The sequence below is a fragment of the Passer montanus genome, unplaced genomic scaffold, assembly GCF_014805655.1.
Source record: "Passer montanus isolate IOZ18808 unplaced genomic scaffold, ASM1480565v1 scaffold127, whole genome shotgun sequence".
NCBI lineage: Eukaryota > Metazoa > Chordata > Aves > Passeriformes > Passeridae > Passer > Passer montanus.
In genome coordinates this window covers 405988-684200 of record NW_024359499.1, presented here as the reverse complement: position 1 = coordinate 684200, position 278213 = coordinate 405988, and the positions used below count along the sequence as shown (strand labels likewise).

General features: G+C 52.9%; 9 protein-coding genes across 24 annotated transcripts in view; 7 read left to right on the top strand and 2 right to left on the bottom strand.

Moving 5' to 3' along the window:
* Nucleotides 1–22563, top strand: part of NAV1 (neuron navigator 1) — a 74218-nt gene extending 51655 nt beyond the window's left edge. Inside the window, exons 8-34 of the mRNA XM_039698490.1 lie at nt 6977–7115; nt 7326–7623; nt 7987–8680; nt 8783–9241; nt 9450–9491; nt 9645–9793; nt 10372–10542; nt 11048–11100; nt 11268–11291; nt 11381–11458; nt 11652–11735; nt 11862–11973; nt 12565–12686; nt 13112–13120; nt 14465–14661; nt 14748–14910; nt 15049–15223; nt 15436–15533; nt 15659–15754; nt 15908–16067; nt 16166–16401; nt 16500–16654; nt 16844–16915; nt 17188–17384; nt 17918–18036; nt 18256–18453; nt 18996–22563. Of these exons, the coding sequence (XP_039554424.1) occupies nt 6977–7115; nt 7326–7623; nt 7987–8680; nt 8783–9241; nt 9450–9491; nt 9645–9793; nt 10372–10542; nt 11048–11100; nt 11268–11291; nt 11381–11458; nt 11652–11735; nt 11862–11973; nt 12565–12686; nt 13112–13120; nt 14465–14661; nt 14748–14910; nt 15049–15223; nt 15436–15533; nt 15659–15754; nt 15908–16067; nt 16166–16401; nt 16500–16654; nt 16844–16915; nt 17188–17384; nt 17918–18036; nt 18256–18453; nt 18996–19091 (4396 nt within the window). The 3' untranslated portion in view covers nt 19092–22563. The remainder of the gene's footprint in view (nt 1–6976; nt 7116–7325; nt 7624–7986; nt 8681–8782; nt 9242–9449; nt 9492–9644; nt 9794–10371; nt 10543–11047; nt 11101–11267; nt 11292–11380; nt 11459–11651; nt 11736–11861; nt 11974–12564; nt 12687–13111; nt 13121–14464; nt 14662–14747; nt 14911–15048; nt 15224–15435; nt 15534–15658; nt 15755–15907; nt 16068–16165; nt 16402–16499; nt 16655–16843; nt 16916–17187; nt 17385–17917; nt 18037–18255; nt 18454–18995) is intronic.
* A 1408-nt stretch (nt 22564–23971) lies between these two features.
* Nucleotides 23972–48538, top strand: SYT2 (synaptotagmin 2). Of its 3 annotated transcripts, none has more exons than XM_039698567.1 (9): nt 23972–23989; nt 39563–39744; nt 39884–40053; nt 41366–41482; nt 41705–41872; nt 42024–42191; nt 42605–42722; nt 43929–44062; nt 44709–44915. In XM_039698567.1, the coding sequence occupies exons 2-9, from the start codon at nt 39579–39581 to the stop codon at nt 44913–44915; spliced, it is 1248 nt and encodes a 415-aa protein (XP_039554501.1). In that variant the 5' UTR covers nt 23972–23989; nt 39563–39578. The 3 variants fall into 3 exon arrangements, with proteins under 3 accessions (XP_039554501.1, XP_039554500.1, XP_039554502.1); XM_039698566.1 differs by lacking the exon at nt 23972–23989 and adding an exon at nt 25080–25186; XM_039698568.1 differs by lacking the exon at nt 23972–23989 and having other exon boundaries at nt 39579–39744; nt 44709–48538.
* Nucleotides 48539–49637: 1099 nt separating this feature from the next.
* On the bottom strand, nt 49638–182051 carry PPP1R12B (protein phosphatase 1 regulatory subunit 12B). 9 transcript variants are annotated; one of them, XM_039698577.1, is made up of 26 exons: nt 181705–182051; nt 146870–147000; nt 145281–145399; nt 142271–142430; nt 138213–138357; nt 135715–135789; nt 132929–133008; nt 132211–132350; nt 127134–127243; nt 123904–124101; nt 123055–123137; nt 120803–120928; nt 115194–115379; nt 114487–114672; nt 101109–101199; nt 99976–100128; nt 99068–99251; nt 98412–98524; nt 97078–97122; nt 65350–65366; nt 64744–64891; nt 64053–64157; nt 63733–63786; nt 62334–62384; nt 61960–62027; nt 49638–52745 (listed from the first exon to the last, which is right to left on the bottom strand). In XM_039698577.1, the coding sequence occupies exons 1-25, from the start codon at nt 181990–181992 to the stop codon at nt 62001–62003; spliced, it is 3015 nt and encodes a 1004-aa protein (XP_039554511.1). In that variant the 5' UTR covers nt 181993–182051; the 3' UTR covers nt 49638–52745; nt 61960–62000. The 9 variants fall into 9 exon arrangements, with proteins under 9 accessions (XP_039554511.1, XP_039554507.1, XP_039554512.1 ...); XM_039698573.1 differs by lacking the exon at nt 61960–62027 and adding an exon at nt 56433–56613; XM_039698578.1 differs by having other exon boundaries at nt 63733–63783.
* A 6479-nt stretch (nt 182052–188530) lies between these two features.
* LOC120497283 (serine/threonine-protein phosphatase 4 regulatory subunit 3B-like) lies at nt 188531–202818 on the bottom strand. The gene is given in 5 exon segments (XM_039698522.1): nt 188531–188791; nt 189118–189198; nt 189201–189289; nt 189456–189629; nt 202635–202818. Coding segments are annotated over 5 exon segments (672 nt in total). The 3' UTR covers nt 188531–188647.
* CSRP1 (cysteine and glycine rich protein 1) lies at nt 202564–217127 on the top strand. Its single transcript, XM_039698565.1, has 6 exons — nt 202564–202715; nt 209552–209664; nt 213793–213961; nt 214323–214449; nt 216234–216327; nt 216612–217127. Exons 2-6 carry the CDS (start codon nt 209553–209555, stop codon nt 216686–216688), a joined length of 579 nt encoding a protein of 192 aa, XP_039554499.1. The 5' UTR covers nt 202564–202715; nt 209552; the 3' UTR covers nt 216689–217127.
* A 4249-nt stretch (nt 217128–221376) lies between these two features.
* PHLDA3 (pleckstrin homology like domain family A member 3) lies at nt 221377–223149 on the top strand. Of its 2 annotated transcripts, none has more exons than XM_039698527.1 (2): nt 221377–222104; nt 222497–223149. In XM_039698527.1, exons 1-2 carry the CDS (start codon nt 221781–221783, stop codon nt 222962–222964), a joined length of 792 nt encoding a protein of 263 aa, XP_039554461.1. In that variant the 5' UTR covers nt 221377–221780; the 3' UTR covers nt 222965–223149. The 2 variants fall into 2 exon arrangements, with proteins under 2 accessions (XP_039554461.1, XP_039554462.1); XM_039698528.1 differs by having other exon boundaries at nt 221377–222132; nt 222497–222753.
* A 7799-nt stretch (nt 223150–230948) lies between these two features.
* Nucleotides 230949–236851, top strand: TNNI1 (troponin I1, slow skeletal type). The gene is made up of 8 exons (XM_039698521.1): nt 230949–230973; nt 233604–233632; nt 234345–234348; nt 234447–234488; nt 235299–235430; nt 235514–235603; nt 236101–236211; nt 236492–236851. The coding sequence occupies exons 2-7, from the start codon at nt 233622–233624 to the stop codon at nt 236206–236208; spliced, it is 387 nt and encodes a 128-aa protein (XP_039554455.1). The 5' UTR covers nt 230949–230973; nt 233604–233621; the 3' UTR covers nt 236209–236211; nt 236492–236851.
* Nucleotides 236852–243945: 7094 nt separating this feature from the next.
* Nucleotides 243946–255697, top strand: LAD1 (ladinin 1). Of its 2 annotated transcripts, none has more exons than XM_039698514.1 (10): nt 243946–244356; nt 248159–248299; nt 249537–250023; nt 250433–250552; nt 251265–251314; nt 252084–252156; nt 252573–252704; nt 253058–253147; nt 254231–254308; nt 254628–255697. In XM_039698514.1, exons 1-10 carry the CDS (start codon nt 244319–244321, stop codon nt 254634–254636), a joined length of 1218 nt encoding a protein of 405 aa, XP_039554448.1. In that variant the 5' UTR covers nt 243946–244318; the 3' UTR covers nt 254637–255697. The 2 variants fall into 2 exon arrangements, with proteins under 2 accessions (XP_039554448.1, XP_039554447.1); XM_039698513.1 differs by having other exon boundaries at nt 250430–250552.
* A 430-nt stretch (nt 255698–256127) lies between these two features.
* Nucleotides 256128–268220, top strand: TNNT2 (troponin T2, cardiac type). 4 transcript variants are annotated; one of them, XM_039698550.1, is made up of 18 exons: nt 256128–256239; nt 258489–258536; nt 259427–259437; nt 259553–259570; nt 260163–260192; nt 260880–260936; nt 261470–261502; nt 261983–262018; nt 262290–262311; nt 263172–263232; nt 263345–263461; nt 264049–264126; nt 264230–264340; nt 264729–264838; nt 265330–265420; nt 265846–265886; nt 267260–267265; nt 268012–268220. In XM_039698550.1, the coding sequence occupies exons 2-18, from the start codon at nt 258499–258501 to the stop codon at nt 268058–268060; spliced, it is 909 nt and encodes a 302-aa protein (XP_039554484.1). In that variant the 5' UTR covers nt 256128–256239; nt 258489–258498; the 3' UTR covers nt 268061–268220. The 4 variants fall into 4 exon arrangements, with proteins under 4 accessions (XP_039554484.1, XP_039554485.1, XP_039554483.1 ...); XM_039698551.1 differs by lacking the exon at nt 260163–260192 and having other exon boundaries at nt 256130–256239; XM_039698549.1 differs by lacking the exons at nt 256128–256239; nt 258489–258536; nt 259427–259437; nt 259553–259570; nt 265846–265886 and adding an exon at nt 266551–266591 and having other exon boundaries at nt 259582–260192.
* Nucleotides 268221–278213: the final 9993 nt, after the last annotated feature.

Below are 278213 nucleotides of genomic sequence, written 5' to 3'. Positions count from 1 at the left end.
GTTCGGTGCCACCTGTGATGCTTTCCCACTCATCTAAACTGGGGTTGTTTCCTGAACACTGGAGGTCACCCCAACAAGGTCACTCCACTGGGAGCTTCCCCAGGGACGTTTCTGTCTGCATAGCCATGGTGTGGGTGCCTTTGTGTGCAGATCTGCATGTGAACCAGGCAGTGGAGAAGAGCATGGAGCACGATGTGCAAGCCAACTTTGGTCTGGTTTTGTTCTGGCCATGTCCTGGACGTCTGAGCAGTGCCACCACAGTGTGGCCACTGTTGGTGATGCCTGCCCGTGCCGTGTGTGCCCAGAACCTGACCTGATGTGATGTGTCCTGGGTAGTGGCTCAGCACTGTCCCTGGGTGTTTCCTAGCGCCAGTTGGGTCACGGTGGGAGTGAGTGGGATGCTGCACGGCTTTGCTGCAGTCAGGAGCTCATGGGGTGCAGAGGGAGCTAGCAGGGCTGGCTGCTGAGTCAGCACCTTCTGCTGCGGTGGCTGCAGGAGCAGTGATGATGGTCTGTGTGTGCTGCAGTGCTGTGGTGTGGGGGCGTAGCTCTGGAGCCAGTCCCCAGGGCTCTGCATGTCCCTTGGGGCTTCCAGAGCACTGGGGGAATGTTTGTGTGATCCTGGGACTGCTGTGATTTCAGGATGTCCTTTTGCATCTCATTTGTTGGAGGTAGAATGGGAGGCAGCACTGTATTCCACCGCAGCAGTGGCAGCACCTGCACCCTCATGAGCTGGGTACTTCCCTGACTCTGCTTGTGGGCATGAAACGGAGCTGAGGCAGCAGCTTTTGGAATTGGGAGCACAGGGCATGCTGCTAGCCTATGGCACACCCCAGGCACCGTCCCAGGTCACTGTGATGGTGCTGCTGGCAGCCAAGCACTGCAGAGCCTGTGGTCCCCTCCAGCAGAGCTGGGGGCTGCCAGCAGCATCCTCCCGGGAGGGGTGCTCTGGAGCTGACACCGCTGCGCTCTGGCTGGCCTGGCTCCGGCTCCCTCGCAGCTCCTCGGGCTCGGCCAGCCCGTAGGCAGGAGCAGATGTTTGGCTCAGCTCCCCAGGAGCAGCAGGGGAGCAGCCGCCCTCCTCCTGCTCCAGGCAGGACTGCCGCTGGAGCCTGCTCCCTTCCCTCGAACGCCCCTTGCTCCACTTTGGCTAGTCCAGGATGACCCCATGGCCTGTCCCAGTGAGCCCATGAAGTCATTCCTCATCAGGGACGTCCCGTGGGGCATGGCTGTGGCCCTGCACGTGGCCTGGCGTGTGTGTGACCCTGGCTGGCCAGGGAGCAATGTTATATAAATATTTGCTGGGCTGCACCGCGTGCTGGGCTTGGCGAGCTCCTCCCGCCAGCTGGGTACAGGGGACACTCCCAGAAAGGGGCCCCAGGACCCCACTGGGCATCAGCACCACTGGAGCACCACAGCCTTCCTGTGTCCTGCTTTCTAGCAATTCCGTCCTTTGGGGTTTGGGTTGAGGCACCCAGTGCTGATCCCTGGCCCCTGGAGATGTGACAGCGGCTGCATGAGGCATGTTTTGGGAAGGGAATCCTGGGGTTGTGAGGCTTGGGGGTACAGGGGGTCAGTGCACGCCCAAGATGCAGGAAGCTGCTGGCCCCTGAGGCTTGTTGATGAGGCTGGATGTGGACACAGGGCAGAGCCGAGCACAGGGTTGGATCTCACACACCCATGTGCCCTGGGGAAAGCTGCTGGGGAGAATCTAACCCAAACCCTCTCTGCATGCCACCTGGGGACCTCCAGACCTGGCTTTACCATGTGCCTCCCTGCTGCCTGTGGAGGAGCCTGGCCGCTGTGGACTGAGGTGTCCGAGGTCACCAGCTCATCCATACACAGGAAAAATAGGAATTTCACAACCAAGCTGAGTCACGCCGCTCCCCACCCCGGCACTGCCCTGGGACTCTCTGAGCATCACACGTGGCCTCTGCAGCCCCGGGTGCTGCCGTGGCCTGGGTGAGGCTCCACATGTCACCGAAACTGCCAGCGGAGATCCCCGCACCGGGACACATTTCCTCCAGGGTTTCCACCATGTGGGGGGAAGCACAGGGGTGAGCAGAAGTGAGCCCTCAGCCAGGAGTGTTGTTGGGGTCCATGGCTGATGTCACTGCAGCAGGCAGTGAGTGCTGGCTGACCCCCCCATGGCCTCGGCCTCGCTGCTGCGGGGAAATCAACCCCACTGTTAGTGCAGTTGATGGCGCAGGGCTGGGGTGGAGGCACAGCCTGGCCACAAGTCCCCCCTTGCAGGGACCACACACACTCAAGGGTCCTATGGCAGAGTCCTCTGCACCCCTCAGGGTTCTGAGGGGCCAGAGACCAGAGGCAGTGCTGCCTGGAGAATGGGATCCTGAATCAGTTGCGGGATGTGATGTTGATCCTCTTCTACTGGGGGAGCTCAGGCAAGTCAGATCCCCCTTCCCTACCTCAGTTTCCCCGTCTGCCAGATCTCTGCAGATTCTCGTTCTTCTGAATGCAGCTTTGGAGAAAGGTGCCAGATCACAGTACCTGAAATACAAGCAGGAGACACCTAGGGTCAAGGTAGCCTGACCCTCTATAGGGGCTGGAGTTCTCTGAGGGGGTACCTGCCGGTCTTGGGGGCATCCTGGAGGGTACAGAGAGGTTTACAGGGCTGTGGGGATCAGGGAAGTCAGGGAGTGTTACACTCCGGTTCCTGATGTGGATGTGAGGGAGATGCAGAGCCCCGCCCTGCCCACATCCATGGGGAGCTCCCAACCCCCTCAACGGGATTTATGAAGCTAATTGTTTTTTCTGCCCCATTAAGTGGAGGAGAGGGGGAGGGTGTGAAGAGCCCCGACTGTGCCTGTGCTTTCCTCTCTGCTCCTATTTCAAGTCACAGCATGAGGCTGGGGTTGGGAGCACCAGTGCCACAGAGCCCCCTCAGTGCCAGTGATCTGCTGATGTGGGGTGTGGGACCCCCTCAGTGCACACTCTGCATTTCCTCCCCTGCCACAGGAGGAAGGGGCCGGGCAGACCAGGACTTGCTTCCATCCAGGGTGGGCTTCAGGACGGCAGTGGGGATCTAGCTGGACTAGCCTCGCAGGGACGTGAGTGTCCAGAACCCTGGCTGTGCCAGTGGGCTGGGGTGTTACATGGGCAGGTGTCTGCTGGTGTGAGACAGGTGAAGCAAGGGGAGTTCAAAACTGTCCAGCTCCAACAGCAACCTCTGCTGAGAGATGTGCTGGGGTACGCCTCTCTGTGGGGCTCAGTGCCTGTGCTGGTGCCCAAGGGTCTGCTGTGACCGGCCAGCATCACTGCCCTGGGACTGTGACCTGGTGTCATCTCACACCAGGCCCGTGGCTCTGGCGGGGTCAAACTGCCTTTCAGAGGGGCTGCAGTGCTGGGCTGTGCCAGGCTGGCTCCCCTGCACCCGGGATGCCCAGATTTGTGCCCAGCAGAAGCTGCTCTGAGCATTGCTGAGCCGGCCGTGGCGGGGCTGAGGCAGACAGCCAGGAGGAGAGGAGGGAAGGGACAGCATCGGGCACCGTGCCAGGCCGGAGGGACCGGAGGGATGCAGGGCTGGACGGGCTGTGCCGCCGCACCCACTGGCGCTCGCGGGCCGTAACCTCACCGCAGGGCTGGCTGCACCAGCAGCCCCTGGCCGTGAGCTCCTGCCGGGGCTTGGTGGCTGTGGGCACGAGCTGATCCGTGGGGACAGGGATGGTCAGGTACCCCTGTCCTGCCATGCCATGCTGGGACAAGCCCTCTGTGGTGAGTGATGGGACAGTGGGGAAGGAGCCAAGAGGCGTTGCCGTTGCTTCAAGGAAGGAATTAGTTACTTCCCAGCCTGCAGGGTCTGGTCTGTCTTGCCAAGGCTGCAGTTAACTCTCTCTGCCCTGCGTGGCCAGGCTGGCGAAATTGTCCCTGGTGTTACCATCCCGGTGAGGACCCTACCCTGCAACAGGCTCTTGATGTGATGCAAGAGAGAGAGAAAAAGGGGACAAAAGTTGGGGTTTTGGTCAATGAAAGGCAGAGTGGGGCAGGCATTTCTGGGGATGAGCGCCGAGGTTGCTGGGAGCAGCTGTCCCAGCACCCCACAGTGGGACCATTCGAGGAGGTGTTTTTTTTGGGGACAGAGAACAGGGCGGTTTGGGGGGCACTGGGTCCAGGCCCGGTGCTGAGCAATGGCCTCTGGCTCTGGTATTGTGGGCTGGACTTGGGGTCACTGGTGCTGTGTTTGGGGATGTGAATCGTGGTTAGGGGCTCTACGGGCATTTGGGGCGACACTGGCGGACACCAGGGACAGGGGTCGGGGCCGTGGGCTGCGGGGCAGAATTTGGAGACATGGTCGCGAAGCTGAGGCGGGCGAGGCTTGGAGCCGGGACCCCGGTGCCGTCGCGGCGGGGACGGGGAGGGGCCGAGGCACGGCGGAGGGGGTCCTGCGCCGCTGTCGCTTTAAGGCGCGGGCAGCGGGGCGGTCCCGCCGCGCCCGGCACCGCGGCACCGGGGCACCGGGGCGGCTCCCGCGGGCCTTCCCATCCTCCGCCCCGGCACCGCCATCCTCCGCCCCGGCCCGCGCCCCGCACCTGCAGTACGGCCGGGCCTGTCCTCCGCGGGGCTCCCGAGGCTCTGGTGCCTCCGGACGTCGGGTCTGACCCGGCACTGCCGAGCGCGGGGCTCCGAGCCGGGGTGCGGCCGGGGCGGGGCGCAGCATCCCCGCGCACCGCGCCGCGGTCCCCGTCCATCCTCCGCTCCCTGCCGGTGCCGCCGCCTCCCCGCGCCGGGGCTGGGGCCGCGGTGCTCATCCCCGGGGCCGTGCCGGACCGTCCCGCCCCCCGCGGGGCTGTCCGCCCGCCGGCGCCGCGGAGCGCGGCAGGACGGACGCGCTGCCCTTGAGCATCCCCATTCCTGGGAGCTGCCGCGGGGCTGCTGGCGGGTAGGTTCGGTGCGGGACCGTCTGCAGGAGCTGGGAATGGCTCTGGATAAGATGGAGGGGATGGAGCACAAAGCAGAGGGTCAGTTTTCCCCGGGAGTGACAGTCTGACATGGCTGTCGAGGTGCCGGGGCTCAGCCATGCTCCGGGAGTTTGTACATGCTGAGGGGCCAGTGGTGCTGGGCTTCAGGCTTTCCTTGCTGTGCTACCTATGGCATGCATGTAGCAGTTTGGGGGGGTCCGTCAGCTGTGTGCCCATAAGAGAGTCAGAGACACCCTCACAGTGTGCAGCTGTCTCTCCAGCCTCTTGCCGTGGTTTTAGTGATTTTGGGATGTGACCTTCCATGTTGTCTTTTCTTGGCACAGGGTTGTCGAGGAGGATTTGGAGTCACCTCCTGCCTTGGCTTAACTTCTGACCCTCTGCCTCTTTCTCAGTGGCTCCCTGGATGCCCAGGGCACTGGGGGTGTTGCATGCATGGCTGGGAGAGTGTTTGGGATTTCCCTGCCTGACCCCAAAAGCCAGACTGAGACACCAGCACAACATGTGGCCCCAGCTGTGTTGCCACAGGACACAGTCCTACAAAGCCTGGCCTCACTCCTGGCACTACTTGCTGCCAGGTGATGCCAGGTTGGGAGAGGGGGTTTGCTGCAGGCTTTGCTGGGGTGAGGATTTCCATCCCAGTGGGAACTCACCCTAGGCATAGAGCTGATGGTGAGACATGGCTTGGTGCTGAGAAGCTCAGCAGCACATCCTGAGTGCATGATCCTATTGAAATCCCTTCCTGGGCAGCAGCACCTGCTGGCTCTGTCCCAGAAGCTGCTGTGGGGTCACAGGAGGCTGTGCCCATCTTGGCTTTGGCCAGTCTCCGATTAACTTCTCCCCTATGGAAAGAGCAAGACACTCAGTGCAGGTCTTATGGTGTTGGAGCTGCCTTTGTTGCTCCTTCTTGAGCTTTGGGCATCTGACACGGATGATGGTGGCTGTTGTTTTTGCTCTGCCATTGCTGTTGGGGCTCTGCTGTTTCTGGGCATCACTTGCACCTCTGTGGTCCTGATGCAGATAAACAGGCATCTCTTGCAGGGACTGGGGCTGGCTGCAGCTCCCAGCTCTGCTCTGCCCTCCGATGCCACAGCTTGTCACAGAATCATGGCATGGTGTGGGTAGAAAGGGACCTTAAAATTCATTTTGTGCCATTCCCTGCCATGGCCAGTGGCACCTTTCACTAGGTCAGGTTGCTCCAAGCCCCATCCAACCTGACTGAACATTTCAGTGATGGGGCAGCCACAGCTTCTCTGGGCAGCCTGTGCCAGTGTTGTCTCCCCCACCACCTCACAGGCCCTGGGAGGCTGCGAGGCTCCACTGACCTACTCAGCTGCTGACCTGAAAGGTGCTGTGCTCATCCTGCTGGAAGGTGCTCCCTGCCTGCCTGTGCCAGATCGACATGGGCACAGCCCAGTGCTGTGGGACCAGCTGTGCCCTTGGGGCACCCAGGCAGCTGCTGCCCCAGTGTGCTGCTGACTGATGGCCCTGCAGATGGGCTTCTGCACACTTGGCTGAGCCCCGGCATGGAGCAGCCACCTCAGCGCAGCAGCAGATCCCAGACTTGCTGCCTCTGGCTGCTGGGGGCTGGAGAGGAGCAGTAAGGTGCAGTGAGTGGGGACCACCTCAGGAAGGAGGGATGCTACAGGGTAGTTGGTTTGTTTATTGAAGCAGTCCTGCCCTTTCTGACAATCCTAACCTGCCTCCAGGGTCAGAGCAGGTTGCTGGGGGCTTGTTGCCAGCTGTGATGCTGTGGCATGAGTGCTGGCTTCCCTGAGCTGCAGATGTCCCTCCATTCCTGCCAAAGCTCAACGGAGCTTTAATGGGGAGGAGCAGGGTCACTGAGGCTTGTGTGCCACAGGAACATGAGCCAATGCCAGGCTGGGCTGGAGCCAGCCATGGGCCCTGCATGCCATGTCCCTGCCATGGGCACTGCCAGGAGCTGGTTTTTGCCCCGGCGGCCCCTGGAACAGGGAGATCCTGTGGGTGGTGGGACCCATTGGGCTGAGCAGAGGTCTGATGCTGCCTTTCCCTCACAGCTGGGATGAGAGCAGCTCCATCAGCAGTGGCCTCAGCGATGCTTCCGACAACCTCAGCTCAGAGGAGTTCAATGCCAGCTCCTCGCTCAACTCCCTGCCCTCCACCCCCACCGCCTCGCGCAGGAACTCGGCCATAGCGGTAGGTGCCCGTGGCACCCGGGCCCTTTCCAGCACCTGCCCCAGCTTTCCTGCCACCACCTCGGTGGGAAAGAGGGCAAGGAGGGTGCCAGTGTGAGGAAACAAGGATGGCACAGGGTGTCTGCTGCGTCCTTCTCCCAGCTGGCTGATGTTCTCTGGGACGGGTTTGGGGTGGGTGCCAGGAGCGCCCCTGACTCTGCTCTGCCCCCAGCTGCGCACGGACTCGGAGAAGCGCTCGCTGGCAGAGAGCGGACTCAGCTGGTACGGTGAGGGTGACGAGAAGGCACCCAAGAAGCTGGACTACGACAGCAGCAGCCTCAAGATGGAGCATGGCTCCTCTAAGTGGCGGCGGGAGCCTTCGGATGGTGGAGAGGAGGGATCCAAGGGTGGTGAGCTGAAGAAGCCTGTCAGCCTGGGCACCCCAGGCTCCCTCAAGAAGGGCAAGACTCCTCCAGTGGCTGTGACCTCCCCCATCACCCACACAGCCCAGAGCACCCTCAAAGTGGCAGGTAAAAACCAGTTTGGGCAGGGTCCAGCTCCTTTGATGGAGAGAAGTTTGGGTGCTGTCTTTGTGTGCCTTCCCCAAGTATGTGGGCCATGGGATGGCCTATGGCTGTGCTCAGACCCTGAGCTGGGTGTGGGCTGAAAGGGAGGCAGGGCTGTGTTGTGGGCTGCAAGCAGGCTGGGGGTCTGTGCCTGCCCCATGGTTTCATGTCCACACACCAGGCTGGGGAACTGTTGAGTGCACCAAGGGCATGTCCCTTCTCTGTCACATCCCTGCATCTCTGGTGCCCATATCCTGTCTGGGCTTGTTCACTTCCAAATGTCCCCAAAGCCTCCAGAGACACTAACCTGTCTGTTCTTGCCACCAGGCAAGCCAGAGACCAAAGTCACTGACAAGAGCAAGCTGTCAGTGAAGAACACGGGCCTGCAGCGCTCCTCCTCCGATGCCGGCCGTGACCGCACCGCTGATGCCAAGAAGCCGCCCTCAGGGCTTGCACGCCCCTCATCCTCCAGCTCCTTTGGCTACAAGAAACCAACTCCTGCCACTGGCACGGCCACTGTCATGCAGGCTGGGGGCTCAGCCACTCTTGGCAAGATCCAGAAGAGTTCTGGCATCCCTGTTAAGCCAGTCAGTGGGAGAAAAACAAGCCTCGATGTCTCCAACGCACCTGAGCCTGGGTTCCTGGCACCAGGGGCTCGCTCCAACATCCAGTACCGCAGCCTGCCCCGGCCGGCCAAGTCCAGCTCCATGAGTGTGACCGGGGGCCGCAGCGCAGCGCGGCCAGTCAGCAGCAGCATTGACCCCAGCCTGCTGAGCACCAAGCCCGGCGGCATCTCGGTGTCGCGGCTCAAGGAGCCATCCAAGGTTGGCACTGGCCGTGGCACTCCAGCCCCTGTGAACCAGACAGACCGTGAGAAGGAGAAGGCCAAGGCCAAGGCAGTGGCACTTGACTCTGAGTGCAACACCCTGAAGAGTGCCAGCTCACCTGAGAGCACCCCAAAAGCCCAGGCCAACCTCCCGCCAGCAGCCAAGGTGGCTGAGCTGCCCCCTACACCTCTCAGGTATGGTCCTTCCACCTCTGAGGGCAGCAGGTGCCTGGCACAGCTGTGCCCAGCACCACTACCTGAGTCTCACCTGTTTTCTTACCCATTTCCCCCCTCCAGAGCGGCTTCCAAGACCTACGTGAAGCCTCCCTCGCTGGCCAACTTGGACAAGGTCAACTCCAACAGCTTGGACTTGCCCTCCTCCAGTGAGCTGCACACCCCACACACTGCCAAGCTCCAGGACCTGCACCCGGCTGGTGGGCACCTTGCGCCCTGCTTCAGCCCCAGCCCTGCCCCCATCCTCAACATCAACTCAGCGAGCTTCTCCCAGGGCCTGGAGCTCATGGGTGGCTTCAGTGTCCCCAAGGAGGGCAGGATGTACCCTAAGCTCTCCGGCCTTCACCGCAGCATGGAATCCCTGCAGATGCCCATGAGCCTGCCCAGTGCCTTTTCAGGGGGCAGCACCACCACCCCCGCCCCTGCTGCTGCACCCCCTGCCAGCGCAGAGGAGGAAGAGGAAGAAGAAGAGGCAGGAGAGCTGGGCTGGAGTGGGAGCCCCCGGCTCACACATCTGGACAGGTATGGCAGGAAGGAGGTTGGTGGGCTGCTGCAGCACCTTCATGGGCACACAGTGCTCTCTGCTGTTCTGCCATATCCTTTACCTGCTTCAGAGTCTCTTCCTGCTACATTTCTAGGGAAAAGCTCCCTAGAGCTCCCTATAATTCGATCCCCATGGTTTCTTCCCTAGTCTGTGCAGGGATGTCACTGATCTTTCCTTCCCTTCCAGTGCCAGCCGCGACAGGAACACATTGCCCAAGAAGGGCTTGAGGTAAAAGAGCCCAAGTGACTTCTGGGTGGTGCTGGGGCGGGAAGGGAAGGCTTTCCAGGGCAGTGTCCCTGAGCCAGGGGAGCTGGGCTGCAGCGCAGTGGGCGGGAGGTGGATGGTGCTGGTCGATCTCACCATGCCTGTCTGCGGCTCCAGGTACCAGCTCCACTCCCAGGAGGAGGCCAAGGAGCGGCGCCACTCCCACGCGGTCAGCGGGCTCCCCGAGTCGGACGAGCAGCAGGAGCTGCCCTCCCCCCCCGCCCTCCCCATGGCGCTGGTCGGGAAGGGTCCGCTCACCAGCATTGGTCAGTGCCCTCCACTGCCAGCCCCCTCCCTCCTGCTCCCGTGGGATGTGCTGGTGCTCCCCTGGGCGCTGCTTGTCTCCTTGACACCACCAACACCAGCACCTGGTGCTTTGAGTGCAGGACTGGGACCAGGGATATCCATCACCTCTGCTTTGGGGCATCTTGTCCACCTTTGGGCCTCAGGCCATAACTGTTCCTCTGTGGGTGCCTGGCAGGGCAAGGTGTAGGCCTTCACCAGGACCTGCATGTTCCTGGAGGATTTGGGGGATCCAGGCAGACAAGTTGGGGCAGCAGGCTCCACTCCTGCACCTGTAGGTGTTGGGCTGTGGCGCAGTGGTACCCACTTGTCCCTGGGGCAATGGATTTGTTTTTCAGCCCTGTGATTACCTTGGTGCTGGTGTCCAGGTCTTCCCAGCATGAACCTGCCTTTTAGCTTTCCCCAGCCCCTCCCTGCTTTGGGACTACAATCCCTGCTTCCTCACGGCTCTCGTGGATTGCTCCCAGTTCTGCTTCCCCATCCTGATGGCAGGTCCCCAGTGTGACTCTGACCCTGCCTCCTCCCCGCTTTCTCCTTGCAGTGAGCCCCACTGCCACCACAACCCCGCGGATCACCCGCTCCAACAGCATCCCCACCCACGACTCCACCTTCGAGCTGTACAGCACCTCCCAGATGGGCAGCACCCTCTCCCTGGCCGACAAGCCCAAGGGCATGATCCGCTCGGGCTCTTTCCGGGACCCTGTGGACGATGGTGAGAGTGTGCTGTGCTCCTGCCCGGGCAGAGGAGGCTGCAGAGGGTTGGTGGGGCTCCCTGCACCCTTGTCCCTCCCTACTGGTGCTGCCATGGCATTGTTGGATGGGTTGCTGTGATGTCCCGTTCTTGGCATCAGAGCAGGGACAGCAACGCTGAGGGCTCTGTTGGACTCTGTGCTGGCGTCAGCCCTGGGTCTGCCCTGACCCCCATGGGTACTCAGTGTCCTTGGGTTGCCCCAGGGTGCTGTGACACTGGGGAGGAGGGGATCCAAGCAGACAGGGAGGGCAGCACAGCCCCCAGGTTCTCCAGAGAGGAAGGTGCAGGTGGAGGGCACGCACTGAGAAACAGGCAGTGCTGAGCAGCTGCCATCCCACCCCGTACCTCCCCCAGGCCACCTCAGAACCCTCCACCCCTGAGAGCCCCGTCACAGCTGTGCCCTGCCCTGTAGCCCCTGGGTGCTGCTCTGCAGGGCACCCTGACACCTCGGGTTTTCCTGTTGCAGTTCACGGATCAGTGCTGTCCCTGGCCTCCAGCGCGTCCTCCACCTACTCCTCCGTAAGAGCCGCCTCCGTGCTGCGCTGCTTTGTGCATGGCTGGGGGATCCGGGTGGGATGGGGGGGCTCTGTGCATGCCTCTGCCTGGTGCTGAGCCTGTCTGTGCCTCGCTGCCCTCCTGACTGCCTGCCTCTGTCTGTCTGTCCCTCTCTGCTCTCATGCTGCCAGGCTGAGGAGAAGATGCAGTCTGAGGTGAGCCCACACCCTTTGCTCACGCCTGCCCCTGCCCCCAGTGAGGGCAAGTGCCTGGCCCCTCTCATCTCTCTGCTCTCTCCCCACAGCAAATCCGCAAGCTGCGCCGCGAGCTGGAGTCCTCGCAGGAGAAGGTGGCCACGCTGACGTCCCAGCTGTCTGCTAATGTGAGTCCCCATGGGAGCCCCTGTGGGGCACCCCACCCCATCCCTGCAGGGCATAGGGCTGGTGCTGGATGTGCCCATGGAAGCCCTGATTTTCCATTCAGCCTTCTGCATCCCACACCTGGCAGTGGGTGCTCACCTGTCCGTGGGTTTTTGCCCAGTTGTGGAAGCTCACCTGTTTCTCCACTTCTCCCAGGCCAACCTGGTGGCAGCCTTTGAGCAGAGCCTGGTGAGCATGACATCCCGCCTGCGGCACCTGGCTGAGACCGCTGAGGAGAAGGTGGGTGCATCGCAGTGCTCAGGGGGGCTGGTGGGTGCTGGACGTGGGAGATTGCCCCAGGGGTGCTCCTGGGTGGGCTCTCCACCATTGGGATGCACTCCATGGTTCCCAACTCTGCTGCCCCAGGACACGGAGCTGCTGGACCTGCGAGAGACCATCGACTTCCTGAAGAAGAAGAACTCAGAGGCCCAGGCTGTGATCCAGGGTGCTCTAAATGGCACTGATGTCACCCCCAAAGGTAAGGCATGATGCTGTGGTCCTTCCTGAGCTGGGATGCACCTACTAGGACTGGCACAGGGCCCCAGGGCACACCCTCTCATAGGGGAAGTTCATCTGGAGGCAGGGTGCCCTGGGCAGCAGTTTTTCCCCACCTTGACTCCTTGAGCATCTGAAACCAGGAATGGACAGCCAGAGCTGTCACCATGGGAGGTCACGGTGCTGGCACGTAGGGGAGTGGTTGGTTGTCAGTCTTGGAAGACCTCCTTGCCAGGCCCTTTGCCTACAGCCAGTTTTGCCTGCTGATATTGACTTTGTTCCCATAAGTGCTGTTTGTGGCCCCAAACCCCAGTGTGAGTGCAAGGGGCTGTCAGGGAGATGGCCTGGGACAGCAGCAGGGTGATATAGCCCTGGGCATCTCTCTGGCAGCACCTATGTGGTGTCTGAGTCCCGTGTCATTGTTACAAGGTGGCTCCAAGAGCTCAGAAGGTGTTGGGTGGCAGGAGGGATTGGGTGTAGGGAGGGGGGACCATAGGGTGCTCTGGCTTTGAGACAGTTGCAGGTAGCTGATTCCTCCTTTCCCAATCTCTCCTGCTTCTCTGGCGGACCCCAGAGCTGCGCATCAAGCGGCAGAACTCCTCTGACAGCATCTCCAGCCTCAACAGCATCACCAGCCACTCCAGCATTGGCAGCAGCAAGGACGCTGACGCCAAGAAGAAGAAGAAGAAGAGCTGGGTGGGTTGGATGGGGCACTGGTAGGAGAAGTGGGGCTTGGGGAGCCACTGGCAGGGTCTGCTCAAGGTCAGCCCCGCAAACCAACTGCTCTCAGTCTGCCTTGGCTTCGGAGTGTTGGTGCCCCCTGTCCCCTGGGGACAGCAGTGGTGAGGAGAGTGTAACTGCCATGGATTTGTGTCTTGAATTGTTGGCTGGGACTTTGCCAGCCCCTTTGGGAGTTTCCCAGCCCTAGCCCTGCATGCTGCTTCCTTGTGTATTCCCCCATGTCTCCCTCCTGCGCACGCAGGCTCTGACAGTGTGGAGGGCTGAAACCTCAGCTGGGCAGTCCCTTCCCTGCACCAGGCAGCTCTGAGCTGGATGTGCAATTAAGTCTTGCTTTGTTTTGTTTCTCTTCCCCTATGCTGACCTCAACCCTTTTTTTCCAGGTGTACGAGGTAAGTCCCACACTGTCCAATCCACTATGCCCAGCCAGGGCCCTTGCTCCATTTCATGGGACAGTGCTCATACACTCCCCATCCCATCCATCCCACTGGCACTAACCCCAGCACAGGCCATCCTGGGTCCCCAGCCAGGCTGTGCCCACCTTGGCTGCTTCCTTTGATGTTAAGGACCCACAAGGAGGGGCTTGAACTGCCACAGACAGCAGGAAAGGCTCACATGGGACCTGCCCCCATGGATGGGGAACAGTCCCCTTCTTGCCTAGGGAAGGCAGGCACTCTCCTGACTTCCTGCAACTGGATCTTTTGAGATGGAGGCCTTGGTGCAGCCCTGCCAGTGTCACTGAGGACACTGGAGTGCACTGCCCATCTCTGCCTCTCCAAGGCTGCCTGATGTGGTCTCAAGTGGCTCTGTCCCTGTCAGTACCCACATAGGTCAGTGCTTCCCTGCTTCCACCATCAGCAGAGCTGGATACCTACTTTGTTTACACTGAAATGCAATGCTTTTGCTTTTGGGAACACCCTAGAGCAGTCTGCTGGTACCTGTGGGAATTGGGACAGATGCTGTGTGCCCTCCATCCCTTCTTTCTCCCACCTTCCCTTGGAGCAGGCCCTGGCAGTCCAGGACACATGTGAGCCCAGGGTGCCCATCCTGCTCCTCTCCTACCAGCTGGTGGGACCCAGTTTGGGTCTAGTTTGGTCCCTGTGCAGTGTCCATCCCCCTCCCTGGCCCCAGCCCACTGCTCACCCACCACTGCTCTGTGTGTGCTGTGTGCATGCTGCATGCTCAGGTGAGACACCAGCATGCTCTGGTGGAGGGCTGGCTGCCCCTCTGTGCTTCCAGCAGGATCCGTGGGGCAGAGGGAGGTGTGGGGCAGGACCATGGCTCTGCAGTGGCTGGAGCAAGGGACATACCTGTAGATAAATGCCTCTTGCTGAAATGGCTGTGGTGGGGTGAATGTGGGGATGGATTGGCCCTTCTTGATGGAACATTGTGCTGGTGCCATGCCTGAACAGCCTGGTGTAGGTGCTGGTGGGGAGCAGGGCTGGGAGACATCCTGACCAGGACATGGGTCCCACTCTTTGGGGCTCTGGTGCCATCCAGGCTGGGGTGAGTGTTGCCCAAAGGGCTGTGCACCCCATCTGTTCGCAGTGCCAGCAGAGCAGGGTCAGGCTGCAGCCTTCCCCAGCATGGTGGAGGTGCTGCCTCTGTGATGGGTGTGGTTGTGCTGATCCCAGCTCAGCCTGTGGGTCCTGGACAGACAGGGCAGGACCAGGCCAGGTCTCTGCTCGTGAGGCTGCACTTTGGACTGCCTCTAACAAGTTTTCCTTCTCCTGTAGCTACGCAGCTCCTTCAATAAGGCCTTCAGCATCAAGAAGGGCCCCAAATCAGCTTCATCCTACTCTGACATAGAGGAGATTGCCACGCCAGACTCGTCAGCCCCCTCTTCCCCTAAGCTACAGCATGGCTCCACAGAGACTGCCTCGCCCTCCATCAAGTCCTCCACATCCTCCTCTGTGGGCATTGACACGGCTGAGTACGTGGGGCCAGGGAGGGCCAGTGGCAGGGGCTGCAGGCTCCCTCCAGGGACACGTGTGAGACCTGATCTCTCCCTTGGCCTAGGCTCTTCCAGGCCCACAGTGAGGGCGAGCCCGAGAAGAAGGAGGTGTCAGAGCTGCGGTCAGAGCTGTGGGAGAAGGAGATGAAGCTGACAGACATCCGCCTGGAGGCCCTTAACTCAGCCCACCAGCTGGAGCAGCTGCGGGAGACCATGCACAACATGCAGGTGAGGACCCCTGCCAGCAGCCTGGCTGCTCTCAGTACCAAGGTGCCCACAGTCCCTGCATTCTCACCACTGTGCTGCACCCCAGAGTGCTGCTGGCATACAGCTCCTTACCCTGTGTCGTGCCTTGTTGTGCCCCAGCTGGAGGTGGATCTCCTGAAGGCTGAGAATGACCGTCTCAAGGTGGCCCCTGGGCCTTCAGCAGTGCTGGGTGCTGTTCCCAGCCATATCACGAGCACATCGGCCTCCTCCTCACCACGGCGCTCCTTGGGTCTCACCCTTGGTCACGCCTTCAGCCCCAGCCCGGGGGATGCAGGTAGGGGTGATAGAGCTGCTGGCAGATGGGGAAGGGCTGGGATAGGGAGGGGTGTGTGTGGTAGCAATGTGCTGCTGCTCACCTGGAGTGAGCAGGGGATCTGTCGTGCTGCTGGTGCCGCTGTCAGCCACAGCAGGATTTGCCTCTGGCTGGGCATAGCCAGGCCTGGTGGCTTGGCTCTGGCCAGCACAGCCTCACTGCTGCATCCCCAGACGTGTCCCCCATGGATGCTGTCAGCGCTGGCACCCAGAAGGACGAGCTGACGCTGCGGATTGTGGTGCGCATGCCGCCCCAGCACATCATCAAGGGGGTAAGTGTGGGCTCCACGGGGAGCCTGACCTGTCACTGTGTCCTGGCCCTGACAGAGGGGCAAAGGATACCTCCTGGGGCTGGATGTGGTGCTGCAGCACTGCACACTTCTGTGTTGGCTCCTAGGACCTCAAGCAGCAGGAGTTTTTCTTGGGCTGGACCAAGGTGAGCGGGAAGGTAGACTGGAAGATGCTGGATGAGGCTGTCTGCCAGGTCTTCAAGGTAGGAGCAAAAAGAACACTCTTTAGAGAGCCATCCTTTGACACTGCTCCACCAGGCCTGCTATTCCATGGCCAAGGTCCTCCCCAAGCTTTCTTGGAGCTGCTCTCTGACAGCCCTCAGGGGCACTGACAGCCCTGTCCTTCTCCAACGTAGGATTACATCACTAAGATGGATCCTGCGTCCACGCTGGGGCTCAGCACGGAGTCCATCTACGGCTACAGCATCAGCCACATCAAGCGGGTGCTGGACACGGAGCCGCCGGAGCTGCCACTGTGCCGCCGGGGCCTGACCAGCGTTGTCGTGACGCTCAAAGGTCAGTGTGGCAGAGGGGCCCCATGGCTGTGCCATGGCCCTGCTGTTTTGGGGTGTTGCAGGGTGGGAGTGGGACCCTCAGCCTTCCCCTGCCCACAGGCTTGAAAGAGAAATGCGTGGACAGCCTGGTGTTTGAAACGCTCATCCCCAAGCCCATGATGCAGCACTACATCAGCCTCCTGCTGAAGCACCGCCGCCTCATCCTCTCGGGGCCCAGTGGCACCGGCAAGACCTACCTGACCAACCGCCTGGCCGAGTACCTGGTGGAGCGCTCGGGTCGGGACGTCACCGAGGGCATCGTCAGCACCTTCAACATGCACCAGCAGTCCTGCAAGGTGAGGGCACACAGCAGTGTCCCTGTGGGCACTGGTGCCATGGTCCCCGTGGCCGTCATGCCTGGCCCCACACGTGACACCTGACCTGTTTGTTGCAGGATCTTCAGCTGTACCTGTCCAACCTGGCCAACCAGATCGACCGGGAGACGGGCACGGCGGACGTGCCGCTGGTGATCCTCCTGGACGACCTCAGCGAGGCGGGCTCCATCAGCGAGCTCGTCAACGGCGCACTCACCTGCAAGTACCACAAATGGTGAGAGCCCCTCTGCACCCCTGCACCGCAGCCCCGTGGCACACACGTGCTCCCTGCCGCTCTCACCGAGCTCGCTGGGCTGTGGGGATGAGGCCACACGTGTCTGCTGTGCCCAGATCAGCTCTGCCTTGGGCAGGGGTGACTCCGAGGCTTTTTCTCATTAATCTTGTTTCTCTGTCACTCACTCAGTCCGTATATCATTGGCACTACCAACCAGCCTGTGAAGATGACCCCAAACCATGGCCTCCATCTCAGCTTCAGGTAGGAATTGTACATCCCTGGGGATCATTCTTGTGGAGTTGTGGGGGACAGAAGGCATCACTTGCACCTGGGTGTTTCTGTGGTCACAACCTTTGGCTGGTGACCCTGGTTAGGAATGAGCCCCCAGGCCTGTCCCTGCCATCCCAGAAGGACCTGATATTCCCCAGCCTCAGGCAAATGCAGGGTGGGGATGCAAGGAGGGGCTCAAGAGTTCTGGGGAGCAGGGCAGCTTGTGTGGAGACCCAGCCCTGACCACTGGAGTCCTCCCCCAGGATGCTGACCTTCTCCAACAACGTGGAACCAGCCAATGGCTTCCTGGTGCGCTACCTGCGGCGGAAGCTGCTGGAGTCGGACACGGACATCAACGCCAACAAGGAGGAGCTGCTGCGGGTGCTGGACTGGGTGCCCAAGCTCTGGTACCATTTGCACACCTTTCTGGAAAAACACAGCACATCCGACTTCCTCATCGGTACGGCCTTACCTCACCTTTCTCCTCTGTCCCAGGCTGTGAGGAGCCCTGGGGACTGGCACCAAACCCTCCCAGAGGAGCTCGGGGGGGCTGATGTGTTCCCTGTGTCTCCCAGCCCCACAAACCACAGCTGGTGGGTGATGCACACAAGCGTTGCTCTTCCCTGGGTGCTCTTTTTTGGTTACTTTGGGTGCTGTCACTAGAGGTGTCAGCCAAGGCTGCCAGTCCTCCCTGCACCCTTCCCTGGGCATGGAGGAGCTACATTTTCCCAGGTGGATCCCCCATGCCTCACCAGGCTTTTGGGGGATAGATTGAGCTTGGCAGCCCCCTTCCTTGCCTGGGAGATGCTGTCTGTCTGCTGTACAGGCTGATGGTGCCTAGCCACTGTTCCCAAGGGCTCCCTTCCAGCCAGGAGTGCCCACCTCAGTGCTGTGAGCCTTGGGCCCAGTGACTGGAGGAGGGGCATAGGAGTGGGTGTCCCAGAGGAGCTGGGTGCCCCAGCTCCTATTTCCACTGTCTGCTTCCCCCCACAGGTCCCTGCTTCTTTCTGTCCTGCCCCATTGGAATTGAGGATTTCCGGACCTGGTTCATCGACCTGTGGAACAATTCCATCATCCCTTACCTGCAGGAGGGGGCAAAAGATGGGCTCAAGGTAGCCAGTGCTGCTGGCACATGAGAGCACAAACCAGTGTGGGGACACACTGATAAAGCCATCATGGGTCGGGGGGAGAGGGGAGGCACTGGCTTGGTGGGTGTAGGTGACATCTCTGTCAGTCCCTGTGCCCTGTGGCACATAGCATGTCCTGGGGGGCTCACGTTGCTGGCTCTGGCATGTGCTGAGCAGGTGGCTGCCACTTGATCCCTGCCACAGGTCCATGGGCAGAAGGCAGCCTGGGAGGACCCCGTGGAGTGGGTGCGGGACACCCTGCCCTGGCCGTCAGCGCAGCAGGACCAGTCCAAGCTGTACCACCTGCCCCCGCCCACCGTGGGGCCCCAGAGCACCGTGTCCCCCCCTGAGGAGCGCACCGTGAAGGACACCACGCCCAGCTCCCTGGACTCAGACCCGCTGGTACGGTGGTCAGCAGGAGGGGCTGGGAGGAGCTGGTGGCAGAGCAGGGTGGAGCTTTGCTTTCCCAGTTAATTCTCAGTGCAAAAAGCCTGATTTGGGGATGCAGAAACACTTGATGCTCCCAGGAGGAGCAGTGGGTGCGGGGTGGTGGCACTGGCAGGTGGGCTGCACACCAGGACACATGGTGACATGCTGGTGAAAGGGCACGACATGGCACTCCACGAGGCATGTCCACATGCAGAGCCACAGACAGGCACTTGTGCTCCTACATATCCTGATGTGTCGCCTGGAGAGGCTGCTGGCTCCACAGGTGCTGCCAGCTGATGCTGCTTTGGCATACTGAGTCTTGAGCATTCCAGCTGTGCCCGAGGCTGGATCCTGGCACAAGGGAGGGATTTTGCAGCATCTCTGGGACTTGCTTTACCCTCTAAGGAGCTTCCCAGCAAGGCTGGTTTGGGAGGACAATAGGGCCAAGTGGCCTCCCCAGTTACCTGTGGGCCTCCTGTCTCCCTCGGGCTCCTGCCATGTGCTTGTCCCCACAGATGGCCATGCTGCTGAAGCTCCAGGAAGCTGCCAACTACATTGAGTCTCCAGACCGTGAGACCATGGTGGACCCCGACCTGCAGTCGACTCTGTGAGGCCCAGATGTGCCAGCCCAGGTGGAGGGGAGCTGCTGCTGGGCTGCTCTCCTTTTCCTTTGGCATCCGGGAGCGTGGGGCTGGCGAGCAAGCGGGGAGGAGAAGAGCAGGGCTCTGGCAGAGCCTGGGGAAACTCGGCTCGTCCGTGAAAGAGCACGAGTTACCATCTCCCCTCCCAACCCTGGGGGTAGGAGAATCCTGGTTTCTCTTCTTGGTTTTTTCTGTCTCTATTGCAAACTCTTGGGCTTTGGGACCAAGGCTGAGCCGCCGCTCCCGGGAGCTGCAGGAAGGCCCCTGCGTGGGGCAGGGACCCCGCGGGAGCCCCCTGGGCCACAGCTGGGGGCACAGGAGGAGCTGGGGCTGCAGGATGAGCACATGGGCACGAGGGGCTCCGGCTCCCTCTGCGCCTGCTGGGCAAAGCCACGAGAGCCTCCACTGTGGAGCTCCCACCCCGTGCCAGCCAAGGGGAGCATGGCTCTCGCTGCTCTGTGCATTCCCTGTTCCACCTGCACGGCAGCCGCTGTGACCAGGACAGCCCAAAAACCCTGCTTTTTTATTTTATTTTGTTTCCCCCTTCCCCTTTTCCTTTGGCCGAGTCCAGACTTTGCTTTGGTCCCTTTTTTTGTTCTGGTACTTTGCTCTCCTGGCCTGGAGCCTGTGGCCTGGTGCCTACTGCTTCCCTGGCAGCAGTGTCCTTTGCCTTTGGTTTCTTTTACAGCTGTTGGTTTCACCACTCAAACCACCTCTGTCACAAAACTGGTGCTCACTGGACGATCTCCAGTGCCTGAACCCACCTCCTGGGGCTGTACAGGTTGGCTGAGGTGGGACTTGGAGGCCAGTGTGGAGGCAGGTGGCAGCAGGAGGCTCCCAGAGCAGCCCCTCACATGGCAACTTCCTCCTCCTCCAAGGCACAGGGCATTGAGATGGTGTCTCCCACCAGGCTGGGATGCCACAGAGCATCCCCTCCCTGAGGTACTGGGGCGTGGGGAGGCTGCTGCTGCTGCCCCATCCCTGGGCAGCTGGATGTCATCCCTGTCCCCTTGGTGGAGGGGGGCCCAACCAACCTTTCACTCCTTGGTGCTGCCAGGCCTGGGGCTGTGGGTCAATGAGCCTGGGGTTGCTTGCTCCCCATGCTGCCTGCCCCCCCTGGCCCTGTGCCTTCCTGTAGCCTGGCAGGGTCTGTGCTGGTGCTCTGGGGGCACCTGGGGCTGCCATGTGTCCTCCTGGCCTTATCCTGCATTGTCAAGAGGCCAGACTCCATGGAGAGGGTCGGCCCCGGTGCTGCCGTGGTGCCTTAATCTCTGGCCATGCGGGAAGGGGGGACGTGGGGCCTGGGACAATGCTGTCACAGCCTGCTCCAGCTCCAGTATCCTCTGTTCCCAAAGCCAGCTTGGCTGGGATGGAATGAAGGTGCTGGGACTGCTGCCTGCAGCACCCTCACTGGCCTGTCCCCAGCCATGGCTGTGGAGTGCCCTGCAGGTCTGCACTCCCATCCCGTGCCCCCTTGGGCTCTGGGGGCCCCCACCTCCCTGCTGCCCTCCAGCTCAGCCCCCACATTCTTCTGGGGCCCTGGAGAGACGTAGGAGGAGAGGTGACCCCAGGGTCAGATCAGCTGAGCCCGCCCTGTCCCCAAACTCTGCCAGGCTGGGCCCTGGGCAGCCTCAGCCCCCTGGGCAGCCTCAGCCCCTGTGCTGCAGCTGGTGTGGCCTTCAGGGACGCCTCCCACCCTCTGGGACGGGCACCTCCCGCAGTGCCCCCGGGGCTGCCGCCACCTCTGCCCTCCCTCGGTGCTCCTGGCCGGTGTGTCCCGCCTCGCCGCCCCATGGTGCTCACTTCTCCCACCTGTCCGTCTGTCCGACAGCCTCCTGCTGCCGCGGGGCCAGCCAGCCCTGCCCCTTCCCACGGGGCCCTCCGGGCTCTCTTCCCCACGCTGGCTTGGGCGTTAGGGCTTTCTGTTCTCCTTCTCTTCTGTCGAGGACTCGCTGTACATAGATCCGTCGTGGAACGCCCTGTGTGGGTTGGGGGGGCCCGGCCCTGCGCCTTGTCCCTGGTTTTGGGTTTTTTTTGTACTCTGTGATGACTGTGCTGTGCTGACTTCTTTTCTGATTGTATGAGGCTCCGGCCCAGCAGCCACTTGAGGTCTGCAATGGGGACGCAGCTGTTCCCTCCAGCCCCTCACCTCCTCCTTGAGACTCTGGTGCCCAGGGTGGGGAGGGACTGATGCACCTTTGGGGGCTGTCCTGTGCCCAGGTGCCCTGAGGAGTCCCATGGCAGGAGGGGCAGCCTTGCCTGAGCTTTCTTTTCTGACTCCTCCAGGGAGCCACCCAAACCTGGACCAAACTGTAGCTGTCCCCCACTGCCGAGCACCCCTGGCCTGTGTCCTGCAGGTTTGCCCTGTCCCTCCCCAGACTGGGGCTGCCCCCATGCCATCGCCTCAGCCCTGGCAGCTGGAGGTGAGCAGGTGGTGGGGTGTGATCCAGGAGGAATCTCCAGGGGAAGAAGAAGGGCCATGCCAGCAGGTGGGCCCTGGGATCAGCTGCTGGGGGGCTTGGCTGGGGTTACCTGGCTGGAGGGGCCAGGTCCTGATGGATTCCTCCTGGCTTACACCAAACACCTCATGTCCCCAAGGCTGGCAGCTGTTGGACCCCTGGCTGTGGGCTGAGCCCTTCTGTGCCCAGGGGTCCAAGGATTGCTCTAACTCATCCTCCTGCCACTTCCAAGGGTGCCCACCACCCCCAAAGGTGCCTGTTGTCCCCAAAGGTGCCCATCTCCCCACAAAGGTATCTGCCACCTCCAGAGGTGCCAGTTGCCCCCAAAGGTGCCCATGGTCCTCAGGAGTCCCCCTGAGGGGCTGGAGGTGGGTGATGCCAATGCCTCACCCTCCTGCCCCCTCGAGCTGCTGCTGCCTGGTGGCCTGAACCTTACAATTTTAGCTTTTTTCTAATAAACACAAACAACCTTTTTTTAATTAAATAAAAGATGAAATGGACAAATTCCTGTTCTAGATTATCTGTGTAATTGACTGGGTTTTGTGTTTCTTAACTGCATGGTATTCCTGCCGAGGGGTTTTATAGCACTTTTTAAATTTCTCTTTAAGATTTTGGTCCAGATTTCTACTCACGCCTGTCTGTTTTTGTTTTTTTCTTGCACCCTCCACGTTTGTAAACTCGCTCCATTTTATACCTGATGTTGAGACCCAGCCCCACGTTGTATATAGCTGCGGGAACAATCATAGGGAACAAACAAACACCATCTGGACTCTTTCCACGATTAGTTGTTTTTACTTCAAAGAAATTTTAAAGGAAACATAAAAGGAAGCCAGGAAGAGGCTTGAGGATATTCTGAAAAGACAGAAACAAATCCAGCCCTGCACCAAGTCAGCTCCTGCTGCCCACACTGCCCGCACCAACTGGCATGTCTCTTCTCAGTCGTCTGTCTAACACCATTGGATTCAATAAAGTGATCTCCTGTACTGTTGGCTCCTGGTCCTGTGTCTGGCTCTGTCCCTGTGGCAGAGGGGAGGGCAGCTGCACACATCATAGAATTGTGATGGTTTGGGAAGGGACCTTAAGCCTCATCTCAGTGGAAGGGACACTTTGCACTATCCCAGCTTGCTCCAAGTCCCTGGCCTTGAACATTTCCAGGGATGGGGTGGCTACAGCTTCTCTAGGCAGCCTGAGCCAGGGTCTCACCTCCCTCACAGCCAAGATTTCCTTCCCATTATCCCATCTAACCCTGCCCGCTGGCAGTTTGAAGCCATTCCCCTTGTCCTATCCCTCCAGGCCCTTGTCCAAAGTCCTTCTCCAGCTCTCTTGGGAGGGAGAGGGGCTGGAAGGGGCTCTAAGTTCTCCCAGGGCCTTCTCTCCAGGCTGAGTATCCCTGATCTCTCCTAGCCTGTCTCCAGAGCAGAGGGGCTCAAGCCCTCAAAGCATCTACCCCTGTCCTTGGTAGTTGCCTTCCTGCAAAATATGGGAAGGGAGCCTTAGTAGAAACACTCCTGGGTTGAAGTCTTAGCTGTTTGCAGGATGCTGGGAGCAGTTTTAGGGATTGGTGACCTCTCTCCCGAGATCACACTCCTGTAAAGTCTGGGGTGGGCAGAAATGCTCCTGAATTGGAATCTTGGCAGTTCAGGACATGGAAAGCAGGAGGTCCCTTTCCTGGGGCAGGAGAGACAGGTCCTACCTGAGGTGAGCAGGGGAGAAGGCCTCGGGGTGTGTGGGCATTCCCAGGGCCCCTTTTGTCTCCCCAGGTCTGATCTGATCTCCCATTTGAAAGGACATGATAGTGACAGATGCCGCAGCAGCAGGGGGGGACAGAGGTGGACGGTGTCCCCTGTGCAAATCCAGTTGTTCTGCCTGCAGCAGAGCGCGGCTGGAGGCTGCAGCACGCAGGGAGAGCCCGGTCTTCTCGCGGCGTCTCCAAATCTGTTTTCCCCTCCGGAGAGCGATGCTGGAGCAGGGACAGATGCTTCAGGAGCCGGTAATTAATGACGGGATGGCGATGAGCTGTAAGAGGCTGCAGTGGCGCATCCAGGGCCAGGAGAGGGCTCTTCCCATCGGCTCCCGCTGCTCCCGCAGGGCGAGTTCACACCAGTTGGTTACGGTGGGTGCGGTCTCGGACACAGAGGATGTGCCCAGGGCGTGCACCCCGAGCTGCGCTGACTCCAAGCCCTGTGCGGGCAGCAGAGCAGGCGGGAGAGGAGGCAGGGGAGCGGCAGAAGGGTCCCACACATCGTGACATGGGGAATTGCCACGGCGCAGAGCCAGAGGGATCGGTCCGAGCCCTGGGGCGGCGGTGGGGGAAATGCAGAGGGACCACACGGGGATGATGCTGACGCTTCAATTTCAGACGGACTCCGGCGTTTGGAAACACTCAGACGCCGTTTTCAAGAGTGATGGGTAGTGGAGGAACCCTTCGGTTTCGGCAACCAGCCCCCCTGGGCGCTGCAGTGGGGATACGGCGCCATGCAGGGCCCTTCCCCTGCCCCCAGGATCCGGGGGGAGCTCCTGCCTGTCTCTGTGGTGTTGTCGGGGGCTGGTGCAAGGCTGGGAGGGGGTTTTGCTGCAGCAAAACTAGAGTGTGCAGAGGTTTTGGGTGATGCAGCTCCCAGCTGTGCTGGGACCTCGGGATGCTCTCCCTGCTCCAGGCATCACCTCTCTAGAGTGTCTCTGGCTGGAGAAGCTGGAGCAGCCGGCCACCTCCCTGTGTAGTTTAGAAGCTCTGGCTGCGACACTGGGACCGGGGACTGCTGGAATGAAGGTGGTGGAGCCTTAGCTGGGGTGGTTTGGGGTGAGCCCACAGCGTCCCTGTCCCTGGCTCATGTATGGGGAGTAAGGAGTATCCGAGGGCTCCCTTTGCCCACTGAAGACTCCGTTGATGGGAAGGGGATCCCACAGCAGGGGCAAAATTGTCCCCCCACTGCCCTCTGCTCCCCGCCCGGGCTCCTCTCTTGAATCCCATCAGGTTTTTCCTGATGTTTTGGCTCTGAAACCAGAGCTGGGCTCCCAGGAGTCCCTCTGGATCTGGGGGGAGGCACGGTGGAGGTGCCGCCACCACAGCTGCCTCCAGCGCCTCTCTCCTGTGGCCGCAGCAGGGACCCGGCGGGTCCCCGTGGTGGTGACAGTGGTGGGTGACAGGCGGGCGGTGATCGGCGCAAGGTCACTGGTGAGAAGGGACCAGTGCGAGGCGATTGACGCGAAGTGTTCGGTGCTGGCGCCCAGGATTAGCGCCCGCTATGAGGAGCCTGGTGGCCGTCCCTGGTGTCAGTGCCAGTGCTGTGTGTGAGGTGACCCCGGCGCGGGGTGCCTGTGCCCAGAGCCCGTGCTCGGTCCTGATGTGAAGTGCCGGTGTGAGGTGACCCCAGTGGGGGCTTCCCGGTGCTCGGTGCCCAGTGTGAGGTGACCCCATGGGGTGCCCGGTGCGGATTCCCGGGGGCCCGCGGGCGGTGCCGCTCCCGTGCGAGCCCGGGGGGGCCGGGCGGGCCGAGGCCCGGCACCGAGCGCACCGAGCGCGCCCGTCCCGCCCGCCCCGCGCCCAGCGCTGCTCTGCCCGCGCTCGGAGCGCTCCGCTCCGCTCCGCTGCCGCCGCCCCGGCCGGTAAGTGCCCGCCCGCACTCCCACCGAAGTTTCCCCCGCTGCCGCAGCGGCGCGGACTCTGCGGGACGGGGCTGCCCGAGCTCTCGCCGAGCCCGTCCCGGCACCGCCACCCGAGGTGCGGTCGTCCCTCGTGGGGTGGGATGGAGTACTCGCTGCGGGCACCGGGTAGTGCACCCTGCCGGGAGCAGGGCAGGGACCAGCGCTTTTCCCGGGAACCCATCCCGGGACACGGGTCCCTGAGTGCCCAACGCCCGGAGGCTGCCCCTGGGGGGCTGCGCCCAGAAGGCGGCTGGGGACGGAGCCTGGAGGGATGGAGAGGGGGGCGGCCAGTGGTGCAGGAGGCTGCGGAGCTGGCGGGGAGCACTCAGGGGCGTGGGGACCCTCCCGAAAGCGTGGGAGCCCCTGGGAGTGCGGGGCCACCCCGAGGATGCCGCGCGGGTCAAAGGTGCCCTCCGGGCGCTGCGGGATGCTCCAGCTCCTCATCCCTGCGGCTGCCCGGCAATGGGTGCCCTTGGGGTGCTGGCCCCGGGAGTGGCGAGGGCGCGAGGCTGTTCCCGCAGCATTGCGGGGAACCCACCCTGGTGCTGGGAACCCGGGGAGCGGCGTGGCCCCAGCGTGGGCAGCTACAAACCCCGCTGCACTGACGGCTTCTTTAGCGGCCTGGCCAGGAGCCAGCTCCAGACAGACCCTCCGTCTGGACTCCCCCGCCGTGGCTACACCATCTCCGGGCTCCTCTGGCACTCCCTGCGCTGGCTGGGTGCCGTCAGGGTGCAGCCGTGCAGAGGGGTTCGGTCCAGCGCCGGGGATGTCACTCTGGGGTGCCGCAGCCCTTGCTGTGCTCAGCACATCGCTGCTCCCCTCAGCCTAGTTTTAAAGAGTGATCCCAAAGGAGCTCTGCAAATTGCGCAGGGGACAGGCAGCGTTGCAAGGTGACTATGGCACAGGGAGGGGGGGGACACAAGTCTGTGTCACCCATTGCTTCGTGGTCTCCAACTGTATCAGTGCCTCTGTATTTCTCTCTGCACGGGCGCTCCTTGGCGCAGCGCTCTTCTGTCCTCCGAGAGAGAGCGGCCGGGGTGCTGCGGGGTGTCACCCACTGCAGAGTGTCCGACAGCCCAGCCTCTTGCGCTGTGGAGCTGCAGGGCGCTGCTGGACTCCCCGCCTGCTCCTCTGCTGCAGCAAAACTTCAGTCCTGAGCGCAGGCTGGCGGTACGCGAGCTGCTGCTGCTGCAGCGGTGTTACTCCTGCACGCACCGAGCGGCAGCGCAGCCACCGGCAGGAGTCCCCAGCCTGCTGCATTATTGCTCGCTAGCACAGTGCCTCGGCCGCACGCTGCCCAGGGCTGCCCGACCCCCGGGGCATCCCTGGGCATCCCCGGGGCTCTTCGCCCTTGCTGCGTGCGGGTGCTTTTGGCCGCAGGGTTTGGGTGGGAGAAAGTGCGGTTTGCGGTGGTCTGTGTGCAGGTGGAGTGTGACATCAAGGGGGAGGTGATACACCCAAGGTCATTGAGGCCAGCAGTGGCAGCGGGAGTCACCTGTGCTGCTCGAGAACAGCACAAACCCGCACAGCACCCCAGTGCCCCCAAACCCGAGCGCCTCTCAGAGTGATGCTGTGTCTCCTCCTTGCTTACGGGTGTAGTGCAGGGATGGGTCTGACCTTGCCCGATCCCCTGGCACCTTGCCCAGCCTCCCCTGGTGAGCACCCCTGCCCTGCTTGCTGGGAGCCAGCCTGAAGCCCTGGTGCCCCCGATTCTGCAGGGCGAGGACACGTCCCTTGCTGCCTGTGAGCCAGGCGGTGGCAGTGGCACTGAGCAGCACCAGTGGCACTGAGTGCTGGCTCTGCACCCCACTGCCCACAGCACCCACGGTCCCAGAGGAGGGAGGACACACAAATACAGTCATATAGACCCTATATATACATGCACATGGATATATATTGTATATCCATGGCAGGGGGATTTCCAAAACTAGCCACTGTGGTGTTTGCCTCCGACTGCTCCCATGGGAGCTGCCTCCTGCTCCATAAGCCCCAGGGATGGTCACTGTGCTGGAGCTAGAGGCCACTGAAGTGAGCTGGGACTCCCACTCCCCCGCAGGTCCTCCCTCCAGTTCACCATGGTTTTGGCAAAGTCCCAGCTCTGGGAGCCGGATGACTGCGGCTCCTCATTATGACTGGAATTTCTCCTTCCCCAGGCTGCGCAGAGAGCTGCGAGCTGGCAGCCGTGATGTCCTCCAGCAGGATCAATGCCCAGTGTACAGATGGGACCCAGTGCCCACTGGTTTGAAATCCTGTATTTTTTAATTCCCTACTCCCGGCAGTGCAGCTCGGCACCGTGCCCGGCCGTGCTCCTCCTCAGCCTGGTGGCCACCAGCACCTTCCCCGTGCCAGTTATCTGGAGCCGCCGGGAAGTGCAATCGGCAAAAAGCTTTTGCCCTTGGCTGCGGTCGGCCTTTCCCTCCTGGATGATGACCCGGCTCTTCCCCGGCTCGTGCCCTCAGCTCAGCTCCTGCGTGAGCCTGCGCTCCCCAAAGAGCTCTTTGGTTATTAGCCCTAATAATTGTGTTATCGCATTGACTGAACTGTTTCAGATGCCAAAGCTAATTTTGCTTTTCATGCCTTCCTTCATCAGTAATGGGATTTTGATAACATCACGCATCCAAAAGTATTGGATAAACTTGGCATAATTCCCCATTTATTAATTAAACCGTAAATTAGGCAGCGTGCGTCTGGAATCTGAATGCCCCAAACTGGTGTAATCCCGCTGCTGGGGATGGTGCTGGCCCTTTCCTGTCAGCCCTGCGGTGTGGGATCCTGGTGTCTCCTGCTGAGTTTGGGGGCTGCCACATCCTGGTGGGACCACCTGCTCCATTGCTTCCTGCGTGCTGGAAGTTGTGATGTTTCATCAGATCTGCTGTTTGGAGTAGGAATTGTGTTGTCCCTGAATTTAGCTGCTGGTCAGCAGTCAGTCTGGCAGGGCTGCCTGTTCCCCCTGGGGTGATTCTGCCGGTGCTGGTGCTTTGGGAGGGGTGACTGCAGCCAGCTCTGGCAGTACATGTGGCAGTGCTGGGCTGTGTCACATTCCTGCCATCTGGAGCCACATCCCACTCTCCCACACAGGACGTTGTCTGACTGTTGCACTAAACCCATCCCCACGGGCTGGCTGTGCCTCCACTGGCCTGGAAGGTACTTCTGCCACTGACAGGGTGTCCTTCTCCCTGAGCATCTTAAGGAAAGCTGGTGTGTTTTAATTAATCTGGGGTGTTTTCTGCTCCCCAGCTTTTCCCAGCCCTGCAGGGTGCAGCAGACATCGACTCGGCTTGTGCATCCCTGGGGATATGGGGAGACCAGGAGCAAAGTGGGTGCTTGTGGCACCAGGTGTAGGTGGCTGCTGTGGGATGCGATGGGGTAGTCCAAGCCCTGAGTCTGGGCTGAGCTGGAGGTGGCCTGGGGGGACTGTCCTGCTGCCAGACACCTGGGGAGCTGTTTGGGGCCAGGCTGAAGCCATGGGCATTGGGAGTGTCTGTGAGTAGCAGGCAGTGTGACGTGCCTGTGTGCCAGGCTGGTTTGGGATCAGCAGAGCTGACATCCTGGCAGTGCTGGCACGGAATGAGGCATCCCTGACTCCTGTGAGCCTCACGCGGTGCCTCACACCACAGCAATTCCACCAAAACACCATCGAGGTGGGATCAGCCTCCAAACTGCTCAGCATCATCCCAGAGAGATGCCTCCTGCCTTCTCCTGCAGGACACAGGGTGTCCCTGGGGCATGCTAGGACTGAGGGCTGCTGGTTCTGGGGAACCCCAAGTGGCACCACAGCTCCCACTGGCCTCCAGCAGAGGATTCAAGGAAGAAAACAACCCCAAATTTCAGAGCCATGTGTGGATTTATAAGCTCCCTGTGGGCTCTGTTGCTGTCTTTCTCTGTTCCCAGGGGAGTCCCAGGGTTTTCTCCTGGAGCTGAAGCCTGGCAGAGCTGGGTTAGTGCCTGGGATGAAGGTGCTGGCTTGTGCCCACTGTGCCCATGCAGCATGGTGGCACCAGTGCCAGCAGCTTGGCGCAGCCCCTGCCTGGTTCTGCAGTGAGCTGTGTGGGGCTGTGCCAGCTCAGGCACTGCTCTGTGCCACGGGAGAGCTGAGCAGAGACCTCCTGGTGGAGTAGTGTGGGCCTGGCCATGGGGAACCCTTGGAAGGGATGGTGACCACCAACACCAGTTCAGGAACCAGGGTGTTTTGCATCTGGGCTCTTCAGGTTTTTCCAGGGAGGAACACCCTTCTCCAGGATGCACTGGTGAAGCAGCTCCTCTGTGCAGCCCTGAAAGTGTGTGCTGTTGTGCTTGTGCCAACAAAACACTTGGAGTCACACAGGGATGCAGTTCAGAGGGGCCAGGCAGGGACAGACAACCCCCCTGTGGTGTTCAGGGGCTGTGCTCATCACCCCAGCTGCGCTCCCAGCTCTCCCAGTGACATTTCTCCATCTGCACAAGGTTCATTCATGGAACTCAGTCCCGTGTCCTGGCCTTGGTGGGGCTTTGTGCCACAACAAAATCCCCTGGGCTGCTGTATCCTTGCTGATCCCATCCTTGTGCTTCCTCCATTCCCTTTGCCTCCCCAAATGCCACAAGGCTGGAAGGCCCTGGGGACACAGAGCTCTACTCTCCCTCTGGGCTCTCCGTGCCTTGGAGCTGGGCAAGCAGCACCAGCATTGCTCCCACAGGCATCCAGTCCTGGGGGACTGAGCCCAGGCTGACAGGGAGGAGGGGGATGAGCATTGCTGGGAGCTCCCCAGGGATGGGAGATGAGTTTCCTGGATTCTAACACCAGCCCATCAAGACCTCGTGCTTGGCTGGGAGCTGTGGAGATCTCCCTGGAGCCTCCCCCTGGAAATGGCCCCTCGTGGCTTGTGTCTGGGTTCAGCCCATGCTCTGAGCTGGGGAGCAGCACAGAGTGTGCACTCCCTGCTCCTGTCTGGGATCGATCCACGGTGTCTCAGACTGTGCCTGGAGCCACTTCTGGCTCTTCCCCAGGAGCTGACCTGGCTCCTTTTCTCTCCTCCCATGCTGATCTGGAGCCATCAGCATGGCACGGGGCCATGGCTGGGAGTGCTGGCAGTGTGGCTGTGGTGCCAGCAGCATGATGCCCACCCAGGAGGGCAGAACTTGGAACTCCTGGCTGTGTGGTGGCTTCCAAGTGCCAGGGCAGCTCAGCCCATCACCATCTGGTGCCCTATTTAGCTGCTCTCGTGTTGCCTTCAGAGCAAGACAGTGCTGCCGTGGCATCACAGTGCTGGGGAGTGGGCTGGGCTCTGGCAGCACCTGGAACCTGTTTGTTGGGAGGCTGCTTTCCCAGGCCATTCATGGCTCTGTCTGCCAAGGGTGGACTGCTTGTGCTGCCTGGGGTTGGGGTGAGCCTGGTGGTTTGCTGTGGCGGTGGTCAGTGCCATACGGGATGTTCCATATGCCCTGCTGTCCTTGGCAGCAGCTGTGTCCCCACAGCTCAGGATGTGGTGTCCAGCATCCCCAGCTGCCTCTTCTGCCTGTGCCATGGTGGCACATGGCATGAGCCAAAACCCTCTGGAGAAAGTGCTGGTGGTGAATGGTGCCTGCAGCCCCTGCAGCATTCCTGTGGGATGAGAGAGCAGTGCAGCAGTGATGGGAGACAGTGGGAAGCAGAGAGCCACAGTGGAGAGGGGGACAAGGTGCTTATCAGTTCCTTTGCTGTTGGCACCCGAATTTCAGGTGGCTGTGGCTGTGGCAGTGCCTGCCCTGGCTCTGCAGGAGCCCTGGCACCAGTCCCAGCTCAGCTCCCTTCTGCCCTTCCTTTCTGGGGCAGCTGCAAACCAGAGCCAGGCCTGAGCCCTCTACAGAAAATGGGCTTTGGGGGATCAGCACCTCTGGGTGCCAGGCAGGACTCTGAGTGCCCAGCAGTGGGTCCTTCTCTCCTCTCATGTGGGCGCTGGCACTGTGAGCTGTCACTGCCCTCGTCCCCCATTTCTCCATGTTGCTGTTCTGATTTTAGAGGCAAAGGCACAGAAAATCCCTGAGCTGTCTCACTGGGCACCCTGGCACTGGTGGGTGCCAGCAGTGGTCCCCATGAAGGGAGGTGTCCCTGGGTAGGGACAAACCCGAGTCACAATGTTTTGGGGGCCCTGCCATTGCTGAGAAGCTCCCCAGTACCTGCTGGTTGTTGGCTGGGGGGGTCACTTTACAGAGGATGCACAGGGGCGAGCAGGGCAGAGTGGGATCATCCCTTCCCCACATTAAATTTTAGGTGTCCATCCAGTGGGAGACTTCTGGTAGCAGAAGCTGATGGTTTGGCTTGGGAACACCAGAAGCCATCAATCTGGAACCCAGATGATGGACAAAGGCTGCCTTAAGGCTGCATTTTCTGCTAGACCTCGCTTGGTTTCGCTGTGAGTAACGCAGATCCTCTCTCATAGGCAAGCACTGGCTGTGAAACCACCATCAGTTTTAAATTTTTTATTTTACAAGCTTGCCCTCATGAGCTGGGGCTGAGTTTTCTTCCTTGAGACCAGGGGCTCCATGATGAGGAGCCCAGATTCCAGCCGTGGGGCAGTGAGGCAGGAGCTCATCCCGAGCTGGGCAGTGTGGTGCCCTCCTCGGATTACTCATCCCTGGGGAAGAGCCTGTGGCTGGGGCTGCTGAACCCCAGCAAGTCGTTAGTTTAATTAGGGAGCTGGTGGGTGCTGAGGCCATGAGTGGAGCGTGCTCTGGTGGGAGGAGGGTGCTGGCCAGCTCTGGTCCCATCCAGAGATGCTGCTGGAGCCTGCAGGATGGGGAAGCAGTGCTGGGAGTCCCAGTGAGGTCTGGTGGCTCTCACTGGCACACTCAGAGATGGGGGAAGGCTGAGCTTCAGCCCTGCTCTGGAATTTCCTCTCAGGATGCTGCTTCCCATGCTGTGCCTCAGTTTCCCTTGGAGAGTGGGGGTGTCTGGCCAGCAGCACCTGCTCCTACATGGGTTTGGGGACAGGAACACGTGTCCCTGAGAGGGTGATGTCTCAGCAGCTCAGGTCCTGTGGTGTCACTAGCTACAGGAGTATCCTCACCCCATCACACCCCTCAGCTGTAGGAATACCCTCCCCTGAGAAATGTGGAGCTGGGGGAGCAGAGACTCCCCTTGCCCTCAGCAAGGATCAGGGTGGGAATATGGGGGGATCCTGGGGAAAGGCGCTCCCCAAGCCCTGGGAGCTGCTCTGCCATCCTGGGTGCTGAGGGTCTCATCTGGCACTGCTGATGCAGCTGCTGTAGTGTTGTGCTGGGGCTGGGGAAGGGGAATAGGGATGAGATTCCATGGTTTTGCTCTGTTGCAGAGTCCTTTGCACCAGGGTCCTGCAGCATCTCCCCACCCAGCTCCCCTTCCCCTCCTTCCTCCCTCATCCTTTGGTATGGTGCCTTCACACATCCCTTGCCAGAAGTTCTCTGTTAATTAAATGACCATTAGAAGCCAAGTCATGTTTTTGCCTTAATTAGAGTCTCCTGTCTCACCGCTGTGAGCTGAAACTCCGGCCCAGCATGTCCCTTCCATGTCCCAGTGCAATGGGAGTGCTGGGGAGCCGGGGCCGCCGTGCCCGGCTGAGGGGTGCCCAGGCATTGTGCCAGTGCTTCCCAGAGATGGGATCTCCCCCTCCAGCTCCTGACCCCAGAAGCAAAACATCTGTTGGTATCAAAATCCAGATGGGGCACTGCCAAGTATCTCAGCTGTAGTCTGGAATCTCTGCTTGGCCCCGGGCTGCACTGCAGGATTGTGCGGGCTCTGTAGGGCTCAGGCTTCCCTCTGGCATTGGGGTGGGAGAGGTCTTGCCTTGAAGCTGGCTCGGGATTTTCGTTCGTGATCATCCAAGCCCTGGCACACGGCAGCACAGTTTTGGGGTCAGCTCCTCGTTTGTGGAGGTCCGGCGGGTTCCCACATCCCTGTCCCAGCAGGACAGCTCAGACCTGGCTCTGCCATCCCCTAAAGGAGCAATAACTCATCCCTCTAGCCCACGGCCACCCTTTGTTAGCTAACGAGCCTCCTCCAGATCGGGGTCATCCCTTCGGGCTGGGGGGTCGGAGCTGGGACCCCCTGTACCCGCCTGCCCACTCCCAGCCCATGCTCGGTCAGCACTGGCTGCTGCTAATTGCTGCCTCAGCCTCATTAATCTTCACTGTTGCTGTTCCTGCTCTCCATCATCCCCCCGGCCTTCACCTTCCTGGAGGGGAGAGGTTCCTGCTGCTGGAGAGGGGAGGTTCCTTCTGCCCCTGCAGAGGAGCAGCTGGATTCCCCAAAAGCCCTCACCCCGATGGGACTGAGCTCGCTGTGCTGCCGTGTCCAGGGACATCCCGGTCCTTCTGTGCATCCCCAGATTCTCACCCCGGGTCTGGTCCTTTGCAGAACATCCTGGCTGACGAGAGGTCCTCAAAGCCCCTCAGCCAGTGAATCCCCCCTCCATCCTTCCCCATCCCACCCAGACAGGGAGCTGCTGCTGGGGCAGTGGATACCCCTGATGGGACCAGCTCTGGGGAAACCCCAAATCCCCTTTTGTGTGCCAGGTGCTGCAGCAGCGTGTGTGTGGGGGGGTGGTCTCTGGGATGGAGTCTTTATGGAGGAGGAGGGATGAAGGGCTCAGGAGGGGGATTTTTCAGTGTCTAAACTGCTTTTCTGTACACAAGGGATACCCTGGGAATGGGCTCCAGCCTGGGATTTACATCCCACCAGACCTTGGGGTGGTGCCGGCAATGGAATGCAGCAAATGGAATGTGTACAAGGGAGGGGGACACCCCCACCCCCTCTGCTCCCTAAAATCAGCGATGGAGCCAGGGTGTTCACACCAGGAAGGGCTGCTTTGGAGCTCAGGGCAGTTTCTCGGGGTTCAGTGTCAGCTTTACCGGGGGAGGGGGATGGACACCTGGGGCGAGTCTGGGGGCTGAGCCTGGAGGGAGCTCGCTGGATACAGCTCTGGGGGGCTCCTAGGCCAGATGCTTGCAGCTGGGGGACACTGCCTGAGGGCTACAGGGTAACACAGTGTGGGGTGCAGAAGGGTTTTAGGGGCTCTGAGGGTGGTGCAGCATGCAGGTGCAGGCATGAAGCAGGGCTGGGGTGACAGAATAGGGGGGCTGGGAAGTGCTGCAGGCACGGGATATGGGATGTCCTCTGGGGGTGGGGTGCTGCAGTGGTGGATTTGGGTGCTGCACTGAGGGCTGCAGGATGAGGCATTGGGGGCTGCAGGGGGGTGCAGTAGGGGAGAAATTCACCGTGGGGTTGATGGGTTTGGTGGGGTTCAAGGCTACACACTTGGGGGCTGGAGCAACATGGAGCAAGAGAAAGCCCTGTGGGTGCAGAGGGGGCAGCTGGGGGGCTGTGGGGACCCCCACCCCGCAGGGGCAGTGTAGTGGAGGTGCATGGGTAATGTGCCACCCTCGCCACCCTCTGCCCCTGTGGGGTCTCTGCAGCAGCTGCTGAGCTGAAGCCTGTCCTGCTCCATGGGGAGCTCCTGGTGGGTTTTTTTGGTGGGAGGAGGGGTGCAGTGCGTCCTGCCATTCCCATCAACCTCCTCTGATGGGTGCTGCACCCCACGGAGGGGCAGGGGGATCCCCAGGGACCAGCAAGGCAGCAAGGGGTCCCTTCTTAGCCAGAATTTATTCATGATGCCATAACCCGCGCTTGTTCTTCGGCCAAGGACTGATAGAAATGGTTAATTATAAGCCTCATATTTTCTTTATGTCCCTAACCTGCGATCTTGGCGGGGGGTGACGGGAGCAGTGGGGATTGGCGGGGAACAACTCCAAACCAGGCAGGAAAAAAGAGGAAACTCGAAGAACGGCAGCGAGTGCTCGGCAGGGGCAGCCCAGCAGGGTTTGGGTGCGGTGGGGATTGCGGGGGCCGAGCTCCCTTCCCACCGCACCGCCGGCCGCTCGGCTCCTCGCCAGCGGCTGCCGCAACTTGCAAAGAGGAGGGGAAAAAAATTGCAAAAGGAATGAGAAAAAAAAAAACAACCGAAGCAGGCAGCGGAGCCGGAGCAGGACTGCAATGCAGTGCCGCAGCCGTGCCCGCACGGCCCCCGCCCGCTGCCGGGGGAAGGGGCAGGGGCTGGGACTGGGGCTGGGGCTGGGAAAGGGACTGGGGCTGGGACTGGAACAGGGACAGGGACAGGGACAGGGGCTGGGACAGGGACAGGGAGAGTGGCTGGGACTGGTGCTGGGACAGGGACAGGGGCTGGAGGGACAGGGGCTGGCACGGGCCCCTCGCACCGCCAATCTGCGCCCCGGGTGGAAACAGCTCTGCCCCCACAGCTGAGGGCTGGGCTGCCCGCTTGTGCCTGCTGGGCACACGGGATGTGCCCGGGGACGCCCAGTGAGGCGGTGGCACATGGGGGACTGGGCCCCGGAGGTGAGGGGACATCCCCAAGATCACTCTGCCCGCCTGCCTGCTCTCCGTGCCCCACACGCTGCCCCGCGCCCGGCCTGCCCCCACACACTGCCCCGCCCTGCCGGGCAGGAGGCAGAGCAAAGCCTGGTGCCCTGGCCTGGGGGAAGGATCAGCCCCGTCCCCGTGGCAGGGCTCGGCTGGAGGGGCAGCAGCAGTGCCCTGGCCTGGGGGCAGGATCAGCCCCGTCCCCGTGGCAGGGCTCGGCTGGAGGGGCAGCAGCAGTGCCCTGGCCTGGGGGCAGGATCAGCCCCGTCCCCGTGGCAGGGCTCGGCTGGAGGGGCAGCAGCAGTGCCCTGGCCTGGGGGCAGGATCAGCCCCGTCCCCATGGCAGGGCTGGGCTGGAGGGACAGCAGCAGCAGCGGCTCCATTGGCTGGCTCCTCGCAGGCGCCTTCAGGGCCTCAGTTTCGCCCGGGCCTCAGCTCTGCCAGGGCCCGGTGAGCGCCACAAGGGAGCAATTAGTGATGCTAATTAGGTTGCCCGGTTCAAAAGCACCCCCTCCAGCGAGGCCTGGTGCTGCCTGCAGCCCCCAGCCCCGCGGAGGCCCCCAGCAGCCCCCGAAGCAGCAGATCCCCGGCCAGGTGTCTGTGCTGCATCGCTGCCCCGCAGCCCCCGGCACCCAGCTCCTGCCCGCTGGCACTCGGCCCTGGGCGGGTGTGTGCCAGCCCTGCACGGGCCGCGGGCACTGCCTCGCTGGGTGGGGGCACGCACAGCCACGGCTGGCTGCTGGCAGAGCCACACGGGCCTGCCCGAGCGACAAAACACAGCCCGGGCAGGGGTGCACAGCCCCGGGCACACACACACAGCCCGGGCACTCACACACAGCCCCGGGGACAGCCCCGGGCAAACACACACTGTGTGTGCACTCACACACAGCCCCGGGCACTCACACACAGCCTGGGCACTCACACACTGCCCACATGTGCACTCACACACAGCCCTAGCCGCACGGGCCTGCCCGAGCGACAAAACACAGCCCGGGCAGGGGTGCACAGCCCCGGGCACACACACACAGCCCAGGCACTCACACACTGCCTGTGCACTCACACGCTGCCTGTGTGTGCACTCACACACAGCCCGGGCACTCACACACAGCCTGGGCACTCACATGCTGCCCATGTGTGCACTCACACACAGCCCGGACAGCTGTGCACAGCCCCGGGGACAGCCCTGGGCACACACAGCCCGGGCACTCACACACTGCCCGTGTGTGCACTCACACACAGCCCAGGCACTCACATACAGCCCTGGGCACACACACACAGCCCGGGCAGGTGTGCTCACACCTGTGCACAGCCACGGGCACATGCCCAGGCATGAGCATTCACACACACACACGCCGTGCACGAGCGTTTACATACCCTGTGCACATTCACACACACACATTCATACCCTGTGCATGTTTACACACACACACACACACACCCACACACACACACACCCCCACCCTGATACCCTGTGCATGTTTGCACACACACACACACACACCCACACACACCCTCTGCACACACATTACACAAGCATTCACACCGTCACACATTTGCATGTCCCATGCACACCTGCTTGCACAAGTGCACGGACACGCTTGCACCTCCATTTCCACCCGTGTGCAGACACGCACGGACTCTCTCCGTGCACATGCACAGCCCTTGCACACTGACGCCCACCCCAGCTCGCTCAGGGGTGCACAGCCTGCCTGTGCCCGTGCCCACCGTGGCACCCGGGGCTGCAGGGCACTCCCGCTGTACCGCCATCCCGCTGGATGGTGGCTCCGCGCTGCAGGAGCAGCACCGAGATCATCGCATCCCGGGGCTCTGCTGCCCCCCGGGCAGTGCTGGCACCGGCGACCGAGGACCGGGAGGACAGGCGGCTCAGCCAGGTGCCCCCCTGGGTGCTGCCCACCTCGTGTGGCAGCTTTGGGTGCAGAGCGGGTGCCTTGGGGTGTGTTGTGGTGGGGTGCAGCCCTGGGTCTCCCACCTCCTGTTTTCTGGGGAGCTTGCAGGGGGTCAGTGGCCTGGACCCCACACCCTTTGTCCCTGGGTGCAGGGCAGAGCCAGGACTCCTGCCCCAGACCAAGGGGGCAGGATCCAGCACTTGGAGGTTACCCGCAGCAGCCTTTGGTTTCCAAATCCTGTCTCTCCTCCCACCCACCCTGGTGCACATGGGTAGTGATGGGGACAAACCTCTCAAGTGGTGGGGACAGACCCAGACACACAGCCAGGTCTCCTCAGCTGCAGGAAGCTTTGGGGAACCTTCGAGGCCCTCAAGATCAAATAACCCTCAGCTGGCTAGGGGTTAAATGCAGCAGCTCCTGGTTCATCCCAAGAAGGATGTAGGATTGTGGGGAACCTCCAGCATCCTTCTCCAGCCCCCTAGTCCAGCTTTCAGGGCTAGGTGATGCTGATGCTGGTGTTTGGGCTGTGACAGCCCCTCGCTGGGGTGGGAAGGTGGCTGTGGCCAGGGGTGAGCAAGCTGCAGGCTTGCAGCAGGGACCTTGTCTAGGTGGGAGTCACATAATCACATTTTGCTGTGTGAAGGGCTGCCTCTGCCTCATGGGGGGCCCCCCTAGACCCCCACACCACATTCCCCTGGGAGCAGTGGTGCAGTAGGAAGGTGTCCAGGTGTGGAGCCACACTCTGGGTAATTCAGAGCTTGATTCACCTGCAAGGTGCCCAGAGACACACAGCAGTGTCAGTTTGGGGCAGCAACACCTCCAGGTCTCTCTGGCTGCCTTTTTTGAGGTGAGAACACTCCTTTCCAAGTTCTGCAGGAAAGGCAGAGGAGCACCTGGCCCCAGGGGATGATGCTCTTGCCGAGAGGCTTCTGAGGGTGAGGAGGAAAGAAGAGATGCAAGGAAGGGTGTGCACTCAAGCCACAGCTCATCTGCCTCCAGAAACTCCCTTCTGGGTTATCAGTGATCCTGCTGGTCTCTGCTTCCCCTGCTGGAGAGCCTGGTGCTCTCCTTAACCCCCTGGCATTGCGCATTCCCTGGCATTTTTCCCTGCTTTGGTCTTCTCTTGCAAGCTGCTTTCTCATGGGGTTGTGGAGGCACTTTGGGGCTGGAGCTGGGGTTGTGGGGGTACTTTGTACAAGGTTTGCCTGCTGGAGTCAAAGCCACATTTACAAGACCATGGCTATCCCCATCCTTGGCAGGTGCTCAGACCCAGCTGGGCTGGGGAGGGGGTGCAGAGCATGTTGGGCTGTTTTGGAGCCCTGGCTGTGACCTGAACACCTTCCCTTGCTCCATGGAGGAGCAGAGCTGGCCAGGGGAGCCCTATGGGGTTGGGAGGTGTGGCACCCAGGACATGGTACCTGTGACATGGGAGTTGACCCACTGACCCTGCCACTGCTGTGTGGAGGCAGCTCTTCCCGGTTTCCATCCATCCTCAAAATGTGCCCTGCCAAAGCTCCCTGGGGGCTGGAGGAAGAGCAGTGTGTTACTGCTGTTCCCAGACTTGGAAGCTGCCCTGGGGCTGGGAGCAAGTCCTGAGGGTGCCACACCAGTGCTGGGTCCCTGTGGGTGCCCCATGCCTGGGGTCCCTGCCTGAGAAGAGGAGGAGATGGGAGGGCTGGATTTGTCCCAAGTGACCTCATTCTTCTCCCCTGGGGATGCAAACCCCCTCCTCTCATCCCAAGGGGCCTTGCAGGTGAACTCCTCCCAGGAGTGTCCCCATTGTCCCCAAGAGGCTCGGAGCTGGCACTATCATTGATGCAAGGCTGGGTGATGTTCCCAGTGGCTTTGGAGGTGTCAAGGACCAGGAAACCCAGGGGCCAGCTGAGCTTCCCACGGCTTGTGAGGGGTCCAGGTGACCTCTCACAGCCACTGGGTCTGTGCCCCTCTAGCAGAGGATGGGGTGTTGTGGTGCAGCCCGGCTGCCCACGCAGGTGCTGTCCTGGGGACACTGGGGAGGAGTGGGGCAGCAGGGAGCTGTGTGACCAGCGAGATGATGTGTTCCAGGAGCCCCTGACCCACCATGACGTTCAAGCAAGCATCCATGATGGCCCCAGAGGCCACGGCCAGCACGCTGCCCATGAGCACGATGGAGAACTCCACTGAGGCTGCGGGGCCGGGCGAGAGCAAGGAGGACATGTTCACCAAGCTGAGGGACAAGTTCATGAATGAGCTCAACAAGATTCCCTGTGAGTAGCTCCTTTCCCAGGTGTTTCCCTCCTGATGACCTCCCCACCACACTGGTCCCAGTACAACCTGTGGAACAAGGTTTTTGGGTGGCTGGGAGGGAGCTGCAGGGCTGACCACGACACTGGCTTTTGCCCACAGTGCCACCCTGGGCCCTCATTGCCATCGCAGTCGTGGCTGGACTCCTCATCCTCACCTGTTGCTTCTGCATCTGCAAGAAGTGCTGCTGCAAGAAGAAGAAGAACAAGAAGGAGAAGGGCAAAGGCATGAAGAATGCCATGAACATGAAGGACATGAAGTCAGGCAACCAGGTGATGTCCTCCTTGGCTTGGCCAACAGCCCTTCTGGCTGAGTTATGGACTGTGTCAGAGCACTCATAGATCAGGCAGCAGATTGGGATGGAGCCACCAGGACCCTGGGATGGGACAGTGGAGCCAGGACCTGAGACAGCAGCACTGTCCTCTTCCTGTCCTCTTCCAGTGTCTGGTGGCCCAGATGGACCAGGCTCAAGCTGGCCTGGACCTGCCAGTGCTTCACCTGAGCCAGGAAATGTTGATTTAATCCTACCTCCCTCTGGGTCAGACTCATTTCTCTGAGCCTTTAGCTGAGAGTGGAGGCCCACCAGGCCAAAACACCGGGCAGTTTGGGATCACCAAAATGTCTGAGGTGAAGTGGCAGGTGCTGGTAATTCATCCTGGTGGCCAGCCCAAGGCAGGCTTTGGTACCCACAGGCTTGGGGCCACCCCAGCCATTTCAATGGCCTTGACCCGTGGCCGTTTGGAGGGGGTGGGAGAATTTGGGTATCTGCTCCTTCTCTTCAGAGCCATGTGGGCACCATGGGCATGCAGACAGGGCTGGAGCAGGAGAAGGGGAGGTGTGAGGTGGGATCCCCACTGCAGAGCGAGGGCTGCGTCCTGGGGGCTCCGCAGGTGGTGCAAGCCCTGATGCCCCACCCTGCCACGGTCCCTCATGTCTGTGTAATGTGTCTCTCTTTGCCCTCGGTGCCCTCGCTGCCCTGCCCTGGCTGCCTCTCTGCTCGGGGACACCCTCCACGTAAGTGGCACCATGAGCCTCCTTCTCCATCATCCTGGGCGGGATGGGGGACTGGGGACACATCAAAGAGGGGGCAAGGAGCTGGGACTCCCACCCCTGGACTGTGCTTGGAGAGGCAGGAAGAGGGGTGGATTTCCTGGGGACAATCTATTTCTGAGCCTACAAAGCCTGGAAATGGCCCTGATAAACCCTTAGCTCTGGCTGTAGTGCTCCTCCAAGCATGGGCTGGGGGGCACAGGACCCACCACCTGCAAGCACCAAACCTCCTCCACTGCAGTCAATCCCTTGTCCTGGCACCCCTGGCAGCCCCCTGTCATTGTGGCTGGACCAGCACTGGGGCCCCCCCGGGAGCTGCGTGGCTGTGGCACAGCCAGTGCCACCCCCAGCCTGCTCTGTCCATGCTTCATGTCCCCAGCACGTGGGTCTCCTTTCCTCTGCTGGGGAGAACCTGGGTGTTGAGATGCCAGGAGGGTTGGGGTGCTGAGGTGCCCAGAGCTATGGGGCTGGGGCTGCTGGGCTGTGGCTGTTCTGCTGAGCTGGACACCTCGGCTGCCATTGCAGGACCAACAGGACGACGATGACGCAGAGACGGGTCTGACAGAGGGGGAAGGTGAGGAAGAGGAGAAGGAGCCAGAGAACCTGGGCAAGCTGCAGTTCTCACTGGACTATGATTTCCAGGCAAACCAGGTGATGGAGGGGCTGGGGCTCAGCTGAAGAGTGGGGTTTGCCCAGGGGGTGTTGAGAGGAGGACAGGTCTCTGTGCTGGACCTGGGAGGCACATGAGGGAAGGAGGAGCTGGGTGGGTGCTGTGTCATAGGGAGTCCTGCCCCATGTTGGACTGGAGATGAGCCCTTGGCAGCTGCACTGCATGGCTGGGCTGTCTCACTGAGGACTCCTCTGCCCTTCCAGCTCACAGTGGGGATCCTCCAAGCTGCCGAACTGCCAGCTTTGGACATGGGTGGCACCTCAGACCCCTATGTCAAGGTGTTCCTGCTCCCTGACAAAAAGAAAAAGTATGAGACCAAAGTGCAGAAGAAGACCCTCAACCCTGCCTTCAATGAGACCTTCACTTTCAAGGTGAGCCCCTGCATCCATTACACAGGACCTTGTCTCCCACTCCACTCCTTCCCCCTGGCTGTAGCAGTCCTGTGTGCTGACTCTCCTTTCCAGGAGCAGTGGTCCTGGCTCAGGGTCCCCCTTGCAGCCTGCTTGTTGTCCCTTGGTGCAGGTGCCCTACCAGGAGCTGGGTGGGAAGACGCTGGTGATGGCCATCTACGACTTCGATCGCTTCTCCAAGCACGACATCATCGGTGAGGTGAAGGTGCCCATGAACACAGTGGACCTGGGCCAGCCCATCGAGGAGTGGCGGGACCTGCAGAGTGGCGAGAAGGAGGAGGTGAGAGCCAGCCTGCAGCCAGCTGGACCCCTGCCTGGGGGCCTGGGATGGGGGCTGGTCATGGGGTGAGCTCTGCTTTCAGGGCCATCCCACAGCTCTGAGTCCTGATCACTGTGGGGTCCCATCGGGGCACCATGAACATCCTGGCAGTCATTACTGGGATCTAACCTGTTGTTCCTCTGTGTGAAAATGTTTCTATAACAAAAAAATCAAGACTATAAAATATCTTGAGTGCTGTGCTGGGCCTAGCTTGTCCTGGACCCTGTGATCAAACTCTTGTGTTGGTGCACAGGGTGCCAGCTTGTGCCTGGACTGAGCAGGGTTTGAGGAGAACTGCATGTGTGATTGTGTCCAACCACTGGAGTCCCAGGCACTTGCAAGGCTTTGATCTTCCCCCTTGCTCTGCTTGGCAGCCAGAGAAGCTGGGAGATATCTGCATCTCCCTCCGGTACGTGCCCACGGCCGGGAAGCTCACTGTCTGCATCCTGGAAGCCAAGAACCTGAAGAAGATGGATGTTGGGGGCCTCTCAGGTGGGTGACTCAGAGGCAGCCTCCCCGTGCCCTACTGGGGACTCTCAGCATCCTCTGTGGGAAAGGACTCTGGGGCCACCAGCTTGGGAAAATCCGGGAAAACCTCCAGTGCCTCCTCATGCCTTGGAGGCAGCCCCAGGTCTGGCTGGGGGTGAGGGGAGGTGGGCATGGGATGCGTCCCCAACTCTTGGGAAGGACCCTTCAAATTTGGTCCCCCAGGATGCTGCAGGACCTGGGTGCCGAAAGTGCTCCTCTGCCATTTGCTCCTGGTCCTTGTGGCTGGGGACCTCGGTTGACAGCATGTTTTGTGCTTGAAGTGTTTTCCCAGTCCCATCCTGGGGCTGAGCTCTGTGCCCAGGGGTCCTCAGCTCTCTCCAGATGTGCTTCAGCCATGACAAGAGCAGTACCTGCATGGCTGGAAGGACTCAGCTTTATTGTGGGCTTTGCAGCTCCAGAAACAGGGGTCAGGCCAAAACCCTCCCATTGTCACTCACCTGACAGGCCAGTTGTCACTCTATTGTCCCCTGCCTTTCCCTGCTGTGTCCACAGCACAGAATCCCAGAATCATTACTGTTGGGATAGACCTTCAGGACCATCAAGTTCAACTTGTGCCTGGTCCCTACCTTTTCATCCAAACCAGAGCACTGAGTGCCATGTCCAGGCATTGCTTGGACAGCTCCAAGGATGGGGACTCCAACATCTCTCTGGGCAGTTCCAATGCCTGACCATCTTTTCCATAAACAAAGTCTTGATCTCCAGCCTGAACATTCCCTGTCTCAGCTTGAGGCTGTTTCCTCTTTTCCTGTCCCTTGTTCCGTGGGAGCAGAGCCTGATCCCCCCTGGCTGCCCCCTCCTGTCAGGGAGTTGTGGAGAATGAGAAGGTCCTCCTGAGCCTCCTTTTCTCCAGGCTGAGCTCCGTAGCTCCTTCAGCCTCTCCTCACTCTCCTGACTCTCCAGACCCTTCCCCAGCTCTGCTGAATGCAGAAGAGCTCCATCCCTTGGCCAGCTCCCACAAATCTCCAGCCCAACCATTTTGTCTTTGGCATCCATCCACAAACCTCAGACTGTCTCAGGGCAGTCTCTCCCTCATCCTGAGCCGAGCTATCTCCTGGGCCCAAGGAGGTATCCCAGGGTATCCTCAGGGGTATCCCCAGTGGTATCCCCAGGGCACCTCAGCCCTGGCTAATGCCCCATCTTGACCCCCAGATCCCTACGTGAAGATCCACCTGCTGCAGAATGGCAAGAGGTTGAAGAAGAAGAAGACCACAGTCAAGAAGAAGACCCTGAACCCCTACTTCAATGAGTCCTTCAGTTTTGAGATCCCCTTTGAGCAGATACAGGTTTGTCTGATGATTCCTCTGGGATGGCAGATGTCCTAAAGCTGCCTGAGCCCTCGTCCCAGCCTTCCCAGCAGCCTGAGCCACTCCTGCTGAGCTCCTGGTCTGGTTACCCAGGACATTATTCCAGTCTCATCTGGGGCCTGGGCTGATGCTGAGGGCAGCTGGTGTGGGGGCAGAGGTGGGAGGCTGGGCAGCGCCCATGGGAGATGAACCCCAACCCAGATCACAGCTGGAATGGGGCTTTCCTCTGCTCCCGATCCTACAGTGCTCACCCTGAGCATAATAGGGTGGTCCTGGGGGCATTTTGGACTCTTGGCCACTGCTCTCTTCCCCCCCATGCCCTGTGCAAGTCCTGGCACATGCCCCTTGCCCCTGTCCAGGAGCCCACAGCTCTTGCCCAGCCCCACACCATGCCTTGGTGACCCTTCCCAGGTGAATCAGCTCAGGATGAGCTGGGACCCCACTGAGCTCTGCACTCCTCAGAGAAGGACATGAAGGAAGCAGGGAGGGGGCCCTGCCCCAAAATGGGCCACAGTGGGGCTCATCCTTGGGGCATCCCTGGGGCACCCTGGGGCACCCTGGGCCTGTGGAGCTGTCATGGCCACTGCACCTTCCCACCCCTCTAAAAAAAAGTTTCCTCCTTTAGAAAGTGCAAGTGGTCATCACAGTGCTGGACTACGACAAGCTGGGGAAGAACGAAGCCATTGGCAAGATCTTCACGGGCTTGAACTCCACGGGCACGGAGCTGCGGCACTGGTCCGACATGCTGGCCAACCCGCGGCGGCCCATCGCCCAGTGGCACTCGCTGAAGCCAGAGGAGGAAGTAGATGCAGCTCTCGGCAAGAACAAATAGGCAGCTCTGCCGGCCGGCGCGGCGCTGCGGACACTTGACCCAGAGCTACTGATACCTCAGTTCTGCAACCTTCCTTTTGGTTTTTGTTCTAAGCTGAAATGCCCTTCGATGCCTCTGGAAGGGTATCCAGGCAGTCCCAATAGCTTCCAGGGGAAGAGGTTAAAGACATGGATGGTTCTTTTTGTTCTTCAGCATCGCTCCCTTCTGCTGCATGTCCCATTGCCTCTGCTCGCCATCCCTTCCCAGTGCAAAGCCAGCAGCACACCTGGGACCTTCCCCAGCAGCTGTGTCACCAGCCTGCAGCATTCCTGCCACCATCCTGCCCTTGGGATCACGTGGGGAACTGTGGAACGTTGCGTGGAGGTGATACTGGAGGCTGATGGTGCGAGATGACCAGACCCACTGTGCTTGGTTGGGGCATGACCAGCACTGAGTCAGAAAAATGGTGCAGAACACCCTCTGAAGAGACCTGGGTGCCTCCCCCTGGCCCTCCCCAAGGAAGGCTGAGTGCCCCTGGCCAGCTCCAGGTTTGGGTTCTCTGAGGAGAGGCTTGCAGGGGCCATGGATCCTGCTGGGGTGGTGGGGTGCCAAGCCCTCAGTGTTGCAGCAGGAGCTGTGGAGGCCAGTCTGGGCACAACGATCCTCAGGAGGGCTGCTCCATGGAGACACAGGGGGAAATGTGGATGCACCAGCAGCACTGTGTGGATCACCAGCAGCAGCAGCACCACAACCTCTGTTTTGTCCCCAGAGGGGCAGCGCTGGGTGATTTGCACCTGTGTCCCACCATGCTTGGTGAATCCCATAGATCAAAATGCTTCCACGAGGCAGGTTTACAATGAGAGGTCTCCAGATGTGATGGGGGCAACCCCCCAGAGCTGAACCAGGTGTGTCCCCAGAGACTGTCCATCGCATGTCCCATCATTGCTGTGGGTGCCTCAGCCTCAGGACAGCCAGGGGGCCATGGGGAGCTCCAGCCCCACCACCTGCTGCAGGTGGGGATGGCAAGAGCAAGCCTGGGGCCTGGGGCCAACAAGGGACCAAAGCCCCTGACCCCCATGAGCTGTTACTCCCCACCAGGCCATTGGCTGTTAAACCCACCCCATCCTGCTCCCCTTGGGGTATAAGCCATATCCACGACCCTGACAGTGGCTAAGAGCTTCTCTAGGCTACTTCTCCCACTGTCCCAGAAAAGCCCTTGAGCCAGAAAGCCAACACAGCTCTCTGCAGCTGGGAGAGGGTCCAGCAGCCCTGCCCAGTTCAGTCCAGTCTGTACTGGAGCACTGATGTTAGCTCATGTCCCTGTCCCAGCTCCAGCTCCACAGCAGCCTCACTTTGTCTCTGCTCCCTTTGGCTTCCCTGGACTCAGTGTGGGGGTTCCAGCACTGCAGCAGTGAAGGGTTGAGCCCCAGGGATGTGCTGGCACTGGGGACACTGCTCTGGGCTGGGACCGGGTCCAGGGACACAGTGCCAAAACTGAGCTCATCCCAGTGCTGTGGGATGCTTTAGCAGCTCCCGCAGCTCTGACTTCCTGAAGGGCATCCTGGCCCTCTCCAGAGGTGGGGAGATGATGGGAAACTTGGTGGCAGTCACTGGGTTTGAAACTTGGCTCAGGGGGTTCAAATGGACATGGGGACCAGCCCCTGTCCCTGGAGGGCTGTGCAGCTCTGGGACAGGTGCCCAGGGCAGGACATCTCCATCCGTGGGAGGTTTGGGGCTCGGATGGCCGAGCTGCAGTGTGGGAAGGGGATGTTGGACAGGGACCTCTAACGAGCACCTCCACCACCACTGCGGCTGCACTTGGCCCATGCCCTGGTGAAGGTGGCACCGGGGCCACGCTGGGTCTGCAGGGGTCATCCAGCCAGTGGTCTCTCAGGGCCATCTCCAGCTTTAATTAGTCCCTTTTCCTAATGAATGTGTCAGTATCAACAGAAGGGGTCCTGCCCTGCCCCTGTAGCCAAAGGGAGAAGAAGTCTTTGTTTGCTTTTAATAATGGGGAGCTGGAGGGGGGCCGATGCCCCATGGTCAGGAGCACTGCTAGGACTCAGTCTCATTTTGGGGTCCATCCAGGTGTCTGGGGCAGGGGGTGTGGGGTGTATGGGGGCATTTGCCTTACATGGAATGGGTTAAAAGAAGAGGAATTAGAAAAAGCACTGAAATTCTACTGTTTGCAGCCAGCGAGTGTGCATGGCCCCGCAGCCTTCCCAGGGAAGCAGGTACACACGTGTACACCTGCACACCTGCACACCTGCACATCTGCACACCTGCACATCACACCTGCACACCCCAGATGCACCCCCTCCTGTGTGCTCCCCTCCACCCCTCTGCCCCCAGACCCACCGCATCGGCCGGGGTCCGGGGATCCAGGCCAGGAGTGCTGATCCACCCTGGCTGCTTTCCATTCAGACTCTTCAAGCCTTGGAGGGGGAAGACTGTGACTTTAATACATGATTTAATTTTTTTTTTTTAATAAAAAAGGGAAAACCAACCAACATCCTGAAGCCATCTGCGCTGCCTCTGACCCGCCCCTTAGCTGTGTGTAGGTGAATTATATGGAGACATAGCTGTATATACCACGAGCAGTGCATGTGACGCAGCCACGTAGCAGTAGCAGCATGGCCCCAGCCCGGCGGCTGCCACCCTCCCAGCGCCGCCGTCCCCATCTCCGGCCTCCCGCCAGGGAGGAGGCGGCCACTACCAAAACCCATCGCTCGAGAGCTCTCCACCGCCCTGATTTTTCCCCCCCCAGTTAAAATGAAAATCCCCAATTAATCATATAAAAGAAAATAATGCCAAGAAGCAAAGCATGCCAAGCCCGACCCGCCAGCGGAGAGTGAGCTCTCACCGACGCGGCCGTGGTGTCCATGTGTGTCGTGTTCCTGTGTCTTGTCGCGTTTGTCCCATGGCCGGGTAGCAGCTACATCGTGGCTTCGGTGTCCTGTGTCGCGTTGGTGCATCTCACCGTCAGAGCAACTTTAGAAGCCATATTAGAGCACGGTGCACCGGGACCCCCCAGGGACAGGCCCACGGTGAGCCGTGACCCCTTCCCCCCATGTGTCCACGTCCCCCCGGTTTCGTGGGGCTCAGGCTGCCAGGAGCCTCAGTGGCCACCGCCCTGCTGGCCTTGGGTGCCGCTGTCACGCCGGGCGAGGGGACGGGACAACGCTGGGCACAGATGGGATCGACCTGCTGGTGGTGAAAAGGCTTTTTGGAGCAATTTGGGTTATTTCTGCCATGTCCGATCGGTGGTTTCTGTTTTGGGGACGAGAGCTGGCACTTCCCTCTCCTGGTGGCACCGTGGAGCAAACCCAGCTGTGCCATGGAGATGCTCCCCGGGTTAAAAAAGGAAGTGAATCCACGAGCCTTGGCAACAGGCTCGGGTTCCTTTCCTTTTTTCTCCCGATCTGGGACAGAGGAGCCAGCTCCTTTGGGAGTCGCAGGCTCGGCCACTCTCGGCCCCGCAGTGCCGGCCCCGCTCGGACCGTCCCAGCCCCGCAGCGCTCGGCTCCGGCGGAAGCTGCTTTTAATGCCCCTTCCCCTCGTGTGGACTCTGTCGTTCCGTCTCTGATTGTTTGATGGTTATTTTGTAATGATTTACGTCTCCTTATTAAAGAAATGAGCTGAAAGGAGCTGATTCCCTTCTGGTCTTGCTGCTGGGGCTCACGGGGCATCCGTGGTGAGGGGCAAGAGCCAGGGCAGTGAGCCCAGGGATGATGGAGGGATGGAAGTGTGGGTGGAACCCCACAAGGGCCCAGGTTCCCCAAAACACGGAATCATGAAATCACTTAGGTTGGAAAGGTGCTCTAAGATCATGGAGTTCAACTGCTGACCCAGCACTGCCACGTTTACCACTGAATCATGTCCCAGGTGTCACATTCACACACCATTTGAACACTTCCAGAGATGGCAACTTCACTGCTGCCCTGGGCGGTTCTGCCACTGCCTGACAACCTCTTCAGGAAAGAACTTCTCCCCAGTCTCCAACCTAAACCTCCCTAACTTGAGGCAATTTCGTCTTGTCCTGTCCCTGTTCCCAGGGAGCAGAGCCTGACATCACCCAGCTGTCCCCTCCTGTCAGGAGTTGTGCAGAGCCACAAGGTCCCCCTGAGCCTCCTTTTCTCCAGGCTGAGGCCCTCAGCTCTTTCTGACTTGTGCTCTGGGCAGCCTTGAACCCCAGATGAGCAAGGCTGGACCAGACCTGGGGCACAGGTGGGAAATACCAAAGGTCCCCACAGAATTCTTCACCCCAGCACAGAGTCTGGTTCACAGTCACATCCTGCTCCACCAACCCTAAGGGAAGAACTCAACCTGCACCAACCACCTCCGAAGACTGCAGCATGTGGAGGTTCCAGCAGCCTCACCCGAGACAGAGGTTCCCAGATGTGACACCATCTCCTGCCTGTGCCACATTTTGTGCTGACAAACTTCTGAGCAGAGCAAAAACAGGGCTTGCAACCAGAGTGGGAAATGGGCCTGATCCCCAGTGTGGTGCTGAGGAAGATGGCACCCTGTCCTGTTTTATCTTCCCACTGATGGGTGCTTTTCAGGGATGTCCATCCCAGTTCCTTCATTTCAGCTTCCCCTAAAAAGGTACCTGTGTTGTAGGTGCAAAACTTTTGTGCTTTTATGGATGATGGATATTGTTATGCCATGAGGATTTTGGGAGAAAAGGAATTTTAGCACAGACAACTTGTAATTCCAGAAAGATGGAAGCAAAGTCAATGCTTCTATTTTATCAACTCTTACTTTATTCATTTATAAATACTGTTGTGTTTACAAGCATCATAGCTGTGAATATTATTCCCAAACTTTCAAACACATAATACTTATAATACTATATAACAACAACCAGTAAAACAAATCATTCATCTCAGGGTTTGAAAGGCCACTCAAAAGTTGCATAAAAATACATTCTCTCCCCATCTCATCAGCCAGTCCTGCTTCTCCAAGGAGTTTATTTACATAGAGCCATCACCAAACTTGCAGCCACAACAGGTGGGTTCATCCCAAGCAATAAAAATTAACTCACCCCAAGCAATTGCTTAGAAAAAAAAGCTCATGTTCCCCAAGGGAGACCACGTCTGGCAAATGCTCTGGTTCCAAGAGGGATGAATTTTAAAAACCTATTTGCTCTGCACCTTGTGCCAAGCACAGGGTTTGAGGTGTCCTGTTTGTCACCTCCTCAGTGCACTGGTTATGTCAGGCAAGAAGTGAGACAAAAAAAATCCATTCTCAAGAATTTGATTTGCAGCTGCGCCGCCACCACGAGACGCTCACGGCTTTGGCTGATCAGGGACACTGAGCTGTGGGGGCCCAGGCTCAGAGAATCCAGTGCTAAGCAGACACTTCAGCTAAAGTGGTTTGGCTTTGCAAGGTGCCACTCAGAACGAGCCTCCCACAGCCCTTCCACTCTGCTCCTTGGGAGAAAGCGCAGTGAGTGTCCTGGTAAGAAGGGGCAAATCATCAGTGCGGGATGGATTTGTCAGATTGGGTTGAACCCTCTCCCTAAAACAGACACCAGGCTTCTTCCTGCTGCCAGGAACCTGCCCGTGAGAAGGACAGGGTCTTGATTCTGAACTCTCCTCCTCATCCTGCCGGGATGGGTGGCCCAGCTGGGGAGTGTCCCCTCCTCCACGCGGCACAGAAGGGACAGGGCTCCTGATCCCCGACCTCCTGAGCAGAGCTGAGCCCGAGGCTGAAGCGAGGAGCGGTCACCAAGAGAGAAAACATCAAGAACGGCAGAAGTACTCACAGAAAGAGTGCACCAAGAGGGAGCGGCGTGCAGGGGAAGCATCGACTGGATCTCAAGACTTAAAGCTGTTAAATAGAGCAGGGTTAAAATCAAGGAATATAAAAAGGATGCCTGGCTTAGGCAGTGCTCTGCAGAAACCCTGATGCCTTTACCAGCTTTGGTCTCTTCCTCCCAAAGCTCAGCAGCAGAGGCAGGGCCTCAGTACCAGGAGAAACGGTGCCTCAGCTGCACAAATGGCTCCACCAGCTGAAGAGCAACTTGTGGTCAGAGCTGCCTGGGGAGACCTGGCAGCTCCAGGAAGAGCAAGAGAGGTGGAAACAGGCAGGACAGGGAGGGGAAGGGGGGAAAATGGAGAATTAGGGCAGGGGGAAAAAAAAGAGAGAAAACCCCAGAGAGAGGAAAACAGAGATGCTTTCTGAGGCAATAACCAGCAAAAGGTTCAAAAAAGCCCAGGATTGCCTGATAGAGATAAGTTTTACCCTGCTGAGCAAGCTCAAGTATTCTGCTCATGTTCAAGTATCTCATGTCTCTGGGAATGGAGAGTTCCCCCAGCCAGAGCCAGCAGAGCTGCTCAGGAACATGGTAGAGCTGCTCCATGGCCACCTCCAGGTTCAGTGACCAAGAACTGCTGTCCTTGGCCAGAGAGAGAATGGGGAGTTGAAGGACAAAGGGGATGAAAGGACAAATATGGAAGGGTGTAGATGGGAGAATGTTTTGGATGCAGCTGGATGTCTCTGAGAGGGAAGGTACTGTTTGAGAGGAGCCAATGTCTAAATGCCCATGGGAGAGAACAATTCCAAACTGTTTAGAGTGCATGTGTATTGAAGACGAGTATTTCTGGGGGTTTCCTTCAAGGTCAAAGCTTATCAGAAGTTTCTGACAGGTCAGAAGACTTTAATCATGGTGATTCAGTTACCAGCAGCTCCTTGTCCCTCTGACACTGACACACCCTGACCTCTCCAAGGTGTGTGGGACAGGATGCTGGCATTTTCTGGCTACAAATCCTACTGCAAATCAAAGGGAGGGTACCTGAAATACCAGCCAGGCTCTGCTATGGGGCTCTGCCTTCAGGGAGGCAGTGGGAGAATGTCCCAGATGGCTTTTGGGAAGGGGAGGCTGGTTTCTGGCATTGGCACAGCTCCCTGCAAGGTGACTGATGCTCACACACAGATGAGAGCGGCAGAGGGTCTGTAGGGGTTCAAGTTTGTCCTTCACAAAGCTCAGCAAGTGCCTGCGATATATCCTGTCCCAAGGAACAAGTGTCCAGGTGGCAACTGTATGCTACCAACCACAGACAGGAGCCCTGGAAGGACACAACGTGACACAGGATCACCCAGGCTGTGGGGGAAAGGGAGGGTGAGGGGTAAGGGTCTGACACCAAGTGTCAGCACTGATGTTTCTGTAAAGGTTCAAAATCTTATCTAAAATAGAAGACTCAGTCTACTGGGGCAAGAGGAAAAGGTGTCTGTGCAAAACAGCTCATCAGCCTGTGACAAACGTGAGCTCTGGTGGCTTTCACAGCATCACATTTAACCAGAGTCCCACGTCTCAGTGGACTGATGTGCATCCTCAGAGTCCCAGCCCATGTTCACATTTCCCACCTGTAAAGGCCTTGGATATGCTGGGTTAGTTCTTCAGATGTCACTTTTTACAGTAGGAGCTTCCCACTCCAGGTCAGAGTCCAAAACCAAATACTGAGCTTTTGGAAGAAGTTTTGGCAGCTCAAACCCAGTCCTCACATTTCTCCCTTGAATAAAATGTCCGAGATACCACAACATGCATAAATTAAAAAAAAAAAAATGGCAGGGGGTGTGTTGGGGGGAAACAGGGGTAGAAAGGGAATGTACAGCAAAGGGCAGGGCAAGGCAGGTGTGACATTGATCCCATGGCTGAAACACTTGCTGTACGTGACGGGAAGGAAGGGGGTAGGGCTCGGTGGGGGGTTGGCAGCTGGTGTAGGACACCCCTCCTTGTCCCTCCTTTGCTCTGGATTCCTATTTGGAGAGTTTGCTGATGACACGAATGAGGGCTCCGTTCTCATCCTTCAGCCTTTGGTTGTCCGACTTCAGCTCTGTCAAAATCTGTGGAGAGACAAAGAGCAGTGGGATCAGAGGGGCTCAGGGGGCCAGAGGGGGCACTGCATCCCCTCCACCAGCACACTCCATGGCTCTGCAGCATCTCCAGAGCTTTTACAAGCTGGCTGCCAGGCGTGAGGGGTGAGAGGGACCTCGAGCACAGCACTGACCAGGGAGCCCTGGTGCGAAGCAAGGCCACAGCCCCAGCAGCAGGGCAGGACCAGACCAGCAGGGCAGGAACCATTTCTGAGCTGTTTCACCCCAAACCTCTGCCCAGAGGCTAAATACAGCTCAGCAAACAAGTAAAGCTGGTTTTTCGGATATGCTTTTTTCATTTTTCCAGGACTAGAAGGGAAACCAAAGGTCTGGAATTTTCATTTAGGACTGGACCTTGCAAAATCTCTTTAGAATACCCACAAATCTCCCTGGGACCCTACAGATGTGTAATACAGTCCCAAGTGCTGAGGCCAGAGGACTGGTAGAACACACTGACACTGGAGGTACCTCCTGGGTGCTCAGCTGAGGTTGCAACAGACAAAAGCCTTTGGAAACAGAGAAGAAATAGCTTCAACAAGACCCTTCCAGCATTTCCCCTTGGCATAAACCCTGCTGGCTTCCTGTGGGCAGTCAGTGACCTTCCCTGGGCTGTTCCCAACCGCTGGGCACCAGAGGGAGACCCCTGCTCCTGTCAGGGGTGTGACACACAAGGGGTCACTCCCAGCACAGTGCCAGCAGATCACAGAGTGACCAGCCCCAAGCCTGCAGGGGCACCCAGGGCAGGGTGGGATCACACATATGGCACCTGTATGAGCTCAGCCACGACTTCTGTCTGCCAAGGTGCATCTTGGAGGAATTCCCTCAAATTAAAAATCTGCATTAAATCTTCTCCTTCCTCCTAACCTGGTGTTTCAGCTTTGACCACAAAGTTCTGCCCCCTCCACCTGCAGTCCCTCCATGATGACCAGCTCCGAGTGTGGGCAGCTCCTGGGGCAGTTCCAGCTCCCACCAGAGCAATTCCCTTCTTCCACGGCTGGGCCAAGCCATGTGGGCCCCAGCACACCCAACTCCATCCCTGTGGGCACTGCTGGTGGATGTTTCAGGTGAGAGGTTTTTTAGAGAGGGAGGAGGGGCTGGTGCTGCATGGTGGGATATTGTGGGAAGGGTAAATCCATGTGCTGGGCTGACAGGTGCACCACCATGGCTGGGCTGTCACCAGAACAGCACTCATGCCTCCTTGTGCCACTTCTCATGGCCAAAGAAGAGGCACTGCCATCAGCATCACCAAAGTGATCAGCAGCTCAGAGGTACAGCAGAGCTCTTGATAGCTCTGCACTCCTCTGTTTCCCCCTGAGCTTCACCTCCCACTCACACCGGTGCCTCCCAGTGCCCCAAGAGCCCCACCAGTCAGTCCTGTCAGACCCCTGTCACTGCCTGGGGTGGCTCTGCAGTGCCCATTGCTGTGACAATAGGCGTGTGAAGTCCTGACACTTGTTTTGGTGGAGAGAACCTGTCACAGCTCCCAGAAATGATGCAAGAGAGAACCACTCCAGTCCCAGGGCTCAGCTGGAGCCTGACAGGGTTGTGCCTCATGGGGAGCTTCGTGCGACCTTGTCACTCATTTGAAAATGAAGGAGTGTAAGCACACGTGCAATAAGAGCCTCTGGACACGTTTCCTGGTCATAACCCAGCTCCACCAGTGCCCAGTGAGGCTTCCTGAAAGCTGCACATCAGCCTCAGACAATACAAGCCCAGGCGTTCCTCCCTTTGAAGCAGACCAGTCTCAAGTCAGGTGAAATGAGCCCCGTGGGAAAAGGCTGGAAGTTTCTAGCAGCTTTATGGAAGTCTCACAGGAAGGGTGAGCAGGGGTGTGCCCAGCCCCAGGGACTGGCAGGGCTGGCCATGATGCAGCGTCAGTGTCACCTCGGTTTGGGCTGGAGGCTGCTCTGACAGCAGGGCTGTCCCTGGGGCACTGCAGAACACAGCTCCTCAGAAACCATGTGCATTCAGAAAATGAGATTCTGAAAAGCACTGCTGCCAGAGCATGGTACTTCTGGCAGAGCTTAAACCAGTGACACCACTGCACAGCTGTGATGCCCACAGCCACCACTGAGGCACAGTTTACACATACACCCTGTGTTAGACCTACTAAAAGAGCTGAAAATGAATCAGCAGAGCTCACAAACCATGGCTCTCCCCCAGCTTGGGCACGGGCAGGGAACTGCAAACCTGTAAGTGAGGAGGGAAGCATGAGCCTCAGCCAGAGCAGAGGGGGATGGAAGGACAGAGGTAACATGAGCATGTCCTGGGAGGAGGAGAGGTGACTTGCAGGTTGTGAAACATCAGTTCTTTGTCTGGAAATAATTTTGCCCAATTTTCCCTCTCAGATGTCAAAGCATGTGGGGAAGGAGAATGACTTAAACTCATGGTTTATGAGAAGAAATGAGGCAGGGTCAGGTTGGAGGATAGTTCCACAGATTAAAACCAGAATGGCTGTGAGATCATTTCACCTGACCATCTGCACAATCCAGGGCACACAATATAACACCCGACTCTCCTGGCCCTTGTGACACACATGTGGGCTTGAGCTGAGACTCCTGGAAAGGGGAAGCCACAATTCCCCTGGTTAGTTTGTTTCTGTGGTTAATCAGCCTTGATATAATTTGTGTGCTAAGAATAGATGTTTTTATTCTGTGGTGCCACTTCCAGCCCACAAGAGCACATGACTTCTTGTGTCTCAAGGGATATGACTATCCCTACTAACCTGCAAAGGACAGGCAGGCCCCCAAGAAAGGAGCATTTACAGCTTTATTTTAGCATTGAACCAATGAAGTAGCAGGAAGAGATGAAATTTAACTGTGTGATGTGTGAAGGCAAAGCTTAGGGAAGACTCATCCTTGGGTTTCCACCATTAATTGTCCTGGATTTAAAACAGAAGATGAAAACACAGAGCACTCCTGGTCTGGCTCCTGCTGCATTCCCCACCCTGTGCCAGCCCACAGGAGGCAGGGGAATGCTGAGTCTGTGGACTCATACTCAGAAACTTCAGTTTAAAATAAGGAAAAGAGCTTGTCATTTTTGTTTAAGTGACCAAGAAAACCTGCTGAGGACAGCTCACTTTGTAGTTTTTCCAAAAATACCCTTTCTGTCTAAAATGTTTGCTTTTCACAACATCCCTGAAAATTTCCTGACTTTGGATAATCTGATTTGATGAGTGCTAGCTTCTCCCTGAACTAAGTCCAATTAAAAATAATTAGATTATAAGCAGACATGTAGCACAAACCACCTATTTTAAAGTGTCCAAGGCCAGGCTGGACAGGGCTTGGAGTGACCTGGTCTAGTGGAAGGTGTCCCTGCCCATGGTAGGGGGTGGAATGAGATGAACTTTAACGCCCCTTCCAACACAAACCATTCTGTGGGTCTGTTTCAAGGCAAAGTACCAGGCAAGGAGCTGCTGACACTGCCAAGCCACCCCAAAGCCATTCCCCAGTGCTAAGCTGGCAAGGGCAGCAGCATCTGCCAAGCAGAGCAAGAGCCAGGGGTGAGCAGAGCTCCAGCAAAGCCCTGCCGTGGCAGCAGCACCATGCTCTGGGAATTCAGAGATCCTCTGCCACAAGCTTTTGAGCCAGAAGCTTCACCAGGCACCCTGGAGAGCAGAGGCGAGCGGGAAGCGCCCAGCCAGGAGCGGAGACCTGCCTGGAAGAGTGGAAGAGGGAGGCAAGATGAGCCGGAGGGAAAGCAGCTACAGCTCCTCTGATTCCGAGGGCTTGGAGGGCAGAGAAAGTCTGGCTACGACCCGGGTCAGAGCCCTGTTCTCAGCCAGCAGCTGCTCATTCATCTGCCTCAGAGTGTGAATCTGTTTGAGCTGGTGGAGATTCTGCAGAGAGTGAGAGGAGTGGACAGAGAAATACAGAGAGAACATCATGGAAACGAATGGGCACAGAAATGGGAGTTTAGTCCAGAGGCAGTGAAAGAAAAAAAGAGAATAAAAGAAATTAGTAGCAGTGTGGATGGGGAAAGCCTGACAACACACCAAGGATATTTTTGGAATCGGCCCTTTCTCCAGAGGCCCCCAAAGTCTTAAAAAAGGTCAAATACAGGGATTTCTCACTACAAAGCAGGATTGTATTCCAGTTTACCCAGACAGCCCAGGGACTTGGGAACTGCTGTGAGACCTATCACCAGTGACTTAACACCTAGACAGGCTCTGAAAGCACTGCTGGGAACTGAGAATTTCTTTAAAACTCCTTTTCTTCATGTATCTCTAAAAGCCAAAGCAGCTGTTTGGAGCAAAGAGCAATCAGAGCTTCCTGGAAGATCCCAAAGACTGAAGCACCTGAAAGTGTCACTGTCCCACAGCAGATCACCAAGACACCAAGGTACTGTGTCTGCTTGTGTCTCTCATCCTTGAGTGATGCTCCTGGGTCTGCTCAGGCTCAGTCCTGCCAGAACCTCTGGGGTTTGGTTTCTCATCCCTGCCCAGATTCAACTCTTCCCTGTCTCAGGGCTCAATTTATCTCTGACCTTCAGAGGGGACAAGTCTGAACCTCAAACTGCATATTTTAGGAAGAGGAGTGTAAATGAGAGCATCTCCCACAGTGGGGATGTGCCAGGAGGGCATTCCTGGTGACAAAGGCAATGAGGGGCACAGGACAGTGCAGAGATCAAGCCCCACACTGGGGCTTGCACAGGAACAAACTGGGAATGGGTACAAATTGTGCGTGGGTACAAACTGGGGCTTGCACAGGAACAAACTGGGCACAGGTACAAACTGGACATGGGTACAAACTGGGGCTTGCACAGGTACAGCAACAATGGGAGGTTGGGAACAGAAGAGCCATGAGGAAGCAGAACAGGGAAATGGTACAAGCCATGCAGACACCCCAGTGCCACAAGGATGACACTGTTCCCAGTAATGCCAAGGTGAATTCATGTGCTGGACATTTACACCACTGCAGGTCCAGGAGATGCCAAGAGCTGCAGAGCTGCTTTCTGAGCAGCATCCCTGCCCTCCTTCCTCCTCAGAGGTTGGGCAGCTGGGCCACAAGAAAACAAGAACCCCTCGTGAGCAAGAACCCATCCTGCATGATGGAGGGAGCCCCAGCACTGGGCAGGGGCAGACAGGAAACATCCACAAGAAGAGTTGTAAATTCAAGTGACAAAATCCCAGCCCAAAACCAAAGCAGTCCCACAAAGCACCGTATTCCTCCCCATGTCCACTTAGTGGCAGAAGAAGACAGAGGGAAGGGTCTATGGGGAAGAGGGTTCCTTTCTACCTTTTCATTAGCAGAAAGTACTCAAAGGGAAGTGCTGTCTGTCCTGAACAAGGAGCAACATGAAAGAATCTACTGTGACACAGACAGTGACCATCCATCCAGCCTGCACCACTCAGGTTGCCCAGAGAAGCTGTGGCTGCCCCATCCCTGGCAGTGTCCAAGGCCAGGTTGGACAGGGCTTGGAGCAACCTGGGATGGTGGAAGGTGTCTCTGCCCATGTCAAGAGGTGGAATAAGAAGGGCACCTTCAAACCCAAACCAGTCTGGGATTCTGTATGACCCAGAGCTGACTGCAGCTGGCAAGGAATCTGCTGTGTCTCAGCACATTTTGTCCAAGGGCGCATTCCTGTACAAAACTGAAGCCCTTTGTACCCTCAACCATCAGCTCCATTCTTAGCTCCCCAAAAGCACTACATTTAGTCTCCATGACAGAATGAAGACACCTCTTTAAAAAGCTTTGCTAAACCAAGGTAAGCAAGACAAGAAGGCAGGGAGGCAGCAAAGGATGGGGTTTGAGCCTCTGAGATTATCGAACTGACAGAGCAGCTCCTGGGACACACAAAGACAGTTCTGACCCTGGATAATCAACAGATCCCAAGACAGAGCTACACCAAACAAACTGCAGGAAAGCTGCAGTGACACCTCAGCAGTGAGATCCCTGCTCACCATATCCCATCTATCCATCCATCCATCCATCCATCCATCCATCCATCCATCCATCCACCCATCCATCCCTTCACAGCCCAAGATTCACTGCCTGGCACTGTGCTTATTGAGGACAGACAGACATGGCACAGCTGTCCTGTGATACATCACACCAGGAGCTGCTGGAAGATGGTTGTACTGGAATAGTCACTTCTTTTGATGGCACCAAAAACGGTTGAGGATACTTGGTCTGTTCACCCTGGAGAAGAGGAGCCTGAGGTCAAAACTCAGTGGGGGCTGCAGCTCCTCCCAAGGAGCAGCTCCAATTTCTGCTCTCTGTGAGCAGGGACAGGACCCCAGGGAGGGGCTGGAGCTGTGTCAGGGGAGATTCAGACTGGATATCAGGAAAGATTCTTTCCCCAGATGGTGCTGGGCACTGCTCAGGCTCCCCAGAGAATGATCATAGTCCCAAGGCTGTCAGAGCTCCAGGAGCATTTGGACAGTGCTCTCAGGGAGGCACAGGGTGGGATTGTTGAGGTGTCTGTGCAGGGCAGGGGTTGGACTGTGGGTCCCTTTCAATTCAGGATATTCCATGATTTTATGATACACAGATAATAAAGACCCTCTGTTTTATAACATGGCTCAGAGCTGGCAGAAAGCATCTAACATACATAGTAGGGGCACCGTGCTATGTGAGGTGGAAAGGACTGTGATCATTTCAGAGACCACCTTTGTTTTTCCACACCAGCACAGCACAGAACCTCAGCATGGTTCCATCAGCCCCTGCCAGCCTCCACATGCTGCACAGCCCACAGAAAGGATCATTTATGTAAAAACGTGTGTGTGCTGCAGGTAGGCCAGGCTCCTGTTTATGCACCAAATCCAGCAAAGGCTGGGAAGCTAGGACTGAAGCCAAGGGCAAAGAGCAGGATCTGGATGATACCGCTGTGATTGCTTATCACTCTGCTTGATACTTGGCTTAGCAAAAGCAGGTTTCTCAGTTCTCTGTACCTGCCTTCAATTAACAGATTTTGTGCCTGCAACACTAAATAAAAATGCCCAGAGCCTGCACGATGGCTGAAGCCAGGAGCTGCAGCACTGCTATGGAATAAAGGAGCTTCTGTGACCTTCAAGAACAATTGCTGTGTTAAGTTGGGACCTCGGGCACTTGGCATTGAATTCAGCTCAGTGCAAATGTTAATTTTCTTTCTCCTGCCTCGGCCAAGGTTCTGGATCTCCAGTTAAATTGTGCAGTTACTCAGGGAAATGCTGCACTGCTCTGTCAACTTTGCAAGAGCAGGTCTGAGGAGCAGCTCTGTGGAGCAGCTCTGCCACCAAGGTTCTTGAAGTTATCAAGCCTGTCTTGTTCCTCTTCACTTCTCTATGGCTTTGGTACAAGGGGTCACACTCCATACAGGAACAAAGCTGATTCCCTCAAACACAGCGTACTGCATGTTTCTGTCACCTCTGTCTCCTCTTCCTCAGAAGTCAGCTGCAAGGAGAGGACAGCCCTGGGCAGGACATCTCATGTGCACAACTGGACATAGACACCACTGGATCCAACAGCTGGATGTGAGTCTTGCTGGATTCAAAGATTAGTGTGAAGAATTCCCAAAACCAACCTGAGACCTAATCAACTGAGAGGTTTGGTACTTTCTACTTGCTGCTTTCCACATTAAAGGAAATTGGTGGATTTGTCTTTTCCTTCACAATTCCTTACTTATTACTTCTGACTGCACAACAGCTACTCAGGTAGTGCAAGGAGCAAGAATGAAAGTCCAGCCAGAATTAGTAGATTTTCCTGGCTCAATCCCACACTAGTGACTATTAGGGATGCTCTGCAGATGTTATCTCCCTCCAGGCAAACACAGCAGGGCTGTTTCTCCCACTTCACGGCACCATGAAAGTGGACACAACAGTTTCCTTTTGGAAAGGTCCAATTCCTTCTTTCTTAAGAGATTTCATATTCCTTTTTTTGGAGTAGATGTCAAACAAAGACATGTCACAGTGCCCTTAGGTACTCACTACATGCTTAAGGTTTTGCAGAAACTAATAAAAATATAGCACCTCAGAAGAGAGATTTTCCAAATTCTTGTCTATTTGTTCTACTAACAAAAGGCCACTTTGGTTGTCCCACACAGCAAGAACAGGCAGAGAGCAGAGTCAGCACCTCTCAAGGACCTGAAGCTCATTTTCAGCCGGACCACAGGTTCCTTCAGCTCATGTCTCTCGAGGCAGGGTGAGAATATGTCCAACCACCAGCAGCGCTTCTCCTGCACTCCCTTGGCTTCCATGGCTCTGCAGCTCCAGACCACCTGAACTGGAGGTGCTCTGGCTGTGTCCAACAGACCCTGCAGGCACCTTCCCTCATTAAGTGCTTTCCAGAGCACTATGCTTCCAAACTGAGGCCACTAGAGGCCACCACCTAGTCTCCTTACTCCAAGGGCTGAAGTTGCAGGCTTGCAGTGATCTGCAGAGCTGAAGGACCAACACAGTCTGCTCATGCCTGTATCTCTCTTGAAGACCACAATTCTGTAATTACAGGAAAGTCTCTGTGCAGTTAAAGGTTCCTACCTGCTCATTGAGCAAAGAGTTTGGAATTTAGACATATTCAATCCTTTCTCCTTCTCCTCCTGGCTCACACATCCACACTTATTTTCTCCTCTCCAAGAGAACAAGAGCCTTTACAGCAAGAATCCACCATATCACTGTGCTACTCATTGCAGCAGAAGATGCAGCACAAGCCTTTCAAAGTTATGTGCTTGGTAGAAACAAAAGCTTCAAACAGAAACAGAGCTGGAACCTCCTCCAGGGTGCAGGAAGTCGTTTCTGTCAGGGCGTGGTGCAGGGAGAGCTCTCAGGTGGGTCCTTCCTTCTGAGAGCAGCTTGGTCCCACCTGCTCATGTTGAAAGGGAAGGAAAGCACGGGGCAGAGCAAAGGGGACACTCTGTGAACATGAGCACTGACATTCAGCAGAGAGAACGTGATGCAGCGCTGCCCAGCCGGGAGAGGCTTCAGGGGTGTGTGGGCAGCCAGGCCCTGCAGGGCTCCCCTCACAGACACAGCCGTCCTGGAAGCCACACCATGGGAGCAAGAACGTGCTGGAACACCAGTGGCCATGGCTCGTGACAGCAAGCCATGCTGCACATCCCATCAGGAAGCAAATTCCTGTTTGCTGGAATTATCCCAGGCTGCCGTGGCCTCCCAGTGCCATGCTTTGGGAAGGGAGTATAGGAACACAACCACTCTGTGCTTTATCCTGGCCAGTGTGCGTGAGCTCAAAAGCCAGCTTTGTCTTCTTACCCATCCGGAGAGAACCTCAGGGGCTTAACTTGGGCTGCAGACTAGTCAGAGCACAGGGGGTCAGCACACTGGAACTCAGCGATGCCACAAAAAGTTAGTTTGGGAAGGCATTTAAGGAGAACAGCTTTCACCATTCTCGGATCAAATAGCAGAACAAATCAAACATAGGAGCAATCAGATGAATGAGAACCAGGACAGTTTATTAGCATTTCATGTTTGGAGAACAGGGCCATTAAAGCAAGATATGACTGCAGAAAGGAAAATGAGATTCTTCCCATGGACACCTTTACCATCCTCCTCCTGGGTGACAATCCCCAAAGACATCAATACAAAGCATATAAAATGGAATAGACACAGTGAAGATTATTTCTTACCTTCATTTCCTCTTCCATTTCAGAGAGTTTCCGCTCCAAGGCTCGCTTCTCCTGTTTACAAGGATTCATGACAAAGAAGGTCACAAGGATTTGGAAGAAAAATTTACAGTATATTTTCTTTTAAAGAAAAATAGGAGTCTTGTGTTTCTGTAGCAGCATTCCCTGAAGAGGGGAATGCAAGGCAGAGGTTACAACCAGGAGCTGATCAGATGGGAGAGGGCAGCTGGCAAACCAGCAGGGATATAACCTGGGCCTGTTTGGGCAGATCACAAGCTCTATTCATATCCCTAATGAAATTATTCCCCATTTTCAGTGATCCCAGTTCTCAGGAGCTGCTGATGAAATGTGATTTTGAGCTCTGTAGGTGAAGTCATGGATTTACTTATACTCCACTAAAGATGGCAAAGAGAAAAGTCCCTCAGCCACTCAAACAGGAAACAGAACAAGGAAATTCCCTGCCTGGAAATCCTGTTTCTCCCAGATAATCCAGGGCTGCAAAGCTGACTGCTTTCAGTGCATTTCAGAAAGTGAGGATTAGACTGTGCTGTGTGAGTGGCCTCAGCTACACCTGTGCCAAGGTGAGGAGAAGTGGACTCCTTCAGTGAGTTTCCCAACATAAAGGGGCTCAAACTACTCCAGGGACATGCTCTGAGAAGGGGGAAGTGGGAAATACATCAAGAACAAGATTTACACTCTCTGCCCTGCTTCTTTGCCCAATGCAAAGAGCCATGAGGAAAAGAGTGAGGAAAAGGCAGCTTCTGAGTGTGCTGTGGATCATGAGTTCTGGGTCACTTTTTGCCTACAGCATGGTTCATCAGGGATTCGTAAGTGCAAAATGCATGAGCCATCCTGGAAACAGTTAATGCATCTTCACTGAAAACAGCTGGACATATTTTTACTTTCTAACTCATAGAATTTGTGGCTGTTGTGATCCTAATTCAAGAGAAGTTATACAGGACGTTGCCCTGACTTCAACAAGGCCAAGTTCAAGGTCCTCTCCCTGGGTTGGGGCAATCCTTGGTATCAAGGCTGGGGAAAGAAGGGATTGAAAGCAGCCCTTCCAGGATTTTGCCTTGTTCCCCCACCACCCCAAACCAGTCTTTATTTGTAAGGTCAATAATGTTTTAAGCATAATAGACCAACAGTCTCTCAGTGTGATACAATCCGTTGGTCCTCAGCTGCTTAGAACCAAAGAGAGGAATCAGAATGAAGCTGATGTGCAAAGAGAGCAGCAGAGCCTCAGGCCCTGCAAAGGTCAGAACACAATTATCATTGTGCACTGCTCCTCAAGGCAAAAATACAACTTATCTTTTAATTAACACGTCCCTTCTAGACACGACTGCCCTGCACAGCAACACGAGGCACAGGCTGTGACTCAGAAGAAAGCAGACACACGTACCCTCTTCTCCATCTCCAGCATGCTGGACCGGTCAGAAGTTTTCTCCTGTTTCTGCTATGGAAATTAAAAATAGAAAGTGATTAAACCTGAGAGCACTCACAGGGTGCTGCACAAAGGCCAAGGCAGCCTACAGATGCTCTTGCTTGGGATGCAACATGTTGATTTACAAAATTACTTGCTTATTTCTGTTTCCTCTATGGCACCTTCCCTCCCAAGAACATCCTTTCAGGAGCTTCCCTCCCTTTCCCATTCTGGAACAAGTGTTGGTTTGTCATGGTCAGCTCTCAGTTTCTCCAGTCAGGACCTGGATTTTCCCTTACCTGGGCTGCTTTTTCCAACTTTGCTTTGATATCAGCCAGCTCAAGCTGGGCTTCTTGCAGCTTTGACTTCAGCTTTTGATTTTCAGACAGGGCACTCTCGTATAACTGAAATGCAAAACAAGACATCAATTAACCAGGCTGCTCCTGGTTAATTAACCCCATCCTGTCAGGCTGCTCTGAGCAGACACGTGCCCTCAGCACTGAGCTGAGGGGTTCACTTTGCTCTCACACATCAGCAGATGAGAAGGGAAAACAAAACCAACTTGGATGCTTTACTTATATTTTCGTAACTCATGAATTAGAAATAAGAAAACAGCTGTTGAATTTTGTAGGGAGTTTCAACACAGCCAAGAGGGGACAGTTTTAATTTAGGTAATTCTTTACTCACAGGGTGGTCAAACCCTGGCACAGGTTGCCCAGAGAAGCTGTGGCTGCCTCATTCCTGGAAATGTCCAGGTCCAGACTGGACAGGACTTAGAGCACCCTGGGATAGTGCAAAGTGTCCCTGCCCATGACAGGGGTGGAATGGGATGAGCTTTAAGGTCCCTTCCAACCCAAACCACTGGATTCTTTGAAACAGAGAAAATGAACATAAACGTCTTCTCCTTCTTCCCTTCTTGGGGCCGGTTTCTGCAGCAACAGGCAGGTTCTGCAGCGTGTGCAATGACAAGGATCAGTTCGAAAGCCCTACTTTCTTGTAGTCCCTGTTGCTCTCCTCCTCTGCGCGGCTGCTGAGCGCGGCGAGCCGGTTCTCCCTGCGGCTGTAGGCACTGGCGCGGCCGGCGGCGCGGTCGCTGTAGGACGAGTCACTCGGGGTGGGGTTCGTGGCTGCCTCCAACCTGAAACAGGAGCAAGATCCTGCACTGTGGGGCTGTGGTAACTTGGAGCAGCCAGCAGAGAGCCCAGCTGGATGGGACTGGAGGGAGTGGCAGACCCAGCTGAGCCAGGGCTCTGGGGTCTGTGGGAGCGCCCTCCACTTGGCCCTGGGGATTGCTGCAGAACCTGGCAGCCACCACCACTACAACAACTGGAAAAAATCCCGGGGTACCAACCCGGCCTCCCATGGGCACTGACTTCCCACAAAGCTCTCACCTCCCTGGTGGGAACCAGCTCCATTTCTAAGAGGGCACTGAGGTAAGTAATTTGGGGAGTGAAGAATAGAAGCAAACAGGTGCCCAGCTAAGCTCAGAAAAGGACCAGTACCAGACTGGATTTGAAGATTTGAATCACAGGGAATCCTCAAAGGCATACAAAAACATGCTACCAATAAATATTACACAGGAAAAAAAATTCTTACCTGGAAAGTCTTTCATGCTGAAGGGAAAAAAAAAAGAAAGCAAAAGGTAATTAATAATGAGAATTAATAATTCAATTCAAGAACTGCAGAGCTTCCAGGTAGCAGCAATTTCCCACCTCAGATACCAGCACCCAGCTCATGCCAGGTTACACAGAGATTTCCCAGCTCAAACTGGCAATCTCCAATCTTTGCCTGAATCTTCAGCTGCTTCAGCTCCTCTGAAGCACTTATTTCACTCATCTAAGAAATCCTGAACCTTGCTGTTCAAATCCTTATTTCCAGAATTGAAATGCCTTCCTTGAAATCCAAACTAATCTATTGTTTCCCTTTTCCAGTGAAGTTATTCTTCCTGACTACGATCACTGTGCTGTGTGATGTGGGTGAGGGGGATTAACAGACACAGGGATCTCCCAGTGTTTGTGCTGAACTTGAGAAAATCACAAACACTCTTCTCTCCATGGGCAAGCAGCTCCCCTTGGAGAAAGGCTTCACAGTGGCAGACAGAGACACAGCAGCAGCTGCAGGAGGGAGGGAGAAGACTCTTACACCAGGGTGTTTGGAGCCTCTGTTGGGTTCTTCCTTCCCCATCAACACCCAAACCTCTGCTGTGCTGTCCTCGGCTGCCTTTGGACATTGGAGCTGGGAAAGTGGCTCAGCACATACAAGGGGGTACCTGGCTCTGGGCCCAGGGAACAAGGAACAGGACACAAGGAAAGGCCTCAAGTTATGTCAGGGGAGGTTCAGGCTAGATGCATATCAGGGAAAATTTCCTCTTTGAAAGGGTGGTCAGGCCCTGGCACAGGTTGCCCAGGGCAGTGGTGGTCACACTCCCTGGAAATATTAAAAAAAATCTACAGATGTAACACCTGGGGACATGGTTTAATGGTGAACATGGCAACACTGGGGGAAAGTTTGGGCTCAATGATCTTAGAAGGCTTCTCCAACTTAATAATTCCGTGATTCTATGAACATCCTACAGAGGCTTGATGTGGTAAACCACCATTTCAATGCAATTTTCTGTATTGAACAGTTCCTTCCTACAGTTGCATAAATCCAGTGGTGACAGCATCACTATCCTGCAGGACATGCCACACTGACACGAGGTTTCTGTCTGACAGACATTTACTCAGGTGCATTCCAACTCTTCATGGTCCCTTGAACTGGAAGTTGAGCCCAGCATTCCTCTGCTGGTTTATCAGTAGCATCATTGTTCTGAGTGAGCACAAACCTCCCACAAGCACTTCCAGCCAATTCCCTCGGCTCTTTTTAACAGAGTCAACACAAAGGACATCACAGAGCAGATGAGAGGTCAGGCTTTTTGTGGCCAGACATGCTTGCACTGCTTGTGCTGTCAGCTACACCAGTAAATCCAGTGCTAAGGCCTTACTGGGAGGCAGATTTGCTGTGTGTGGCACCCTGGTGTTTGAAGACTTCAGACCACCCGCTCCTGCCTGGCACCCAGACAGTGCCTCTGATCCTGGGCAGGGATCTGGGAGTACACCCCATGGAGAGAGGGATGAAGTCACCCATTACACAGGGGACGGTGGACAAGTGACCCAGCCACCCCTCCACTCCAAGCCACAGGAGCAGAGGCAGGTCCCAGAGCATCCTGCCCCGTGCCCAGCCCTGCCCGCTGCTTGCCGGGACACGGCAACCCGTTACCTGCACCTGGCTGCTGAGTTTTTAATTCATGCCAGCCTGATGTGACACTCATTTGGCATCCTGATTGAGGACAGGAAGGTGCCTGGGGAGTCTGCAGTGCGTGGGCTCTGCAGCACAGCCTCTGACACACTGTGCTGTGAGCACCAGCACCAAGAAAATGAACGGCCCAGAGCCTGCCCGTGGAGCCTTGAGGAGGGACCACAGCTCAGCCAAAGCTGCTACCTGCAGAGATCAAAAGGACAAAGAAACCCTGCTATGAATTAGCACATTCTCCCTCCAGTTCTGCTCACAGGGCCATCCTCAGCCAGGCTCTTGGGCAGGTCTAGTGCCAACCTGTCTTAGGCAGGATCCCTGCTCCAGCAGAAGCACAGCTGGCACTGCAGGAGGGCTGAGCCACCCTGGGATGGGACTGTGCCACCACCCTGACCCACAGGGGGTCAGGTCATATGATGTCTCTGTCAGTGGGGTTTTTTTTGGTACTATTTTATTTGTATTTTTAATTTTCCTAGTAAAGAATTGTTCTTTCTGCTCCCATGTCTTTGCCTGAGAGTCTCTTAGTTTCAAAACTATAATAATTCAGAGGGAGGGGCTTTACATTTTCCATTTCACAGGAGGCTCCTGCCTTCCTTAGCAGACACCTGGCTTTTCAAACCAAGACATAGCCCACCCTGAAGACACCACAACCAAAGGCCCCGAGCCACATGCCCTGAGCCACCACAGCAGTGGGTCCAGCCTGGTACTATTTTATTTGCTCTAATAAAATCTCTTTCTTCTTTTCATCTTACAGGTGAGAAACCTCCCAAGGAAGCTAACAGATGCATTTCCACCACGGCTAAGCCCTGCTGCCCCTCTACAAGCCATGTTGGATGCTGTCTGGGAAGCATCTCATGCCACTCAATGCCTGGCAGCTGCCTGATGTTGTGACAGGGACACAGCCCTCTTGTCCAAACAGCTGGCTCAGGCCGTGCTCTGTACGGAACCTGAAGGCAGCAAGTTGGGACAGTTTCTGTACAGATGGCCTCCAGCAGAGGGCTGTTAGAAAGACAGACCATAAATCCAACCACATGCTGGGCTCATGCAGGGGAGGGGGAGATTCTCCCCCTCTGTCCTGCTCAGCTGAGACCCCACCTGCAGAGCTGCCCCAGCCCTGGGCTTCCAGCTCGGGAAGGATGTGGAGCTGCTGGAGTGAGCTCAGAGGAAGTCATGGAGATGCTCCAAGGCCTAGATCCCCTCTGCTCTGGAGTCAGGCTGGGAGAGCTGGGGATGTTCACCCGGAGGAAAGAAGGCTCTGGGGAGACCTTAGAGTCCCCTCCTGTGCCTGAAGGGGCTTCAGGAGAGCTGGAGAGTGACTTTGGACAAGGATCTGGAATGATGGAACAGGGAAGAATGGCTTATCACTGGCAGAGGGCAGGGTTACTTGTGACAGCGGGAAGAAATCCTTCCCTGTGAGGATGGTGAGGTCCTGGCACAGTTTGCTCTGAGAAACTGGGCATAGCTGCCCCTGGATTGCTGGAAGTGTCCAAGGCCAGGCTGGACAGGGCTTGGAGCAACCTGGGCTAGTGGAAGGTGACCCTGCCCATGGCAGAGGGTGGGACAAACTTTGATGGTCCCTTCCCACACAAACCAGCCTGGGATACAAAGGATTTCCCATTTTCAGCCACACACATGCTGGTCTCTCCATAGTGCTTTGTTAGCTGAGCTTTCAACATTTGTTTCCTAAACCCCTCGGCAGCATGACAGCTCCTTTTGAATCCTGGCCCAATGACCCAACCTCCCCTGAAGGGAGAAGGAAGAGAAGGGAATTACAGTGATGAACAAGGCTCTTTTTGAAAGTTATTTGCGCACTTCATGCTAATCCCTTTCAGTGATGACTTTTGATATGATGACAAATGGCTGGGCAAGTAATCCACTCCTCAGAAAGCCTGAATTTACTTCAGCAAACGCACCTGCTAATGGATTTGAACAGTGCTGGGAAACATCATGTGGCTGGGCAAGGTGACATGGAATCCAGGCAGGTCCCTGAGCCAGCCAGGGCACTTGCAGCAAGAGGAAAAACCACTTCTGTCCTTTTTCCTTCTAAGAAATGAGAATTTCCATATGCAGGGGGAACAGGGGCATGCTTCCACAAAGGAATCACCTTAAGCATACACAGCAAAAAAGGGGGAAACCCTGAGGTTTATTGTATTTATGACTTTCCTGTGATGGATACAGCAATGGATTGGTTCAGTCTGTGACTGTCTGTATGAGTTTTAAAAAAAGCAAAGTGCCAGATGAGAGGGTCTGTCAGCACTGAGCAGAGCCACCCTGCAGTAACCTGGAATCATGGAATGACAGCACCATTAAGGTAGAAAAAGCCTTCTAGGAGAAGAACGATGAAGCTCGGGCAGGGTCTGGAGCAGCAGGGGTGGCTGAGGGAGCTGGGAAAGGGCTCAGCCTGGAGAAAAGGAGGCTCAGGGGGGACCTTCTGGCTCTGCACAACTCCTGACAGGAGGGGGAAGCTGGGGCGGGGGGGCTCGCTCTGCTCCCAGGGAACAGGGACAGGAGGAAACAGCCTCAAGGGGAGGGTCAGGTTGGATAACAGGAAAATTTCTTCCGTGAAGGGCTGGTCAGGCCCTGGCACAGCTGCCCAGGGCAGTGGTGGAGTCAGCATCCCTGGAAGTCTTTAAAAAACATGTGGATGTGGCACCTGGGACATGGGTTAGCAGTGAACAGGGCAGTGTTCACTCCATGATCTTAGAGGGCTTTTCCAACCTCATGGAAACCATGGAATTCCATGATTCTATGGAACACTGGAGGAGGCGCTTAACTGAGACATCCCTGCCATTTGTGCAAAGAGAGACAAACATCTTCAGAGGCCACTGGGATGTCACACTGGAGACATAGTTTCAGCAGAAAACAGCTTCTTTCCTGCTCAGTTCTGCCCAGTGTTTGACCACGGCATCTTTGAAACCCTCTCCATGTGCTTCCAGCTGCACCTGCTCCAACAGAGCAGCCCTCACTGGCCCTGCCTGCACTGCCCTGTCCAACAGCCACCAAGTATCACTGGAATTCCATCACTGGCTGGCTCCCTGTGCTGCCCATGGCAGTGAGGAAGGAGGTCGTTTGCTCAGAGACACCATCCCAGAGCTGAAAATTCCAAGGTAAGAGTGAGAAGGTGAAAGACAAAACTCTTCTTCCTTCATTGCTGGGAAGAGAAGTTGGGAATGAACAGAGGGAATGAAGAGCTGAGGCATCACACGTGCACTTGACTGAGCTGGTGCAAGAAGGGTCTTTTCCCTCCTGACTTTCCTGAAGGGAATTGCTAGGGTTTGTGAGGGGATGCTGAGAAACCGCTGTATCCACTCCAGTCATTATCAACAAATGCACTGGAGGCTTTTTCCTTTCCCTGGAAAATTTGGAGCAGCACTGCAGTTTTGCCCAGATTAATTTATTTCCCTCGGGATCAAAATTCAACTAAAAACATCAAGAGCCAGGGAAGCATCGAGTTGTGAAATGATCCTTCCATAATCTAAACAGGGTCAGAGCGCTGCAGGGGTTGGGGTGGGGGGAACACGGGGGCTGGAGGTGCCTGCCCTGGTTCAGAATCCAGCACGGCAGCTGAGCTGAGCCCTGCTGCTGCTGCTGCCCAGACACCCAAGGGGATGACTTCTGCAGGGAAACTAAAAAGCACGGAGCACTTGCAGACATGCTCACAAGCTTCTGGTAATCCCCAGGTCTCAGAGCTCTCACCAGAAAGATCTCATCACCCTCCCTCCCATTCATCTCATGGTGGGCAGTACATCCAGGTAGTGCTCAGGTGGTGGAGGACACTGAAGGGGTTCAGCCCATTTTGCCAGCTCAGAGATCATCCAACCCAGGTGGGCTGGAAAATCATCAGGATCTGAGATGGGACCCAAGAAAAAGGACTAAGAACACCACAGAATCATGGAATCAAAGAATGGTTTGGGTTGGAAGGGACCTTAATGCTCATCCAGTTCCACCCCTTGCCATGGGCAGGGACACCTTGCACTATCCCAGGTAGCTCCAAGCCCTGCCCAACCTGGTCTTGGGCGCTTCCAGAGATTCTCAGGGTGCTGACACTGGTCACTCTCAGGGAAAAGGCACAGCTGGGTACCAACCATGGCTTCACCTACCCAGAGTGCTGGGATGATGCCTTGTGCCAGAAATACCATCCAGGCCTGATTTTAAAAATGTACTTGGACTGTGGAGGGCAGGAGCCTTCCCTCAAAACCAGAAAATTTTGCAGCTGTTGCGAGCTCAGTGATGAATAATTTAAACCAAATTCCTCATGGAAGGTTTCAATAAAATACAGCCCTGAACTGCAGTGACAAAAGGGGGATTGGCTGCTGCTTTCGCCAAGGCAGAAACTGCCCTAATTGCTTCCAGTTGCATTCTGTGGCTGAGGTTGGAGCCAGTGAAGGCACAATTCCCTGCTATTTACATTTTTTCAAGAAAAAAGAGAAAAAAAACCAAACAAGGAAGAAAAAAGAAGAAAATAGATGCTTTGGGAACATTTTATGCTTCTTTATCTCCAACTGGCCAATCTCAGGACAGTGTACACTATTTTAAGAGAGTTGTCAAGGAATTTATTTTTGTGTGTTTTGTCTCAGAAATCCTGACCAATGCCTACGATTAACTACCATATGTAATGAGACCCAGGGGCACAGCTCCAGCTCTGTCCTCCTATAAGCAACTGGGGAAGTTTTAGAAACCCCTCAAATTTTCTTCTTGTGCTGGCAAATATCCTCTTGATGAGCTGTGTTTATTTCAGAAATTAAATGTAAAATAAAGCCAGCTGGTTTTGGGGTTCTTTCCCTTTTATAAGCAAAAGTCACTATGTTCCTGCAGTTACGTAGCTCAGCTGCTCCTACATGAGCTCCAGTGTTGGGCCAGGCTGATGTGTGTTCCAAAGGTCAACCTCCCCCTCTCAGAAGCACCGAATCCTGAGCTGGAAGGGTTCCATGAGGATCGAGCCCACCTCGTGGCCCTGCCCACGACACCCCAACAATCCCACCCTGGCATCCCTGGCAGTGCTGTCCAAACACTCCTGGAGCTCTGGCAGCCTCAGGGCTGTGCCCATTCCCTGGGGAGCCTGGGCAGTGCCAGCACCCTCTGGGGAAGAACCTTTCCTGATCTCAGGCCTGACCTGCCCTGGCCCAGCCCCAGCTGCTTCCTCAGGTCCTGTCCCTGTCACAGAGAGCAGAGGAAGGAGCTGCCCCTCATGAGGAGCTGCAGCCCCCAGTGGGGTCTGACCTCAGGCCCCAGGTGAACAGACCAAGTGCCCTCAGCTCTCAGCTGCTCCTCGTGTGGCCCCTCCAGACCCTTCCCTATTTCTGTGTCCCTCTTTTGGACACTCTCCAATAACTTCAGATCCTTCTTACATTGGGGTGCCCAAAACTGCCCCCTGGACTTGAGGAGAGCCCACGCCAGGGAAGAGCAGGACACAGCTGAAGGCAGGAATCCTCCAGGAGCCAGTGTAGCCAGAGCCGAGCTGGAAGGAAGAGAAGCCAGGAGGAGGCTGCCTGGGACACCTCAGACCATCCCCAGTGGGTACAACTCAGGTCAGTGATCCCCTCCAGCTGCATTTGTCATTCCAGTCAGGAACGGCTGGGATCAAGTTTAGTTTTTCAGTGGGTGCAGAGTAATTCGAAGGTCTGGCTGAACTCTACTTTTGAGAGTTATTTTGAGGTCATTGCCTCCCTCAGAAAGCTGCTCCTCTGACCTGATAGCTGTGGTTTGTGCAGCATCCTGTTAGCTCCATTGGCGTGATGGATGCACTGCTTCCAGCTCGAGCCTGCAATCGTGCAAATGCAAGGATTCCAAAATCCCGTGGAAATGATTAATAATCCAGTGCAGCCAAACCACCTCCATGTAACCTCCAACTCCCCAAAGCCTGATGCAAAATATGTTTTCTCAAACTATAAATCAATAAACTTTGCTTAAGAAAAACTGCTATTACTGAAGCATAACATTAAAAGCTTCTCCAAGATGGAGTAGTGGCTTTGGCAGCTGGCTGCAGCAGATCCCATAATTTTCAGTACAAACAGCATGTATTTAATCAGAAACAAACATCCAGGGCTGTGAGGGACTGATGGCCACATCTCCTGCCATCCCAAACAAACTACAGTCGGATGCTGGTCTGTGTCATGAGTGCCATGGCCAGCCTGTGGCTCTGTGCTCCAAAACTCTCTCATGGACCATGGGCTTTCCAGCAGCTGCAGTTTATTCCCAATGTCTCTTGGGGATAAAACTCACCATGTAAAACATCAGGCTGGATAGTATTTTAATTTAGGAAAGGCCATAATTCTGAAACCCAGGGTTCATTGCCCTTTTTCCCTTCTTTTCTAAGGGGTCGAATTTTATTGGTGAAAAATTTAATTTCACAAAGTGACGTGATCTTAGACAAAACTCTCCAGACATATGGAAATAAAAATCAAGCAGCCAAGTGACATGAGAGGAAAAGATTTCTACTGATTTCTTCCAGATGAGAATGCCACAGGTCTGCAGGAACCCCATCCCTGCCCTGCAAAAACTCTGGCAAGGATGTTCTCAGATCTTTCGTTAGGGACTTAAATACCTCTTGAACCAGCAGTGAGGGTGAGAGCTGCCAACAGCCAACCGGCAACTTTTCAGTGTGAAGTTCACTCCAAAATCCAGTGAACAGCTCCTGAGGCAGCAGCCACTTCCCACAACAGCACTGTGGGCACAGGCAGCACGTGGCAGCGAGACTGGAATCATGGAATCCCAGAACTATGAGGACTGGAAAAGCCCTCTAAGACCATCAAGCCCAAATGTTACCCCACACTACCGTGTTCACCACTAACTCATGTCCCCAGGTGTGATATTCCAGGTGCCACATCCACATGTTTTTTGAACACCTCCTGAGATGGTGACTCCATCTCTGCCCAGGGCAGCCTGAGCCAGTGCCTGAGCACCTTTTCATGGAAGAAGTTTTCCTCACTATCCTACCTGAACCTCCCTCGGCACAACTTGAGGCCATTTCCTCTTGTCCTGTTGCTTTTCACCTGGGAGAAGAGGATGATGCCCACCCAGCAATGCTGGGTTAATGTTTGGTCTCACTGATCTTAGAATGCTTTTCCAACCTTAATGATTCCATGATTATATGATTCTATGCACCACCTCCCATGAATAGCACAAGTAGAGCAGCCAGTACACAGGGAAATGGATGAACTGGGCTCTGTCTCTCTTCCAGCCCTATTTTTGATGGGCTTGTGTTCATTTCATGAAAAACAGAACTCTAGTGGGCTCCTGCAGGGAAGCAGACACTGGTTTCCAGTTCAGCAGGATGAAGTGGTTTGCTGCTCACAGAATTTCCACCCACTCTCCTCATCACTCCTGTGGCTGCTCATTCCCATCCTGCAGCACTTCCCCCCCCCTCTGTCCCTGGTTTTGTGGCTGTACCATTAACTGACCCAAATTAAAGGCATTCATTGTATTCCCGCTCCTCCCTTCATCCCTTTTAAAGTCCCAGCTGATTCCCAGCTCTGGTGGAACCTCAAGCTGCCCCTGACCTTGTGACCTCCTGCAATGAGCCATGGTTTCAAGGCTGAGCTATCTTGAGGGATTGCTCTCCAACTGCTCAACCAGCTTTTCCAAAGGCAGCACCTCTGACCAGGCAGCTGAGGGTCAAACGGGAGCTTTAAATGAGGCTGAAGTGTTACATCAGGTCCTTTCCAAATCATCCATGACCACTCAGAGCCTTTAACAGTTAACAGACTCCCTGCTCCAGCTTTGGCTTGGATCAATTCTGCTGCTCAGGAGGGAGGGAGGAGAGCTGAAGGAACTTCAGCCTCAAGGACAGAAGCTCTTCAGCCCACAGGTCACAGCTCATGCCCCGACCCATCTTGTTTATTTATCCATATGCAGAAGCATCATCTGGCTACTGAGTCACAGCAGGGAACATCTCATGGGTGGTGCCCTGGGAATTACCACAAGTTCCTGGTATGCTTCCAGATATGGACATTTACAGAGGAGAACTCAAAAAAAAACAACCCCAAGGACAAACGTAGAAGGATTTCATCCCAATAACGATCTGAGAAACACGATGCTTGAGAAATAACTAGAGACAGAACAAAGGGTGCTGGAGAACCCAGACAAAGGTTAATTGCCTGAAAGTTCAAGTTTCAGTATCCCACATTTTTTGTTGGCTGCTGGGGGAGAAGGGAATAATTTCCACAAACACTGTGTAACTAGTCAGCAATCCAGAATTAGACAGAAACTGTCATGAGACAACTTATTTGATCCTGTTTCAATTTACGTGGCATCACTTTTATCACAACCAAATGGGTCCAAACCACTAAATGGAAACCCAGGAACGTAAAGGTTCCTGGAAAAATATTTTCATAACACTTTCTATTCTCTAATACACTGGCAGTGGCAGCACAGCAAGCTAAATGATTCATAGCAGAAAACCCCATGTGAGAATAAACCTGTGACCAGGAATATCTGAAACGGATGGAACCTGTTGCAAAAACACCACAGAGCAAAAACTGACCAACGCATTTATATTCCAAACTCAAGGAACGCTGTAATCCTATCAGGCATTTCCAATGACCTCCCAGCACTCTGGGACATTGACTTTTTACATGGGCAAGTGACAGGACAAGTGAGGGGACAATTTTAAAGTAAGAGAGGAAAGATTTACATCAGATATCAGGAAGAAATTCTTCCTGCCCCATCCCTGGAAGTGTCCAAGGCCAGGCTGGACGTGGCTTGGAGCAACCTGGTCTAGTGGAAGGTGTCCCTGCCCATGGCAAGGGTGTGATGAGATGAGCTTTAAGGTCCCTTCCAACCAAATAATTCTGAGATTCTGTGATTCTATGACCACTTAAACATTAACACCAACCCTGTCAGTATGATTTGCATGCTGAGCACTTGCAGCTCAGCCACTCACATTTTTGTGCATTAGCTTTTCTCTTTGCTGCAGGATTCGCTTTGCCTTCGCGCCGTACGTGTGCACAGAGCGTAGCCAGCCTGGTGCATTTGCTGCCATGGCAATCAGTGCTCAGAGCCCTGCTCAGAGCACCACGGGCTCAGGCTCGTGTGGGGGCTCGTTAAGAGACGGTGATTTGGGAACCACTGCTTTTTATACTCAAGTATTACTATCAAGTGACTTGCTGCAAACATACGGCCCATAAAAGGTGATGCTCCTACATCCCATATTTCACCCAGCATGGCTCCTTCAGAGGCTCCAATGAAAGGCAGAATAAAATAAATCAGTGCAGACCACTGCGTACACTTAAGAGCTTTATTGCTGAGCTCCTCCTGATAAAATTCAGCTGGAAAGCTCAGGTTATGTATTCTGAAGGTGGCTTAACAAGAGAGCAGTCTAAGATCAGAGAGAAGAGCCTTGCAGTGAAAGTGTGAGCATGGACAGAACAAGGAGAATTACACAGAATCTCTTGAGGGGTGAGTATCAACCATCAAGCAGCTACTGCACAACTGGGCTGGGCAGAGAATGGACAGAGAGCAGCCCTGGGGAGAAGGACGTGGGGGGGTTGGTGGATCACTGGAAGTGTCCAAGGCCAGGCTGGACAGGGCTTGGAGCAACCTGGGCTAGTAGAAGTTGTCACTGCTCATGGGACAATATGGGCTTTATGATTTCTTCCACCCCAAACCATTCTGGGATTCTAAGTGATGGCAGCCACACAGATGCAGCCTCTACTGAAACAGCAGCCCACATACATCAATGACAATTTTAAATTTTGATGGTCTTTTTGACAGCCAAAAATATCAGCTAACAAATCAAGAAGGAGCAGTTTATAAAAAAGGGGCAGGTTTGACAAAGAGGTGGAAAACAAATAAAAAGCTGCAATTGGAATCTCTGCAGAAAGTTAGGAGCATGCATTCTCCTTAACTTTTGTTTTCCCTCCTAACCAATAGCCTGTGGAGAAGCACAAGGGTTACAAAGTACCACAACAAATAGATGGATAAGCCTAAACACAAACTACATGGTACTCCCTTTCTTATGAAAAAAATGACCAGCCCAGCAGTAATAGGAATTAAAAAAAAAAATCAGTCCTTGACTTCATTCTCACTCATCCAGTCCTGTCATTTATTTGCTTAAAAGCACACAACAGGTTTCATGCCACTGGATGTCTATTACATTCTTGGAAGTGAATATTATTTTTTTCAGGAGGAGAAACCTCAAGCTAAATCACTATGGTGCAAAACATGATGACAAGGCACCCACTGCCAAACACTTGAAGCTTGTGCCAAATAACGGGACCATCTGAATTGATTTCTAAGGGGTTTGAGTTTCCTCTGCTGAGGAACATCCTCATTAAAGCAACATCTACCCTGGGGGATTTAACAGGATTTGTGTATTTTAGTTTGTGGCGGTCCCAGGGCTATGGGACAGTGCTGACCTGGCACAGGGACCCCATCCCACTGTCTCCAGAATCTCCTGTGCAGGGATATTCCCTTTCTTATGGATTGCATGAGTTCACTGCAAAGTGCCCCCTTCCTTAGCTGTGCATTTGGGGACTTCCCATCAATCAAAGGAAGAAAAACCCCAGGCAATATTCCCCTAACTCCTAAGGAGGAGCATTCCAAGCAGCAGTGCAAGTGCAGAGGGAACACCATGGGAAACTGCTTGGCAAATTACATGTAATGTAGCTTTTGGCACTCCTTGATAAGTCAAACCTCCTTTGCTCTGCCTGGCTCTTCAAGAGTTTTCTCCCTGTGTGCACCATGTGTGAGGCTCCTGCCTGCTCGTGTGTGCTCACACCCCTGCTCAGCTGGGAGTGTTCAGAGCCCACAGCTCTACTGGTGTCAGTGGACTGGATGGAAAGATAAAAGACTCCAAGGTACCACATTCCTACCTGGTTTATGAAGGGTGGTGGCTCCTCATGGCACAGGCCTGTTACTGTGGGCATGGGGAAGTGGGTGATGATGAATAAACATGCGGGACAAACCCAGAATAAACCAAACTCCCTTCTCTTGCTCATGGCAAAATTACATTGTCCTGGAGAAAGAGTTAACTCAGATCCTTATTTTAGCCTGAAGACATTGCTTCCCTAATCAGCCTTTTAAGGCATGGGCTATTTCCATAACCCAGATAGCACCAGGGCTGTTTCCTACACTGACTGAGTCCATGCTGCTGTATTCCCCACCTGGTTTTCCCTACAGATGCTGTGGAGTCACAGCTGGCACTGCCTTACCACTGCAAGCATCTCCATGCTCATGTGTCCATTTCCATCAAAACCTCACTAACAAGAAGCTCTTCTCCAGGCTCTCTTATTCCCACCTGAGAACTTCCACCCCCTTCTCCAACACCCACAGCTCCCCAAGAGCCTGCAAATCTCATTGCAGTGATGGAGAGAGAAACGAGCACCACCTCCACCCACCTGAGAGTTCCCAGCACTTCCTCCAACATCCACTGACCCTCAGGAGTGCTGCAGTCCCCCCATGGCTCTGGACAGAGAAACCAGCCCCTCCTGTCAGTCTGCTCCAGGCACAGCTCAGGGCTCTTGTGAGATGTTTGTCACTCACTTGTATGCCCAGATACATAAGAGGGAGGAATGAGTCAGTCTGAACATGTCTGACCTTAAAAACTTGGGGTTTGAAAGAAACTAAACCCTTTCCAGCACACTGGGATGGTTCCCCACCTGTTACCAGGCTGGTGATCAACAGTGCACCCTTTAGGGAGGAGTGGTAAGCACAGTGCTTAAACTGATGAGGGAAGCCCATCCAAGCCCATGGGAGATGGTTTTAGATTATCTGAACCATCCCAAAGACACTCCAGCTGCAGAAGGATGAAACCATCTGCTCCTGATTACAGTTAACAGCCCAGGGCAACCAGCAGCCACAGAAGCCTCAAGGCTGAAGTTCTCTAGGTCAGGAACTGCTTCCATTAATGCCACAGCAGTGGATTAAAACTCAAATATTTTGGGCAATACTTTTTCCAGACCAAGATCTGTCCCTTCCAACAGAGCAGGCAATGCATATCTGATTTGAGCAAATACCAGTGCTGGAATTAATTTAATGCTCCCATCTAAAATTAGCCCAGCTGTTAAAAACTAATTCCTCCAGGCTTTGACTCCAGCACGATAATATTTCTTGATGGTGAAGAGGCTGCCTGTACAATGATATGGACCCAGAGGGTTTGTGACAGCTTCTCCCATGACTCTGGAGCTATCAGCAGTACTGCTGGGAAGCACTCCCAACTTTCCAACACCTTGGGAGAGGAGGATACCAGCTCTGGTTTGGGGAGTACAGGGAGTACCTTGACTTGCCTCCTGCTACAGGTGATCTTATTCCATTTTTTTGTGGTGTTGAAATTATTAAACTACAGCACAGGCCAGCTCAGCCCCAGGGGTGAAAGTTGAACACAAACCTGGTTTCACCTGCGGTATCAAAGTGTTTATGAAGCTGGTCAGGTTCTGCCTCGTTTTTACCAGGAAGGTTTTCATCCAGCAACAGCCTACCAGGAGAGCCATGTTCCAGGACAGGTGGAAACTACCATCCCAGCAATTCCCTACACCACCAACACAGCTAATCCCAGTGCAGGGACTCTGGCAGCTGCTTAAAACCTGTTGCTGCAGAGGCACCATCCCAAGTTTCATTTAAACCATCCTCTTTCCAAAGGAAACCACAGGCACAGGTCTCCAAGGGTAAGACAACAAACCGCCACCACTGGGCTCTGCTCAGAGCATATGCTGAGCAGGGTAATACAGAAAGGAAAAAGCTGCTTACTCTGAGCGTCTTTGCGATCGGGGAAGGAGAGGACGGGGGAGAGTCTGACTGAGCCTTCCTGCTGCGAGTATATTCCTTACTCCTGGTGTACAGGGACGACATGGCCTCGCGGGCTGGCTCTGAGAAGCAACACCAGTCTTGCTCTCCTGTCGCTCTACGGTGCTGGGCAGGTCCTTCTTCCAAGGTCAGAACAAACTAATTAAACTATTCACAGCTCTGGTAATTAAACCCTCCTGTTTAGGGTGTATAATTTTAGGCATTAATCTGCTGCAGGAAGACCTGAGGCTCCACAAGGTTTCTTGTCCGAGCAGAAGCAGAGAAGGTGTCAAGGACTCGCTGTGCTCCAGTGCCGGGCGCTGCTCTGTGCCAGCCTCACTGCCTGGGCCCCGTCCCGACTTCGCCGCAAAAGGACATTTCCCCTCGTCCAGAGCGTGCCACAGGCCCAGAGGGATCAACCTCTCCCCAGAAGTGCAGGAGGCAGAAACTCCCGGCTCAAGAGAGAGCTGAAAACTAGCTGGGTATATCTAGACACGAAGCTTTTGCCAAAAAAAGCTAAAAAAAGGAAAGGAAAAGCAAACCCTGATTTACTCCAGAGCGCGGCCGCAAGCTCTGCCCCTGCTGCATGGAGCTGCACGTTTTAAGTGAAACACAAAAGCATTAATCAGGAACAAACGCTGGTTTGGAAAGGGGCAGTCCAGCTGAAGTTGGGTTTTGTTCCATTCTCCTCCTCCACCTCCTCCTCCTCCCCCCTCCGGCGCCCTTACCCACGCACAGGCTTCTCCCGTCCCTCCCGCCGCTGCCTTCTGACATTCTGACATTCCAGATCCTGACTCGCTCCAAGAGGAATGCTGGAGGGCAGCCAGCAGCAGCGATTCACTTTCAGCTTGGGATTTGGGCTGCCAAATTGGGTTTGGGATTGGTTTTGGGATTCGGGCAGGAAAAAAAATGGAAAAAAAATGGAGAGAAGAGAAAATCCCTCCCGAGCTTCTGAGGCCCGGTGGCCTGTGAGTGGATGCTGGAGGTGAGCTCTCAGCACTTTGCAGAGGCTAAATTCCAGAAGTTGTGTGTGCCTGCAACAAAGGGAGGTGGTTTAAAGGCCGTGGAGCAGCTCGTGCCATGAAAGGGAGGACACACTTGGACAGCACAAGAAGCTTTTTGTTGTTTGCTCATAAGCCTGTTTGAGCTGTGGAAGGGTGACACAGAGCTTGTGTAATGTACACTGGTTCAAGGAGCGTTTGGAATCAAGGAGGAGGGAGAGGAGCTCGGATGAAAGGACAGAGGGTGTGGAGAGCATGTACCTCTCCCAGACTCCCCTCTCTCTGCCAAGCTCTGCTGCTGCCCAAGCTCACTGGAAGTGGCGAGATGGCTCCCTGTGAAGGTGAGTGTGTGTCCCTCATGTCCCACTGCAACAGGCCCATGGGATGTTTGTGTGAAAAATGCCTCAAACAGCTCACACAGCCACAGAGAATCACAGAATGGGTGGGGTTGGAAGGCACCTCTGGAGATCATCCAGTCCAACTCCCCTGTCAAGGCAGGGTCACTTAGAGCAGGTGCCTATCCTGCCACTGCATCAGCACATCTGTCCTGCTTCAGCTTCACATCTGCTTAATATCAAACATTTCCTACCAAGTTCAGGTTGGAAGGGGCTTGGAGCAACCTGGGGTAGTGCAAGATGTCCCTACACATGGCAGTGGAATGGAGTGAGATGAGCTTTAAGGTCTCTTCCAATTCAAACTGTTCTGTGAAGTGCAGAATAGCATTTATATTAAAATATTTTAAGAATATTTTCCCACTCTGTGTTGCTCTGAATCTTGTTCCTTTTTGCACCCTGCTTGGCACCTGAGTCATTTAACTGGCACAGAGCTGGGGAAGGGACTTGGAATAGCAGCTTCAGTAATTCCTCTTGCCATCCAGCATCTTCACTTTTCAGGGGCAAAGCAGCATCTCTGTTTAACCAGGGAAAGCAGGAGGTGGGGCTGCCAGATTTTCCTGCTCTGAGAAAGTCACAGTGATATCAGGTTTCTCGATACCTCTTCACAAGGAATGAGGGGACTAATCATCCACTGACTGCAGGAGGGGGGAAAAGGGGTTTGGAGAGGTGTAATTCTGCCTGGTAATACCTCTGCATTCCCCTTTCAAGGTAAGGAAATGAGGTCCAGACACATGAGAAGGCAGTGACAGGCACCCCGCTGCTCCAGAGGGCTGGGGCAGGACCTTGATCTTTCCAGCCTCCATCTGCTGCACTCATCACACACCTCTCCCTGTACCTGGAGCCCAACTCTGCTCTACAACAAAGCAATCCAGACGCTTCAGAGGCATATTTATAGACCCTGCACACAGGGTGATCCTTTCACACCAGTCTCAGTTTCTGGAGTTTCAAAACAGTGTAAGTGAAACTGGGCGAACGAGCTGGTGGTGCACTGGAGTGTCCCAATCCCAGCTCCAGGGCTGACAAAGCCCAGCTTAATCACCAAGGTGGAGCTACACAGCTCTAAATTGCAGTGTTTGGCTTCCCCTCCCATCCAGTCCCAAATAAACCTCTCTCACATCCCTCCACAGTAATGTTTCTGCTGAGGAGGGGCAGGAAAGCTCCAAAAGCAACATTTTGGTACAGAACTCACAGCCCAAATCCAAAATACACCCTGAGCCATTCCACACTAATTATTTAGTGACCCAGTGTAGATCTGACACAGACTGATTAGTACAGCTTGGTGGACAGCAACTCAATTTAGAGAGAAGGGGAGTCTTGATTAGCCAGGACACAGAGAGCACCAAGAGATGCAATATGGCAAAACACGCCAGGTTTCAGCATTATTCCAACAAACGCCTGATTTAGGGGTTTCTTCCTGCTGGTTTGTACAGCTTACTTTCAAGTAGTCCCCAGTGGAATTATGAAATATGACTCTCCTTCACAGTGCTGCTATTCCTCACAGCCTCAGCTCTGTCATGTTCAAGGTCATTGTTTAGATCTGACTGTTCCTGTCTGTTCAGGAGATTCCTCAGTCAGTACCAGGCTGGTCCATGCTTTAACTGTGGTGCTGTGCACTTTATAAGGAATATTTATACAACTTTCAGAAAGACATGCACAAAAATCATCTTTCATGACCATTTCCACAACCAATGCACACAATCCCTGTCTGAATGTTGTCCTCATGCTCTGGCCTATTTCTGGGCAAAACCACCTTAAAGTTTCTTCTCACCTTGGACTATAGCAGCACCACTATACTACAGTATTGTGCCTTTCCCAAGAGTGTTTTCCTGTAGTTAGAGCTGTGGTCTTGGCTATGATGACTCTTCATACACCTTCACCCAAAACCTGGTCAGGTTTTTCCCCCACAGGGTGCTGGCACTGCCCAGGCTCCCCAGGGAATGGGCACAGCCCCGAGGCTGCCAGAGCTCCAGGAGTGTTTGGACAGCACTGCCAGGGATGCCCAGGGTGGGATTGTTGGGGTGTCTGTGCAGGGCAGGTGTTGGACTGGATGGGCCTTGTGGGTCCCTTGCAGCTCAGCAGATTCTGCTACTTCCTTTTCCATTCAGATGTCTGTCCTCTCCCTTCCTGTGGTGATGATGCCTGTGTTTGTACTCCATTTTTAAAAGCAGTTAGACAGGAGAACTCATATGCAGGAAAATGATGTATCAGAAATAGCATGAAACCCTGAGCTGAATATTTGAGAGGAAAATACATACACCCTTTTTATCTGTGTTGAAAATTTTCACCTACAGAACATGATGCTGGTAAAACAAACGTCAGCAGTGCTGCAACATTCCAACCTGCAGCAGACAAAAATGGGAAACAAATCTGGAGTTAAAGCCAGAGCTGCAGTGATGCTCAGGGGTGATGCAAGCCCACGGCACATTCCCTGAGTGCAGAGGAGGAGAAGCCCTCTTGGGAGACCAGAATTCTAATACAACTTGAAGAATGAGAGTAGCTGGTATTTTTGGAACAAATTATCCCAAAACTATCTCCTGAAAGTCCCAGCTGTCATTTTTCACACCAGGTTTACCACGTACCTCACTGAACTCCTTCCCATCCAGCTGAGTTCTTTCATCTGCAGCCAAACCTCCTCTATCTCCCAGTGCAAGCACGTCCCAGGGAGCACAGTGGTGTCTCCAGCTACACAGGGCTCAGCTGGGGCAGAAAACACAAACTGGGCCCACACAGCAGCAGGACGTTCTCAGCACTGTCACCTCCTCCAGGGCCTCCCTGCCAACATCTGCTAAATTAATCACAGCCAGGGACACCCCTGCCGCAGCACACAACCCGTGATCAGCCAGCAGGGGGAAGGTCTCTGGCACCATCTCGTCCTTGGGCAAGCAGGGCTCCTCTGGGTACCACTGGGCACTCCCAGGGACCATTCCCAACAGGCACCCTGGAGACTGAGCTGGAGGGAGGATTCAGTCACATGGATGAGCCTTCCTTCCCAGCTGGCCTCAGGGCTAGCAGCAGGCTAAGATGGCACTGTGGTACTGAGCCTTTGAGGATGGGTTCTCAGCACTGGCCCAGTCCCTGCTGTGACCCCCTCCTGTGCTGGGTCAAGTGATGCAAGAACATGGGGGGCACAACTACCTGTGAATTACAATCCAAGTGGAGGGGCAGAACAGGGAGAGGCAGGCAGCAAGCTTCATGTTTTCCTTTGAACCTGCCACAGAATCACCAAGGCTGGAAAAGCTCTTTAAGGTTGAGTCCAACCATTCCCCAGCCAGTGCCATGTTTACCACAAAACCATGTCCCCAAGTGCCACATCTAGACATACTTTGAACATTTCCAGGAATGCTGATTCTACCATTGCCCTTGGCAGTCTGTGCCAGGGTCTGACCAGCCCTCCAGGGAAGAAATTTCCCCCAGTACTCAACTGAACCCCCCCTGGCCCAGCCTGAGCTGTTCCCTCTCCTCCTGTCCCTGTTCCCTGGGAGCAGAGCCCGACCCCCACCTGGCTGCCCCTCCTGTCAGGGAGTTGTGCAGAGCCAGAAGGTCCCCCCTGAGCCTCCTCTTCTCCAGGCAGAGCCCCCCCAGCCTATCTCTGAGCCCACTTTGCTCAGAGATAGCAAAGTGGAGAAGCAGAGAACCCCCATAACTGCTCCATGTCACTCCAGACACTTCAGATAGCTGCTGGCACCTCCTTCTACAGAGTTCAGCTGTCTGCTCTTCAAGTAAACAAATCTTCCCAATCCTCCCCTTCTGGGTTTCCCACTGCAGGAGCAGAATGTGCTGTTTGTCTGTCAAGTTATGTGCTGGTCCAGGGAATCACTGAAATCTGTAATTTTATGCAGTACCTAAATCAACTGTAAAACTGCATTTATTCTCATGACACTTCTCTGGAGAAATGGAACAAAATAATCTGGCAGTTGTTTCCAAGAGTTAGGCTACAAAGTCATTATACGTCCAGAAAATAATGTTTCTAGGTATAAAGCAGTTCTGTAAAATATCCAGAAAAAAAAGAGAACCTTGGAATGGTTTGGGTTGGAAAGGACCTTAAAGCTCATCTTGTTTCAAGCCCTGACATGGTCAGGGTCACCTTCCACCAGACTGCTCTAGCCTGGGCTTGAACACTTCCAGGGATGAGGCAGCCACAGCTTCTCTGGACAACCTGTGCAGGAAACTCAGTTTAAACATAAAAAAACCCATTTATCATCGAACTACCCTCATGGGCTCTAGAGAACATAGTCAAAATTTTGATTTCCCACTGCTTTTATGTCACTGGATTTGCCCACCAAACTGAAATCCACAGTGCCACAATCCTGCACCTCCCCTTTGCAAAAGTGTTTATATTAGGGGCAAAGATTAATAATCCTGTGATTGGCATCACCATGGGATGTCCTATATGGGTGGATATCCCACTTCAGCCCAAAACAACAGCCGCTGTTTGTGTCCCCCTTTGTGCCTACCTCTGCTTTGGTCCTGGAACAGGAACCTCCTCTCCTTACACCTGTCTCCCACTACACCCAGACCAGACCAAGAGCTGTCATCTGCAAAGGACGAGCTGTGACCAGCCCAAGGGTGTCTCCAACAGCCAGGAACAGTTCTGGCTTAACACACAGGGCTCCAGAGCCAGAGAAAGGGTTACACCCAGGGGGCCATTGCACCAGGGAACCAGTCACTGCTTTCTCCACATGGGATCTTGCAGTAAAACGTCCCTATCCTATCCTGTCCTGTCCCGTCCCATCCCAATGGGAAAGGAGTTCACCTGGAAAGAAAAGGCTGAGCCTTGTTAAGCCTCCTGCTCTCACCTCTTTATTTGCTGTACCCATCGCATTCTGTGCAAAGAAATTCTGCTTCTTCTGGAGAGAAACTGTTCATTCTGGTGCATAATGAGTGAATTTGGAATTGGTGGCACAGTCATTGTCCCAGGGGATGTGATCAAAAGCCAATCTTCAAAAGTGACCATAGAACCCAGAAAATCACAGTGTTGTTAAGTTTGGAAAATTTCACAAGTCTTCTCACCTGTTTGTGTTCTGGGTGGTGTTTGTGGTTTTCTTCCTGACAAGGATTTTCTGCTTTGGTTATTGAGGTGCTTACGGAGCAGGAGAAGGACTGGACTCCAGCTCAGGGCTTGATGGCACTTGGTTGGTTGTTTTTTGCGTTTAATTGGTCTTTTTCAACCAAAAAAATGTAGTAACTCAGCTCCACTCTTACCCTCTGCATTGCTTATTAACAGTCACGTTCTCATGACACTAGGTAACCTGAGCAGGTAATTTTGACCAAGTATGTCTTTGTACACTGAGAGAACTAAAACTGGCTCCAAAATACAGATTTTTATTCCTGGGGTATAGTCATGGGCAGCTGAAGAGCTGCTGGATTACAGAAATTAATGTGCTATACAGCAAGTATAGCCAAGGAGCTCAAGGAGCTGTGTGTATAGAAGAGCCAAGGAAATATCTGTATATAGCTGTATAAACACATATGTATGAGTTCCTTCAGCAGTAACAAGGCCAACACCCATTACCTTTAAAATAAGTTATTAAAACATTACTTGTATTCTAGTCTACTAACTGTACTTCTGGCATTTGATTTAGCTTATTTAACAGAACTTTGTATCTCAAGATTTAATAATTCAAATTATTAGTATTATTATTATTACTTCTGCTACTGCTATATAACAATTGTACATTATATATAAACCCTACTGTAAATAAATTACTTTTAAATCAACCTCAAGCTTCACCAGGGTCAAATAGAGCTTGCAGGGTTTATGTAGCACTGCAGAAGGCAGGCAGGGTTATGCTGGGCTGCAGGACTGGAGCAAAACAACAATGTCAGGCAGTAGCTGTTCTGCAAATGGGATGTGCAGGCTCTGCTGGAGCTTTCCATAAATGGAATCTGAATCGGAGGAGGGAACACTTCCATCTGCAGAGCCCAGGCCAGGATTCCCAGGAGCACATTTGCTGGGGTGCCACATACACAGGGAGCAGAAGGAAAGGGTCTTCCTTCCTCTCCTCCAGACACACACAACAGCTGAGTGTCTATAATTGCATCTATAGCATCATTCTTCTCCCACTTTTTATTCCCATCTCAAAATTTATCACAAAAAAGCTGGAAGCACCATGCCTTAGGCATACCTGGATTAGCACAGAGCAGCACATGCAGATCATTTAGTGGGGGCTGAGAATAGCACATTTTAAATATAAAATTTCAGAGTTTTCTTTTTCCTTTCTTATAATTAGAGGTATAAAGAGCAAGGGTGAAGACAGTTCAAAAAGCAGCATTCTCAGCAGAGAAACATCTTTTAGCACCTCCAAGTGCCCTATTCTGCCTGCAGGAGAAACATCTTCCAGCAGTTCTGTGGAGCAAAGTTGAGTTTTTTGGAAGAAGAGGTAAGGTGTCTTAGACACTCAAATCCAGCAGGTACAGCAGGATGAGAAGCTGGGCTGTTCACTGACCCCTATGGGGACATCCCCAACTTCAGAGGGGGAGAACTGAATCTAAAGCAAAGGCTACAGAGAGGGAGATGGTTTCACTGTCTTGAGTTCATCATCATTTGAAGATAAAGCTCAGAACAAGCCCAGTAAACCAATCTACATCTGCACTTCTGCAGCAAAGGCACAGGGAACCTGAGGCAGAACCTGGAGGGGGCAGACAAACCCACAGTTTGAGAGCATCAAAGGCAGAAATGCTTCTGAGAGAGCTGACAGATGTTCACGTTCCCTCTCTGAATGTGTCATTAAACTGTGTTTCATAGAATCATAGAATATCCTGGAAGCTGGAAGGGACCCACAGGAACCATCCAGTCCAACCCCTGCCCTGCACAGACACCCCAACAATCCCACCCTGGGCATCTCTGGCAGTGCTGTCCAAACACTCCCAGAGCTCTGGCAGCCTCAGGGCCGTGCCCATTCCCTGGGGAGCCTGGGCAGTGCCAGCCCCTCTGGGGAAGAACCTTTCCTGATCTCCAGCCTGACCTGCCCTCACACAGGCTGATGGTGAGAGGTTACAGAAATGAGTGCCCACAGTGGCAATAACCAGAAACAACAAACCAGCACCACAAAGGGCTTCTGTTGAAGGGGACAGATGTGTGAGCTTTGCAAAATAGAAATGTCTCTGAGATTACAGACAGGATTCTGTTCAGGCTGTAAATGCAGCCATGGGCACAACCCCTGAGGCAACCCCAGGACTGCCTGCTGTCATGTCATAATCCTGGCCAGGTCTGTACACCACAGATTGGTCTGGTGGCTATGGAGAGGTTGCTTCATGTCCAGCCACCAAACCTGGCTCTTTCCTGAACTCAGCACCGTGCTTCGTTCGAAAAAAGCATCACAATAAAATCAGAGAATCACAGGTTCAAGGATTGTTGGAGAAACCTATGAGCCCAACTGTTCCCCCACCACTGCCATATTTACCACTAAACCATGTCCCAAGTGCTACATCCACGTGTTTTTTGAACACTCCCAGGGATGGTGACTCCACCACTGCCCTGGGCAGCTGTGCCAGGGCCTGACCAGCCCTTCAGGGAAGTAATTTTTCCTAATAAGCAACCTGAACTTCCCCTGGCACAGCCTGAGGCCATTCCCTCTTGTCCTGTTCCCTGGGAGCAGAGCCCAACTCCCCCTGGCTGCACCTCCTGTCAGGGAGTTGTGCAGAGCCAGAAGGTCCCCCCTGAGCCTCCTTTTCTCCAGGCTGAGCCTCTGCAGCACCCTCAGCTGCTCCTCATCACAACTGTGCTCCAGACTCTTCTCCACCTCTGTTGCCCTTCTCTGGATAGCTTCAGCAAATCCAGAGAGATGCTTTGCTCTGTCCACTCAAAAGTCCAGTTTGAGCACCGCTCATGCAAAAAATCAATTTATTTAATCCAGTTTCAACCATTAAAGGATAAAGTAGTGTTGGAACATAATATTTTCCAGGGAAAGCTGTCTGGCAGTTGCACTCAGCAAGTGTTTCCTGACAGGTTCCCTCTACCCACCCAGGTTTCTTACAAGGAGGAACACAACAATTTGCACAGCTATGAACAGGCCATGCCAGAGAAGCTGAGAAAGCAAACAGCAGTACAAGAACCAGATGGAAACAGCTATTTCAAGCTAAGGGACTTTCCAAAACATGACATAGAGAAATAAAAATCTCAGGGCCCTCACAATAGTCATGATCCATTCTGTCTTTATCTACATTGATCAGATTCTCTGCACCCAGCACAGCCTCTCCACGGCTGTAAAACCTGTCTGCCAGCTCAGCTGTGGAACTGAATGCCTGACACTCAACAATATCTCAGTGTCACTGGCCAGGCAAATCTGTAACTTCAACACACTGTCATCTACCTGAGCTTCAAGCCTATTTCTGACCACCCCTCAGCAGCAGCACACTGGTGCAGCGGGTTAGCTCCACGGCCAAGGATGAAATCTAAGATGAATGAAAAGTCAACCTATGTGGTGGAACAGCCACTCAAACCCACCCACAACAGTGCTCAGCACCTGGTAGGTACCTACCATAGGATCACAAATGGCCTGGGAAGGGACCTTTGAAGGGACCTTAAAGCTCATGCTGTTCCACCCCCCACCACGAGCAGGGACACCTTCATCTGTCCCAGGCTGCTCCAAGCCCCATCCAGCCTGGCCTTGGATGCTTCCAGGGATCCAGGGGCAGCCACAGCTGCTCTGGGCCCCCTGTGCCAGGGCCTGCCCACCCTCACAGGGGAGAATTCTCCCAAATACCTGATCTAAACCTCTCCTCTGACAGTGGGAAGCTGTTTCACCTTGTTCTGTCACTGCATGCTCTTGTAAAAAGTCTTTCTCCATCTTTCTTATGGGTTCCCCATAACGAGCAATTAACTAGAGCAGGTGGGAAATTCCTGCCAGAAGGAGTTCTGCAGCTTAAGGATTCAACATTTTGACACATCCAACAATGAAGCAGCTTGTGCCACATAATGTTACTTTTCATAGGGCAAGTCCATGTCCAAGAGCAGAAAACTAACAATGACTTTCCAAACATGAGGTTTTTTCTGAAGAGAGGCATGTGGGAGGATATAAACTCCGAACAAAAAGTGACCTTTTAGAGACACAATGGACAAACCACATCACCACTTATATCACAGCAACATACCATTTTTCCTACAGTGGTTGTTTCCAAATGATAGATTATTGCCAGAGAATTTGACTCCAATTTTCCATACAATTTAGATTACTCCTAAGTTCTCTGCCGGCCATGAGGCAATGCAGTTTCTGCTTTTCATTCTTTCTGAACATGTCTGGGAGATAAATAATTTACTACATAAATGTGTGATGGCACCAGCCTGCACAGGATGGCAGGAGATGAGGACAATCAGCTTCTGGCTTTGCCAGAGAGAAGCAGCCATAAAATACTGGAGTCACAGAATGCTTTGGGTTGGAAGGGACCTTAAAGCTCATCTCACCTCACCTCATCCCCTGCCATGGGCAGTGACCCCTTTCCCCTGCCCAGGTTGCTCCAAGCCTGTCTAGCCTGGCCTTGGACACTTCCAGGGATCCAGGGGCAGCCCCAGCTGCTCTGGGCCCTGTGCCAGGGCCTGCCCACCCTCACAGCCAAGAATTCCTTCCCAATATCCCATCTAACCCTGGTGTCTGGCAGTGGGAAGCCATTCCCCTTTTCCTGTCATGCTATGCCTCCTCCAAAGTCCCTCTGCAGCTCTCCTGGAGTCCCTTTAAGCACTGGAAGGGGCTCTGAGCCCTCCCTGGAGCCTTCTCTTCTCCAGGTGAACACCCCCAGCTCTCCCAGCCTGGCTCCAGAGTAGAAAGGCTCCAGCCCTTAGAGCAGCTCCATGGGCTCCTCTGGACTCATTCCAGCAGTTCCACATCCTTCCTGTGCTGGGATCCCACAACTGGATGCAGATTCTCACACTGGGGAGAAGGGCCAGACAGCAGAGCCTGAGCATGGCACATCCCAGTTCCATGTGCTGCAGCCCCCTCCCACTGCCCCCAATGCCCTTCTCCAAGGCAGACACCTGTGTCACCAGGACACAGCTCACCCAGATATCTACTGCTCTAGGCAGGAATTTTAATTCAGCAGATCACATTTTTTGGAGGATGACTTCAAACATGTCAGGAGAGGCATCCTCCCCCAGCCCACTGGATGACTGACACTGAGGTAGGATCATCAGCTCCCAGAGGGGCCCAGAACCTGCTCCAAGCAGTTCAGCAGTCAGAGACATTTCTCCTTTCCATAGTTTTGAATGTGTCACAAGGAGACAGATTTTGACAGTTTCCCACAAAAAGTGATGGGATGTTCTGTTACATGTATAAGCACAACCATACACTGTTAACCTTTAAAAAGTCAAAAATTACAAACATTAATAGACATAAAACAATAGTGAGATTTATTCTGTCTCTGGGATATGGGGCAGGAGCAATGCTGCTCCTCAGGCCAGTGGGTCTGGGCTAACATTCACCTGGAGTGAGCACTCCGTTTCCTGGAGTGCCTGTGCTGTGTCCACACACATCGGAGAGAAGCACACACGTGTCATGGATCCTGCTGCCACCCTATCCATCACACTGCTCCCAGCTCCTTCTGGGAAGAAAGCAGGAGAATCCCGAGACCCTGTGCAATAGCTGCCATGGGTGCAAAGGAAAAGGAGCCTGGGGTGAACTGGGATCATCTGAACTGACTGCACAGGCCTCCCAGCAATGCCATCAGCAGCCAAGGGAGCTGTGGGTGGCTGCTGCAGGGCCAACCCCAGCCCCACAGCTGCAGGGGAATGTCTTGCCAACAACTGAGAAAGATCAGTCACCTCAGACTGCACCACAAGTCTGACAGCAATCTACTAATCAAGATGCTACAACATAAAGTTACCTTAAATAGTTACGAGTTTGTGACCTTGGGAATCACTCCTGGAGGACTGGCTGTTTTGCTTCATCTTCCCAGGACTCACAGATTGGATTTTAGCTGGTTTTGTGTTACCCATCCCCATCACTGCTTCACATTACACCTTCCTAATTCAGCAACTTGGTGAGTTAGAGGAATTCACCTGAAGGCATTTAGCTGTAACCCTGTAGTCACATAATCCACTTGGGTCACTTGGCTTTAGGCACAAACAATATGTTTTCCCAGAGCTGTAAACTGGTGCTCAGAGCCAGGCTGAGGAGTGAAGTGCTGTACCAACACGGAGTGCAGCCACCCAGGCTGATGCCTTTCTCCACATACTGAGGTTAAGAAAAACCAACACAAGCACATCAGGCTGGAGACTCACAGGGCAAATCCTCTGTGCACATGTGAAGCGTTTTTGTAGGAATATGTGCAGAATGAATTTTAATTTCTCTGCTGTCTGCCCCCTTCACCTTCCAGAGAACCCAGGGCACTCTGAACACGATGAGGATGTTCTTCACCACATTCAAGTTCTATGGCAAAGCCTCAGTTCATGCTCCCTCCTGCAGCACTTTGCTGCTATTTCATATTGCTATACATATTAAAGCTCTTTCCTTGTAGCATACACAGCCTATTAGAACAATTTGTTTATAAACAGGACTAAACAGAGCCAATCTCTCCCAGCCTTATGTTACACAGAATTAAATGCTCTCTAATTTAACTACATGATGCAAGTGACGCATGGTGCCATCTACGTGCCCTTGGACAGGAGCCAGATGGTTTCCTTCCCACATCACACCACATCTCTTCTAGAAATAAACATTCAAGGGTAAAACCAGGGGAAAATACTCATATCCTTAATCCCCAGAAGAGACCCTGGGCCAGCAGCAATGAAGCATAGGACGAGCACCACCATACAGCACTGTCTGGATTGAAAGGATTCTAGTTTCTTATCAGCTGGCCAGAAGTTCACCTATTTTGCTCCTTTTCCTGGTCAACTTTCCCTTGTATCCCAGCAAAACAGCTCAGCTCTTGCAGACATACCTTACCATATTAGGCAATGTGAGCCCTGAAAGTGGAGGACTCTGAGCCTTCCTTGGCTTCCAAACACAGTCCACAGGCACAGGGCTGGCTGCATGACAGAGGGAAAGGGGCAGTAACGACTGGGGGCTCCCAGGGCTCCCAGTACACCCAGTCTGGCTACAACAGGACACTCACAAAACACCTAACAAAAGCTATTAGTGATCTTCTAGTTATTCATCACATCCATCTTTCACAAAAAGGCAAACAGGATGGTGACACAAGCTGAACTGAAGCCTCTGTGAAAAGATAAAGTGGCACTAAAAGCAAAAATATAGGTGAAAAATAGGACACACCAAAATCAGGACTCCCAGGTCATAGCTCTGAATCAGCAATAACATTAAGACATTGAATTGAACTTGTGGAATTAAGTTTAGAAATTCAGCCCTTCTAAGACAGAGATTTAATTTATATTGGTATCTAGTTGCATCTGGTGATTTCATGGTAACAGTACAAGTAGGCAGAACACTTATTTACAGACCAGAGTGAGCCTGGTTCATTCCATAAATCAAAGTGCAGGGAGACAGGAATGGAGCCTATTTAATCCACTTACTGCAATTGTAATTCACAATCAAACGTTTCAGTGCTATTCCTCCATAAAACTTAATTCCATTAGTGTGTCTGGGGTTTATATTGGGCTATACAGACTGTCCTGAAGGCAGTTCATGACAACAGACATTTTGTTTGATACTTTTACTGCTCAGAAATTGTGATTTTATGAACATAACGCTCAGTGTCTTCCTCTGAATTTAAAGTTTTCCTTTGACAAACTCTCCTGTGGGTGAGGTGCATCTGTAATGCTCCAGCACAGAACTGCAAGGAGAAACAATCCTTTAAATGATTATAAACATTTTCTTCTTGCTCCCTATGCTCTGTCATTTAAAATATACTTGTCTTCCAGATTTGTTCCTAATTGTTCCTGCTGTGCAATAGTAATGGCAGAAGTTTCCCAGAGAAGCTGTGGCTGCCCCATCCCTGAAGTGTCCAAGGCCAGGTTGAATTGGGCTTAGAGCAGCCTGGAGTAGTGGGGGTATCCCTGCCCATGGCAGGGGGTGGGACTGGATGGACTTTAAGGTCCCTTCCAACCCAAACTAGTCTGTAATAGATTCTATTATTTTAAGTCAGGGCCAAGTCAAAGCCAGCAGAGTCAGGGATAAAGAAAACCTGCTCTGAAATGGAACACTGGAACAATCTCTTTAGTCTTCATCATCATCCTCCTGCTGCATCCCAGACCAGCCCACTGATCCCCACCCACACTGACTGCTGCATGTGTCCTCACTGGCCTCACCAAGGCTGCAATTCCCACTGGTATTCTGCAGTCAATGGCTTGAGGGAACAGGGAAGGTTTCCCAGCTCCAGCCTCCCCCCAGCTCAGTCTGGGTACAACACAAGCTTTCAACTCTCCCAGTTTTTATTTTCTGAGTAACAGAGACAAGACTGTGGCCAAGCTTCTCCCCCACCTCTGTTTTGAGCTCAGGTCTCCCCAGACCACACAAAAACTCCTTCCTTTGCAGCTCCTTCCCACTGGAATCACGGAAAAACGTCTCCTAAAGCTGCATCCCCAGAGGCTTTTTCCAGCTGAAGTCCTTGTACCCTCGAACATTTATTCCACAATAAAACTTCGTCTGCTCTTCCAACTTTCCACAGTGCATCCAGGCAGTCTGTGTCCCAAGGAGGCAGCTGGGGTGGGAGCAGAACAAATGGAGGACACTGACACATCCCACTATGAGACCTCTTAGTTGCCTAAACCTCAGCCAAAGCGTCTGGGCTGGTTTCCCACTCTGGTGCTCATGAGCTCAGTCAAAATAATTCATCCACTTCTGAGAATTAGAACAACATGTATTTGCTCCTTTTTTTTCTTCCCAAAACTGCCTTTACCTTTCCTGTGCTAGTCTCCAGCACTGCAGAGCTTGGAGGAGGAATTTCAAGCAAGTCCTGTTTTTTGGTTTCCATGAAAATCATCCTGATATCAGCCAAGATATAAACAATGGAGGAAAAATGTAACCGTTCCCACAAAATCAGATTCTTTGGGGTTCTGCGACTAAAATGGGACACTCCAGACTGTTCAAGTTCACAACCTGGTGACATCTGGCAACTGCCATTCTAGAACTATAGTTACTGAAGAATTAATGATTATTAACTGTACTTTCTTATTGGCACTAGAACTGAAAACAGAGAGCTGTTCCATGATTCCTGCCAAAGGGATGGCCAGTTAGGACAGAAATCTGATTTGGATCTCAAATTAACTAGGGAAGACTGACCAAGTGACATGATGCTGGAGGCATGCATTCAAGAAAATAAACTGGGAACTGGATAAAAACAAGAGGACTGGGAAAATGGGAAAAACAGCTCTAGCAGAGTGGGAGGAGAGTCTAACCCAGCTGAAGGTACGCTGGGTGCATAAGAAACCACGGTGCTGGTGCCCTGAAGCACCTGCACAAAGGGGATGATGGAACTGAAGGGAAGTTGCTCTGCTTTTAGATGGATCCCACAAGAAAATCACGTGAAATGTTAAGACAAAAGGAATCCTTGCTGTTAATTTGGGGAAAACCAGCATTATTAATTGCAAGAGACTGGGTGACCTTGAGTTTTTGGGCAGCTGGATTCTCCCAAAGTGCAGCTTGTCCATTTACATGAGCAGTGAGGACTGTGCTCAATAAAATCTTCAGCAATTTTAGAACTAGACTCCAGGAAGCCTCCAAACCTGCAGCCTCAGCCACTCTTTTGTCTTAATTTAGGTAATCTGGGACAACTTCCCAGAAGAACAAGACATTCCCAGCAAGTCCCAAACATGCCTGCTGGAAACAAGGTGTCCCTATTATGATTATTACTTTTACACATTACAAAACTCCCCTCCTTCAGTCTTACTGTGAGGCAGCAGAAATGTCAAAACAATTTTAATGACGATAAATGGCCAAATCTTTGCTGCAGGGCTCAGTGAAGACTTCAGGAAGCTCTGCACTGTGATGAGCAGAAACTCCTGTGGGAAGAGCTGGCCTCCTTGAAGCAGGTGATGCTTCTGAGAGCAGGAATATCTCAAGTGGAGTAAAGTGCAAAGTAAGCATTGGGAAAGCAACGGCTGACATGGAAAGATAAGGACATACTAAACACCATCCCAGCACCACGTGAGTCTCTGGCCCCAGCAAGGCTTTGCCGCATTCTGACTGAATATTGCAAGAATGAAAACAAAAACAGAGTCTGAAGAGTGTAATTGCAAATTTTCAGCAAAGAACCAGTTAATTCCAACTAAATGATGCTTCAATCACTCTACTGCATTGCAAAGTATAGGGAAAGGCTCCCCCAGGTTCAAAGTTTCCCAGCAAAAATGAAACATCCCACAAGTAGGCTGACCCCTATGCAACCTTACATTTGCTATTTCTCCCAGGTCTTCCACATTGCACTTTAATAGCTTGGAATGTATTAAGCTTTGACATTGTCAGAGTCAGGCATATTGTCAGGCTCAAATGTGTTTCAGACAAAGACAAACAAAACCAAAGGAAATGAAGGTGATTTGGAAAGACTCAGTAATTATTATTAAATGAAAGAAAGGACCTCAAAGGATGAGACTATTGCAAGAACAGGGCAACACTGAACGACCTCTGATGTGCTGCTTGCAAAGGCCATTTTCCGCAAAAAAACAAATCCATGAGACAAGAGAGCAGATTTCAGAAATCCAAAACATCCTGTCCAAAATAGCAGTGATTCCAAGATCCAAGGTCACACCTTCCCCAGGACACATGGGATCCCACTGCCCTGGCAGTGCAGCCCCACCACTGCATTCCCTCCAGGCTCCACAACTCCTGTGCAGCTCTCCAGGAGAACATTGAACTCAGGCCACTCTGCAGATAAACCTCATCTTTCAGAAGAGAAATCAGTAAGGAATTTGCTGCTTGGAACTATCTGCCAGTTCATACTCCTGAGAAGAGCCTGAACTCTCTTTTAGACAAGAGTAAAAGCCACCAACACCCAAGACTGACACATCAGTGATTCAGATACGTAGTCTCACTTACCCGAGTTTCCTTCACTTCTTCATTTCCATCAACTTCATCTTCATCCTAGGAGGAAAGGCAAACAATAAAATTAGGTAGCTCTGGGACAACAAAACTTTATCCCAAGAAGATAATGTACTGTTTATAGAATCACAGAATCATTAAGGTTGGAAAAGACCTCCAAGACCAACAAGTCCAACATTTGACGGAACACACCATGTCAACTCCACCACAGCACAACGTGCCAAATCTATGTGTTTTTTGAACCCTACCAGGAATGGTGACTCCACCACTGCTCTGGGCAGCCTGTGCCAGTCCCTAACCACCCTTTCAGTGAAAAAATTATTTGATGCTAATGTTAGGAAAACTTCAGTCAAAAGAAATGCCTGTCCAAATGCTCTTGGCTAATTATCAGATCAGGTTTGGTGTCCTAATGGCCATTTAGAAGATCTTGGTATTGAGGACAGAATTGCTCTCTTGAGATGGCTCCTGCCATTCCAATGTTTCTGAGGAGTTGTGATGAAGTCCCTAATACACTGAGGGAAAAATACTTGGAAAAGCTGCAGATCTGAAATATTGTCATAATACTGACTTCCAAAAGTATCTCCAGTTCAGTTAGACTCCAGGTGGAAAGACTCATCATCCCAGGTATCTTGCACTTGTATAGTCTCTCTAAGCCACTGCCCTTTGTAACTGCTCCAGGATTTCATGGAGCAAATGTGAACTACCATGGCATCCCAGCTGATTCTGGACTCAACTCATTAACCATAATTTCATAATTCTTATTCTCTCCTGGAAAAGGTGATCTATTTTCCTAGCTGAGGCTCTAACCAAAGTTTGGAGGGTTGGATCCCTTCCCTCAGACTGAAGAAATCCTCTGAAACCAGGACTAAGAGAAATGACCACGACACAGACAGCTCTTCTGCACTTATGCTGTGAGTGTTCTTTGGTGCTGGGAGGGGATCCAAACACGAGTTTTCTTCCCATTGTCTTTCTTTCAGGGGGCCTAAAAAGCAGACAAATTTGGGCTTGAAGAAACTTGAAAATACTTCAGGTGGCTTGTGACCTCCTTCCAAAGGAATCAGACTTTGAATCTCTCCTCTCCCATGTGGGCCCTCTCCCAGTCCTGCAGGGTTCCCATGACATGGCTCAGGAAGAGGCTGCCCTCAGGAACAGCCTGCTGCTCGGTCTGACACAGGCCAAACAGGGACGTGAGACCTTTGGATATGCCAGTCTAAAAGAGAGCTGCAGAGGGAAGAACTAAGGGGAAATCAATGGACTGGGAAGAAGATCATGAAGCTTGGAATAGGAAGAAAATTCACTCTGGATTTTCTTTCTAAGGAACTCAAACTTACATCTTGTGTTGAGAAGATGATGCCGGTGCCTCTCCGTCTCTCTTTTGGCCGCCGCCGCTCCCGGATTGACTGTTTGTTCAGGGATTTGTCGTCTGAATCCTGATCTTCACACTCTGGCCAAGCAAAGAAAGACTGCTTTGGTTTCAGTGATTTACATCTGTGCTTTTCCTACGGTTCTGGGGTTCTTTTCAAGCTGACCAAGGTCATCTTGCCTTGTGTTATATTACAAAGAAGTTATTAAAGCAAATTAAATGGACTCTCAGTGTCCTACTACAGCTGGATTCTCACACTCCTTCCCTCATCAGAGCCAGGGAAGTTACCCCAGCTACCAGTTCTCCCCAGGTCATCCTGATTTACTCCTGTTCTGAGGACAACCTGTACTAAGGGAACCTCTTTCCCTAGTTCTATTAGCTAAATGCTCCATGACCACTGTCTCATTTATTTATCCAAAATGAAAAATATCCCTTTATCCCTTTGTTACAAGCAATAGGAATTTGTTTAACTTCATTTAAACAAATAACATTTGTTTTGTGACGTGGCAGCTTCCCTCAGAGTAACAAGTAAACGTGTTCTCTCCATCTGTACACACTGGAAGTTCTAAACCAGCTCAAGAAAACCCCTGAGCTCTGTCTGTTCTTCACTCTCCTGGTACCTACCATTTTTCTCCATCTCTGTGCCTGCCGCTCTGAAATCTGCTGGATTCACAGAGTCCAGCCCTAGATATTTATTTGTTCGAGTCAGGTATGAGCTTGTATAGAGCAGAGGTGCTGCTGTGGAAGGAGACACAGGTGTCGTGGGTTTGTCGGGCTGTGCTGAGCCCCTCAATCGCCGATAGACGGTCTAGAAACAAAGAGCCATGACAGAAAAATAGTACAATGAAAAGGAAGTACCAGATTTTGGATTTCAGGGAATGCATTAATTTTTCAGAGTGCAATGTTTTCCTCACTGCTGCTGGAAGCGATCACCTGCACTTGCTAGATCAGGACCATTCTATCAGATAAGTATGGATGTTAAAGTCATTGCACAGCTACAGTGTAAAAGCACTCTCCACAGCTGGGAGATCTGGGATCAATCCCTTTGTCCCTACAGCTCATGGCAGGAGACACAAGTTATCTAATAGAAAGATATGATTTAGAGGGGAAAAAACCAGAGGTGGTGGCAGGGGCAGAAAACTGGTCTCTCCAGCTTTCCATTACACATTGACCATCTGTGGAGAAATGTGAACACAAAGCCTCTGCCTAGACTGCACAGCAGGATGGATCCAGGCCACATTTCTATCATTAGCCTTCTCATTACACTTTCTGGGATTTACACCGTTTTATTTTCTGGCAAGAGACAGAAAGGTGAAATTCCCAGAGGAGAGCAAAGGCAGAGCTAAGCTCCAGCACCTCCACATGCACCTCCCTCATGCTGAACTGCTGCTTGTCAGTCAGCAACGCCTCTTTCCAGCCAGTCTGTCCCACTCAGAATAAAAAGATAACTGCCAATGAATATCTCCTGATGCCAGCTCTCCTAAGTGGTTTTGCCAACGCTCAGGCAAGGGGGACTGAGGCAGAAGGATCACCTCGTCGTCCGTGCTCCGTCCCCAGCGCGGGCGGCTCTCCGTTCTGTCACCGCTGTCCTCGGCTCTGTCGCCCGGCGGCTCCTGCGCCTGGCGCTCCGCCCGCGAGCGGCTGAACGTGCGCTCGGCCTCCTGCAGGTCCGTCAGGGTCACTCCCTGCAGGAAACATCAGCCTTCCGTTCGTGCACAGAATCACAGAACCCCACACTGGTTTGGCTTGGAAGGGACCTTAAAGCTCATCTCATCTCACCCCCACCAAGGGCAAGGACACTTTCCACTAGCCCAGGTTGCTCCAAGCCCTGTTCAACCTGGCCTTGGGCACTTCCAGAGATCCAGGGGCAGCCACAGCTGCCCTGGGCACCCTGTGCCAGGGCCTGCCCACCCTAATAGCTAAGAATTCCTTCCCAATATCCCTTCTAACCCTGGCAATCAGAAGCTCTTCCCCCTTGTCTTGTCCTTCCAGGTCCTTGTTCAAAATCCTCTCCAGCTCTATTAGAGTCCCTTTAGGCACTGGAAGGGGCTCTAAAGTCTCCTTGGAGACTTCTCCAGCCTGAAATTACATTTTCAGTCTTCCGTGTCAGTTTAAAATGACACAGACTCACATCTGGTCAGGCTCATGTTTCATCCCTATGGTAAGAGAAAGGGAAGAATTCTGTTGCCTTTACTGTATTTCTCAGCCTACTGACATAATCACTGACTCAAAGAAACCCAAATATATGTGATCACACTACAAACTAAGAGGCAGGCACATTGCAGAAAGCAAAGCTTGGAAATCTAACTCATGTATGTCTGTGGGAGGGTTTTCTAATAACCGCTTGAAGGAAATTTTGCCAGAACCTCTCCAAAACAGTGTGAGTGCAGACAAGTCCCTTGTCCTAAGAAATAACGTAACAGAAACGAAAATCCTGCCTCTTTACAGAATGAAGGAATGGTTTGGATTAGAAGGGACCTTAAAGTCCATCTCATTCCACCCAGTGCCATGGGCAGGGACTCCCTCCACTATCCCAGGTTGCTCGTAGCCCTGTCCAACCTGGCCTTGGACACTTCCAGGGATGGGGCAGTCACAGCTTTTCTGGGCAACCAATTAAGCAGCTCTCTTCATCCTACACATGAATGTGAACATTTCCATTCTTTACCTGGGTAGACCTGCGAGTCTGCCGGGCCTGTCTGGACCGTGCCTTCCTCAGTGATTCTGCTTCCTCATCCCGCACCGGAGTCAGATATGACCTGGAAAAAAAGAAGATGCAGAAGAGGTTAAAGTAAAAGCAGATGATCTGCCTTCCTGTCTCTGTAGACTCCTGAGCTATTATTCTTTTTCTCATGAACAAAAATTAATTTTATCTCCATATGCTATTGCTGTTTCTTTGGGACAACTTCCCCATGAGCACACAATACACACGTGATGACAGCACCTTCTCCCCAGAGCCTCTCAATAAACCCTGTAGTGTTGGACATGCTCTGTTAAAAAGGTGCACCTATTCTCTAGATTATTTGCTCCATTCCAAATCATTGCATCATTAGGAAAAGAACCCCACTCCTCATAAACACCCTCTCACTCAGACAAAAATCTCAGAACAGAAATCCTGCACTGGTGCATTTCTCAGACGCTCCTTCCTGTCATTATAGTCACGATCATATTCCTGCAATCTGCTGCCTTCATCAATATGAAACCCATCACGCCAGGAGCCACTGAACTGCAGGCATCACAGAGACACACACACCTTGAAAAGAGCCACGGAAATAAAGAAATGACCTTCACACTCTGTAAACCTTAACACTGAAAAACCCACAGTTAAACACAGACTTCTGCACAACTAGATTTCATCAAAGCTGGGAGAATTCAAAAGAATTATTCACATGAAAATACATAAACTGCATCCTCTGCCCTGGCATTCACTGGGAGGAACTGGTGAGGAATTGAGCAGTGCTTTGAATCAAGGAGTGCACAGCAGTAAATGATTTCCATGCTGGAGGAGAGGCTTCAGTCTTATGAACAGTTAATTAAACTTCGCTCTTCAGACTGGTTAATATGGAATGATTATTCACACTGTCCCTCTGTACAGGGATGAGGGTGCTGGAATGCTCTTTGCAGGTCTATCACTGTCAGGTTAACACTGTACCAGAGGTCTGCATGTGTTCAAAGGGCAGTGAGCTAAGTGAGGGATGAAGGTGAATACACTTCCTTTGTCCTTGGACTCTTTTCCTGGTTTTAGTCCACCACCTTCATGGGAAAGGTAATGGGCTGAAGAGGATTTGCATCTGATCCAGCATGTTGACATTTATTAGAAAGTTCACTACACTGCTGCACTGTGACAAAACGACAGAGAATCCGGACATTTGGATCATTCTACAATAATCTTCCATGGTGGGTTTTATCCACCCCCAGGACCTGTGTTCAGTGCTGGTTCTGCTGTGCAGCAAAACAGCCTGGCTTCCAGAGAGGAATCCCCTTTACAGGGTTTCTTGGCTTGCAGGAGGTACAGACAGTCACCTCCCAGCTCCTCAGGTGTTGTGGGGCTCATGTGAGAGCCTTCTCACCTGAAAGTGGTGCAGGGATTGACCTGATATATAATGTGCTGAACATCCCTGATCTCCAGAGGCCAAGGCAAGTGCAAAGGATTGAGTCTGTGCCAGGGATAGCTGCACTGGAGACTCCTGGAGGGGCAAGCACTGATCTCTGCTCTCTGTGACCAGGCACAGGACCCGAAGAAACGACATGAAGCTGTGTCAGGGGAGGGTTAGGCTGGGTATTGTGAAAAAGATTCTTCTCCCAGAGGGTGCTGGGCACTGCCCAGGCTCCCTAGGGAATGGGCAGGGCCCCGAGGCTGCCAGAGCTCCAGGAGCATTTGGACAATGCTCTCAGGGACAGAGTGGGATTGTTGGCATGGCTGTGTACAGCCAGGGGCTGGACTCAATGAACCCTGAAATTATTTCCCACTCAGGAGATTCCATGATTCTTTGAACTGTGCCCTGGGAGCTGCCTGCAATGGAGACGAGGGCTTGCAGAGCTGCAGTCCCAGGGTGTGATTTATCACCTTCACAAGGAGCCTCCAGCACAACCATGTGCATGCACTGCAGAGGAGCTCATTTCTTCCCATTGATTATCCAGACAGACACACGAGCTGTGATGGATATGCCAACATGGGAAGCGCCTACACTTCAGAGGGATGACTGTCTCTCAAGGATCTGCTGTTTCATGAACAAAAAAGCTGCTGTTTGATGAGTGAAAGCTGTGCAACTCCTAATTTTGCAGAGCAGGAGCTCTCCTGCTCTCTCTGCTGCAGTGTGTGCACTGTCCAGGTAATGGCACATTAAGGAAACAATAAGCATTTTCTGCAGCTTTTGACACAAGCAGAATCACTGCTGTTTGCCCAGCAGTCAGAAGCAATAAGCCACCCACAGGAAGAAGGCATTTGCAAAATATACTGCTAATGAAGTTCAGAGCAGTAGTAAAATAATATAAATTCCTGAAATGTATAAACCAAGTAAATTTGTAGTTCAGTATAGCAGGCACTTTGCTGCAATGGCTTAGAATCACTGGAATTTAAATCAGTGGAATTTACTCTGCAATGAGGACGCAGGTATATAGGAGCTACACGTATAGAGAGGACAAAACAGGTTTTCAAATGAGTTTCAGGAATGGTTTGGCAAATCCATGGGGACCAGGTCAGCCCTAGGCGTGGGGAGGGGCTCTGCAGAAGGGGCAGCCCAGGCACTTGCAGGAGGCTCCTAGATTTCCTTGGTGCAGTTCAGCCACAGCTTTGCTTTGGGTATGGCAAGATAAAAAGCGTTTTGGGTCTTTTACCCCATCATCCTCCCAGGCTTTTTCCCCCATGCTCCCCCAGAATTTATAGAAAAATACAGCCATCTTACAGCGTCATTAGCCATTCTGGGAGTCCAACCTGTAAGAGGGACTTGATCTTCAGCTGAGCACATCCTGCAGGTCAGCACGGCTCAGCCTGGGCCGCAGCCGCAATCATTCACCAACTTTTGGGTTCTTTCCATTTACACAATTCATCACTTCCTGGAGCTCACCCAAAGCCATTTACAGCATGAGATAACTGAATTTTCTGAGGCAAGTCAGCAGAGCCAGTGCACAGTGACAGAGCTGGTTTCTGCAAGGGAGCAGACACAGCCTGCTCTAGGGACCAAAGGAGGGGCTCTGCTGTCAGTACCTGTAACTGCACAATGCAGGCCCAGGTGTGTCCTGCTTGGGACCCTGTGTGCTTTGCTTTTTAATTTTGGGGCAAGGTAGAGAAAATACAGATTTTTTTACAACGTGTGACTTTGCTTACAAACTGAATTTTGAGAGACCTGAGTGTGCTAAATGGGCTGGAAGAAAGAGAGAACAAATGCACAGGAAGGAGACGGCGAGTGGGATGCAGCTCAGGGCTGGGCTGGATGGCACAGGCACAGCAGCACACTGCTCTCCAAAGCAGAAACACTGCAGAGCACAGCAGGCTGCAGGGCACAAGCACCAAATGGGGTGTGAGGCAGCTTCTGAACAAGCCACAGAGTTTTTAATTATGTTTTAAAGGAACATGCTGCTGCCTCAAGTGCAGAGCCTGTGTCACCCTCTTAATTCAAGCAAGTATCTCAGGGGCAAAGCAGATCTTCAAAGGAAAGGCCCTATGTGTTGTGTTTCCTTGCAATAAGCTTTCTCTGAAAAATACTTGCAATAAGAGCAGCCATCACACCAAGCTGAAGGCATGTATAAAGCAGAACAGATTTTTACCAGAGTTTTGGCTGTAAGTTCAAGGAGAAGAATAGAAATTGTTCAAGATGTGTATGTGAGAGCTAACAAAACCACTGCAGAGGTTTACAACCCCCACAGACAGAGAAAAGTGTGTCCTGCTGCCCTGAGAGAGCTACAGGCTTCTGGTTTGTATATTACCTAGGAAAAAAATCTGGTAACTGACTGACTAACTTGTCTCCCACTTAATTCTGCCTATTTTCAAGAAAACACCTATTTTCATCTGTCAACTGTTTCATCAAGGATAGCGTAAAACTCAAATGGCTCCCAACTACTCATCACCACATCAAGGCAAAAGGAGCTGCAATACAATTCTAATAGAAGGGGAGATGCCACCAAGGAAATAGGAAGGCTGGATATACAGGTTAGTAAACCAGGAGAATAAACATACAGAAGAAAATCTGTATGTTAGAGAATGCTTGCCAGAAGGAAAGAAAATACTGTGAGGAGAAACCCCTCCCAAGTCAAGGGTGAATGATACAGAAAAGGGAGGTACAATGCCCTGCTGGTTGGTGCATGGGTAACAAGAACAGAAGATTGGTTTCTCCAAGAAACATACAGTCGTATGACAATCCTTTTATGATACTGGTTTCCATCCTGCCATCCTGAACTCCTTCAGGCTCTCAGAGCTTTAAATGTTTCTGGCAAACACCATTCACCACCATGGAGTCCTTTGGCAGAACATCACCAAGCCCCAGAGGGAGCAGCAAGAATGTGCAAAACCTGGAGTTTTACATCACCTGCATGTGGCAGAGCAGCTGTGGCTGCCCCATCCCTGGAAGTGTTCAAGGCATGGCTGGAAGGGGCTTGGAGTAACCTGGTCTAGTGGAAGGTGTCCCTGCCCATGGCAGGGGATGGAATTAGATGAGCTGTAAGTTCCCTTCCAAACCAAACCTTTCTGGCATTCTACGAACACCTGGCAACAAATTTGGAAGCTAAACATTCACCAAGTTCTACAGCTGTGCTCTTCTCAGAATTTCTTCAAGCAATTTTGTTCTTCTGTCAGGACTGAAAATTGAGATACACCCCACCCCCAACGTGAGCTGCATTGGGCCATGACAGGTTCCCTCCATCCCTGTCAGGTCTTTCTCCAATAAATCCAGGTCCTGCAGCCAGCACAGTAAGAACATGAACTGCACACAGTAACTGGTTCATCATCACCGTTTTCCCCAGTCTCTGGAAATGAGACTCTGCTGGTCATGACCTGGAGCTGGGCTTAATGGGGCTCTTCTGATGTAAAGCTCTTCCCAGGCCCTCTCCAAATCTTCTCACCTCTTTCTAGCTTAGAAGTGACTCTGAACTACACACATTAGACTAGAACCAACAGTGACAGTTTTCTTGGAAGCCAGGACAGACTTCTGGCTCTTCCAAATCCAGGTAACACAGGTAAGGGGAGCCAGGCACAGGATTGGCTCCCTGTCCACAAGGAGGTGTGTTCACCACATGGAGAGCTATGTGGTTACTTAGACTTAAAATGTTTGAAATTTCTCTCCTTAAGAAGAGTATAGTATCCCTATTCCAAATATGGAGTGATTTAAAAAGTCTTTGTCACACATATATCTATTTCTCAGGCATACACACGCACATATATATGTTTATATATACATGTATGTATATTCAAAACTCACATGCACTGTGAAAAAAGGAAGATTTAAAAAAAATGTCAGCAAAAGCCTCAAGTACAGATACTGTTCTCCTGGAAACAACTGGAAAAGTACAGCATCCCAGCAATGCATTCCTACAAACTGGAGAGTTGCCATTAGCAAATAACTGTCCGTAAGCTGGAGGAGGGAGGAGAAGCAAGTGCAAGTTCTGCAGGCAACAATGCTGACAGCAGTTCCCAAAATACAATTCCTTAAGTTAGAAGATGAACTATGTCCCCAGAAGCAAGTCAATCATTGGCAGCTACATGGAAACAGTCAGAAAAAGAAACTTTCGTGCTCTCTTATCCAAGCAACAGGTTTTGGTTCTTCCCTGAATTTATCCCTGTGCTGACATGTTCTGCCCATCAGCCCACTGCAACTGGAAATAGCCCTTAGAGAAACTGCCAGAAGCTGGATGTGCTCTGAGAGACCCTTGCGGGCAGGAGAGAAGGACAACACATCAGACTGTGAGTGCTGGAGCTCGGAATGAGGGGGGAGACAGCCTGACAATGCAGAGTTATTTAATAAGCTGAAGACAGAATGATAAAAAGATCATGGTCCTAAAGCCTTTCACAGCTGGCTCAAAAAGGCTTGGCTGAGAATTCCCCATTTTCAGGCTTTTGCTGCTGGGAGCTGTTGTGTTTCAATCTGGACAATGAATTCTCAGCTCCTGCAAGTTTCAGTGTCTGAAACTTTGGTTGCAGGTTGATTACATGTTCACTAGCAGCAGATTAACTTCTTTATTTCCCACAGCTCTGCTTCACTCAACATGTTCGGGTGCCAATGTAAGAGTTTAAGAGACTTGTGATCTTTACCACTTGTTAATCACAACAACCATCTCCCTTTATACCTGCAGAACTCCTCTTTCCATGGGACATTTACAATGGGGCGAGGTTAAAGGTACGACAGCTGAGGCTGCAAGAACATTTCCCATCAGGGAGTTCAGGATAATTTTGGTCCTTTCCCATGCCCCATCCCTGGAAGTGCTCAAGGCCAGGCTGGTTGGGGCTTGAAGCCACCTGTTCTAGTGGAAGGCATCCTGCCCATGGCAGGAGTGGGATGACATGAGCTGTAAGATCCTGACCAACCTCCCAACCCAAACCACAGCATTCCAGGGTTCCATGTTCAGTTCTGTGTGTGCCCCTCAGACAGCAGAGCTGCTCCTTTTGTGCTGTGTCCCCACGGCAGCTCCTTGTGCTTCCCTGGCAGCCTGGATGGCTCCAATATGAGGTGAGGAGTGCTCAGGTTGCAGATCCAGCTGGGAACACAGCCCTGCAACCCCTGTGCCAGAGGAATGAAATACAGCATTGGTACTCCCGAGAGCTCACCAAGTTTGGGGCTGGAGGAGTCAGCACATACATGAGAAGCTTTTAATGATCTATGTAATCCCTTCACATTAATTAATGTCACTCAGCATTATGGTGAAGAGTGAAAAGGCAAAAAATATCACAGTGATTACAATGCCTAAGCTGGCTGCAGTAACTGTTGCTGTGAACTCAGACATTTAAACTTCTGCCAGAAGAGGAGAACACTTACTTTTCTAAAAACAAAAAACAATCCAGGAATTATTTCTGTAAGAGAAAAGCAAAGAGTGCTGCAACCCCAGAGCAGAGATAGCCAACAACACCTGAACTGACAGTATGACCCTGTCACTGAATGGGTCAGCTGTGACCATCACAAGCACAAAGCTTACCAGGATGGAATATTTTGGAGTTGTTTGTGTTCAGCACAGGACTTCAGGTGTCAATACACAGCACTGAGTGGGTTATCACCATGATAGGGAACAAGATGCACCGTCTGCAGTTCTCAGGAGCTGCATCCTTGCATTAAAAATCTGCTGCAGGAACTGGAACAGGATGGAACTTACTGCCACTGGTAGAGGAAACCAATGTCCTGCCTCTGCCATCATCCCTCTCATTTGCAACTGAACCAGTACAATCTGACATTTTCAACAACTTTAAGCAGAACTGTTAGAGCTTTCCCAAAAGCTAGTTTGCAGTCTGAAACAAAAAATTTTCCAGGGCAGAAAATCCCTGGGGAAACAAAAAAAATTAACTTGGCAAAACTCCGAGTATTTGGGAAATTGTCTTCTGCAACAAAAAAATAAAGTAAAACCAAAACTTGATGGTGATCAAATTCAGCTGCTGAACCAAATATGTTCGCCTGCCAGTGCATCCCAGCAGCCTTCCACTGCCACCTTGTGGGAGCAGGAGATGCTTGAGCAGCTCCAAGCAACAGGATCACAGATCAGCCCAAACTGAATTATGCAAAATATCACTGAATATTAATAATGTATCAAAGATTTCCATTTCCTACTGAGCTCACATTGCAATTTCTCAGACAGTGGCTTTAGTTCAATTTCCAGTGTCCACTGTTCTCAGGTACAGAAGATTAAGTCTGCACAAAGACTTTTCAAATAGAAATGCCAGGGAGGTTACCTGGCTTCTTTGGCTCCTCCAACTGTCACATCCCCAGGCCAATACTGTGGAGCACAGAATTTAACAGACTAGCTGATTTAGTGCTGAACTAGCTCTCATCTTTAGTGACACACAGGATCTCTACAAATATTTCAGGTACATCCTTGGCTTTAATAGCCATTTTGGGCACAGAGAAGTAGCTGAATTTGTCAAAGTTAGTAAAGCCCAGACTCTAAACATGCAGGCAGTGGCACTGGATGGCACTGGAGCCAGAAGGTGCCATTTCTGCTGTTAGAGCGAGGGTGAAGCGCGAGCAGCAGGGCAGTGGTTCCCATTAGTAAGCCAAGAGGAATTGCACACACACTGGGCATGGACAGGGCTGGGGAAAAGGCAGTTTTACCTGCTGCTTGCTCCACGCTGCCAAGCTGCAGTTCTTTTACAATGCTTAGCTCAAGTGGTCCCTGCTTCCTTTTCTTGACCATTCCTGAAGGATCCTGCATGGATTCCTGCTTTTGTTAGCAGGCCAACCTACAGCCTGGGCTCCTCCGCCCAAAGCAAATGCCAAAATATCCTCCCCCCTTCCCCTGAGGCCTGGGTGGATAAAGCCCTGCTGGCTGAGCATGCAGCACACACCTGCTCGCCACCCCTGCAGGAAACCACACTGACCCCGGCCCACACCTCGACCTTACTCAAAATAAAAATGCAGCTTGATTTCTGATCCAGCAGGAGCAACCTCGCCTCTTCCCAACATGGACAATCCCAGGCCAGCAGAATTCCTGCCCTCCCACGTCAGCCCATTTCAAAGGCTGCACCAGCAGCCTTTGAAAAAAGGGACAACTTTATCTGAAAGTGATTAAGTGCAGAGGCAGAGGCAGTGGCAGGGAAATGCTGTCACAGCAGGTGCCAGATGATCATTCAGCTCTTCACAGGAGAGAGCAAGCTCTTAACTTCTTGTTGTCCACTGTGTAGTGTGGACAGGAATCCTTCCCTTGCCTTGTAGCAGCTCCTTGCATGAGCATCCCACTGCTCTGCTTCCCCAGAGACCTTTCCCAGGAGATCAAGACCACTCACTCTGCATCAGTCAGTGATAAGGATTACAGAGTCAAAGGCTATTAAAAATATGGCAGCAGTGAGCTATTGTTCACAGCCCTTTCTGCCAGCTCTTCTCAAGCAACATTTAAATACTCCTTGAATGCAATTATCATAGTTGGCAGCAGCGAGCTATTGTTCACAGCCCTTTCTGCCAGCTCCTCTCAAGCAACATTGAATGCAAATCTCATAGTTAACTTTCACAGAGATCAGGGTCCTTTATTCCATTTGTCAGATCATAAGGGTTAAGGGACACATCAGGTGACACATCCATACTCTTCCTAGAGGAGACACACTCAGAATGCCCACAGGACAAGAACCACAAGGAAAAAGGACTTGCCAAAAATTGTTCATCTAACAGTACTGGTGGAGGAGGATTCAGTTATTAATATATTAATAATATATGCTACTATAATTAGCAGCTGGATCCTTAGAATGAAAAATGAATTCCTCTTGGGAGTGAAGCAGGAAACAGAAGTGTTTGTCAAACACAGATACCCGGCATGTCAGTGAATTTCCTTCAGCTGAAAAGTATTTCTATGGGAGACTTTAGAGGGCAAAAAGGCATGGGCTGAGCAGAGCCACCCACCCCAAAGCTGCCCAGAAAACCAGGCCACCTCACTCCTACTCTGATTTGTCACTGGAATCCTGGAATGGTTTGCTTTGGAAGGGACCTTAAAACTTATCTAGTTCCACACCCTGCCATGGGCAGGAGCACCTTCCACTAGACCAGGTTGTTCCAAGCCCTGTCCAACCTGGCCTTGGACACTTCCAGGGATTGGGCAGTTATGTGAGAAACTGTTCAGAATAAATTAACAAGTAAGGAGAGAGAGGAGTTTCCTGTCCCTAAGAGTATTTCTGATGGCAAGTACTGGAACCACCCTGCAGGAACCTGCCCGAGGAACAGGAAGAACACACACAATGGCAGAATTAATTTGTATAAACACAGTGGTGGGGGGGTAAAAAAAAATCCTAATTCTTGGCAAACCAGGAGATATTTCAAATTCAAGAGTCCTTTCAAACTGGCCACATAACTGAGAGCAGACTTGCCTTTCAGAAGTTTTCAGGCAAAGCATGTCTCACCACATGCCAGCTGTGGGCTACATGGTCACATTTCCAGTTGCTCTGGGAAGTAAAAGTTCCAAAAGAAGAGTACGAAAAGCTTCAGCCAGATCTCCCAGACTTTCTTTCCAGCACAGATATCTCATGGCTCAAGTGACATTCCAGTACAGCAGGATCTCCTGCAGCCCCTTTCTAACCCAGGGGACACAGCTCCAAGCAGGCCAGACCTGTGACACCAGGAACACTCTGCAGTGCAGGACTGTCAGCAGAAGCCGTGAGCAGAGCCCTGCAATGAATCTGCACAGACAGGATGCAGAGAACTTGGGTAAGAAGCTTTTGGTGGCACTAGAGGCCGCTGTCACCCTGGATGAAGGTGGATAATCCAGCACTGGGCTACAACCAACAGGAACCCCCATTCTCCACCATCTACAGGCACCCAGCAGAAGTGAGGAAGCTATTAGTTCTGCCCTAGGAAGAACCAGGCCTGTGTGAGCTACTGTAGGCACAACATCCACACAGCTGACATCCACACTCAGCAGAGTCAGGGCTGTTTGAGTTCAGTGGACAAACACACTGACAATGGGAGTCAATTTGCTTTTGGCAGGAGATCATCCAAATGGCCAGACCGCACTGATCATCAGCAGCTCCAAAATACCCAAAAAAAACCCCAAAAAAGAAACTGCCTGGCACAAGCACTGGCTGTGGGAGATGGCACATTTCCAGCCCACAGCATTAGCACACTGCAGTGCTGCAGAGGAGCATTGGGAGGCTGGGATGTGCAGCAGGACACACAGAAGGCTGGCATGTGCAGCAGGACACACAGAAGGCTGGCATGTGCAGCAGGACACACAGAACACAGGGGGCAGTGTCAGGAGGCTGGCATGTGCAGCAGGACACAGAGAAGGCTGGGATGTGCAGCAGGACACACAGAAGGCTGGGATGTGCAGCAGGACACACAGAACACAGGGGCAGTGTCAGGAGGCTGGGATGTGCAGCAGGACACACAGAACACAGGGGGCAGTGTCAGGAGGCTGGCATGTGCAGCAGGACACAGAGAAGGCTGGGATGTGCAGCAGGACACACAGAAGGCTGGCATGTGCAGCAGGACACACAGAACACAGGTGGCAGCAGCCGGGCCCCAGCCCTGACTGGGCACGGTCCAGCTGGCACCACGTGGCATCGCACGCCCCAAATGGATCTCTGCTCCACTGCCCCTCTGCTGTTTGTTCTTTCCTCCCCGCAGTAATTTACACTATTTCCCAGCATTTACTGGAGCCTAACCAATTCAGCTGGAAAACAGGGAGCAGGTGAACCACCATGGCTCAAACTGTGGTGGGGCAGGGTAAGGCTTATTGGCCACCACAGGATGCAAACCAGCACTCCAGAGCACTATGCCAGTCGTTCATTCAGAGCCCTAAGCAGCCTCTTCTGCTTTAAGCTTTTGGCTTCACACAGATAATTTTAAGGCCACAAGTTCGGAGATATCCCTGTGATCTAAAATTAGATGATCAGCCTGTTTATGTTTTTGTTGCTAAGAGCAAGCTGGTGCTTTGGAAACACTGAAGCAGCCCAAGTACTCCTGCAACAGCTGCCACTGGGAACTGAAATCCATACAGCACTGCCCTGACAACTGTTTGCCATTTGCCTTTTTATTTTACTGGAATTGGTCTCCTTCCCTAATAAGCTTTTCCTGTTTAGGTGACTTCTCCTGTCTCCTTGGGCCCATGTGTCCTAGTTCCAATGTGCAGGTAGCTCCCAGTCACTTTATCCCACTGTGAGGACATACATTCATCAGTAAGGTTTCCTCCCCCATGAGCACAATCTATAATTTCTGGGCTTTTTTTTTCTCTCAGTAGTCTGAAAGCATCAATTAAAGGTGGGAGGAATTTTCTGGTGTTTTCTCTTTACATTACCATAATTCACAGGAGATGGTTCTCTAATAAAAATGCAGGAGACAAAGAGATCTTCTGTATTATTTATAGAAACAGATTTGGCAGTAAATGCCAATGCAGTAATATTAATGGATGCTTTTTTGGACCTCTACAAGTAACTATCCCAGTCCAGTTCTTTATCTGCAGACAGTGCCAGAAGTCTGGAGGGACTGTGAGCAGCCCACTTCTGCAGGGAAAAACCTGCTTCTGCAACTTGATTCTGGGCTTGCTAAAATGTAGAGACCATTGTGAAAGGTCTTTAGTGAGAACTGAGAGCACAATACTCACTCTGTCCTCTTGCACAACCTCACTGGGCACTGGTAGTATCTTTTGGCAGCTCATCTCGATTCAATTGTAAATGACCCCAAGCCAAGTGACCTCCAGCAATGCAACAGGAGCACACAGAGGCACTTCCAGGGCTAACCCAAGTGCTTTCACACCAAAGATACCCTGCAGTGGCTAGTGCAAACTGTCCCTGCACACAAAGCTGAAGTTTTAGTACCTTCCAAGTGCTCCCTGTGCAAGCTCTGGGAAAAAAAAAATCCCAAGCACCATTACAAGTTTGAGTATTTTCCAACAGCACAGCAGCAGCTCAGCCCCACCACCTTTAGCCCTGTAAGCTGATAATTCCCATTACTGCTTTTGCCATCCTTCAGCCTCAGGCCATTTAAGATGTGTCAGAGCACTATCTGCACTCAGAAAGGGTTGTATTTCAATAAATCACTATGACAGTTAGGAAGAATCCAAGCACTGGGTACTCTGCATGAACTCACTGCTGGTTAGAAACACCCAGTTCATCACTGCATTTCATTTTTTATTATTTGCTTTCACTGATGCCATTAGAAGAGACAGGTTTTGGAAAAGTTAACCTGTTTGCAGGAAGAATATATGGATCATTTAATATTCTGTAATTAATGCATACGGTAGAGCTCCTTTGGAAAGAGCTCTGTCACCCCAGGTTTGTATTTCCCCAGTCTTAAAATAACACCATGTGATAAGAAAGAGATACCACCAGCTGGAGTCAGAGTCATTCCCACTGCTGCTACTGCTGGAATGGCCTCAGCTGCACATGGCAGTCTCCTACCTCTGGTTTTTCCAGTCAATCAAAGCCATACCTGCTGCTGAAATCCATCTCCTACTGTGTAACACACCTACACACCCCAGGAATGTTTGTTTTCTCCCACTAACTGTAAAGGGAACCTGGGGGACCTTTGCAGCACAGGCATCTCCATCAGGGCATAAGTAAACACAGCTGAGCTGAATCAGAGGGACAGATTTTATCTGAATGTATCTCAGTGCAATGCTCTTTTTAGGATGGGATTCATTTTACAGAACCCACTGCGAGTGGCTGCTCTGCTGTGTGTCCCTGCAAACACGCTGGGATGGGCTGAGATTAGTACTGAAGAAAAAGGCTGAGACGCTGAAGAGACAAGTAGAAAATTATGAAACTAAATTTAACCTACAAGCCACTGACCATTCAGTTCAAAACCTTCAGAGAGAGTAGGGACAGGCGCCTGGGAACTTCATGGAACACCTAAAAACCAGTTCTTACACCCCCACCATCACCACCACGTGAGAGCTGCCCACGCAGAGGGCCACAGAGCCCACTCCTCACTGACCTTCTGCGCTCCCTGGCCTCCTCAGCCGAGAGGTCCTTCCCCGGGGCGGAGGCAGCCCCGGCATTCCCGGTGCCGTTGGCAGCGCCGAGCACAGCATGGTTTGTGATTACACCTAGAGGGGTGCTGGCACAGCTGCCATCTGTGTTTTTCTCTACAGCAGAATCAGTTTGTTGCCTGAAAGGGGCTCTGAAATAGAGAAGACATATGGAAAGCAAAGCAAGTGAACTCCAGTGCTGACCAAGTCCAACCTCCTCGACGGAGCATGGACAGTCATCCTCCTCACTTTACAGTCATGTGTTTGTAGAGAACAGCCACAGTAAAATGAATTTTACAAAACTTGAAGAAGAATGAGCAGGAGGAATTAATAGCCTTCACATCCCTGTTAGTAGCAAAAATGATCAGAAAAATGTACCTGGTGAAAAAGCAGAAGGACGGAACTCCAAGAGCTCCACTGAGCACCTGAGGGCAGCCTGAGCACATGCTGTGTCCCAGGGACAGAGGGCACAAGGGACTCACTGTGGGCTGTCACCTGCCTGCCAGTCACACCCACCACTGAGACTGTCCAACACCACCATCCTGGGATTGCTTATCATTCTGGAATTGCTTATCAGCACGTCCCATGTGGAAGCACACATCCAATCCCTAATTCACTGCAGAACTTCCAACCGAAATGCTGACTTTGGAGCGTTGTCTCTGGGAGCCATTACCTGGTGCTGTGGTAGGCTGAGGCAGGAGTGTTCACACCGAGAGATGTGGGGCAGCAAGAGACAGGTTGCCACGGGGTGCCCGGGGAGGTAGATGAGCCAATGGCAGTGGGTGAGGTAGCTAGAGATGGACTGCGACTGGCTGAAATGTAGGGACTGCTCAGGTCACTACTTCTACCAAATGAAGCACTGTAAAACATCACAAAATCACGTCCTTCAGAGCACAGTAAATATTCAACAGCACATCCCACAGCTGGGCTGGCAGCTGGGAAGGGAGCAGGTACCACAGGGCAGCAAAACATGTGCAAGGAGATCAGAGAGCAGCGGAGCTGTCACTGGTTGCCCACACAGGCCAGTGCCAGCAGAGCCCTGCTTAGCTAAGCCCAGCTCAGTTCCAGCAAGAGAATAATGACATGGGGGTGAGCTGGGGAGGATCAGGGAAGGAAAAAACCCTGCTGCAGTGAAAGTAGGGCATATGGAGCACTCTGTGCCCTGGGGAAAGGCAGGTGCAAGGATGAGGATGTTTAAAGCAGGAGAGGATAGAGTGACATAAGCTGGTCAGGCTGCATCACACCTGAGGATGTCCAGGACTTCCTGTTTTAAGAACTTATTTCCAGTGGCTTAAAGTTTTGGCAAAGATGATCAGTTCAGGCTTTACTTTTCTTTAAGACACGTTTGGCACAAACTGTATTTCTGGAAAATAGCTAGCACAGCTGTCCAAAAATATTCAAGATTGAGCAAGGGAAATAATATTTTGCCAGTTTAAAGCAAGTCCTGAAAATCTTACTCAAAAGCTGTGTTTGTGTTCATAGTTTGGAGAAGATGGAGGAGGAAACAAAAAGGGCTCTTATACAAGGATAGACCCTTTCACTTTTTCAAAGAAAATCCAGCCTAAGGGGAGAGAAAATCCACCCTAATGGGACAGAGAATCCATTCTAGTGGGAAAAGCTGCATATCTCTGAAAACAGACTTGATGAAGTCTGGCAGAATCTCCTTCTCACAAATGTCCAAGCCCTGCACCCAAGCTGCTCACTGCCTGCACAGAGTAATCCAGTGGCTCCTAGGGCCCTGCCACACCTTTCCCAGCATCTGGCATGCCTGGTCAGACTGGACTGTCTGAAGGATCAGAGGCTAGGAAGGCTGGCTCTCACCTTCTGCGTCCTAATGGCTCCCATGGCAGGGCACAAGGACCAAAGTGGTTGCACAGGAATAAAAGCTGACCTAGAGGAAAGAAGCAGGCCAGGACAGAGCTGCAGGTTTTAGGGAAGGCCAGGGACAACAGAATGAAACTGGAAGTCTACTCTAGAGTAAGAATCCAGAGAGCAGCCTGAGGCTGAAATAACACTGGGAAGGGGCAGGACCATAGCCAAGGACAGGAGGCCAGAGAAAGGATCCAGTCCTGTTCACCCAGGCACCCAATTTACAAGCCAGTTTTATATGCCAAGGCCCCCAGCAAGCCCAGCATGAGCAGCTGGTCCTTGGGGAGCCAAACGGGACAACAGAGCATCCTGGAAGGCCTCCACAGGGAGGAACCTCCCATTTGGGCTCCCCATTTGATGGCTGCCTGCCATATCCAGGTCACACAGGAACAAGCAAGTCATTGTCACCAGGTAGCAACCTCTGCCAGACCCTAAACAGAGCTTTCTCTGGAATGCTAGCCCTGCCTGGAGCATGCAGGAGCAGGAAGTCCCTCCCTTCTTGGCTCTCTGCTCCAGAGGGAAAAGCCAAGCCCTGGAGATGGGCTGGGAGGAGGGTGGGAGTGGGAAGAGAAGCCTGGCTGGGGTGGGCATGTGGAGCAAGCGGCCGTGGAGTTGCATAAATGAGTGTTGGGAGGAGAGGAGGGCAGGGGAGCCTGTGTCTGGGGAGGGAAGGAGAGGATCAGCAGGGGAAAAGGTGATGGCAGCCCTGAGGGAACAGAGTTGATGTGGCACCATCCTAGGAGAGCCCAAGGCAGGGAGGCTGGGGCACAAGGGTGGCTGCAAGAGAGAGAAGGAACTTGGTCAGGAAGGGAGGATGCAGGAGGATTATCAAAAAGCCCTGACAAGGATTGTTTTTCAGAAGGGAAAAGCAATGGGTGAGGAGGATGGAAGCAGTACCAGGTGCCTGGGAGAGCAGTGATGTGGGGGATAAGAGGAAAGGAGGAGGAGGAATGGAAGAAGAGGGCACAGGGATGGCATTACACCAGCTCCAACACACATGGGCAGAGAAATGTGGTGCTGGAGCACCAGGAACACACTCCTGCTCCAAAGGGAGCCAAGGCACTGCCATCTCTGTGGGAATCCACCTCCCAGCCTGTCCTCCTGCATGGGTGGCACTGCACAGTGAGAGGAGCACTCCAAGGCATTTACTCCATTGTTCACATTTGATTTGAACTGGACCAGAAAACTGCAATATAAAGGTTAGCCAGGGAATCCTGTTAATTAACAGCTGTGTACACAGGAGTCTGTGCAAAGGAGGACTATGAAATTATGCTGAATAATTCAACATCAGAAATAAAAAATTATTTTGACATGACACACTGCTCCTCATTCTCTAACATTATCACAACAGAACCATCAGGGAATGAGCAACGAAATGCAAAGCAACATTTCAAAGCAATAAAAAATACTTCTGACTTTAAGAAATACTTTAAAGGCATTAAAAACTTTTACTTAAGAACCTTCACACTCCTAAACAGCTTCCACATGTGGTAATAAAAAAGGTTTGCACAAAGCACATAACTGTTTTTTTAAACACACTGCCATGAGGTATTGCAGAGATCAAACTAGGATTTGGGTATGGAAGTTGGCTGCAGTGGTGGCTATTAAGAACAATGGTTAAATATAACCCCTGGCTCCTAAATTCCTGATTGCTGGAAGCAAAGAGAGTGTGGGAGGTAGCAAACTGCTGGAAGTTATCCTGGCTTTTGCAAGTTCTCTTTCAAAACCAGCTGCTGTCAGAAACAGTCTGGGCTGCAGGGACTGCTGTCCTGGCTCACTGCAATGGCTTTTATGTGACCAGAACCAGCAAGGAGGTATTTGCATCAATGTGAAATGCAGGAGAAACTGTGTGGCGGAAGGATTTCATTCCAGGGTGAGCCCTTCCTGGGAGGCAGCACTTCTGGCTGATGTCTAAGGCAGGATGCTGAACTAATCCAACCTGCTATGCCAGTTTTCCTCCACATCCCTTCATTCGACCTGGATTTTTGAAGGCCAGTGCGCACTAAAATGGACACCAGGATATTAGAGCAGGGTTCTGTAGATTTCTGAGCTAGTGGCACACGCAGAGAAAGCAGGACAACTGCCAGTACCACGAAAGAGAGATCATCAATATATGCTTCAACTAAAGCTGAAGAACATTTGTAACATTGCTACAAGTTATTTTGTTGAAAAAGAAAGAAAAAAGAAAAAGAAAAAGAAAAAGAAAAAGAAAAAGAAAAAGAAAAAGAAAAAGCCAGCTCTTAGCTCCTCTAAAGATGATTTGCTGCTGTTGTTCATTCTATGTTTGGGGCATCATAAAGAACATAACTAGGGGTTAGAAGGAATATTGGGAAGGAATTGTTCCCTGTGAGGGTGGTGAGGCCCTGGCACAGATTGCCCAGAGAAGCTGTGGCTGCCTCATGCCTGGAGTGCTCAAGACCAGGTTTGTGGAAGGTGTGCCTGCCCACAGCAGGGGGTGGAGATGGGATTTCAGCTCCCTTCCAGCCCAAACCAGACTGTGATCTTTATGGAGATCAGTCAAATGCTGAGGCAAAGGGGAGCTGCAGATGTATACAGTCATCCCCTCAGTGACATCCAGCATGTCATATTCCCTTGAATTCTTCCTCTCTAAGAAGAAGCTTTCACCTTTTGCAGTTGGGTTGAGAGTTTTGCTAATACTTGGAAATGACAAAATGCTTATGTCTACCAAGGTTCATTTCCTCATCTTAGGGGCGGATGCACAAGGTTGGAGAAATCAAAAGTTCAATACAATTGTATTCAATATCACTGTGCTCTCCTACACAAAACTATAAGGGACAAAGGTCTAATTGATCATGGTTTTACTGTTTGTATATGAAATGCAAACCCATTGATCTCTCCTTTAAAAGCATATTTATTCCTACCTGACAAAGCTATTCCCTGTACCTGCATGTGAGCCAGTTACTATCTTATGAAAGATCAGAATTCAGCCTGTGTCAAGAACTCAGTATTAGTGACCTCCCAATACAGCCTAAACCTTCCTCACTCTCTGTACAGTGTAACCAAGGAAATACAGTGAGTGTGTGCAGTGCAACACTAAATCTGGTGCAGGATTAGCTGGGATTAACCAGCAATGTTTGTAAAGATTGCCTGGGGGTGACTGGGCTGTCCCTCAGCTCAGGGAGCAGCACAGGTGTGCCAGCTGCAAGGGACAAAAGTTTTCCAATGTAATCAGCTCTAGCTTGTCCAGCTTCAGAGAGAGACAAGCCATGGAGGCTGGGCTGTCATCACGTCCCAGGATAGCTGTGAAGTCACCAGAATGGAGCAGCAGAGCAGAAGCTTCTGCTTGAAGGGGCTGCTTCACCTTTTGTGGCAATGGATCTGTACATGCTCAGCAACTGGCCACACACATCCTTGAGCACCACTTACCTCTACATAAACACAGCATAAACACTGGAACAAATTACCTCTTCCCAAGTATCTCAAGCAATTGTCTTGACTTCAGGACAGTTATTTAGTTCAGGGCGTAGAATCTCATGAATCTCAGTCTAAAACCTTAAGCTATTGCTGCCGTTTTCTTACTGCTGCTTTTCCTTAAGCAGAAACACAGTGGTTTTGCAGTGTGACATGGTCACTACAGGCTGTTTTGATGGTCTTCAGTATCAGCTGAAATAAAGGTGAGGTGCTGGCACTGCTGATCCTCCTGCTCACATGAAAACCCAGCAATGCACGATTTGCCCCACCAGAGCAGGGCACTGCCTCAGCTCACTCAGAGAGAGCTGTCAGGTGGCACCTCAAGGACACCGAGGCTCTGCCTCCCAAGGGGTCCCTGACACTGCAGTTACAGGAGTTCTGCCAGGAATTGCTTTCCTGCTTCTTCCTGGCTCCTTTACCAATAATAAGCCTCTACAACTTCACCCATACTGTGAACAAACTGCTTCCTTACTGCTTTATAAATCAATGGTAGAAGCATCAGTTTTACTCCTTAGCAAGTGCTGTACATCATGCACAAGATCACTGCCACTTTCTGATAATTCTATAAACATGGACTGATACAAACCAAAATTAGAGACAAGCTATAACTTGCTCACCAAGAGCTATCTGCGCAACGCTTTTGGATTCTTATTACATTAATCTGTTTTTATGATCAATTTTGGTTTTAATCTCTAACCATAACACCAGCATTAAACAGAGAAAACTTTGCATTTGAATTATGTGAAGAAGAGTATTTAAATTCAGTCCAGAAATTTGCAAATTAATAAAATTATAGCTTTTAAAAACACTATTTAGCATGACAAATATTAAAAAATCTTTTCTTTCCTGCTCTCAGCAGAAGAGGGTCCCAAGGCCAGTTACAAGATGCAGGAGGCAACACGCAGGAGGCCGAGGTGTGGGAGGCATGTTAAGAGTGGTTCTGACTGCCTGAGAACCCATGGAAGAGGGACCTGAACATACCTTTTCAAGTAGGTGGATACATAGGTAGTGGGTGCACCGGAGTGGGGAGCTTCGTTTCCCTTTGGCTCGTCCCTCCAGGGCTGCCGCGTGTAGGAGCCGCTCCGCACCAGGTTCACAGCAGATTCCCTACAGCAGGACACAGCACAGCCTTTGCTCAGAAAAACCCCTGGAGTCTGCTTTTGGTTCTTTCACAGTTTCACAACACAGATCCTTCCCTTACACCTACGTGCTTCATTGTTCAGGTGACACAGCTCAGAGAATCACCTGCTCTGGCCTTAACATCAGCTCCTGCTCTTGCCAGCTCACTGAAGAACCACAGATGATGTAATGTTTGGGATAAAGGGGAACAAGATCCTTTTTAGTCAGAAAATTGCAAATGAAATTCAGATTGTCCATAAAAGTTATTCAACATATTAAATAGTGTCATTTAATATTCTCACTGCTGTCTGTATCAAACAACAAAGTATAAATGGGTATATATTGAACTGCAGGAAAGCTTTTATTCTTCAAGGTATCCAGGCAAAGACAAAAGCAATTCAGCCCAGCAAAGCCTTTCACAAAATCAATAGGCTTGGAAAAGTCCTCTAAGATCACCGAGTCCAACAATTAACTCAGCACTACCAGGTCAACCACAAAATCATGAAGCAGAAAACAACAAACAAAATATTTACAGTATCTAAAGCTACTTGACAAGTTATCAAGAAATTCCTAGTAGTCCTGTTTACCCTGGTTATCTGAAAACAGGGCTCTCTCCCTAATGCTAATGCACACTCTGGCAGTGTATCCTGCTCTCTGCTGGTGCTGCAAAGGACCTGGAGCTTGCAATGCAGCACTAATCCATTCCCCTATCAGTATGCAATTATTTCTCATTTCCAGTTGTCATGCCTAGACTGATGCTCTCTCAAGACACGTGTGCGTTCCAGAAAGGAAAACCCAAATGTTTTGAAAGAAAAGAATATTGGGAAAAAATCTGTACTACAGAGCATGCCTGGGCACCATCTGTTCCTGAAGGCCAGTACTCCTCAGCCAGTCCCAACTCCACCCAGAAAAGGACACTTGTCAGCTCCTACAGGGGGATGTGCCACTCTATAGCAACCCCTGCCAAACCTTCTTGAGCTGATCAACAGCCACAAATTGTCCGCAAAACTCTCGATCTCAGGGACTGCCTGAGAGTGAACAAGAACACAGCAGGGATGTTCCAGCAAAAGATCAGCAAAGATTCTCAAGCTGTGCTGAAATTCTCTCAGGTTGTCATCTGCCACAGCTCCTGCCCAACAATTACAGTTCACAGCCACTGCTCTGCATGTGCCTTTCCCCCTCTGTTGGGGAAATAGCTGGACTTGAGGCTAAGGTCAAATTTTACTCCTTCCAGTAGAAACTGAATCATAGAATAGCCACAGTTGGAAGGGACCTTAAAGCTCATCCTGTCTTACTACCTGCCCAGGGAAGGACACCTTCCACTGTCCCAGGTTGCTCCAAGTCCCATCCAACCCGGCCTTGGACACTTACAGGCTTGGGGCAGCCACAGCTGCTCTGGGCACCCTGTGCCAGGGCCTGCCCACCCTCACAGCCAAGAATTCCTTCCCACTATCCCATCTAACCCTGCCCTCTGGCAGTGGGAAGCCATTCCCCCGTGTTCTATCACTCCAGGACCTTGTCCAAAGTTCCTCTCCAGCTCTCTAGGAGCCACTTTAGGCACTGGAAGGCCCCTGAAGAAGCTACTAGTAGAGATCAGCTCCTCAAATACATCTGGAATTCCTGGACTTACACACACCATTTACACCATGGTTAGGACCAGGGGCATTTACACACACCGACTGTAAAAACAGCCATGCAATGAAACAGTTTCTACATGGGAGAGTTCACAAGCTTGAGTGAATCTCAAGTGACAGAGGTGTGAACAAAGGGATTGAAGGTGACTGCTGAGCAAGTGACAACTACAAGTGCAGGTGGCAGCTACAAAATGAGGCACTTGCATATTAAAAGGAAAAAGGATCCATAAATCTGGCTGCCTGAATGGAGCCTGTGCCTGTGTGAATACAGGGGTGGAGGAACCAGTCTGTTGATTCCTGCTCACCTAAATGAAAACCAACGTACCAGAACTTTTATAGACAGAGCTGGCTCTTGATGTTGTGAATTCTTGTGTACTTGAGACTGCTGAGAAAATATACAGAGCATGACCACAGAAAAATTATATTCCAGAAGTACTACTGACAGGATGGAAGCTGAGCATTAACTTCAGCCAGTCTCACCTGTTTTCTTTTTCTTCTGTATCACTCGTACTGCTCAGTCTTCTGGGGACTATGGTGGCAAGATAACTCTTGTTGTCTCTGTCCTGGTGAAGCAAAAGAGGAACTTCAGCTACACATCTCTTACCCTTCCAGCATGTTCAGTGGTAAATAAATTCATGTTCAAACTCTTCAACTAAGAAAGCATTCTTCTACCAGCTGGTTTAAAGCAACTTCTTGCTTCTCTTATATTGCTTAAAGCAACAAACCACAGCATAGAAATATCAGTTCTGAAAGGGATTTCCTGATGACCATGGTAGTGAATAAAAGCATCTTCTAACTTAGAGAATAACTTGTCAATCACAGAATCAGAGAAGTGGTTTGGGTTGGAAGGGATCTTTAGTCCACTAGACCAAGCTCCATCCAAGGTGGTCTTGAACACGTCCTGGGATGAGGCATCTACCCATGGGCAGAAAAGTTACAGTTACTGAATACGTGGGATGGGATTTACAAATGCAGCTGGTAGATAGAGGAGGAATCCATATAAATGATGGAGAAGGAGAATCTCCACTGCAGGCATGTGCTGTTGTCTGGATTGGACATTTTCTGGTGAAGAACAGTGCCAGACTGGCAGCCCCTGTTCAGTGGCAGCCTGGTCCAAACTGAGTAGGAATTAGGCCAAAGGGGCACCAAACTACAGTTCTGGAGAAACAACTGACAGGAGGAAAATATTTTTCAACAGAAAAAGAAGGTAAGAATGAAAGAGACCGTTGTTTGTTATGGACACAAACCCCAGCAACAACTAAAAGGGAAAGGGGTTTACACCCGTGGGGTAAAGTGGATACCCTGAAATATCCTTGCTGAAAGCCAAACCTTTTCCTTGTTGTCCAACAGTGCAGATATCCGAGGGCTGGACGAGGAGCGATAGATAGAAGAAGTTTTATCCCTCTGTGCCTCACGAGTGGCAGCGACTTCACTCAACATGTTGTGGCTGCCAGTCTTCCTCAGGCCCAGCCGCCACGACGAAGGAGACTCATCCTTCTGCTCGTCTGACTTGCTGAGCCAACTGAACTGTGGAGGAGAAAATGGCACATTTGGAGAAAGGAAGAGCACTGCAAGGCCCACTCTAAGTTCAGAAAGTGTTTCAAAAAAGCACCAGTTTTTGCAGGGCTAGACTTGTAAGACAGAATGACTTATTTCCTGCTTCACTTTAATTACAGGAGAGCTCAAGGTGAACTCACAGGGATGCAAACTGCTGTAGTGCCTCATCCCCAAGCAATCTTCTGTCATTGTGCAGGTCTTTGCCTACACAGTGCCCTCCTCCAGCTTTGAGGAAAGAATATAAGGAACATTGAAGCTTTTATTATCACCCATTTAGGGGAATTATTCAGTGAAGGCAGAATACAAAAAACAAATACTCATGTCTTACAGAATTAGCTGCAAATAAACCCCTCACACCAGTGGAATCCAGAGGAAGCCATTGAGATCACCAGGGAGCTGTAGCCAACACCACTGTAAAGGAAGAAACTGAGGAAACCTGGATTGTTCAGCATGGAAAAGAGAAGGCAAAGACAGGATTTAATTGCTCCGCTCCTTAGGGGTGGGTTTACAGAGGACATGGAACCAGACTTCTCTACAGTCTACAGTGAAAGGAGGAGAACAGACAAGTTTCCACTTGGGAAATCCCAGCTGACACGGAGACGTAACTCCTGGCAGGATCAAAGCTGCACTGGGACAGAGAGTAAAGGAGTAGAGCATCTCCATCCTCAGAGACCTTTTAATACTCAGCTGAGCTCAGGTAGGACAAAGCAACATGACATGAGCTTAATCCTGCTTTGAGCAGGATGTTGGCCTTCAGCCTCACTAAGGCCCCTTCCATGGGCAGATAACTGTGCATAGCACAGAATGGGCCTTTGTGCTTTTTCCTACATGAGGCACTTCTGACCTGCATATATTAGTCCTTGAAGACACAACTGCTTAAATGTACAACTGCTTAAATGTACGACTTCAGCTACAGTGATCAAGTCTTTAAAAAGGCTGCACGCTGCTGTTCAAAAATGGAGCCTGAGCACCACAAGAGATACTTGTGCAGGGCTAAGCACCAAGTTGTACAAGAAATAAAGCAAACAAATTATTAGGAATTTTTGGAAAAGTACAGAATACAAAACACACAACCACTGTGGCTCTGTATCACTGCAGAGTACAATCACACCTTTGGTAACACCACAGCTCAGGTCCAGGGTTCAGCAGCAGTTGACAAGAAGGGAAGAGTTCAGGGAAAGGCAGCAAGAATGAGTAGAGCAAGAGAGGTTTTGCATGAGGAGATATTTAGTATATCAGTAGTCTCCAGGCTGAGATATGACCAAGGTACATGAAACCCTCAGTGGCAACAGAAGGGTGAGTAAGGAACAATTATTCCTTGGTCCTTCCCATAAAGGAACGAGGGACAGCAAACAAACCCAGTGTGTGGTTGTTAATGGGACAGGGAGCTTTGTAGAGTTTTTAACTAAGCTGAAGGATTCTTTTTACCACTGGACATTAGAGGATCCCAGTCAAAAAGTGACTGCATAAAGTAAAATTCTGCAGGGACTATTGAAGACAAAAAATACACCAGGTTCAGCGAGTTTCTGAAATGCCAATTGCTGGACTGTGGGAGGGAATTCCTGCAAGACTGTGTTCTCTAGTAGCTTCTGATGGTCACTGTTGGGCAGGACACTGGGCAGACAAGACTTTTGATCAAAGCTGATCTAAGCATTATTATACCATATTCTGTCTGACACAAACCATCTGACACCATTCAGAGTAAATGGAGCTACTGGAGAGCTCTGCCCTCAGACTCACTGTCTGAAGACTGCCAAGCTGAAATTATCCCTCCAGCATTTGAGCAATGTTTTCAGCTCGTGTCATTTCAATGCAGATGCAAAGAGTTAATCTGTACTCCACCATTTCCAGCACTGCCAGTCTACTGAGCCACACAGCTCAAACATTTTCATGTACTTTTGATGCTTTCCTCAGAGAATGCTCAAAACCACAGCAAAAGCTGCCATCTATAAATTCTGAACACAGGAACAGCACATACTAATAACTGCCCTAATAGAGGGCAACACAATCTAAAGCCCAGTCTGTCAAAGAGAACTACAGAGAAATCAAACAGGTAAGAGAAGGTAAAGAAGCTGATCTTAAGTGACTGAGGTCAAATCAATAATTTCTTCACTCACAGGCCAGCTTCTACACTCTAACACCCTTTTCTGCATTAAACAGCTCAACGGAGTGAGAGACCAAACTTCTCAGCAGCTGGGAAAAGGTTAACTGAAGTACTCACACTTCCCAGCACCTTCTACCTCTAACAGTTCCCCTGCTAAGCCAGCCTGAGCCGAACAATGCCAGAGGAGCTCCCTTTCATTTGATCTTGGTTATGCTCTGTTACATTTGAAAAATAAAACATTGTGACTAAGCAAGAAACATTTTCTCCCGACAAGCACCTAGCGCTTCAGCTCTGCGTTGTTTTCTCCACAGTCTGGTGCAAAAAGAAAGCAGCAGCATACAACAGGAGTCCTGTGCAGAGCAGTCTCCTGGTGCCATGTAGCTCAGTGATCTGAGAGCTGGAGGATTCACATAAGATTTCAGTGACCACTTCACCTTTCAAAGCTTTTATAGCCCAGCTGGCCAGCCACATGCAAACTATCCTCTGCTTGCTGGACAGTAACATCACACCACTGACTCAACTGGCTTTGGCAAGTCAGAGGCACTTTGGATGGTGGTGCCAAACTCACCACGGGCACACAGGCAGAAATCAGCTCTGGTGACAGATCTGCTGAGAAGACATTGGCACCAGCCCCCTCAGAACTGACAGCACATACAGCATGTGTTGTAGGCTGGCTATCTTCACCACAATTGGCTTTGGAGGGTCAGAGATTCAAGAGGAACTGTATTGTCCCTACACTGCTGTTAACACTCATCTTTATCAGAATTTCATACTACCAGGCTTTTCTAAATTCAAGTCTTAAAGTCCTCTGAAGACTGGTTTCAGAGCATCCATCTCCCAGTAACACCTTCTGCTTCTGAGCTCTACTGGAGTCCCCATTGATTCCAAATTCACTTACTCTTCTGGCAGATGCAGTGAAGGAGTTGGGCTCGGGTGGTGGCATTTGCTCAGTGATGCTGGGCCTGGATTCACGGCTGGAGTGGTTGGCAAAGGGCTCTTCCTTTCTCTCTACAATTTTAAACAAGAAGAGAAACCAAATGTTTCAGTATTGCACTTCTGAGGCCCTTCTTTACACAGAGTGTGGTCTGCACTCCAGTTCAGTGCTGTGTGACCTCCTTGGATCACAGAAATGTCAGTGCTTTCTGCACTATCAGATGGCAGGGCTTTCTGCAAGGAGCTTCCCACTTCCTAAAGAATAGGATGGACACATTTGCCAGGCAAAGCTTTTGTACTTTATCTTCACAGACAAGCAAAATCTTTGCAGAAAGCTCCATGCAGAGGACACACGGTTTTTTGTTTTTCACAATTTTGTTTCTTGTCTGGGAATTTCTTCCCTGGATAAAAAGGGGCACATGCTGTTCCTCCTTCCTGAACCACAAGTGTGGTACAGCCCACAGCCCTGAGTGCCCAGTGCTGGGTTTCACTGCACAGTTCTCTGCACTTGCCTGGGCTGCTGGGCAGAATTTCTGGTCTTCTGCAGCAAAGTCCATTTTTTTTTACAGAAAGCCAGGACTGCTGCCCAACAAAAACCCCTACTTGGGCTCCAAGAAAGCTAAGCAACCCTTGTCCAAGCTCACAGCTGGCTCCCTGTTTGTTAGATAAGAGCAGCAGTCCAGTATCACATTTATTTTTTGTATCTATGCATATGCTTGACAGAAGAACATTCACCAGACATTACCAGGAGGAGAGTAAGCAGAAAGTGTGACTCAGGCAGTAGGTTCACGTGACAGGAGAGCACAGGCTGGAGACAGACTATTCATCATAAACCCAGGCATATGGAACCTGCCTGAGAAATGATGTACCTGCAGCCACCAATCAAGGCTTTCCTTATAGCTGTGAGTGCTCACACAGTCATGGCTTGGAAAATAGAAAGCAACTTTAAGCATAAGCACCCAAACAGTCCTAGCAAATAACCTATGTGCAGGGAATAAAAATCTGCTGTTACACATTTGGAGTTGTTTGGGATGGAGCATCTGGAAGGATGGCACCTTGGAGTGTGAAGATCAATCTTTCTGTAACAAATATTCTTGGTACCAGAAAAATAAGGATTCAAAGGACACAAAAACAAGAAAAGAGCAAACCAAGAGAAACATTTTAAAATAACAGGAAGTTATCAGGACTGACAGAGCCTGAACTAAAGAGACAAGGACAGAATCATGGAATCTCCTGAGCAGGAAGGGATCATCCAGTCCAACCCCTGCCCTGCACAGACACCCAACAATCCCACCCTGGGCATCCCTGGCAGTGCTGTGCAATCACTCCCGGAGCTCTGGCAGCCTCAGGGCTGTGCCCATTCCCTGGGGAGCCTGGGCAGTGCCAGCACCCTCTGGGGGAAGAATCTTTCCTGAAATCCAGCCTAAATCTCCCCTGACACAGCTCCAGCTGTTCCTGTGAGTCTGCAGAAGAATGGATTCTCAGCCCCTTTTCCCTCTCTGTGAAGCAGTAGATTTCTGTTCTGGAGCAGAGCTCTCACCCACCCCTGGGGAAGGGGCAATGGGTCCCTCATTCCTCCCTGCAGGCCCGGCCTGCCACACTGGGCATCCAAGCCCATGGAAATGCCCATTTGCTGCCAGCTGCTCATTGTTGTGACTGCTCTGTAAAACACAGAGCACTGCAGGAAGGGAAGGTGGCAGCAGCTCTCCAGGCTGGGCTGGATGGGCACTGGGAGCCTGTTCTGGAAGTTTATAGCACACAGGACAGCTTTTAAGGTCAAGCCTAATTAGAAGGGCACAGGCTAAAGTGGTAATGACAGGCTGGGAAGGACTAACTGTGAGCAATGCGACTGGAACATTCTGGGACATCTTCTGCACAAGAGGGACAAGCAGAGGGACTCTGTGCTGGCAGGGCTGGCTTTGGGCAGGACCCCACATTTTATTATACCAAAATTTCAGTAATAAACATTATGAATTCCAGACAAGATAAACTGGAGAGGATTAGTTCAATCTCCTCAAAACAGATTTGGTAAGAGTAAAAATTTAGGTTTCTAATTCCTCTTCTGTAAGGGTTTTTGTTTGATTGTTTCTAAACAAAACAACATTAAAAGCTTCCTTGGCCTGCTTTAATTCCCAATAATTGCATATTGTAATAGTTCCCAGCACAGATAATCACCATAGAATTTTATACTGATCTTTCTCTTGTTTACAAGAGGTCAATGCCAAATTAATTGTCTTCAAAATTAATAAAGTGACATGAATGCCCTTAGTTTCCTTCATCCGAAGAACAAAAATTTCTTACAGATTATAAGAAACTACTCTGAAGCCTTCCAACAATTTCACTGCTTCCCTCATCCAATTTCTTCCTCCCACAGTCTCTGCAAATTCAACAAATTAATCGCAACCTGAGACTCTTCAAAACACACCTCAAAATAACCTTGTGTGTTACACTGCCAGCTTCTACATGTCCTGCTTTATGCTCGGCTACCAAAGGGGTTGGAATTTTTAGGTTTAAAAAGACCACTCAGAATTTTTTTTTCATCTGGACTTTGAACACTTTAGAACAAGTCATAACCTATGTGTCCAGCACTGCTAAGAATGATAAAGGTATGGGAATATTACAGAAAATTAAGAGGAATAAGGGAATAATATTCATGTTTTCATACGCCTGCCTCCTGTACAATGCAACATGTAAAATGTTGACCAGAAAAACATAGAACCACAGAATCCCAGACTGGTTTGAACTGAAAGGAACCTTAAAGCCCATCTCATTCCACCCACTGCCACGGGCAGGGACACTTTCATCTATCCCATGTTGCTCCAGTCTGGCCTTGGCCATTTCCTGGGATGCAGGGGCAGCCACAGCTTCTCTGGGCCACCAGTGCCAGGGCCTCCCCACCCTCACAGGGAGGAATTTTTTCCTATTATCCTATCTAAACCTACTCTCTGTCAGTTTGAAGCCATTCCCCTTTGTCCTGTCACTCCAGGCCCTTGTAAGCAGTCTCTCTTCATCTTCCTTGCAGGCTCCCTTCAGGTCCTGGGAGGTCACAGTGAGGTCACCCCAAAGCTTCTCCAGGCTGAGGAATCCCAATTCTCCCAGCATTTCCTCACAGCAGAGCTGCTCCATCCCTCTGATCTCCCTGGTGCCTCCTCTGGGCTCGCCCCAGCAGCTCCCCATCCTTGCTGAGCTGGAAGCCCAGGGCTGGGGCAGCTCTGCAGGTGGGGTCTCAGGTGAGCAAAGCACAGGGGCAGAATCCCCCCCTGCCCTGCTGCCCACGCTGGGGGATCAGCCCAGGAACACCATTGTCTGTCTTTGAAATCAGTAATACTGTGACATTTATTATTTTAGCACCAAAGTGAAAAATCCTACTTCTCTTTGGAGGCCTCCTGCAATGTGGGCTGATGCTGTTACCTTCCAGAATCTTGCTTTAAAAAGAGCACCAAAGATGTGACCCTCCACTCACATATGCAGCAAGTGATAGCTGTCTCCATCCAGCTGGGCAAGTCCACACCCATTTTACCAGAGATTTCAGAAGTTTACAAGGTGGGGTTTAAATTCTGATGGAAATTTCTCAAAGGACCCAATAATCTTCCCAGGAAAGGAGAGTACAGCTAACAAAGCCTGAAGCTGAATCACTACCTGAATGCTTGTTGTCTCCCATTTCTATTAGCTTCAGTGGTTTAACATATACTCCTATAATGTGCTTTGCTCAGTGAATTAATGCAATAAAAAGACCTGGTCTGGCTTTAAACAAAATTTAATGCTGAGTGTTGTAGACCTTTCCTTGCTGAAGGATCTTAGGCTGTTCCTGACTCAGCTAAACCCCACACAGCTCCAGGTCTTAGAGGTGTGCAAACATTTGAGTTGTTTTGGTCAAACTATCACCATGTTTATAAGGATTACAAACACTGGCACCCAGCTAGACAGGTATAATTTATATTTATATAAATATGTATATAACCAGCGTTAAGCCCCGATTTATGGAGGAAATACATGTGACCTGTACTGTGTGTCTCCTTCCACCACTGACATGTCCACTAGACTTGCTTGATTTAAAAGCCCCAAGATCATTTCCCTGCGTTCCTGCCATGCCCACGCAGCTGGTGCAGCAGTAGCTCTGCAGAGCCCAGCCAGGATTTCCCACCCCTCTCACCCTGCCCCAACAGCATTAACTGATACAATCCTAACACAGGTGACAATTTCACTGGCACAGAAGCACAACAAAACTTTAAAATACACTTCTCCTCAGGACCTATTTCTTAGTATATCGGATATAGACCAAGTAAGTTGATGTTAAAAGTAGTTTAACCATTAAACACATCATAGTCCAAGATCCATCTGTGTTTGCAGAATATTAAGTACAAATAAGTCTTGGCTTACTGTACAATTAAGTATCTGTATTTAAACTTTCTGTGCTGCACATATACACTTTTGAAACTAATTAAGGTAGCCAAAGAAATTACGGAAAAGGAATGGGAGTAAGATGCAAGCAATATACTATAATGTAAATTCTACTGTGATTCTGTGTACATAATTCTTATTTTCCACTATCTTTTGCAATCATTACTCATCACAGCCTAGAAACCAGAAGTTCCTCACCTCTATAATCAGTCAGAACAGCTTCAGCCCTTCATTTCAGACTGATCCAAACACAGACTACTGCCTTCCTACAACTTCACCTGCTTCCCTAACATCCTGAAGGATTCTTCTTGAACTGGGTCAACAAGAAAAATACCCCGTTTGAGAATAAGCTAGAGACAGTGTGTTATTTTCAATACATGTGAGCTGGAAGTAGGAATTAAAATAGGATCTGAAGGATTTTTAAAAATAATTATGCTGACCTGTGAGACAGCATTTGAATCAACTTTTTTAGCACAGTAGCTTCAGGTTTCTCCAAATTCTGTACATACAGACTGGAAGTAAAACTTTCAGCATGTCCTTAACAACTAATTATATAATTAGTTAACAATAATAACAACAACAACATTAATAATGGTAATAGCTAGGCTAGTTATTAAATCCAATGCTATACAAAGTCTTACCTGACTCCTTTTCAGCATCTGATTCTGAAACTTCATCTTCAGCTTCTTCCTCTTCAGAACTAGAACTGCTTGAGTCCTTGTTCTCTTCCTCAGTTTCCATGGACTTCAACGTGTCTTCCTCATAAAGAATCTTCTCTTTGCTGCAAAATAGGAAATTTTTAGGACTAGGCAAGCAAGCTATCTGAGTTGTACCTCTCAGGAAGACAGAGACATTATTTACTACATACAGAAGAAGCAAAGGATAAAATCCATCTACAGACTGAACACTCCAGCACTTCCATCATCGTCAATTTGCCATGGATTCCACTGCCAGTCTCACATTTTCTAATTCTGCAAGCATTTTTCCATCCACAAAATTGTGATCTCTCCTTTTCTAGGGCCACACAATGCAGCAGTTGGGCTGTAGGGCTTTGTACAACAAAAAGGTGCAGTTCTCAGGCCAAAGACCTGATTGATCCCCAGCCAGAGCAGGAGCTGCAGAACCAAACACCAGCCCAAGCCCTTGTTCCACCACTCACTGGGTATGTTAAGACACAACACAAACTATATTTGACACACCTAAAACTGTATTTGAGAGTGTTCAGATTAAAAAAAATGCATGAAATAAACAGCAGTGAATTGTTTTTGACCCAGCTGAGGCCAGCTGGCTGTGAGAGATGAAGCTGCTCTCCCATTACTTTCCGGGCAGTTTCTTTTCAACTAAGAGGGAGAGACTTACTTGGTGAAGAGTCTGTTTTGAGGCTTCCCATTCATGTCAGCTTCAATCAGCTTATTCCTTGTCTCCTTCTCACTTCGCAGCTGGTCAGGAGTCCAGGAAGAGGGGAGAGAGAGAATGAGGACAGACATTAACCAGCCCTGTCAGCATAACCCAGTGAGCACCACAGCCAAGGTCAGGCAGCCTTGTTAGACCAAACCACTGCAGATTTGTGTAAGATGCCACTTGAACAGCAGCACATCTGCAATGGCACTGGGAGCCTTGGACTGGAGCTCCACCAGGCACAGCACCCAGCATGTCCTTGGAATGCAGCTGCCATTTAATAAAAACTTCAAAGGCACCTGCAGCTGCCCCTGCCATGACCAGGGATAACCTTGACTGCTGCCCAGAGAGGTTGTGGGCTCCCCCATTCCTGGAAGTGTCCAAAGCAGGTTGGATGGGGCTTGGAGCAACCTGGGATAGTGGGAGGTGTCCCTGCCCACAGCAGGGGGTGGAATGGGATGAGCTTTAAGGCTGCTTCCAGCCCAAACCATTCTGGGATTCTGCTGGAGGCCTGTGTATGTGTGTGTGCCCATGAAATCAGGCTAGATTCAGCTAAAAATTTGCTGCCTTTGTGGCTGTTATTTACTTGCTGTCACAGAAAAGCATTCAAGTCTGTCCTGTACAGGCAACCAGGGAACTCCTGTGAGGATGGGTCACTTCTTAAATCTCTCAAATGCACAAAGTGATTGCATGGGAATATCTGGGATCACACAGAAATTAAAAGATTTTGTCTAGAGAGCAGCAATATTAATTTTACCACCATCAGTGGACAAAACAGTATAAAAAAATTGTTTTAGTACCTTCCAGAACAGAAACAGCTGAGGCAGAAGTAGGGAGGCAGTTAGGGGTTCAATTTAAGTCTGACTGTGCTGTGTCATGGCTCATGGTTATTCCTTTTCTTCTGACAGCTGTTGACACCAGGCAAAGGAAGTAAAACCACTGTAAATTCTGAATCATAGAATCCCAGAATTATTTGGATTGGAAAGGACCTTAAATCTCATTCAGCCCCAGCCCCTGCCATGGCAGGGACACCTTCCACTGTCCCAGTGGCTCCAAGCCCTGTCCAACCTGGCCTTGGACACTTCCAGGCATGGGGCAGCCACAGCTGCTCTGGGCACCCTGTGAAGTGGGAAAAGCTGCATGGATTCCAGTGAAGAGCAAAAATCTCTGCTACAACATTGTTAACTGACCAAACTGCTGGAGCACAGCAAAGGGAAGAGCAGGAAACAGCCTGCTTCATTCACAGATAATTCAGTAACAAGGAAAAAAAATCCAAACCAAATTAATTGCTTTCAGCATACAAAAATCCCCACTGCTTCCCAGTAATGGCAGCAAATCTTTCAGCAAGGGTGGCATAGTGCTCTGCCTTAGACTGAAAAACATATCTGATTTGAAAGCCATTTTGGAAGAGAAATAACGTCATGGAACTGCCTGTTTTATCCTTAACAAATACAAGTTTTCTGGTTTTAAGTAATAAAAGTGGTACATGATAAACATATTGGCTTTTTCACCAAGTGGTACATGATAAATTGGCTTTTTCACTAAAAAAACATATCCACTAAAAAAAAAGTATAATAAAATCCAGATTCTTTTGCCCAGTTCTACACTGACTGAATAAATGGAGAAGGCCTTTATATAGTGCTTCTATATAGAGAACAGGGGGGTTGTAGCCCCTGCAAAGCAGCCCTAAAAATGGGTAAGCAGTCACCCAAAAAAGTATTTTTCTTTTCATTTAAGAAGTTCAGTTATCCGCAAAATCCTGGGCAGTGAAAGAGAAGGGAATCCAAAATACAACCCTGATAGTATTTATCAACACCTCATTTAGGGAGAAGCTGATTAATTTTTAAGAAGTTCCTGTGAATACTAAGGCTGCTATTTGAGGATGGCAGCAGCTGTGTTGTGATCAGAGCTGGAGTTCTAACCACCCACACTGTCAGTTCCTGAAAATCCATTCCTGGCTTTATCAGCAGTGTTCCCATTCTGTCTGTTTCTGAACCCAATGTTTTAAGTGATACTTACAGATTTTTAATTCTTTTTGAAAGAAGGTTAGCTTGTGTTTTGGAAACACCCAAATGAGATAACTGAGTAGACCAGATGAAATAGGAAAAAATTCAATCAAAATCCAACTTTGACAACTGCCCTTACTTTGAACAAGATATGTTTTGCTTTCCTTTTTTTATGTCAACTTTTGGCTTATAACCCCTTCCAGTCTCTTCCACTGCATTATGAAATGGAAATTTAACATAATTTTGAAACCACCCATCTTTTCAGTCCAGAATTTCCTGAAGTTTATAATTTCTTCTTCCTCACTCCAAAGCCTCCCTATTGTAAGAAAGGCAGACATGGTAACAGATCTGTTTCTCGACACTGACAGTGTACATCCCTGGATACAAACACAAAGCTGACTTGGGTAATCACTCACTAGGAACGGAGCACTTTGATGCCAGAGAGCCTGCCAGCCAACAAAGCAACTTGCAGGATAATAACAATTACAAAGATGAACACAAATTCCTTACCAGTTTCCATAATTCTGCATGCCATCACATTACTGACCTCCTTGCTGCTGTCATCCAGTTATCTAGATTTCTAGCTATTAAAAATGTTGCTGTGATTAAAGATTGCAAATGAGTAACTAAAGAAAATAGCTAGGCCTCAGCTTCCTGTATCTGTTGGCACCATGTCTTGGAGAACACCTGTGTGTGAAAAGGTAATTGGAGGTAATTGGAAAACAATCTCCAGAAACTCACCACAGTCTGTTTCTTCTGCAACATTTCTAAATGCTCCACAAGTCCCTCATCAGCAACATCAAAGGGCGTCTGACCCTGGTGCAAAGAGAGAACACAAGAGGATATCTGAGATGGCACACTGGTAATATTCCAAAAAGTCCTATTTCCCAGTGCATATGCTCCACATCCTCCCTCCCCAATTGGTGAGTGACACTGTTTCGCTCCAGAGCAAGGAAACTCATGTGACAGTGATCATGGAATCACAGAACCATTTTGGCTGCAGAAGACCTCTAAGATCATGTTTATGTTCGGTGAGCAGCTTTTACCAGGGCAGTGCAGGTCCCTGGTTGCTGCTGCTCAAATCAAACAGCCAGGACTATGCTTGAGTTTCCAAGTTTCTAAAAAGAACACTCTTGAAGTGAGAGAGAATGTGATCAACCTCTTCTTATGTTGGATATCAGGGAAAAGTTCTTCCCCTAGAGGGGGCCAGGCACTGCCCAGGCTCCCCAGGGAATGGGCATGGCCACTCCCCGAGGAGTGTTTGGACAATGTTCCCAGGGATTCCCAGGGTGGGATTGTTGGGGTGTCTGAGCAGGGCCAGGGGTTGGAGTGGATGGTCCTTGTGGGTCCCTTCCAGATCACAATATTCCTGATTCTGTGTTACTTTATCATCATTCAAACGTTCTGAAAGGCTGCCAGCAAGCCAAAAAATCTGGGATCCATTTCCACGTCCATTGGCATTTATAAAATAAAATAAACCAGAAAAAGTACTTTAGTGCACAAACCAAGAAATTGGTTACATTTTCACCAAACTAAAGCTTTAAATGCCATTAACAACCTGAAACCAAATGGTTACATGTCAAAAAATAAAAGGTGGCCTTGTCCATCTGACCCAACAGGAGACAATTCTGGACTGGAAGAAGCGAGTAACACAATAAATGCAACTGTGGCTGTTTCAAGTATGGCATGACACAAGACCCCATACACATCCTGAACATTTTGGAAAAGCACCTGATGGCATTTAAACAGAAAAGATTCCCCACATTTTGGGTGCCAAAGAGCTCACCAGGCTGAAAGGGTTCCTCATGGGGCATTTGAGTGCCAGCAGTTTCCAGCACAGCTGGATGCACTTGAACACACAGGGCCCTCTCTGATCACACCCTCCTGCCTGCCTCCATCCCCTGGTGCTCCTCCAAGCACACTCAGCCTTCCCTCCTCCCCCAAGGCAGCCACAGCACACCCGGTCCAGTGGGAAGCAGCTCACAGAGCAGTGTGGACATCCCAGCAGGGATGGGAACACCAAGAGCAGCCCTGGACAAGCTCTTGAAAATACAAGGGCTCTTCAAGGAAAAACCTGCAACTGTTAGAAAGGAAATGGTTTTGCTCCTTTTCCTCCATCCTATTTTTCTTTGCTTATGTCTCACAAATTTTCAATTTCCTTTCTTATTACCAATACACAGAAGAGGGAGGATTTAAAACTGCCAGTTTCTCATGGGTTCACTTGTTTTTCAGTGCCTTATACCTTAATATTAGTATATTATTCTGCACTCCAAGACTGTTCCTTTGTTGTCATTTGATTTCTCAGGGTTACACTAATTAAGGATGGCACAGATCAGCTCCTATCCCTTCTTACAAGCTCAGTATGAAAGTTTAATCAGGTCACATTTGCCATAATAACTGAAACTTTTTCTATCTTCTGCCAGTCAAGATTCTTCATTTACTGATGTATTTAAATTATCCAGTGCACAGGCAAGGAGGACTGCTATGACTTTGTCATGTAGATGGATCATGATGGTGGATGTCCTATGAGACCCCACCTGGATCTCTGTGTTGAGCTCTGGAGCTCCCATCTGAGGACAGACATGGACCTGCTGGAAAGAATCAAGGGGGGCCCACTAAACTGACATGGTGGATGTCCTATGAGACCCCACCTGGATCTCTGTGTTGAGCTCTGGAGCTCCCATCTGAGGACAGACATGGACCTGCTGGAAAGAATTGAGAGGGGCCCACTAAACTGACCCCAGGGCTGGAGCCCCTCTGCTCTGGAGCTAGACTAGGAAAGCTGTGGGTGTTCACCTGGAGAAAAGAAAGCTCCAGGGAGAGTTCAGAGCCCCTTCCAGGGCCTAAAGTGGCTCCAAGAGAGTTGCAGAGGGACTTTGGACAAGGGCCTGGAGGGACAGGACAAGGAGGGAATGGCTTCCCACTGCCAGAGGGCAGGGATAGATGGAATATTGGGAAGGAAATTTTGGCTGTGAGGGTGGTGAGGTCCTGGAACAGGTTGCTCAGAGAAGCTGTTGCTGCCCCAACCCTGCAGCTGTCCAAGGCCAGGCTGGACGGGGCTTGGAGCACCCTGGGCAAGTGGAAGGTGTCCCTGCCTGTGGCAGGGGGTGGGATGAGATGAGCTTTAAGGCTCCTCTGAATACAAACCAGTGATGTGTTCTATGATTCCATGATCAAGCAGAAGGCAATAGTCACTATTGATGTGGCTATAGAATACCCTGCATTAGTTGTGTACTGACCAGCTTGTTCCTGATGTCCATGTCACACAGAGCCTCAGCCAGGATGGAACACGCTTCCTTCACTCCCCAGTGAGCAGCAGCATGGAGTGGAGTCCAGCCATCATTGTCCTGGACGTTCAGATTAAACCCAGCCTGGATCAGGAGCCTGAGGAAAGCAGCAGGATTGATCTCTGCCCATCAGGAATGACTTCCTGACACAGCAGTTTCCCCTGTTAGGCACCAAGTGGGCAGCCTGGTTCCCTAACAGTCAGGAGCTTCTGAACTTGTTTATTAACCAAAGCAACATCCCACCTGATGTGCTCAAAACTGTAATGGAAAGGGCAATGAACAAAGTGACTTCAATGTAAAACCTGCTGGAATATGTCAAACTGATAAGGTTCCCTTTCAGCATGTCCTGAACTGGGAGAACACCTTGACTTCTCATCTGGCACTGGTGACCCAGTCTGAACTCCTGCTCCAGCAGAGGAGAGTCTGGACTGGCTCAGTTCATCCCTGCACTGTCAGCCCTGTGCCAGGGAGCCAAGCACAGCACCTGCCAGGACAGGGACATTTGGGAACTGGAGCTCGAGCTTGGCTCCCCGAGAGCACAGGGCCCCAGTGGGGGTGGTCCTCAAGGAGACCAACAGGACTGCCAGGGAAGCACCAGTGACAGTGACAGAGGTAAAATCTGTTTCTAAACAATCCTCATTTGGATTAAACAACCCCAAATGCATTTTTCAGAGTAGCTCTTGGACAATTAAAGCAAATCTTCCACAAGTGAACTTGCCTGGGATCTCCTTTCCTTACCCTCACTGCTGTGCTCCTTCCACCCTCCCTTCTCCATCAGAGCAAAACACTGGTGTTTCACAGTACTTGGAGCTTGAATATTTAATACCAAAACAAACACAAAAGGTTTGGGGTAGTCTGGAGATCCAGAGCCATGTGCACACTGATGTGGCAGTAATCAGGCAAGAGCACTGAGCAGCTCCTGTATCAAAACTATTATCCAAACTGCTTAAATAGTGAATAACATCCATGGGGAATTCTGCAAGTCTGGTAAAACTGCTCCTGAAAATTTCCATTGTGAGAAATTCCCCCATGCAGAGCCACCATCGCACAGCATGAGGGAAATCCAGCAGGACCCCAACATGGCACCAATAGCTTGGAAACTCCTACAGCTTTACACCAATGTGCTACTGTGCTAAATAAAACACAGTCACAGCAGAGCAGCTGTGGGCTTCTCTGTGAAAGAAATTGTAAATTAGGTGCTGAGTTTCTGTTGATTTTCCAGTTGGCAGAAGGGAGAAACAGAGCTGCTAAGAGACTCAAGGTCACAGACAAATTCCATGTCTCATTTAGAGTTAGCTGGCTCCTGGCTGTCAGCCCCTTTGGTTTAAGTCACTAGAGCTCTGGATTTGAACTTCAGCACAGCCATCATATACACAAGAGTGAAACAATGTCAGCTTGCTGTGAGATGTGTTTATCATTACAGCAATTAATGCCAAGTAGAGGCTGTCCAGAACTAAGTCATCCTGCACACACTGAACTTCATCAAGGTGCACTGGATACACAACCCTCCCCTGGCAGGTGAGTGGACCAACACCTTAAATTCAGAGATATTACATTTTTATTCACATGTGCTGTGTTAGATTGCTGTTCTTGGGCATGGTACAGGCTCATCACTCAGTTATAAGTTCTAATGACCGAATACAAATCAGAAACGTGAAGTACAATAAAATGCTTGAGCTTGATATGAAACAGCTCTTTGACATCAAGGTATGTCACTTAAAATTATGAAACTTAGGATCAAATAGATTAATACTTCCAGAATTGATTTTAACACAGGCAATAGAGCAAGCTTGTGGGTTTGTTACACACAGCCTTAAAATGCTTGAGCTTGATATGAAACAGCTCTTTGACATCAAGGTATGTCACTTAAAATTATGAAACTTAGGATCAAGATAGATGAACACTTCCAGAATGGATTTTAACACAGACAATAGAGCAAGCTTGTGTGTTGGTTACACACAGCCGGGCTTTTGGTAGCAGGCAGGCCACAGAGGTGGCTTCTGTGAAAAGTTGCTGGAAGCTTCTACCATGTCTGGCAGAGCCGATCCCTGATGGCTCTGAAGATGGACATGCTGCTGGTCAAAGCTGGGCCAACTAGAGAGGTTGGTGACACCTCTGTGACAACAGATTTAAGAAGAAAATCAAAACAAAGTGGGCATGCACACTTTTTCTTCTTGTCAGGGAAGAGGAGGTGAGAACATGTGAGGGAAACAACATGGAGACACCAAGAATGAGGGGGAGGAGGTGCTCCAGGCACCAGAGCTGAGATTCCTCTGCAGGCTGTGGTGATGACCATGGTGAAGCAGCTGTGCCTCTGCAGCCCATGGGGATCCACAGGGGATGCAGAGATCCACCACAGCCCAGGGGATCCACGGGGGATGCAGAGATCCACAGGGGATGCAGAGATCCACCCACAGCCCACGGGGGAGGTGCTCACACTGCAGTGGTGGATGCCTGGAGGAGGCTGTGATCCAGTGGGAGACCCTGTGGAGAGAGGGGGCCGTTTCCAGGCTGGAGCAGCCTGTCCTTGGAGGACTGCACCCCGTGGAAGAGAGACCTGCGCTGCAGCGGTTTTGGGAGGACTGTGAGCCTGTGGGGGGAATTCATGTTGCAGCAGTTTTGGGAAGACTGCTGCTTGTGAGAGTGAAACCACACTGGAGAAGTTCACAGAGAACTGTCTCCCGTGGGAGGGACCCCACGGTCTCACAGGGCAAAGACTCCTCTCCCAGAGCAGTGAAGAAAATCTTGGTGCTGAACTGACCCAAACCCCCACACCCTGTCTCCCCTCCCTGCGCTGTCAGTGGGAAGGAGGGAGGGGCTGGGGGTAAAAGGTGCTTTGAAGGCTTATTTTACTTCTCATTATCCTCCTCTGATTCTGTTACCAATAAATTCACTTTGCATCTTTAAGCTGAGCCTGTTTTGCCCTTGAAGGGTTTTCTCTGGTCCTTATCTCACCTCATGAACCCTTTGTTAATTTTTTTCTCTCCTCTGCCCAGCTGTGGGAGGGGAGGGTGAGTGAGTGGGTGCCTGGCGTTGGGCAGTGTCAAACTAAGACACTTTGTAAAGAATATTGACAAGAACATGTAGTAATAACACAAAGAGAAATAGATTCACATGGACAGAGGGCAGGATTAGATTAGATATGAGGTAAAAATTCCTCCCTGTGAGGGTGGGCAGGCCCTGGCCCAGGGTGCCCAGAGCAGCTGTGGCTGCCCCTGGAAGTGTCCAAGGCCAGGTTGGACGGGGCTTGGAGCAACCTGGGATAGATGAAGGTGTCCCTGCCCAAGGCAGGGGGAGGGACAAGATGAGCTGCAGGGTTCCTCCCAACCCAACCCAGTCTGGGATTCAATGAGCTCAATGTTCATGGGCAGCTCCAGCCACACATAAAGAGCAGAGAAGAAAGCTTTATTGGTGGAAAGCTTAGACATTACCTGTAGCAATATTAATGTTTTTTACCAGGAAATGCTACACTGGGCAGGCTTATGGACATAACAATCCTGTTAGTGCCAGGACAGCAGAGCTGTCAGGTGCTGGAATCCCTCTGTCACTGCAGGAGCAATAGCATGAAGGGGCAGAGCACAGTGAGACAGGGGTGGACACTGCACTTTCCCACAAGACTGGTCATGTTTGTGACTGTCATGCAGTATGTATTGTCACTTTTTATGTCAACATTATACTTTTATCCCCTAATACTGTTTAACTTGCTAGTCCTGAAACTATTACTCTAACAGTGAAAATCAGACCTTGTGATTCGAAAAATTAGAGACCTCCTAATTTATGCCTCATTCTTCAAAAAGCTTTCATTACTCCAAAACAGCCTGCAGGTATGAAAGGGAATCCTCCAGTCCCTGTGTATTTCTGGGTGAACCACTGTGACTGTACCCATAAAAACACAGAGCCTTTTGAGAAACAGCAGCTTAAAAATTTCAGTATGGAATAAATTTCTCTGAATGTAAAGCAAGATGTCTTCAGCCTTATTGTAATGCATCATCCCTGGAAGGAGCTCCTACCTCATGACTTCAGAATATCCCTTGGCTGCAGCAACATGAAGAGCTGTGGCTCCTGTCCGAGGCTGTTTTATATCCTCAATTCTCCCACTGTTCAGCCACTGCCGGGCATCCTGGAGCATCTGCTGCTCCTCTTCTTTCCTTGACAGCTCCAGGTCTACACCTAAGGGGGCAAAGCACAGAACAAACACGAACAAGAGTTGAAAGCTCTGAAGTACTTGTTACACTTAACCTACGCTCCACTTGCTATAAAATATTAGTAAACTATTTCTTCCACAAAATATTAGTAAACTATTTCTTCCACAAAACAATCAGCAAAAGCCTCTTCTGTGTCATTGACAGAGACTTCAAAAACTGCCTAAGTTAAAAATTTTGAAAGCTGGGCCAGTGGTTGCAACCCAGTCCAATTAACTAAAAGCTCAGATGTTCATTAAGGGTAGAAGGATTGAGTTCTGGGCTGTATCCCAGACTGAAATAACAAAGTCATGAACAACAGCTTAACTGATTCAATTGACCTGCAGTGAGGGTATAATCTACAGGGAAGGTCTGAGGACCCTCAGATGTCTCCTGCAAGAGCACAGTGACACCAGCTCTTTGCTCACTCCATATTCAGGACACTGCATATGACACACAGAGGAACCTGCACTGCTCCAGAGGCACCCACGACAGGCATGCTGAGAGAAGCACTGAGTTATTCCACAGGGCTGCATACCCCCAGATTCTGACAAAACACAATTTGAAATCATTTGGGCATTAGAAGGCCAGAAGATATCTATGCCAATGGCCTAAGTGACTTCTTAGGGGCAGGTGGAGGTGTGGACAGGTAGGGGGATGATGTGGAGAGGGAGATGTGTCTGGCTGACAGACTCATTAAACCAATGAGAGGCAAAACTCCACTTGTTTTCCTAATTGGAGTTTTCACAGCAATGAGAACATAGAAGGACAATGTATCAATCACAAGTATTGATGCCAATCCAAACAAGATTAATCAGAGTAGAACTCTCCAACTCAGGAAAACATACAAACTAGAAGATGACAAATCACAAAAACCAAGAAGGGTCCCGAAGAGCAAGTGTTCCTATGGATTAATACCTTCAGTACAAGAATGACATGATTGCCAATTAAATTGTGGGGCATTACATTTAAAACAGAACCAAGGAAAACACTTAACTCAGAGTATGAGCTGTGAGACCTACTGTTGCAGGATTTTGCAAAGATCAGAAATAAACTGGCTTCAGACCAAGGACTAGACAAGTTTGTAGCTATTACACACAATTCCTGAACATGTTGGAGTTCCCAAGGAGGGTTACATGAGCTCAAGAAACAGAAAGTCACAGGGCACTCACAAATACACAGAAAGCCAGTTTGGTTCAGGAATTTCTGGAGGCATAGTGGCTGGAGGCTGGGAGGGCAATTGTACACACTTGAGCTGTTGTTACAGTCTGCAGCAGGCATCTGCTCACAGCCCCCGCTGAGGACAGGCTGTGGAGCTGGACAGATGCTTATTTAAAGTTCAACCCCATTTCCTCGAGCAATATGATCCTTTAAACTGTGTGATGGGAATCTTCATCTGGAGACAGATGGTTGTTTCAGGGTATCTTAGCAGGATGCCACTAATATGGTGAGGCAATGCAAGCAGAATCCCAAAAAGTGTCAGGCAAAATACCTGCAGGTAAGGCAGAACCACTGCCTCAATGTCCTGCAAGGTTTCAGCCATATTACTGTCATTCAAGGAACCTGAAGGTGCACAAGTCCATAGAACCTGGTGAGATGCATCCATGGGTCCCAAGGGAGCTGGTAGAGGAAGTATCTAAGTCACTCTTGTATTTGAGAAGCTGTGGCAGTCTGGTGAACTTCTCATGGACTGGAAAATGGAAAACAGCCTCCATTTTTAAACAGGGATGAGAGAAAGACCTGGGGCACTACAGGCTAACTGGCCTCTCCTCTGTGCACAGCAGGATCATGGAGCAGATCCTCCTGGAAACTATGCTAAGGCCCATGGAAAATAAGGAGGAGATTGGTGACAGTAAACCTGGCTTCTCTGAGGGCAAACTGTGCCTGACAAATTTGGTGGCCTAGGAACATTAACACAGGTGATAAAGCACCAAGGGACTGATTCCTTCCTTAAAAAATAAAGTCACCACCAAGTGTCAAAATATATCTAATAGAGGGACTGGATTCAATCCAGCAAGCAAGCACCCCCCCACACCTGCAGGAATAAAATAATCCAGACCAGAGTCTTTGGGGGTCTGTAGCCCAAACACACACTCCAAGGAGAGTAACTTCAAAGCCAGATGAACCAGCTCAGACACGAATGAGCTTTGACTATGTCCAAGGATAGAAGCTCCAGGAATTCCTTGGGTTCCTTTTCCAACACTGTTGATGAAATTCATAGACATGATTTAAACTTCTCACACACACATGCAGACATTCAACCACTCCCAAATGAATTCCATGAGTATGAAGAAAATTTTAGCCTGATAAAGTAATTCTTTATTTTAACATCAGTCCAAAACTATTCTTCAGTCAGGGATGTTTGTGCAGGGACAGCCTGGAGAGCAGCCACTCTCAACCAGGCACACCTGATGAGAAAGGGGATATGGCAGAAGAAATCTAGGGAAAGATCAGGACAAAGCATGACACTCCAGGCCCGGAATATTAATTTCCTGGTCCCTGCCTTTGGCAGTCCCATAAATCTCACCTCGGTTTTATCAAGCCTTAGTGAAACATGACCTTTCATTTATATCAGAGGTCAGAACTAAATCTCACTTTAAAAGTAACTAGATCTGATTAATCAGATTTCAGTACTGTGGTGCCTTGCTTTGAAGAATCCCAAGGACAGAGACCACAAACCTCCTGCATCTGCTCCACTGTCCTGATAGCAAAGCAAAATTTGCCTGCTGCTTCCTGGGCCAGATCTCTGATCTCTTCACCAACACACAGCAAGGCAGCAGAATTCTCCTACAGAAACTCTTAGGGGTCCCAACTCTCACTACTCAAGCCCTTCCTTTACCTTGTTTCTTGACTTGCTCCAGCAGCAGGTCCTTCATGGCCGCCTCCTCGGCGATGTCGGACGGGACCTCGCCCTCACTGTTCACAGCAGCCACGTTGGCCCCATGGCTGATCAGGTACCTGCAGCAGGACACCAGCCCAGCACGTCACACCTCTGTGCCTGGCTCCAGAGCAACGACACAGGCAGCCAAGCAGCACCACAAAGGATTTGTCTTTCTCATGCAAGTTCAATTACCAAATGAGGACCTTACTCTTAGCCAATTTCCAGACTAAAAAAGTTCATTGTAAGTGCAAGGTCCTTGCTCAGGGGCTCACAGTTTTTCTTTCTCCATAGTTACTTAAATACCCCTGTTATTGCATTAATCTGGTTGATTATCTTTTTTTTTAAAAGAAAATGAAATTTTATTAATTTTTTAAAAAGCCTCATCAAGTATCATCAATTTTTAAATTTTTATTCTTACAACTTTACAAAAAGTTCATTGAAGAACAACAGACATCTTATTTGGCTTGTACATATTTCAATTAGTGGAATTCTGAGAAGTAAAAGAAGTATCTGTTTAGGCACACAAATATAGGAGGGTGAGGTTGCCTGATTTTGTAATTTATTTTCAATTCACTGAAGAAATAGTTATCTTAATTCAAATTTTGGAAACTTTCTGGTAGCTGTGGTGGACTAAATATGTAAGCACGGTATGACTGGCAAAGAACAAAGGGTTGGTGTTCAGCCTGGAGAAAAGGAGGCTCAGGGGGGACTTTCTGGCTCTGCACAACTCCCTGACAGGAGGGTGCAGCCAGGCAGGGATCAGGGTCAGGCTCTGCTCTCAGAGAACAAGGAACAGGACAAGAGGAAATTACCTCAAGCTGCAGCAGGGGAGGTTCAGGTTGGACATTAAGGAAAATTTATTTTCAGAAATAGTGGTCAGGCCCTGGCACAGCTGCCCAGGGCAGTGGTGGAATCACCATTCCTGGAAGTGTTCAAAAAAGGAGTGGATGGGGCACTTGGGGTTTAGTGGTGAACGTATTGGTGGTGCTGGATTGACAGCTGAACAGCTGAAAGTCCCCACTTAACCACAGCACTGCTCACACCAGTCTGTCTGTGGTAAGGAAATGTACTTGTGGAATCTCAGTTTGGTTTGTGTCAGAAGGGACCTTAAAGCCCATCCAGTCCCACCCCATGCCATGGCTGCTCCAAGCCCCATCCAACCTGTCCTTGGACACCTCCAGGCACGGGGCAGCCCCAGCTGCTCTGGGCAGCCTGTGCCAGGGCCTGCCCACCCTCACAGGGAGGAGCTCCTTCACTGCACACCCCTGTAGCAGCTGTTCCATTTTCCTTTTTTCTTGGCATTTTAGCTAAAGTATCTAATGAATCGTAAGACAGTCTAATGGCAACAGAAAAAGGCAACCAGTTGAAGGCTTCACCTTAATCCTCAGAAGTTCAGAATTCAATACCAAGAGAAAAGCACCTATTTTCAGCATTGCTTTCCAAAGCATCGTACAAGGCGTAGAGTATTCATCACCTGTGTAGCTGCTCTGAATAGACAGGCCCAGAGAAGTGTTATAAATACCCAGAACAGCCCCAGACTCACTCACTCTGCTATGTTCAGGTAGCCACACGACGCCACTGCATGAAGAGGGGTCCAGCCCTCGTTGTCTTGCTGGTTCACATTGGCTCCATTTTCCACTAGGAACTTCACCATGTCCAGGTTCTCATCAATACAGGCCTGAGGGAGGATGGGAGGGGACGTCCGGAGGGCAGAAGGGTTGAAGGGAAAAAGAAGAGAGAAAACAAAAATTGTGTTGGTGTTAAATCAAACGTACAACCTCGTTGGCAGTTCACTGGCAGCAGGCAATATCTGGGTTGAACTTCCCATGCTGTGAGCAATCACACCTTAAAGCTTAGGGTAACTTCAATCTGTCAATGAAAACAAATTAATTTCAGAACTTTCAAAAATGAACTGTAACCCAGAGTTCCCAGATGGACAACCTCTGAATTTGCTCAGACTTCACTCTTCACCAGTGATCTCCTTCCACTCTCCCACACAGCTCACTCCCCACAGTGGGGATGCTGAAATGATGGACCTGTGGTAGTTTTAGGTACAGCATCAAATCCCTCTAAGCAAAGCAAACTGTGTATTTACTTAGATTATACTGGTCCTCAAAATGTCAGTGAATAAAGGTTGTAACAGTGAACACAATGAGGCCTCACTAGGGGCAGGGATGAGAAGGGAAAGCAGCAGCTCCAGGAGCCAGACTAAAGCAGCTCAGTTACAGAGGCAATCATTGCAAAAGCAGAGTTCTAGGGAACTCAATAACTTCTTTATTCAGCAGTATCTCTTTGTTTTCCTGAGTCTAACAGAGGAAACTTTCCCTGTTTGCTCTACAGCCCCATGAGCTGCTGAAGAGAATGACAGCCCTTGATTAGCTGCTGTAGTCATTCCTGAGCCTGCATTTACAGAGAGCTCCCTGCTTTGAAGTTGCCAGAAGAAAACCTAGCTTGATTTTCAAGTCTCAGCAGTTCTGTTGGGTGGAATTCCTCCTTCCTCAAATTCCTGTCTCCAGCACACTCTGTGTTACATTTACAGTTCACTGGAAGCTGCTATTCAAGGATGAGCTGGCAACTCAATACACACATCCCAATGTGTGTGCCTCTGCTGGGAAGCACAGGGCATGACCAGGAGGTGCAAGGACTGTTTTTTACTACATGTCCATCCCCAGGCAGAAACACAGCTCCTCATCACTAGAGAGGGAAACAGCTTGTCCAGGATTCCTCCAAAATCCCAACATTTGATCCTTTTGCACAGCTGGACGTGGGCACACCTATTGTTTACAGCAGACAGGTGACTCCCAGATGATCCATCTAAAATGAGCAGCACTGACTATCCATCCATTTCCGTCCCAGCAAGGAAAAAAATGAGGAAATCCTCTCAAACCAATATCCACACACCCCAAAAATAAACAATCCTGGTTTATTCACACATTCTTCTGTGCTGCATTGCTCGTGCCACAGGAGAGGCATGTCCTGGACTGGGACAAGCAGCTCTTGTTATTTTTACTGCAAAGAGAGTTGGACTGGATTATCCTTGTGGAGGTTTTCCAACTCGGGACATTCTAGGATTCTCAAATCCCAAACTGCTGCTTAGGACACAATCACTCCTCCATTTGCTTGGTTCACAAGCAGCTATGCACAAGCCCAGCTTTGAAACCTCCAAGGAAGCACATTCCAGAGAACCAACCTCTAGTGCAGGTACTTGGCAAACATGAGACAACACAGGGAACATCCACAGCACTGGGAAAGGATGCCTCAGGAGCAGGCTCAAGTCCCAACTGAGCCTGTGCTGAAGCATCAGAGTGTTTCTTCTGCTTTAGACTGGTTTACCTGAACCGTGGCCAGAAAAGCACAAGCAGAAATCTAGAAGTCATTTACTTCAGGGGCTGCTCCAAACCCATAATGGCTGAGCCCAGTCTGGACTGGCTCCATCCCCTCTGCTCAGTCCATCTACAATCTCCCACCCTCAGGCCCAAAACAGTTTTGTCCTGTAAACCCTGCTCTGAGAGGCTTCTCTTAGATTATTTCAAGAAGTAAAACTGGAAAAAAAGCCCAAAAAACTAACACAAACAAAAAATCTTGGGCACTAAAGAACAACACCATAAGGCTGGAGGAGCCCCAGGTTCAAGTACGATGGCGCAGAACATGGTTACATCTTAGCAATGTGCAAAGGAGGTTCTACCACCAGCTTCAGGAGCAAGGGTTTGCTCTTCTTTTAGTTTATCTGGTCCAACCCCCTGCTCAAAGCACAGCTAAATCTTGTTAGATCACAAGACTCAGGGCCTGCTTCAGTGCCGGGATGGAGACTCCCTATCCCCGTGCTTCACCATCCTCTCTGTGGGCAATTCTCACAATCTAATCAGATTTTCCTTGCAACTTGTTCCTTTTGCTTCAGCAGCACACATCCAGCCTCCAAGTCTCAGCAGGTGATGAGGGCAGGAAACGCAAGTCAAATATTCCTACTGTCCAGGAGAACTCCAGTGTGCCCAACGTGCATCTGGTTAATTTTAAGACACACTGCAGAAAGGATAAGTGCCTGATTTCCATAATCCCACAAATGACACAAACATACCTATTAATGTCTTCTGTCTGTACCAACGCACTGAAATGCAGCAGGAAGGCAAGGGACGTGATGCACGCAGAGGTGGGCATGGAAACACATGAATCTGTAATAATCCCTCTTCAGCTCAAGGAGAAATTCTTTGAGAATTCAAGCCTGATCCTGCAAAGCTCAGATCCAATCTCTCTTTTACTGCCACTCATATTTATTGTGATTTACTTCAAGCTTTCCCCCAACATACTTCAAATAAACTGCACTTAACATCTTCCTGATGAGTTATTTACATTTTGACCCGGGAATACCACCAGTGTTGACTTCATCTAAAAGCATATTGCTCTGGAAATAGCCAGGAAAGGTTCGCCCACGCAGTGTTTTTCTTTTGGGCACAATCCCTGCCCACAGCACTGGAGCCTCACAGAGGAATTTTATCAGCCAAGGCAGCAAGGTGGATGGATGGCTCCTGCCTGTGCACACTGACTACTCTGCTGGGTTTGTTCAAGTGTTACCTGTAGCTCGAGTGTGAATCTAAATTTAGACTGAAGAATGTCTCTAGAGCGTGAGCTTTGTACATATTTGATACAGAATTTTATTTACATTGTTTATCAAATACACCCACTACATCTGCCCAGCCTGGGAACCAGCCAAGGAAAAAGCATGGTTCTTGCCCAAGCTACTGGATAAACTGAACTCTAAAGTTAAATGCCTGTGCAAATGCATAAAAGAGCCCTGTCACTCTTTCAAATTTCTCTGTTATTGGCCTTGCTGTTGTGCTGTGCCCACCCTTCCTGGCTGTGATGGAATGCAGGCTAGAAGCAGCAGGACAATGGGATCAATCCCCACCTGCTCCTACACGGAAATCTGCAGTGATTTTCCTCTCCTGCTCCTGCAGAGAGCAGCCGATGACGAGGAGTCAGGGCTCTGTGGCTGCTGACAGCTCCCAAGGGAGCCAGGACAAATCAACACTTGCTGTCTGCACTTACCACCAAGAGAAAGCCAAGTGTAAAGGTCTCCACCTTTATCCTTAATGGAGAAGGAGAATATTCTTTAATACGTAAGAGAAATAATCCTCCTCCATTCTTCTGTAGTTCATTAAAAGCTGCTGTTCCATGAACGTGATCCAGCCATGGAACACTGCCTGGCAAATATTGATTTTAGTATGAGCTGATGACACACAGGAGACAGAGTACAGTAACATGAACAGTTTTTTAAGTAACAGGTATGACCATGCCTACCTCAAATACCAAAATACAATATTTTTTTTAATTGACGTATCATTACATGCAACTAATTACATTGGCTGAGATTTGAAAAAGTGAGGTGGAAAGGGAGTTTCCAAACATCAGAAAAAAAGTACTGAGTAACTCCTGCTCAGCTCTGAAAATCTCATCATGATGTCATGTAAGAAACTATCAGGCAAGGGATTATTTACATATTTTTTTAGTCAAACACTCTAAAAGAACATATTTCTCTGATCTTAACATGACATGATATGTTTAACACAACTCAGAGCAAGAATTATGAGGTGAGCAACTTGGATAATGAGTAAAATCGGTAACTTCTAAAGACCTTCTGAACTTTAAGAACTTTAGAAAGTCTTTAAAAATGTTACAAGAGATTAAATGGCAACTTTTAGGGGTTGCAATGTATTTCTGTGTGTACTTTTAATGTATCAACTGATTAACACTGAGGTTATCAGGGAATTCATACTTGCACATACATTAATGGTATTAATAATTTCATATATGTCACCACTGAACCGAGATACACAGTAAAGAACAAAATTTTCACTGTTTAGAAGTACTTAGGGCACACATTTGTCCACCTAAAATTTCTGAGAGGCCTGACTGCTGATACCCTTTCAGCACATCTCTGCTGTGTGTTTCCTTGTGCAAATCTACTGAAATGAAGCACTGTAAGCCAGCCTGTAGGAAAAACAGCCTTCCTGGGGGTCAGGGTACAGCTCTCCTTCAGCTGACCAACTGGGTCACCTGAGGTTACAGGAGCAAGGAGAAGAGGACAAAGAGGAAGTAAAGGGGCAGATATGTCCTCCTTTAATACTACTAATCCTCCAACAGATTTAGGAGAGTGGATAAGTTTAGTAACCCGAGAGGATCTATTGCTATGCAGAGTTCTCCTCTCTCACCCGATCCGTCATTCCTCAGGAGCATGGATGGACCACGACCTCGGGGAGCAGTCACAAAGCAGACACCTGCCCTCAGCCCCCAAAGAGAGGGGAGACAGTCAGAAATAGTTGGTTGAGAAGTAATGTTGCCTTTTTGGTGGGTAGTTTCTGCATGTGAGGAAACACTCCCTCTCTTAAACTGCCCTTGGAATCAGGCATGAAGAAAAATAGAGGGACAGGCTTAATTCTTTCCATTTCAGGCCTTGCTAACCCTCAGCTGCTTGGTTCACACGTAGGAGAGGCTAAAAGCAAGGTTAACTACAAAGCATAGCAATTTTGTCTTTAAATTTTTAATTCCTTCTTTATCCTCTGCCTCTGTACAAGCTCTAACACAACCTTCAGGGTGATGTGACAGGGTGGGAGTACAGGGTGAGTATCTCTCCCTCTCATCGTGGATCTTCAGCAGGCTAATCTCTTACCACCCCTGTATTTTTCTTGGCAGTTGATAAGCTTCAAGGGCTTCTGGAATGGTACTAATGTATTACAGTTTTAGCAGTCCTTGATGCAAACCACATCCAGTGCCCAGAATTACCCACTCAACACGCAAAGAAGAGTTGGCTCATAGGATTTAAATCCCAGGCATCGCTGGGCAAGTCTCCATCCCCAGCTCATGGTGTTCCTCCAGCTCCTGGCAGGAGACCAGCATTTAGCAGTTTTTCCATAGGGAGGAAGTGCTCAGTTTCTAAAATTTGCAGATATGGCATATTAGCTTACCCCCTTTGCAGTGAACAGGTGGAGCCCTTTCCAGCCAGGGACGCTCGCTGCAGATTTGAGTTTGCCAGGAGCTGTTGCCAAGGCATTCTTCTTCCGAGCATAAAGTTTACATTACAGTAAGGAAACGGGGACACCAGGAAATGGGACAGAACAACTTGGCTTGTCTGGCAAGGCTTGTCCAGCAACCAGACAAAACCTGATCTTATCTTGAATGAAACCTCATTATTACAATGGTGTTGTGTTTGTTCTTTCCTCTGAGCACCCAGAACGCACAAGCACCACTGAGCCCTGATGAGTAAATCTGCTCCAGCTGCCTGCCAAGGGTTTGGTTTGCATATCTCCTGAGCATCCCCTGGTTCTGAGATTGGAGGATCAGGGAGGAAAAGGAGACAGATGGGATTAGACTGAGGGTTCAGAGGACTGGGAATCGAGCTCCAAGAAGGTGTGAACAGTGTGACAATGCTCACTTTCTAGGGGTGCAACACATTTAGCAAAGCCCCAGCCTAGGACTGGTGTTACGTTTCACTACATATTAGATACACACAGGATAGCAGTGAGGAGAGCATCTAAATCACCTCACAAATTCCTAAGAAATTGCTTCGGATCAGCTGAGACAAAAAAAACCCAAACAAAACCAAACCTTTTCACCTCCACAAGGAGAAAAGTGGTTACAAACCCAGGAGAACACAGATGCCAGGCAGTAACTGCACATCTGCAGTGCTGTCACAGGCACCCACAGGGAGGTGGTTGTTTTCACCACAATTTGCCCAATTGTTGGTGATTTAACATAAATACAAGAATAACATCAGCACAGCTGTTTGCAGGAAGAACAATTCTGGCCAGGATGTCAGTGAGAGCCACTCAGCCACAGGGCCACGTCCTGCCCTGTGCCTGCAGAAGGTGCTGGCCCTGCCAACAGCAACACCTGTAACAAGGGGGAGCCTGGCTGGGAGCACACGGCTCTGCTCCCTGCAGCCCCTCTGAGCCAACAGTCAGTTTACAAATAATATGTCACATCTGCCAGTGTCATATGATCATGGGATAATGCAGCATGTAGACGCTTGGCATCAGCCAGCCAGGAAACCTGTAATAACTGCTGTGGGCTAACTTTGGCTGTATTTAATGCCCTGGTGCTCCCGATGTGGTTGGTTGGGATTTGAGAGAGAGAAGTCATGCACTTGCTCCAGGCACAAGGAAAACGCAGGGAGGGGAAAGCAGAAAGGGCTGCATGCTTGGCTGCTGTGTTACGTGTTTCCACTGTGAATACCCAGTCTTGTGAGAGAACCCAGTCTCGGTGGCTTCTCTGTGCACAGAGTGAAAATCTCGTAATCCCACCGTGTCGGACCCCGGGGTAGCAATCCCCACGGTTCCCACATGGAAATCATACTTGGCAGTTCCACTTGTCACACAGAAATGTGATATGTAAACTGCCTGCTCAGGAACATGCTGGCTTTTAAATGGAGTATGAGCTGCCAGGCTGGGAGAAGCCATGCTTCAGCACCTCTTGATTACTCCAGGAAATACCTATCTCCAGAGCCTCCCAGCACTATGGTACCTCTTGCCCTGTGCAAAATGCTGCTGCTGCTAAATCAGACTGCTCATGAAACCCCCATTATTAATTCTTCTACCAGACTCTCCTCCAATCTAGAAATGAAGTGTTGAACCATGTTGACACACCCAGCCCTTCCCTGACATGGTTTGCTTGCCTCTGTTCCACCACCAAATTTCTGCAAATCTTGAGTCCTCTGAGATTCTTCCACACAACCACATATCCATCATTCTTGCACTGATCTTCAGGACCTTTCTCCACACATCTGTGTGCCCAGAAGGCCACTCCATCCTTCCATCTGGTGAAACCACTTCCAATTCAGAGAGACTCTCAGAGCAGGGACCATCTGCTACTGCTTGAAGACTGACCAGCTCTGAACACACCCCAGTGCCAGTCAGGTACAGAACAGCAACAGACACACCACAGAATCACTGCAGTTGGGAAGCACCTCTGGAGACTCCTAACCCTAGTGCCTCCAGTGTCAGCAGGGAATTCTCCTCACCCTTCTGAGCTGTGGATTTCCGTGTGGATTATCATAAGCATGTGCATATATGTTCATATAGACATACGCAGACACATTTATTCCTTGAATATTCAGGGAACTTTATAATTGTGGGGAAGGACTAGAAGACATAGATTTGTGCAGCCATTCTGATCCAGACCTGACTCACCTCCACAGCTTTGATGCTGTATGTGCCCAAGCCTCTGGCTTTTGCCTCCTAAATTATGTCCTCATGCTGAAAACCTGATGTAGACTCATCTGAATGACAGAGGCTGCACCACCCAGGAGCTACAAAAAATCTGCATCAGACACAGGGTGAAAAAAGTTGGTCTTGTTTTAACAAACCAAGGGGAGACAGCACACTCAAATTATTAAAAGGTTTGCTCTGTACTAAGCGAAGTGTCAGACTGAATACAGGCCATCAAAAGCAGTAGTCTACAAGCAGAATGATTTCTGAGTTCATGTAAGTGCTGAATTCAGCCCAAGATCACCATAAGAGCCCCAGCAGGTTTAAGCCCAGCTTGCAATGGTTCCTCCTTCCCAGCCATGTGCTCCCACACCTTGCCTTGCACAGGATCAGTTTCATCCACACTTTCAAGATGTGCCCAGAGGGCGTTGCCTGCCCAAGCTGGGTGGGATGTGCCTGTCCTTTGCCACTGCCTGCAGACCAGCACAGACCCAGCGACCCCAGGTGAGCTGAGCCCCACCCTCCAGGACAGACCAGCAGCCACAGGACAACCCTCCTCAAGCCAAGATCTACCAGATCACTCCTTAACCTGTGCTTTGAGAGGTTTTCTTTGTAACAACATTTTCTACAGGACTGGTGTAACGAGACCACTTTGAAGTTACGGAAACGGTTAAAGGGCTCCTGCAAACCAGAGGCCAACGCTGCCACCAGCAGCACCATTAGCTGTTACACACAGGGCTGGAAGCACTGGCAGGGCAATTCAGTCATGCTGTCACAGCACAGCCAAAGGGATTAAATGACAAGACTCACTTCTCGACTGTTCTCCTGTCATAAGTCTAAAATACATGGAACAAGGTTAGCCAGAGATAGAGGGAGTCCATCTTCCAGCAAATGCAAGGCAAGAGTAAATACGTGATGTCAACACACACCTCAAAACCACAAACAAAGGCAGGGCTGATGACAGCTGAACAGCATCAGGGTTAAATCTGGGAGCACAGAGAGAGGAGTTCACAGAAAACAAAGGGAAAAGCGCTCCCAAAATAGCTTGGCAACTGTCAGCACTCGGTGTGTCGGCACTGGGAGCTATGACCTTGCCATGGTGTCCCATGATCACAGCTCTGCTCTTAAGGGGTTTCTGTCAGAACCAGCACTGCCCAAAAATTCCACCTCCAAGTGATCCCCATATCTCAGGCAGCACAGATTACACTCACCAGTGATTTGGGCAACAACAAACAGCTCGTACTGCTGCTCCTGCAACACCACAGAGCTTTTGCACCTTCTCTCTCCTCAGCCTTGGCTTCTGCATGTCCTCGTGCCTTGACACCCTGCACAGGCACTTCTGTACCACCAACCCAAAGCATTTATGCTTTAAAATTCTTGACAAATTCAATTCTGAAACAACCACATTACAACCAGGAGAAAGAGGTAAATTCTGCTTTGAAAAGAACAGAGGAAAGGGAGCAAAATGAGATAAAAAGATCAATTTTCCAGTCTGATTAATTAGCTATGGAGGTTCATTGCTTTAACAGCAGGTGAGTCATACTTCTCATGTAAGCAGGAAAAGAAATATATAGATTATGTCAGATTTTTCCATTGGAAAAAGCCCCACACACAACGAGAAGTACTCAGCAGTATCCACGTCAGTCATCAAAAGAAACCAACAACAAATCTCTTACAATGATTAGCACAACAAAAAACCCAGCAGAGCACATGGGAAGAGAGGAATACGTGCAAAGGCATAATTATGCCATGAACGTAGCATTTCCAAGATGAAATAGCAGCATGAAATGTCAGGTGGAGAAGTGCTTTGAATGCAAGCCACATTTTGAAACTATTTTGAAACTCCCTACACATTCATATATGTACTGGGGCCATCAACTTATTTACAGGGAGTTAGATGTAAATACCTGCTGCACTAAAGCAGAGATGGCTTGGCTAAATGTCTGTGGAATTCTTTCCAAGTGCCAGGACTCCTGCATGTGCTGCAGAGATGGTGCTGCCAGTGAGTGCTGAAGCACCACACTCCGCTCGTCCCTGCCCGGGCAGGACCTGCCCTCACCCGGGCAGCCCTCAGAATGCCAAAGCTTCCAGCTCGGCTGCTGTGAAGAAACAGGAGCCACTGCGGGAAGGAGACAGAAGGTCAGCTGGACACTCACCCTCAGTGTTACTGAAAGGGGAGGGAAATGGGAAAGAAAGCCAAATTGCTTTGCTTTTACTCTTCAAGGATGACAGGCACAGGCACGCAGGATTGCCAGCTCTTTGCCTCTCTTTGAACATTTCTAATCAAAGAGCATTTTGGCAAACCTAGGAAGATCAGCATGGACCACACAGACATGGATTCACTATGCAAAGAGGCCCAGGGACCAGGGAATGGTCACAGCCCCAGGGCTGCCAGAGCTCAAGGAGGGTTTGAACAATGCTCTCAGACACACAGTAAGATTGTTGGGGTATCTGTGCAGGGCCAGGAGTTAGATTCCATGATCTCTTCCAAACAAGGACATTTTAAGGTCCTATGAACCCCTCAGCCTCACAATATTTGTGCTCCCATTTGTCCAGCAACTTGCACTGAATTCACCTCTCATCCAAACAGGGCCCAAGACATTGATTTCCCACTTCCACAGCGCTCCTCTCTGCAGCCGATTGACTGGTTTGCCATTTGTGCTTACAGCCCACAGCACAGCTCTAAACCAGCACCAGGCCATGTGGGACTGACTTCAAAATTCACTCTAGATCATCATTTTACTCCCTTCCTTCTCATCATCATCATCATCCCACTAGTTCTAGCATGATTTTTAATATCCATTATTTCAACAGCAGAGGCTAATGCTTGGTACCATCTGAGAAGAGCTTGAAATGAGTCCAGTACGTGATCAACTGCCAACACTAAAAATAAAGTCTTTCTGTCACTAAAAAGCAGGGACTGCCAGTTTTCTAATGGTGTGGAACAGCACTGGCTTTTCAAGTCTCACCAGTTTAGTCATTCTGACCACTAAGTATGTAATTTCTCTCCCCCTCAGCCAGCGCTCCCTGGCACTTGATCAAGACAGTCTATATAAAACCTTGCCTTTAAATTACTGAAATTTTCATTCCTGCCCAAAATAACTATGTTTTATAATTAGAAAACTCACAAGCATCTCGATCCTGTGTGGAAAATGGAAATTTAGGTACTGCAGATTTGCTTAGCAAAGAAATGTTCAACTAACAATCCTTTGTCCTGACAGGAGCTCCATCAAAGGCTACACTGCACTATTTAATGCAGTTCCTTAAGGCTTCATTTTCACAACACAAGCAAATATAGATATGGTTCTGCCATTCATCTCTACAACACAAACATACCCTAAACTTCCAAGAAGCAGCCTTAGATCAGCTGTTCCTTAAGGCTTCATTTTCACAACACAAGCAAATATAGATATGGTTCTGCCATCATCTCTACAACACAAACATATCCTAAACTTCCAGGAAGCAGCCTTAGATCAGCGTCAGCCAAACCAAGGTGGTGTCCTGCTGGCCAGGGCTGACACTCAGCCCGATGCCCTGCAGGGCCACTGATGATGGCTAAGCAGCACGGTATGGCCAGTGCCAAATGGGGATTCTCCTGGTGAATAATGGGAGGAAAAAATGTAAAATCACTTTGTGGTTCACTTGGAAAGGTGGCTCCACTCACACCACACCTGCTGGAAGGGCAAGGTGGGGTTGGAAGGCCAGGCAGGGCCCCTCTGCTCTGGCAGAGAATCCTCTACAGGAAGAGCCTCTCCAGGTCTTCTCCTACCCCAGCAGAGACATGGAAAAACAGCTGCAAATGATTTTAGCTACAACTTGGCAAACTAAAGGTGAGATTTGTGTTGCCTAACTATAGACCTCAAAGGCAGACAGAAAAATCTCTGTGGATCACTCCAGGCTTTCTTTAGTCTCTGCTGTGACAGGATTTTGCAGCAGGCTCTGCTGAAGCCAGGGCTGCCCTCATACCTAATACCCTGCCAGCAGACCCTCTCCCCCAGCAAGGGCACTGACACTCATCTGATACCCCACTGAACAGATCCAGGAGCTAAACTGGCTCACAGTGGGACCAGACAAGCACTTGCACTGGTGTCAAAGGCACATGACAGGAGCAGCAGGAAGGGCAGCACTGAGATAGCCTTAAGCTGCCACATAATACCTTGCTTATGTCAAGACAGACAGCTCATGCTGCCTACAGCCCAGGGAAAAATAGATTTTTCAACACAGAAAGCATTCAAGTCACTCCAGGGCCAGTGCTGCTTTCACAGAAGCCAGCTCTACCATACAGACATCAAAGTTCACGTACGAGAAGTTTCATGAACTCCTCCAAATGCCAAAAATGCTGAATTAGCACTAAGTGACTAGCAACCAGTGGCTGTGAGCAGAAACCCCTCAACACAACTACAGGTGAAGAGCAAGAGGAGATTCCTCAGAGGGATTAATTGTCAGTGTATTCACAAACAGACTGTCAGGCCCTTGATTTCCATGCATATTCCTGTCTTGCTGCCACATCAAGTTTTGTTTCAAGATCTGAATTTTACCTTCGTGCCCAGAAAAAAGAAGGTGGTATATAAAGAGAAAAACACACAGTCAGTAATTCTATTTATTCATTTTCCTTTCCAGTCTGGCAGCATGCAGGAAAGTTTAAATTTGCTACTTTGCAGGATCAGTCTACATGCTCCTAGAGGCAAAAATCATCCCAAGACAGACGTGTGGCAGCTTGCTTGGGCACTTTCCAGTCCCGTGCCACTCAAAGCCTTCTCAGTCAAGCAAACAAGGGGTTTTTCTGAGTTTTGCCACTGTTCCTGCCCACACCTGAACAAGAACCTGGCATCCACCATGGCTCAACTGCCACAGCCACTATTCCCAGCACGAAAAGGCTCCACATCAATCAGAGGACACAGAATTTTCTCTGAAGCATAACAAATGATGGAGCTGACAAAGAGGGGGCTGGATAAAGAAATCTTTCTAAAAATAAAGTGATTCCACACTATTCCTGAAAGGCCCACAGCCATGATTTTGCAGCATTTCCATTTCCAGTGCCATCACTGGGATTTACAACATCACTCATCACAGTGCAGCTTTAAGGAAATGCTTTCCTTTAAATGCTGCTGAAACCTTGATATAATCAGATATTACAGCAGAAGTAAAGTTAGGTATTTTCCCAAAACATAACAAATAAACCTATCTAAACATAGCAATTTAAGCCTGGACTACAGCTGGCACTTTTAGTGTAGCAGGTAAAGGAGAACTCAGGAGTTCATGGTCCTATGACAGTCTGCACGTCCCTTCACAGAATCCCAGACTGGTCTGGGTTTGAAAGGACCTTAAAGCTCTGAAGTCCCTCTGCTCTGATGCCAGTCTGGGAGAGCTGGGGGTGTTCAGCCTGGAGAAGAGAAGGCTCTGGGGAGACCTAAGGGCCTCTTCCAGTGCCTAAATTGGCTCCAGGAGAGGCATGGGCAGGGACACCTTCCACTTGCCCAGGATACTCCAAGCCCCATCCAGCCTGGCCTTGGACACTTCCAGGGATCCAGGGGCAGCCACAGCTGCTCCAGGCAACCTGTGCCAGGGCCTGCCCACCCTCACAGCCAAGAATTCCTTCCCCATATCCCATCTATCTGTACCTTCTGGCAGTGGGAAGCCATTCCTGTGTCCTGACACTTCAGGCCCTTGTTCAAAGTCCCTCTCCAGCTCTGCTGGAGCCCCTTTAGGCACTGTAAGGGCCCCTAGAGTCTCTTATCCTTCTCCAGGCTGAACACACCCAGCTCCCCCAACCTGGATCCAGAGCAGAGGTAAAATTTTTTCAAGAACTCCCAATACTAGAAAAATACATATGTTTGAGGATCCAATTTGTATGAGTTTTCAAATGCCAACCACACTTTCAGGCAGAGCTCATTTACACTTGCCTTTATTCACAGGAAAAAAAGAAGAAAAAGAAATCAATTGACACTGTTAGGGCTGCTCGGTCACAGCAAAGTGTCTTTGAGTTTTTTGTTCTTGTGGGAAACAAATTAAAGCAAATCTCAGCACAGCCACCAGTAACAAAATCCTTCACTGCTTGTTTCTGAGCACATTCCATTCCTGCTGCCATCAGCAGTCCAAAGAAAGGGCAGGGAACTCCATTCTGGTGATGTCTGTGGAAAAGAGAGGTGGTGGCCAGCATGGCACAGAGAGCAGCGAGCTGTTAAAGAAAATGACCTGTGGAATAAGGTCACTGCAGAGGGAGAGGAACTGCTTGACTGCCCTGTGAGACTCTCACAGGGTAGCTGAGTGTGCCAAGGATGCAGCCATGCACTACCCCTTGTCAGAGCATGACATCAGATATCTTGGTACTTTAAAAGATGGACACAGCTAAGGTGTCAACTTTCCCCAGTGGCATGATTCACATTTCAAATCTAACCAGAAACTGTGGTCTCTGTGATCTAAGAAACACAGACCCGATACAAACTTCTGTGTGTTCCTCAGAGTAACATAAACCCAGTTATTGCCTCAGTGCTGCGCACATGCCTGCGTGGCTGAGGTCTTGGCAGCCTGCTGTGAACTCTGCCTGAGTGCCCCAACAGGACTTCCACAGTGTCACACAGATGGCAGAGGCTGAAAAAAGGTCACAGCCAGAAATGGTGAGAGCAATGAATGCATCCAGTAAAGGGAGGGCTGGCAAGAGAGCCAACTCCCCACCTCTGTAACCACCAGGAGCACCAGCCAGGCAACCTGGGCTTACGGGTGAACTACAGCCCTTACTCATCCCTGAAGTAAATCAAAACCTGGTGCAAGTCCAGCTGGAGGATGGTGAATTCTCTGTTTATTGCACTGTGTCTCCTGAGCATGAGTCTGCCCTGGAGTGGGTGGCACAGGAAACCTTCAGGAACAGAGTACTACAACCCAGATGGTGAACAGGAGAATTAAGCAGAGGGTGAGGTTTGTCAACAAAGCCCAACTGCCAGAGGCATGGAACAACCTCTTGTCTGAGTGGATCACCCCAGTCCAGACAAGGCCACCAAGTTAATCAGAGGGATGGAGCACCTCTCCTATGAGGAAAGGCTGAGGGAATTGGGATTGTTCAGCCTGGAAAAGAGAGGGCTTCAGAGTGACCTAATTGTTGCCTTCCAGTGCCTTAGAGAAATTTAAAGGAAAGATGGGGCAAGACTATTTACAAGAACATGTAGTGAAATGACAAGGGAGAATGGGTTCAAATTGAAAGAGGGCAGCTTTAGATTAGATCTTAAGGAAAAATTATTTACTGTGAGGGAGGTGAGGCCCTGGAACAGGTAGCCCAGGGAAGTTGTGGATGCCCCACCCTAGGGCTGTTCAAGGCCAGGCTGCATGAAGTTCTGCAAAACCTGGGTCTAGTTGAAGGTGCCCCTGCCCATGGCAGGGCGGTTGGAACTAGATGGGTCTTCAAGGTCTCCTTCCAGCTCAAACAATGCTATGATTCTATGGTTTCTGTTGAAGAGTAGAGACACAAAGAACATCACACAGAAGACTTTCAGAGGAATCAAAATGCAGCCCCATCTCTGTGCCAGCTGTGAAGGAAGAGCTCAAAGGAAGAAGCAGTGAAATGATCCTTGGGAGAGCAATCCTGTGTTTCTCTCACTGCAACATGACTGCAGATCCCCAAGACCATGGATGCACCCCTGGCTGCGGGCTGAGTTCCCAGCTTGAAGCAAAAGCAAGGCCATGAGCAGGTGGATTTCAGGCACACGTCTGGGCAGGTGGTGATGGCCATGGGATGCAGGTGAGTTCCCTGCTGCAGGCACGGCAGGTGCACAGCCAGGGGAGGCTCCAGAAACTCACTGGCTTGGAAGTGGAGCTGGACAACAGGATTGCATGGGGAGCAGGACTGCCTGGGCAACAGTCCCAGAAACCACATCAAGGCTACATCTGCCAGAATCATGGAATCTTCTGAGCAGGAAGGGACCCACAGGGACCATCCAGTCCAACCCCTGCCCTGCACAGACACCCCAACAATCCCACCCTGGGCATCCCTGGCAGTGCTGTCCAAACACTCCTGGAGCTCTGGCAGCCTCGGGGCTGCACCCATTCCCTGGGGAGCCTGGGCAGTGCCAGCGCCCTCTGGGGAAGAACCTTTCCTGAAATCCAGCTTGACCCTCCTCTGGTGTAGCACCAGACAAATGGACAAACAGCAAGTGTGTCACTATATGACTAAGAAGATGGAAAGAAAGTCACTGGTAAGTGAAGAAACTCCTGAAATGGAGAAAGGGAAAGATTTCACCAAACCCAAGAACCACCAACCTGCTGGGGTCACATTAGTGGATGGCACAATGTAAAAGAGCAGGTGTATAAGAAATTGTTGTATTTTGGAAAATATCCACCAAGGCTTTTATAGAGGGAAGTCATGTGACAGAAAGCCACTGGAGTCTTTTGAAAGGTAAATAAGCATGAAGAAAAGGAAGGTCCAGATGATCCATGACATTTACCTCAGATACATGTTGTGATTTTTTGGGTTGTCCTGTGCCTGTGAACTTGATGACCCTTGTGGGTCCCTTCCAACTCCAGAGATTCAATGAGATTTTCTAAAGGATTCTCAACAGGCCCCTCACTGCAGCTCCTGAAGCCACTGAATTTCCCAGGTAAGATGGAAGATTCTTGCACAATTAAATGTATTTTCCTGATGAGGGGACCAGAATATGAGACAGATCTTCCTGGAGAGCTCTGCAGAAAGCTCTCTCCCCGGGGTCTGTGCTACCAAATGTGCCACATAAAGGACATGGAGGAGGAGGTGATCACTGAGGTGAAATTTGCTGGTGAAACTATTCAAGGGGTAAAGCAAAGGACAAACTTGAAAAATCTTACAGTACTGAGCAACTGCTGATAAAACAGCAGATGAAATGCAGCGCAGATCACTGCAGAGTGAATCACAGGCACAAAATACACCCAACAAAACATACCAAAATGAAAGGCTCTGAGCTTATTACTGAGTTCAGGGAAAAGATCTCAGGATTATAAAAAATAGCTGTAGGAAAATATCAGCTCCAAGCTCAGAAATCAAAGCAAATTCTAGAAATTACTTGGAGCGGAACAAAACAAGCCATAAAATATCATTAGGCCTCTATATAATGCAAGAGATTTTCCATATCATAAGAAATTCTAGTCTTCACAACTAAAAAAAAATACATGATATGAATAGGACATGAATGAGAAAAAGCTCAGCTAAAGAAATTTAAAAAAAAAACAGAACAAAACAAGAAATAAAACTCACTTCCAAAAAAACCCAAACAACTTACCCCATTTTCCAATAGCATTTCTTAAGAATTTTTGTGGCATCACAAATTTGGTTTATCTATTTCTAGGGTAGCACAGAAATAAACTCCTTGGATAAAACAAACTGGCTGAAGAAGAATTCAGAAAGATAAAAAGAGAACAAGCTGTAAAAAGTTGGGGAAACCAGGACATTTGCTCCACATTTTCCCCCACAGCTGCTCCCTGACCCACTGCAGCCACACTGCAGGGATGGGGCTGGGTAGGGAATGCACGGCCTGCAGCTCCCTGGGCCTGTGGGAACACTCCTCCAAAGGTCCCTCCAGCACAGACTAACGGGGCCCAGCCCTGTCCCTCCTGTTCAGCAAAAAGAGAATCAGAGATCACGTTTTTCTGGTGCGAGATGAAACCAAAGCAGAGAAGGTGGAGAGCTCCAGAGAGGAGAGCCCAGACTCTCATAAAGTCTTACTATGAAGCAAAACAGGAATATTCCTACATTTAGGTGGGAGACTCTAAAGGCAAAAGAAGCACATGAAGGACACAGCGCTGGGGAACCACTGAGGAGGCCAGGGCAGCCCCAGCACTCGCTGGCCCTGGCAGCTCCCACGCTGCTTCCTGGGGTCTCTGTCTTCCACCAAGCACTCACTAATATGCTGTTATAGCATCAGTGACTGATGGCACTACTTTTAATCCAGCATTTCTCAGCTCTCCTCTCTGTCCCAGTGGGTGACTGAGGGCTGGCTGAATGACTCAGAGGGGTGCTGCTGGAGCAGGAAGCACATCACCCATGGCTCCAGCTGAGCCTGCCACGCACTGGGGCTTCTGTGGGAGGAGCACAAAAGTGCTTTGTGATGATGGTGAGGGAGGAAGGGGATAATTAACTGTCTTTTCTAAAAACCTCTGATAAACCTGGTCATGTCTCAGTACAGAGGACTGAACTAGAAGGGTTTCTGTGACCTCTTCCAGCCATGTCTGGAACTCTCCAACAGCAACCATCTGCCCTCACCACTGAGACAGCCCAGTCTGGTTTGTGGGCAAACAGCAAAAGGCCAAACACATGGCAGCAGAAGAAGTGCAGCTTTCAGCATCCTACCACAGAGGGAGAATTTCCCAAGCACTGCTCCAAGAAGCCAAGGCATTTAGGAAACAAGTTTAACCAACTGAAGAAAAGCTGAATGGTTAGGAACTGAGACCAGGCCAGCACAATGGATTAGCAGGACAGGGTTGGCTTCTTCTCCCAGGCTACAGGGACAGGACAAGAGGGAACAGCCTCAAGCTGTACCAGGGAGGTTCAGCCTGGACATCAGGAAGAACTTCTCCACACAAAAGGTGGTCAGGCATTGGAAGGGGCTTCCCAAGGAGGCGGTGGAGTCCCCATCTCTGGAGGTGTTTAAAGGACGAGCTGGACAAGGCACTCAGTGCTCAGGTCTGGCTGACAAGATGGTTGGTCAAAGGTTGGACATGATGATCTTGGAGGTCTTTTCCAAACTTAATGGTTCCATGACTCTATGTTTAAAATAAATAAATTATAAAAAGAAGCTAGTAGCTTTGTGAACAATAAGTATCACCCAATCTCCAGGACTCTGAAGGTTTGTTTCATCACAACACTGTAATTTAAAAGATGTGGCAGTTCTTGCTCAGGCCAGGGCTTAAACTGAAATTCCAAGCACAATTTGCAGGAAACTGGGTGTGCTGTCAGCATATGGATCCCCTCCCAAGGACTACAATCAATGTTCACTTTCTGCAACATTGAACAATTTTCTTACAGATTAGAAACAACTAAACTAAATGGAAAAGAATGGATTTTGAGGACTGAGTTGTAGACTGTAGAGAAGCCAATTCTTGGAGTAACTGTAAGACAGGATTTGGCCTTAAGCACAAGGCTCCTTCTACAGCAGCTATTAATACAAGGGAACAAAAATAACTCTTGCAATATGCTCTGAAGTTCAAACCCTGGCTCTGCTGCTGTACAGGCTGGCACAGCCCTGAAGTCTCTCATCAAGAGACAGACACATTTACCACTTATCTTTTTCAGCACGAGGGAATGCTTGTTCAGAATGACTCAAGTGATATTCATTTAAAAGACAAACCATTTAGGGCTCTGAAGGTCAAATCCTGTTTGTCAATCACCCAAGAATGAAAAGAAAAGCCAGTGCAGATGATGAAGAAAGAGGAAATCCATCCCTTGCAGGGAAACCTGGACACCTTGTTCAGTCAGATGTATCACTTCAGTCTACTATGAGCCAGGAAGAGAAAAATGCTCAAAACCTCCTGGATTAGCAAGATGATATCCCACACATATACATATTCTTTCTAGTTTAGAGGACATTATGAAATATCTTCACACCACTGCAGCAAGTTACCAAAAAATTCAATAAAATTGCCCACTAAGCACAAAGCAGAATTGCCACAATTTCTGCAGGACAGTATTATGAGCCCTCTGAAAAGCATCGGATTTTAATTTTGAAAATTTTGCTTTAACATTTGAGTAGATTTTTGGCCTTACTAGTTTTCCCCCATCTTATTTTCTCTTCTTGACTCTCACCTGCAATAAATGGTTTTTTTAATTGCTTTTTGTATCTTCCATCCATCCTAAAGCTTGGCAATCCAGATCTTAACTTACACAGTTAGAACAGTACCCACTATGCAGATTCTGAACACATTGAAGCTTTTGGCATGAGCTGTCCCCTAAAGCAATTAGTTCTACAGCTAAATTTTACGCTGGATGAGAAAAAGTATTTGTTTTAAAACTCTGATGTCCTTAAATCCTTCCTTGTAGGAAAAACTGAACATCCCTAATGCCATTTTACATATAATTTTGGAAACCTTTATCCTATCTGTGCTTGTGGCTTTCTGTCAGTCAGAAGGAATCACAAAGTTTTGCTCTTTCCTGATATAGAACCAACCCATTACTTTGATCCCTTTGATGTTATTTCCCATCTCTTTCCCCTAACTTTTCCCCTTTTTTTGTGATGCTAGAAAGAGAACTGCACATACTAATCTACACATGACCACAGTCAGAAGGAATCACAAAGTTTTGCTCTTTCCTGATATAGAACCAACCCATTACTTTGATCCCTTTGATGTTATTTCCCATCTCTTTCCCCTAACTTTTCCCTTTTTTTTTGAGATGCTAGAAAGAGAAGTGCACATACTAATCTACACATGACCACGATACAAGCTTTTCCAGCCTGTGACAGCTGGATTGGAAGCCACTGTTTCCCCAGAAACATTACTCCCCATTCAGAGACCAAATTTTGCCAGCCATTTTATCAGTGACTTGGCCAATACAGACACCCTTCAGGGCCAGCTCTCACTTCACTGCCTTGACTGTGCAGGAGCCTTTGCAAACTGTAACCTCGCTCTATTCCCTTTCCTGTCTCACACACAGGTGTGCAGAGCAGCACAGACTCCAGAGGAGATGCACAGGATAACTCTCCTTCCTCCCAAACTGATCCTTTATTGCAAGCCTTTGTTTTCTCTCTTTCAGACAGTAATTAATAAGATCTCTTTATTTCACAACAGCTTTGTTTCTTAGGGCTTCCATAGAGGGATATTGTCAGAAGTGTTTTGGAAATCCAAACATACCATCTCCACCAGATTTCTCCTCTCCACATGCTTGTTGCCTGCTTTGGGTTCATCACTTCCCAGGTTCTTCCTGGAACTTGCTTTTGAAACTGTCACTTCCCACTGACATCCCCTGGTAGCTGCTTTAAATGATACATCATATACAATGGATAATATTCATGTGCCAGTTCCAACTGATGCTGAAGACCTGATACTTTCCATTTGTCTGAGCAGTTCTGGAACCTGTTCTGTCAATACTACAGCTTGGGAAAGCTCAGAAAGCTGAATTTTAATTTTTTAGGTTACGAGATCTTTGTATAGGAAAGACTGACAGCACTACCAGCAGCCCTGGTAGCACTGAGAAAACACTACAAAACTATGCAGCACACAATGCCAAAAGTGGGACAGATTTGTCATTTTAAACTATTTTGCTGAGCTGTATCCAAGACTCAGATTCTCCCAATACACTCAAAAAAAAACCCCCAAAACCAGACACTGTGTGCTCCCTGAATAGAGCATGTATCTATTAGTGATTTATGATAGAAAAGAGAATGCACACAGGCCACAACATATAAAAGATGATATGTCACAAAGAACAATATATCATTCTTTCCATTTTGAAATAATTAGGATTTAAATTCTTCTAGATCATCACTTTTCTATTTTCTTCATTGGAAGTCCTGTTTCATAGAACCAGTACATAGATGTTTGCAGAAGTACTATTTGTCTGCAGCAAATATGCTTCATCCTCACATACCCACCTCTCCCCCTACACCCCACCCTCCAGATCCATGTGCATGGGAACAGGGAACGGGTGCAAACCCCAGGAGAGGTGTGGCTGATCTAACCTGAAATTTGGGAAGTTCATGCCCAGTGCCTTTGCACAGAGGGCTGACACACCAGTACCTGAGTACCTCTGTCTACAGCAGTATTTTGGGTGCAGCTCAGACTGCACTGGGAATCACAGAATCACAGGATGTGTCCAGTTGGAAGGGATGCCAGTGGCTCATCTGGTCCCACCCCCTGCTCAGGCAGCAATCCCAGAGCACATGGCCCAGGATTATTAGACCCAGGATGGGTCTAAGACATCCCCAGTGAGGGGGACTCCACCCCCTCTCTGGGCAGCCTGTTCATGGCTCAGCCACTGCATAGGGAAGAAGTTCTGCCTCATGTCCAGGTGGAACTTCCAGGGCATCAGCTCCTGTCCATTCCTCTTGTGCCAGTGCTGGGTCCCAGGGAGCAGAGCCTAGGCCCTGCTCTGACCCTCCCTGCAGACACTGACAGGAATGAGACCCCATCTCAGTTGTCTCCTCTCAAGGCTGAACAGCCCCAGCTCCCTCAGGGAGATGCTCCAGGCCCTTGCTCATCTCCGCAGCCTCTGCGGGCCTCGCTCCAGGTCCCTCCTGAGGAGGGAAGTCCTGTCCTGAGGAGTCCAGACCTGGACACTGCACCCCAGACGTGCCTCACCAGGGCTGGGCAGAGGGGCAGGATCCCTCCCTGATTCCTGCTGGGAATTCTAGTCCCAATGCACCCCAGGATACCACTGGACTTCTTGGCCCCCAGGGCACCTGGATGAAAAGTGGACTCCTGAGGACCTGGAAGGAACTCGACTGCCTTTCAGCTTTTCACTGAATTAATGAGATTAAGTTACTAGAGGGTCTGGGAAACTAATGGCAATTCTAGTAGTAGTTGCCTACCAGTGGTAGGCAAGTGACATAGGGCCTGGCACAAGCTCAACAGCTCCAGGGAAGTTTGAAGCCCCAGAGCAGCACTTTGGTGCAGAAAGCATCTGGGCAGCCCTGGAGTAGCACCTGGGGATACAGAGCAGCCAACACATGGTGGAACTGCCCAGGAACAGCAAACAAACAGTCCCACCCAGGACTATCCAACAGAACACAGAGCCACAAGCTGTCAAACAGGGCTGTTATCCTCAGAGGTTCCTTCCCCTCCTAGCCAGAGGTTATTCCAAGTCCAAGAAAGGGACTGCAGCTGCTCTCCCCTAACTGCCCTGCTTGCTGGTCTCCAAACCACAGGTGCCACTGCCTCCCACCCACCAGCCCAGTTTCCTCACCTGCTGGCAGAAGCAAGGCTTTGCCTGCACAAAGCTTTGGCACTCAAAGCTACTCAAACCCAGCACCCCAGGGTGGCACATGCGTCAGCTGGGCACATGGGACTGACTTGTGACAAGCTCATGGAATGCTGAGGTTAGGCAAGTGGGACTGAGACATTCTTTTTGCAAGGACCAAGCTGGCCCTGCTGACTTATGGCTGTTCAGTCTCGGGCAGCTATCGCTTACAGGCTGTGCATCCTCCCCAGAGCCCACCCCTACCTGGTGCCTCCAGCACTCCCTTCCCATATTCAGACAGCACTGAGCAACACTTAATATCTGAAGTGCAGTAGTGATTAAATTGGTAGCTGGACTGAGAGTAGAAAGGGCTCCACTAAAGTGGGCTCAGGAACCAAAAATGTCTGTTCAGCTTTATAGCATTTCCTACAGTGTCAGCACACTGTAGTAGCGAGAAGCATTCCTCAGCAACTGGAAGGAATTACTAAGCCCATTAATAAAATGAAGACAGCCAAGTTCTATAAGAAAATACATCCAAGCTTAGGAGCCACTGATGTCTGGGTGGCAGGACAGGGAAGAAACATTTACCAAAGTGGTAGCAGAAAGCAGAAATCTACAGTCATCATCTCTCTTGGGAGACATGACATAGCAGCACTTCTGATTGTGTTTCTGCCCCTGAAGAACAGAGGTCACAACAAGCCTTAGAACTGAACCGCTGCTGACAGAAAAGCCATTTGGAACTGATGAAGTCGCTGTGCAAGTTTGCACCAAAAAGTAGGGAAGGCACAGGTATGACACAACAGCAACTGCTGTTCCTGTGCTGTTCCAGGCTGTGTTCCTGCAGGACTGCATGCTGAAGAATGAGGAGACAAGTCAAGTGGAAAGAACATCTCCTATTTCCCTCCTGGCAGAGACTTCACCATGAAACTTACATTTTGTAGGGGGGGTGGGGAGAGGCAGGGCAGGGCTGGTGGAGGGGAAAATCAGGGGGATAAGGAAATCAGGAAAATGCCCTACAAATGGTTTGTTCGTGCTCACGGGAGTATTCCAACCCTACAAGTGTCCAAGGCCAGGTTGGACAGGGCTTTGAACAACCTGGTTTAGTGGAAAATGTCCCTGCCATAGCTGGAACAAGACCATCTTTAAGGGCTGCTCCAACCCAAATCATTCCATAGTTTTGCAATTCTAGGAATGTCTCACAGTCACTGCAAAGAGTCAGAGGCAAGTATGGCTGAAGCTTCCTGCAGGCCCACAACTCCATCAGCACTCCAGACAACAGCCCTGATCCAACAAGATGGACACATGCTCGAGGGAACAGACAAAGTGCAGGTTCCAGGAAGCACAGACTTGTCCTGTTAGCTCCAGTGCACACCATCAGAGCCCCAACCCAGGGAAGGAGGGCCAAAGAATGACCATGGACCACTTCTGAGACCAGGTGGGAAGCAGACACGGCTTTAGGGGGAGCTGGTTGATGTCACTGCAAATCACTGTCAACTTTCAAATGTCATGGTGACAAAGGGAGGCTTGATGACATGCAAACATCACCCCACCATGTTAGAAGGATCCAGAGAACATCAGACATCTCAGTCTCACCGTAGCCCCTGGAAAGGCTGTGAAATAAATCTTCCTGAAAGCCATTTCCAGCAGGAGGTGGAATAGCCAGCGTGGATTTACCAGTGGCAAATCTTGCCTAACTTGACTGCCTTCCAAGCTGCCTGTGTGGAAGATGGGAGAGCAAGTATGGTTCACCTCTGACACCGTCTCTGCCAGTGTTTTCAACAGGCAGGAGCTGGATGGCAGATGCAAATGACTGATGTTGGCAAGAATATCAGGCACATAAGCTGTACAAAGTCCAGCCAGCAGCTGATTACCAGCAGCATCCCTCTGGACTAATATGGGGTCAATACAAATCCATGTCTTCATTAACAAACTCAATTAACACCAATTATGGCACAGAGAGCACTCTCACCAAGTCTGCAGATGATATCAAACTGCTGGCATGGCTGGGGCAGGAGATCCCTCAGAGGGACCTACACAAACTGGACAAAGGGACTGATGGAGGGTTTGTGAACAGAGGCACACGGCGTCCTGCCCCGGGACAGAATTAGCTCTTGCACCAGCACAGACTGGGGCAGCTGCCTGTAAAGCAGCTCTGCAGCAAACAACCTGCCAAGCTCTCAGGGAGAACCAAGGGACACAGGCCAGACAGCCACAATGAACTGCTTCCACAGACCATCCATACAACTGTCTGGAAGACTCTGCAACTGAACAGAGACTTTCTGCCTCTCAAAAGCCTTTGAAAGAGTCCCTTTGAATACAACTTCTACCTTTCAAAGCCTTGCAGGGTACACAGAATCCCCTAAAAAAGGGTACGATGTGTAATCAGCCCACACTAAGTCAAGCTGGCTGAAGCATGGAGCAGATCAGTCGGCTTCCTGAGAACACAGGCAAGGAGCATGAAGCCAGGGAAGAACTGAAAGCCAGCATCAAGTGATGGAACCAGCTTTGAAGGTTTAACCCAGTCACTGTATCCTTTGGAAGCAAGTCATCAGCTCTTTCTATCTCTGTTCTAGAGAGCTATTTCAGCCCAGAACTCATAATTCTGCTTGAAATATTTGCTGCAGACTCTTAAAACACACATCTTGCATAAAAAATGGAAGATGATCTGGTAACAGGCTAGAACACAGCATGTCACTGCCATGGAGTTGCTTTGAAAGCATCTTGGCCAGCAGAATATTTTTTGGTGACACAAATGATCACATTAAGACAACATGTCAGTCATACCAACATCACTTGTGATATTCATTAAAAGGCTCAGGTAAGGGCCTAGGGTTCACGATCACAGAAACTACTACTGGCATGTTCACAGCACTTGAAAAAAAATTAAATCACACAGTTGGCAAGCATGAAGTGTGTCACAGGTGCAGTCAGACTCCTACCCAGGCTCAGGATGTGCACCTCTTCCTGGACATGTGTTTGTTCTGCTAATGTAACCAATTGCTCAGATTTAGGTGCTATCCACAAAAACACCAAAGCTGTCTAGGCTGAGTGTGTCGTCTCACTTACAGAAACCACAGAGCAAATGGGGTAGAAAAAATGGCTTGTTAGATAAAAATTTAGAACATTTCATCCTCCAGTACCACAACAGTATTTAAGATAAATATTCTGATTATTTCTGTTGGCACAGGCAGGGTCTCTGCTAATGATGTAATGATATCAGAGCAATGATACAAATATATACATACACATATATAGTTGGGTATACCAAAACAATTAAAGCAAGCCACAGCACTCACAGCCAGCTGGGTGAGAGCTCCCCTGTCCCACTGATCTATAGGGGAAATCCCTATTTACATGTCTCATGTAAAGTATCAAATTGTCAGAGATCACAGAATCCCAGGCTGGTTTAGGTTTGAAGGGAACTTCAAGTTCATACAGTTCCATTCCCTGCCATGGGCAGGGACACTTTCCATGAGATGGCTCCAAGCCCTGTCCAACCTGGCCATGGACACCTCCAGGAGTGAGGCAACCACAGCTTCTTTGGGCAGCCTGTGCCAAGGCCTCCCCACCTTCACAGGAAAGACTTTTTTCCCAATATCCAATATAAACCTTTCCCTTTTAGCTTAAAACTGTGTCCCCTTGTCCTATTGCTATCTGCCTGTGTAGAAAGCCACTTTTAACATAAAGTTCCTGCTTTTTATAATTGTCACTTGAGATAATCCATAACTAATAGCTGTTTTGGGTAAGGCTGACGATCCATATGAATTGCAATCCTGGAAGATGAAGATGCTTCATACTCTGACTTCAGAATGAAACCAGCAGCACTTCTGGATGCTTCAATTCAAGCACAAAGCCCATGTGGTGAACTGGAAGCAGCTCCCTATGCAGGCCCTGCCAGCTTCATGCTAGTTTACATTCCTCTGGGGGATGCTACTCTATTTACAGGTCCAAACTAAACAGACATTAGCCAGGTATGGGCAGAGCCCACACACAGTCACCTCACTTCCCTAAACCACTGCTAGAGTCCCCTCACTAAGCCAGCACTTGTGTTTAGACAAGCCTGGACTAGGACTTGCTGCTATCCCACCGTTTCAGATGTAAAAACCATCAGTCTTTGATACAAAATCACATTAACTGATACAGCAGGGAATGACAAATTATAAATAGGAGGTGGCTTCAGAGAGATTCCAGAAATGGATGATGAGCAATCACTGTGGCAAATCAGTGCTCTGGCTCAGGGGATCAGACAGGGACCAGGTTTAGTTTTACCCTGAAAAGGCAGTGACACATAAAAAGCTAATGGCAGGTGGTCACTCTGCATTCTGTACATCTCACAAAGATTTATGAGCAAGGCTGAATGCTGGAAAAGCAATGCTGAAGCTGCTTGTGTCCCTCTGCAAGGTCAGCTTATTGTATTATAGAAACATTTCCAGTGAAACTCCTAGAAGTTAAGAGCGTTCTGTTTTGCCCAGCCACAGGAAACAAGCTACAGAAATCCCAAACAAATCAGCATTAAAGAAAAATAAATCATACAATTTACTCTTAAAAAGTGAATTTTCAGTTATTTTGGCTGTTTTCAGAGCAGCAAAGACTATATTTAAACTTAGGAGTTTAAAGCTGGAAGAAGACTGGTTTTTCCAAAATTTGTTTTACAGGAAAATATTTAACAAGAGAACACATAGATGTATTCTCTAAAATACTGATCACCTGTAAGCACTGCACATTATAGTTATTATGAATGAAAACTGACATGAAAAATTACATCGGTGTCTAAATCAGGAATTCTGATGGCCTAGATTGTCAACAGCTTGATGTAAAAAGAGAAGCCTGACTCCCAGGACCTGGTGTTAGCAATGTGTGGTATTGTGCTCATTAGCTTGGAAATGCAGAAAAGCAAATTTCCTCTGAAAAACATTTGAAGAATTAGGTATTTAAGAAAGGTTGTGTTTCACTACAGTGAGAGGGGGGATATCTCAGGAGTGGAGGGAAGAAATAAAATTTAGCTCCCTGAAGCTGTGCAGGTTGGAGCTTCATCTCACAGCCATACTCTGGGTTCCACTGCTTCCATTTTAAGTTCACAGCAGCTTGAAACACCTCTGCACAGGCCTAGACAGACTACACTCACCATGAGCTTGTTCTTAAGTCCACTCATGCTCAAGTGAGCCCCATGAAAATAGGCACCTAAATCCCCACTAAATTGTTCCTTCATAGAATCACAAACTGGTGTGGTTTGGAAGGGACTTAAAGTTTATCTCACTGAATGCGGAAGAAGACTGGTTTTTCCAAAATTTGTTTTACAGGAAAATATTTAACAAGAGAACACATAGATGTATTCTCTAAAATACTGATCACCTGTAAGCACTGCACATTATAGTTATTATGAATGAAAACTGACATGAAAAATTACATCGGTGTCTAAATCAGGAATTCTGATGGCCTAGATTGTCAACAGCTTGATGTAAAAAGAGAAGCCTGACTCCCAGGACCTGGTGTTAGCAATGTGTGGTATTGTGCTCATTAGCTTGGAAATGCAGAAAAGCAAATTTCCTCTGAAAAACATTTGAAGAATTAGGTATTTAAGAAAGGTTGTGTTTCACTACAGTGAGAGGGGGGATATCTCAGGAGTGGAGGGAAGAAATAAAATTTAGCTCCCTGAAGCTGTGCAGGTTGGAGCTTCATCTCACAGCCATACTCTGGGTTCCACTGCTTCCATTTTAAGTTCACAGCAGCTTGAAACACCTCTGCACAGGCCTAGACAGACTACACTCACCATGAGCTTGTTCTTAAGTCCATTCATGCTCAAGTGAGCCCCATGAAAATAGGCACCTAAATCCCCACTAAACTGTTCCTTCATAGAATCACAAACTGGTGTGGTTTGGAAGGGACCTTAAAGTTCATCTCACTGAATGCCCTTCCATGAACACCTTCCACTAGGCCAGGCTGCTCAAAGTCCTGTCCAATCTGGTCTCAAAATTTTTAGCAAGTGAAGTTTTCCTGCTAAGGCACATGGCCCAGCTCCTCAGGCAAGCTGCACCTTTCCTCCCCGTGCAGATCAGTTTGCTGCAGCCCAAGAAAGGAGATTGCAGGACAGCTGTGGCACCTCCCTTTAGAAGGACAGCTGAAAATAAACTGCAGACTCAGATCCCAGGATTTATACTGGGCACCCTCACCGTGCTGGGGCCATACCATCATCACTAGGTCAAAAGGTTCACTCAGCTGGGGATCCTGTCACTGCACTGCAAGGTGCCATTCCCCTGAAAGGCTCTGCGTTTCTCCTTCCTTCTTTACCCCAGCCCTCTGCACAAACACATTTTTTTAAAAAACTATGTTTCAGAATATTTAATGCTCCACTAGCCCTCATTTGTATTCAAAAGTTAGAAAGAATAAAATATCAATTTATACAACCACTTACATAATATTCCCCTCTCCCAACGTTCTTAAAACGGATTGCTCTAATATGCACAGTCTGACAGGCCTTTTTGACTTATGGTATATAATAATCCTCAACTGGGAGCCAGCATACGAATTCAGAAGTCCTATATTTTAATATTAGTCAGTTAATATTATCTCAGTATATTACAAAGCACAGCACTTGTGATGTCTCACAAGCCCACAGTACCTAGTCTGAATTCTAAATCTCTAAAACTGTATGAAATAGAAACAGATCCCAGCCCAAACACTCCCCATTAAAATCAGCAAAAGACATTATAAATTGCAAAAAATAATGCCAGGATGATGGGAGCTTCATCTAGGTTACAGCTGAGAGTTCTGCACATAAATGTACTGAATGTTTGAGCAGAAACACTGAATGTTTCCAGCCATGCCAGCAGGAGCTGCAGTACCCTGTGCTGCTGGAGCAGGGACTGTCCGGGCACTGGCATTCATTGCTAATTCCTGCATTTCTGCTGAGCTGGCTTTCAATCTTATCAAGGCATGTTGATTCAGACAAGTATGCAGCATGGAAAACTTGTCTCCATCTCTGATGCAGGCTCAAGAATTTCATCTGCACAAGTCAGAAAGCTTTCAGCACTCATTAGGCAGAACAAGCTTTCCCTAAAATACCTTTGCTTTCCAAATGAGCTTTCCACATGAGGCCAGAACTCCAGACTGCCTAGCAGCTCTAGTGGAGATGAGAACTTTTCCACAGGCAGCACTAAGGGACCAGGGTCAGCACTTGCAGCTGCTGCCATGAAGGAAGTTGTTGCTGAAAATCCCACCAGCTCCCTTGCTTAGTGTTTATGGGGAGCAGCAGAGCCTGACGCATAGAATCACTGGGTAGGATAAACAAAGGCTGAGGAAGGAAGCAATGAAGATGCACATTTCCTCTCCCAAATACCCATCTACTTACTAAAATGCAGTTTCCTCCCAGGCACCCAGTATTGAGTAAATGATGTGGTTGTCTTCGGTTTCCAGAAGCCAAACCAACCAGTGGAAAGTGCCCCAAACCAAACCAGGGGAAGGTTTTCCTGCCCTGCTGCCAGGAGCACCAGCCTGCTCCCAGGCTCTAACTGCAGCTCAAGGTTAGTTTGTGTAGTCTACAGTTAATTCTGCCCACTCAGGAGATTGCTTGGAAATAGAGATGCAAGGAAAAGACAATTGAACCCTTGATGAAAACATCAAGGCAAAACAGGGACTGAGTAAGCCAAAAGGAAAAAAAATAAAAGCATGAGGCTGATAAAACAGCACTTCAGATTTTAACTATTTTGTCTCATAAATTCCTTGTGTATTGTAGGCATTTTCCAAGCTATCTCACTTTATTCTGAGCCCTGTGGGATGGTACATGCTACTAAATTCCCATTTATAACTGGAACCCAAAAACCCCATTACACTCACCCCAGCGATAAACCCTGGTTTTGACAGTGCTGTATTTCACTTTGACGAGCAGTGTTACATGCAGCACAAGAAGATTGCAACTTTTATTTTTCCTGGCAGAACACCTTCAGAAGGGAACTCTGCACAGCACAGTGGGAAAGGTATGACTCTCCCTAAATAACCTTCTATTCCAGGAATGAATGTATTTTTAGGCAATGCAGCCACCCAATCTTAAAAAATGCAGCCTGATTTATGATGCTATCATCACCAACTTAAAGATCAGAAGCTGAACTACCTTAAAACACAGCTGTGATGCCCCAAAAATGGGGCACCTGAACATTCATTCCAGAGTTATCATGCCACTCTAAGCTGTGTTATCTTCTCACCTTTCAAGGCACAGACTGGCTGCTGCCTTTCGGTGATTAAGAAATTTTGTGTCCAGAGAAGGGAAGGGAGCTGAGGAATGGGCTGGAGCAGCAAGAGCAGCTGAGGGAGCTGGGAAAGGGCTCAGCCTGGAGAAAAGGAGGCTCAGGGGGGACCTTCTAACTCTGCACAACTCCCTGACAGGAGGGGGCACCTGGGGGAGGTCGGGCTCTGCTCCCAGGGAACAGGGACAGGAGGAGAGAGAACAGCCTCAAGCTGTGCCAGGGAAAGTTTAGGTTGAATCTTATGGAGAAGTCCTTGCCAAAAGGGTGGTTAGGCCCCGACAAAGGTTGCCCAGTGACATAATGGAGTCACCATCCCTGAAAGTGTTCAGAAAGTGTGTAGTTGTGGCACCTAGGGATATGGAGTGCTGGGGGAATCCTCTCCTCCTTCCCCTCTCAGTCTCCAGATTTTATTCCAACGTTAGCACCTCAATGACTCTTCCGAGTCTCCAGACTGCTGTGATGGGCAGAGTGCTCTCTAATACCTCTGTCTGGTTTCTGGACTGTCCAAAAATTCTGCTGCTTCCTGCTTTGTTACGGCTGCACACAACCTGTATGAGGAAATTGCAAACTCGCTCAGCAGCAACTGAAAATCGCCCAAACCTTTGGACACAGATGCCACCTTATAAAGCTCTGAGGAGCAACCAGACATGCATGCAGTTTTATAGCTCTGGCTCAGAAGGAGGAATAACAACTGAGAACAACAAACAGCCTCCACCTAACCCAGAGTTACCACACAAAGTACCTGACTATTCAGGAAGCAGCTCCTGAATTATCACAGGCACCCAGCACCTGAAAACAAAGTCAACAGCAATCACCAAGGTACTGCAGAATACTGTAAATGACACAGGAGTTATTTCATGAGCAACTCACTTCTCCTTGGAACAGGCCAAAGGGAAACAGAGAGTAAATCATCAAAGGGCAGACAGAGGATAAACAATCTTTGCTGCCATCCTTTGTGAACCAGTCCTTGAAGACAAACGAGCATTGCTATTATTACATTGGGAGATGCTTTCCCAACTAGAAGCAGCAGAATGTTTTTCCCTTAAGACTCAATTTTCATATGACTTTACTCTTTGGGTTTATCTGTCACCTGGGAGACAGAGGAGCAGTTTATACCCATTTCCCATCCCCTGGAAACACTAGAGAAGTTCAACTGCCACCAATAGGTCATTTCACCAACTGGTAGCAGTTTTCTTGATGATTTCTAAATGTTCACTCACATTTAACTAATATCTCGCTTTCCATTCTGCATTAGACACAAAAACCATTGTCAAAAATAATTCAGTGAATGTAATTAAGTTAATAATTGAAAATACAGGACTGATGTTCCTCCAGCAACATTCTGCAGGCACTGAGGTAGACAAAGTACAGCTGAAGCCACCCTACAGGTTCCAGACACGGTCTGTGGTGCAGGTCTGTGTGGCACCTGATGCTTCCAAAGAGGGCAGTGACACAGGCTGCAGGCTCAGAAACATCACTTGTAATTTAAAAGGTTATTTTCAACATATAGCTTTGTGGCTATAAATAGCCAAGCCAGCTTCTCACACAGCAAGTACACAATGGGTCTTACCCACAGTGGCCCAGATACCAGAGCAAGTGTAATTTTACCTTTGTGAACACACACAATATTTGGGGCCACCCTGCACTTCAAACAAACTAACCTGATTTGTAAGATTGGTCTTAGGCTTTGTGGGAGCAGCTGCCGGCTCTGACAAATTAAGTCAATTGACTTGGTTAACCCTTCCATTACCTAAAAAGACCTGATAGCTCATCCAGAGCAAGTCTCATGTATTAAATTCTTTAACCAAAGAAAAATATTTTACCTGATCTTTCTGTCAATAAAGACAGCTCTTTTCAATGTGTAGGATTTCCTTCTGCATTGAGTGGCCATTTGGTTGCACAGGTATTAAACAAGGGCAGACTGTCACTATCATCTGCCCTGTAATGTAACATTGTGCTTCTAGTACTAAGAGAAGTTATTTAAATATCCTCACATGTACTACATCATTCCAGCTCTGGGGATCCCCAACCTAAATGGCCTTGGCTGATGCTTACCATAGGCAGCATTATTCTCCAAGCAACATGAAAACAAATCTATTTTGGAGAGGTTCAGAGAAAGGAACTCATAACAACCTCCCCGACCATGCTAATAAACATTTTCATCTGATAGAGATTTACAGACTCAGGATACACATGCATAGCAAAACCTCTAACAAAACAGTGTTTGTTCCATTTGGATATGCAAGAACATCTTGTCACTCCTCAGCAAAACTGTTATTACATCCACGGGATGTTGGAACAAAGTTTTTATTCCAATCACAGTAAGGTCACCCTCCCTTTCTGTCAAGTTTATGAAGAAACACTTCACGTAAGCAGCTGGCTGGCACTGCCAGCATCTGCTCCACCGCTCACTCATCCAAGCTCTTCCAAGTATCAAGCCCTAGGTGTTACTGGTCAGTGTCACCTGATACTGCACTCCTAAGCACATATGATACAATTCTGTATCCTTTACGTATACAGAATTCAATTTGCAGCCTGCCTGTCAATACATGGCCTGCCATGGTCTCCAAGAGTGTGACCTTGCTGAGCTCACTGCCTGCCATCAGAGTCCAGCACACTTCACCAGACACCTCCCAGCACCCACAGCAGCAGGAGAGCCAGGCCCTTCTGAGGGGACCACAATCCATCCTGGCTGGAAACCCCTCATGAAGTCATCCCAACTCTACCATAGATCCACCTTAAATTCAACCTTCTTGGCTGTCAAAATGCTTTGAATAATCAGCTTTTCAGTGGCTGGTTTTTACCAGTGTCCACAGGACTACTTATGTAGCTGATAATAAATGTACACGTGCTGTACTGGAGGCTACTAACAACGGGCAATTTATTTGCTATTGCTACACCAAACTCCACAAATAACCAAGAAAAAGGCCTGTCCATTACAAAGGTCACTGCTTTGCCAGCTGAAGTCTTATTCAACCTGACAGTCTGTAAGCTTGCATGCTCTTTACTTCACTACTTATTTTTGGAAGGCTAAACCAAAATGAATACATCTCCCTGCCCCTTGCTCCCTGCCAGCCGGCAGCCAGCAAAGCCCCTGAACCACCTTGTACATGTCCCAAATGCTTCCGTAACTTCAGCCCAGCAAAGAAGAAATCCTGATTAACTCAAGAACTATTCTGATATTTGTGCTGTTAACACGTTGTTCTTTACAAACACATTAGTTCCAGATGTTATTCCTGAACTGTACTTTTTCCCCCACTCCTGTTGCTACACTACATGCTTAATCTACACTATCTTGAGCTAAGAAAAATTTTTTTGTAAAGCTGGCCTAGATCCAAATCAGATTCATTTCTCTGACCAGATGCACCAATCTGGGACACTGATTTCACACGCCCAGCTAAATCCTCAATCAGTCTTGGACAGCAACAGGTTTTCCAATATTCTGCGAAGGCAATTTTGCATGTTCCCCCACATTCCTACTCATTTATACAAGAGCAGCAAAAGCTACAGATGGAACACAGCACATATTTCTTGACAGTCAAGGCTTTACCGCTCTGCAGCCAATTCCTGCAACCACTTTGTACCATCTTCACATTTGGATGAGTATTAATAGAATCTGTGTTGCTTATCGGCCATGCGGTCACTCTCTGCTCCCTGCCAAGGAGCAGTTTGGAGAGTTTCAAAGCAACTCTGATAAAACACAACACAGGAATTAGCCAGACACCCCTGATCTTGCAAAATTCACACTCCTCCAGGAAATCTTCCCGGTACTTCAGGAGACCCCAATCACATCCCAAGTTTCCAAAAAAATTAATAAATTGGCTGCCTGGCCAGGCCCGCAGCCCTGCCAGCCCCCGCTTTATTTTGCTAATTATCCCACTTGATAACCCTGTGAAAAGTTGGTACATCCCACCGCCCGGCTGGAGCCACCTCGGTCTGTTCTGACACGGGCTGAACGCGCCGCACGGGGCTCGCACCAAGGCGCACTGAACCCTTTGTTTACCAACACCCCCGGCCGGGGCTGCCGGTACCGCCGTGCACCCCGGCCCGCCGCCGACCGAGGGCTCACAGCCGGGCCGCCCCCCCGGCCCCGGTACCTGGTGCAGGGCTGTCAGCCCGTCCACATTGGTGGTGTTGATGCGGGCGCCGCGGCCCAGCAGCCTCTTCACCTCCTCGGTGTCGCCGCTGGAGCAGGCGGCCAGGAACACGGCGCCCTCCTCGAAGCGGACGCGGGACCCCCCCGCGCCGCGGTGCCGGCCACGGCCGCCCCCCGCCGCCACCGGCTCCTGCTCGGTCAGGGAGCCCTTCCAGCGCCGCAGCTGCTCGGCCCGCCGCAGCCGCGCCGACTCGGCCCGCTTCCCGCCCAGGTGCTCCGGCTCGGACATCGCCGCGGCCGCTCTGAGGGCCGCGCGGGGCCGCGCCGCGCTCAACCCGGAGCGGCGCGGCTCCCGGCGGCCCCCGCGCGGCGCCGCACCTGGGCGCGACCGGGACTACAACTCCCGGCGGCCCCCGCGCGCGGGCGCGGTCGGGCGCCATTGCTGTGGCTGTCTCGGATCCCGCCCTCCCCGGAGCCACAGAACCTCGGCACCCTGGGGGTGGGAAGGACCTGCGGGATCCTCGGGTCCAGCCTGTGCCCGATCGCCACCTGGTCACCCAGCCCAGAGCACTGAGTGCCACGTCCAGTCGTCCCTTAGACGTCGTGCCTTCAGGGATGGAGACTCCGCCACTGCCCTGGCCAGCCCCTTCCAACGCCTGACCGCCCTTCGGGGAAGAAATTCTTACTAATATCCAACCGAAACTTCCCCCTGGCACAGCTTGGTGCCGTTCCCTCCTGTCCCGTCCCTGTTCCCCGGGAGCAGAGCCCGACTCCTCCAGGCTGCCCCCTCCTGTCAGGAGCTGTGCAGAGCCAGGAGGTCGCCCCTGAGCCTCCTCAGGCTGAGCCCCTTCCCAGCTCCCTCAGGCACTCCTGGTGCTCCAGCCCCTGCCACAGCTCCCTTCTCTTCTCTGGAGCCTCGGGATAAACGTCCCGCTGCCCTCGGGACGGACAGAGGGTGCGGAGCTCCCAGAGCGGTTCGGTCCAGCGGCTGCCAGTCACACAAGCGGCTGATTTTATTGAGGGAGTGCCGGAACCTGTAGATTTGCAAGCAAGAACTAAGCAATAATCATCAGTAGGTCTGTGAAAACTCTCTAACCCTGGAACAAGGAGCATTAAAAAAAAAAGTATGGAATTCTGAAACCTTCATGAAACCAAATTCATCCTCCTTGAAAAGCTCAGAAGGCAAGAAGGCTTCTCAGAACTTTGTGCAACTCTTCCGCCACACTAATACAGGATTTGTGCAAGGTTACAGACACTGGAGAAGAAATATTACAAAAAATTTTGATTTTTCTGGGCATTTAAAGATGTATTTAAAGAATCCCTGAGGAAAATAGCGGGGGACAAACATGCGTGACCGCATATATTTAGTATTTCAGTGTCTGGTTTCCCCTGGTTAACCCCGAGCCCGGGCGTCCCGGGAGGTCTGCGGGGCTCCCTCCGGCACAGCCGCCCGGCCGCTCCCCTCGGGCTGGACCTGCTGCAGCGCTCGGGGCTCAGCATGAGACCTTTGCCTTCCTTGCGCCTTCCCCGAGCCCCCTCTCGTGGCTGCGCGTCCGTGCCGTCCCGCTGAGCATCAGCAGCTCAAGTTCTCGGTGGAAGGGGCTGCCCCTCTCCGTCAGGTTGTTCTGCGGCACTCAGCTGCCGAACGGGGGATTTGCCTCAAATTGTTCACTGGAGGAATCTCAGGACGGCTACGCTGCTGAATGATCAGTGACAAGTCCGCCAGAGTAGATGGCATTTGCTCGTTAGCCTTAAGACAACTCCAGCAGTTTTCAGCAAGGTTCCAGGGGAACCCCCCAGGAGCTGTGGAGCCGAGTATCTGATGTCCCCAGCGTGCAAAATATCATGACCCACTCTAATGAACAGTTAGGAGCCACAGGGCTGTTCAATATTCGTAGAAATGCCAGATAACGGTTGACATGACAATATAAAATCACAAACATGGAGTTTGGAATTGCTAGAACAGAAATAGTTCAGATCAGAGCAGCGAGGACAAGGGCTTCAGGTGACAGACTTCCGTGTGGAACTCCGGTCAGTGGGCAGTAAGGAGAGTGGCTCTTGAGGTGGTGTCCGTTCCGCTATAAAAAGACGAGTCAGCAAGGATTCTTTTTGATAGATTCCTCAGACAAAAATAAAGTGCAAATGCAACAATACTATATCTGAGAACCGTTTATTGATAAAAAAGGGTAAGCGTTCTTACTAAAGGTAGATAGGAAAAAAAGAGCAGAGAGGGAAGACGAGAGAGAAGGAAAGAGAAGACAGGGAGAGCGTCACCATTAATTTTCTTAAGTAGTGTATTAAATATAGTTTTAGGTTATAACATAATGTTAAAATAGAAACTATGCTATGCAAGATATTTGTTTAAGAAAGGACTCGCACCAGATAGGAGCCACAGGACACCCAAATCTTTTGAGAAAGGGAATTTATTGTTCCCTTATCAGCAGAAAACTAACTTCTTCCCACCTCGCTCAGACTGGAAGACGGCATGAGGATTAAGAGAAAGAAGTTGACGGTGACCAGACAGAATCCTGTGTTTGAATGGAATTTATGCATGAGATGTATGAATATGCAACAGGCAATTGTTTTTAAGGGTTAATCCTCTGTTAACGGGTGTCCTTTTTCGAGCTTGTGTTGCCCAGAAAAAGGTACCCGGATGTCCATATCTCTTTGTTTTTATTGTCTCATATTGTCCTAATCTCAAATGTTCAAATTTTATTATTCTAGTTATATTACTATTTTTCATAACCATTTTATTACTATTAAACTTTTAAAATTTCAGAAACAACTGCTTGGCGTTTTTCACACAGGGAAACAGGAGCACGGGGAGGAACAGGCGAGGCGGAGAAGGGGCCGAGCGGACCCTACGGGAGCGACCCAAGGAAACGGCTGTCGGTGTGTCGCAGCTGCTGCTGCTGCTGCTGCCATGTGCTACACAGCCCAGGTTTGGTGCGCATTTGCCCTACGGGCCAGGCAGTGGAGCCCCACTCAGCCCGATCATGGAGGCTTTTTCTGCTCTGATTGCCTCCAGGTGAAGCCTTCCTGGGGACAGGGCTGTCAGCACATCCGCAACCCCTATGAGAATATATCAGATGCTGAGGCATAAATAAAAATCAGATTGGTCCCTCTCAGGTGGGTGTGAAAGCAACAGGACAAATTATTTACAGTAAGTCAATACCAAATAATTCTCCTTGGCTGAAAAAGGCTTTCAGCTGTGGGTTGTTGCAGGCTGGGATCTCTCTGCACACACTCCTGGGGAGCAGGAGATGGGTTGTAGGGTGGGTGATCACCTTCCCATGCTTCATATGATAGAATCATGGAATCCCAGAATGGTTTGATTTGGAAGGAATTTTAAAGCTTGTTTCATTCCACCCCCCGCCATGTGTAGGGACACCTTCCACTAGACCAGGCTGCTCCAAGCCCCATCCAGCCTGGCTGGATGAACACTTGAACACTTTCACAGATGGAGCAGTCACGGCTTCTCTGGGCAACCTGTGCTAGGGCCTCACCACCCTTACAGGGAGGAATTTATTCCCAATATTCAAACTAAAATCTTTCCTCTTACAGTTTAAAACTGTTCCCCCTTGTCTCATCACTCCAGGACCTTGTAAATAGTCTCTCTTAATCTTCCTTGTTGGTTCTGTTCAGGTGCTGGAAGGTTGCAATTAGGTCACCACAAAGCCTTTGCTATTCCTGTCTGAACAACACCAATTCTCTCAGCCTTTCCTTAATTCTGTAAGTCATCTCTGTGGCCTCCTCTGGGCTTGCTGCAACAGCTTTGTTAAAAACAAGAGCACGCTCCCGGTACTAAAGTGATTTCAGCATTTATTACAATAAAAAGAAAGGCCTAAGCAAGGGGGCCTGCAGGCTGGGCAGGAGCAATCCCATCGAGGATGCTCCGGTGCCGGTGCTGGGGCTGCTTCAGCAGCAACGTCCCCGATGTTCCAGGTGGAGCAGCACGGGTTTAGTGGGTCAGAATCCCCCTTTTTATCCTGCTTTTTGTCCCTCTGCATTGGTTTCTGCTTGGATCCTTCATTTGCATGAAGGTTTAAGGTTGATTGGCCCATGACAGTTCTGTCCAGGCTGGCTCATTTTGCTGGGGGTGGTGCACTTAGGTGGAATATGGTTTGTTGAGTACTGTATTTCTTACAACTACCCCTTTGTTGTGTTGTGTTTTTTCAGGTTTTTAGTTATGCTAAGTTGTATATTGTAAGTTGATTTGTTCCACTCACCCCTTTAGTTATGCAATAGTTCTACCCAGGTTGTCTCCTGTCCTGCAATCCATGTCAGTCTCTCTGTCTAACCCTGGCTGCCCCAGTTAGGAATGTATCTTTTGTTTTGTCTAACCCCTGTGCCCTGTCCGTCACTCAGGACACATCCTCTCCATCCAGATGCAAGTGGCTGCACCCCTTTAAACCCCTTTTACCATAACCAAACTAACAGTACATGCTTAACAACTATCAACTATTTTACAGTCATTTCTTACCTGTTTTTAACAGCTTCATGTTCTTCCTGTGCTAGGCCCCAGGGTGGGAAGCATCTCTGCAGGTGGGGTCTCACCTGAGTGGGTCAGAGGGGCAGAATTCCCCCCTGCCCTGCTGCCACGCTGGGGCATCAGCCCAGCAGACGGGGGGTTCTCGGTGCCTGCACATGTGGATGGGCCATGTCCACCTCTCACCCACCAGGCACCCATAAGTCACTCCCCTCAGGACTGCTCTTGATGCCTTCATCCCCCAGCCTGTCTCTTCCCAGCAGGATTGGTTCTTCCTGAGGATGAGCATGCTGGGTCTGTGCTGGAGCAGGCCTACAGCTGCTGAGCTTTTCCCCTCTTGCTTCCAGAATGGAATTCCTTGGGGCTGGAAGCCAGGCTGGTGTGAGCCGGAGCCCTGGCCCAAAGCCGTGGGCACGGCCACATTGGTGACTTTGGGTTCTGGGAGCCCCTTCCCTGCCTGAGCCTTAGGATCAGGAGAGAGCCCACCCTGGCTGCAGAGCCGAGAAGAGCAGGCTCCTGTGAAAACTTGCCTGGCTGGGCCTATCAGCCTTTTTAAACCAGGCCTTTACTTGTCCTGACAGGAACTTGACCCTGGCGTAGTTGTGGAGATTTCTGCCTCTTCCCAGGACTCCTGGACATCGGAGTGAGCTACCAAATGCCAAGAAGTCCTGCACAGCCACATCTCTGGAGAACTGGCTGTGACCCACACCAACAGCCATCCCCAAAGCCCTGCAGTCTGTGCCATTGTTTCTGGTTTTTGTGAAAGATACAGCACATTGGAGTCAAGCTGTCACGTCCATACGAAGACAAGATTATATAACTTCACAGACATTTGGGGCAGTTTCCCAGCCTGTAGGTCCAAGTTTGCTATAAACACAACTTGAAGCAAAAGGAATTGCCTTAAATGCCAAGCTGGGGCTGTCCCCAACAACTGATGTGAAGATTCCTAGAAATCTTTTGGAATCCTCTCCTGGCTTGGTGTGAGGAGACTAGAAATGAGACCAGGAGAGGTCCCCCTTTCCCCGTGGCATTCCATGACTGACTGAACTGTCCAAGAACTCCCAGGAAATCAGGCAAACATGCTCATTGGAGTTTCATAGAACACTTCCCAATAACATGTATCAATAATACATCTTCTACAAGTACAGAGTCTAATGTTAATTGCTGAATTTTACAGCTCAGCCTTAATCTATTAATCTTAACACCTATTTTTGAACAAGCTCAAACAATTTTATTGGGAACTTGAACAGAAAGCAAACTTCTCCTTCTTGAACAAACTCTACCAACTTGTCTATCTACAGAAAACAGCAAATCTTTTAACAATCAAAAGCTAAACCCGATACAAACTAAAACTATTTAACATCCAACAGTTCCTAGTCTGAAAACCCCAAAATGTGGGGTTTCCTTCCTTAGGCCAGATGCAGTCTTTTCTTTGGAACTGCTTCTTGTTGATCATCAGCAGACTCCACTGGTTGAGGTCTCTGCCAAATAGAGAAAAGAAAAAAAGGAAATTATCCTGCTGAAAGAATACTTAGAAAGGTGCAATTTTTGTACACCCAAATACCATCTCTTCTGTCCATGCCCCAGCCAGACCAGCCAGTGGGCAGGACAAGAGTTAAGGAGTGAGCCCAGTTCAGGGATGCCAAAGATGCAAGACCAGACTGTGCCCCCAGGTCAGCAGCAGACTCCAGGGCCAGCCCATCCTTTCTTCAGGCTCCCCCCCCAGCAGTCAGGGTGTCCCTGGGCAGGGCTTGAGTGACTTGAGCCCTCAATAAGCCCCCCTGCAAGCCCCAGGCTGTTGCTGCCCGTGGTGCCCCTGGTGTCATGGCTCTGCTGTCCCTGGCTAGGGCAGCAGCTGGGCTCAGTTCTCCTGCCTTGGGGGCCCTCAGCAGTGCCTGCAGGGCTGCCTTTTGTGAAGAGGAGTCCTTGAAGCTCATTGGTGCTGCCTGAGCTGCCCCCCCTTGGGCTGTGTTGAAGCTCATTTGCTCTTTCTGCTCTGAGGCTCTTGCACTTTTGCTCGAGAGGAATGGGACTCTGCAGAGAGACAGGCCAAATGACTCCAGCTTTGCTGCTGCTTCCAACTTAGCCAGGATCAGCAATGACTCGCAGAGTTTGGAGGGAGTGTGGCCCATTTGGGAAGGCAATCCAGCTCCATGGGCACTTGTGTCCTCCCTGTAAGACTAGCAGGCACTAGCTGAGGCCCAGGCAGGCTGAATCCTCCCAAGATTCTGCTCTGGGGAAGCTCAGGGCTTTCGGAGAGGAGCAAGGAATGCCCTGAGCAAGAACAGCTCTACTCCAGAGGTGGCTTTTCTTTCATCCTGGAAGTCTTGCTCCAGAAGAAAAGCCAAGGCCAGTGCCAGCCACCTGCTCCTGATGCCCTCTGGCAAAGAGAAAACCAAGGGGCAGCCCTGCCACAGGGCAGTCCCTGCCAGGCTCCGAGCACAGAGACTGGGGCCTACCTGTGCACACTCTGCATTTGCCGGTGCTTGTCTCTCTCATATTTTCTTTCCAATCCCTGGAATGCCTGCACGTAGGTGATGCATTCCAGTACAGGACAGAAGTTCTCAATGATGTGGGCAACCAGGGATTTACAGTCTTCCTGTGGAGGAACAAAACACGGTCTCAAGTCTCCAGTGGTCACAGGCCGAAGTTCAGAAAGCTTCCAAGTTTCCTTTGCAAAGGAACAGATTCCTTGGCCAGAGCTAAAACACTTTTGTCCGGAGCAATTGTGAAACAATTCAGATTGATCCCGAAGGCAAGAGCTGAAATCTGGAAAGAAGGATTCCTCTTCCCATGGCAAGGGACACCAGAGTCAGTGGTGTCCGAGGCTGTTTGTGACACTTGCATTGAAGCGGGAGGCTGCACTGGGCCTGTTGAGCTGAGAGGCCATGGCCGTGTCCGAGCTGGAGCTGCTGCTGAACTCACCAGTCTGAGGAGTTCAAAGAGCTCCAGCACAGCCCAGTGGAGCAGGTTGGATGTAGCTCCATCGTCCAGCAGAGCCTGCAAAAAAGGGGTGCCAAGAGGTTTCCCTGAGTGATGGAATGGGTATAAAGCTCATCCTTCAGGGCAATGATCTTCCTCAGGAAGTGCAGAACACCTTTGTGAAGAGAGAAATGCAAGGATTCCAGAGCCACAGGCCAGGGCTGCAGTCCAGAAATTCATTCCTATCCCTTCCCATGAATCTTGAGTTCAAGTGTCTCCTGGAACACCTTCCACCCAGGACATGCTAAGCTTGGAAGAACAAAATGCCAAAGATTACTCACTCAAGGCCAGAAATGTGTGTTGGGAATTGATCAAGAGCACGACTCTTAGCAAATCCCAGTGGAGGATGTAACCCCTCATGTGCTCCTTGTGCTGTGTCACACAAAAACTCAACAGCTCCAAAATTAAAACCAGGAGTTGTGCTGTTTGATAATCATCTATAGGAAAAGTAATGCCTTCAATGAGCAACAAAGGAAAAAAAAAAGAAAGAAATGTCCTGTGCCATCCACCCAGCTCAAGTGCTCCTGCGCTTGCTGACATGGTTTTAGTGGACTTTGGCTTTCCTGGGTTGCTTTAGGAGGCAGAACTTTGGGGGAGAACAAAAGAACCCACAGAGAGGTGACTTTTTTGGCCCTTGAAGCAAATCTTAGAAAAGATACATGTCCAACTCCTCCACCATGAACAACCCTCCTCCAGGAGGTCCATCTGCCACAAAGCACAGCCTGAAGGCATTTCAGGGAGGGGCAAGTAAGGGCTGAAAAGTGCTGCCTAAAGAAGCTCTGTCCTCGGGGAGCAGCCATTTTTCTCAGGTGCGCTCCCAGCCGGCCTGACCAGCTGATTGCTGGGAGCACCCCTGTCAGTCCCTTCCAGACACTACAAGCCTCCAAGGGGGAAAACAAGGAAAAAAATCCTCATTTGCTATTTCCCAGGTACCTGTTGCTGCACTGGCCAGAAGCGGTGCAGTCAGAACGGGAGGACAGTGGGCATAGAAGGAATTGAAAAATCCAAGTATTTTGGATACCTAAAGGAGAAAACAGCTTCATTAAATCTTGGCCTTGGCAGAGACCTTTCCAATCAGAAAGTGCAGTATGAGCAGAAACGGCCTACAAAGAATTCCCTTGGCTCCGACAGCTTTGCCTGTATCTTTCTGGTGGGATCTGAAGCATTCAGGTGTCCCCTATACAAAGTGCCATTTCTTTCCTTGGGAGGAAATCTGAGGGACATCCAGCCCACCCTGCTATCCCCAAGAGAATCCCCACCAGAGATACTAATCTCTCATGGCAATCCATCCATGACTCCCAAGGCTTGGCAAAATTTCCTTCAAGTTCTCTCCAAGGCAGTCATTTCATCATGACAACCTGCCTACCTTTTCCCAGGTATTCCTGCCCCTTCCAGGGTATGAACCTGTGGACTGGGGGTGCCAGGGCCTCTCCTGGACTCTGCTGCTGCTGGATGTCTCCCACAGGCAGCAGGAGCTCTGGCTAGACAGTGTCCCTGTGTCCCTGAAGTGCTGCCTGGGGCAATGACTGCAGGCACAGTGCCCCAGACATAGCCCTGGCCTCAGCCAAAGCTTCTGGAAATTTCATCTGCCTTGGAGCTTCCTGACATTTAGGCTCAGAGCACACAGTACAGCCAAGCACTAAGCCCAAGCACAACCTGTTTGGATGCTGTTTCCACAAGAAGAGCACTCGGGAAGATCAGGGTTTCCCTGGGCTGAGACAGTCCCATGTCTTCAGCCCTTTGCATTTCCTTACCTCAGCTGTGGTCAGCAGATTCTCTGGATCAAGCAGAGTTGCAACAGCTCCATGACCTGATCAGCTCTTCCAAATGCAACAGCATGATGCCATAACATCTGCTGCATGAGCGCACAGATGAGGTTAGTACCCTGCAAAAAACCCAGACAAAGAAAACCCCAAATAATTAGAGTGCACTGGGTTTCCTGGTTTCCACCAGTTTGGTTTGCTTATTTTAATAAAAATGAAAATTAAATAGAAAAATTGACATTTTGTTTGGCTGGTTTGTTTCCAATTTGCCTTTGGACTGGACTATCCAAGCACCTCCAAACCACTTTTACTTACGTGGTCTTTTGCTGGGCCTCTTGCATGACAAATTCTTGGACCAGGAGTGGGCAAAAGTCAACAAGATAAGACAAGATATCTGCGGCAGCAGATGCCACTTGCAGATCATCCATTCCCTAAGAAAAAAATTGATTAATTTGGTAGTGTAAATCAGGTTTGCTGTTTCTCATCAGGTAAAGCTGCAAAGAAAAGGGAGTGAAAGGTTTTGGGTAGGTTGCATTCCCAAGTTTCTCCGAGAAACAAAGTAATATAGTTCCAGAGAAGCAACTATAAACCAGCAACCTCTTCTGCCCACTCTGTGCCTCCTTTAGAAGGAACTCAAGGCTTTCTGTGAATCAGTGAGTCCTCATTTAAGCAGGAACCATTCCCATCGTGCCACTTCCTGGCTGGAATAGCTGAGACACTGATCTTCTGTACCTGTTAACTACAACTGATCCTTTTGTACCAACGGACCAGTTGTACAAATCAGTCTGTCTTTCTTCTCCTCACTTCTTCTCATTCAAATGGATTGTAAGCCAGACTAAACAACTCCAGTCCCTGCCTTGTTGTGGGGGTAAGTTAAAGGTGGTTAAGCTTAAATTTGCCAAGGAAAGTTTGTGATGGGCCTTCCTTTGCCTGGATGTTGTTTAAAAACTTGGCAAGTGCCTCATTCTGCCTTCATGTCCTCAAGCTTGCGAGTCAGAGGTTGTTCTTGAACCTGCTGGGAATGTTAGTGTTTCTCCCACACAGGGTTGTGAGGGCTCAAACAACCTTCCCCTAAAGCTGCCGAGTTGAGCAGGGCAGAACAGATGTTTTGCTGGCAGTGCTGTGCCTTGCTCAGTTCCCAGGTTGTTCCTGAAGCCGAGAAAGCCCCTGGGATCTGGTGAGGAAAATCCACTGAGCCTGGATTGCAATGGTCAGGTGGCAAGAGCTGCCCCAGCCAAAGGAGGGACAAAATTGTGGTTTCCTACTGCTGCTCAGGAGAGAGAAATCTGCTGCTTCCAGGAGGACAGGATCTACTGGGAAGGAATGAGCCAACAGCTCCAGAGGAGCTAAAAAGACTTCTCTGGCCCTGGTCCAAGCACAAGCACAGCAGCCCTGGGAAAACAACACCAATGCAGCTGCCCCGTGGCAAAGAGTCTCTTTCCATCTTAACTCTGCCTTGTCCTAAGGACTGCACTGAGCACAGAACTTGCCCACGGTGCAGAGTCACAAGAATCAGGGCAAGCCAGGCAGGTGCTTGCAAGAGCTGAGAGAGCTGTGGCATTGGGGCTGGTGCAATCCACTTCCACTCTCAGCAGAGCCAAGGAGTGCGAGCAGAGGGACACACAAGTGCTCAGCAGGTCCAACAGGTGCGCCAGTGGCTCTGGCCTTTCCTGCTTTGAGGAAGAGCAGCTGGAAGTTTTCACTTACCAGTAGAATTTCAAGAGCAGGAAGAAGTCCCAGCTTGGCCAAGCTTTGTAAAAATGCCTCTCCCTTCTGGTGAAACATGAGGGAAAAGGCACAGAAGTCCTTCAGAAAGTTCACCTGTTGCATCGGAAAAAGAATTTCTGGTGTCTTGGAGTAAGACAGCTCTCAAAAGGAGGAAAGGGTTACAATTTCTAGCAGAGTTGGAATGCTGGTCGGACCTTCCTAGAGAGTAGTCTTCTTCTCACGGTGTCTCCTCCAAGCTTTGCCAACACCAACAAAGCAAAGCCATGGAAAGGAAGCGCACAGAGAAAGAAGAAATCTGTCACTTGGCCTTGACCTCAGAAAGACAGTGATACAGAAATAAAGTTCTCTGGGATGCTGAAACATTCTGGGAAGAAAGCAGAGCTTGAAGTCGAGCGTGTCAGCTCTGTGCTGGTCCTTTCTACACAAGAAAACCCTGATTTACAACAAAGACATCAGAGCTTACATTGCCAGAAATATTTCTTTAAGTGAGGACTGAAATGAAGATTGAGCCGTACTGGCAAGGATTCCTGGGTTCCAGAAAGGTTTCAAGGACTGCAGAAGGCCTCAGAGCAGTTTCCCTTTCTCTGCTTCCTCCCTCTCCTTTCAAGCCCATGAGCTCTGACTCACCAGTTCCCATCACTGGTGGGCACCTGTAGCTCCATCTGCTAACTGGGCCAGAACTTCTGACCAGAATTTCTGGTCTTACTGTGGAACACAAAAAAGGAACACAACTGACACAGGCCCTCTGGAAAGGCAGAACTTCCATCTTGAGAGGATACCCCACTACCTCAAGGCCAGCTCCATTCACTGTAGCCCAACAACGGCCAATGCCAGAGTACACAGATCCTGCAGGATCCTTCCTTCCCAGGAATGTTTCAGCAGTGTCTGTGTGCAGCAGAAACAGAGGCAGAAGAGGAAGCTGAGCTCAGGGGAGGCTCCCAAAAAGTGCAGCTCCCAAGAGCCAGCTGAGACACAGTTTGTCCCATGTGGCACCCGCCCTGTTCCCCCTGCCCTGAGAACATCCCACAGGGATCCCTTTCCCTCTTGTGCAGATGCAGCCCTGCAAAGCATCTTTTCAGGCCCCCCAGACAAGGTGGAGCAGATGAACAGGTTTCCAGCTGGCTGCAGCCATAGCCTGGTTGCCTTTCCTCACACTCAAACCAGCTCCCCCCTTGCAGATGCTCTGCTCTGCATTTATGCCCCAGCCTTGGCTTGGTACAGTCACAGCCTCTCCCCCCAAGAAACACTTCAGGACCTCTAGGACAAGAGCTCCCTTCTGGCCACGAATTTCAGTTCCCCCATTGGTTAAGCCTCCAGAGGGCCAAGAAAACCAGGCTGAACACAATCACCATCATCATCGTCTCTCAAGGCTTTAGACACTTTCTCTCCTCTCTGTCCCTACATTTCTCTTCACTCCTTCCCATGGGAAGCAGCGCTGGCAGTATTCTCCCACGCCTGCTCTTTGGCATCTCAGGTTCAGAATGAGTTCCACAGACATTGCACCTGGCCCTGAGAGGGAATCCCAAAAGCTGCTTGTTCCCCAGCTCCCCCCACAAACCAGTTCCAAAGCAGTCTGCTGCTTGGCCATCAAAGAGAAGAACTTGAGACTCTTGACAGCCCATTCATTCAGGAATCTCTAGATCCTTCCCCGCTTCCCTTTCTAAACTACAGAATCCAAGGGAGAAGGAAGAAGGGGGATCATTCCCATCCTGTGCTTGTGCAAGCATGTCTGAGGAACAGTGATCCCTTGGCAACTCCAGCTGCAGGTCCTGAGCCATTGAGAGCAGGTCAGAAGGCACTTATCTCCAAGACATGGAAGATCTCCTCTTTCTTGCAGCTGATGAAGGAGGTGAGGCTGGGCAGAGAAGCCTCTCCCAGCCCAGCTGCCTTGGGCAAGATAACATCCTTAATATGCTGTGCCCAGTACATCTGGTGGAATTTTTGCTGGAGCTCAGGGTCTCGCATGGGAAGAAGCTACTTCAGCTTGGTTGTTCGCTGCAGGAGCTGCTGGTGCCATTTGGGCTGTGCCAAAGAGGGGCCATACTCAAGGCATCTGACCACATCCATGATACACTCCTGGGATAGCATCACCTCCAGCAGAGCTGCTTGGTCGAGCCACAGAATTCCTTGCATAATGGCTGACAAATGCTGCAAGGCCTGTCTGAGCTGTAACCCCTCACAGATTTGGAAAAGCTTTAAGAGTTTGGGAATGTAGCCCTACTTCTGCAAGGCCAGCACCAGCTTTTCCCTGTGGCTGGCTGAGGAGAAAGCAGAGGTGATCAGCTCATCAACCTCTACCAGTCTGTGGGTCTTGCAGGGAGGAAGGCTGATCCCAGAGCCAAATTCTTGCCTTGAAGTGTGGCTGGGCACTGGGCCAGGTGGCCCAGAGAGGTTGTGGACTCACCAGGCCAGGAGGTGTGCAGTGGGTTGACCCTGGTTGGATACCAGGTACCACCAGAGCAGCCACCAGAGCAGGTCTGTCCCTGCCCTGTGCATATGAACAGGGCAGAGAAATAGAACCAAGGGTCCCTGGGTTGAGATAAAGACAGGGAGAGATCCCTCTCCCTTCAGCGTCATGGGCAAAACTGCCTCCATTTTTGGATATCAATTGAATTGACTACGCCCAGCATCAGGGCAGGATCATGAGAAACCAAACAAATCTCACAGTCACTTTTCCCCAGCCCTCCCTCCTTCCCAAAGTCTCCCTCATACCCCTCCAGTGGCACAGGGAGATGGGAATTTGGGTTTGGGTCAGTTCATCCCACATTGTTGCTGCTGCTGCTCAGGGAGAGGAGTCGGAGTCCTTGCCCTGCTCCAGCATGGGGTCCCTGCCACGGGACACTGTTCTCCAGGAACTTCTCCAGCTGGAGTCCATCCCACGGGAAACAGCTCCACACAACCAGCTGCCACCTGGGTTACTCTTCCTCAGGTCAATCCTTCAGGTCCTCCTGCTCCAGCCTGGGTCCCCCATGGGCTCCCAAGGCCTTGCAGCAAACCTGCTTCAGCATGTAGGGCTCCTCTCTGCAAGGCTCCATGGGCCCCTGACAGGACCTTGCTCAGCAGGGGCTTCCCAGGAGCTCAAATCCTCTCAGGCACCCCCTGCTCCAGCGTGCAGGGCTCCTGCAGGGGCTGCAGGTGGATCTCTGCCCCCCGAGCCCTCCATGGGCTGCAGGGGCACAGCTGCCTCTGCATGGGCCATGCCATGGGCAGCAGGGAAATCGGGACCTAGCAGAGTTTGTCCCACATTTCTGCACAGCTGCTTTCTCTGGAAAACTCTGCACTAAATCCTATCAGTCAGGGATTCACAAGGCAGGGCTTGGCCCTAAGTAAGCCCCCTGTCCACAGGCTGCTACTGCCCATGCACCAGCACCCCCAAGTCCTTCCCCTCAGTGAACACCACTGGGTTTGTTTGAGGTCTAAACAGTATTTTTGATGCCTTGATTAGTTTTGGTCACTGCTTTGGGCACCTCTGGCCCCATCTCACTGCCCCAGGACACTCTTTGGCTGGACCTTCAAGTGTAAGCATTCCTGAGTGATAATATTGGCATTCATATTTATGTATTATCCTTTGCATGTTAATATAATATAATCCATCAGCATATGTACTGTATTGCTCATAGAAATAGTAGTGTCATAAACGTATTGTAGTATAGACCTTAGCAAAACATAAGATGTGAAAAGGCTTTTGTGTAACTAAGAAGAACAGTGCAAGGCCATCCACTGACTCACCATCCAAGTGATAACAGTGACACAAGACATAGCACCTGAGGAGCCTGGGGAAGAGCTTGGTAACTCCTCTTATCAGAAAAGTGTGAAACAACAGAGATGAAATCACGGGAAGCTCTTCATCTCAGGATGTCGATCTCAGGATGTCATACAGATAAGTCAGGATGGGAAACCTAAACATGAAGAGCTCCTGCAACATCAAAAGCTCTCAGGAATATTTAAATAACGTACAAGCTAATGAATATGCATGTAACCCCAGCAATGTAACCTTCTGTAGAGACCATGATTTTTAGTTTTTTGGCATGCTCTTTGGCTATTTGTCAAAAGCACCCCAGCACTGGGAATATTGTCCTTTTTTATCCTGTTATCCTACTATTGTCCTTTTTTATCCTATTATTAAACTTTTAAATATTCTAAAGAGTGAACTGTTTTTTGCACTGAGTGCCCCCCGAGGCAGAGCCCAGCCAGTTTCAGCTGCCCTGTGCAGATATTGCTGTGCTGAGCAGGCCCCTCAGTCCTTCGGGAAATGAACCTGCCGAGGGTGAAACTGCCCGGTACAATCAGCCTGGCTGGGGGAGCTGAGCCATACAGAGCACAGGGTGCCAGCCCTTCCCAGTGCCACATCCTGCTGTGGTACAACTCGAGCTGGCCTGGGAGCCGTGGCACTGCCCGCTGCCACTCAGGGAATGGTGGAATCACAGGCTCTTGCTGCTGGAAAAGCTCCCCGAGACCGTCGAGTCCAACCATTCCTCCAGAGATGCCACGCTCAGCACTAACCCATGTCCCCAAGTGCTACACCCACATCTGTCACGTGAAAATGGATTTTCTATACTGTTAGTGTGGGGAGAGTTGCTTGACCCCCGGTGTTTAATTTGTCTCGGTGCCCCAGGAGAGCCGAGCCCTCGTGCCCGAGCAGTCTGTCAGCGTCCCGTCCAGGGAGCCTCCCCCGGCCATCCTGCTGGATCCTGGTGGTGCCACTGACCTACTCCAGCATAAGGGAGAGCCCTCAGCAGCTCTTCCCACTTTCTGACTCCGCAGGGGCCCTTCCTTTTTACTGACTGTGTTCCCTGCTGCTGGCGATGGCCAGTGCTGGGGAAGGACTCACCCTCAGAGTTCACAGAATAACTCCCTTTATTGGTATAAAACTGTGACAGATTATAGTTCAAGAATTGTCCGTGATAGTACCTGTCAGTGATAGGATTTGTCACTGATAGGATCTGGCTGCATAAACGTGTTCAAAGCAATCCCGAGACAAGCTCTAATCCCCAATTAAAGCATTCAATGTGCATAGAGTGCAGTTCTTACCCAACAGGTCCTGAAGGGAAAGAAGGCAGGTTCACCCTGTTGTCTGAGCCCAGCAGTAACTATGGAGTTTTCCCTCACTTTTTCCCCCCATTCTCAACAGTTTATTCTTGTTTAAGTGGAACTTAAGTGACTCAAGTCATGCAGGCCTTTATGTGTAAAATTCTTTTGCTTTGCTTTTAAAAATAGTCACAAAATACATCCCAGTGAGGGGTCACACTTTGGCGGGGGGGGTTACCTTTGTGATGGAGGGGTGTGTTAAGGATACAATTAGACTTCAATGAGGAGACCTTACCAGAGGAAAGCATTTTCACCCCAGCTGTTGCCTCGGAAGCAGGATATTTCCTCCTCCCTGACGTGGCTGGCTGTCATTTTCACCCCAGCTGTTGCCTCGGAAGCAGGACATTTCCTCCTCCCTGACGTGGTGGCAGGTTCCCAGCTGCAAAGCACCATCGAGTTTTTTCTAATATCCAACTTGAGATCACTTCCTCTTGTCCTGTCCCTTGTTCCCTGGAAGAAGAGACTGATTCTCCCCTGGCTATAAGTCCCTGCACAGGAAACTCCTGCATCCCTGGGCTCTGCTGGGGAGATGGGAAGGCTGCAGCAGGTGAGAGGCAGAGGAACAGCCCCAGGCAGCCCCAGGTTCCAGAGCCAAGAGACACCACTCTGCCACTGGGGAGACACTGGGAGGTGAGCTGGGATGGCTCTGGGCTCTCTGCACTCCCTAAAGGTGCCAAGGGTGTCTCTCTGCCTCCCAAGGCATCCTGTGCCAGTGCTGGAGGGAGCCAGGCCTGGGCCCTGCTCCCTCTGCAATGGGGTGCTTCACTAGCCTGGTCCCCTTCAGGCCTCTTCAGAGCAAAGACCAGAGATGGTGTTTCCAGCAGCAGAATTGGGGGATACAGGGATCCTTTCTGAAGCTGACAGGCAGCTTTTAATCCACTTGCTCTGCCTCCTCTGGAGAAAAGAAACAGGAGTAGGAGAACCTCTGAAACCTGGCAGCCCCTGCCTTGCTCCTGTGGGATGGAGGGAGGCTGGAGGAGGCAGGTCTGCCCAAGTCTGCTGCAGGTTGGCATCTGCAGCACCATCTCCTGCACCCTGGCTTAGACACAGCCTGTGAGGCATCTGGCAGAGGCTTCCTAGCTCCCAGGGAAAGGATGCTCATTCCCAAATGCTGTGGTGACATCAGCTCTGGGATGTGTCTAATGCTCTACAAGGCCTCGGGATCCCTGTGAGAGATCCCTGGCCACCAGGAGCAGCTGCAGGGGATGATGTTTAGGTTGACAGGTGCTTCACATGAGTGGTCAGTGTGCCCAAGTGGGCAAGGAGGCCAGTGACATCCTGGCTTGTACCAGCCATGGTGGAGCCAGCAGGACCAGCGCCCGTCCCTCTGTGCTGGCACTGCAGAGGCACCTCCAGTCCTGGGGGCAGTTTGGGGGCCCTGATGGCAAGAGAGACACTGAGGGGCTGGAGCATGTCCAGGGAAGGGAACAGAGCTGGGGAAGGGGCTGGAGCACCAGGAGTGACTGGGGGAACTGGGGGGGCTCAGCTCTGAAATATGAGTCTCCTTGAGCCAGGTCTCATAAGCTCTTGGAGATCTGTTTCACACCCAAGATAGCTCAGATACCTTAGAAGGCATAAAATCAGTAGGATGGCTTCTGTGGTAGTGCTGGAAACAAAAAGATTTTAATGAAAGGCAGAATAACAAACTCTATACAGAGAAAAACCGACCCAGGTGCAAGAGGCCCTCCTGCCCCTGGTAAAACACCTCACAAAAGCCATTAGTTTCTTTGTTCTCTTCTTTTTCTAGTAAATTGCTCAGGTGGACTTTTAGACTTCTGTCCAATCCTTAAGTTTGAGATGAAGTCCCCCAGGTCCTATGAGATGCCTTTTCACCTAATTGAGGAGAGAAGCTTCTGGGCTTATTTCCTTTTTAAGGGGACAAAAGACAGGTTTGTCACTCCGTCAACAGGGGGCACATTCCTATACAGCCTGGAGAAAAAGGAGGCCCGGGGGAACCTTCTCAGTTTTTACAACTCCCTGACAGGCAGCTGGAACCAGGTGGAGGTCTGGCTCTTCTCCCAAGTGGGAGGCAAAGAGGAAATGGCCTCCAGTTGTGCCAGGAATTTCTTAGCCCAGAGTTCACAGCAAAATTCCTGTGGGATCTGGTGCCAAAGTTTTCCAGGTCCAAAGGAAGCAGCTCCCTGCTGCCCTTCCAGTCCTCCTCCCTTCCTGCCAGTTTCAGTTGCACAATCCCAGCAGCTCCAGCAGCCTGGGCTCCCCAGCTCCTGCCAGCACAAGTGCTGGGAGCTCCCCAAGTGTGGAGACACGAATCTGGACTCCATGTTCGGAAGGCTGGTTTATTATATTATTATATATATTATATTCAAATACTACATTAAAACTATACTAAAATAACAGAGAGAAAAAGATTGATTAGAAAGCTTGAAAGAACAAGAATAGAAATGAATAACAAAATCTTGTGACTCTCAGAGTCCGATGCAGCTGCATCTGTGATTGGCTCTTAATTAGAAACAACCAACATGCACCAATCACAGATGCACCTGTTGCATTCTACAGCAGCAGATAGTTATTGTTTGCATTTCTTTCCTGAGGCCCTCAGCTCCTCAGGAGGGAAAAATCCTAGCAAAGGATTTTTCATAAAATATCATAGCTACACAAAAGTCCTGCCCCTGCCTCAGGAGAGGAGTGGAAGGAAGGGCCCCTAAGCCCCAGAGAGCAGCCATCAGGCTTCTCGTGTCAGCTGCCTGTTCTTCAGTACCCTCTTCCATTTGTCAAGGAGAAAAAGGCCAGCCCAGGCCAGAGAAATGCAATGGGAGCCTTTGCCTCACCTCCCTTGGCAATCCTGTCCATGGCCACTGCCATCAGGAGCTCTGGAGCATTCAGCTTCTCTCCAGCCTCACCTGCTGCAAGGGCTGGCAGATCCTCATGGAGCACAGGCGCCCCAGGGGCTCCCAGGGCAGCAGCTCAGGATGGGAAGCCACTTAGCCACCAGCAAAACAGTTCCATTCTCCTGACTTCCCCTCCAGCAGCTTCCTGTGCAGCTGCTCCTGGAAGTGGCAGCATTTGCTGACCTCCAGGTCCAGGGAACAGAACACTAATGGATGGAATCTTCTTGGAATCTTCCAGGGCACTAAACATGCCTAAGAAAGGGAAGATCCTTTCCCTGTCTGGTGCTACCTGACTCCTGACCCTGCGTGGGATTTGCTGGGATCAGGGAGGGTGTCCCACTCCCCTCCCTGCCCTCCTCCACAGACACAGAGGGAGTGCCACAGGGGGACAGATTCAGGACGCTGTTTACCACGGGGATGGAGAACAGGAGTTCGTACCCCAGCAAGCTGCAAATCCAGCGGGGATGAGCATGTGAGGGGACAGCCAGTTGGGATGTGGGGTCCTGCCAGCTGCCAGGGTTCTGAGCACAGAGCAGCAACCAGACAGAGCATTTATGGTGGGGTCAGGCTGCAGGGCCTACACATGGATCACCCTCGGCCTTTCAGGGTGTAAACAGCATCCCCTGGAGCCTTGGAATTGTTCATCACAAGGTCCTCGGCCTTCTTGGGCTCCTGTACTGCCCTGGCATAGAAACACATAGGAAAAGGGAAAAGCAGCTTTGCAGCCCTGCAGCCATGCTTTCAATAGGCTGCTCTGGGATGGCTGGACTCAGAGGGACACGTGTGAGGGTACAGAGGGTGTGGGATATCAGAGAAGGGCACCAGTGTCTCTGCTCCTGCACTGCTCTGGCCTCTTCGCTTCTCAGAACTCTCCCTTCACAGGGAGCCAGACTCCCACCTGTGCTGGGAGTGTTTTCCCAACACCTCTGCAGCCTTTCCCATGCAGTTTGGGGCTGTGCATATTTCTCCACCCCATCTGTCTGCACCCAGAGCAGCACTGTTGTGGTGGGTTCCCATGGGAGCCATTGCCAGAAGTCTCTCCTCGTCCCCTGCTCTGCAATTTGTTATGAGAGACTCATAATCCCAGACGAGGCTGGGTTGGAAGAGACCTCAAAGCCCATCTTAGCACACCTGTCCTGCCAGGGACACCTTCCACTACCCCAGGTTAGTCCAAGCCCCGTCCAAGCTGGCCTTTGACACTTCCAGGGATCCAGGGGCAGCCACAGAGGCTCCGGGCTGAGAGAAGCTGAATGCTCCAGAGCTCCTGATGGCAGTGGCCATGGACAGGATTGCCAGGGCCTGCCCACCCATTTTGTAAAACAGTTCTTGCTGAAGTCTTATAAACTCCTTTTTATCTGTGGAAAAGCTACAGTAAGGCCTCCCTAGAGAATCCTCTTGTCCACATGAACACCCCCAGCTGTCCCAGCCTGGCTCCAGAGCAGAGGGGCTCCAGCCCTCAGAGCAGCTCTGTGGTCTCCCCTGGGCTCGCTCCAGCAGCTCCACATCCTTCCCGAGCTGGAAGCCCAGGGCTGGGGCAGCTCTGCAGGTGGGGTCTCAGCTGAGCAGGGCACAGGGGCAGAATCCCCCCCTGCCCTGCTGCCCACCCTGGGGGATCAGCCCAGCACAGGGGCGTTCTGGGCTGCCAGAGCTCGGGGCTGGGCACGCTGGCCTTCTCATCCACCAACCCCCCCACGTCCTTCTCCCCAGGGCTGCTCTCTGTCCATTCTCCAACCCTGCACGTCTATTTTAATTTAGAGGAAAACGTTCAGCAGAACAAAATAGCGCCGAAGCATCTGGGAAGTGCTCCCGCCGCCTGGGAAGCAGCCTGGGGCTCTCAGGGCCCCGGAGGATCCCTCCCCCGGCGGTGGATGCGGCTCCCGGGCAGCGGCAGGAGGTGCCGGCGCTGTCGGGGCCGTCCGGCCGCGCCGTCCCCGCCCGTGACATCAGAGCCGCCGCCGCCCCGCGACCCGCCCTGCCCCGCCGGCGACAAAAGCGCCGAGCGCCGCCGGCCCAGCGCGGCTCCGGCACCGACCCGACCCCGCATCTGACACCGACCCCGCCGCCGGCACCGACCCCGGCTTTGACACCGACACCGTCCCCGGCCCGGCCGCAGGTGGGTGCGGGACGGAGGCGGCCGCCGGGTCCCGCCGGGCGCAGCGGAGCCGCCTCCCCTCCCGTGCCGGGGCTGCCGCTGCCCCAGCCCGGAGCTGCCCCATCCTCCCTCCATGCCCCGAGGATGCGGGGAGGCGCGGGGCTGGGGAGGGGCACGGCCCTGCCGTGTGCCCGCGGGGTGGGCAGCGGAGCGGCGGGACCCCCGAGGCTGCCGCCCGTGCCGGAGCAGCCGCGCACATGGCGGGATGCGGAAGCCCAAGCTCTTGCATCAGATCGACCGAACTGAGTAAAGCTAATTTCCAGGGAGGCTGGGGCAGCTCGGCTGTGGGCTCAGGGCGGTTCGCAGAGGAGATTTGCAGTGTTGTGCTCCAGGCTGGGCACAGCTCCAGGTGCTGCTTTTCAACCTCAGAGCCCTCAGCCCGTGGGACGGGGTTCAGGAGCACTGGGCAAAAGCCCTGGATTCTGCCAAGTCCCTGTATCAGATCTTCTGCTTCTCCCTGCATGAGAAAGGTCCAGTGCTGAAATAGTGTGAGGGGTGAGGCTGCTCCTCCTGGCTCTACAGCTTGGGAAGGGTGAGAGGAGAGGCCCTGCAAGGAGAAACTGTGGACTGTGGTCATTTGGTGTGTTCCTGCTGGAGCAGAGGAGCCTGAGGTCAGAGCTCCTCGGGGTCTGCAGCTTCCTCCCGAGGGGCAGCAGAGGGACAGCTCCGATTTCTGCTCTGTGAGATGGGACAGGACCCAAGGAAACTGCTGGAGCTGTGTCAGGGGAGATTTAGGCTGGCTATCAGGAAAGGTTCTTTCTCCAGAGGGTGCTGGCACTGCCCAGGCTGCCCAGGGAATGGGCACAGCCCCGAGGCTGCCAGAGCTCCAGGAGTGTTTGGACAGCACTGCCAGGGATGCACAGGGTGGGATTGTTGGGGTGTCTGTGCAGCGGCAGGGGTTGGATGTGATCCTTGTGGATCAACTCCAGCTCAGGATGTTCAGTTATTCTGCTGGGGGTGAGGCTGGCAAAGTGCAGTGGGCTCTGGGGAAGATTCAGCCCTTCCCAAGGAGCTCAGGGCTGCTGCTGCACAGACAGCTCAGGGCTGTGCTGCTCCAGTGGGTCATGGGCTCTGTGCCAGCCTCTGCTGTCCCCTGGATCAGGAGCTCTCCAGGCAGGATGGCAGTGCCTGAGAGCTGCCTGAGAGCATCTGAGCTCAGCTCCCTGCTCCTGGAAGGCAGCACCAAGCGGGGAGGATGCAACCAACTGGGGCATTTCAGGGCTTGGGGAAGCTCAAGCAGGCTCAGTCCAGTGATGGATCTTTATCCCTGTGGGAGTCAGGAGCTTTTCTTAGCACCCCTGAAAATGCTGTTGCTTTTGTTCTGGATCAAGTTGGGATTTTCATGGAGGACCCTGCTTCCAAGGCGACACAGTCTTAAGCTGCGCCAAGAGAAATAGAGGTTGGATATTAGGAAAAAGTTTTTTATAAAAGAGTGATCAAATAGTGGAAAGGCCTGCCCGGGGAGGTGGTGGAGTCACCATCCCTGGATGTGTTTAAAAGAGTCTGGATGTGGCACTCTGTGCCATGGTTTAGTTGAGGTGTTAGGGCATGGGTTGGACTTGATGATCTTGAAGGTCTCTTCCAACCTGAACGATTCTGTGAATTCTGTGAATTCTTTGTAAGCCAAGCTTGGGAGCTGTGTGCGCAGGCAGAGGCCCATGGCTGCACCAGTGGCTCAGCTCTGTGCTGGCCTCTCTCAGGCCCCTGCTCTGCAAAGCCAACCTGAGGCTGCCTTGGTGGCAGAATGATTTGATTTGATTGCTGCTGGAGTCAAACCTGACTGCTCTTGGAGTCACAGAGTAGATGAGCCACATGTGAGCATCACTCTCGAGCTCAGAGTCTCTTGACTTCCTTTCCTCCTATCCCAGCAAAGTCCTCAGAGGTGTCTGATGTGATCCAGCTGCACCTCCTGGGGCAGTTCTGTGATTTCCCTCTGGTAATTCCCAGTGGTTTTCCATGCCTCTGAGCTCACCAGCCTCAGGTCCCCATTCTCTTGCTCACCAGTTCAACATCACTGGGTCACACATGTCCTTTATTTATCCTTGTTTACACTGTTGGTGGCCCAGAGTCTGCTCACATCAGTGCTGCTCCCAGCTCATGACACAGCAGGGGACAAGGGGACAGTTCTAGCTCACCCCTTGTAGAGCTATTCCCACCTGTGCCCAGGTGATGGGGAAGCTGCTCTGTGACAGTTCCTGTGTGCCTGGGGCAGAGTCCCCACGGGTCTGACTGCAGGTCCCGCGGGGACAGTTCTAGCTCACCCCTTGTAGAGCTATTCCCACCTGTGCCCAGGTGATGGGGAAGCTGCTCTGTGACAGTTCTGTGTGCCTGGGGCAGAGTCCCACGGGTCTGACTGCAGGTCCTGATGCTGAACCCCTGGTGCCATGTTCTGGGGCTTTCCCAGGAGATGTTCCCTGGTCTATCCCTGGGAGCTGGCTCCTCTCTGCCCACCTCTCACCTGTCTGGGTCCCTCTTGCTTCACATTTCTGCCCATTTTATGGCCGTGCCAGCTGCTCTCTAAACTGGAAGGCACTACTCAGATCCCTGGCCTTGGGGTTCCTGCTATGGCTTTCTCCCTTTAATTCTTTCCTTTGTCAGGGCATGGATTAATTCTGCCTGGACTGCTGTGAACGTGCTTAGAAGTGAATTTGTGCAGCACTGATGGTGCTCTTCTGTCATTCACTCGTTTTAATGCTCTCATTTGGAAAAAAAGAACTTTTTGTATGGGTCAGTATGTCTGCTGTTCCTCAGTGATCTCCGAACACAAAGTGATTGCTCTGCAATTACTCTAGGATTTTAGTAGGGCACAGACGTGGGAAGATTGTTCAGCTATTGCCAAAAGTTGGATGGTTGAGCTGACGTCTTGGTGGCTGCAGGGATGTTCCTCAGAGGACAGCTGGGACCTGCCCCACCTTGAGTGCTCCCATGGCCATGGAGCTGCATCCACACAGCCACAGGCGCTGCTCCAGCTCCAGCAGTTTCCACCCAGCTGCCCTCAGGGTGGCAGAGTGAAGGGTGTCAGCTCTGAGGGCAGTGACAGGGGCACACTGACCTTTCAACCCACTCAAAAAAGAGGATGACTGTGTTTCTGCTGCCTGATGGCTGCATCAGCTCACTGCTTCCTCTTACAGCCAGTGATCACCTCCCAGAGCACCAGCACATACTGGTTCCATACTGGTTTATGCCTGGTTGTTCAGTGTAGCTTACACTGCTCCCAGACTGGTACAACACAGCACCTCTGAAATGCACGTGAGTCTGAGCCTGGATTTCATAGAGCCACAGACAGGGCTGGGTTGGAAGGATCTCAAAGGTTATCCAGGGCCACCCCCTGCCATAGGCAGGGGCAACTTCCACTATCTGTGATTGCTCCAAGCTCCATCCAAGCTGGTCTTTGCCGGAGAGCTGGACTGCTGCAACATGAGACTCTGGACCTAGGGTTAATCTCCAGCAAGTGTCAGCCTTGGGTGGCTCTGCACAAGCCTCCCCTTGTCTGTGCTCCCCACGGTGCAGCTGCTGCTAAAGGATGGGGTCTTGGTTTGGGGGCCTCTTCCCTTATCTGCAGTGAATAGTGGAGTGGTTCCAGGACCAAGCCCTGCTTGGCATTGAGGGTGGTGTTTGTAGGGCTCTGGATATATTTGCTGGGAGTTGTGGAGATGTAGGAGGAAGGAGAATAATCTTGTTTTTTTTGGCAGCCTTTTGTCTGTGCTCAGTGAGGTCACTGGCTGTAGGATTGTCACCTCCTGTTCCTTATTTTGCATGGCACCCAGAGTGACTTGGAGAAGTGTGACTGTGGTCACCAAGTGTTGCAATTGGGCAAAATATGCAAAGTATTCTGAAAATAAGGATGAAGGGATTGTAAACACTCTGACATATCTTAAAGTGGCCATTACTTGGAACTGGGGAAAGGATCTGTCTGAATGGCATTTGTGAGGCCAGGCTGGTCAGGTCCATGTGCCCAGAGCAGGGTTTTCCTATTCCTTTTTTTGCTGCTGATGAAAGCCTGTAGCACAGATTTGGTCTCTGTGTGGCCTGCTGGGCCCACAGCATGTAGGGGGGCATGTTGTGGACTAACAGGGAATTCACAGCAATTTAAATCTTCTCTCAGGTTTTCTGTGTGTCTGGCTGTGAGCCCTCACATGGATCCCCAGGACAAAATGATTTCCATGGTCTCTCCCGTCAGAAAATCCATCCTGATGTGTGCCAGGAGGTTTTGCTGGGATGTGGTTTTGCTGGGGCTGTGTTTGTGCTTCATGGTGAGAGTCACCTGCTCAAATCACCTGGTGGCATAATTTAAACTGAGTGGAGGCACCTGCACCTTTCCCATGGTGGATTGATTGAGGAAAATCAGCAGCAGCAAAAGGGCTGGCACTCCTTTTGTGGCAAATGCCGGGTGAGGTTCACCCAGAAGCAGATTTTATCCTCCCTTAGGTTTCCAGGCAGCTCAGGAGAAGGTGTCCTCACTGCTGATCTCTTGGTTTGAGCAGGGTAGCCCTGATGGTCAGGACAAACAACACCTCTTCCTTCACTGCTGCTGCTCTGAGGGGAACAAAATGTGCTGTGGAGGCAAAGGGGAGCAGCTGGTCCCACACCATGGGATGATGCACTTGTGGAGTCCTCTGGAGCAGGGAGGGCTGGCAAGAGGCTGCCCCCAAAACCAGGGCTGGGGAATCCCAGAGATGGGGTCTGCCAGCTGTGGTGGCTGGAAAGGGATGGGGGACCGAGAAGAATTGTAGCCAGTGATGTGTCATTCCTGACATGGGCTCTGACACAGGGGCTGGTGGGTTCCCATGCCATGCGGGCTCAGGGGGTGCTGCTGGATGTTTCTGCCCTCCAAGGAAACTCCTGAAGCGGGTACTGCCGTCCTCCTGATGGAGGGGAAAAACCAGGCTGTGAAGAGAAACAGCCTGGCCTTTTTAGGCAATCCAAAGGTCGGGACTGGAAGAATGAGGCTGAAAGGGAGGGGTTTGGCACAATGGGAAGCCCAGCCTGCAGAGCCTTTCGAAAAGAGACTTCCCAGCTGCTGTGATCACACCCCAAACACAGCTCCTGGGAGCCAGCACAGCCCCCCAGCCCCTGCTCCTCCCCCTCTCTGTCTGTCTGTCTGTCCTGCACTGAGACCCTCTAGGCATCTGGTGGGAGGTGTGACCAGGATAAAGTGGGGTCAGCAGGTCAGTTCTGAGCCCTGTGCTGACCCCTGCCCTGGTAACCAGGCGGGGATCAGTTTCCATTTTCCTGACAAAATACTCTGACACAGGAAAGATCTTGACTTCCCCGTGGCCTGGGAGGTGCAGGGATCTCGCTGTGCCCGTGAGCCCTTCATGGTTCCCCTTCTCTGTTTGATGCAGTCCTGCTGGGTTTAGCACCCACCTCCCCAGCTGGGAGAGCCACTGGGATTGGAGACCCAGGGATGGGGCTTCAGCTGCTTGAGGTGACCCAGGATCTGCTGCAAGGGGGGTGCTCCAAGGCTTCTGGTGTGCCCCAGCAGACCCAGGTCCCTTCCTCATCTCCACACAGCTGAGCTTAGGGAGGTGACAAGATCCTACACACTTAGTGGGCTGGCAAATCTTGTACTCTGAAAATGGGGTTTAGTTTTGGAGACCCCTGCCCTGCTTTAGCTGTTCAAGGGTCGGGAAGCACATGGTGATTTGTGCTGCCTGTCCCCAGATGGGAGCAGGGTGGGGAATTACAGAGGTGTTGATGGAAAGAGGCCCCTGGAGACATCTCAGGCTGTAGCTTTTGTGCCTATTGACCTTGCTTGTATCATTGGGCCCCTCCAAAAAGTGTTTTATTGTCCTTGTAGCAACCCCTGCTGTTTGATCCTCCTTAGCTTCCTCTTGGCCACACTCAGTTAGCCTGGCTCCCTCAGAATCTCCTTGCAGGACTTTGTTGTGTGAATGTCTCAAAGTTTATGTTGACCTGGTCTTCCCCAGTGTCAGGGTCCCTCTGGGCTGGAGCTCTGCTGCTCGGGTAAGCAACTCACAGTATTTTGGGGTTTTCTGCAAATCTAGAGGCCTCTTGATGGCGTCTCATCAGACACAGTTTCGGAATGAGAAGAGAAGTAGAAGCATTTATAGCCTGCTGAGGAGCTGGATGGTGGCTTAGGCTGGTGCTCAGGTCTTTGCCCTGCACAGTCTTCTTGATTTCAGATTCTCCAGGCTCCATGACTCTGCCTGCAGTCCTGGAGGAGACTGAGACACCGGAGCGCAGGGAGTGCCTGGGAGGGGTTGGTCACGCAGCAGCTGCTGGTGCTGTGGGACATGTGCCAGAGCCTGGGGTTAGTGGTGTCAGGGTCAGCTTGTGCCCTCGGGCAGCCCTGACTGTCCCCTGCCCTGCAGTGGCTGAGATGGAAAAGGTGGTCAGGGAGGAGAAGCTGGGACTGTGTCCGGGGCTGTGGCAGCTGTGCAGCACCAGGGCTCAGTCACAGTCACCCTGACCATGGCGTGGGGCCCAGGAGGGCTGTGACCTGAGAGGTGCCTGGGTGACTCTGTGGGTGCTCTCTCCCTTTTCCTGGCACTGAGGAGCTGGGAGGTCCCATGGCTCCAAGAGAGGGATTTCTGCTGCTCCTGGCAGACAGGACCAGTGGTCCCTGGGAGGCACTGGCACTGCTGGGTGCTGGGTCCCTGAGTTCTAATGATGCTGCTCGTTGCCAGCCCTGCTGTCTGTGCCTGCTGCAGACACTGTGGGTGCTCTCTGCACGTGTGGATGTGGGAAAGCTGCTGGAGCTCTGGCTGCCCCATGCCGCCCATGCCAGCCCCACAGAGCCCTGCCCCTGTCCCTGACTCTGCTTTCCCCTGCAGGATGCCAAACTGGGGAGGAGGGAAGAAGTGTGGGGTGTGCCAGAAGGCCGTGTACTTCGCTGAGGAGGTGCAGTGCGAAGGCAACAGCTTCCACAAGTCCTGCTTTTTGTGCAGTGAGTACCACCCCTTCCTGACCCCCTCTCTGCTCCCTGGGCAAGGGCTTCTCAGGATGTCTCCAGACCCCAGCGTGGCAGGAGCACAGATCATCCTGGGACACGCTGGCTCAGCCAGCACCCACACAAAGACTTAGTCCATCCCTCCTCCAGGGAAAGGCCAGGCTGGGTCCCCTGCTCTGTCCCCAGATGTTAAGCATGAGACAGGGCCTCTCCCAGCAGTGGTGGCAGGAGGTGGCACATCCCATGCAATGCTTGGAGGTGGGGCTGGCTTCAGCCTTCCCAATGGCTTTGCCACACTAAAAGGTGGTTGAGCCTGGGGAGCTGGCATCGAATCTCCTCATGTCTGAAGGGATGATGGGAAGGAGATGTGGTCCTGTCCTGGCCCTTGTGCTGATGGAAAGCCTCCTGAGAAGTGCTGAAGCATCACCCCCACCCTGTCTGCAGATCCACTCTTACTGAGGGGGTCTCTGTGTTTGGACCCAAGTGTCACCTCTGGGGAAGGGCAGCAGAACAGAATCTGGCTGCAAGTGATCCACTGCCGAGCTCCCTTCCTCTGCCCCCTCTGCAGGGTCCTACAAATACTGCTGGGATCCTGCTGCAAGTCCTGACACCCTTCCCTGCCTTTGGGGATCCCAGGGCCGGTGGTGTTGCAGTGCTGAGAGCAGCTCCTTAAACCTGGGGAATCCAGAGGGGCTGTAAGACGTTTGATTAATAAGATGAGCAGTGTCAGATGAGCAGTACCTCTGCCTGTGTGGTACCAGATTACTGTCCTCTGTCCCTGGAGACTGTCACATATCAGAACCAGTTACTCTCCTGTGCCTACAGGAGATGGGGCTTGGAGCAGCCTGGTCTAGTGGAAGGTGTCCCTGCCCATGACAGGGGTAGGACAAGATGAGTTTTAAGCTCCCTTCCCACCCAAACCTCTCTGGAATTGTGTGGACAGGAGCACACACATTGCCTGTGTCTGCTGATGGCTCCTCGAGGCGTTGCCTCTGCCACAGAGCAGCAGAAGTGCAAATCCAGGGTGGCCTTGCAGCAGGGCCCCACAGAGGTTTAATGTTTCCTCAGCTGGTCCCAGTGCCCTGGTCCCAATGTCACCATCCTGTCAGCAGGGAGCACAGCTGGGATCTTTTCCAAAGGGGCAGCAAGCAGAGGTGGGATCTGGAAACAAGGCACGCTCTGGAACTGATCTCTTCCAGCAGGGCAACTCCAGTGGCCTCATGGGATGGTCCCTGTGATGTGCCTGTGTCTGCCCAGCCTGCCTGGGGCACAGCACGTACAGCTGGCTCCAGAGGGGACAGGGCAGAGGGGGGCTGCTGCTGGGTCTGTGCTCCCTGCAGCGTGCCCAGCAGCTCCCATTTGTGGGAGTTTCCAGGCTGCAAACGTGCTTTGGCTGGTGGGGCTCAGCAGGGGAGTTGTTGAGGCGTTTCCTGGGCAGGATGAGGGTGACAGTCTGGGTTTGTATGGCAGCTGCTGTGCAGAAGGAAGTCCTGTTTATTCTTTGGCCTCAGATAAGGAGGGTGGGGAATGTTGCTCTCACCCCTTGTGCACACAGCTGGTTTGCCAGAGAGAGCTGCTGCCATGGGATGCTGGCACTCAGAGAGCAGGGCAGGGCTCCAGGAGCCACGAAATGAGGCTAAAGGCATTTCTTCCAGGGGGAACACAGCCATAGTGGGGAAGAAGGTCCCCTGTGTGTGATCATGGAAACAAGTGCCAGGGAGTGGTCCTGGGCTGTCCCTGCACTTTGCAGGCATTTGTTATGCCACTCCACGTGTACCCAGCAGCTCTGCCTGTCCTGGCTGTGGCTCTCCTGCCAGGCTGTGGCTCATGTGTCAGCCCACCCTGCTGCCCACTGTTCCCAGTCCGTGCCACAGGCTGTGGGTGGTGTTCCCGAGCTCCTGCATTCCCAGCCTGTTCCCCAGTGCTGCATTTGGGCCCCATCAAGGAACTTGAAGCCATTATCTTTAGGGAGAATAACAAATACTTCAAGCAGATCTGCCAAAAACATCATCTAAAAGGAGCCAAGCCTACCACAGTGCATTAGAGCTCAGGGAGCAGCTTGGTGATTGACTCCTGGTCGTGATCCAGCTGTCTGGGTAGCGCAGCAGAAATGAGCTGGAATGAACCCCATGGCCTTGGAAGGCAGAGGCAGCTCTTGTCTGATTGTTTTGCCGAGCAGCTCAGCTGCTCTTAGAAAAACAAAGGGTCCTTAACTCCTGAGTGCAGTGCACTGGAATTCCTGCAATGCACAAACCCGGGGGCTGGGTAAAAAAAAATTCTGTTGCCTCTCAAAGCTCTGTGAGTACAGATGAGGGACTGTGAAAGGTTGGGCTGGAGCTCCAAATCCACCCAGATCCCACCAAGACCATTCACTGCTGCCCAGGGACAAAGCTCACACAAAACCCTTTGAAATGCCAGTGAAAGTGCCCGAATTCCTTCCTGATGGCCTGGCTGAGCAGTGTCACTCCAGGGCAATGCAGAGACCCCAGGAGCAGCTTTGGAACCAGCTGCCTGCTCTGGTCTCTCCCAGCTGGGATCTGTTCTCCATCCCCAGCTCCTGCTGTGATGGGAGCATGAGGCCAGGAGAGGACTCAGCCAGAGCCTCCTTAGATGGCAGGAGATGCTTCCCTTTCCTCCTCCTTGTCCCAGCAGAGGCACACAGGGTTCTCCTGGCTGTATTTAGTCATGGAAGGGCTGCCTTCTGCCCCTGCTCTGTTTGTGCTGCTCTGAGGGGAGAACTCTGCTCTGTTTGCATTCCTGTGATATTGGGAAAGGCCAAGAAGCTGCTGGAAGCCTCGACATTTAAGGCGTGGAAGGCAGGAGGGGGAGCTGTGGCAGCTGCAGCCGGATCTGTTTGGGGCTGGCTGCCAGCGCTGCGGACTCTGCCCTAGGAGTGGGATCCTGCATGGGCACGTGGCACCGGGCATCACTGGAGTTTGGGTGCTGGTGGCCTCCTGCTGGCTGGGCACAGCATCTCAGGAAGGGCTGGGAAGGAACGGGGCAGCTGGGACAAGAGCTGGTGCTTCCAGGACCTTATGGGGGTTTATAAAAGAGAGGCAGAGTGACTTTGTACACAGGCAGATAATGACTGGGTAATGGGGATGTTTTAAAACTTAAAGAGAAGCAATCTAGATTAGATATAAGGGAGAAAGTTAGATTAGATATAAGGAAGTAATTCTTTACTCACAGGGTGGTGGGGCATTGCTTCTCGGAGAAGCTGTGGCTGCTCCATCCCTGGAAGTGTTCAAGACCAGGTTGGACAGGGCTTGCAACAACCTGGGATAGTGGAAAGTATCCATGGCAGAGAGTTGGAATCAGATAATATGAATTGAAGGTCTCTTCCAACCCAAACCAGTCTGTGATTCTATGGAAACCTGAAAATCAAGAGAAGGTCTGAGCCCAGCATCAAACTCAAACTCTGGGTGAGCTCAGCACAGCCCCTGAGCCTGGCTGCCATCTCCTCCTGCCCATCTTACATCCCACATTGACCCCCCAGGGGCTCAACCACTGGCTGAGTTAGTGTTCCTCACCTGAGACCCCCCCACGCACACCCCCAAACCCAGGGCTGAGGTGTCAGGTGAGCCTTTGAGCTCTGGAGGGTGGCTGTGCCCAATGTGTGGAGCCCTTGCAGTGCCTTGGGTGTTGCATTGGCCACAGGGCTGCTCTTGGATGGCTCTTGGTCCATCCAAACACCAGGAAAACCACATTTCCTCACATTTCTTTGCCCCAAGTGCTTCCTGCTGTGGATTTGCAGTGGACAAGGTGCGGGGCCGGGACATCCATCCTCAGGCCTGAGACTCCTGCAGTGATTGGTAGGGAAAATTCACCCCCATGGTTTAAGTGCAACTGCAGGAGAACAGCACCCAGAGGGTTAAGACAGCTTTCCTTCCCTTCCCTTGGTATCAGCCTGTTGGCTTTGGTGGTTGCTTCCTTTTAAAGCCAGACACCTCTCTTGTTGTGATCCTTATCTGCCTGGTTTGCATGTGCTCCCTGCAGCTGCATGCTGGAGGCTTTCCCTGCTCCTTGGGAGCCGAGCTCTGCTGTCCCTGTGAGGGCTTGTTTTCCCCAGCTAATCAGTGAGCCCTGGTGGAGCAGGCTGATGCCACACCCTCCCCTCTGTTCTAGTGGTCTGTAAGAAGAATTTGGACAGCACCACTGTGGCCGTGCATGGTGAGGAGATCTACTGCAAGTCCTGCTACGGGAAGAAGTACGGCCCCAAGGGCTACGGCTACGGGCAGGGAGCAGGGACCCTGAGCACGGACAAGGGCGAGTCCCTGGGAATCAAATATGACGAGTGAGTTTGAGCCTTGTTTTTGACAGCTGGGGCTGTGGGCACCTTCTCCCCACACCTGTCCTGTGGTGCATGGCTGTGGTGCAGCCTGTCCTGGCTCCCAGCAGTGTCCATGGGCTGCCTGGCCCCTCTGCCCTTCCAGGGAATCCCACTGAACCCTGTTTGGTGGGTGGGATGGGATGGGACATGTCCCCATTGCCTGAGCACACTGCCCACCCTCTCCCAGCACACAGCCCCCAGGCTGAACTTTCCATGGGGCTCACTCTTCTGAAGTTTCCCTTACAAACTGGGCTGGGATTTGGGATCCTGTAGTTCTTCCCTGCTCCACCTTGCATCCCTGATCGTAGCTCCCTGCCACCCACAGGGGCCAGCCCCACCGACCCCTGAACCCCAATGCAGCCAGGATGGCCCAGAAGGTGGGAGGAGCTGACGGGTGCCCCCGCTGTGGGCAGGCCGTGTACGCGGCTGAGAAGGTCATTGGAGCTGGGAAGGTAAGAGGGGATGGTGGGCAGGGGCACAGGGATGGTGGGCACAGGGTCCTCCATGGCAGGGACACCTTCAGACATGGCAGGGACACCTTCAGAGAGGGTCTGGACCTGCCCTCAGCCAGGGCTGGGCTTGGGTCCAATGGCCGTGTTCACCTGGAAGCTTGGCACCAAAAGGAGATCTTGGCATGTCTGGGAGCCAGGTTGTCCAAGCTGCAGCACTCTCACAGACTTGTAGAGGGGGAGAAAGACATTTTATGTTAAATATTTATGGTCCTGCTCAGCACAGGCCACAGTGGACATCCTGCTGTGGATGTGCTGGGAGGGTGAGCAGTGACATGTGCCATGGCCAGTGTCCCTGTTAACTGAAAAGTGCCTCTTTGTCCCCTCTGTGCCACAGGCCAGGATGCTGTGGCCAGGATTTGGGGAAGGCAGTGAATCCCAGTGGTCAGCACTGGCCACAGGTCGGGCAGGGGGCTGGAGCTGTGGGCATGGGTTTGGTGAATGTTCCTGGGGCTGTTCTGCTGGTGGCTGGGTCAGCTCAGGGTTTGGTGTGAAGGTCACTAGCACAGCCCTGGCACTCCCTGTGCCAAGGTCATCCCTTCACCAGGGTTCTTTGCACCCTGAGCTGTGGCCTGGTCCCAGCCCAGCTCCTCTGCAAGGCCTGGGGACCCCTTCTGCCCTGTCAGCCCTGGGACCCCAGATGAGGTCCCTGCCTGGAGCTGCCCTCCCCACGAGGCCAGGCACATGCAGAGCTTGTCAGGGACACAGGGCCAGGCTACTAGGCTTTGTGCCATGGGGACAGGGTGGCCATGCTGGGACAGCCTCACTAGTGATGAGGTTTCACTCCTTGACCTGGCTGGGCTCTGTCCTCCTGGGGCTTTGTGCTTGTCCTGTGTCCCCAGAACAAGGAGAGGGGGTCAATAGAAAGGGCCCCTCAGCATCATCACCCCCCAGCTGGCTTGTGATGGACACGTTGAGGGTCAGCCCAGGGTCAGAAGCTGAATTTACCATTAAAACCATGATCTGGGCTTCCTGGTCAGCTTCTGGCCCCAATGTTTACTGAGAACCAAAGCTGGTGAAGCAGTTACATTAAAGTAGACCCAGAGAGGATTCCAGAGCATGTATTTCATGTGCTAATGTTTGCTGGATGACTCCATCCAATACCTCCTCCTCCAGCCTGTGAATTTCACATTTTCTTCCAAAAAAGGTTTCATGTTTTCCCAAGTGTTTGTTTAAATTCCTCGGTGAGCAGTTCTGGCTACTTAAGGTCTGCCTGAAGGCTGTGAGCTCATTTATCTCCAGGGGACTGCTGGAACCATGGGGGGTTATTTTTAAACACTGTCTGGTTTTGGCATTTTTCCTCTCTGTTTGCTGCCTTCCTTGGAGCTGTTGTTGTGTGGGACAGTTGTCCCATCCCTGCTGCCACGCAGTTGTGGGTCTCAGCTGGACAATGGGGGGACTTATCTCGCTGGTTAAGAGAGGGCAGTCCCCAAAGAGGGGGGGATTGCTCCTTACAAATTATTGTAGAAATTGCTGCACAAATGACTTAGAGTGTTGACAAAAAGGTCTCCAAAACCAGATCAGCACAGGAGCAGTGCCCACACCTGATGTTTCCTCTCTGTATTTTCCCTGTGGGGCTGGGAGTGCTTTCCAGGGAAGAGCTTTTATCCCGTTCAGAGCTCTTTGCCAGCCCCTTTGGATCAGAAGCAGAGCAGGGAGCCTGGTTGGTACCAGAGCCTGGCTGTCCTGTCCCTGGGGTCTGACCGAGCTCTGCTCCTGTCCCACAGTCCTGGCACAAGTCCTGCTTCCGCTGTGCCAAGTGTGGCAAAAGCTTGGAGTCCACCACCCTGGCAGACAAAGATGGGGAGATCTACTGCAAAGGTGAGCCCACCTTCCCTGCTGGCTTGTCCTGGGCTCTGAGGGGTGGGAGTGAAGATCCCTGTGCAGGGACCCAGAGGGGTTGAAGGCTGGGCAAGGGGTGGCCCAGCAGCTGCTTTCAGGGACAGACCGTGCCAGCCACAGAGCTGGAGAATTTCCTGCTGAGCCAGGGCCTCTGTTTGCCCAACAGATGTGGCAAACCTTGTCCTGTCCAGGCAGGGTGTGCCCCCTGGGCACGACCCGCTCCTGTGCCAGCCTCACCTGTGTCTCCCTTCTGTCCTCTGCAGGTTGTTACGCCAAGAACTTCGGTCCCAAGGGCTTTGGCTTCGGGCAGGGCGCCGGGGCACTGATCCACTCACAGTGAGCCCCAGGGCTGAGCCCTGCTCTCGCCCGGGGCTCGTCCTGTGCTGCCCGCCCGCCCCACGCCGCAGTGAGTGCCCCACTGTCACCCCCAGCCACCGCTGCTTTGCAGCACCAGCCCCTCCCGCCCTGCCCCGGCGCTCCCCGGAGCCAGGGGCGTCCCAGCCTTGTCCCTGTGGGGTCCTGCTGGGGCAGGTGGCACGGGGGGGCCACTCCCTGCCACTGCAGAGAGGCCCCGGTGCCCCCGTCCTGCTCCGCGTTGCCCGTCCCGCCGGCTGCGTGCTCAGCGTGACACCGAGCAAGCAATAAAACATCGGAGACACCAGAGCTCACCGGGCCTGGCCCTGCCCCTGCCTCCTGTCTGCGGCTGAGGGTGGGCACTGGGTGCCCCGGGCTGGGGGTGTTGGCAGTCCTGGTTTGAAGTTCAAGCCCCATGGCGGGAATGTGTCCGTGCAGTTTGACCCGGCCCAGCTGTGGCCAGCTGAGCTCTGCAGCTCGGCTGGGATGGGCTCCCCCTCTGCTCCCACCAGGAATCAGCATGGAATGGTTTGGATTGGAGGAGCCCTTAAAGCTCATCTTGTTCCACCTTCCACTAGCCCAGGCTGCTCCAGGCACTGTCATTGAAGACTTCCAGGAACGGGGATGACTGCTCCAAAAGCAGAGGTTGATGCTGGGAGGCCAGGGACAGCCCTTCTGGGGTGTGCTCACACTCTCAAAACCCCTATCAGTGCTTTTAGGTGGCACCTCTCCAAGCAGGCGTGCCCAGCAGTGCCAAGTAATTAACAGCTTTTCACCTACTCCCTGCTTTTTTAGCAGCTTGTGGATCATTAAGCCTCCAGTTTGGCAGCTGCCCAGGTTTAATTGGTTTCCATCTAAACTCTTCACTCCCTTTCTGTGATTCTCCTGTTGGACTGGTGGGACAGACTCGGATCAGCCTTGCTGCAGCTTAGGGACTCCACAGACAATTGAGTTCTGGGGTTTTTAAAGTTATAAACATTGTGGTTGAGCAAATGAGATGGGGTGTGTTCTGAGAAGCACAACAGAGGCAGAAATCCTTTTTTGGGGCAGGACTGGGGCTCCTTTATCAACCTCAGTGCTTTCTCCAGTTCATCACACCTTCAGTTTTGCATGGTGTTTATGAAGTGGAGATGGGGAGTTGAGTCTTCACCATCTCCAAAAACCTCCCCCTCTCTAGATTCTAGCAGGACCCCCTGCTCTGGGCTGTGTGGTGGCTGGGATGAGGGGTCTGGTGGCACTTGGTGTGGGAGGCAGATGGCCCAGGCTCTGGTAGGTTTGGGAGCTGCAGCACAGCAAGCTCAGTGCCTAAAGGGGCTCCAGGAGAGCTGGAGAGGGACTTGAGACAAGGGCCTGGAGGGATAGGACAAGGGGGATTGACTTCCCACTCCATAGGGCAGGGTTAGATGGGATATTGGGAATGAATTCTTGGCTGTGAGGGTGGTGAGGCCCTGGCACAGGGCCCAGAGCAGCTGTGGCTGCCTCTGGGTCACTGGAAGTGTCCAAGGCCAGGCTGGACAGGGCTTGGAGCAACCTGGGCTAGTGGAAGGTGTCCCTGCAGAGGCAGAGGGTAGAACTGGATGGTTCTTAAGCTTTCAACCCAAACCAGTTGGTGGTTCTGCGAGATAGTGACATTTCACATGTGATGGACCCCAGAGAGGCCAATACTACTGGAAGCCTGGTCAAAGCCAGGAGGAAATCAGAGCATTTGGTGTCCACTCAGGTACAGGAGCCCTCTGAGGATGGAGGTCCCACCACTGTGGATCTTGTCACAGCATTGTGCCACAGAACTCTTGAAAGGGTTGTTTCATCACTGAAAGGATGGTTGGGCGCTGGCACAGCTGCCCAGGGCAGGGGTGGAGTCACCATCTCTGGGGGTGTTCAAAAGACCTGTGGGATGTGGCACGTGGGGATGGGGGTTATTGGTGATTGTGGCAGCTGGGGGAGTGGTTGGAATGGATGATCTTGTGACCTGGGAGGGCTTTTCCAGCATTAATGGTTCTGTGAATCCCTGATTGTCCTGTTGTGCCCCTGTGCCTGGTGTATTGTGTCCTTTTGCCAGGCAGGGTCCCGTCTACACAACCTTTCTATAGATAGTGGAAAATTGAAGTTCAACCTCCCCAAGTCCTCTTTTCTCCCACCTAGTGGGTCTCTGCTGAGCCCCAGCCCCAAAGGTCCCAGGTAAACCATGTCCCAGGACAGGGACTGTGCCCTGAGGGTTTGCCCTGGGTGCCACACACCTGCTGACCCTGCACTGGTCACTCAGAGTGGCCTAGGGAGTGACAGAGACCACCATGGGGACACCAGGATGGGATCATGGGGGCTGCACATCCCAACAGAGGCATGAGGGGGGCTGGAGGAGGTGGTGGGACATGGCCCAGGAGAAGCAGCATGGGACTAGAGGTGCTTTTGGGCATCTCCTGCCCGAGCTGCAGTGGGACAGCTCCAGCCATGCTACCTCTGCTGATCAGTGAGCACGGCAGGGCCCAGCCGGGGTGTCTGCTCACCTGTGCCCAGGGGCTGTCCAGCTGCCCCTTGAGGCAGCAGAGCCACGCCTGGCAGCTCCCACGCTTGGGGGCTGCAGCCTGGGAAAGGGGCTGTGGCACCAAACCTGCCCTGAAGGGACAAACCAGGGACTGGCTTGTGGCCACACACCTGGAGCCTCCTGGTGATGGCTCCACTTGAGGGGTCAGACTGGAGCCTCCAAGCCCTATGGCCAATGGGGCTGTGGGAGGGGATCTCACCCTGTCACCCAGCTCTGTGGGGATGTCACCTCGGGGCAGGGCTGAGCCCGGCAGCCCCGTGTGGATGGGATGAGCCATGGGCAGCCCGTGGAGCAGAGCCCTTGGCTCACCCACAGCCTGGCACAGCAAGTCCTGCAGGGTTTGCTGCAGGGCAGGAGGTGCCATGTCCCCAGGGCAGCCTGGCAGGGTGAGAGCCCTGCCCCTGGTGTGTCTGGGAATGGACAGCTGGGGAGAAAGGAGTGGAGAAGGATGTTGTCAAAGCTCCTTCACACCCAGAGCTGTAGGACCATCACCTTCCCTTGGTGGCTGGTGCCTGGAGAAGCAGTGACTGCAGTGGGCAGAGGGGCAGGGGTATCAGGCAGGGGTTGGCAGCCTTTGGCTCTCCCTCGGGCTGTGAGGATGGAGCTGGAACTGGATGATGAGCCAGAACTGCCCACGGACATCCCAGCTTACCAGAACAGTGGCAGTCTCAAACTACTCCCCCCGAGCTCCCAGGGCTCAGCATCCCTGGAACCGAGCGTTACCCGTGCGTGGGAAATCAGCCTCGGCAGGGGAACCCACACTGCTCTGCTCCTTGCGAGGCGCTGGGGTGCTCCGGGTGACCTCCGGGGCCGCCTGACGTCAGGAGCCCGGCTCTCCCGGGACACCCGGGATCCCTGCCAGCGTGGCGAGGCTGGCCCCAGGGAGCACCAACCAGTTCCTGGCTCCGCCAGCCGCCCTGCCCTCTTAATGAGGGATAATGAGGTGCATCTCATCAGCGCTGCAGACTTGCCCCCTGGCCACGCCGGCTGCCGGCACAGCCCCCGGCAGGGACCGGCAGTGACGGAGGGGCTGGGGCAGGAGGGGACTCCAGCCGGGGGCCCTGCGGGGTTGGGGTCTGCGAGGGGGCTGGGGCAGGGTGGGCGCTGGGACAGCGGCTGCGTGCCGGGGAGCCAGGGGCTGATCCAGCCCCGCCAGTGACCCCACAATCCCGGGGGGATTTCTTCCCATTGCAGACCTCTCCCGGGTGAAGGACCCACTCTCGGCGTTTGCAGGGGCGCATTCAGCTGCCCAGCCACCTGCGACCCGCCCTGGCAGCCCAGGGCCCGCACAAGTGCCCAGATGTGCCCCTCGGCAGCCCAGCCCGGCCCGGGGTGCGCTCGGTGCCCGGCGCTGGCACAGGAACAGACGGTGCTGCGGTGGCCGGGAACGAGACGGGCTGGAAAGCAGACGGGGTTTGGCTGCAGGGGGGCAGGATCAGGCAGGAGGACCGGGCTGCGCTGCCGCGGCCCCGCTCCACGGCCCCTTCCCCTGTACAGGTCACACGGGGCTGGGAATGCTGCTCCTTGCTGTGGGACAGCCTGGGGGCTTCAAACCCCCGTCTCAGGCCCTTTGAGGGATGGGAGCTCTGTGTGCTAAGGGGTGGCCCAGCACCCTTGGGTGAGTGGCTGGGGGGTGGGTGGCTGTCAGCAGTTGTCCCCATTGCTGCTGTCTGTTCTCTGCCTTTGTGTCTCCTCCTGGGCTGCACTCGGGGTCCCCAGAGCTGTGCCTGGCTGGTGCTGCAGGCACAGCCTACTCTCCCAGCTGGCACTGCACCCCAGAAGCCCTTGCCCTGGCACTGCAGCTCATTGTGCCTTCTTGGCTGGCACTGCAACCCCAGGTCCCCTTGCCCAGTGGCACTGCCCTCTCTAGCCCTGCCTGGCTGCACAGAGCGCCCTGCCCAGCCAGCCCTGTGTCCCACAGCCCACTGTCCCCACCAGCACGGCACCCTACAGCCCTGTGCCCCCAACAGCCCGTGCTGAACCCCCCAAGAGCTGCTCCTGCACCTCCAACATCTGTCCCCGCACCCCGGGCTGCCGTGCAGAAGCCCCTGAGCCCTGCCCCATCCCACACCCTGCAGCACTGCCTTGCAGCCCCATCGCACACCCTGCACCGCTGCCTTGCAGCTCTGAGGCTACGCCTGCCCTCGGGCACCCCAAAAGCTCCTCCCGGGTGAAGCGGGGCTGCGCCGGGCCTGGTCGGGCTTCGCCTGGGCGTGAAGGGAGCCTGGGAGCAGGAGGGGCCAGGCGAGGCGGCAGGAATGCGAGTGGGAGAGCGGCCGGGCAAGTAGCGACAGCTCCTGCGAGCGCGGATCCCACACGCGGCTCGGGCAGGGAGCGGAGCCCGGCACGGCTGCGGCCGGAATGGGGCAGCCCGTGGCTCACCCCCTCTGAGAGCCGGGGCGCAGGGCGGCGAGTCCGGGGCAGCACGGCCACGGCGCGTCCCGGCCCCGCGGAGCTCGGCTGGGATTCCCCCGGCGGGTAATGCCCGGCTGGGCCGGCGCAGGGTGCTGAGGATCCCGGGGGCCGAGCAGCCGTGATGACCCCCGAGAAGGTGCTGAGGGAGGGGGTGCTGGAGAAGCGGAGCGGGGGGCTGCTGCAGCTCTGGAAGAAGAAGCGGTGCCTGCTGACGGAGAAGGGGCTGCAGCTCTTCGAGCCCAAGGGCTCGCGGCGCAAGGAGCTGAGCTTCGCCCGCATGAAGGCCGTGGAGTGCGTGGAGTGGAAGGAGCGGCACATTTACTTCACGGTGGTGATGGACGACAGCCTTGAGATCGACTTCCGCTGCGCCCAGGAGGACCCGGGCTGGAACGCTGAGATCACCATGGGGCTCGTGCGCTTCAAGAACCAGCAGGCCATGCAGGAGGTGCGCGCCCGGCACAGCTGCCGAGCAGGTACCGCAGCCAGCGTGGCTCAGGGAGCAGGGCCCGGCCCTGGATGAGGTCCCTGGCCGCAGGTTCCCATCCCTCAGTGGGCTGGGGAATCGCAAAGGGGGTCCCGTGGGCTGGGGTGGGTCTGCAGGTTGATGTTCCCATGTCCCCCTGCACTGGCTGGGATGCCCCATGGGTTTGGTCTCTCTGTGTCCCTGGACAGGGACTTTCTAACATCCTCCCTCTGTCTGGGGTGGCCTGAGGGATACAGGGCCCTTTGCTGTCCTGCACGTGGGATGGGGTGGGGATGGTGTGTGGCCCCAGTCCCTTCAGGATGCCCCATGTCCCAGCGCAGGCTGAGTGGGTGACAGGAGCCTTCTCTCTGCAGTGGTGCAGCTGGACACAGCCCCGGTGGGACAGCCCAGGCAATCGCAGCTTCCCAGGAGTCGGATGGAGATGGCCCTCGGCTCGGCGGGTGCTGGGGAGAACGGGATCCCTGCGGGCAAGTGAGGTCACCGCTGTGCAGCCCGGGGATGGGGACAGTGGCCACGGGGAGGCCGGTGCTGGCGCTGGCTCCCCCCTTGCCGGGGCAGGACAGAGGCACCACCACAAGAGCTGGGCTGGCACAGCCACCTCCCCTTGGCACAGCGGGCCAGAGGACACCGCAGGGCCATCACCTGGCACTTCAGGCAAGGCAGGAGGTGACATCCCTGCCTGGGGCCCCACCACCCTTCAGTCAGCTAATGTGTGCAGGACCTTGGTGCACGGGTGGGGACCCCAGGCCTCTCCTGCAGGACAGGGGATGGATAAGGCTGTGCCTGAAGGATCCGTGCCACAGGGAGCTCTGCCTGTGTGACAGTGACACTGGGACAGATGGATGTGGCTGGGTCCCGATTTTAAAAAGGGGCTGGAAAGCTGCTGCAGCAGCAGGGACTCCTCAGCAGGGCACTGAAAAGATGGTTTGGTGACACAGCCGTGCTGCTGGACATTGTCTCACCCTAGGATGTCCTTGGGATGTTGGGGAATGCTGGGGATCCCAATTCTGTGTACCAAAACACTTAACAGGACTTTCAGCTTCTTACCCTGTGTTGGTTTGATTTGTGGGACCCCACAGGGCACGGGAGAGCACAAATCCCGCACAGAGCTTTGCCAGTCATGACCCCTAAACCAGCATCCCCGTCGGGCTCCAAAGCCCCCAGTGGCACCCCGAGGCTCCCAGATCACCAGTCCCGCTGCGCCCGTGTCCCCAGGGATTCCCACGGCGGTTTGGGTGCCGGTGACGCGGGAGCAGCGCTGTGGCTGTGCAGCAGGGAGGGATGGCCCTGCCCCGACAGGCAGCGCAGACAGCAGCGCCTGGAGCCAGCAGCGCGCTCCGCAAGCCGGAGCCTGAGCCCAGCCCGGGGCCGGAGGCGCTGCGGATCCTGCTGGAGATTTCCCGGCCGCGTGGGAACCACGGAGCGCGGTGTCCTTATTGCCCGGGCCAGGCAGCCTGCACCGCAGTCTGCACCCCAGCCTGCACCCCTGTACCCCAGTCTGCACCCCTGCACCGTAGCCTGCACCCAGTCTGTACCCCAGCCTGCACCCCTGCACCGTAGCCTGCACCCCAGTCTGTACCCCAGTCTGCACCCCGGCACCCCAGGCTGCACCTACCCTGCCCCACAGTCTGTACCCCAGTCTGCATCCCTGCACCCCAGTCTGCACCTACCCTGCACCACAGTCTGTACCCCAGTCTGCACCCCAGTCTGCACCCTAGCGTGCACCCCAGTCTGTAGCCCTGCACCCCAGCTTACACTCCAGCCTGCACCCCAGCTTACACTCCAGTCTGCACCCCAGTCTGCACCCACCCTGTACCCAGCCCGCACCCGTGGGGTCCCGTCCCCGTGCCGGGGCAGCACTGGGTGGCTTTGGGGACGGTGGCACGGCCGGAGCCCGCTCGCTGTGCAGGGCCACGCTCGTGCTGGCTGTGCAGGAGCAGGCACTGGGGGTTCCCCTCCTTGGCCAGCACCAGAGCTGCGTTTACCGAGACCTCCCTGGCTGGGGGTGCAGGGGGGCGGGGGCCAGGCCGGGGGCTGCAGATGGAGCCAGACCCAAACACTGCATGGATGGAGCTCTGCACCATCCCAGTGTCATGAAGGGACACGAGGCTCCAGGGATGGTGGGACCCTCCACAGGACATGCTTTAGGTGTGGTGCCCTGCCTGGACAAGCCCCAGACCAGGTCCCTGCACACGGGTCAGGAGGGAATGGGGTGGTCAGGAAGGTGTTGCTGCTTGCACAGCATTTCCAGGACAAGGAATACTGTCCTGGGGTTCCCCTTAAATCCCCAGCTCCCAGAGTCAGGGGATTCAGTGAGGCTCAGTCAAAGCCGTGTGAGCATCCCAAGCCTGTGCCATGGTGGGAAGCACCCAGTGCCAGGAGTTCCCAAAGTTACTGGTTTTATTCATTGTGACACCTTTTTTTTTCAATTTTTCTGCTCTCTTGCCCCCTGTAAATAGGTATTTTTTGTTTTCCAACTGCCAGCAAAGAACTGTCAGAGAAAATGATCAAGGAGGGTGTGTAAGCACCAGCCGTGGCCGTGGTACATCCCTGGGCACTAATGATGAGGCAGCAGAGAGGCCACGGTACCCCAGAGCTGGGGAGAAATTCAGACAGTCAGTGCAGGGAGGGGACAATAAGAGAACACAAATCCCTGTGTCAGCGTTTCAGGTCCAGGCACAGGGGGAAGGCAAGCTTTTCCATCCTCATCCTGAGCCCTTTATCCAGACCAACACACATGCAGGCTCCCTGCCTGAACCCCATATCCCCCAGGGACTTTAGAGCTCCCCAAGCTTCCAGGTCTGGGATTTTCTTCTGAGCAGACACCCACACCTGACCCATCCTCTGGGTGGGTTCCCAGGCTGACCCTGGAGCAGGGGTCAGAGCCCAGCCAGCAGCGTGGGGGTGGAAGGTGTGTTGGCTTCCTCTCCCCTGGGAGGGCTGAATGTCCCTGCAGAGGAAAAGTCACCCCGAGACTGAAAAACGAATAAACAGCCCAGAGAGCCAGCCAGGGAGTGGAGTAGGGCCAGGGCCAGAGGCTGGAGCATCCCCAGCACCAGGGATGTGTGTGGCAGCCTGGAAAGCAGGAGGGGACCCACGGGAAGCATTTCTAATGTCCCTGGAGGTGGGGAAACTGAGGCACAACAGGGGGATGCAGAGTGGGTTTGCAGAGGGGCTTGTCAGCCCCTCCAGCATGCAGGCTCCTGTGGCCAGACCCCCCAGGCCTCCAGGGAGAGGAGAGAGGTGCCCGGAGCACCCGGAGTTCAAAGGCAGCAGCCTGAAAATCTGGCTCTGCTGCTCCCAGCCCATGGTGCCCCTGTTCCAGCGTCCCTCCCCACACTTCTCTGAGGGTGCCCCACTGCTGAGGCTGCTCTGGGGGGCTGCCCTGTGCCCCCCACCCTGGGCAGGGGCTCTGCCAGCACCCACAGGCACTGGCACCCTCCCTGCAGCACCATGGGGGTGCAGTGGGTGCAGAGGACAGGAGTTTTTCCACCTGATGACATCCCAGGTCTGGCTTTGGGATAAGTTTGGGGCTGGCTGGACACCCAGGGAGGGCCAGGGAGGGCAGTGGGGTCACGGTGCTGGGACAGGGAAGTGCAGCCTGATGGTGCCAATGCTTTTGTCACATGGGACCTCCTCCATCACCAAATGCCCTGCAGAGAGCCTGGCACTGCCCCGCTTCTCCTGGGATCATCCCTGAGCTTGTGGGTGGCTTCCCTTCAGATAAAAATGAAAAAAAAAAATCCCAGCTGTAGCAAGTAGCATTCTGCTCTTTGGCTTTAGGTCAACTGTCCAGCTTCCTCCAGATGCTCCTAAAATGATTTCATTGTTGGCCACCCTTAATTACAATTCCTAAATCACTGGATTTTGGTTTGGGGCATGCCATCTGCCCAGAGCTCTGCTGTCTGTGTGTCCATGCTGCAGGGAGCAGAGGCTGGGATGTCCCCAGCACTGCTGTGGGGACCTTGGACATCTCCACTGAATCCTCCTGCACGGGAGTGTAGGAAGAAATACCTGTCCTTGCAGCACAGCCCCTGGGGTGCTGAGGGGGTCAGGGCAGGCCCTGCAGGGATTGCACATTCATTCCCCAGCCACGGGTCCTGCTGCAGATCTTGGGCTCAGTGTCCCAGGGGGTTCAGAGCTGTGGCTGTGACATTCCCCAGCAGAAGAGCTGAGGTTGTGAGAGCTCAGGAAGGGCAAGGACTCACCAGGAAGAAACAAAATGAGGGCCCAGCCATTGCTGGAGCTGCAGGGGGAACAACCAGCACATACCAGCACCCGTCTGTCCCCCACTGTCCCTGAGTAGGAGCCACTGAGAAGCTCTGGGGGTGGGGGTGGCCCAGCCCAGACCAAAGTGGATACTGAGATGTGTCTCAGAGACAGAGGTAAAAATCTGAAAATACTCTGAAAATGTCCAAAAACTCTATCAGGGTCCCTGCCTGGGCCAGAAATTTTGTGTTATTTGGAATAGTCTTTTTTCTTTTCTTTTCTTTTTTTTTTTTTTTTAATGCAGAATATTTTGCCTTAGGCTGGAAACCAGCCTGGACTTTGTGATACTCAAACTGATGTCGCTGCAGAGCCATGGCTGCCACTGGCACAGAACAGCCCAAATCCCTGTCCTGGTGAGAAGAGCCCACAGGATCAGCACTGGGAAGGTTTCATGTGTCACTGGCAAGGCCACTGAAAGTTTAAAGTCTTCAGCGCGTGGCTCCATTTCAATAATGTCCTTCCACTATCCCAAAGTAGGTAATTCCTGCTCATTTAACAAAGCCTTTTCCATGTGCCAGAGGCACGAGACAGGAGCCTGTGCTGTTCCTAAAGGGCCCCTTGGCTTTTGGGGAACCCTCCTCAGCTTTGGCACCTTCTGAAAACATTTCAGGCCTCCCCAAAGTATTCAAGCAGATAAAAACAATCTGGCCATGATATTTCTAGAAGTGGAAGGTGTTTCTTGCATTTTGGGATAATTGTCCTGCTTTGGCATCCAGTCCCAGAGCTGCCTCCAGTGGATTTGCCCTCTGTAGCCAAGTGGGGAGGGCGAGTCCCATGCCCAGGGATGGAGGGGCTGGCACGGGCACCCTCCTGAGCTGCACCAGGCCCAAGGGGGTCTCCAGAGCTTGGGGTTCCCAGAATGGGGGCTGGGACTGGAGCAGGACATGGAGCAGCACATCCCAAAGGGATGAGGAACCTCTGCCTGCCAGGCAGTGGGCAATGGGGATGCCCTGGTGGGGCTGATGCAATGGGGTGAAGATCAGTGGGGCAGATGAGCTGGGAGAGGTCTCTCAGCCCCTGGGAAATATTTGGGGTCTGGCCTGGGGCTGTGCTGGTTCCCAGGCCAGGCTGTGATGATTATCCAAATTCTGCCCCCTTTCCATCTTGGGGCAGCCCTTGGGTTTGGTGGGATTTGTTCACAGATGCAGCAGGGTGAGGAAATTCCCCCCAGGGCTGCAGGAGGCATTGGCTCTTAAAGAAACATCCCAGGAGCTTCCACTGCACTGTCACCAATCCACAGAGCAGGGGGGACTGGCTGGGTTCCTCTGGCAGCTCAGGAGGGCTGAAAGCTGCTGGATGGTCTGCAGGAGAAACACCACGGGGAACCACTCCTCAGGACAGGTCCCATGGCCCTTCACCACTTCACTGCCACCTGACCCTGCAGCCTTGCAATCACCCGGCTTAGGGAGTGACCTCGCTGTCCCCTGGTCCCTGAGCTGTCCCACAGAAGGAAACCTTCTCCCACACCATGGTGAGTCTGTGGGGCATCATCTATCCCAGTCCTGTGACAAGCTGGTGCAGCTGGGGGTCTCCTGTCACCCCCCAGTGCTGGACTGTGAGCATGGCAGTGAGGATGAGTCCCAAAGGACACCAGAGGCTCAGTCCCAAAGGACACCAGAGGCTCAGCTGTCATTTCTAAGTCTGTCCTGGATCCTCTAGGAGCTGTTGGCTTTGTGAATTCCATCAAGGTTGATGGAACGAGGATGGTGGCTGGGAGAGGATGAGGACAGGATGGGTGGGAAGGTTCCAGAGGAACCCTCCAGCATTGATTCAAGTCCATTTCTTCAGGGAGATTGGATTCATGTGGGTCAGCTGAACTGCTCACAGGAGTCAGGTACCTTTGCATTTGGAGTCCCAAGACCTTGAGGAGCCAGGGACCATTGGGTAGCTCTGGCAGCCCCTGCTGTGGCTGTGGGGCTGATGCACCAACACCCTCCAGGGACTTGGAAACTCCAGAGGGGGAAAATGCCTCTAAACACATGTCAGGGTGTCCACCTGTAAGAGACTAAACACAGATGACCTGTAGATGCCAGGGACATCCAGGGACAAGCAGCTGTCCCTGGGGACTTGCTCCTGGCTGGGTCTGACCTCCCCATACAGCTCTCTGGGAATTTTCTGAATTTTCTGATGGCATCCATCTCCATGGCAGCCCATGGGAAACCCTTCCCTTCAACCGGTGGCTCCCAGTAATAGGGGGATATTTGATTTGTAGCAGCAGCAACAGCAGCAGCACATGGACAGATCACAGAATCATGGAATAGTCTGAGTTGGAAGGGACCCACAAGGATCATTGAGTCTAAAGTGAATGGGGATCAAACCCATGACCTGGGTGTTATCAGCACCCCGCTCTGACCAACAGAGCCGATCCCAGATATATTTGTATTATTTTGCTCTGAATTTGCCCTCAGCTGCTTTACCCTGTAGATTTCCAGCCTGATCCTTCCCACCCCCAGCAGCTCAGAGTGGTGTCCAAGGCCCAGGTGGTACCTGATAAAACAACCAACCTGGAGGCAGCTCCCTGCGGTTTGTGAGCCAGGGATGGGGACTCAGAACGTGCCCTCTGTGTCAGCTGGGGAGGAGGGATGGGACATCTCGGTCCCCTGCCAGTCCCTCTGTGCAGCCCCCATGGCAGAGCCGGGGCCCATGGAAAAAAACCCAAATCTAGGAGTCCTTGCCCCATCCCTCTCCTGCCCTTTCCTCCTCTCATTCCGGGTCCCAGCAGAGGATGAAACCTGAGACTGGAGCAGATGGCATCCGCAGCAGCCCCCGCCCCATCCCCGGAGCTGCGGGAATGCAGCGCCGTTGTCACAGGCTAATTTTGGCTCCTCTGTGCTCCAAAAACAATTCCAAGGCATCCGGGAGGAAAGATGCTGGAGGCCTGGCCCCGAGGGGGCTTTTCCTTATAAAGGTCTAACGGGGCTGGTTAAAGCCTCCTCCTCCTTCTCGGAGAGGCAGCAGATCCTCTGCGCTGGCGTTTGGACCAGGGAAGGGCTCTTGCAGGGTCCCGGGGGTGGGCTGGATGCAGGGGGGTTTCTCGCCTGCCCACTGGGACTTGCTTGGTGCAATTCACACGAGCATGGCCTGCCACTGCCATTGCTACTGTCACCGATCTCCCGGCAGCTCCTGGGTGTCCAGGCAGGGGGAAGGAGCCGGGAAGGCTCTGCATGATGGGGCTGTCAGTGCTCCCCACCATGGGAGCTGCCCCACTCCTGTAGCTGTGTGTCCCTCCTGGCTATAAAAGCCCCAGGATTAACATGCCAGGCATTGTCCCTGCTGGGCCCCACGTTGGGAATTGTTTGCTCCTAAATTTGTCCCTAAAAATATCCCGGGGAACAGGTGTTGCCTGCCCTGCAGCCCTTGTCATGCAAAGGGACATTGGGCAAGGGGCTTTGTGGGGAGCAGTGGGGACAGCAGCTTTTTCACTGCTTTTCCTGAGGAAAACCCCAGGGCCTGTGAGGGGCTGGGGGCTGCTTGAGCATGCCAAGCTGCAGTGGCGTGCTGGGGGAGTGGGGCTGCTCCTTCTCCTTAGAGAGGGAACCGTGCCCTCCTTGGTCCCCACCCCACCTGCTCTGAGGTGTGACCCCACATTTGCTGGCTTACACCATCACCCCTCAGCGATACAGCCTGGCCTGCCGAGGTTCCCTGTCCTGCTCTGGTGGCTCCCAGGAGTTCCCTTGGCCAGCACCGTGCTGTGTGTGCCCCACCATGCAGGGCTCAGCACGGCAGCAGCTCCCAGGCTGCTCACACCCCCTCCCCTGCCTTTCCAGCATCTCTGCAGCCCTGTCACACCAGACACACACAGAGGTGTGTCAGACAGGCACAGGGCAGAGGTGCCAGGAGGATCCAGCCCATCCCCACGGCATCACCAGCGCTGGTCAGCCTGAGCGTGTCTGTGTGACCCCAACAACCCCCAGGTGGGGGGTGGTGTCTGAGCTGGGGCATTCCAGTGCCCAAAGGGGCTCCAAGAGAGCTGGGGAGGGACTGGACCAGGGCCTGGAGGGACAGGACAAGGGGAATGGTTTCCCACTGCCAGAGGCAGGGATAGATGGGATAATGGGGAGAAATTCTTCCCTGGGAAAGTGCTGAGGCCCTGGCACAGGGTGTCCAGGATGCACAGGACTGCCCCATGCCTGGAAGTGTCCAAGGCCAGGTTGGACAGGGCTTGGAGCAACCTGGGATAGTGGAAGGTGGCCTGCCCATGGCAGGGCTGGGACTGGATGATTTTAAGGTCTCTTTCCACCCAAACCAGTCCAGGATGCTTCCCATGCAAACAGCCCTGGAATTCTCTGAACCAAAGGGGGGTTGTGGGTGCCCCGGGACACAAGCACAGTGACACACGGGTGACCTGTGTGTGTCCCTGTGTTCCAGGCAGGGCCCCAGGTGTGAGCAGCAGTCCCAGCACTCCCGGGGCTTGCAGCAGATGCCTGCAGAGGAGGGGATTTGTGCTATTTTTACCGACCACTTGCAGGCAGGGCTGGGATTCAATACCCCCGCTCAGCCCCAGCCCCGGCAGAGCGCGGCTGTCCCCAGGCCAGGCGTCACCTCCCTCCTGCACAGCCAGGTAAGGCACTGCCACTGCCCCCTGTCCCCTCCGGGTGTGCTGGTGCTGGGATGGGCACGAGACCCCCGGCACTGGCATGTGACACAGGGGAACCCCCAGCACGAGAATCTGCCTGAATTTCCCCCCCTCTCTGAGGTGGATCACACATTTCCTTTGCTCTTGCAGAGAGGATTGGTGAGGCTGCAATGGGGACAAAGACTTTTAGCTGATATTTGCCTGTGTTTTCCCAAACCGTGGCAAACAGGACTGTTTGAGGAGCACTTGCTGGGTGTTCCAGCCTGCCTCACTGGTGGGAGGCTCAGGGTGGGAGCAGAGTGTGGAGTCCTGGTAGCTGGTAGAGTGCTTATGGTATGTCTCCAGCCTCCTGGGATAGGGGAGGATGTCAGGATTGTCTGTTGATTTGGTTTATGGGATTATTTCTTTTAAGGATCTCCATGATCCAGTGGTTCAATAAGCTTTACAAGCTTCTCACAGCTGGGACAGTGCAAATATTACAGAATTAACATGCCCAGATCCTGTCGTCCCCATCAGGGAGCCAAGTCTCTTATGGATGCTCCAGATCCAGCTGGAGCCCAAAAGTCCTGGCACTGGGGATTGCTGGGGATGTCTCACTGGCACAGCCGAGTCCCTGCAGTTCTTTGGGAAGCCAATTTAGGACCATTTGGCCCTAAAACGTGGCTGACCTTGGTAGAGGTCGTGAGCTGGTGTGGACCCCACCCCAAGGAATGCCGGGCTCTGCTCCAGCAGGGGACAATGGAAACGCTGAGGCTGCTCCCAGCCCTCTTAGCTTCAGGGAAAGAAAGGCTCCTCTGCCACCCCCAAAATAAACTTGGGGGCAGCAGCTGGGACCCAGCCTGCTCAAGGCACCAGCGCTGCCTGGTGTCCTCTGGGATGTTTGTCACAGCACCAAAAACCTCCACAAAAGCAGGAAACTGAATGTCTAATGTGGTTTGAGGACAAAGAAATTCCTGTTCTTGGGATTTTTCCTTGTAAATCCAGGGATCTGGATTGGGAGGCTCTGGGGAAGATGATTCCTGTTGGGATTTTATTACATTCCCCCCCATCCCCCAAACTTCATTTATTCAGGACATGTCTGGATGAGCTGTGGGGGCATGGGGATGGAACAGGGACAAGGGGACAGAGCCAGGAAGTGCCTTGAGATTTGCTAGGCACAAGCTCCAGACAAACCTGTGAGCTTTGAGACCAGCTTTTCATTTCCCCCAGCATGAATCCTTGGGGTCTAAAAGAGTTTCCAGATATCAGGGGATGCAAAAGGATCAAGGCAAAAAATCACAGCTTGTCCATTTCACTCCCAAGAAAAAGCACTAAACCCATGCCTGGAAAATGCTGTTTGAGGGGGGAAAAATTTAAAAGGATTGGTAAAATACCTGACATTTTTCTGCTGCTTGGGCTCACAGGGTGCCCTGGCTGCTCAGCAGAGGAGGGGAGAGCAGGGTCACAGCAGGGTCAATGCTGCTCATGCCAGGGGAGCAGCATTGGCTGGGGCACCTGCCAGGGCTTGGGATCACCAGGCAAATGTAAAATAGGAAACCCTGAGTGTTTCACGTGGAATGTGACTGCTGAAGGAACCTGCTGTGCCCTGGCTGCTCAGCAGAGGAGGGGAGAGCAGGGTCAGAGCAGGGCCAGGGGAGCAGCATTGGCTGGGGCAGCTGCCAGGGCTTGGGATCACCAGGCAAATGTAAAATAGGAAACCCTGAGTGTTTCACCTGGAATGTGACTGCTGAAGGAACCAGCTGTGGGGTCTGACTTAGAGAATCCCAGACTGGTTTGGGTTGGGAGGGACCTTAAAGCCCATCTAGTCCCACCCCTGCCATGGGCAGGGACACCTTCCATATCCCAGGTTGCTCCAAGCCCTGTCCAGCTTGGCCTTGGACACTTCCAGGGATCCAGAGGCAGCCACAGCTGCTCTGGGCAAGCTGTTCCGGGGTCTCACAGCAAGAATTCCTTCCCACTATCCCATCTAACCCTGCCCTCTGGCAGTGGGAAGCCATTCCCCCTTGTCCTGTCCTTCCATCCCCTGTCCAAAATCCCTCTCCAGCTCTCCTGGAGCCCTTTGGGCACTGGAAGGGGCTCTCAGGTCTCCGTGGATCCTTCATGTCTCCAGATGGGCACCCCCAGCCCTCAGCCCGGTTCCAGAGCAGAGTGGTTGCCCTTTGCTCTGGCGCTCCCCGGGTGGGTTTTGGCTCTCCCATCCCTGCCGCTGCCCACGGGAGCTGCAGGACAGGACTCCCTGAGCCGGCACAGTGGGGGAACCCCCGAGGCACCCCCATTTCTCCTGAGATTTCCAGCCTCCATCCCTTGCCCCGAGCTGGGGCGGGAGACGCAGCCGGCGGGGGAAGAGCTCGGAGCTTGGGAAAAGCCCCGAGGAGCCGGAGCCCGAGCCCTGCAGGGCCGGCTGGCGGCACGCTGCAGCTTGCCCGAGATGCGGGCGGGTTCTCCCGGGCCCGGCGGCTCGTCCCGTGCTCCCGGGGACGGATGGAGGCTGCGGAGCCGCTTCCCTGGGCCGACAGCGCGGGGCAGCACCGCGCCTCGGCATCGCTCCCCGCTGCCTCCTGCCTCCGTGCACTGGGGACTCGCAGCCTTTTCAGCCGCTCTCCCTCTCTTTGCAGGGAGCAGCACACGCCGCGATGCCCGAGCCGTGAGTAGCTGCGTCCCCTCGGAGCACAGAAAGCCTCGCCCGGCTGCGCTCGTCCCTTCGGGGAGGATCCGCCGGGAGCCCCTGCCCTGCCCCAGACATCTGTGCCGTTCCCCTTGCAAAAACTGTCTTTAAATGCAAATTGTTTGCCCTTTCAATGTCCCAGTTCGAACCTCGGGGCTTTCCAGATCCCGAAATGCAGATTTGGGGGGGGGCAGCACCTCTGGATTTGCCGTGAGGCTCTCTGCAGCACATTGCACAAACACACCACATTCCCTGGGGAGCAGAGGGGAGGAACTCCCTGCAAAGCTTTCCTGGAGCAACGACCTGGGGAGGTCCCAACCCTGTGAACCTGAGCAGCATCCAAGCATCCCGACCCAGCTGAAGTGGGAGTGGGGGAATGAGGGTGTCTGAAACACAGGGACTGAGCTGGGCTTGGCATGATGGGCACAGTGCCAGCTCACCTGTCACACCTGAGTGACATTTTGGCTTTCTTAGCTGTGGCCCTGAGCTCTCACTGCATTACCAGAGGGCACCTTCACCTCAGACCTGGCTCACGTGCTGGTGGCAGCTGTGAGATACAGAAATAAGGAACCAACTGCAACCACACGAGATGCATTCCTTGACTGTCCCCTCTTTTTTGCTCTCATTTCTTGATGCCCTGTTCTCTTCTCTTGTTTTTTCTGCTCCTCCCTGGCTGTTCCCCTGCCTGCAGGGAGGTAAGTGCCTTTCCCTTTGGGAGAGACCTTGGTGCTGCTCTGCATTTGCAGCGCGTTTGTTTTCAAAGGGTGTTTTCCTTTCCTCCCCTTTCCCCTAGAGAAAATCCAAGATCACAGCCTCACGCAAACTCTTGTTGAAGGTGAGTCCCGAGGGCTGGAAACTCCCTGGGGTTTGTCTTGCTGGGGGAAAGGAGCCGGGTTGCAGCGCGTGGTCGGTGGGACAGGGGTGAGGAAAGCTCAGGGATGGGCTGTGAGGAGCAGCTCCCACCCCACCTTTCTCTTCTCACTCATGTGGGATTTGTGGTCCAAACAAACCTCCCCTTCACTGAGGTGGGGAGAGACCCCCACACCTTCAGCTCCAAAGCCTCAGCCTGTTTGTGCTCCAGCACGAGCCTGGGAGCTCCCCAGGCTCTGTCTTGGGATAAACATTGCCTGCCCCAGCAGAGCCAACGTCAGCAGCCAGCGGGACCACGGCCCAGCAGAGCCCCACAGCCCCAGAGCCCCACAGCCTCAGAGCCCCACAGCCCCACGGCCCAGAGCCCCACAGCCCCACAGCCCAGCAGAGCCCCATGGCCCCAGAGCCCCACAGTGTCAGAGCCCCATGGCCCCATGGCCCAGAGCCCCATGGCCCCACGGCCCAGAGCCTCACAGCCTCAGAGCTCCATGGCCCCACAGCCCCATGGCCCAGCAGAGCCCCACGGCCCCACAGCCTCAGAGCCCCATGGCCCCACAGCCCCACGGCCCCACAGCCTCAGAGCCCCACGGCCCCACGGCCCCGTGCCCGGCCCCGCCTGCCCTACTCAGCTGTGGGGAGGCTTTGATGTGTGTTTGGGGACAGCAGGTGGGGGGTGGCACACGAGTCTGTCCCATCCTACAGACCTTGTGTGAGTGGCTCAGGGGAAACAGGGGCCTGTGCACTTCACACTTCTGCCATTTCCTCATGCTCACAGAGTTTGATGCTGGCCAAGGCCAAGGAGGAGTGGGATCAGGAGATTGTGGACAAGCAGGCAGAGAAGGAGAGGTACCTGTCTGAGCGGGTCACCCCACTGCACACCAGCGGGCTCTCCTTGAGCCAGCTCCAGGTACTGCTCAGCCCGAGGCTGGAGTGAGCTCCTTGGGAGCGTGAGGGGCCTCGCTCACTGCTCTCCTGTTTTCTTGGCCCCAGGACCTGTGCAGGGAGCTGCACGAGAAGGTGGAGATTGTGGATGAGGAGAGATATGACATTGAAGCGAAATGCAACCATAACACCCGGGAGGTAGGAGGGAGGACGGGCTGGTTCCTTCTGGAAACTCCCTCCCAGTGGCAGCTCTGGCCTCAGTGGGGATGTGTCATGGACCAAGCTGGGATGTGGGACAGGCACCATGGTTTTCTCAGGGCTGGTGTTTGCTCTGCAAGGCACCACTCAGAGCAAGGTTCATCCCTGCCCAAGGGCCCCACTGTGCTGCTGTAAACCCAAAGTGCCACGTGGTTTCTTCCGCCTATAGAAATCTTTCTGGAATTATTGAGCCTTCTGGTGCATGAGTGCAGCTTGGCCAGGCTTTGGGGAGGGCAGTATGCACATGGATCCAGACCTCCCTGTGGAGATCAGGCTGCTGTTTGCCACATCCCCAGCCAGCTCCTCGTGCAGGAACACATGGCAGAGAGACAGGGGCTTTGCCAGGGGGCAGCTGTGTCCTGCAGCTGAGGGCTCCGTGCAGGGCAGGGATGGGGCAGGGCTGCCAGAGCCTCATCCCCAGCCCTGTCCCTCGGCAGGAACGTCCTGTGGAAGTGGGCGACTGGCGCAAGAACGTGGAAGCCATGTCGGGCATGGAGGGGAGGAAGAAGATGTTCGACGCTGCCAAGTCCCCCACGGGGCAGTGAGAGGTAGGGCTGGGTCCTGATCCCCCTGTGCTCCCTCAGCCTTCTGGGCTGTGCTTGGAGAGATGCAGAAATGTCCCCACTCCCTACAGAAAAAGGCACCCCTCACCTGGCTGGGGGTCTGTCCCACACCTGCCTGCCATGGGGTGCCTGCCAGCCCCCCTCCTCTTCTCCTGGGTGTTCCCCTTTGGGTGTGCTGCCTGTGCCACCCTCATCCCGTAGGCATTGCTGGCACCACCCACAGCCAAAGCTGCCCCTCTGCCCCTCTGCTGTTTCTTTCCCACAGGAGCACTGGGAAGAAGACCGTCCCCGTCCCTGCTGCCAGCCTGCCCTCGCTGCTCCCCTGTCCCTTTGTGCCCTTCCCCAAATTCCCACTGAGCTGAAACACAAGGACAACGGTGTGGAAAGGAGACCTGAGCTTCTTCCTTCCAGCAGTGCCCTCAGCCCTGCTCCTGCACAGCGTCCCCGCTCCAGCAGCCGCACAGGCCGTGCTGTCCCCAAGGGCCACTGCCACCCACCCCCTCCCAGCCCTGCAGAGATGCCCCAGAGGCAGCATTTGCCCCCCGTGCCCCGTGGCTCAGCCCGAGACGTGGCACCCCGAGACGTCCCCTGCAGCCAGACGTGCATTAAAGGACTGTCCTGGGCCGAGGCTGCGTGGACTCCTCACTGGGGAACTCTGCCCAGGGCCAGGGCCAGGTCACCCTGCCATGTCCCCGTGCTGGCACTCAGACACCACACCCTGGGCTCACACAGGCTTTGGGCTCGTTCCTTCCAGCCCCGGCTTGCTCCTCACATCCCACCAGCTCTGCTGAGCCCCTGGCCCCGGTCAGGGCCACCCCTGCTGGGCCTCAGGGGTGCAGCAGCTTCCCAAGCACCAGGCTGGGGGAACAGAGCTGCCTGTTCTCCACCCCACTCCCCTGGTCTTGGAAAAGCCTTCAGAGCTCCAGACACCAACTCCCCACCAGCTGCCCACCACAAGCACTGCAGCTGTGGCAGTTGGGGCAGCCCCATTTCAAGACACAATTCCAGAGATGCATCCATATTTCAGGCTAAACATCCCGTGCTTCCCCCCCAGCCCAACCATTTTTGTGTCACAGCCCCCCAGACTGCAGCTGGTCTGTGAAAGCAGCTGGGAATGTGCCAGCTCGTTCTGGAGCAGGGCTGGAGGGGTGAATTTGTGAGAATTCAAACTACTGGGGTCTCCTGGCTGGGGGCACTGCAGGAGATGCTCAGCCCACATTCAGAGCAGCTTTTGGTAGTTACAGCAGTGCCTTATCTATGTTCCCAAGGTATCCAAAGGAATTGCAGCATCCACAGATTCAAACTCACACCACACTGGGATGTGCTGCAGAACCCCCCATCCCTTTGGAGTGAGCCTGTAAAGTGCAGAAAATGCAATAAACTGGAGCAAAGGGCAGGTCCCCGACAGGGCTGGAAGGAAGAAAAGAAATCAAAAAGTATGCGGGCTCCAAGAAAGATCAACCTTCCCAGGAAAACACTGCATTGCCAAAGCAAGGGATGGGAAAGGATGGCCCCATGCAGACGGCTCCTGCAGGACTTCCACAGCACACTCATGGCTGGCAGAGGGAGAGAGGGAGGGAGAGGCTTCAGGAGGTGGGTTTGGGTTTGTCTCCAGGACAGCTGAATTCCTCTGGCATCACATCCCTTCCTTTTGCCAGTTCAGGGATCCTGAGCCACTCAGGCACAGTGGGTGAGGGAGGACACTGCTGGGGACACTTCTCTAGCCCAGCCACCAGCACTCAAGGCTGCCACAGCACCCTGCAGCTCCTTCATGGAGGATTCAAAACTCATATGCAAACTCTTCCCCAAATTAGGAATGGAGTAGAGGAGGCTGACACTGGAAAATCTGCTCCTTTGGCTCACTCTTTGGGGTGCTCAGTCCTTGTTCTTCCACCTGACCCTTCACCCCCTCAGCATCCTCCTGCAGGACTGGAGCAGTCGTGTGGCACACAGAGCCTTTCCTGCCCATTTTTTATCTTTTCAAGCTTAATTTGGCCAAGCTGCTGTAGCCTAGCAGGGTGCCAGGACTCCTTTGTCCTATCCCAGGCACCCCAGGACAGGTTCCAGGCAGGTCCAGCCCTAGGAAGTGTCTCTGTCACGGCCAACACTGGTGTCTCAGCTCCCAGGGGTGCGTGGTGAGACCCCAGGGTCTGCCATGGCCCAGCCTGCCCACTCTGGAGGCAGAAGGCTTTGGAGCAGCTCTCCCCTCCAAGCTCAGGGCCCAGGCAGGAGCAGCGCCGAGGTCTGAGATCCTGGGATGTCTCCAGGAATCCCCAGAGGCAACTCACACAGGTCCTGGCAGAGGAAGAAAGATGTGCAGGGAGAGTTAATAAGTGTGACCTGACCAACTGGTAGAGCTGGAAAATGCAAGAGAGGTTTCATGGAAACAAAGCCTTCTTCAGGCCTGGAACAGAAGTAGAAAACAGCACAGTGGGGCTGAGTACAGTTCTCTGAGCTTAATACAATTATGCTCAAAAATTACAATAATTTAGTAATTAAAAAACAGGGGTGGAGTTTGTTGGGTTGGGGAGGGATGGAAGGGAGATGAAAGGCCACAGAGGTGCTGGGTGCTGTGCAGCAGGCCTGGTCAATGCTGGCACTCAGGCTATCCCTGTCCCTGTGTCTGTCCCCGTGCCTGTGCCCATCCCTGCCCCTGTCCCCGTCCCTGTGCCTGCCCTCGGGTCCTGCTCACCCAAAACTGCTGCAGAGCCAAACCTAGGGGCTCCCCAGGGTGAATCTGCAGCCCCAAAGGCAGCCAGGTGTGCTCAGCAAGGTCCCAGGGCTCACATGCCCTTGTCATGGGCTACAGGTGGCTTCCTGAGGCCACCTTGTGTTTTAGATTGAGTGGGGAGAGAAAAACCCACCCCAAAACTTTTCCCTCTACAGAATCCCCTACTTTTTCAAGGTGTAATGCTCTCCAGTCACTGGGTCCCATTTTCATCCCTCTCTGGTGGAAAACTACACTGACTGCCATGGGAAAACAAAGTTCTACAGATTTCAGTTCTATTAGGAACACAGAAAAAGTGTGGGGCAAAAAATCTCTTTCAGTGGGACTGAATCTCCAGGGGAAGATGGGACAGTCAGCTCCGAGCTCTCCTGGCTGGATCAGGGACTGATCCAAGTCTTCCTGTCCATCTCTGCTCTGGAGCTGCTCCTGTGGCCCTGGGCCAGCTGGGTCCCAGTGCTCCCCTGGCAAAGGGGAGGCCGAGCCTTCCCCCCAGGTTTGCAGCTGGCTCCCCTCACCCCACAGCTCTGCAGAGCCATGGTTGTTTCCCTCCCAGATGACAACAACCTCCGTTTCTGCTCACTGAATTAGAAAGGAACCCTCCAGTACATTTTTTACTGAAAATTCAGCCCAAATGGGAGAGTTCACAAGGCTGTTCTTGGGGACAGAGACTGATACTGGTGGAGTCACTGGTGTCTCTTTCTAGAGGAACTGGAAGTCAGCCCTGTCCCCTCGAGCTGAGCACAGCCCAGTCCCCACTGTCCTGCACTTTTCTCCACTGCAGCCTAGACTCCCAAAAGAAAGCAAAGCAATGCACTAGAATCTTAAAAATTACACAAATTTCAAATTAAATTGGACAGAAGGAAAAAAGAATATATAATCAAGACAGTATGGACTTCTGAAAACATGCCTCCTTGTTGGTTGTAACATGGTCCCTTCCAAGTTACAGGGGCTGTGTGACCTCCTTGCTGACCAGTCACGCTCAGAGACACCTGAACTGTGCCCAAATATTTCCCTGAATATTTGCAGCTCAGCTGGAGGCTGGTGCTGCAAAGGGAGGATGGGAGAAAGGTCAGTGGTGATGGGAAGGGAGTGAAGTTTATTCCACAGCCTCTGCAGGTGACTGCAGCATCTTGCCCTGCACAGGGCTGGCACAGGCTGCAGTCCCTGAGGTGGGGGTGAAACACCACCCTGGGACCCCTGAGGGCTCTGGGTGCAGGACCAGACCCCATGGCAGGGCCATGGCACAACCCCTGGTCCTGTGTGACCCCTGTGGTAAAAACCAGGAAGGAATTTTTCCTTCTGGAGCCCCCCAGGCTCAGGTGCTGCAGCTCCAGGGAGGAGCAGGGCTCAGGGTGAGCAGGGCATATCCCCCTTGCCCAGCTGCCCTTGCTGGGCCTGATCCTGTCCCTCACTGCTCAGGAACCACAAAGGAACCACATCCAATTCAGGGGTGCCCAGGGACAGGACAAGCAATGGCCACAAACTCAAACAAGAAGCTCAACCTCAACACGAGGAAGAACTTCATTCCTAGAAGGGTGCAGAGCCCTGGAACAGCTGCCCAAGGAGGGCCTGGAGTGTCCCTCTCTGGAGACATCCCAAAGCCACAGGGATATATCCCTGTGTCCTCTGCTCCAGGTGACCCTGCCTGGGCAGGGGTTGGACTGGCTGATCCCCAGAGGTCCCTTCCACCTCAGCCACCCTGGGATTCTTTCGCTTCAGCACCTGAGAAATCTGCACTGATGTCACTTTTGGGGATGTCCTTCGTTTGCCATCATTAGATCTGGAGTGTCACAGGGATGGCATCTGATGAGGAGGCCAGTCTGCAGGGAATGGAAAAGGAACCTGAAGGACAATGAGGCACCATGGTGGAATTTCTGAAGCAATATTTGTCTTTTTTTTTAATAAAAAGCTAAATTCTAAAGGAAAATAAGGCCTCTGGTAGCTGGGGCCAGGCAGTTCAAACAATAGACAATTCCTTTCCTAGGAATATTTCCTTTCCTAGAAAAGGCCATGGTTCAGTTTCTGAGCAAGCACCAATTCCAGACCCTTCTACAGAGCTCTCTCTGTACCATCACACACATCTCTCCAAAAGCTGAATACGTTTCAGGGGGAAGGAGAGCCCTGGACCATTCCAGGGCCTGCAGAGCACCATCCTAGGGATGGAGGGAGAATTCCAGCTCTTCCCAGAGCTTTTAAATGCTGGTGAAACCTCTGGAAGTGTTGGGATGGAGCTAAGGCAGTGTTGGGATGGATCTGAGCAGGAGTGAAAACCCCTTTTCCTGGCCATGGAGCCCCATGTCCCAGCTCAGGAGGGAAGCCTGGGAAGAAAATGCTGCTCCACCACGGCAGAGCAACAGGGATGAGCCTCAGGAGCTAGGGAGGAGCTGAGCTGTGGCTGAGGCTGAGGGACCAGCACAGCACAAGGGATGGAGGTGGAGGGTTCAGAGCTGGGTCCCAGGAGAAGCTGAGAAATGCCATAATGACACACAGTTGTGCAAACTGGGAGCTCTCCACCACCCTGTAGCCAAAGAAACAGGCTCTGCGCTGTGATGAGACACAGGACACTGTTCCCAAGGGAAAAACCAGCCCTGTTGAAACTGGTCTAGCTCCTTAGAGGGCATTAATGAGTTCTGCTGATCACACCAGGGGAAGCTCTGGGCTCCTCCTCAGGCAGGTGCAGCTCCCCTGGGCAGAGCAGGGAAGAAGGGTTTGGCCCTGGAGCTTCTCTGCTCACATCCTGCAGTTCTGCTCCCTCGGCCATGAGCACAGAGCCTTCCCCTCGGGGCTGTGGGTCTGGAACAGCAGATGGGACAGCCTGGTGAATGGAGAGGCTCTGGACAAGCATCAGATTGGTTCTCTGGGCATCCCTTCCCTCACAGACTCATCTCTGCCTGATTTCATCACCTTCAGCTCTGAGGACCTGCAGCGTGGGCTGTGCTTTGAGGATGAGCTCAGGATGGCCTAAATAACTTTGCTAAGGGAAATCCGGTCTGACAAAGCAACTGTTGTTTGTTGAAGGCATGGATAAGGGTGACCTGGGACACAAGCCTTTTCCTGGGATTCCAGAAACAAAGACCTTTAGGTCAAGCACAGCTCAGAGGGCAAGTCCAAACTGAGCTAAATAATCAACCAGCAGAGAGGAAACAGTAGTGAGATAACAAACTGCTGATAATTCGTGTGATTTTGTCACAGCAGAGGGGAAGACTGGTGATGCAGACTGAAAGATCTGGCAGCACTTGGAGTTTGGGGGTAAAGTGGCAAAGGAGGTTTAGAGGGGTATGAAGTGACACACAGGGGAAAAATCTCACACGACTCCACCTATGAGATGAGGGGCTCTGGACCTTGGCTTTACCTCCTTGGGAGTGAAATTTTGGGGTTATGGTGGACATGAAAAGACATGAGGAACATCAGGGAAAGCAGGAGCTCCATGGCAGCAAAGCTATCCAGACATGAGAGGTCAATGCTCTGTGCTGCTGTACAGCCCAGCAGGACCCATCCAAGATAAAGGAGGAGATTCCCAGCACTGGGGAGTAGGCCTTGAAAACTTCTTGCTGAAGGATATTTTCTCCTCTGACCATTTTCCTGGGTTTGTGGGAAATGGGGCAGACCCACGGAAGAGAAACCCACTGGGGGATCTTAAATAAAGAGGAAGCTCTGTTCAGCTCCAAAGGTTTCTGAGCTGCAAATAAAGCCCCAGGAAGGGGCAAGTGTCAGCGAGGGGGTGAGTGTCAGCCAGGCTCATCCTCTGACTAATCCCCAGGCACTAAATGCCCATCTAGAATTTCTTCAACTTAATAACCAGAGGAATTGCAGACTGGGAGGTTTTATATTCCTTTGCTGTGTAGATCCTAGCTGGGGGTGTTCTTTCACTGCCATGTTCAGTCTAATCCTTTGGAAAACCCCGCTAAGTCCTGTGCTCCAGTGCTATCCTTTGGCAATGAGTTTTGCGAGCGCCGTGCTTGCCGTGCATTAATCACAGAGTTTTTATTGCTCTAGAGGAGCTGCTGATGCTGGACTGCTATATATAGTCTGTCAGCAATTAGCAGCATGCTTGCAAGGTTATTTAAGTAATTTTTTTTTCCCTTATGCCACAACTAACTGAATTCTCTGTATATATGAAAACACTTGAAAGACGAGCGATTACTGCAAGAAGAAAGAAGAGCAGAGAGCAAGCCCTGCTTGGAGTGGGCGGCTCGTTTGACAGGGCTATCTCCTAGAAATGGGATTTTAATCAGGAACCTTTGATTAAAATCATTGCTCAGGTCATGGCACACCCCTGTGGGCTGGAGGCATGCAGGGCCAGCCCAGCCTCACAACCAGTTCCTCGGGCTGGTGCAGGAATGGATCTCACTGAGAGCAGAGGTTGTACTCAAGGGGTCCTGGATGACATTTCCTGCAGAGAATAGTGCCTGGCAGTCAAAGCAGTGGGGTCGTGGCCATGCTGTGGGAAAATCCTGGCTGGGACCCAGCTCTGCTGTGCCTGGGCCTCTCATTCTCCCCCAAGACAACCCCCATTCCCCCACTAAGGCAGTGACCCCGTGGCTGCACACCTGCCCTTGGCAGGAAGGGATGCCCTTGGGAGGGTGGGGGTCTCGGGGCACAGCCAGAGGGAGGATGGGTTTGATGGGCTGGGTCCGGGTGAGTGATGAACCTCGACACACAGGTCTTCTCTGGCACAGGGCTCCAGCACAGAAAAATTGGATCCCCCCATGCCCCAGGCCCCTCCCTGGCTCTGTGAGTGCTCACTGCTGCAGCAAAGCTCAAGAATGAGAACACCTTGACAGCTCCATTTGAGACATCTAGAAAGGGTTGGAAAGAGCAGGGGACCCTCCCAAGCTCTTTGGAAAGGGCTGGACTGCGCCCAGCCGGAGGTGTTTTAATGACTGTTTTGGATCCCCGGGAGCCAACCTCCTCCCACTCGGCCCGGGGTAATTCACCTCCTCCGCCGGGCTGCAGGAGTTGTTGACTGGTGGATTGCGGCTGGTAGAACAGGTTCTCTGCAGGGAGTTGTCTCCGAAACCCTGGAGACGTGGATGGCCCGAGCCGCGGGTCCCGGCTCGGAGCCTGGCAGCGAGGAGGGCTCTGGTTTTGCGTGGCACTGCTGGGCAGGGCGGCTCTCGCCCCGCGCCGCTGGCACACAAATCACAGCCTGCCTGTGTCAGGTAGATAAGGAACCATGTGATGCAGCTGGTGGGAGCGGGAGGCAGGCAGGGTAAAGGTGCACAGGGAAATAACCTTGCAGGGAGTTCCTCCCTCCGTCCCTTCTCGGGGAGCAGAGTCTCCGGGCAGCGCTGATCCCCGCGGCACCTTGGCCTGGATGCCTGCTCGGGTTCTGGGGGCTCTCTGAACTGCCGGGTAGCAGGAATGTCCTTTAGCAGAAGGAACTGGTCCGATCTCTCCAGGTAAGTGCTGCGGATTAATGCTTAACCCTTTCCACCGCCGGCAGGGAGGGGTGAGGGTGGGCTGCTGGTGGCCGAAGGGCTTGGGGAGGATGGGAGGAGGGGGCAGCTGCCCTGGGAGTGTTTGTTCTTTGCAGAGGTGAATGCCAGCGCCACCGAGAGCTCAGCGCTGCTGGAGTTTCTTGTGGCTGGGCAAGATCAGAGGCGTTTTTGTTTCCTGCCTGGGGAAGCTGAGCCAGGCACAGGAGAATTACCTGGATAAGCATTCTCGCCCCATGCTGGATACATTTTGGGTCTGTTTTACCTTGCTTTGGGGAACAGACTATCTGGGCTGTGCCTCCAGACTTGCTCTGAGCTGGCTGGGGGTGTTTCACCTCCCTGCATGCCCATGCAGCCCCTGGGTGTGTGTCCTGCTCTGCCTGCGGAGATGCAGCCCCTCCTGTGCTGAGCAAGCCCTGATTCAGCGGCACTGACTGAGCAATCCCTGAGCAGTCCCCGCAGCACCGCTGGCTCCCTCGGCCTTCCCAAAGAGTGCTCCAGAGCAGGGGAGGCTCCTGGGCACCCTGGGGTGGGTCAGGCGCTCACACGAGGCTGGAGCGAGGTGGGATCAGCCCTGACCCCCTGCAGACCCAGGGCGGCCCCGCCAGCCTCGGCTGGGCAGGAGGCTGGATGGAAACTCAAGCCACGCCATCCCACAAATCAGGAATCCTGGCCCAAGTGGGTGTTATGGCTCTGAGACTTAACTGGAAACCTCAGTGCCAGGTGTAAGAAAGGGGAGTTCACAGAATCCTAGATTGGTTTGGGTGGGAAGGACCTTAAAGCTCATCCAGTTCCACTCCTGCCATGGCAGGGACACCTTCCATCATCCCAGGCTGCTCCAAGCCCTATCCAGTCTGGCCTGGGACACTTCCAAGGCTGGGGCAGCCACAGCTGCTCTGGGCACCCTGGGCCATGGCCTCCCCACTCTCACTGTGAAAAACTTCCTTATTTTAGTTGAGACCCCACTGTTTGGAGGCCACCAGCTCTCAGCTGCCTCTGGCGTGGGTGGGACAGATCCAGAGGCCACTCCAGCCCCATCCAGATCCATCTCCCCTGAGCCTCGGACCTGCCCCAACACCAGCCCAGCCGGGTTCTGCACCCCGTGTGCTTCACAACCCCAGAAGGCATTTCCTGGGCTCTCCCGAGATGAGGCAGCACTGAAACAGCAGAAATGTCAGAAATATCTGCACTAATCATTGACAGGGCAGGAGAGGACAAGGCAGGGACACTTGCCAAAGTTTTTTATTCATCTCTTTCAGTTAAAAAAGATAAGACAGCAAAAAATAAATCCCTCTGTGAAAAGAGGTGGGAAAGACTGGCAGAGCAAATCCATAGCCTGATGGGTGGATCACTTAATTACAAATAACAAGGAGCTGCCTGTGGATAGTGCCAGGTTTTGTGCTGCCTCAGAAGGAGCCAGGGTAATTCAAGGCAGGAAAATCCCATTTTCACTTTGAAGGAGACTGTGTAAAATCAAACAAGTACCCGGTCGTCGTGAGGATTTAGCCCGGCATTAGTGCTCCACGCTGTCACTGCTTGAGGGACAGGAGCGCAGAGGCCCCGGGATCTGTGTCCCCGCACCGGGAGCCTGCCACTGGGATGTGCATGCAGGGATTGCTGCCCCGGGCAGCGCCGGGCTGTGCAAACACGGCCGGGCTGTCCCAGCTGGGGATGCTCCCTGGGCACATCCCAGCCTCGGCCAGCCCCGTCTGTCCCGTGCCGAGCGTGGCATCGGAGCCCGCCCGGAGCTCCCCAGTCTGGCTCTGTCTGCTGCTGGGGCTGTTCGGTTTGAAGCGGAGGGAAGGGGAGGGCAGCACGGCCCGGCCCTGGCCCGTCTCCAGCCCTGTCCCCAGCCGGGCCCTGGCCTGTCCCCAGCTCTGCCCCCAGCCCGGCGCTGGCCTGTCCCCAGCCCGGCCCTGACCTCAGCCCAGCCAGTCCCCAGCCCGGGCCTGTCCTGTCCCCAGCCTGGCCCTGGCCTGTCCCCAGCCCTGTCCTGTCCCCAGCCCGGCCCTGCCCTGTCCCCAGCCCTGTCCCCAGCCCTGTCCTGCCCCCAGCCCTGTCCTGTCCCCAGCCCGGCCCTGGCCTCAGCCGGGCCCTGGCCTGTCCCCAGTCCTGTCCTGTCCCCAGCCCGGCCCTGCCCTGTCCCCAGCCCTGTCCCCAGCCCTGTCCTGCCCCCAGCCCTGAGCTCTCGGCCGGCTCCTCGCCCGCCCTGGCCTGTCCCCAGTCCTGTCCTGTCCCCAGCCCGGCCCTGGCCTGTCCCCAGCTCTGCCCCCAGCCCGGCCCTGGCCTGTCCCCGGCCCGGCCCTGGCCTGTCCCCGGCCCGGCCCCCAGCCCGGCCCTGGCCTGTCCCCAGCTCTGCCCCCAGCCCTGTCCTGTCCCCAGCCCTGTCCTGTCCTCAGCCCGGCCCTGGCCTGTCCCTGGCCTCAGCCTGGCCCTGGCCTGTCCCCAGCCCGGCCCTGTCCCCAGCCCTGTCCTGCCCCCAGCCCTGTCCTGTCCCCAGCCTGGCCCTGGCCTGTCCCCAGCCCTGTCCTGCCCCCAGCCCGGCCCTGTCCCCGGCCCTGAGCTCTCGGCCGGCTCCTCGCCGCGTCCCGCTCCACCGGCCCCGCCGCGCTCCCGCCCGCCCCGAGCAGGAAGGCCAGAAGCCGCAAGCACTCGCGGGGGGTAAAGCGGTTTAATTTATGACCGGCTGTGATTACTCAGTAACTCGGCACCAGCCGCGAGTCCTTGCCTGCCGTAATGCGGCCCTGCCCCTCTGACTTTCGCTAAAAGTCAAATTCATGGCAAAGCCTGAGCCCGGCCAGAGCTGGGATGCGGTCCTGGCATGGGCCCTGAGCAGGGAGGCTCTGCGGGGGTGCCCTGCAGTGTTTGGGGCTCATTGAGGGCTCGTGTTGGGGGAGAAGAACCAGGCTCTGAAAAGCTCCATCAGCCAATAAAAATATTTTCCAACACATTTTATGCACCAGCACAGAGAGTGAGCAGTTTTGGCACAGAGGAAGGATGGCAGAGCTGGTGTTTTCTGGACAACTTTTTATGCTGAGTGGCATTTTATTAAAACAAAACAAAAACAAACAAACAAAAAAAAACCACCAACAAAAAACCCCCAACCAAACCAAAAATCCCCAACCCAGATTTGGCTAGTGCAAAATAAAATGCTGAAAGATTATTCCAAATCTCATCTTTTTGGCTCAGTCTGTGATTATGAGCAATTCCCAGTTCAGGCACATGCAGGGGGGAAGAGGAGCCCTGTCAGCCCCATCCCCAGGCAGAAACTCTCAGCAGTTGCCTTCAGCCTCTGATACTTTTGCATCTGAGGCTTTTTGCTCTACAAAAATTAAATTGCCATCACCACATCTTGGTTTTGGCCTAAAATCTTGTGCCATAGTGGTTACCCTTCCAGTTTGTGTGGTTGAGGTCTGTGTGGTAGCTCAAGGGTCCTGGTCTGGCTGAGTTAAAGGTTCAATATCCTTCTCCTGCAAGGTTTACTTAATATAGGAACTCCTTTGAAATGAGTGCTCCCTCCAGCAGGAGAAAATAGGAGTTGGGAAGTCAAGTGCTTGCTTTGGGAAGGGCCTGCATCAGCTGGGTGGAGTGAGAGCGCTTTGGGGTGCTTGGCTCATGCTGGCCTCGCTCTCCTCCAGCAAGGTGACTTCTGCCAGCCCTTGGCCGTGCCCAGGCTGTAGCAGTTCCTTTCTTGTCTGGCACCAGGGCTTCAGGATGCCCATGCAGGACACAGCCTCCCCATGTCCTTGTGTTTCCTCCCAAACAGCCTGGCCAGGCAGAGGACCCTGGAGGATGAGGAAGAGCAGCAAAGAGAGCGCCGGCGAAGGCACCGGAGCCTGCTCTCATCCACATCCACGGATGAGGAACCTGCCAGCCCTGCCAAGGACACCAGCCCAGCTTCCAGCAGGTCTGTGGGGTCCTGCTGGCATTGGCCTTGCTCCTGACACCGGGCCCTGGCAGCTGCTGCTGTGGATGGCTCCTGGCTGAGGGAGGGCTGAGCTGTGGGCAGAGCTGTGCTCCAGCCAGCAGCCCTTGGGAGGAGGGATGGGCTCCCAGGGCCAGCACAAGGGGCAACGCCTCGGGTGGGCTCAGGGTGGTGCTGCAGGTGGGATCTGCAGTAGGTAGGGGGTGCCCAGCTCTGCAGGGCAGGAGAGCAGAGCAGGCAGAGCCTGGCTGGCTGTGCTGCCCCTCTGAACCTCACAGTGACGCTGTGGCACCTTTGCTGAAGTGGGGATCTGACCCAAGGGCTTTCCAGTAGTGCTTCCAAAGTCCCTGGCTGCAGGGAGCTGGTGTTTGGAGGTACTCTGGGACCAGGCTGCCCTTACACAACCTGACCCACCCTCTAAATTGGTCCAGGAAGTGTTCAGTATTTAGGTGGTTTGTGTCCGCAGTGAGGCTCCCACTCAGGGGTGTTCCTGTGTTTCAGAAGGATGGAGTTAGGGTGTGTGGGCTGGATATGGGATGGATGGGGGCTGGCCATGACTAAAATGAACCAGGTGGGAAGGACAAATTCCTCTTCCCTGGTGCTGACACAGGCTGGCCATGTGGTGATTGCAATTCAGAAAGACGGCAAGTGTTATCCCATCTCCTCCCCAGTGCTGGCAGTGTGCAGACACAGTCTGCCAGGTGTCCTTCTGCCCCTTCCCAGGCCTTTTGCCTGTTTGCATGAGGGAAGGAGGGGAAACAGCTTTTCACAGGTGGTGTTGGGACTGTGGGTGGACCTGCCAGAGCAGATTGGCTTCCAACCAATACTTCCCACTTAAAGCTGGTGGGATTTTTCCTAGTCCAGTGAAGAATCACAGCCATACTTCTTATCCAGCAGCAGACCCAGCACACTGCCCTGAGCCTGGATCTCCTTGGCACAGGACTTGGTGGGTGCTGGTGTCCCGGGATGAGGTTGCAGAAATGCTTCATCTCTATGACAGAAAGGAAAAAAAAGATTTTTAGTCCAGCCTTTTTCTCAGACAGCCAAGCTGGGGTGATGGGGATGAGAGTGGCTGCAAGCCCTGGTCTGCAGGGAGGACTCCAGGATGTTTGTGGGATTTTTATGTCCCTCCAGAGCCTTTTGCCTCACTTGCAGCATGAAATCCACCCCTCTAGCCCCAGGTGCTGAGGTTGTTATCCCATGTTGTTCCTGTCCCTAGACCTTCATCCCTGGTGAAGCCACAGTCTCCGGAGGATGGGGAGGAGCGAAAGCTCTCAGAGGTGCTGAAGACACAAGAAGGGAGAAGGACGAGGTGCCTCCCCACCGTGTCCGAAAAGCTGAGGCAGGAGAAGGAGCAGAAGGAGCCAGGGGTGGGAGAAAGCTGCCCAGAGACAGAGGCACAGCCCCACGGGAGGCAGGAGAGCAGCCGGGCTGCAGAGCGCGCTCAGGAGGCGGCCAAGGGCAGAGGGGACCCACCAGGGGACAAGAACCTGGAGCCAGCCTCTGAGAGGAAGGTGGTGGTGAGGGCACGGCTCCAGGACAAAGACCAAGGAGTGCAGACTCCTCGGAGTGAGCAGAGGAAGGAGGCAAAGGAGCCACCAGAGGTGGGGAGCTGCCGGCTCCGGGAGGTGAAGATCCTCACCAGGGTGGGAAGCCGCAGCACAGAAGAGAAAACCTCAGCGGTGACCTCATCTCCAGAGCAGCAGGTAAGCAGGACTGGATGGGGCACCAGGCCTTGGGGGGAGAGGTCCTGGGTGCTGGGAGAACCAGAGAAAGATACAGCCCAAAAGTACCAGGAGGGAAATGGGACCTAATGGATTTTGAGGAAGGTTTTTCAGAGAGCTGCAAAGCACGAGGTGGTGGACAGGGTCCCACCACCTCCTTCCCCTCCCTGGTCTGTGCTGTCCTGATCACCTTCTCCAGCAAGTCCTGCTGATTGCCATCATGGTGTCAGTGAAGGGCTGTTTGGGGATTCTGTATATCCAATGGAGACAGGAAAGGTTTGGAGGATTTTGATCTCAAACTCCAGCCTCCAGCCCAGTTCCCGCTCCTGCACCTCAGTCCTCTCTCCAGGATCTTCAGGGATGTATCTGAGGTCTCCTTTTTCCTCAGCAGCCTTCAAAGCAGGTAATCCAGCTGTCCCCTCCCCAAGATGAACCTGCAGAAAAGCCAGACCCTTCTCCAACTCATGTCACCTCCATTCGACGAGCCAGCCCAAGAACCGTCTCCTTTCGGGTAAGAGCTAAAGCAGATGGGAAAGGATTCTGTTGAGGCAGTGGGGAATGGGGGAAGGACAGATTGTTTTGGCCTCTGGATTACGTGGCCAGAACGTGTTCCCAGAAGTGTGCTCAAAACTTACCCTTGGTCTGGGCACTGTAGTCCTGCTTCCCTCTTCCCCCCCATTTCCTTCTCCATGTCTGACTGAAGGCGTGTGAGGATGAACATGTCCAGTTCATCCACTTGTGCTGGCCAGAAAACTTATGGGAAGTGATGAGAAAACAGGGAACTCATTGTCCTCAGGATTTCCAGAGTCACAGGAATTCCCATCCACGTTCCAGTCTTTCCAGTCTTATGTGAAAGCACAGGATAAAAATAACATCCATCCTCCCTCTCATCCCATGTTACAGTCTGAGAATATATTTCATTTCAAAAGAGATCTCTGGAATAAAGTGATTGAAGAGGCTGGGAAAGCCAAGAACTGTCAAGATCATCCCTGCTGTGAGTCAGGGCTGACTGGCTACACTTGATTGACTTCCACGAGGCTTTACTGGGAATAAAACTGTTATCACCATAATATGTCTATAGTCTGGGGAGCTTTGATATGAGATAAGCTCTGGTGTGGGTGCAAATGGAGCTTTCCTGGGGGAGATCAGTGAGATAGTGTCTTCCATGCTTATCTTGGATAACCAAAGTTCACTGCAGAATCTCCTCCCCTTGTCTCTTACAGATCATCTCCAAGAAGCAGAAAGAAGAGAGCCAAAGCCCTCTCACAAGGAGGTCAGCACCCCTCATGTTGCTTTGGTCCTCCTGGGCAGGAATGGCCATGCTTTGTTTTCCAAGGGAGGAGGAGGTGCTGGGGCCTGGCAGGCCTAGCACACATCTGCTGGACATTGGTCCCCAGCGTTGTGGAGTGGGCAGGCAGCGATGCTCGGCAGGGGACAGGACAATGTCCAACGTGCAGCTTGCATCTGAATGAGATCCTGGAACCACAGAATGGTTTGGGTTCCAAGGGGCCCTCCAGATCTCATTCCAACCCCTGCTATGGGCAGGAACATCCTCCACTGTCCCAGGTTGCTCCAGTACACCCCAGCAAGCCCCCACTTCTCTGGGGTCATGTAGCTCCATGTTGGTGCTTGGCTGCACAGGTCCCATCCATGGGGACATCAAAACAGCTCCATGAGCAGCCTGACCTGGCTTTGGTGACCAGATCAGGGGATCCTCCACCCCTCCGTGGGCACGTGTATGCTGTAGGCAGAGCCACACTGACATTGGGGGTGATGCAGTCCAGAGCTGGCAGAGCTGAACCCAGGGCAGGCTGAGGAGCTCTGAGATATTTTGGTGTTCAGTGTGGCCCTGGAAAGGCAGTGATACCCAGAGAGCTCAGTCACCAGCAGGGAATGGGCTGCTTGGTTCCCCTTGCAGATAGATGCAGGAGTGCCTGGGTGGGACAGGGCCTTCTCCTGCCAAGTGCAGCTCCCCAGGACCATGGGCTGAGTCCAGGACATCCTGGGGCGGCTGGTTTCAACTCTTCCCTCTTCTTCCCCAGTGCGAGTCTGAGGATCCCAGGAAGCAACAGCACCATTGGGGAGAAGCTGGAAAAGTACAACTCGGCTGTGCAGGTACCGAGGGCCCTCAGCAGAGGCAGTCAGGGGTGGGAGAGGTGTGTGGGGAGACAGAGAGGGGTGGTCTGGAGCCAGGTGGGGACGGGAGGGCCTGAGCTGCACCACGTACCAGAGGTGATGGGGGTGAAGGAGATGGTGCCAGGCAGGAAAAGGGATTGGCCTCGGGATTTCAGGAGCAGGGACCCTTGGGGGGGGTCTGGGGATGCTGCATGGCCCTGCAGGGAGGAGATGTCCTGTGGAGAGGGTCTGGGGATGCTGTGATCCGTTGGGGGAAGCAGTGCACAAAGCTGTGAGCTGGTGATGGGCAGGAGGGGACCAGACCCCAAGGGGCTCAGGGTGTGAGCCAGAAGCTGGACTTTTCTTTTCATCCCGGGGTGCAGCACAGCCCTGCTGAAGCCTACTCTCTCTCGCAGCGCTCGGAGGGGGCGAAATCCTCCGTGCCTGCCCAGAAGAGTCGCCTGCTCTCCTCGGAGGGGGTGGCGAGCAAGCGCAACTTCTTCGAGAGAAGCGCTCCCAGCAAGGCGGAGCCGGCAGCTCCCAGGAAGGTGAGGCAGGAGCGGCCTGAGCGGGGCCCTCCGAGCGGGTCTGTGCTGGGCAGGCACCGGCTTTGGGGAAAATCTTCCCCTCTTCGGATACCAGGCTCAGCCTGGCAGGCTGCTGCAGGGATCGGCGGGAGCTGGGTGCCAGGGCTGCGTTTGGGCACAGGAGCTGCCCCGGCGCTGTGTGGGTTCCTGCCGAGCGCTGGAATTTGAGGAGCTGGGATGGAGCCAGTGTGTGGGCTGGGCTCTGCCTGCTGCAGCTCCGCTCAGTCTCCCCGTGCCCTGGGGACTGGGCCGGGTTACATTCGTGCAGAGGGAGAGCCACGGCTCTAACACTGGTGTCCCTGTCTGTGCCACAGGACAACCTGAAGATCCCAGGGTCGGTGACATCTCGCATTAATCTGTGGATCAGCCGAGCTCAGGAGCCTGCCAAGGAGGAAAATGGCAAGGTACTAGCTTGTGTCAACCTCAAGTGAGAGCCCTGAGACCAGGCACTCTCACAGGACATGGTGCTGTACCTTGGGGCAGGGTTGAAGGGTGGATGAACCCTTGGCTGAACCTATTAAAGGGTATGGGAGCAGTTTAGCCAGGTTTGGAGATGTCAGAGCTGCAGGGCCACCATGATGAGATATCAGGGCTCTACTTGTGGCTGTGTCCTCACTGTGAGTCCAAAATTCCCAAGACACCTGATTCCAGCCCTTGGTGGGTTGAGGAGGGAGCAGAAGCTGGCTGGATGCATGTGCCAGGGCACACAGGGGTACCTGACCTTGCCACCCCAGCATGATCCCATCTCTGCCATCCCATCTCCTCTGTCTGGGTGAGCAGCTCTGCCTGGAGGCCAGTGGGAGAGGAGCTGTGTGCTCAGCCCTTCAGCTCTGAGGGGCTTGGAGAGGTCCTGGTGCATGAGGGGTCTGGGGTCATCTGCACCCCCACGTGAAACCAACCCCCAAAAACAGGGAGCCTTGTGGCTGTGGGTAGAAAGTGCCCAGCCAAGGGGACTCAGAGGTCATCACTTGGCCACCGTGGCTACTCCCTGGACATGTGCAGGAGAGGGACAAGAGAGCCTTTGGCCGCAGGGTTGTTTGGTGTTCTTGGAAAGGAAGGGCTCAGCAGGTCCTGGGCAGGTCTCACAGCTCGCAGCAGGGAGGGCTTTGGCAGCCAGCTGGCCCAGGAGGTGCAGCTCCAGCCCAGCCCTGCAGCCAGGGAAGGTGAATCCAGGCTGGGCTGGGAGATCAGCCCTGCCCAGCTGTGTCTGTGCCAGGCAGCTGTGCCAGCAAAGGATTTGCTCCTGGAGTGACTCCTGGGGAAAGCCTGCAGCTCTTTGGTCAGTTCTCCTTTAATAGCACCTGCTCCACTTCTGTGGGTGGAGCTGCCCTTGGCTTTGAGGGTCTCCCAGGTGCAGGATCCCAAAGCTGGCTGGTTTTACCTGGACAATGTGTGCTTCAGTGTTTGGAGACAGTCAGACCAAGGCAACGCTGCACACAATGCATGGGGAAACTTTCTCCTGTCACTTCTGACTCTCCTGTTTGCAGGAAATCCGGAGAATCAACAGCCTAGCAAAGCGAGACATCTGGATAAAGCAGCCTGGAGACACCTCTGAAGATACCAAGGTAATTACAGAGCTGCTCTGGAACCTGGTGCATCATCTGAGGCAGAGGCAGAGCCAGGATGTAAGGGGAGAGGTGACATGGGGGTAATCAGGACCCTGTGACTTTGGGAAGTGAGCAGGAGGGGACAACTGGAGGGACGTGTAAGGGAGAGAAGGACTCTGGTCTGGGAGGAGAAGGGAAATGGCCTGTCATGGGATTTAGGGCGTGCCTGCCTGCCCCATCCCCTGCTGGGGACAGCCACTGTCCTGCTTAAAGCAGCTGCATCTGGCGGGGTTGCAGCCTCAGGCACAGCCTCAGTGGTTCCCACTTTCTTTTCCAGTTGCAGTAATACCAGCTGTGGTATCAGATCATCTGGGAAAAACTGGTTTGCTCCAAAGATCAAAGCCCAGCCCTACCCAACCGTCCAGCAGCCACTGCCATGAGTCCCCTGTGCCATGTGTGGGTGCAGCCCAGGTCATGGGGTCCTCTGCTTGTGGGATGGGAAGGAAGAAGCCTGGAAGAGTCTCCCTGTGCCCCCAGTCCCCAGTCACTGCCTGTCTGTGGTGTCCAGGCCTACAGACTCCCCACAGATGCTGAAGGCAAACTCCTGCCTTGTTTGTCCAGCACATTTTGCTGTTCTGTTCCTGATCTCTGCCTGTGCCCTGGAACTGCCCTGGCAAAGGGGATCCCTCACAGGGCTCCCTGGCAGCTGGAGGATGTCAGTGGGGCAAGAACCCGCCTGGCTGAGGGAGTTCCAGCTGCACATCCATGGACCACGTCCATCCCTGCTGCCTGGGCACGTGGGGCAGGCAGCTGTCACCCCCTGCCAGGCTGTCACTGCCAGAGGGGCCCAACCAGAGGCTGATGTTCATGAAGCTACACGAGTGCTCAGATGTCTCATGGAAGGAGGGGAGGCTTGGCCCTGGTGTTTCCCTCCATATGCAGCTGAACCAGAGACTTGTCCTTGTCCCTGCCATCCCCTGCCTCTGCAAGCAGTGACCCTTCATCCAGTGATCCAGGGGAGGGTGAGCTGGCCCTGGCCACAGCCCTGTTTGGGAGATTTCGTGGAGCTGAGTGCCCTGTGCTGGGCCCCATTTCCCTCTTGCCTTTCCTCCTGAGCCCTTTGCTGTGCAGCCCCTGATCCTGCATTCCCATGGCTGCTGAGCCCACCCAGCAGGGATGGGGGATGCTCTGTCAAGGCCTTTAGGGTGCCACGGGCAAAGGGCTCAAATTCTCTTATTGGGGCCATTCTTTGGGTTTGGGTTGTGCCTTCAACAACCACTGTGGTGACAAATCCAGTGTGGGAATCTGCTGCTGCCCCTGGAGCTGATCCTGCTTGTTGGGCTTGGGAAAGGACTTGGGTTTCTCTGTGCTTTTTTTTTGTTTTCTAATAAACGTTGCTCTTTCTAAGACACTCCTGGTCACCTACTGCTGGTTTGGGACTGGAAACTGTTCCCCGACAAGGGGAAAATAGGGAAAACCCCGAATCAAATGTGTCCTGGGGGGTTAAAACCAGACTCTTCCCTTCTCATTGCAGCATCCCGAGGTCGGAGCAGCGGCTGCGGGAGCCGGGCAGGGTCTGTCCCTGCGCTGGTGACAGCGCTGCCTTATCAGCGTCCCGGCCCCGGTGACAGCTGGGCTGGCTTGTGTCAGCCCCTCGGGCACTCACGTATCTCGGTCCGGAGGGTTTAAAATAGCAAATCTCTGAGGCCACACAATAGCTTGGGCTTATATGGGCTCCTGGGGGGGAAGGGGGAGCGGCGGAGGGGGCCAGGGCCGCGGCTGCCGAAATAGCAGCTCACAAGTGTTGCATTCCTCGCTGGGCGCCGGGCACATTCCTGCGGCGCTGCCCGCCCCGGGGTGGGCGCTGGAGCCCCCTTAAAGCCTCCTGGCCCAAAGAGCCTTTCCCAGACCCGGCGGCTCCCCGCGCTCCCCGCATCTCCGGCGCTCAGGTACGGCCGGGGCCGCGCCGCCCCTCCGGGGGGATGCGCCGGCTCCGGACCCGCGACGGGAGCTCCGGCCGCGGGGTGTCCCGGCCGCGCTCTCGGGTGATTTATGCCACTCAGGCACTGCCATGCATAAAGCATCTGGAGCCTCTCCAGCGGGCTGTGTTTGCCGTTTCTCTTTCGGACCACCCTGATGGGTGCCCAGGTGGCTCAGATGGGTTTTGGCTGCCCTGGTTCCGGGGAAATCTCCCGGTTCCCCGTTCCCTGTGTCTGCAGGGACATCAGGGATGTGATGCCCACGGGCAGCCTGGCCCTGGCTCTCTGGCAGCCCAGGGGGTGGGTTAGGGATGGGATGCTGCTGTGCCTGGTCTGACCCTGCCGAGCAGGACTGGAGCAGGGACGTGACCCATTCCTGGAGCCAACGGTGGGGATGGAGAGCTCCATGTCTGGGCAGCCTGGAGGATTGCAGAGACTCAGAACTGTGGAGGATTAACTCAGCCCCAGAGCTGTGAGCAGCCAGCCCTGAGCTAAAGGATAGGAGGATTTCGAGGAGTGTGAGAAATATCTGGATTGTTTAATACAGAGCAAATTCTGAGAGATTTTTTGTAGTCAGTGCAATATTTCCTCTTTGTCTCTGTAATGTCTGCTGGGTTCTCCTAATTCTACTGAATCTAGATTTCCAAGCTTTAATGAAAAGGTTTATGTGTTTCTGTGCAGAAGATGCATAAATATTTCCTTGAGCCACTTTTTCTTTTGTTTACCCTCTTAACAGTGCTGGACTTGTTGCTGTTCCCTCAGCTCTGTGGGATTTAATGGTGTCTGAGGGAGGAGTGCAGTGAGAATGTAGGAAGAGGCTTTCATACTATGGGGACTCTTCTCCTGTGCCATGAAATTATTGTGTGGAGCCTTGGGTGCTCAGATTTGGCCAAGCTTGGGGCATCACGACCATGCTGAGCATGGGAGAAAAGTGGGAATTGATGTTGGTGGGGAGGCAGGGATCCCAGGGATGGTGCTGGAGGGGGTGCTTAGAGCCAAGCCCCAGACCCATCACAGGAAGGGGTACAGTGGTGGCAGGAGCAGGCGGTGACCCCGAGGCAGAGGGGGCCGAGTCCTGCCTTTATTTGTCTCCAAAAAGCACCTTGTGAGGAACTGTGAGATTAAAGACCCTCTGGAGCCGTGGTTATGCCAAGGTTCCCCTCCTGGAATGCCCCTTTCCCATGCCTGAGCATTCCAGCCCTGGACCCAGCATCCTGAATAAGCACTCCTGAGGCCTGGCCTCCCCATCCCGGGTAATAAATGCCTGACAGATGTAGCCAGGAGCAGTTGTTCCCAGACTCGGGGTAGCAGGAGCAGGGAAGTCTTGCTGCTCTGGGAACAGGTGGTTCAGCACATGGAAGTTATTTCTGAGCTGCCTTGCATCGTCCTGTGGCATCTCAGCCCTGCCGAGGGCTGGCATGAGCAGGGGACAGGGCTGGGCTGGGGCTCTGGGCTGGGGCTCTGGGCTGCTCCAGGATGTCCAGGGATGGGGCTGGTGGGTGCAGGTCCCACAGTGCAGTGCTGGGTGAAGGTCAGATGAGGTGAGATGATAAGCAAAGTCCTCCTGAGCACAGCTGGGAGACTGATGTGCTGGGAAGATGAAAGGCTGTTTCTGCAGAAGTTTTAGCCCTAAAATGAGGACTAAATTCCTAAACCAAGCTGTAAATTATTCCTTTTAGCTAACGGGGGAAAGATGCACCTGCTGAGCTCAGGCTGCCCCTTTCCCAGCAGTTCTGCCCTTGGAGGGCTGGGCTGGGAGGGTTTGCTGAGGGCTTGTGCTGTGCCTGGTGCAGGGCTGTAAATCTGAGAGAAGGGGTCATCCCTGGGCTAAGAATAGTTAGGAAGCAAAACAAGCTGAACACTGCAGTGGGGTGATTTTCGTGTCCCCTGAGCAAACACAGCCCCTGAGAGGGCTGGGCCTGGGGGCTGAGTGCCCTGGACATGGCTCCTGACAGAGTTATCAGTGTCACAGGAGGTTGTGTCCAATCTCCTGCCTCCTGTTTGGGGCAAGCTGTGATTCTGGGACAGGAGGGGGGCAGGCATCTTATCTCTGCTGAGATAACGCTGTCACAGCCTGACTGGGGACTGCTGGAAGCTCCAAGTGCTTTGGAGAGAGGCAGCATCTCTGTGCCCCTGTCCTGGTGCTGAGGGACAGGCTGTGCTAGCCCTTATCTCACTTCTAACCCTCACTTTTTCCAATCTGCCTCGAACTCTGCCAGAGAACCAGGGATGTCAGACACAGAGGAGGTCACCGAGGAGTATGAGCAGTAAGTGGGATGGTTTTAACCCCTTTCTTTCTCCCTATTCCCATTTTCCCACTGCAGCATTGCTTGGAGGTGCTCTCGTTGTTAGCCCAGCACCCAGCAGAGACCCCCAGGCTGTGCCCCTCTGCCTTGGCAGTGCCTGACCCCAGCAGTGGCAGTTTGTGTTGGGAGCTGTGTCCACACCCATGGGCAGGACAAGGATGATTCCTGTATTAAAAATGCTGCAGTCTAAATCTGTGAGACAGGGATGAGAAACCCCAAGCTCAGTGGGGAAATGGGAAAACCAATCTGCTGCTGCTGGGGTCCTGCTGCCACATCCAGAGCATCACTCGCCAAGGCCCAGATTTGAGAGCAGCTTCTGCTGATGGAGCTGCTGGGCCAGGAGGCACATCCTGGAGAGATGGGGATGGGTTATAGGGGTGAGCCCCAACACAGCTCCCACTCCTCATCCACCAGCAGAGAAAGGGGACCTGAATCCTCTGGTGTTTCAGTGCCACACAGACTCGTGTGTGTCACAAATCTGTCCCCCTGGGATGGGCTGTGCATCTCCCCCATGGCCAGGGAAGGACTTGGGGGCAAAGGTGGGATGTGAGATTCCCATTTCTGGGATTACAGGCCAAGGTCACTCATCTTCTTGTACTGCAAAATGGTGATGTGCCCTGACCACTGTCAAAGTGCCAGTCCAGACCTTCATCCCCTGCTGTCCACAGCCTGCAGGGTGACCTGGGCCTTGTCCCTGTCCCCACTGCCACCTGCCAGCCACCCAGCAGCCATGGCCTGTGCTATGAGACAGGGGAGCCAGCCTTGAGGAATCCCAAACTCGCCTCAGCCTCACTGATGGCCCCGTTCCAGCAGCTCAACATGACTCTGTAAATTCCTGTTGTGCTTTGCAGGGAGCAGGAAGGTAAGAGGACATGGAGCACCTGCAGCTGCCCTAAGGCCAAAAACTGATCAGAGAAACTCCAATAACCTGAGGCTTTTTCCCTTCTCTCTGTCCGTGCCCTGTGTGCTCTCTGAAGAGGAGTGCGTGGAGGAAGGTAGGAGCTGCACCTGCAAGGACCAAGAGCCAAACACGAGGGCTTCAGTGTTTGCTGGGGGGTTGGGGGGCAGCTCCTGGGCTGCAATGGGCAAATCATGTGCAGGAAAGGCCAATGTGACCATATTTGAGATGCCTGCACCTGAAACATCAGTAGGATCAAAACCACTCTGAATTTTCTCAGGATCTGTTTTGTCAGTGATCCTTTGACTCAAGTCAGGGCTGGCAATGCTGGACATGGCTGAGGGGTGATCCCAATATCCCAACGGGAGCTGGAGTCTCTGCTGGACGTGTGACAGTCTTGCCAAACTGGAACTTTCACCTGCCTCAGCCTGATGGAAACAGAACCCCGGCATGGGATCTGGGCTGGGCTGGGCTGGGCCGGGCTGGGCTGGGCCGGGCTGGGCTGGGCTGAGCTGAGCTGAACCTCTGGCTGCTCTAGGGCACTACCAGGCAAAACATGCTGAGTGTAAAAGCCAAGAGAGGTGCAGGGGGAAGCCCCTGCTGTGCTCCAGTCCTCATCTCACGCACACCCAAACTCTGTGACACCCAACTAATCCCTGTGCTTATTCCTTCCCTCCTCCCTGGCTCAGAAGAGGAAGAATGGATAGAGGAAGACGACGGTAGTTATTGCACCTTTCATTATTTCCTCTCTCTGCTCTTGGGAAAAGTCCTGGGTTGATGTGTTCTGCCTCTCCCTGGTTGGGGAATGGTTTTCTTTCATTCTTCCACTTCTCTCTCTTCTTCCTGCACTCCTCCCATGCCCTGCTGTGCTGTGAGCCCATCCTCTGTCTGTGCCTCGTCTCTTATATCTGCCAGCCGTGGTTTGCTGTCTTTGCTGTCTTTTTCTTCTCTTCTGCCTGGCTGTGGCCCCGCGGGTGTTCCCAGGGCCTGCGGGCACAGCATCGCTCTGGCTCCGCCGAGGAATCCGCGGGGACGCTGCTCCCTCCAGTGGAAAAAGGCTCCAGCCGTGTCACAAATGCGTCCCCAGCCGCTCCCGGAGCTCCCTGCTGGGGCAGAGCAATAGAGATCCCTCCTTCCTTCCTGGGCTCTAGGGGAACGGCAGCATGAGAGGGGACGAGGGACAAGCCAGGAGGGGAAATCCTTCCATTTCATTAATTTTAGGGGGTTTTGCCCTAACGAGCACGGGCTGGGGTAAGGTTAGGGAGGAGCCCTTTGCTCCCGAGCCGCTGTGGCTGCCCGGGTCCCTCCGGGCTCTGTGCCGAGCTGTCCCAAAGCAGGGGTAGATTGAGGAGCTGCAGGGATCCAGGGGACGCTGCTGCTGTGCTCACTCTGCCCTCCCTGCACAGGGCAGGAGGAGCAGGTAGAGGAGGCGGAGGAGGAGACCACAGAAGCCAAGGCAGAAGGTGAGTGGGGCCGTGCCAGGAGCTCCGTGCCTTGGCTGGGCCATGCTCTGCTCCAGGGGATGCCAGCTGGGGGCTGTGAGAGAGGGACAGCAGCACAGAGGGGCAGCTGTCCCCAGATCTGGTGTCCAGTAAGGGGGTGTCAAACTGAGAGCCCTTCCCTGCTCTGTCTGGGTCCTACAAACAGGAAATGGTGATGAAATACATGAAATACAAATGGTGTTTGCTGCTGGTGGCTGTGTCCAGCCCTTTGAAATAATGCCAAAAATGGGCCAAGCCTGCTTCACCAAGGGGTCCATTGCCTTAGAGGGGTTCCCAGAGCTGGGATTGAGCTCTGATGTGTCTTATCATCAAGAGAGCACTGGGTTTCATGAGGTGGCTTTGGGGCATGATGTGTGACCCTGTGCTGTCCCTTCTGCTGGGGCAGGCTCAGATCCTGGCTGTGACCCCGAGTCAGAGTGCTGGGACCCCTCTGTGCTGGGGGTGTGACTGCCCTCACCCAGGGGTGCTCATGTTCTCCCATTGCTTTTAAACAGAACAAGAAGATGAAACGAAAGCAGCAGGAGAAGGTAAAGTGGGAGCAGAGGAGAGATGGGTTTGGCCATTCCAGTCCTAATCCCAGTCCCCTGAGACACTGGGCCCTTGTAATGGGGTTTTGGTGCTGAATTTATTTGCTGCCAAAGGGACAATCTGTGGTAAACGGGGCAGAGCTGCCCTGGTCACATCCCCCAGCAGGACAAGGGCAGCAGGAGGGATGGATTTGCGCTGCCTCTGGCAGAAATTCACACAAAATACAGAAGGAGAGGGATGCACTGCTGCTTTTCCAGGCTGAGCTTCTGCAAAACTTGTCTGGATTCCTCTTGGGGAGCACTTGGGGCTCTCCTGGCCACCCTGTGAGTGAGGGATGTCCCTCAGAGACCTGCTCTCCCCCCGTTCATCCTGCAGGGATGGAGCCAGGGTTTGCAGTGGGGACAAGCATTGGACAGCCACCCCACAGTGTCCCTGGGCAGGACTGGCCACGGGGACACAAAGCATCATGTCTTCCACAGGTGGAGAGGGAGACCGGGAGCAGGAGCCTGGGGAAGGTGAAGTATCACCCTGAAGTATCACCCTGGTTCCTCCTGCCTGGCTGGGGGCACCAGGGCCTGCTGTGCCCAGCCAGCAGCACCAGCTGTGCCTCGGGCACAGCGTGTCCTGTGGCACAGGGCTGGCATCTCGCTGCTGGGAGATGGTCCCTGGGAAGCCCCTGCTGCTGCGGGGAGAGGGAGGGCTCAGGGTGGGGCTTGGGTCAAGGTGGGGCAGGAACCCCTCGGTGACACTGACCTTGTCTTTCTGTGCTGCTCCTGGGACCTGCAGGCGAATCGAAGCCAAAACCCAAGTAAGTGGGGCAGGGTTTTCCCTGGGGCAAGATCTGAGCTGTGCCAGGGCAGAGGCTCCGTGGACAGAGCCTGATCCATAAAGGACCGGGCACAGGGAGCCTCCAGAGCAGGGTGGGACTGGGACATGGAGAGAAAAAGGGAGAGAAACAGACAGCAAAACACAGACCATGAAGGGCACCCTGAGAATGAGGACTTTAGGCAGTTCTGAAGCATTTTGTATGTTCTTTGGGAGAAGCTCAGCTGCCCTGTGACCCTGCAGGTGGCAAAAATGTGTGTGTGTGAGAGAGAGAGCATCCCAGTCTGGGACACAGAGTCCAGGCTATGGCTGGCATGAGGCACATGTTTCCAGGAGTGCCAGGGACTGAGCCTGAGGGAGCAGGACTGTGAATCATTGCCAGACACCTGGGGCGTCCTCCTGGGCCCATGGATTCTGCAGTGTGGGAGGCAGATCTGCCCTCAGCCATCATCATCCCTTCATCCCTTTGTGCCTCTGCTGAGCATCTCCTGCCCTCCCTCAAGCCCCACAGGATGAAGGATCCAGCTGCCTGTGCCAGGTCACACCGCAGCACACAGTGCCTTTTAGGGGGAGCAGAGGGTGGCTGCCAGCTCAGGGGGCCTGGCAGAGGGCCCTGGCCACACTGTCTGCAGCTTGCAGGGTTATTCCAGCCATGCAGGGAATGCCACAGGTCTTCCTCTGTGGCTGCCCAGCTGGCACCTCCAGCAGGATGCATTGCACTCCCTCTGCTCCAGCTGTGCCCACTCTGTACCCCCGGGGGGATCAGGGGGTGGGAGGGGTGAAGGGCACGGGCTGTCCCAGAGCTGCTGCAGCTGCATCGCTCCGGCTCCCCTTCCCCTGCAGGGTCTTCATGCCCAACCTGGTGCCTCCCAAGATCCCAGATGGCGAGAGACTGGATTTTGATGTAAGTTATAGAGCAGTTCCCACCCCTGGTGGGGGTGGGGGTGCTGCCCTCCCACTGCCCCCCTCAGTGTCTGGCAGCTGCTGGAGGCCCCGGCTGTCCGTGTCTGCTGCAGGACATTCACCGCAAGCGCATGGAGAAGGACCTGAACGAGCTGCAGGCCCTCATTGAAGCCCACTTTGAGAGCAGGAAGAAGGAGGAAGAGGAGCTCCTGTCCCTCAAGGACAGGATTGTACGTGTTCAGCCTTCCCCTCTCTGGCTATTGCCACCCACTCCCTGTGGGCACTCAGTCCCCTCCCCACAGTCCTGGCAGACCTGGGACACCCCTGACCCTGCAGGACAGAGCCTGAGGGGTGAGCCAGATTTCTGTGAGGCCCAGTGCCTGCACACCATGGAATTGCCTGAGCTGGAAGGGACCCACAGGGATCATTGAGTCCAGCCCCTGGCCCTGCACAGACAGCCATCCCACCCCATCCCTGGCAGTGCTGTCCAAACGCTCCTGGAGCTCTGGCAGCCTTGGGGCCATGCCCATTCCCTGGGGAGCCTGGGCAGTGCCAGCACCCTCTGTTGGAAGAACCTTTCCCGATATCCAGCCTAACCCTCCCCTGGCACAGCTCCAGCCCTTCCCTTCCTGTCCCTGCTCACTGGGATGCCCCTGGTGTTGCTGCAGTGGTGCTGCAGCGCCTGGTGTGGATGCACCTCTCCCCGGGGTCACTGTCCCCAGGCTCCCTTGGGGCTCTCGGCTCTCGGGGTCAGGGATGGAACAGAGAGGATGCAGATTCCCTGCGGTGTCCAAGCCAAGGTCCCCTCCCTGTGCAGGAGCAGCGGCGAGCGGAGCGGGCGGAGCAGCAGCGCATCCGCAGCGAGCGGGAGAAGGAGCGCCAGGCCCGCATGGCCGTGAGTGTCCTCTGGAAATGCGGCTTGGGATGGGCCCGGGGAGCCTGGGGACACGAGCTGTGTGTCCATCCATCCACTGCTGACCAGCTGCTGACCCTGGCAGGAGGAGAGAGCTCGCAAGGAGGAAGAGGAGGCACGGAAGAGGGCGGAGGAGGAGGCGCGGAAGAAGAAGGCGTTCTCCAACATGCTGCACTTTGGGGGATACATGCAGAAGGTGGGACCCTTCCCAAGGGGGCTGTGATGGAGCCACTGCTGCCCCGGGAAGGGCTCGGCCATGGGCTGGCCTCATCCCCATGACACTGGGGGTTACAGGCAGGAGAGGGCAGGGAGCTGTGCTTGGGTCAGAGTTACCGTGCCAAAGTGGGCTCAGAGCTGCCCCGAGCTCAGCTCTGCTCTGCAGATGTGCAGCTCCAGCCTTGCCTCAGGGACAGGGATGGGCACAAGGACAAGGTGTCTTGTCCACTGTTACCAAAATGTCCTTGAGGACTTCATGTGCTTCTGGAGTCCCAAAAGCTGAGAGTGTTTGGGTGTAGAATTGGGGATGGGAGAGAGCAAAGGCTGGGCAGACTTCCTTCTCTCCAGTTGATTGTTGGTTTCCTTAGTCAGAGAAAAAGGGTGGGAAGAAGCAAACAGAGAGGGAAAAGAAGAAGAAGATCCTCAGTGAGCGACGGAAGCCCCTGAACATTGATCACCTCAGCGAGGACAAGCTGAGGTGAGCACAGGCTGCGGGAGGGATGGCCAGGCACGAGCCCCGGGCTGGGTCCCAGCTCCTGGGCAGGATCCCGGGCTGGGGACAGCTCCCTGGGGCTTCCAGCTGAGGGGGAGGGCATAGCTGGGGTGGGCTGTGACACCCGATGGGGGACACGGGCTCCAAGGCTGTGCAGGGCCACCATGGCCAAGCTGCGGCTGATGGCACCAGCCATGAGAGGGAGCCAGGATCACACAGGTGGGACAGGTGTGTCCTGATGTCCTGTGTAGAGGAACCAGAGTCACACGGGTAGGACAGGTGTCCCCATATGTACTGACCTCACCTGTGGCTCTTGTCCTGAACTCACTGCCTGGAAAACACATCCCTGTCTGGGAGCCTCCTGAGCCACATCCCTGGGAGCAGATACAGGATTGGCATCAGTGCCCCATCCCTGCACTGAGCTCCTGGGGAGCCACGGCCCTTCCTGCACTGTCCACAGCTGGCTCTTCCTGCAGGGACAAGGCTAAGGAGCTGTGGCAGAACATCCATGACCTGGAGGCTGAGAAATTTGATCTGCAGGAGAAGTTCAAGCGGCAGAAATACGAGGTGAGCCCCAGGGCCTCTATGATTTGTCCACCCTCTGTGTTCCTGACTGCTCCTTCTGCTCCCCAGCCAGGAGATGAACTGGGGTGTGCAAGTGATCTCCCATCTCCTGGGGACGTTTAGCTGGCACCACCACAGGGCAAATATATCACAGGCCAGGCAGGATGGAGCCCTGAGCAACCTGGGACAGAGGAAGGTTTCCCTGCCCATGGCAGGAGGTGGGATGAGATGGGCTTGAAGGTCCCTTCCAACCCCAACCATCTTGGGATTCTGGGATTCTAAACCCCACAGAAAAACTGCTGGGGAAAAGAGAGCAGTGATGCATCTTCAGCCAGCCCCTGTCCCCAGCCTGAGGCTTCTTGTCAGACCTCACCACCCACCTGCAGCTTTTACTGCCAGACCTCACCACCCACCATTTTTTCTTGCAGATCAATGTTCTTCGAAACCGCATCAGTGACCACCAGAAAGTGTAAGTGGCTGCACATCCCTGTCTGGGAGCCTCCTGAGCCACATCCCTGGGAGCAGATGAGGGATTAGCATCAGTGCCCCATCCCTGCACTGAGCTCCTGGGGAGCCACGGCCCTTCCTGCACTGTCCACAGCTGGCTCTTCCTGCAGGGACAAGGCTAAGGAGCTGTGGCAGAACATCCATGACCTGGAGGCTGAGAAATTTGATCTGCAGGAGAAGTTCAAGCGGCAGAAATACGAGGTGAGCCCCAGGGCCTCTATGATTTGTCCACCCTCTGTGTTCCTGACTGCTCCTTCTGCTCCCCAGCCAGGAGACGAACTGGGGTGTGCAAGTGATTTCCCATCTCCTGGGGACATTTAGCTGGCACCACCACAGGGCAAATACATCACAGGCCAGGCAGGATGGAGCCCTGAGCAACCTGGGACAGAGGAAGGTTTCCCTGCCCATGGCAGGAGGTGGGATGAGATGGGCTTGAAGGTCCCTTCCAACCCCAACCATCTTGGGATTCTGGGATTCTAAACCCCACAGAAAAACTGCTGGGGAAAAGAAAGCAGTGATGCACCTTCAGCCAGCCCCTGTCCCCAGCCTGAGGCTTCTTGTCAGACCTCACCACCCACCTGCAGCTTTTACTGCCAGACCTCACCACCCACCATTTTTTCTTGCAGATCAATGTTCTTCGAAACCGCATCAGTGACCACCAGAAAGTGTAAGTGGCTGCACATCCCTCCTCCATCTCCTGCCCTTCCAGCTCCCTGCTCCCAGTTCCCTCCCTATGGATCTCCCTTGCTAAACCACCTCCTCCCCTTCCCCCTCCTGCCTCTGCTCTTGCTGGTGCCCGGCATTCCTGGACCTGCAGGTCTGTCTCAGGGATCTCAGTCCCTGCCCTTCTGCTCCTGGCAGACCTCCATGGTCCCACTGTCACCAGCTGCCCCCTCCCCAGAGACCTTGGCAGGGGATGGACCCCAGGGAGAACCCACCTCTGCCTGGGAGGCTTTGTGTCCTGTGGGGTGCTTCCAGTCTCCAGCCACCCCATCCCTGCAGGGGCTCTGCCCAGCACCTCAGGAAGCTGCTGGAGATCCCAGCTTGTCTAGCAGGGGAAGTCCCATGGGCTGTAGGATTTGTGCAGGCCCACAAGGCCAGGGGATCCTGTTCCCGTGCCCATGGTCCCTGCACGTGGCTGGGGAACCCTTCACAGGAGATGGAAGAGGCTGTTTAACCCCTACCCCAGGAGCACCCCGGTGCTCTCACATCCCCATCCCACTTCCCCCTCATGTGGGAGGTGCTCAGCCCACCCCGTGTGTCAGGGGCAGCAGCTCCCACCCCCTTACACCACATCTCTCTTTTCTTCTGCCCCACCATGGCATGATCCTGCAGCAAAGGGTGAGTACAGGCATTTCTGAGGGCTGTGTGTGTCCCTGCACAGGAGCTGTGTGTGTCCCTGCACAGGAGCTGTGTGTGTGTCCCTGCACAGGAGCTTTGTCCCCTTGCACAGGAGCTGTGTGTCTCCCTGCACAGGTGCTGTGTGTCCCACTCCATGTGTGTTGCAGGGACACCAGGACCCTAGGGCAGAAGCAGGGCTCAGGGATGAGGCAATCCCAAGGATTAGCAGCCAGAAATGCCCTTCACTGCCCACCCAAACCTCCTCCTCTGTGCTCCCCTGTGCTGGTTAAGGCGAGCGATGGGCTGGGTCCTGAAGGGCCCTGCAGCTGCTTTTGTCCCTCTGCAGCTGCAGATGCAACTTGTCAGTTCTTCCTGGAGTGATTCTTGGGGGGCAGAAACATGGGAAGGAAATGGTGGGTCCTCGGAATCACCTGGCAACTGCATGAGCCTGTTCCCAGGGAGTCCCAAGATCTTTGACTCAGGTCCCAGGGTTTACCTGGGCCAGTGGAGACCGTTGGCCCCAGGGCAGTTTTCCTTAGAATCACCTGGCAACTGCATGAGCCTGTTCCCAGGGAGTCCCAAGACTCTTTGACTCACGTCCCAAGGTTTACCTGGGCCAGTGGAGACCGTCGGCCCCAGGGCAGTTTCCAACAGGAAAAGGCTGCAGGACACTGACAGCACCCACCTCATCCTCCCTGTGTGATCACTGATGCCTTTTTGCACGTGCTGTTCCTCTTCCCTTGCAGATCCAAGGGTGCCCGTGGGAAGACCATGGTGGGCAGCCGATGGAAGTAGAGCTCAGGGAGAGAGGAGGCCGAGCCTCAGGAGCTGCAGCAGCTGCACAGAACCCTGGCTGCAGGAATGGGGGTTCTGGGGGGCAGAGGCCTCATGAGTGTCCCATCTCCACCCCCCAGTGTTGTTGTGTCTGTAAATAAAGAGGTCGTGAGGGGGTGCAGGTGTGGTCTCCGTCCTGAGGCTCTGATCCCAGAGGACACAGGCTCAGCACAGCTTGAGGAGTTGCCCACCCCAGGCTGTGAGAGGTCACAGCAACCACCCAGGATCCCCCAAGTAACTGTTCCTGTGCCTCCCAGCATCATCTCAGCTACAGTCCTTGGCAGGATTGGTGACACACCTCAGTGGTCTGAGCTGCTTTTCCTGCTGCACTTTGGGGCAGTCCTGGTCATGGCAACTTCTGTTCTGCTTTTGCTGTACCAGAGCCCCACTGACTCCTCTCTGGTCACAGCTGGCCCTGTGGGACACCATGGACAGGGGCACTGCTTCCAAGCCTCTTGGCCCATAGAATAGTCACAAACTCACCGGCTATTTCCATTCCTATTTCCAGCTCTTGCTAAAGGCTCTGACCAGCTGTGTTTGCCTCCTCTACATGTTCCTGACAGCATGCAATGAAGCCTTGAGATAAAGCTGTGTGGGGAGGCAGCTGCTCTGTGCTTCAGGGGGCAGATCTCTTCAGTCTGGCTGGGAATCTGCAGCACGTCACACGTGTGCTGTCCTTGGGGACATGCCACCTGCAGACCCCCCCAGTGTTCCCAGTGGACCTGGACCTGGTTTGGATCTGGATCTAGGTCTGGATCTGGACCTGAACGTGGACTGGCAGCCAGCCCAAGGCACCAGAGGTCCTGGCGGTGAATCTTGTCCCTTGGTGAGATGTTTGGTGTCCCCCTTGCTGGGACTGCCTGTCCTCCCCATCCCTTGCCCGGTGATTGTTCATCCCTTGCCCAGTGTCCTGCGGGTTTCTCCTGTGTGTTCCTGTTGCATGAGGATTTATCTTTCCTGCTTCAACACACACCACCAGGTTTTGGGGAATAAGGCTCTGGGAGGCTGAGAATCAGTGAGGCACAAGTGGAGGACAACAGCTCCCCACTACCTCCCTCCTCAAAACCGAGGTGTGGAGGGCAAAGGGGAGAGCTGGGTAGGGTGGCAGTGCTGGGACATGAAACATCCAGAGGGTGCCTGAGTGATGGTCCAGCAAGTGACATTTCCAGCCTGCCTGATGCACGGCAACAGGAGACAGGAGCGCTGGGGGCAGCCTGCTGTGTCTGCCTTGGAAAATGCATCCCCTTCTGCAGGCTCTGAGGATCCATTCTGCCTGCTGTGTCTGCCTTGGAAAATGCATCCCCTTCTGCAGGCTCTGAGGATCCATTCTGCCGGGTTTTGCAGCTCCCGGTGCCGCAGCGCACCCCGCAGCCGCTCTGCCCGTCCCTGGGGCTGGCAGCGCCCAGGGCGGGGGTACCCGGGCACTCCCTGCTTCCCACAGCGCTGCCTGTCCCGGCAGCTCCCGGCCCCGCTCCAGCCCGGATCCCTGCGCCGGGCCCGGGCCCGCCCGGCTCCTCCCCGTGCGGCACCGCCGGGGCACCGCGGCTGAGTCAGCGCCCGGCCCATCCCATCCCATCCCATCCCATCCCATCCCATCCCATCCCATCCCATCCCCATCCCATCCCGCTCCCAGTGCGCTGCTGCCGTGCTCAGGCAGGCAGAGCAGGAGCAGGCTGCTGCAGTCCCCTGGGACACAACAGAGCAGCCTGCGGTGTTTGCTGGGGGTTCCCGGGGTGCTGGAAAGGCCCCAGGCGCTGCGCTGGCAGTGGGGCGGCTGCCCTGGGTCGGGAGGCTGTGCCAAGGTTGGCTGGGGCATGGCACGGGTTCTGTGCTGGTGCTGGGGAGCAGCTCTGCCCCGGACCCCTCTGCAGGGGCTGCAGCTCCTCCCGAGGGGCGTCTGTGATCTCTGCTCTCTGTGAGCGACAACTGGAGCTGAGGGCAGGTCAGGCTGGATATCCGGGAAAGGTTCTTCCCCAGAGGGGCTGGCACTGCCCAGGCTCCCCAGGGAATGGGCACAGCCCCGAGGCTGCCAGAGCTCCAGGAGTGTTTGGACAGCACTGCCAGGGATGCCCAGGGTGGGATTGTTGGGGTGTCTGTGCAGGGCCAGGGGTTGGACTGGATGGTCCCTGTGGGTCCCTTGCAGCTCAGGACATTCCAAGACTGTGGTGTGCTGCTGTCCCCACCTGCCCATGGAGCTCGTGGTGCAAGTGGTGGGTCTGGGGTAGCACAGCAGAGCAGGGCTGAGCCCAGAGTGAGGGATCCCAGGAGCAGCCTGGGGAGGGTTGTGCAGTGTTCACAGCCTCCAAGTGCTTTATTGTGGAGATCTGAGCAACCTGGTCTGTGGAAGCTGTCACTGCCACTGCAGGGGGTAGATCAGGATGAGCTCTAAGGTCCTTTCCAACCCAGTGTATTCAGTGATTCTGTGCTTGCAGCTCTGTGTCCTTCAGCTCTGCTGTGTGCTCGCACTGCCCCTGTGGGCAGCAGCACCTCTGGCTGCCAGATCAAGGCCCTGCCTCTGCTGTGAGGGGTAGGGAGCTCTGCCCTTCCCCAGCAGGGCACCTTCCCGGGAGCTGTGAGGGGAAACATTCCCTGACAGGCTGCAGAGGAGCAGCATCTCTGCCACACGACAGGCACCTAGGGTCGCACAATCCCTGCCTTGGAAGGGACCCACAAGGACCATCAGTCCAGCTCCAGCTCCATCCTGTGGTCCTTTGAGGAGCCCCTTGTGCAGCACCTCTCTGGAGCACAGCTCGTGGGAGCCACGTCAGCCTGGGCACTGGGGCCAGGCTGTGTCCCATGGAGGCTGTGCAGTGCAGGCAGCCAGGAGCCCTCAGTGGAGACCCTGCAGGACTGCAGCGTGTGTGTGCTGTGTGCAGGGCAGGGCTTGTGTGGCACAGGAGCGCTGTGCCCTCCCCGGGGTGGTGCCAATGTCCTGGCAGGAGCTCAAAGCTCCAGAGGCTGCTCCCAGCCCAGGGTCCAAATCCTCCTCCCACAGTGTCCAGCACAGGTGTCTCAGCACTGTGGCAAGCCCAGCCTGCAGCAGACTTGTGCCAGGGCTCACAAACCTACAGCTCATGGTCTGTCCATGCATTCCCATGCCAGGGCACTGCCCGGGGTGCCACTGTCCCATGGGGTGGCATGGATGTGAGGGAGGATGCATTCAGTACTAAGAAGGTGCTGATGAATGCTGGGGCGATGTTTGGAGCTGTCCTTGTGCTAAAGCAGTGCTGGGAGTGAGGCAGCCTCGTGCTCTTCTCTGCCTGCTCGAGACCCAGAGCAAAGCCACAGTGAAATATTGCAGAGTCTGGTGCTGCCACTGCATCCCAAACAGGAGCTGCCTGCTCATGCCTTTGGCCAGCTCCCGTTATCCAGGCATGCCCTGGAGATCTCTGGGAGATGTTGGGATTGCTGTCTGGGGCCAATGCATGTCCCAAGGAACCAGGGTCAGGCAAGTGCCCTCAGCATTATGGGCCAGGCTGGGGCAGCAGTGGCTCACAGACCCTGTGGGACAATGGAGCAGAAGCTCTTGAAGCTGGAATTCTGCCAGCACCCCAGGGTCTCACCAGATGGGATGTGGGACCTCTCATTGGGGCCATCAGCTGGGGCACAGAGCCCCTCACCCCCAGCTCAGAGATGGCAGATTGTGGAGTGGTGAAGGGTGGGAGGGGCCGGGGGAGGTTTGCTGGGATGGAGCTGTGCCAGGGGAGGGTCAGGCTGGATGTCAGGGAAAGGTTCTTCCCCAGAGGGTGCTGGCACTGCCCAGGCTCCCCAGGGAATGGGCACAGCCCCGAGGCTGCCAGAGCTCCAGGAGTGTTTGGACAGCACTGCCAGGGATGCCCAGGGTGGGATTGTTGGGGTGTCTGTGCAGGGCAGGGGTTGGACTGGATAATCCCTGTGGGTCCCTTGCAGCTCAGGACATTCCATGATTCCATGATTCTGTGATCCAGTCCCCCCTTCCTGCTCAAGCAGGGAGATGTTGAGGAATTGTTTCCCCCTCAGGCCCATCCTGGGCGGGTGGGCTGCTCTGCCTCTCCTGCCTGTCTCCCTGGGGAGCCCATCAGCCCCATTCCTGGTGCAGGATGGGGAACCTGGGTCCTGTGGGGCTGCAGAGGGGAGACTCCTGTGCCCACAGTGGACTGGGGCAGCACAGCCCCCACTGCCCAGGTCGGGGGTTTTGGTGCCATCCAGGCTGTGCAGGGCAGCACAGAGCAGGTGGCACTGGATGCCATCACTGTGGGAGCCGGCAATGCCCATCCTTTGGAGTGTCCTGTGGAACTCACAGCTTCCAGCACCCCTGAATTCATGTACAGGGTGCCTGTCTTGCCCTGATGCCCAGTGCCACTGTTCCCACATGAGCAGAGGGTGCCCAGCATCCAGCTCAAACCAAGGCCAAATGGCAAGCAAAAACTGCAGAAAATGGAGAAGTACAGCCTTGGAGGTCGGGTCCAACAAGCACCTGTAGATTAAAAGACAGGGAAAAGGACATAAATGCTGAACTTTGCAACACCTTCCAGATGTGGAGCCCTCACCCCCTGAGTCCCCAGTCCTGGTACTGCTGTGCCACGGCCTCCTCACACAGCCCCTGCAGGGCAGTTCCATTTGTTCCTGCAAACATCTGAGGTTTGCAAGTTTCTCATGATTGTTTTTAAATGCCTTATAAAACTTCCAGTTTCATTGAGTGTTAGCCCTGTAAATCACTGCCCGTAGCAGCTCATTCACAGGTCTCAATTAATAGCCTTTAATTGGGTAAAGTCACCCATGGTTTCTGCTGATTCCACAGATGTGTTAAGTCACCAGCAAAGTCTTTAATGCACCCCAAGCGAGGTTTGGGTTTGGCACTGACACAATGCCCCGTGTCCACAGCCCAGCCCCGCTGACACAGCAGGTAGCGATGCTCTGGGATGGAAGGAAGAGGCTTTGGCTGCAGTCTAGAAGCAGCATTTTATTGGCACTTGGTGGAAGGAAAATGAGCTTCCTGGTGATGTGTGAATCACTGCCTTTGCGTGTGCTCTCATGCCCTGGTTTCAGTGTAGGGCCTGGGTGTAAACTCTGCTGCTGGGTGCAGGGCAGCAGCCCCTGGCAGGAGCACTGAGGGGTTGGGTCCTGCCTGGAGCTGGGACCTGCCCTTTGCCCGGCACGGGATCCCTGAGGTCCCTGACAGGTGAAGGTGGTGCTGCCCTGTGGGCCTGACCTGGTGCTGAGCCCCAGGTGATCCCTGCAGGGGTGGCTCCGGCAGGCACAGGCAAGGGATGGCACATTTGGAGCACTGCAGGGACCCTGCTCAGCCCAGCCCCCAGCCCAGCCCCACCCAAAGGCACGTGGAAATGGGATTCACCCCATGGACCCGGGATTCACCCCATGGACCTGGGACTCACCCCAAGGGGGTGGGATTCACCCATGGACCTGGGACTCACCCCGTGGATCTGGGACTCACCCCAAGATTGGCACTTGGTGGAAGGAAAATGAGCTTCCTGGTGATGTGTGAATCACTGCCTTTGCGTGTGCTCTCATGCCCTGGTTTCAGTGTAGGGCCTGGGTGTAAACTCTGCTGCTGGGTGCAGGGCAGCAGCCCCTGGCAGGAGCACTGAGGGGTTGGGTCCTGCCTGGAGCTGGGACCTGCCCTTTGCCCGGCACGGGATCCCTGAGGTCCCTGACAGGTGAAGGTGGTGCTGCCCTGTGGGCCTGACCTGGTGCTGAGCCCCAGGTGATCCCTGCAGGGGTGGCTCCGGCAGGCACAGGCAAGGGATGGCACATTTGGAGCACTGCAGGGACCCTGCTCAGCCCAGCCCCCAGCCCAGCCCCACCCAAAGGCACGTGGAAATGGGATTCACCCCATGGACCCGGGATTCACCCCATGGACCTGGGACTCACCCCAAGGGGGTGGGATTCACCCATGGACCTGGGACTCACCCCGTGGATCTGGGACTCACCCCAAGGGGGTGGGATTCACCCTGTGGATCTGGGATTCACCCCATGGATCTGGACTCACCCCGTGGATCTGGGATTCACCCCAAGGGGGTGGTGGGACTCACCCCAAGGGGGTAAGAGTCACCCCATGGATCTGGGACTCACCCCATGGATCTGGGATTCACCCATGGATCTGGGACTCACCCCGTGGATCTGGGACTCACCCCAAGGGGGTGGTGGGATTCACCCATGGATCTGGGACTCACCCCATGGATCTGGACTCACCCTGGCTGAGCCGCTCACGCGGCTCTGCAGGAGCTGTGAGTGTGAGGCAGGAGCCTTTAGCAGTGTCCCCCAGGTGCCACCTCTGGCAAACCCCTCAGTGACAGGTCTCAGAACCCACCTCTGCAGTTCCGAGGCCACGGATCTTCAGGACATTCCTGCTGCTCTCTGCTGACACCTCCTGCTCTGGGCTGCCCTGCACAGACACACACAGGCAGACACACACAGACACACAGACACACAGAAACACACACACACAGAGAAACACACACACAGACAGACACACAGAAACACACACACAGAGACACACAGAAACAGACACACAGAAACAGACACACAGAAACACACAGACACACAGACACACAAACAGGCACAGACACACGCATACACACAGAAACACAGACACACAGATACACATGCACAGACACAGACACACAGACACACACAGACACAGACACACACACACACACATGTGTGCAGTCCAAGGTGTCACACAGACACACAGACACACACACAGAGGCACACAGACACAGAGACACACACACAGACACACACAGACAGACAGACACAAACAGGCACAGACACACGCATACACACAGAAACACAGACACACAGATACGCATGCAGGCACACAGACACACAGACACACACAGACACACACAGACACACACAGACAGACACACACAGACACACAGACACACAGACACACAGAGAAACACACACACACAGAAACACAGACACAGAGAAACACACACACAGACAGACACACACAAACAGGCACAGACACACACAGACACACAGAAACACAGACACACAGAAACACACACAGATACACATGCACAGACACACACAGACAGACACGCAGACACGCAGACACACAGACACAGATAAACAGACACGAACACACACAGACACACACAGACACAGACACACACACACACATGTGTGCAGTCCAAGGTGCACACACACACACACACGGGAACCTCCACACTCCCAGCAAAAGTCCCTGTGGAACCCCTCCAGAGAGATGTGGAACAGCAGCACTGTGTAGAGGGGGTACCAGGGGTTAAGGGGGTGCAGAGGGCACAGGGGATACAGGGGGGCACAGGTCGTGCAGGGGGCACAGGGGGCTGTCCCCATGGCATTTCTGAGGCACTCCTGGTGCATGGGCTGTCCCAGAGCCAGGGGATGAGGCTTTGGGTGTCACCCATTCACAGACCCCGTTCAGAGCCCCCGGGGCTGTGCTGGCAGCAGGGAGCAGCCCGGAGGGCACTGCTCTGCACCGGGCACGGCAGAGGGGCAGGTGGGCAGTGCTGGAGGGTGTGGGTGTGATGCTCAGTCTCAGTTTGGATTTCTCTGGGGAAGCTCTCAGGTCCCAGGTCTGCTGGTGGCCAAAGACCCCTCCGTGAGCACATTTAGTGAAGGATGGGATTTCAGCAGCCAAGAGCAAGGTCCTGCACTTGGGGCTCTCGCTGCAGGAGCTGTGTGCTCAGCTCCACAGCTGGGGTCTGTGGGATGCTGGAGGAGATGGAAATGCCCAAGTGTGAACTCACAGGCTTTCCCTTCAGGCCTGAAATGACCCAAGCCTGGGAAAAGCCTCATTACACAGCAATTCCCTTCGGATGTTCTGCTGTGAGAAATGAATATGTGAGCAGCTGCTCTGGTGCAGGTGATTGAAGTGCTGACCCCTGTCCTGAGCTGCCACCACACCTGCCTCACCCATACCTGCTCTCGGGCTGCTGCAGCCTCAGCACCTGCACAGAGCAGAGGGGTTTATCCCAGTTTGCCTCCACAAACAAGGAGGAGGAGGGAACAAAGAGGAGGAGGAAAGAGCAGCAGAGGAAGGGAAAGTGTCCCTGATCTGACAGCTCAGAGGGTGCAGCACTTGCTGATGGGATGGAAAATGCAAGTTCATGTCTTTGTCTGATACAAACATAGCTTTGAGCTCTGGTTTTTAACCCAGATGAGGTGGGTTAAAAACTGCAGCACTCAGTCCTGTCTTTGTGAGGTGCTGGTTTATCACAGAATCCCAGAGCGGTTTGGGTTGGAAGAGACCTCAAATCCCACCCTGTCCCACCCCATGCCGTGGACAGGGCCACCTTCCACTGTCCCAGGTTGCTCCAAGCCCTGTCCAGGGATGGGGCTGCCACACATGCTCTGGGCACCCTGTGCCTTACACCCCCCGAGGGAAGGATTTCCAACAGCCAGTCCAGACCTCTTCTAGTTTGAAGCTGTTTCTCTCCTCCTGTCGCTGTCTGTCTGGGTGAGAAGCTCTCTTTGAGAGCCCCCTGTAGGTACCAAAAAGCCACCCTGAGGTGTCCCCAGTGGGTAAATCCACGGTGGGTTGTGGCACCCCGGGATGGAAAGGGCTCCATCCCGAGCTCTGCTGGCTGCTCCTGGTTCGGGAAGGGCTGGGAGCCACTCACACCTTTTATCTGCCTGTCAACAAACACGGCTGTGCCTAGGCAGAGCAATAGATCCGGCTCTGATATCATGACAAAGAGGGAACACTTTGATCCAGGGAAACGCTTTGATCTCTCCAGTGAGTCAGATGCTGCTGATTAGCTGTAAAAATAGAGCAATTATGGGCACTCTTCACGTGGTGTGGCAGCGGCTCTGCCACACGGGCTGTCCCTGTCCCAGCTGAGCCTGCCACGCCTCAGGGAAAAGTGACAGGACACGGAATTCAACAGAATATCAAGTTCAACTGAATATGAAATTTAACTGAATATTAAAATCAACTAAGTCCTGTCATTCTCAAATTCTCAAATTTTTGGACCAGCATATGCTGGAAAAGGAATGTTTGGCTTTGAGAGGTTTTCCACCTCAAGGTTTTTGTTTTGTTTCAGACCCGTTGATGTCATTACATCCTGGCAAAGACTCAGAAGCATTTCTGGGCTGGAGAAGGACAGGTCTGGTCCCTCAGGCTGAGTATCTGCAGGATGTCCCTCCTCACTGCCCAGAGCACATCCCCAAGGTGCCCCCAGGTGGGTGGGTGGCTGCACCAGGCTCAGTGTGGAGGAGCTCTGAGCACTCCTGGGTCCAGATGTCCCCACTGGAGCCGAGCCCTGGTCACCATCAGTCCCCTGCAGGGCTCAGCCTGACACTTCTCCAGCCACTCCGAGTGCATCAGGCACAGAGGTTCAGGTTTATTCCAGCTCCCAGCTCTCTCGGTGGATCTACTCACGACCTGATTTCAATCCCAGGCCTCTCCTAGCAGAGGGTAAAGATAAACATCTCCAGAGGGTGATTCAGTGCTGTGTGACTGGCAGGGCAGAGCCAGCACAGGGTCCTGGCTGGCAGGAGCACGCTGGGGTAGGATGGGAACCAGCTCCTGAGTATCTGCTGTATGGGGCAATCGGTCCTGGCTGTTCCCGAGCCCTGTGATTAACTACAGCCTCCAAACAGCATAATTGAGAAGAGCAACAAAGGATTCTGGAGATTGTTGGCATTTCTTGAACCCCAGTTGCAACCTGGAGGCCCTCGGGACACAAACCCACAAACGGCTTGGAAGGAAGGAAGAGCTTCTGCTTTGGGAAGAAGGAAAACCAATGCAAATGCCCCCAAGGCTTCTGCCCATGGCCAGGCAAGGAACCAGGGTGGCTCCAGGGAGGTGGGTACAGCATGAAACCCATCCCTGCATGGTTCCTGAAGAACCAGGTTCCCTCAGGCACAAAACTCCTCCGCAGGTTCCAGACCCCGTTATCTGAGACAGGTATTTTGGAAATCTGCCCCAGTGCTCCATGGAAAAGCACTGAGCCTCTAAGTTCTACCTCAGGGTGTGAGGGCTACAGGTGCAGAAATGTTCCTCTGAGGCACCTGCCTCCTCCAGGGGAAGCTGCAGCTCTGGGTGGGGCTTTCCAGTCCTCAGAGAGCAGAGAGGGACAGCAAGAGCATGGTGGCAGCATCCTCAGCATCCTGCTGT

What these genes read in the sequence shown, in the direction of transcription:
- SYT2 (XM_039698568.1), top strand. Translation starts at nt 39,579, where the DNA reads ATGACGTTCAAGCAAGCATCCATGATGGCCCCAGAGGCCACGGCCAGC. An exon ending in TGAGCTCAACAAGATTCCCT is followed by an intron (nt 39,745 to 39,883) that starts GTGAGTAGCTCC and finishes TTTTGCCCACAG; the next exon opens with TGCCACCCTGGGCCCTCATT. An exon ending in ATGAGACCTTCACTTTCAAG is followed by an intron (nt 41,873 to 42,023) that starts GTGAGCCCCTGC and finishes CCCTTGGTGCAG; the next exon opens with GTGCCCTACCAGGAGCTGGG.
- PPP1R12B (XM_039698573.1), bottom strand. Translation starts at nt 181,992, where the DNA reads ATGTCCGAGCCGGAGCACCTGGGCGGGAAGCGGGCCGAGTCGGCGCGG. An exon ending in GGATATTCTGAAGTCATGAG is followed by an intron (nt 138,358 to 142,270) that starts GTAGGAGCTCCT and finishes TGCTTTCCTCAG; the next exon opens with GCTCCTGATCCAGGCTGGGT. An exon ending in AGATGCTGAAAAGGAGTCAG is followed by an intron (nt 127,244 to 132,210) that starts GTAAGACTTTGT and finishes TTAAAATTGTAG; the next exon opens with AGAGAAAGGAAGAGCCCTTT.
- CSRP1 (XM_039698565.1), top strand. Translation starts at nt 209,553, where the DNA reads ATGCCAAACTGGGGAGGAGGGAAGAAGTGTGGGGTGTGCCAGAAGGCC. An exon ending in CAAGTCCTGCTTTTTGTGCA is followed by an intron (nt 209,665 to 213,792) that starts GTGAGTACCACC and finishes CCTCTGTTCTAG; the next exon opens with TGGTCTGTAAGAAGAATTTG. An exon ending in AGGTCATTGGAGCTGGGAAG is followed by an intron (nt 214,450 to 216,233) that starts GTAAGAGGGGAT and finishes CCTGTCCCACAG; the next exon opens with TCCTGGCACAAGTCCTGCTT.
- PHLDA3 (XM_039698527.1), top strand. Translation starts at nt 221,781, where the DNA reads ATGACCCCCGAGAAGGTGCTGAGGGAGGGGGTGCTGGAGAAGCGGAGC. An exon ending in ACCAGCAGGCCATGCAGGAG is followed by an intron (nt 222,105 to 222,496) that starts GTGCGCGCCCGG and finishes TTCTCTCTGCAG; the next exon opens with TGGTGCAGCTGGACACAGCC.
- TNNI1 (XM_039698521.1), top strand. An exon ending in CACGCAAACTCTTGTTGAAG is followed by an intron (nt 234,489 to 235,298) that starts GTGAGTCCCGAG and finishes TCATGCTCACAG; the next exon opens with AGTTTGATGCTGGCCAAGGC. An exon ending in GCAACCATAACACCCGGGAG is followed by an intron (nt 235,604 to 236,100) that starts GTAGGAGGGAGG and finishes GTCCCTCGGCAG; the next exon opens with GAACGTCCTGTGGAAGTGGG.
- LAD1 (XM_039698513.1), top strand. Translation starts at nt 244,319, where the DNA reads ATGTCCTTTAGCAGAAGGAACTGGTCCGATCTCTCCAG. An exon ending in CAAAGCCCTCTCACAAGGAG is followed by an intron (nt 251,315 to 252,083) that starts GTCAGCACCCCT and finishes CTTCTTCCCCAG; the next exon opens with TGCGAGTCTGAGGATCCCAG. An exon ending in AGTACAACTCGGCTGTGCAG is followed by an intron (nt 252,157 to 252,572) that starts GTACCGAGGGCC and finishes TCTCTCTCGCAG; the next exon opens with CGCTCGGAGGGGGCGAAATC.
- TNNT2 (XM_039698549.1), top strand. Translation starts at nt 260,030, where the DNA reads ATGCTGAGTGTAAAAGCCAAGAGAGGTGCAGGGGGAAGCCCCTGCTGT. An exon ending in CACAGAAGCCAAGGCAGAAG is followed by an intron (nt 260,937 to 261,469) that starts GTGAGTGGGGCC and finishes GCTTTTAAACAG; the next exon opens with AACAAGAAGATGAAACGAAA. An exon ending in GCGAGAGACTGGATTTTGAT is followed by an intron (nt 263,233 to 263,344) that starts GTAAGTTATAGA and finishes TGTCTGCTGCAG; the next exon opens with GACATTCACCGCAAGCGCAT.